The 288,358-nt window shown below is 37.6% G+C and overlaps 3 protein-coding genes and 1 pseudogene across 8 annotated transcripts in view; 2 read left to right on the forward strand and 2 right to left on the reverse strand.

Moving 5' to 3' along the window:
• The first annotated feature begins 7,951 nt into the window (after positions 1-7,951).
• LOC117406594 (inactive dipeptidyl peptidase 10-like) lies at positions 7,952-14,006 on the forward strand (annotated as a pseudogene).
• Positions 14,007-26,999: 12,993 nt separating this feature from the next.
• LOC117412417 (inactive dipeptidyl peptidase 10-like) lies at positions 27,000-209,162 on the reverse strand. 2 transcript variants are annotated; one of them, XM_034020830.3, is made up of 26 exons: positions 208,892-209,162; positions 127,601-127,715; positions 125,880-125,975; positions 83,748-83,842; positions 82,415-82,489; positions 62,501-62,553; positions 61,675-61,756; positions 56,222-56,342; positions 51,809-51,963; positions 49,392-49,489; positions 48,662-48,785; positions 47,967-48,005; positions 47,053-47,160; positions 42,268-42,359; positions 33,751-33,798; positions 33,424-33,545; positions 31,643-31,690; positions 31,122-31,220; positions 30,894-30,963; positions 30,322-30,516; positions 30,012-30,066; positions 29,294-29,390; positions 28,750-28,808; positions 28,363-28,435; positions 28,038-28,111; positions 27,000-27,651 (listed from the first exon to the last, which is right to left on the reverse strand). In XM_034020830.3, the coding sequence occupies exons 1-26, from the start codon at positions 208,949-208,951 to the stop codon at positions 27,517-27,519; spliced, it is 2,388 nt and encodes a 795-aa protein (XP_033876721.3). In that variant the 5' UTR covers positions 208,952-209,162; the 3' UTR covers positions 27,000-27,516. The 2 variants fall into 2 exon arrangements, with proteins under 2 accessions (XP_033876721.3, XP_033876730.3); XM_034020839.3 differs by lacking the exon at positions 208,892-209,162 and adding an exon at positions 142,772-143,217 and having other exon boundaries at positions 27,001-27,651.
• Positions 209,163-258,326: 49,164 nt separating this feature from the next.
• LOC117401157 (actin-related protein 3) lies at positions 258,327-277,906 on the reverse strand. The gene is made up of 12 exons (XM_034001668.3): positions 277,687-277,906; positions 269,700-269,755; positions 266,279-266,403; positions 265,634-265,744; positions 265,284-265,379; positions 264,637-264,744; positions 261,738-261,881; positions 260,693-260,866; positions 260,490-260,582; positions 260,210-260,335; positions 259,686-259,769; positions 258,327-259,256 (listed from the first exon to the last, which is right to left on the reverse strand). The coding sequence occupies exons 1-12, from the start codon at positions 277,728-277,730 to the stop codon at positions 259,161-259,163; spliced, it is 1,257 nt and encodes a 418-aa protein (XP_033857559.1). The 5' UTR covers positions 277,731-277,906; the 3' UTR covers positions 258,327-259,160.
• Positions 277,907-280,380: 2,474 nt separating this feature from the next.
• LOC117411783 (solute carrier family 35 member F5-like) overlaps positions 280,381-288,358 on the forward strand; it is a 17,988-nt gene continuing 10,010 nt past the window's right edge. For 2 of the 5 annotated variants that reach the window (XM_059032409.1, XM_034019546.3), the window contains exons 1-7: positions 280,381-280,486; positions 282,566-282,667; positions 283,782-283,844; positions 285,341-285,482; positions 286,518-286,667; positions 287,448-287,510; positions 287,939-288,020. In XM_059032409.1, the coding sequence (XP_058888392.1) occupies positions 285,348-285,482; positions 286,518-286,667; positions 287,448-287,510; positions 287,939-288,020 (430 nt within the window). In that variant the 5' untranslated portion in view covers positions 280,381-280,486; positions 282,566-282,667; positions 283,782-283,844; positions 285,341-285,347. Of the gene's footprint in view, positions 280,487-282,565; positions 282,668-283,781; positions 283,845-284,971; positions 285,051-285,340; positions 285,483-286,517; positions 286,668-287,447; positions 287,511-287,938; positions 288,021-288,358 lie in introns of those variants that run through there. The other 3 variants (XM_059032410.1, XM_059032411.1, XM_059032412.1) reach the window with 3 other exon arrangements.

A 288,358-nucleotide genomic window follows, 5' to 3' on the forward strand; every position in this document is an offset into this window, starting at 1 on the left:
TATATATATATATATATATATATATATATATATATATATATATATATATATATATAATATACAGTACTGTGCAAAAGTTTTAGGCAGGTGTGAAAAAATGCTGTAAAGTAAGAATGCTTTCAAAAATAGACATGTTAATAGTTTATATTTATCAATTAACAAAATGCAAAGTGAGTGAACAGAAGAAAAATCTACATCAAATCAATATTTGGTGTGACCACCCTTTGCCTTCAAAACAGCATCAATTCTTCTAGGTACACTTGACCACAGTTTTTGAAGGAACTCGGCAGGTAGGTTGGCCCAAACATCTTGGAGAACTAACCACAGTTCTTCTGTGGATTTAGGCAGCCTCAGTTGCTTCTCTCTCTTCATGTAATCCCAGACAGACTCGATGATGTTGAGATCAGGGCTCTGTGGGGGCCATACCATCACTTCCAGGACTCCTTGTTCTTCTTTACGCTGAAGACAGTTCTTAATGACTTTCGCTGTATGTTTGGGGTTGTTGTCATGCTGCAGAATAAATTTGGGGCCAATCAGATGCCTCCCTGATGGTATTGCATGATGGATAAGTATCTGCCTGTACTTCTCAGCATTGAGGAGACCATTAATTCTGACCAAATCCCCAACTCCATTTGCAGAAATGCAGCCCCAAACTTGCAAGGAACCTCCACCATGCTTCACTGTTGCCTGCAGACACTCATTCGTGTACCGCTCTCCAGCCCTTCGGCGAACAAACTGCCTTCTGCTACAGCCAAATATTTCAAATTTTGACTCATCAGTCCAGAGCACCTGCTGCCATTTTTCTGCCCCCCAGTTCCTGTGTTTTCGTGCATAGTTGAGTCGTTTGGCCTTGTTTCCACGTCGGAGGTATGGCTTTTTGGCCGCAAGTCTTCCATGAAGGCCACTTCTGACCATACTTCTCTGGACAGTAGATGGGTGTACCAGGGTCCCACTCTTTTCTGCCAATTCTGAGCTGATGGCACTGCTGGACATCTTCCGATTGCGAAGGGAAGTAAGCATGATGTGTCTTTCATCTGCTGCAGTAAGTTTCCTTGGCCGACCACTGCGTCTACGGTCCTCAATGTTGCCCGTTTCTTTGTGCTTCTTCAAAAGAGCTTGGACAGCACATCTGGAAACCCCTGTCTGTCTTGAAATTTCTGCCTGGGAGAGACCTTGCTGATGCAATATAACTACCTTGTGTCTTGTTGCTGTGCTCAGTCTTGCCATGGTGTATGACTCTTGACAGTAAACTGTCTTCAGCAACCTCACCTTGTTAGCTGAGTTTGGCTGTTCCTCACCCAGTTTTATTCCTCCTACAAGCTGTTTCTGTTTCAGTTAATGATTGTGTTTCAACCTACATATTGAATTGATGATCATTAGCACCTGTTTGGTATAATTGTTTAATCATACACCTGACTATATGCCTACAAAATCCCTGACTTTGTGCAAGTGTACCTAGAAGAATTGATGCTGTTTTGAAGGCAAAGGGTGGTCACACCAAATATGGATTTGATTTAGATTTTTCTTCTGTTCACTCACTTTGCATTTAGTTAATTGATAAATATAATCTATTAACATGTCTATTTTTGAAAGCATTCTTACTTTACAGCATTTTTTCACACCTGCCTAAAACTTTTGCACAGTACTGTATATATATATATATATATATATATATATATATATATATATATATATATATAAAAAACAGGTGATTCCAGCTGGATTACTCATATTATTAATTATTGTTGTTGCTAATGTATGTGTGTGTTTTCTTACAACAGATGCCCTTATCCAGGGCAACTTACAGTTCTTACAAAAAAGCACATTACAAAAATCACATCAGTCCAGACAGGGCGCACTAGCAGTTTGAGTATGCCTGTGATAGTGATAAACATTAGATTAAAATGTGTGCATGTGCGCAAATTTCATATACTTAAGTAAAAAAATATTTGAATTGCTCTGAAGGCCAAATTTGAATGAAAATGGCTAAGTTTTGCGATAAGCGTGACAGTTTACATTACATTACATTGTCGTGTAGTATTCCAATTCTGCGTATTCACGCGTAGCTCTTGTGCATTTTGCTATATTGGTATTGAATTCGCAGGTGGTTTTGCGAGGCACAAACACATTTGTGAAAGGAGCAAAAAACTGCTATTTTCCAACTTTGTGCAATTGTTTTGTGCCATGTTGGAAAATATCAATTTTTGTGCAAAAGCACTAATTTTTGCATGGCACAAATTTTGCAAGGGGTTATATATAGATTGATCAGTTGTGAGGAGTTTCTGCAGTGAAGGAACATAATTGAACATTAAAGATGAAAAATAGAGGTTAAAATAATGTGGCAAAACATTTTAAAATCACACTTATAATACTGTATTTATTTCATAATCCATAAATGGGTTATTGTAAGGACTGACTTAGTAAATAGAATGTGATACATGCAGTCAAGTTTGGCCATTACATTATTATTTATAATACCATAAATAAAAATTGAATTTATTGCAGAAAGTAATTGCTTCTTGTTTTATAAAGAATAAGGATAGTCATTGTAATGTACAAGGATAGACAGCATAATCTTACAAACACAAAAGGTGAAATAGGACCTGTTTGCCCTGGATGAAATTGGTTACTAAATAAAGCCTCATCTTGACAATTTGATCAATAGTGTATCCATCTACAATGATTCCCATAGCAGCCTTCCTAATGTTCATTCTAACGCCAAGATATTCACCCTGGACTAATGTGTCACTATATATATGAGAATCTTTAAACCAGTCAAACACATAAAGCCTTTAGTACAGTAAATGCAAAATCAGCAACCTTCCATTGTCCTTCAGGATTTTTTTTTTGTTTTTGTTTTTTTGTAAGGTAAGTGCTTTTTCATTCACTGAAGGCTTTTATACATTTTGGAGAACTGTCTGTTTGTTCTGTAACTAAGGGAAACCGAACCAATTAAAACAAGAAACCACTAGACTGTGGAAAGTAAATTTAAAATGTATGCATTTTTCAAAAAGCATTACATTGCTTAATTGTGACTAAAAATGTCTCCTAGAACAATATAATTAAATAAGAGAAACATTCAAATGATAAACAATATTTTGCATTTTATAACAATATTACAATAAAATGACACTGTCTGAAAAGTACACATTTACAGCTATTAGCTTATTGTGATTTGCTCTCAGATTTAGCATAATAGGTTGTGAATATTAAAAGAGTTAGAGAAAAGCTTGTTAAAACATGTACAATTTTAACAGATGAGAATGTCAAACTGTCTTGGTTATCAGTGACATTTCATAATAAGTGTCTATTCGTGTCAATTAACACTAAAATTAGGGTATGGGATAAGATTTCATATACATTAGTGAATAACTCTCCAGCTACTTTGGAATTCATCATTTCATATTGTACTGAGTGGAGTAACAGTCTAATAATAATAATAATGAAGACTTTAAATGGAATGTGTCAGCCTGTTTGAACATGCAGATCAGCCATTTCCACAATCACGATGACTGCTCACATACTGTACACTGCCTCTTGCAACACCACCAGCCTTGCATCTGCTATCCAGTCAAGTCAGATTGCATGGACAGCTCCCCAGCATGTCCAGTTACATTTTTATACTCAGTCGTTGATTTTTTTTTACCTGTTTTAGACCTCCCCCTCCCTCTCCCTTTATCCAATTGGAGGGCTGACTATTACTAATGTAAAGCTTCATTCTCATGTCTAACCTAGGCTGCTATTATTATTATTAGTAGTAGTAGTCGTAGTAGTAGTAGTAGTAGACGTAGTAGTAGTAGTAGTAGTAGTATTGTTATTATTATTATTATTATTATTATTATTATTATTATTATTATTATTATTATTATTATTATTAACTGTCAAATACTCGTTCAAACACATTTAAAGATGCATTATTGGCGGTTCATAATGAATCCACAGCAGGTGACCCTTGTTATATCTGTTATTATGAGCAACGAAGACCAGACTGTGTTGTAGCTTCTTAACTGAACTTACTTTATGATCCAGTGCATAATTCCAATAACAGCTCTGCATAGGGAGGAGCTACATGTTATTAAAACTATAACATTTAAAGCTATAGTACAAGTATCGTACTAATAACTGAATGTCAATAGTCTTGTCACATGTGGGCACGTTGTTTAAAAGATATTATATAGCATTCATTAGCCTAACCAATCAGAATGCACCATACACTTTGTTCACATGCTAAGGAATTCCCATACCACCTTTCATCGCAATCAGAGGAGTGATAAACAGGATAAACAAAAACAGACAGGTACTTATAATAGATGTACTGTACTTTACAAGCATCTTTATAAGGTAGAGATGACTTTAATTAATGCACCCTTAACTACTGATGCTTTCAGATTATTCATATTAAAATTGAAAAATCATACCACAGGTCCCATGTGGATTTCTTCTTCTTCAGAAATAATATGCAAGTGAGAAAGAATTTTACCAAAGATCGGTCCATAGTTGATCTGTGCCCATCAGTGTCATCCACAAAGTTATTTCCAATTAAATGTTTTGATTTAATTAAAGTTTCTTGTTGAGGCCACATTTCCAGTCACATTAAAAGATGCTACTGTGTAGTGTCAAAAAATAAACACATTCCTTCTCTTTTCGCTGCTTTCTAATCTCCATTTTTAGATGTACCGTGACAGTTTTATCAGAAAAGCTATGTGCTGTAGAGATCTACATCAAAGTGGGTCTATGGAGAATGCCTCCTTCCTGACACTGTCTGACAGATAACTTATCATAATGTGATTTCTTTATTGGCCATAGCCTGAAACATGCAAGAATTCGCTTGAGATTTTAAATCAAGATTGAACACTCAGACAGGTACATCAGTCAAGGTCTCTCTCTTCTCTGTGGGTAATTGAACTTCACTCAAGTTTAGTCTCATTTTTTTGTTGTTGTAATTATTAAACATTCTGTGCTCATTGATTAATATGCCAGCTGAATCTTAGAGCCTAATTAACATCAACAGAGTGTTAAAGATTTGAATATATAGCGCATCATTTTCTGTAAGGGCTAAATTATTGTAATTGTTTTTAATTTATACATTGGAAGTAACATTTAAAACCTTCACCTTTTCCCTTTGGGTATTTCAAGTGCATAACGTGCGCACAAAAATAAAATGCACATCTGACATATGAAATGATTTCCCCTTGATATTCATTATCTGAACATCAATGAGAAAACTCTTCCACTGTGTTCTCACGCAACCCTGCACCTTATCGTCCTGTGAAGTCTGGAGCTTTGTAATTGCTTCATTGGCTGCTGTTATATATGTATTTGATTGGCTCTTGTAATGCTTTATTTGCATATCTCCCTACAACCCATTTGTTTTTTAATTTATTGCTTTCTCTCACCTTAACTCGAAAGCTACTTGTTTTTACTTACTCTCCTGAGCCTTTCTGAAGTCAAAATACAGTCGCGCTGTATTGATGAGCCCCAAAAAGGGTGAAACATGTAAGCAGCTACTGTATTTTGACTTTTAAAATGCTGTGGATGTAGAAGCCGTTAGGCAACTTTCACGCGATTTGATTGTCTCTTGCAATGCTTTATTTGCCTATCTCCCTACAACCTATATATATATATATATATATATATATATATATATATATATATATATATTGTGAGACAGCAGGGAGGGGGTTAAATCCTCCCTGCAGAAAACATGTGCAAATGCACATTGGTTGATGTAATTGTTTTGTTTTATTATTTAATTATGCCCTGCACCTGGTGATCATTGTAAATCAGAGCCAGGCGCAGGGTATTTAAAGAGAGCAGCCAGTCTGTTCTAGGCTGTTGTATAGAAGGAGGCAGATAGTGTGCTCTGTCTCCAAGCAGTCAGACAGAAGTAAGTGCTGTGTCAAACCTGTGTGGTTTAATTAAGTTTTGGGGCAGGGAAACGGCTTAGCCGTCCTGTGTTAGTTAGGTTCCTGTGTGTGTAGTTAGTGCTCGATAAGAGCTAGGTGTTTATTTGGTTTTGTGTGTTTGATTTTTGTGTTTATTAAAAATAGCGCACCAGCGCTTAAAAATCCATTTCATTGTTCTGGGTCGTATTTTTAAAGGGGCAACGAACCCGAGTGAGTTGTGCTTTGTCACATATGGTGGAGAATGCGGGCAGAGTGTGTGGGCACCCCTACGACCCAGAAAATGGATTTTAAAGAATTGATCGCAATGATCAATCGTAACAACGCTGCTCAGAAAGAGCAGACAAAGAAGTGGAGACAGGAGTGGGGGCTACCGGATCCGGAGCCGACAGAGCTAGACCTGCTACTACAAAAGTGGGAGCAAGCAAGAGGTACCCCGCTGACTCCAGCTCCAGAGCCCAGAGGGGAGGAGCCTGCGCTTCCGGAGCCCAGAGGGGAGGAGCCTGCGCTTCCGGAGCCCAGAGGGGAGGAGCCTGCGCTTCCGGAGCCCAGAGGGGAGGAGCCTGCGCTTCCGGAGCCCAGAGGGGAGGAGCCTGCGCTTCCGGAGCCCAGAGGGGAGGAGCCGCCGCTTCCGGAGCCCAGAGGGGAGGAGGTGAAAAGCATACCTCCACCACAGCCCCGACCACCACCCCTACAGTCCAGTTCGGCGCCGCTGCGTCCAGTCCCTCACCCCTTGCTCCTGGACACCCTGCCGGTCTTCCTGGACCTCCCTGTGCTGGACCTGGAGCCCAGGAGTCTGCAGCACTGGCCACAGCTCTGCCCCTGGTTACCTGCTCCGCTCTCCCCGAGCACCCAGACGTCGCTGGGCTGCTGCCAGACGTCGCTGTTGCTCCCCCTGTTAGCTGCTTCGCTCCCCCTGGGTGATCGGACATCACTGCGCCAGTTCCCAGGGGAAGACCTGTGTCCACTGCAGCATCCTCCAGTGCCCCGGCCTACGCTTCGGTCGGCCCTGTTAGCCCGGTGGGGTCTCGTGTCGCCGGTTTGCGGTCCCTTCCTGGCAGCGCCGGAAGGACCGACCCATCCTCAAGCCCGCCCGTGGAAGAGGGCGGCAATGGACATTGCTGGAATTGAGGCTGGGTGGTCTTTTAAGGGTGGAGGGAGGTGGCCGTGGTATGGCCGGTGTCTTGAAAAGACATGGGGGGGGATGTGTGAGACAGCAGGGAGGGGGTTAAATCCTCCCGGCAGAAAACATGTGCAAATGCACATTGGTTGATGTAATTGTTTTGTTTTATTATTTAATTATCCCCTGCACCTGGTGATCATTGTAAATCAGAGCCAGGTGCAGGGTATTTAAAGAGAGCAGCCAGTCTGTTCTAGGCTGTTGTATAGAAGGAGGCAGATAGTGTGCTCTGTCTCCAAGCAGTCAGACAGAAGTAAGTGCTGTGTCAAACCTGTGTGGTTTAATTAAGTTTTGGGGCAGGGAAACGGCTTAGCCGTCCTGTGTTAGTTAGGTTCCTGTGTGTGTAGTTAGTGCTCGATAAGAGCTAGGTGTTTATTTGGTTTTGTGTGTTTGATTTTTGTGTTTATTAAAAATAGCGCACCAGCGCTTAAAAATCCATTTCATTGTTCTGGGTCGTATTTTTAAAGGGGCAACGAACCCGAGTGAGTTGTGCTTTGTCACAATATATATATATATATATATATATATATATATATCATATTTTTTGTCAGTTACACATGAGATGAGAAAGTTTCATAATGGACAATGAAGTCGAGTTTATCTGCTATCTTGCATTATAGATTTGGGAGAAAAGCACAAAGAAGTGACAGTTGCGTTATAACCATTTTTTTTTTTTTAAATAGCTTACTGTATATTCACTTGAAAAACAATAAAATGGCATTTTAAAAAATACATTTGAAATATAATCCAATATTTCAGCACAAAAAGAAAACAATAAAACTAATTCAATAATTGTTTTGTTGAGTAAACGTTTATGTCACTTTAATTATTTTTGTTGTATTCCTCAAATTGGGATTTACTATCAAACATGGCTAACGTGGCAATCTATATAATGCCAAGTACTGTCAATAACAAAAATGTCAGTTCACTACATCGAAGAGGAAGCAGATACTTAATCCTTGACAAGTTTACAGTGAAGTTGCATACTATGTCTTCTTCAGCCTTTGCTTGTATAATTGTATCATGTTAAGTTTCCTATATATGTATGTATTTTATAATGAATATATATATATATATATATATATATATATATATATATATTGACAGTTCTACTTCAACGAACCCCATTGACCGTTTTAAAAAAACATTCTAAAAATTCTATAAAAAAATGATGACCAATAGGGGATATTGTAAACTACGTCAACATCACACTATTTTTATGCCGGCCAAAGCCGAAAAAAGCCTTTGACCTTGACCCATTCAAGAGCAACGTCAATGAAAATATTCACCCCATATCTTTCCAAAACTATTGTTTGCCTATTATTTAAATAATGTACTTTTGTTTTCTAGGTCTATCGATACTCTTTCACAGCCTCATATTTAATGTATGGCTTACATACCAGGTTTATTAAAAAATCTTTGTATTTGTTTGAATAGCTAAATGTGTCTTTTTCCTAAACATCTTTTTCACCCTCCTGTTCTCCTGTTTCAAGGGAGGTTTGGGAGCTCAGTCCACCAGAAGTTGCTGATTCAGTGCTACAGTATGCAGCCTGGAGAGTCCAGGGACAGCAGCTGGTAAGGATATCAAGATTTTTCCCATTACAGTTCGAGAGCAGAAACTTCAGGAAGGTCAAACATAACCCTGAAAAGAGAATAAAGGTCAGGCCATGTGAAACGCACAGCTATGATGGGTTTGTTAATGTTTTGCTTGCACGCTAAGTGCCCTCTACAGAAATCAGTTACTGAACTCACTGCACACAAATATAGTCTAAGTGCTGGCTTTTGACAGTATATACTGTACAACTCAGAGGTAAGTCAAGGTTAGTTTAATATATTTTAGGATGTAATATACTGTATTATAATGTAGATGCAGCTTACCCAGGAAACATCCTTCAATAAGGTTGTATGTTTTATTGTTTCTGAGTTAAATTAAATCAAATATTTTCACTCAGACATAATGTAATTTTGACAGCATAGTAGAATGTGACCTTTTTATCTTCATGGTAAAAAAAAAAACACGACACCATATTTACCTTTTTCTGATACATGATTTTCTGTCTTTTTAGTGCAAATGCATTACCATAATGTTTGCTTTGTACTGTATTTTTGCAAATTAGTGGGTAGGCTTAATTCCTACTTGGATCATGATAGGAAAGGGAATGCCCTCAACTCAAAGTCAAGGTCACATATTTATCCACAGATAGTTGCATAGATTATCAAATCATAATGATTTTACTACTTCAAACCCCTTATCAGTAAATTAGCACTTCTGAGCTTGCCAAAAAAACAAAAACAAAGCTAAACTAAGCTAAACTATAATCCTATTAAAAAACAATCAGTCCTGAATAATGGGCGTTCTTCAGCTTTAAACAAGCAGCGTATTTGACATAATTTGGTGGCTTCAGATATTAATTAAATACAAAGCACACACATACACACACACACGCACACACACACACTACTGTCACTCACACTCCTTTTGTCTTTAAAACTTTAAGGCCTACAGCCTGAATATCAACCAAGGACTCACCTTGAAATGCACTTCCGTACAAATAAAGGACAGTGAATGTATCTCTTGTCTTCAGATGCAGTTCAGCGATCCACTCGAGAATAGTCTTTACACATCACAGCACTGTAGTTTGAATTATTTAATGCAGCAACATCATGAATTGGTACAGTATGTGCTCCTGCAGTCTTTTTAAAGAGCAAAGCAACACAAGATCTACATTCGACTTTCCTCTCACTCTTTATCCTACCCCCCAGGAGTGATTCATGGATTGATTGAGTAACATTACAGAATAAAATTCAAATACAGTGAAAAGCGGCGTGCATAAAAACAGGGCATGGCAGGGCAGGGGCACCGTACATGTAATGTTTATAAATAAAGTTAGATATATTTTTAATTTCAATTTGGCAAAGATGGAGTTACAGTTCCATCTCTGTCAAATCCATGTGTAGAATGTGTCCAGGTCCTAATTGATTAATTGATAGTCAATTAAACCCAGCCACATGGTAAAAGTTAAAAAGAGGTATTTTATTGCTAAAGAAAATGTTAATTGTATCCAAATTATTATTACTAAAATTGCTATGTTCATTACATAAGCATACAATTCCCCCCCCCCCCCCCCCCCAAAAAAAGAAAATCCGCCCAACATAAATACTGTTACATTTAGTTCTGTAGGGAGAGAGATTGAGAAAAATGTTAGATTGGATTAGATTATGTAGTCACAGTGGTCAAATATAAATGTTTAACCCGTGGATATCATCAATGTGGTGGTTTGTAAATGAACATTGCCAAAGTAGACATTTTGTCTGCAGAATTCAGGGCAAATGGGTTTATGATGTTCTTGAGATATCCTTCTTGTAAGTCAGAACATGTTTCAGAGCTAGATACTTTGGCAAATGGCGCATTTTATAAGTGTGTTTTATCTGCGTTGCTTATTCGTATATTCCGTTATTTTATTTATGTTATAATTACACACTGCAAACTGGATGTTTGACTCTGTATGTAAGGTGCAGTTTGTAAATGTAATATGTGTTCAAAGAAGTGTGAAAAAAGAAAAGTAACAGAACTTCCAGGATTGTTTAAGGCAGTGTAGTCTTTTATGGCCATGCATGTCTTAATTCAATATTTAAGGACATGGACTGAACAAGCCCCTTGACTTGAATGGATTGAATGAAACACATGTGAGTACCATTAGTTAAAGGATATCCCAGTAGCCCAGGGGTGGCCAAAGGTGGCCCTTCCAGTCCTGTCTTTGTTCCAACCCTGTTCTAATTTCTTTAGTTGAATCAATTAAACCTCCATCCAGACCCTGAAGTAGTTAATTATATAACTACCTGTTATTCCTGGAGTGGAATGGCCCTCCAGGACCGTGATTGGACACCCCTGCAGTAGCCACAGATGTACAGGGATGTACCACAAGTTTAGACTCCATCTAAAGTGAACAAATGAAGGTATATAAATTAGGCTCATTGAGATATATCCACTTGTTAGGTGCAATCCATAACATCTCCTTTTCTTTTACATTGAAAACAATATCTACTACCAGTCTGCTATGAACAAAAGTTCTTTGAGGCTTACTTCATCTGGAAAAGAAGGAGTTTATTCAATGGAATTGCAGACTGGTTGTATGAAGGTAAGCATTTGATTACAGTAGGGTTACCTCTTATTGGTCGCAGAGTGTTGTCTTGAGCATATGAGGTAGCTCTGCAACACATACAGTATAAAGAGTTCACTACAAATTAACCGTATATGTAAAATAGACACAATTAAACAGCAACAAAACCGGTAGAAATTCAATTGAAGATCTTTTTCTAACCAATCTAAATTGGTCTATTTTGGATGTAGGCTACTGTAGTTGCTCTTGACTGAAGTCGTTTGAAGAAGGCTCAAGACAATTGACTACATTTTTTACTCAAAGTTGACTGTTTACATTTTCCCATTGCCTTTTATGTATTATTACATGCTACCAACACATTTTCCAGGGAGTGGTGATAACAAGGCCCATATATATAGCATATCCGCATGACATTTACAAAACTCATTCGCAGCTGATTCATTATTCCCCAATGTTATAGAATACATTGTACCATGGAAGTCTTTCTGATAATTTAAAGCATCACTTTTGGTTATGTTCAACATGTACATGTGTATTATGTTCTCAACATGCTTTTATAGGTCGCATAAGAGCAAAATAGAAAGATTGTCCTCTGTTCTTTTAAAAATATATATATGAATGACTTCAGGCCAGATAGTGTGAATTTAATGCATGTTAAATGCTTATGCATTTTCCTCCCTCCTTTACCAAGTCAATTCCCTTCAAAGATATCTATCTCCATTCTGTTGCATAGGAAAAGAAACCAGCCAAGCATATCCCTTGAAATGTTAGTAAGCCTCAAGCCAGACTTTATGACAACTTTATAACAGAGGACTATAGGGAAGCACAGTGTACACTGTCTCTGTACAAATATGTACATTCTGTATGACACAATTTTATTTTATTTATTAAGATCTATTTATTAAGATTTTTTAGTCACCTGGGTTTGCTTAGTCCAGATTTGCATGTAAGTTAATGTGTGGGTATGCAAAATCGGACCAGTCTGTTACAGTATTGTAAGTTAATGTGTGGGTATGCAAAATCGGACCAGTCTGTTACAGTATTGATCTAACGAGCCCAGCAAACTTTATTTAGTCCATTGGCACTTTCAATCAAAAGTGGATTCATTTATTATTATTATTATTATTATTATTATTATTATTATTATTATTATTATTATTATTATTTATACAGAAGATTTACCCATTGAGACAGAGGCCTCATTTACAAGGGGGTCATTTTAGACAATAAAACAATTACAAATACAAGCAACACAATAAATACATGTAGTCAGCAGCCTACAAAAAAGAACAACATACATAGGACAAATCTAAATGTTAATGTCGAGTAAAGGAAAAGCAATGGTAAGAGGCTCTAAGCAATTCCCAAATACGATCTTTATAGTCAGAAAAGGAGAGATTGTCAAATTCCATCTTCTGATAGATTTGCATACATGAGCTGATAGGTGAAACACAGTTCTCCCAAACGTGTGCGAACCCTTGGGACTATAAACTATATCCAGTGTTAATCTGTTCTACCAGAACATTCAGATAATGAGGCACTAAACCTTTAAGGACCTTAAAAACAAAACAATGAAAACGCCTATAATTTGTTAATGAGAGCCAACCTAGTTTTATATACATATGACAATCGTTGTGTCAAAGTGGGAAAATCTAGACCAAATCTGCAGCATGAATTATATATTACATTCAATTTGTGTAAGGACTGCTTGGAAGCAAATTGGTAGATATAGTCACCATAATCTAGGATAGGAAGAATAGTAGCAGTCACTAACTTTAGTCTGCTAGACTGAGAAAAAAAAAACAACCTTATTCTGAAAAAGGAAACCTAATTTAGGTCCTAATTTTGAAGCTAATTTATTAACATGACAGTTAAACGTAAGATGCTCATCAATCCATAAGCCTAATTGAAAAAGCTTATGACGGGAATTGTGTTTAGTTGCTGAGACATGTGACTGAGTGTGGTGTCTCTGTTTTGAATTGACATGGAAAGGAGTTCTGAGTGGTGCCTCAGGTATAGCGCCCATTGTACGTCAAGCAGATGACTGTACAAGTATTGAACAAATTACAGTAGAAACTCAATATAATGAGGTTAATGTCATGAATGGGGGTGCTGTGATAAACTGAAAGCTCCTCAGCTGTATATAATCAACATTGTATATACCTTAAGGTTGAAAAAGATCAGCGTTTATGTTTGTATTTTGTATTGATTTAATATTCTAAGATGTTTAATTAAGATTCAGAATGAGGGATTATTTGAATAGCTTTTCATGAACTGAACTAAAGAAAGTTGACTAGCGCATCCAGTATGCAGTATTGGTTAGTCCCGTATGTAAAATCCTAAGGGAGTGATATATGAAGTACTGAGTAGTATGCTGTTTTGCAGAAATTGCTCTTGAAAACATATTTTTAGGCTACAACAGCAGTTTGTTTTGTACTTCTGTTCTTATAACAATGATTTCACAAATACTAATCAACTCTAAACCTAAGAGAGAGTGATGATTTAATAGCTGGGTACATAATCAATCCAGGACATATTTCAGCTAATGACACATCACTGGGTTTCATACACTGACGTTTCAAGTTACAACATCTAAAACTGTTTTATAGTTTTGACAAATATAAATTACTTGCAGAGGAACTACTGCAGTCCCATGTTGCCCACTGGTGGTCCCCAGATGGAGAAAGGCTGGCGTTCCTGATGATTAATGACTCCCTGGTACCAAGCATGGACCTTCTTCATTTTACAGGCAGTCTCTATCCCAAAGGACAGCAGTATCCCTATCCCAAGGTAAAAGAGTGACCTGATATTCAAGACCTTATAAAGAGATTGTCAAGTCTAGAGATAATTAAATATGTTGTTAGTGTTTCTGCACTTTCTTTCTTCCATTACTTACTGGTAAAACTCCTTTAATATACTTATATCTCAGCAGCTATGATATGAAAACCGAGATACGATTTCTAACCAAAAGAGTTACAAAGGATTGCAGCAACAATATGGCTTGGCTAGCCATTCCATATAGACCCAAGCTCCAATGCAAGTGTAATCCAAATAGTTAAAGTCCTCATATTTGAGTAATGTGCAGTCAACACAAATGATTGCTTAGCTATTTAAAAAAAAAAAAAACTTAAAGTTAGTTATACATTTTCATGTTATTGGTTACAAGCAGGTCAGATTAACCCTATGGTGAAACTGTATGCAGTCAGTTTATACAGGACATGAAAAACAGTGGAATTGAGACCCCCAGAGATTCCTGAAAGCAGGCAGGTTTTATTTTGTTTTATAAAAAAAATGTTTTATGTATGTAAATCTGTATGATATGAAGTCCTTGGTCTACATAAAATACATACATACCTTGGCTTACAAGGTCAGTAGTTTGACAGTCAGCACTTTAAAAGATGCATCTTTCACAAAATTGTACATGCATATGTTCATAGCAAATTATAACTAGTCTGTCTTTTACTTATATTTATATGTGTGCCATTTAATCAGTAGAAAAATGCATTCTTTATAAAAACAGTATTACAAATTACTTTTCTTTATTGTGATGCCCTATATTTTTAACAGCATGAAATATATAATGCATTGCATTGCTTAGTCAGATTTCAACAGGCTGTGCATTTTTCTTGAGAGTAAGAGTAAATAGTACCCGGGGGGTGTTACTTTTGACAGAGATACAGAGTGGGTTCATCATTGCGTATATAGGGTGCCTATTGAAGAATATTTATTCAAGAAAAAGTGTGTTGGTTCTAGGGGCTCCCGAGTGGCGCATCCAGTAAAAGCACTTGCTTAGAGTGCAGGATGCGCCCTATAGTCTGGACGTTGCGAGTTAGAGTCCAGGCTATTCCTTTGTCGACCGAGGACGGGAGCTCTCAGGGGGCTGCGCTCAATTGGTCGAGCGTCGCCCGGGAGGAGGGAGGGCTAGGTCGGCCAGGGTGTCCTCAGCTCACCGCGCACCAGCAACCCCTGTAGTCTGGCCGGGCACCTGCGAGCTTGCCTGTAAGCTGCCCGAGAGCTGCGTTGTCCTCCGATGCTGTAGCTCTTGGGTGGCTGCATGGTGAGTCCACAGTGTGAAAAAAAGCGGTCGGCTGACGGCACATCCTTCGGAGGACAGTGTGTGTTAGTCTTCGCCCTTCCGAGTCAGCGCAGGGGTGGTAGCGGTGAGCTGAGCATAATAAAATAATTGGCCATTCCAAATTGGGAGAAAATAATAAAAATAGTTGGCAACGACTAAAAATGAAAAAAAAAAAAAAAAGTGTGTTGGTTCAGAGCGATTAGGACCTGCATCAAGTGGAGAGGGGATTGTGTGCAGTTTTGGGGGTTATTTTTAAAAAGCAGAATTTGTCACTGTGTAAGTGGGCCTTGCCATACATGAAAGAAGTTTAGAAAATAATTGTGTAGTTCCTTGAAAGAGTGAAGTTACGCAAGAAATGTACTTGAAAGTTAAAATACTTTATGCAACCACTTCTAACATAGCATACATTTACACAGAAAACCCTTACAACTTCCTCTCTTTTAAAAATGGAAACCTTTGAAAAATTACTCTTAAATCCACTTAATGAACGTTCCTTTGAAAATACCCCCCTATGTTTGTATGTATGTATGTTGACCAAGAATACCATATAGTTTTCAGTGAATTCTACTTTTGCTAAAGGAAAAATGTCAATGTTGTATTTCTTTTGTTTTCATCTAGTGACTATTATATTACTATGGTGAAGTGGGTCAATAAAAACAAGGCTGCAATGAGGTGGTTAAACAGACCACAGAATACTTCTGTTCTTGCAATGTGTGAAACCACGATTGGCCATTGCATTCAAGTACAGTAAAACCTATTTTTGGTTTGATAATAACAATTGTAGTACATACACCGTAATTATAAAACCACTTTCAATCAAACTGCTTTGCTAAATAATTGCAAAATGCGTCTTGATTTTAAAATGAATTCAGAAATAACAACTCACAAATACGGCAAAAATCTTTTTTTTTTTTTTTTTTTTCTAAATTAGGCTAACTTAACCTGCAATTTAAATATGATTCACAGAATTCACAAACATGTAATTTTAAATTGCATAAATGGTTATCTCTTGATTTGATTTTTTTTGGGGGGATCAGTAAATTTGTATTTGCGTACTTGCCAATTAGCAAATCAAATCTGCATAACTTGCATACGCAATGTCCTTATTCACTCTTAAACTTGCAAATTATTATTACTGTCAAGCCAACTGTGAAAGGAATAAAGCAATCAACTGCATTTTTTGTGTGCTGTATTATTGCTTCTTGTTATTGCAGAAACATGTAAGGACAACTGATCTTTGGCTTGATAAACAAGTAAAGTCGAAGAAACTTGTTTGCAATTATAAATTGCATTAAAATATACTATGTAACACTTTACGCCAAGTGTCTCTAATTACTGTGTATTTACATAGTAGTTACTTTGTAAATGCATGTGTACTTACTCATAATTACAATGTTATCATGCACTGTTACAATGTACTTAATGTGTAAATCTTTTTGCATGATAAAACCCTATCCCTAACCCTAACCGTAACCATAAACTCTTTTCTGATACAACTGTGTACTTACATATATCATATATTGTGCAAAAAGATGTACACATTAAGTACATTGTAACTATGTCTAATAACATAGTAATTATGTGTCAGCAGGTATTTACTGAGTAACTACTATGTAAATACACAGTCATTGGAGACACAATGAAAAGTGTTACCTATACTACTGAAGCATTAGAGTGAAGGTGAGCTGTGTTGCTCATGAAAGGCTTTGTGTACTGCATGTGCCTTATTTATCTTATATCGAAAAATATATAATTTATTCAATGCTTCACTGATTTTACATATTTTGACTTAGTGGTAGAATATTAATGTATTTGTAAAGCCAGTCAAGAGAATATTATTATTATTATTTTTTTTTTGTTGTGGCTATACAATAAAAGCACAGAGGTAGAATACTAAATACAATTTGGTTGCTTTAAAAAGTCATTATTCTTTCAGTATGAAGAGCCAGTGTTTTCACAGGATAGTCAGACATTCTTTCTGACTGTGCCAGTAAAAAATGGCGGACACAGAGCCTTTCACCGCATTGCAATGTTTTCTGTTCTGGTGAGGACGAAACATGAGATCTTTATTACAGCCTGACATTAGCAGGAGGAATCCTAGGTACTTTCCCAAATGACCCCCCCCCCCCCCCCCCCCAAAACCTTTTAAACTTCAGTCCCAGTTTTCTGGTCATTGATATGTGAGACTAATAAAGAATGGTTTTCTTTCAGTTTGGTGGATGGCTGATATGCAGTATTGCAAGCATTTCCCTGATTGATCACAGATCATTCTGACCCCAAAATATGAGCACTTGGTTACAGTTAAGCAAGGCATCTTTCCTCAACAGTGCATGATGCTTACTGCTTTATACTGGCGATGTACTGTATGTTGCATTTATTATTGAATTTTAATTTCTGGGTTACATTTCCTGCTGGGTCTGTTTTGATCGTTCAATAACTGAATAACACAGTTACATTGTTGCTAATGCTTTCAAGGTGAAACATAGCGTGGATTTGATAGCATAGGTCTCTTTGTCAGAGTCCTGCTGATACAGCGTAATGTTAATCATCCTGTTCTGCTCCATGCACTCTGTCTGTGCTCGGTGTAATTTTGGCCTCTCTGAGTTGTAGGTGCCAAGTTTAATGCAATAGAACTCATGTCATCCATTCCTGCAGGGAGAAACCATTTAAATAGATACAAAAAAAATTGTACTTGGTGGTCTGACTGCTGCATGTAAAGCCATCAGTGGTCAAAGGTGTGATGAAGAACATCAGTGATCTGTTATACATATTTGACCATAGTAATTTATATTTTATTGGTGGCACTAGTTATTTAAAACTCATCCCCTGGTTATAGTTATACTTCCTTTTGAATGTATTTGTAATCTATGTTTGTATCATTTTTATTTTTTACAGCAGCCTGGAAATGAGGAGATCACTGTTCATCCCCTCACATCAGGAAACTGGGAAGTCATCCAAATACTAGCCTTTGATAAGAATCAACACACTATGTAAGTTCAGAAGAGCTTGTATTACTGTAGTGCAAAGCAGCAGAAGATGGGGAAACAAAAGTACAACACAATGCAACATCTAGTGCTGTTAGGCTATGTGGGGGTCTCCAAGGACAATCAGGTTTTAGGATGTAAACAATGCTCGTGGTAATATTTGATAATACACAATGAAAGCATATTCCACCGCCAGGTAACTGCAACCTTTTTTTCAATAGCTATTATCTCAGTACTGAGGATTCATCAAGTCGAAGGCAACTATACAGGTATGAGCTTATTTAATATTGTGTTTAGTAATAACAAGGCAGGCTTTGCCTTAAAGGCGTTTTTAGATTGTTACACAATGGCCCTATGAATGAAGCATAACCCAGTCCCACAATAATTATTTCATGCCCCTGTCATGTATTGTGCTGAGATATAATTGTAAAGATGTGGTTAGTATTGTAAAGAAATGGGAGATCATTGCATATACAGACATGGCCCCAAGCTGTGTGGTCCAGTGGTTAAAGAAAAGGGCTTGTAACCAGGAGGTCCCCAGTTCAAATCCTGAGTCAGCCACTGTCTCATTGTGTGACCCTGAGCAAGTCACTTAACCTCCTTGTGCTCTGTCTTTTGGGTGAGATGTAGTTGTAAGTGACTCTGCAGCTGATGCATAGTTCACAAACCCTAGTCTCTGTAAGTCACCTTGGATAAAGGTGTATGCTAAATAAACAAATAATAATAAAAGTATATAATGATGCACTGACCATCAATTTTAGGGCTTTTTAAATGTGTACAACTTCTATAGATAAACAAGTATGGCTATACCTTCAGTTAGACGGGCACATGTAGGGGAGGTGACAACCAGGGTAATGGTTTAATTCTGAGGTGATGCATGGACACATTTGCAGACTGGATCATTTGCTTTGTTGTTCTGAAGCTGGTGCTGTTTTTAACAGCATTCTTGATGGTCAGAATTCCATTCAGAATGTCTGTAGACAATTGATTTCTGACATCTGTTTTTAGAAGGTTCATCTGAGACAAAAATCTCATTCTAATTCTGCAGTGCTGTGTGGCAAAGCCAACATATTAATGGCAACCTTGGCAAGTGTAGGAAAATGCGGCTCTCTGCTAGGTGTAGACAAGAGCGCTATTTTGTGTCGGTTTTCATCAGCTGCCAGATCCCGTCTAAGACCCTTCTTTTTACTGCATAAATTCCATTTAGGCTATCCAGCATATTTCCAATAATTAAAAAGCATTGCAAGCTGGACGATGTCTCCCGAGCTCAAAGTCACAGACATTTTTTTTATTTTTTATTTACGTTTTAGTGTTAAAATTTGACTTTTTTTTTACTGACTGGCCTTAATGGACAAGTTGGCAGCCTTCAGTCAAATGCAGTTTAACGTGGCTTACTTCTTCCTCAATCGCCAATACAGCAAAGGCTGTGAGTTTTCCTTGCTTTACTGTTGATCGGAGGTGTTTTTTTGACACGCTTCGTTAAAGAAAATTCTTTTTCTCCAGGGTGGGGGATGTTTTCAGCGGTGCAGGTCTTTCACCACAGATTTGTAAAAATTATTCTTCTTCCCGTTTCTCGTATTTATACTTTGCTGCACATGAAAGAGACATTGTTTGCTGTACTCAAGCAAAATCAAACTGACTGACCTGGCTGGAGTGTACTCGTGTCACCGAACGAAAATGAGCGAGACCGTCAGCCACTTTGATTTTGTGTGAACACAAATGAGATACACTGCCTTGGTTGAAATGTCAGTGAGTGAAGTTCTTCCCGTTTGCGAGCAATTCTAGGCAGATGCCTAGTTTGCCTATGCATTAATCCGGCTTTTTTTTTTTTTAGCTCAAAGAGCCAGTTGCGCCATGTTTCCATATGTTGTACATATCTTTATATCATTATTTATTTCTTAGCATATGCCCTTATTCAGGGCGACTTACAATTGTTACAAGATATCACATTATTTTTTACATACAATTCAGCAACTCCTCACCAACTATGCTACCCAGCTCCTGGTCCAGGCCCTGGTACTCTCCCGCCTAGACTACTGCAACTCCCTCCTGGCTGGCCTCCCTGCGTCCGCCACCCGTCCGCTCCAGCTCATCCAGAACTCTGCTGCTCGCCTGGTGTTCTCTCTACCTCGCTTCGCCCACGCTACTCCACTACTCCGCTCGCTCCACTGGCTCCCGATCACCGCTCGCATCCAGTTCAAGACTCTTGTACTAGCCTACAGATGCCTTGATCAGACTGCACCCAGCTACCTCCAGACCCTCATCTCTCCCTACACCCCCACTCGATCTCTCCGCTCCGCCTGCACTAGAAGACTGGCTCTACCTCCGCTACGCTCCCCTGCCTCCCGAGCCCGCTCCTTCTCCACCCTTGCTCCGCAGTGGTGGAACGACCTTCCTACAGATGTCAGGACTGCCCAGTCCCTGACCACATTCCGGCGCCTCCTTAAGACTCACCTCTTCAAACAGCACCTGTAGAACTCCTCTGTTGTATCCTGGGACACTATCACCCTTCATTTAAATATGCTTTATTTTGCTCTTATCTGCCCCCTATTTTACTGCATTTAATCCTGTACCTCAGAATATTGTAATCTCCCAAGTGTTTAATCTGTAGTATTTTGTACTTAATCATATCCTGATGTAACTATCACTACTTAATCATATCCTGATGTAACTTTCACTATTATCTGCTGTATTATTGAATTGTGGTTTGTCACACTTGAGAATTATTGTATTTCTTGTTCTTATTGTATGACTTATATTGTAACACTTGAATGTATTTGTATTTGCTTGCGATTGTAAGTCGCCCTGGATAAGGGCGTCTGCTAAGAAATAAATAATAATAAAAAAAATAATAATTACATTATTTTTTTTACACATTATTTTTACATACAATTACCCAATACAGTTGTTTTTTTTTTTGTTTTTTTTTTACTGGAGCAATCTAGGTAAAGTACCTTGCTCAAGGGTACAGCAGCAGTGTCCCCCAACTGGGATTGAACCCACGACCCTCCGGTCAAGAGTCCAGAGCCCTAACCACTAGTCCACACTGCTGCTTTATATATTCTTAAATTCTGAGACAAGTTAATCAATGACTCAAGCAACCAATCATTTTGCACCCACATATTGGTTACTGCAGCGATCATCTGCTTAGTCAATAATTGACAGGTAGTCAATATGCACAACATTTCTCACATTTCCACTGATGAGAAGATGACTGACACATAAACTAACTGTAGCTTTGGTAAACATTAAAAGTATGTCAGACTGTTAATTTCAATACCACACATTTGGGTGAGAAAATAAATGAGGCTATCGCTACTGTTTGCTTTTATACAGCAAGAACATAGAAGAGTCTGCCTGCATGACCCAGCTGGTTAAAACTGAGGAAAATGGCCAAATTCCAGCATTGATGTTGAACAGGAATACAAAGACTTACTCATTAGGTGTTTTGTAGAATCCCTTTCTTAATTTTCTACACTTTGCTTTCAGTGTGCTTAACCATTCTTTCCTCTGCTTCACAATGATTTATCAAGACAAATTACCTTTGCTATGATCATGGCAAAATGCAGAAAACCTCAGGGATAAGGGAGATTACCAGTGACCTTGATAAACAATGTTTATTTCTACTTTCTTTATTATAACACTCATTATCTTTTGTTGCAGATCTACATTTAAACTTTATTACGTTGATTAAAACAGGATTGGAGTATATGGGAAGGTACAGAAAAGAGTCATTTGAAAATCTTTTATTTTTTTGTCTGAACAGCATGCTGTTTTTCAGCTAAGAGATAAGTATAGAGGCCAACATAACTGCAACATCACGGTTCTTGGTAATTGATTATGTGTTGATACCACGTTGTGCTATTGCTAATAAATTAATAAAGGAATACATTACTGATGGACTTGCCATGCCTCATTGGAGGGATTCTGAATTGACTATGGAATGATTAAAAAAAAACATTTGAATAAGAAAACCTTATGTGCTTAGTCTTGACATGCTTTGTCTTGCTTATTAAAAGTGGTGTCAGGAATGGATATACTTCTGGGTTAGAATTACCAGTGTTTGTATTGTGCATTGCGGTTAACAGCTCTATAACCATGAATGCAGACAAGCCTCCAGCCTGCTACAGACATACAGTATATTTGTCAACGGAATACAGACAGCTTTGTTATGTCTCTTCAATTACAATGTAACTGGGCATTGACAAATATTTCACATGAGACTGTGCAATGCTTATTGACAAAAATAGGTTCAGAATCTTAGCACTTTTTGAGACTTTTGAACAGGAGCAGTTGTTTGCAGAGTTGTAAAATATTTCTTGAACTTTGATGCTTAAGGGACTTGTAAGCACTATCCCCATAGTTATGTGGTAGTAGACAAATACAAGTGGAATCTTTTTTTGGTTCCAATTACAAATTCTGCACTGTATTTGTTTGTGTCTGTATCTTTTAAATTAGGAATATGGAGGCTTCCTCACATCTCTGCTCCTCCTGTCTCCAGAGAGGCTTTTCAAATGTGGAGTTGCTGTTGCCACTATTACAGACTGGAGATTATACGGTACCATGTTGTAATTGATCATACAGTATGTTTATGTTTGCAGCAGTATACAAGATCTGCACAAGCTTGCCTTTATATACTGCAGTATGACAGTAAAAATAGATAACTAAATAGTGCTGTATACACATGGACACACTGTGTGAAGATACACGTCAGCTATCGCTCAATCATTTTTGTGTTGCCCTCTTACAACCATCTAGTATAATGTGTGGGTCACATTTAACCAAAAGGTTTGTGGGGTTCATATTTCAGGCATCACAGAAGTACATTTGTATGATCTTCACACGAGGAATGTATTTACTATGTGCCATGCAGCACGACATTGCTCCCTGTTGTCTTCACATAAAAAGACAACAATAAGTAGTGCCTGCTGCACAGTGCAGATGTATGATCCCTTCCCATGAAGGTACTGGTGCTCTATACCTACAAGCAACTGCAAACACAAACCATACTTACCATACTTATAATGTGCATTGTACACATAATGCATGGTAGTCTAACAATTACAGTCAATAATGAACTTGTTTCAGTGTCTTATACTGATAAAGTCACAAGAATAGTTCTATATGAGCATGTTCTATACAAATGTGGAGTGTTCATTTAACACTGGTGCAACATTTCCATTTACAGGCTCAGCATTTACTGAGGTACCTTGGTCTCCCATCAGTGAACAGCCGTATATATCAAGACAGATTTAATTAAACAGATTAGAATTATAGTTTTAAAAAGACACACTTTGCAGGACACTCAATACAGAGCACATGACAAATGCCACCTGCTAAAATGAGTGCAATGTATAATCTTCCACAGGCCTGCAGTATTCCCCATAATATTACTGGATCAAGCCATCACAAATTCCTAATAATTCATGGGACTGCAGACGACAAGTATACATGTTCCTGAAGTATCACTTTATAAGGCCCAAATTGGTAGATATAGTTTGTTTGTCACCTTTACCTGGGGGTGAGCTTTGCATTCCAAAGCTTCAAAGGCTCGGAAGGCAGCAGTAGTCTGTACCAAAAATTAATTCCACAGATTATTCAAACTCATTCATATTCACCAGCACACAGACTGAGATCTGTAAATATTAATGCAGTTTACTTGCTATACAAAATGCCTCCCATAACAGTAACTAGTTTTGATAATTTTATTTTTTATACTGTGTCTTTGTGGATTCTTCAATAAATTATGCATTCCTGTCTTTTAACACATTTCCATGCATACTAACATAAAGTACACATTCATTAATAAAAAAAAATGCATAGCAAATATCACATTTTACAAGTGATGAATACTTTGTGTTTTAAAAGTATGGTACAGTCAGCACTCACATATTTGACCCTATAAAATGTTGGCTTAGGTGATGGTTAAACGCATAATAGGGATTGATTTTATTCTTAATACAAGGGCAGTCAAACGTGACTGACGTGTATCTGAGTAATGGATATCCAAGTGCTGACTGTATTAAATAATTCATGCCACATGAAATATGCATACATATCTTGCTAAATAATGGATGGTTCGTGTTTTTTGTATTATTGTAGTTATTGCCATAAACAAGTCTTACCTTTGCTGTCTTCCTTTCTTGCAGCAAAAGTCCATTTCCAGCACTCAGATGAACTGATAAAATGTTTGACACAATCTAATGTAAACTACACTTTACAGGTATTGTATATCAAATATAAATAAATGTACTGCGCAGATCTCTCATTGCCTCGAGGAAGGATTAGTATAGAGGGATGGAGACACATTAACTTAGAAGTAGCTAGTTTTGCCTTTGCCTGCAGTATTCTACATAATGTTACTGGATCAAGCTTAGTAGAGCGTGGTATAACTGATTCGGTATCAGTCCTTGAACCCCATATGATTTGTTTAATGGGTTATTCATACTTTTTAAACCCAACCCCAACCCACATAAACTGTAGTATTGTGAGTGACTTTTAAAAAAGTACAAATTCTCTCCCCACTGTAGCAGTTAAGCAGTGTGATTGCCTTTGTTATTATTCAAGCTATGTTGGGGTATCCTTTCATTCTATGTTGGGGTATCCTTTCATTCTGTGTTGGGGTATCCTTTCATTCAGATAGAAAATGGCTCCCAGCATGTTTTCAATATGTTATTCTTTGAGGCTATGTAGAACAATTGCAACAGAGTTATGTTCCCCCCCTCCCCCCAATATGTAGCATAAATTGTATATGTATCATTTTCTGTATTGTATATGGTTTGCTAGGAACAGCTGGCAGCAACACAATGTTTTCATAATGGTGGAAAGGTTTGTTAAAGCTTTCGAGAGCCTTTCAACTTTCTTCTAATTTGAGCTTATTAAAGCTGTTCCAGAACTACTGACAGTGTGAAATCACCGGCTGTTCCTTGATGATTACATGTATTTTATACAAGCACGTTGCTTGGAAACACATTTTAAAACACGACTCGACTGACATGTTGAAGACAAATTAAGGACACATCTTTCTTTCTTTATCAATTGTAAGTGACACAAATAAAAGGGTTGTGATACTGACTGCAGTTCACATCATTTCCCCCAAGTTATCAAAACTGACAGAACTTAATGTGCCAACCATATTTTAATTGAACACAAAACTGATGTAAAGATCACCTAGTTTAGTATCCTACATTTTTTCTTATGCACAGCAATGATTTTTACACTATTAATAATGCTTTTAAAATGGTCTATTTGTAACTAATCCTAACCTTCTGACTGTTTAATGTACTGTACTGGGTTTCTTCATATTGTCACTTTTCTCTAGTCTGTGTTTAAAGTTGTCTGTATAGTGGTATCCATAACATTTTGTATACAACTAATAGTTTTGCTCTAGGCACATTTTTATTTGCATTGTCTTTATTGTTTTTCTTTAGCCATACCTTGATGTTTTATTCTTTTATAATTCTCTCCTTTTTTTGTTAACTATTGGAAATATCTACACTGTAAAATTTATTTTAAAATAACATTTTTATAATGGTTTTATTATTTCATGTTGAGACTTCCTTATAAGTTACTTAAAGGGTACATAAGGACCTTTTTATTTTATTGTGTTACATGTTCCCATGTGTTGCTACAACTGTTTACATAATGTGTGTGTATTGTTTTTTTTTTGTTTTTTTTTTACATTTTGACCACTTTTTTAAACTTTTAAATTGCATTCCCTGCCTCAAGATGGCTTCCCATGTACCTGCATGGACCTCTCAGATCTACATTTCCCATCATCCTCCACTGGTAAATCCATGGGTGCGTTCACGAGAGGCAGACTTTGCTAAGTCTGCGCAGATTCTGCAAAGATTCTGAAAATTCATTGGCTACTTGCTCCGATTCTGTTCAGAATGACGAAAGTCTGCGTGTCGTGAACGCACCCCATCTGTTACATATGTGAGCAGGAGGATGATGGGAAATGTAGTTCTGAGAGGTCCATGCAGGTACATGGGAAGCCATCTTGAGGCTGGGAATGCAATTTAAAAGTTTAAAAAAGTAGTCAAAATGTAAAAAAAAACCCAATTAAAACAATACACACACCTTATGTAAACAGTTGTAGCAACACATGGGAACATGTAACACAATAAAATAAAAAGGTCCTTATGTACCCTTTAATTTAAATAAAAAATGCATACTTTTTTAATAACACCCTTTCAGATTTCAAATGCATAATTTAAAAAAAAAAATCAATGATTCTCCACCTCACAGCAGAAAACATATTCCTTCTTTAATACAAAACTACACGAGTAACAATATTTATTCTATAAAAAAGTAAAAATAAAAAAAAGTATTTAGCTGGATTAATTGCTAACTGTGACACTGTTACCCTTATTGCGGCTTTAAAAAAGAAGAAAAAGCCACATAAGTAAATGATTAGTCATGATTAGAATCGTGATGATTTTTTTTGGTATTTTGTTCAGTGTTAGCATTCATTATTTCCACAGTTACCATGCAATAATTACAATGGAATCCTATGCGATGGGTCTTTTACTGAACGCTAGTGTCACATCATGCCTGACCATCTGTAATGATTTTAGGCATTTATGTTTATAACTTAGAGGGAAGGCCATCATTTGGATACCTCTCCAGTCCATCTCTTACAAATATAGTACATAGATATTACTCTCTATAAGTAAAGGGATTAATGCAAGGCTTATTGTTCAGTTCACTGGACAGAAAAAAGGAAATAAGACTATTATACAGACAGACCTACACAGCGGTATTGTATAAAATACTGTATCTTTATTGGGTGAATGCGAGTATGGGTTGTGAAGGAATTGCACTTGTTTTTAGGTATCACAGTAACATTGAATTTGCATTTCTGACTAGGTAGGTGTAGGATTTCATTGTGCATTTATACAAAAGGGAAAATGATACATCATTTGATTTGAACTGCTACTACAACAAATATTTACATGAGAAAAACGGTGAAGCTAAACAAAATAACCATGCACTTAACTATGTGTGTAAAACGAAATTCTCAGTGGAACAAGTAGCAGACCTGTGCCCTCCCAAAAGAGACTTCTGATTTGAAGGTTAAGATGGGCCTGATATGTGAAATCCAGATTGTTGCTGTTCCACTCATATAAATCCAGCAGCAGCTGCACTCCAACAGTCATTTCTAGCTAATGCTTGGTTCAGAGCCTCCAAGGCTCCAGTAGTCATTACAGAAATACATTATAACGTCCTCCAATGCCAATGGCCTCCTGACCTATTCCTCCTCTTCTGGCTCCTCTGGTAGTAATAAAGTGTCTTCCTTAAGACATTCTCTGAAGTATGTAATGAGTGTACTGTAGAGGTGCTGTCTGCTTCTCTCTGATAGAAAATGTCCTTCGTCAGGGTATATCTGTTGAAGAAAAAAGATGTTAAACCAGATTTCTGATCTCTCTCTCTCTCTCTCTCTCTCTCTCTCTCTCTCTCTCTCTCTCGGGGCATATATTCTGTGTTTTACTCCATTCATATCCCTTGACTGCTAAATATCTTTGTATTCTTGAAAAGACAATCATGTCCTCTTCAGATGTATGCAAACATTTTAAGAAACTCGTCTCACAAGTACAGAGGTACTCCAAAATGTTATCCATTAATGATAATAAAGAGATACTGTATTGTGTGAATCCTGCAGCAAGCTGTTTTGATGTCAACCTGTAGGGTGTATGCATTTATAAGTAGGGTTGTCTATTTGACTAACATGCCTGAAACGTGTCTGTATTTACAGTGCATTATGACACGTACCTGCATAGTGTAGTTTGCACCAGCTTTTATTAAGTGCTTAATCAGTTCTGCTGAGTGTTGGAAATGTATATTGGCTGAAAGAAAGAAACAGAACACAAAAGTCAATAAATTCATATCATTTGTCACATGAAGGTTTCAGAACATTTGCTTTTAATATAATATTGTATAACTGTATTACAGATTAAAATTCTCTCTCGTTGTGCAAAGTAAATATGTGCCATAATGTCAAGTTTCTGCATATCAGCAGTTGTAGCTGAAGTTGGTAGAGCATTATATTACAAGTACTGCGGGGTTATTTTTCTGGAAATGTAATGATTCTACCCACCGTCTGCTGTTCCGTGTATTAACATCACATTCTTTTCTTTCAAGCCCTGCACATTGTGAAGCACGCTGGAAATCTTAAGAAGAAAAAAAAATCACTGGTGAGATCTATCCTAGCAATTCTGAAATAGAACACAACCTCAGGCCACTGTTATATATTTAGTTTATTGGAATGGGCTATATGGTAAATAAACAGGGGTTCCTTTAACTTTTAAGAACATGTGACAGACATACTCTGGCCTCCACTATATCCCTGTAGCTGGGGATATTCGTACCAACGGGGATTAATAATTAATTATAATTAAGTGATCTACAGTACAGTACATGTGCAATAACATTAACAGCTATGGTGTAGTAGTCCACTGGAAACCAAATTCATCAGAAAACTTACTTGATAAAAACTTTCTTCTTTTGATGGTAAGCCAAGGTATCTCTCAGAAAATGCAGATGCTATGTAAAAATAATAATAATAATAATTATGACTCATGCGCTCACCAGTCAGTCCTTCACACAAACCCCTCAATCAGGCACTGTTTGGGAAAGCAAAAAATCCTAGCAAATCTAAGAAAGCACTTCCAAGATGGAAGTGGCTGAGAATAAGCAATTTCCTTTTATTGCAGTAAATGGCAATGCATTAGAGGATAGGTTTACAGGATTATTCCATTAATTTTACTCATTAGCTTTTACCAGGCTATTGTGTGAACTACAATGATGCAATGTGAGTGTTTTTCAGTTAATGTCATGGAAGAAAATCCAATAGAGAAGACAGGATATTAGGAAACCAAATCTAGATTCCTGATCTTCACTCCAAACTAGATCATGAAATTGCACAGATTCTTGCACATGAATCAATTCACCAGAGGAATGGAACCTGCTTCCAAGATTTCACAAGCCATTTAAAACAAATACACAACTGAACGGATGTGTTTACTTACCATATAATTTCCATTCTGTTACTGGTGACATTGCAACTGTACACTTAAGCTCATCAGTTGATTTGAGCATCATTAATGTAATGTATCCACCATAACCCTGGAAAATATGCAATTATTGTGCATCAGAAATTATAACAGTTATGTTAAAGTATAATGGAAGTACATTTAATCGTCTCATTTTATTCAAACAACCAGTTAATCAGTAGTTTCGAAAACAGTTCACGGCGATAAATTAAATTCAAAATGAGTTTTGCTAATGAAGACAACTTATCAGCTCAGAAGGGCTGCATGTGAAGTAAGCTGGTAGAGTAATGTAATTAGATACCTACTATCATCACAACTGTGCATGCCCCATCAGCAATTCGTATTATTTATATCATGTATTTCTATATGAATTTATTAATGCAGTGTTTTCCCATTAGCTTTACAAGATACAAACACTGATCTCCTATGACTCCCTTTTATTACTGTATTACGTTTATTACAGTGAAGCATTTGAAACAACATCACGTTTAGAGCTGTGTACAGGACAAGGTAAGATTTGCTTGATGCATTTACAAGCTTTCAGTCTGTTCAAGTACTTTTTGAGCTGCAAGTTTTTGTTTTGAGGTAAAGGAATAACACATAATCCCCCAGTTTCCATGGTAACTGCAGATGAACTGAAGAAAGCCAAGTGTGTTAGGGTTTCCCCCCAAATGTACACAAGATGACGTGTTACCTTTCCAAAGATCCCAATCCTGTCAGGATCAATGTAAGGCAGTTTCTTTAAGTATCTGTAACAATACACATTAATAATAATAAATACATAAATAATAATAATAATAATAATAATAATAATAATAATAATAATATTTGGTGTCTGTTTTTTTTTATTTTATGCAAGCCCTGCCCACTGTCTGCCATTCTCTATTTAGTGGGTTACTATTGTTCTGTTGTGTATACTATACAAACAGGCTACACAATACAAAAGTAGTCACATCATACTCTTAACAACAAAACAAAAAACAAAACAAAACACTCATACACACTCTATAGCTGCTATTTGATCCTGTACGTCGACGATTCCTAACTGCTGATGGACTGCCTGCAGGACCCGCTCCCCCTGGAAGCCACTTCCCCTGCCATCAAAGCGAGCCACGATGACATCATGAGAGCTGACAAGCACCGAGTCCCAGTCAAGGAGAAACCTGTCTGTTACCAGCTGGCTGCTGGGAGCTGCATCACTACAAACAGCAGCATGCACAGAGAAAAGACATTCATATTGACTGACTTTCTTCAATTAGACATGTAGAAAACTATTACAATTTACTTAAAGGTGTAAAATGGCAAAGAATAATAAACATATACTGTAGTACAGTTTGTTTTAGACTGATAATACATATACCATTGGCTACACATCTGTTGTGTATTTAAAGCCTTTTTATTTTATATTGTGGTACTGTTCAGTTGTTGTGGTTTGAAAAATATATGAATCAAATCAACGTATTGATGTATTTGAAATGGTACTTAGAATAGAAATGATGTAACATTTTAGATTGTCCAGCTTTCAATAATTTGCTATGCAATGTTAAATACATAAATTACAAAACAGAATACCTACACAAGAAAGAGCAGACCATAGCGCTGTGATTCAGAGAAGTCCACTGGATATGATAATTTCAGAGGCAGCTCTAAAGAAGGACATGATTGAATAATGTGTGAGAGCAATGCTCAGACACAAAGGGGACTATTTTAACAGAATCTACCCTAAAGAAACAATTAAAACCCATTACATTTACTAAACAGGAACTCTACATATTGGGTATTTAAATGTAAAATATGTGATTACCAAAGTCTTTAGTGGAAACAACTCTGAACTCTGACTGTTGAATATGTTTTTCTCTCATTGCTTCCTTAAGTAAAGTGTTATTTTCAAGCATGTAGTAATCTACGAGAGAGAGAGAGAGAGAGAGAGAGAGAGAGAGAGAGAGAGAGAGACATTTATAAATTTTAAGTAAGCAGGATTTGCTACCACAGACTATCAATTTGAGAAACCCAGCTTTTCAATGTGCAGAAAAATCAATAACTTATTCATTACAAAACTGCCATACAGCATGTAGCTATGGATACCTATTTTCCCCAAATTAAATTTCGGTTGCCCCTCGTACAAAAAACAAAACAAAAACAAGAACAAAAATGAAAGATAAAATATCAATTTACTTCATCCAAACAAAACAATTATTTTAAACAAAATTGTATTTTAAAAGCATTCTACTACTACTACTACTACTACTACTACTACTACTACTACTACTACTACTAATAATAATAATAATAATACAATGTTTTTAAATTATAAGTGATGCTTACTTTTAGGGTTATTCATGCTGTGTAAAGTGACAACTGGAATTCCTGGACCTAAGCAAAAAAAAAAAAAAAGAAAGATAAATTATATGAATATCAAAAAACGACATCCTTCTCTAAAAATGGTATTTTACACAACTTGTAAAATGCATTTAAGACCACAGGACTACTGATACCAACAGAGCCTGTGACTGTGGATCTGGGCCCGATTCAGAGGTGGTTAAGGGAAGATCATTCGACAATTTGGACTACACTGAAAACACATTTAATCTGTGGATTTACAACCTGTCCTTGACATGAAATGTTAAATCCCAACACCACAACTATCAATGAAAGAGCCAGTAATATAGGCTTGGGATATCAAATATATCAAAAAGTGTATTTTACTGTTATGGATCTATGGATCTAATATTTCTCATATATATATATATATATATATATTTATATATATATATATATATATATATATATATATATATATATATATATATATATATATATATATATATATATATACTACCTAGGGATCTCCAATGCAAAAGGTATTACAGTGCTATACAAAAAGCAATCTAATGTTGTTGCAGTCGGTCAGTCTGTCAGCAGATTTTCCGAGGAAAATTCCAATATCATGAATAATTTCTGACTGTTTTCTCACACTGACTCGTTTCCTTTGAGTGACAAAGGGTTTAAATATTGTTCATTAACTATAAAAGTGTGTTTTAATTTGAATTTAGTTTAGCTATTGCCACCAGTAGGATTAGGCAATGAGGCTTGCTGATAAGACAAGAATCAGTGAGATTAACAATGTTTAATTAAATGTGCTCAATCAAACCATTCCCTTTAAAGATACTTAAACAGACAAAACCTCACATCAATTAGAGCTCTACAGGAGGTGGCATGGCACGTGTCTACAGGAGGGCTAACAGGGCGGAATGGTGTTTTACATTGACTTTTATACTGTAATGTTTAAACTGTGATGCTTGCCCATATTCAGATGTCTAACCTTTAGCCGTGTTTAACAACAATGATCTCAAACTCTTTGACACGGATATCAATAATGAATGCTGAAGGCCCCTTTAGAGACTTTTTATCATGCAGAATTAAGTAACAGATGTAAGCTCAAGACCAAACTCTTAAAACGATATGACAATCCACATAGCAATAGCGCACTATGGAGACAAAATAGTTTTATATAGTTTCAAGCTGCAAATTATATTAAGTATACGGTATGGTATAGCTGCATGTAACAAACCAAATGCAGTACAACAACAACACATTAATAACTAAAGCTGTGACCTTGGCTTTTGTATATTGCGTGCATCAAATGCGTAAGAACGCTAACACTATCATAAAGTAGGTCCATTATGCTTATTCTACTTTAATTACTTTTTTTTTTAAATAATTATTTTCAAATGGAATATTTAATTACCATAATTTGTAACTGTGGCACATGAACTGGAATTAGGAAAGTAAATGACTTCACATGGTGATTATCGGTTCATTAACAAATATGAATAATTAACTTTGGAAAAAGTAATTATCCCTAGAAATGGTAGTAAGTGCTTTTAAAAGATGCGTAAGTTAAATGACAAGTGTACTGTACAGTGTCCCTGCAGCTTTTAAAGTCTCAAAATGATCATTATTGTCCACACTTTGGAAATGGTTGGGAAGCAATGCAAGCTTTTAGATCAGCCCAAAACGTCAATCTCTGTGCTGGATTGGGTTAAAAAATGAACTATTGAGCCACAATACCATAAATTAACAGAGATATAAATGGGCTGTCCTACCTTTACAGTGCAAGATGAAGTGCTGATTACTGGGACTGATGTCAGCACTGAAGTATGTACACTGGGGCTTGTTCAATTCACAGCTCAGACAATGGCGAGGAAACAAGCCAACTGTAGAAACACTGCGAAAAAATAAGCATGCATGTGCTGTCTCTGGTGATTCAGGAATACAGTAAATCTCCAATTAAAATAACAAAATATCAGTTCATCAGGACATAGGCATGTATGTAATGCATGGATGCTCATAATAAACAAAAGGATGGCAGACTTACAGTATGTATTGAGAAGAAAATCAAAGAGGAAGCAGGCTGCATTTAGCTCAGTTACCTGTATAATTGTCTTTTTCTTGGAGAATCTTCAGTACTTATGAAATAGCTAAATATTAACAAAACAAAATAGGTGATTTGTCACTGTTAAAAATCAAATCGATCATAATTCATTACAACAGTGGCAAAATGTAGAAAAGTCATAGGTAGACATCTTGGTTTTACGTTAATGCCATTATTGCAACATTTACTGTGTTGATTCCAAGGTATCAGTGAGATATAAACAGATATGCTGCAGATAAAACATCAACAAAACTGTAATTCTACTTGCTTAATGTTATTATTATTATTATTATTATTATTATTATTATTATTATTATTATTATTATTATTATTAGTAGTAGTAGTCCTATTTAAGGATCGTATGCAAAACTACACCAGCTATCCACAGACAGCTGGACAAAAATACTAATTAGCACCCTTTATGGGTGCTAAAAAAGACGAACCTTAACTAAATTAAATGAGGAACCGGTCAAAAAGAGCTGTAAATTAAATTTTCAAATCCAAAGGGGAGGTGGTGCAGAGCACGCCCCCTAGAGCCCACTGGTCGACAAAAGATGTCATGTCGCCAGCAGACTCCGCGTGGGCGTGCTCCAACTTAACCCGGGATCGGACAAGGGCCCTGAACATGGCCCCACAGTCAAAGAGACCCTCCCCGATCATCTTACGCTTCCTGGTCTTGTAAATTGCCAGTTTAGCAAGAGCCAGGAGCAGATTCACGAGGAGGTCCCTCTTCTTGGTGGAGCCATGAACAGGGTGCCCGAAAATGAGGAGGGTTGGGGAGAAATGCAGCCAGAACTGCAGCAAAAGGTTTTTCAATAAAAGGAAAAACGGCTGCAGCCTGGCGCACAAAAAATAAATGTGGCTTACCGACTCGGACTGACCGCAGAAAGGGCATGCGGCGTCCGAGTCGGTAAAGTGACGCAGGATCTCTCCTGACGCGAGCGCTCCGTGCAGGACCCTCCACCCCAAGTCCCCAGCTCCCCTGGAGACCAGCGGGGAGTACAGGGCCTCCCACTGGGGACCGACGCCCTCCGGTGGTCGGAGGGTCTCCCGCCAAGCGGTGTCTCGGCGGGAGACGAGGGCGAGGAAGTGGAGGGTGTGGAGCGTCATCGCGTACAGGGTCCTCCTCGACGCCGATCGGAGGGGCGTCGAGGAGAACTGCGAGATCCTGCTCAGGTTGTTCTCGAGGGGAGGCCGAGGGGGGGCTCGGGCCTTGGGTTCGATCAGCAGGACCGGAGAGCCGGGGGCAGGGGGGGGGATGGAAGATGGCTCCCCGGTCCTGAGAACTCCCTCGAGATACCTGACAGAGTCTGGGTGCAACGCTGCTTTGCACTCCCGGATCGCGCGGCCGGCCGTCCTGACGGTCGCCCGAGCCGCCCTGGCGACGAGCGACTCGGGGGTCAGCCACTCGGACCGCTCGCGATCCAGGAGATCCCAGACTCTGGTCACCTTGGCCGAGATCAGCGCGCGCCGCACCGAGGGGGACTCCAACGCCTGCGCACCCAGGTGGGGGTTGTGCAGCAGGGGCTCCAGCAGGAGTACCTCGCCCTCGGTCGGAACGGCGTCTCGGCCGATAGAAAACATGCTCCGGGTCCTGAGCAGGTCCTGGTAAAAGACCGGCAGCTCGGGGAGACGGATTCCCCGGAGGTCGATCCAAAAGAGCTGCCGGTCGTAGCCCAGGTCGTGCAGCTGGCGTAACAAAAGCGACACCAGCGTGCACCACTGCGGGGCCGGGTCTGCGTAGAGGAATCTCTGCAGCGTCTGGAGGCGGAAGGTGTGCACCTGGCTCTTGATGCACACCAACCCTTGGCCTCCCTCGGCCAGAGGGAGGCTCAGAACCGCCGCAGAGACCCAGTGCTTTCCGGCCCAGAAGAAGTCCGTCAGCTTCCTCTGGACCCTGGACACAAACTCAGGGGGCGGGCTCAGGACGGTGAGTCGATGCCAAAGCATCGACGCCACCAGTTGGTTAATCACTAAAGCCCGTCCCCTGAAGGAAAGCAGTCTCAGCAGACCCGACCACGACCTCAGCCGAGCAGCCACCTTGTCCTCCAACTCCACCCAGTTGGCTGCGACCGAGGTCTCCGCGGGGCTCAGGTGGACTCCCAGATATTTGAAACTGTCCGCGCTCCACTTGAACTGCTGGAGCGCGACAGGGAGGGAGTCCACCCGCCAGGGACCCACCAGTAACCTGGAGCACTTGTCCCAGTTGATCCTGGCAGAGGAAGCGGCAGAGTAGACGCTCTGGCAGCTCCGCATCCTCTCCAGGTCAACCGGGTCGGAGGCCACCAGGAGCACGTCGTCGGCGTAGGCCGACAGGACCACCCTCGTGTCCGGCGCGCCGAGCGCCAACCCCGTGAGCCTCCTGCGAAGGAGGCAGAGGAAGGGCTCGATGCACAGCGCGTACAGTTGTCCGGACAGAGGGCAGCCCTGACGCACTCCTCTCCTGAACGCGAGGGGCGCGGTCAGGGACCAGTTAACCTTTACGAGGCACTCGGCAGAGGCGTACAGCATCCGGAACAGGCCGACAAAGCGCGGCCCGAATCCGAATGCTCGCAGGGTTCCGAAGAGATACCCGTGATCCACCCGGTCGAACGCCTTCTCCTGATCCAGCGACAGGAAGGCGACCGACCGACCGGTCCTCCTGCAGTAGTGCAGGAGGTCCCGAACCAGAAAGATGTTATCGAAAATCGTCCGGTTCGGGACCGTGTAGGACTGGTCGGGGTGGATCACGTCTGCCAGCACGGACTTGAGCCTCAGGGAGGCGGCCTTGGCCACGATTTTGTAGTCCGTGCATAGCAGCGAGACCGGGCGCCAGTTCTTTAGGCAGCGGAGATCCCCCTTCTTGGGCAGGAGCGTGATGACCGCCCGCCTCATCGAAAGGGGCATCTCCCCGGTCTCGTAGGCTTCCGCCAGGACCCGCGCAAAGGCGGGCCCCAGCAAGTCCCAAAACTTCTTGTAGAACTCCACGGTCAGCCCGTCGATGCCCGGCGATTTGTTATAGGGCATCTGACTGAGGGCGTCGGAGAGCTCGGCCAGGGTCAGCTGGCCCTCGAACTCGTCCCGAACGCCCTCGCCGACCGTGGGAAGCCCATCCCACAGAACCCTGCACGCGTCGGAGTCGACGGGATCCGGAGAGAAGAGGGCCGAGTAGAAGGCCCTGGCCCTCTCGTTCACGCTCTCCGGATCCGTCAGAAGGGAGCCGTCGTCCGCCAGGAGGCAGGTGATGTTCTTGCGGTCTCCCTTCTTTTTCTCCAACGCGTAGAAGAAGTGTGTGCCGCGGTCCATCTCCCGGAGGAACTGGACGCGCGAGCGCACAAACGCCCCCCGGGACCGCTGGAGCTGCAGGTCCCGCAGGGTGCACTTCTTCTCCTCGTACGCGCTCTGCTCGAGTTGGTCCCCGCGAGCCAGGCGGCTCTCCAGACCGAGCAGCTCCCTTTCCAGCCGCTCGATCCGCGAGTCCCTCCGCCTGCTCGCGCCCCTCGTGTACTCCTGACAGAGGACCTTGATCTGCGCTTTCCCCACGTCCCACCACTGACGCCAGGTGGGGAAGCGAGATCGCCTGCCGTGCCAGACCGTCCAAAAGTCCCGGAAAGACCGCTCAAAGCGCTCGTCCTCCAACAGGCTGTTGTTGAAGTGCCAGTAGGCAGAGAAATGCCTAGCTGGCACCACGGCCACCGTCACGGCCACCAGGTTGTGGTCCGTGAACGGCGCCGGCCTGATGTCGGAGGCGCGAACGCAATGAGCGTGGTTCCGCGACACGTAGAACCTGTCAATCCGGGACTGAGACACCCGCCCCTCCCTCACCCTGGTGAAGGTGAAGGCCGAGGCGTCCGGGTGCTGCCACCGCCAGATGTCGACCAGAGAGAGCCGAGCGATCAGCTCTCTCAGGGCGGCCGACGAGAGCGGGTAGGGCTCGCGCCCCACCCGGTCCGCGGCCTCGAGGGTGCAGTTGAAGTCACCCCCGAGGACCACGAGCTCGTCGGCGCCGATGGTGTTCAGGTGGTTCGACATCCGGCGGAAGAACTGGACCCTCGCCGGACCCGAGGACGGAGCGTACGCGTTCACCAGGTGAACGGTAGCGTCCCCGTCCCGGATCCGGTGGTGCAACAGACGGCCCGGCACGACGTTGACCACATCGAGCACCGTGGGAACAAAGGACCCGGAGAAGAGCGTCGCCACCCCACAAGATGACTCGGTGAGGTGGCTGAACGACACCCTCCCCCCCCACTCCAGCAGCCAGTTGGCCTCGGCCTGCGGAGTGGAGTGTGTTTCCTGCAGGAAGCACACAGAGTAACCCCCCTTTTTCAGAAAGGAGATTACCTGGGCCCTGCGGAAATGGTCCTTGCATCCGTTGACGTTCACGGTCCCGATGCGATACATGGTCCTCTGTCAGGAGGAGTTGGCGACACTCACGGGAGATCCTGAGATCTCCCGAAGTTCACCAACTGGTCGTGAAACTTTCGGGCACGTATGTGCACGCACGTGCCCGAAGTTTTGCTGGCGTGGCTGGCCCTGAGGAAGGATCTCACAGAGTTGAGGATCCTCTGGAAATCCCCCCATTTGTCCAGGGCCAGCTGGACCTTGTCCCTGCGGTGGATGGTGGCCTCCAGGAACTCCAGGAGCTCCGCCGCAGGGATGTCCGGAGAAGGGGCGGACAGACTCTCCGAGCCCACGCTGCACGCGGACTCCGAGTCCTCCTCCCGCTCCTCCGGTTCTCCACCGCCCCCCTCGCGGTGGAGAAGCACAACGCACTCACGTTGGTGGGTGAGCGCGTTGCGTCTGATCTTGATCTTGACCGACTCTCCCAGCGCCCCCCCCCCCGGGGACGCGGCGGGAGAGATCGGCGGAGGGACCCTGGCGGGGACCGTCTGCACCCTCGATTTCGGGGGCGCAGACGGTCGCTCGACGTACACCGCCGAGCCGGACGGTCTCGTCGTCCCCGCTCTGGGTCCCTCCTTGGAGGTCCGAGGCACGGTCTCAGGCCCGTCCTCTTCCCTCGAAGGAAGGGGATCCACCCTCTCGGGTCCTTCCCCTCCCTCCCCTAGAGAAAGGGGATACACCCTTTCGGGTCCTTCCCCTTCCTCCGCATCAGTCACCGGTTGTTGATTTTTCAGGGGCTCCTCCCGCGCCCCCTCGGTGACTGGAACCGGCCCCTCGCTGCTGGGTCGGGGACCGGTTTCTTGGCCCCGTTGCACTTCGGGGAGGGGATCTACCACGAGGGCACCACCTTCTGCCCTCTCCGGTTCTTCCCCTCCCTTCCGCGCTCCGGAGACCAATGTAAACGCGGGCTCCTCAGAGCCCGCCTCTGCCTCAGGGGGTGTTTTCTCCTCCCCCTCCGCGGCGGCACGAGGGCCGGAACCCCCGTCGCCGCAGGAGAGGGGAGCCTGAGGCAGATCTTGTTCCGGGAGGGGTGGTTCTTCCCCCCCCTCCGACCCCTCGGCGGGGGTCGCTTGCATGGGCTCCGCGTTGTCTGCGGAGCCCACGCTTGCCTCGGGAGCTGGATCCGCCTCCTCCACGGAGGCGGGAGCCCGAGACAGTTCTTGTTGTGGGAGGGGTGGTTCGTCCCCCCCCTCCGGCCCCTCGGCCGGGGTCGCTTGCATGGGCTCCGCGTTGTCTGCGGAGCCCACGCTTGCCTCGGGGGCCGAAACCGCCTCCTCCCCGGAGACGGGAGCCAGAGGCTGTTCTTGTTGTGGGAGGGGTGGTTCGTCCCCCCCCTCCGGCCCCTCGGCCGGGGTCGCCTGCATGGGCTCCGCATTATCCGCGGAGCCCACGCTTGCCTCTGGAGCCCGAGGCAGCTGTTGTTCCGGGAGGGGTAGTTCTTCCCCCCCCCCCTCCTGCCCCTCGGCCGGGGTCGCCTGCATGGGCTCCGCGTTGTCCGCGGAGCCCACGCCTGCCTCGGGAGCTGGTTCCGCCGCCCCCTCCTCGGCAACACAGGGTTCAGGACCCGCGTCGCCGTCGGAGGAAGGCGGTGCCCGAGGCAGCTGTTCTTTCGGGGGCCCCTCCTGCGCCCCCTCGGCGACCTCCGCTGCGGCCGGCCCCCCGATGGTAGGGTCGGGGCCGGCTTCCGAGGTCTGTGGTGTGACGGGGAGGGGATCTACCCGAAGGGCTTCTTTTGCCCTCGCGGGTTCCTCCCTCCCCTTTGGCCTCTCGGCGGGGGCCTCTTCCATGGGCTCCGCTGCTTTTGCGGAGCCCCGGACCGCCTCGGGAGATGGATCTTTCTCCCCCTCCGTGGCAGCACGAGGGCCGGGGCCCTCGTCGCCGGTAGAGGGGGGACGCCGAGGCGGTCTCTTTCTTTTTTGGGGGCCCTCCATCGCCCCCCCGGGGACCCTCAGCAAGAGGCCGAGACGTGTGCACTTGCGCGCACACGTGGGAAGACGCGCCTGCGCCTTCCTTTTCCCCCTGAGGCTGCCGGAGGCGGTCCCCTGCCCTGCCACGGCGACGGGGAGCACACCTCCGGCAGCGCTTCTGTCATCGTACCCGGGGATGAGGTGCTTGGTTTTACGGGCGGCTTTGCCGCCCTGCCTCGCGGGGGGTGCCGTCGAGGGAGTCCCTATCTCTGAGACTCCCCCTGACCCACCGCCAGATGGTGCGGCGGCGGGCTTCGTCTCCCCCCGCTTGGCCTCCCCGGTGGACCTGGCCGCCACCTTCTTCTTCCGGCGGGCGACCACGGTCCACTCGGCGGCCTTCTCCCCCCGCGCGCTTTCGGGAGGCGCGGAGGGGCCGGCCGCCTCGGGGGCCCTCTCTCCCTTTCCCCCCCCGGATGTTACTGGGAGGGGGGCGGGTACTTTTTTGCCCCCCTTCTCTGCGGGCCTCTTGGAGGGCCCCGGGGGCGAGGTGGACTCGGAGGGGTGCGGTGCTTGCGCGGGTGCCTTTGCGCTTTTCTGGAGCTTGGGGCACCTCTTTTTCTGGTGCCCCAGCTCCTTGCAGTGAAAGCACCGCACCTCCTCCGAGGAATAAAAGATAACGTAATTGGTCCCCTCGAAGGGGACCACAAAACTGCCCTCCGCGGTGTCCCTCCCCGCCAGGTGGATGGTCACCTGGCGGCGGAAGGACAAGATGTGGCGGAAGGCTTGGTCTTTGCAGCCCAGGGGGAGGGGGTGGATAGTTGTTTTAAGCTCCCCCAGGGCTTGCAGATGGGGCCTTAGCAGGTCGTCCCTCAAAAAAGGTGGCACATTTGAGAGGACGACCCTTGTGCCCAGGCCCGCGAGCGGTTCGACGGGGATAAACATCCCCGCCACCGCGAGACCCCTCTCGATCGCTGTGTTCGCGGCGGCCTCCGATTTTAGGAAGAAGACGGCTTTGCCGTACATCTTGGAGGCCGCCACGATAGCCGATGGCCCCACCACCTTGGCCATGGCCTTGACAAAGCCCTCGATCGAGAGGGAGTCCTTCAGGAGGCACCTGACCCCGTGCCTCCTGGTGATGTTTTTAAAGGGGGCTGCAGCCTCCCCTGCAGCCACCTTTGCCCACTTTGTCGGGGCCTGTGGAGCTTGCCCACTCATAATTTTAGTTTATTTATTTATTTATTTATCAAAGAAATAAACAAGAATTCAAAACAAAACAAATACAAATTGCGCACCCCTGCACTCCAATAGTGCAGGGGCACACAGAACAGAAAAGTTTTTTTTTTTTTTTTTTTTTTTTTTTTCTCCCCAAAAAACAAACAAAATTATGTATTTATTTTTAAAACAGACAAACAAAAATTCACACACACACCCCTGCACTCCAATAGTGCAGGGGCACACATACAAAAACTAAAAATAAAAATAAAACAACTAAAAAACAAAAAGTGTTTTTTTTTTTTTTTAATAATACAAACAAACGTATTTATTTATTTATTTTTTAAATAAACAAATAAATACAAGTTGACACACCCCTGCACTACAATAGTGCAGGGGTACAAAGAAAATTCAAAAAGAAATCAAAGTCTAAAACTATAGAATTGTTTTAAACTAAAAAGAAAATCAAAAAAATAAACCAAGGGCAAACAAAGGAGCACACGGCCTGTGGCTCCCTGCCTGCCCTTCCCCCACTCTGCACACAGCAGAGATGGGGGATTTTTTCAAAACAAAACGATTTTTTACTAAAAACTAAAAACAGCTACTTACATAAAAATAATTTTCCTAAAAAGACAAAAATAAAAGCTTTAAGGTAAAATTAACGAATTAATAAAAGAGTGTTTTTAAAAAAGAGTGAAAATTCAAAGAAAGAAAAATCTCTCCTGCACTTGCTTATGTAGGCAAGTGCAGGGAGAGAAAAGGACAAACTAAATAAGTGTTTTATTTAAAAAATAAAACAACTTAACCAGAATGTTTTTAACTAAAAAGGTGCACTACTACTTTAGATAAACTAAATTATAAAAAGAATTGAAAAATAAAAAGTTGAAATAACTATTTTTTAAAGTTTTTAATGGGGGAAGTGAGGAGCTCAGAAAAGTGCGACCTCACAGTAGTCGTAGTAGTTGTAGTCGTAGTCGTAGTAGTAGTGTTTTGAATAACTAAAGGAATGCACTTACATCTTCTGGTGAATTTCATCATAAGCTAGGATTCTAGTAACTTCCCAGTCTCCGGATGTCAGATGCCTGACACTGATCTGTTCATTTGTAGACTGTGGATATAAAACCAGTTATGTAAAAAACAATCTGTTCATTGTAGGCAGTATTTGTTACATAAATAAATAAATAAATAAATAAATAAATAAATAATAATAAATAGGATGGCGCAGATTTAGCAAAAGCTACCCCCCACCAATTTACTTTATGCTCACATAAAATGAGGTTTGACATTTACTCTGTCACTCACGACTGACTGAGGGGATTAAATCACATGACGAGAAAGAGTGCAGTTCCAAACTATGCTTTTATTTTAATTCATACATACTGAATTGCCCTTTAGAAAATGATCTACAACTACAAATTAATGTCACATTGGTTTGGATTTACTCTACTGCAGCTATGAAATGTAAAGCACAATTTATGAAGACATGTTATAAAGTATTCACAGAGTTTTATATACAGTTACACTTTTGTACTGAAATCAATATAGTTTTGAGTATAATCCCAAGTAACAATTAGCTTTATCATTCATTTTGTATGGATATGGATTATCAATGATCAGCCATAATCAACAGTGATAATGCACACATACCAAGATGTAGTTTATATTGTATTTTTTTTTTTCCTAAATTGCTAATAGACATCATTGTTACACCGTGTAACAAATTATTTATTTTTTTTGGTTCCTGGGTAGTAAGTGTTATGTCCTAATTGCTTATGCCTCAAAAGTATAGAAAATGGCTATTATTCCCCACAAACTTTGCTTTTGTGACCAGGACAGTGATATTTTGAAATTTACCTATTTTCCAGAACATTCCAGATAGATTCAGTGCTGAGTAAACTTGGAGTAACTTCTAGAACTTTCCAGTAATATAAATAGTAGTATAAATACAGGGGCCTTAAGCCCACCAGTTCAGTTTGGTTCCAGCTGCCTAAGTGGATACATATCTGCATTTTTCTGAGATGGCATCAAGGTCATAGGAGACTTCAAAATGGTGGCATTCCTGATGGGTCTCCAAGGCAGTTTTACCAAGTTTCCCTGCTATCTTTGCCTTTGGGACAGCAAGGACACCAAGGCGCACTACCACAGGCGGGACTGGCCACAGCGGACCGAGTTCTCTGTGGGGAGGAACAACGTCAAGTGTGAGCCACTGGTGGACCCCCGGAAGGTGCTGATGCCACCACTGCACATCAAATTGGGCCTTATGAAACAATTTGTCAGAGCTCTAGATAAGGAGTCGGCAGCCTTCAAGTACCTTCAAGACTTCTTCCCTAAGCTGTCTGAGGCAAAGGTCAAAGCCGGTGTCTTCGTCGGACCACAGATAAAGAAGATCCTGGAGTGCAATGAATTCCCCAAGAAGCTCACTAGTAAGGAGAAAGCGACTTGGAACAGCTTTGTCGCAGTGGTTCGGGGCTTTCTGGGCAATCACAAGGCCGAAAACTATGTGGAGCTGGTTGAGACTCTGGTGAAGAACTACGGCACAATGGGCTGTAGGATGTCCCTCAAAGTCCATATCCTTGATGCTCATCTTGATAAATTCAAGGAGAACATGGGAGCATACTCGGAGGAGCAAGGCAAGCGCTTCCACCAGGATATACTGGACTTTGAACGCCGCTACCAAGGACAGTATAACGAGAACATGATGGGAGACGACATTTGGGGGCTAATTCGTGAAAGTGATTTACAGTATAATCGTAAATCTCGAAAAACTACTCACTTCTAAATCTTTTGTAGTCATTTTTGTATTATTTTAGTATAAATACATGTTAATTTGGATTCATATGTTGTTTTTTTCTGACTTTATGTGAACGAAAAGACACAAATTCGCCCGTTTTCTCATTGGAAATAGGTAAATTTCAAAATATCACTGTCCTGGTCTCAAAAGCAAAGTTTGTGGGGAATAATAGCCATTTTCTATACTTTTGAGGCATAAGCAATTAGGAAATAACACTTACTACCCAGGAACAAAAATTGTGTTACATAGTGTTATCACATTCTGTTACAAACCTTATGGTTGTGAGTCATCTTGCCTGAATGGCTAGGAGGCGAGTGCTGGATAATCCCGTATTTATCAACCACGATAAAACGTGATTTAAAGCATAAAACGTGCGTGAGTTAGCACGCACGCCTTAAAAATAACACGATGGGTTACATTGGCATCTGCTGAATATGCAAAATGCGTGGTGATGTATTCAAATACGGTGGCATTGGAGCACTAATGAGGCTAATAATATTCAGACGATATTTACTAAACTGTGGTAACCATGAAGCACGCCTAACATCGCGTGCCAGATAGCACTGATGGAAAGCAGGTGTTACGAGCCGAGATCCCTGTTAGAATAAGGTACAGGTATATGTATATACGACACTACACATCCGAAACTATGTAAATAAGTAACTAATTTTAAAATAAATGCTTTTATATACTAAAACGCACATATAGCAGCTGACTGCATAAAATAAATAAATGTGTCTATATACAGGTATATTATGATTAAATAAAACTGTACAAACAAAATAAGTAACAGGACATTGGAAATAAATGTGTTTATGTAGCCTATAGACATAAAAGGCATGCAAAATCTTACTATGCAAACGAGAGAAAAATGGTCATAACTTACTATGCAAATGAAAAAAAAAGACTTAACTGCGTTCATACAGACATAATTGAAACACGGTAATATAAATAAATAAAGGAAATTGGGTTTACAATCACAACAGCACATAATATCAAAGAAGGAAGTGTTCTCCTAAATCACATACCTGCATACAGAGCACTTTTTTCTTCTCCACACGATTTGGGCACAGCTATACCATTGCATGTGTCGGCTGGTACTGGGGTCGATACCTGCTTTTACTTCTGTACAAATAATTCTATACCTTCACAGCGTAACCGATTTGCACTTTTTCTGTACAAAATGATTATTTGTCTAGCTACAATAGATTATACAGTAGCCTATGTACAGTATAGTTACTCCTAGTTATTATTACCTGTGCATTTCTTGGTGACTGCGAGATCCATGTTGTAAAACACGTGAACGGCATTTCAATGTACAGAAGTGCGTTGATCGCTGAACTATGCCACCTGGTCTAAATGCCAACTCCTTACTTCGTTGTATTTACATTAAAGTAGCCTAAGGGCTGCAGACTGATCTAATCAATGATGGATAAAAAAAAGAATAGGCTACTGTACTATATAAGCGAAATGCTTTTTATATACACTGTACAGCCATGACATTGTCTAGGTAGGATTGTTTATAACTTTTTATTTATTTCAAACGCCGTTATAGAGTATTTAATACATATATTTAGTAAAAGTCAAGAACTGACAACTGCGTATCCCAATCTCTGCTTTTTTTCCAATTTCTTTATAGTGGCCCCTATGTCCTTAAGACAGTCTTAATATGCTAATGATTTCCATAGCACGAGTCTTAATAGGCATTCACATTAGTAAATACCACCTTATTTATAGTTTTAAGACACATGTTACTGGATTGTGTTAACACGCCTCTTATGGCTACTTTTAAGAACCTTTAGTAAATGAGGCCCTAAGCTCGTAGTGACCTTTGTTTGACATTTGAGGTGTGTAAAGAAATAAATACTTGAATATGCTTTTCCTCATCTCACTGTACACACAATGCAGTACACACAGTCTGCTGATTATAAGGATCACTACAAATAGTTTTTTTTTTTTTTTTTTTTTTTTTATCTGGCTACACAGTAGGCATGTGAACTCATCTTTCAAAGACAGATGTCTTGCCTGATATTCATTGCCTACAAAATATGTCACAAAAAAAAAATTACCTTGGTCATTTCTAAAGAACATAAATCCAGCTTGCAAATGTATATAGCCCTTTGACAGCCAACGTCATTTTAAGGTCAGTTAATGTCTAACTCCTGTATAAAACTTACCAACAGGTATGTCAAATCAAAGGTAATAGGGGTGTTATTTTCAACAGTACTGTATAAATCATCTGTACTATACTTGTTCAAATCTCCTTGCTCCCTAACCCTATCCCACTGTATGTATCTCCTTGCTTTATTGCTAGAGGGCTTACATGATGGAATAACCGAAAAGGTAACATGTAATTATCAAACTTAGAACTGGTATCAAACCCACACCTGACAATCTTGCTTCAGTTTACAGGACACTAATTTGGTTGAACAGAAATCAATTGCAACTTAAGTGAGAGTAAAAAACTGTACCCTTGTATTACAGCATGGCATTAGTCCAGGTGTAGTTATTATTACACCTTGTTTTTCCTCCTGGTTCTTATCAACAGTCTAGGATAAATTCCATCTTGGCCCAGAGATTTGTTTGTTTCAAGGCCTCCTAACTGTTAATGCCTCTGTGTCTCTGAAGCCCAATACAGCCAATGCACATGGTAATGTCAGACACGCAGGAATCCTATAAAGATACTGTAGAGCCTCTGTGATTATATGAATAGCGTTCAAGTAAAGCAACTTCAGTTGTACTTTTCACAGTGGGGTTATTTCAATGCAATTGATATTCAGACCTCCCCCAGGTTTGAGTGCGTTCAAGAAATATAAACTACTGAAAATCAAATAGACATGAATTTGCCACTTAGAATGCACCAGAACTCTTATTTACAGGGAATCCTGTCACATAAATATATCAGTTCCGAAAAGTTTACAGGGGTGTAAACATAAAAGACTATAATACATCCTAATTTATTTAGTACATTTAGGTAAAGCTACATATATGCAAATTAACTATTTCTTACCTGAGTAGTAAACATAGCAATGTGATGGAATTCTCCTCTCCCTCCCTGTTTTACTGGCACACTTAGAAAGAATTTGCTGCTATCCTTGGAGAACACTGGTTCTTCAGTCTGAAAAGCATTTGAAACCATTTTCATTTTGCAGGCAAGCTAAGTAAATGCCCACTTATGTATTATTATGGCCCACTTTTTGTTGTAATTGTAATTGTAAATTTGAGTTTTCTGTATCTATTATGTTATATATATATATATATATATATATATATATATATATATATATATATATATATATATATATATATATATATCGTATACCTAGATTTTCATAAATAAATAAACAGCATTATGAGCAATGTGTGTTTCTGAATAGGTAAATCACAACATGATCTGGTTTTAATTACCCATTATAATGAACTAAATACAGTAGTCCATCACATATCTGACTGCGGTGGGACCAGAGTAAGGGCAGATATGTAAAAAGCCGTCTGCCATGTGGGTGCGTGCATTCGCTGAGTGACAGGCAGGAGATACGACCCGCATATCAACACACTGAACAGCTCACATGACACTACCAGCAATGGCAGCGCACAGAGCACATACAACACAGTGTTCGAAAACTTTGGTAGGATCTACAACCTCTGAACTAATCTTCTCTGTTCAGTAATAAACTAATGTTGATGAAGAGGTTGATCATGGCGGATAAATTATTAGGGCCAGATCGAAATACTGCCACTCTCAAAAGCCTAACCCTGCTCTATGGCAGACATCAATAAATGACCTGTAAGGGAAAACTCAACTAGGGCTAACACAGAGTTAAGGATGGCAGTAGTATTTTAGTTACAGTATATTAGGAGATAAATGAAATAGTATACTGTATATACACAACAACATTTAATCCAGCAGAGCTTTTACTTTACCTGCTTAGAAAGCCAGATTTCAGACATCACTTCATGTTTCTGGAAAAAAAGATAACTTTGTTATATACATGATCTACACAACTGTGATACTATTAAAAGTGAGGCTGATACTGTTTTTATTTATTTTTTTCAATTTCAATCAATATTCTATATGCTATGAGTTACTAAAAATCCTATGACAGTCAAGCAGGAAATCCTGTGTTTAAAATCACATCATCTGTATCTGTACTAAATGATGCTTGCTGGCTGCAAGTAGTGCAGAAACTCGCTTTTATTGCAGAATTATGTACATGCATGATTGCATATACTGTAGGCTGTATTCACTATTAATTAAAGTAAGGTAACTACTGCTGTCTGCAAGTACAGCTTTCCTTGGGATTGTTTGATTTTAAGCTTTTGCATTAGTGATCAACATGAAGTCTGGATATGACAGTTTTTAAGCCTTATTATCTTCAAAAAACAATCAGAATTCTATGGTAAAACTCAGTCGAGACAAACTTTTCAGCTGGACACTTCTTCGATGTACTGTCATGGTATAATACTCTCAAAAACCTGTGTTTGTGAATCTTAAAGTATGTTACTGATCCTTAACGGTTCATCGAAGCTTGGTTTACCGACTAAGCCTTGCTTGATTGCTCACAATCCCCAACCTTTTCAAAGCATACAATAATAGATATCAAACAATGTCCACCCACCTTGCTACAAGCTCCAGTAGTCGTGTCACACACAGTAAGAATGGAGACATTCTGAGGTCGATTTAACCACCTCACTGCAGTCTTGGTGTTGCTGATCCACTTTACCATGGACACATAATGATCCCTGTTTGGACATGAAATAAAACACATTTAAGTGCTGCCTTTTTCAGAAGACAACCTTTAAACACGTCAGGTGAGCACACAGTGGCACATTTTAAACTGATGACGGACTAATCTTAATTTCATAATTTATGGTATACAAACTTTTTTGTGAATACAAAAGTCACAGTAAAAACTACTGACATTTTGTTGTACTAAATTTCGATATACTCGTATAGAGTAAACTGCATGCTAAACCCAAATTCAGAGTGACACGTTCACTTTAACCATGATATTTTTGTCATGTTGTCATGTAGAAAAAAAATGAGGAGCTATGTAGATGAGTATGGGATTGTGATACATCAAGCTGGGAGAGTCAGAACATCCACCATTCTGCCTAATAGTAATAATAAAGTGTTATATTTTTTTAGCATACAAAAAATAAAAAAATAAATATATATAATATCTGCTACAACACTGACAGTTGTGCAAAAAATAAACAATACAAAGCAATATAGCAAAGGAGATATATAAAAGGAAAAACTACTGCCCCTGACGATGAGGTAACACGGTTTGTTTGGTCTTTAGTTTGAAACTGTTGCAAGAAATATGACTGACAACTAAGGCATACCTGGCTTTAAAGCTGGCTGGTGGTGTCAGTTCCTGGGTGTGCGTTTGTCCATACAGATTTGTAACAAAGAGTTTTACAGTAGGGTTCATCTGTCCTGCCTGTTTACAACACATGCAAAAAATAGTAACTGGAAACATAGTTTTAAGAAACAAATAGACGCCACCACTACAATGTGACATTTCTTTTTCTTTTTGAAGAATGAGAGTGCTTGTCAATATTGTGCACTATCAAGTGCATGCCTTACAGTGAACAGAGATCTGATTGATAATATTTCAGAGTTTAAAAGTCTTTAGCAATCTCCTTTCAGTGTTGAACCTTCTAGAAGCGTACCTCGGTGTCTTCTCTCCTGAGTATAATTAAAGATATTCATTCCTCTTCTTTTTAAACACTGACATTTACACCTGGGCCTGCTGGTTTAATCTAGTTTCAATGTAATTAATTGTGTTAGTTCACATACAGGGTATCGTTAGCTGTTATCCTTCCTTTACACCTGGTGTCCATAATAATAGCAGAAAAGAAAAGTGGCGTCGAAATTCCCGTATTTTGTCGTCAGTAAACATATTACTTCACAATGTCTGTTTATATATACTGTATAAAACAGCAAAGTCACTTATACATGTAGTGCTGACCTTTCGTATATTCAGCCACTTCAAAAAGCTGTTCCTTTTATTAGTAATGACGGAAATCTGCTGAAGCTTAAATACCAAGTGAACAACTTTGCCCTCTACACTCAAACCATCATGGATCAACGGCACCTGTTTTAACATTAGTTTAATTAAAAAAAAAAAAAAAAACACTTAACAGCTCAGTATGATGGGATAGCCCAAGAGTGACGTTTGAACCACCAAGCCAGCCATTTTAAAATGCCATGAAACACAGACTTAACAGGGATTAAAAAAACAATATTAGTGAAAGGTGGTGTCAGAGTCAATCCGGTGTTTCTTAAGAGAAAACACAGAATAATCTCTATAATGCCACAGTTCAGTTTCTTTTTCAATTTAAAGAAAACTGCTTTTGAAACTAATCCCTACGCTGCTTGTTCTGTGAATTTAAAGTTACTGTTTTAGTTGACTTTATAACATTCCACTTCTCAATGCCCTTTGTTTCATTAAAGTATGGTAAGTATTGTCCTATATAGTAAAGAAAGTAGGGGTGAAGGCCAACAGTGTTCTCCCTGTTAGGTTCTTTTTTTCAATATATTCAGCATTCCGTGGCTGGAGGAGCTTTGTTTCACGCAACACACTTCACACTGATGATGTCCCACGAGGTTTCAGCCAAATAGCCGGCGCAAGCAGAAAGGGTTTAAACTTCAAAGTATAAAATTGATATTCCTGTGAAAAATGAAACGCAAGAGAAAACCAAACTAATGCAATGCAATGCAAGCCACATGAGTAAGCAGAGAACTGCCTTTTTGTGCTATATATCATTTTTTTTTACAGAAGAGCTGGAAATAGATAACACAAAGTTGTAAGAATAGTAAGGTCTGTACTGTATATAGTCTTGGCAACTCACCAATATATATATATATATATATATATATATATATATATATATATATATATAGTAGACTAGGGGGAAGGAAGAGAGGAAGATGTAGTCAAGGAGGGGCCAAAAGACTACATCCCCCAGAATGCCATGGGAGTGAGTCAGGATGGGGTTCACCTGGCTCTGATTACCAATGAAGATCACCTGCCTGTTATCAGCAGGCAGGTATAAAGCAGGACCGAAATGTTTGTTCAACACAGTTGCCAGTCTGTGTGAAGTGAGCCTGGCCTGGCGAAGAACCCTGTGGGGTTTTAGAAAGTGGTACTGTGTAAACCTTTTTGTGTTTTGTGTGTGTTTACAAATGTTTTGTTCTAATCGGTCTAGCCGTCTGATGATAGTTAGGGACTGAAATTTAAAAAGTTTAGTAAGTATTCCATGTGTGAGTTAGGTTTTTGTTTTGCTTTTCATTTCTTTTATTTCTGTAAATATTAAAACTGCACATAAGTGCTATTCAAACACTGCAAATCTTGTGTCTGGGTCTGTTTTAAAGGGGCTACGGACCAAAAAATCAATTAAATAGTTCATTATATATATATATATATATATATATATATATATATATATATATATATATATATATATATATATATAATCAATAGCCTCTAAATATAGTACAGTATAACCATTTCTAGTGTACTGTTCTTATGCATTTTATCAAACAGGTGTATTATAGTGTAACCTTTATTTGACCTCTAAACAGAATCTCTGAATCTGCACTTAACCTATTAAAGCCAGCAGGAAAAAAAAAAAAAAAAAAATCATGCTGATGGTTTTAATAAAATAAAAAAAAAATATATATATATATATATATATATATATATATATATATATATATATATATATATATATATATAATGTAAAATAGTCCTTACCTTAGGATAAGGATAGAGCTTTCCTTTGGGATAAAGACTGCCAGTGAAACGAGGAAGGGCCACGTTTGATACCAAGGAGTCATTAATCATGAGGTACGCCAGCCTTTCTCCATCTGGGGACCACCAGTGTGTAACATGGGACTGCAGTATTTCTTCTGTAAACAGTTTATTTTATTACACTACCAGTTACATGTGATGCAAAGACATGAAATAGGTTGAAGCTAGAAAAAGAAATCAATAAAACGTACCTGTAAATCGAGGATACACCATGAATGTTAATAAAGCACTGTGGTTATTCCACGAATGAGGACAGGCTCTCCTCATGAGTGAAATTATCACAGCACTCTATGAATGTTCATGAGTATACTTTTTATATAACAAGTACAATGGGAAAAAAAACAACTGAACTCTGAGAATTATTTTCCATTGATAAGCATCTGCTTAGTGTAAGGGGCAGTGTTGTGTGATTCCATTTCGGAATCTGTCTTGTTGGTGAATGGCATGGAAACTCCTATGAGAAATCAAATCAAATGGGCGATATCTAATATGGTTTGCTTCTTTTCAAACCTTTTCATATTCCTCTATTGTGTATACAATGCATCTGAAGATTTTATTATCTAATGTTTGGATGACATGAAGGTACAATAGTTCAGTTTGCTGAGTTTTTACCTTTTTTGCTTTACACAGGGCTGATTTTGTGACACTGTTTATCATCCATCTTCTCAGCACCTCTAATTTAATGTTTTTAAGCTTTAAATGTATACTATGGTTTTAAGATAATCATGATTATTGTGAACATTTTGTACAGTCCTTTTACAGACTTAGACATATCATGCTGTAAAAAACTGAAATCTGGGGAAATAAAAAAAAACGTGTTTTTGTAATTGTGCCATTCTACAGCAACACTATCATTTAAACCCAGAACCCAAAATTAGATTAAAATAGTATTGGGGTCACAGTACAAATGCGAGAAAAACAATGAGTGACCTTTTTGTTAGAATAAATAGATTTAAAAAGTATAATAGATAACATACCGTACATTAAATGGTTCGAAGCTTGTTTGAGGCAAACTGAATTCATTTAAATTGTACTGCCAATATGTAAAATAAATAAATAAATAAATACATAACGGAAATAAAGGAAAAACTGGATTAGTATTCTCTTCAACTGTACACTATTTGCATAATAATTCAATTCTGTTTCAAATACATGGTTGACTTATAATATACAACATTTAATTAACTCCACTGCTCTAAAGTCACCAATTTGTATGCATTCATATTTAATCATAGTTTGAGATAAATTAAATAATGTGGGTGACACATCCTGAGTATAATTTTGCATTTCTGTTTCACAGTTCCCATGAAAGCATGTGCGTCCACACATGAAGGTAGTCATGCTTGCTTTATTCCTTTGTGGTGAAGTTGACTTTCTGCTTTTTGTTCTTCTACTGTACACGTGTGATTAAACATGTATATATTGGCAAGGATTTATAAGATAATCATATTAGAAGATGCAAGTATAAGTATACATTTTATAACAGAATTTTTCTGCTTTTCACTTTCATTTGGGTTCCTGCTGTACTACTTTTATTCTGTAATTGCAGTTTTATATAAACAAACATAACAAAGGGTCTCAATCACTGCACAGGCTGCCAAGGAATGACTGATTCCTTTAAAATCAGAATCTCAGCAGAATCGTCACATAACTTTCTTTCATCCTGGACCTTAAAAAAAATAGCTATTGGAGACAACAGTCTCCCTTGCTAGTAAAGAATCCTAAACGCTGTCTCTGAATTGAACTATTCGAAAGATTGTTATCTTCCTTTAATGCCCCATAGTATTATTATGACAACTTCATCATAATTCTTATGATTGAGTGTTAAGGTAAATTTATCCTTCAGACCCAGGTTTGTAACTTGTCCCAAGTAAAGATATCAGTACTCTATTTAAACTAGGACTGTAAAATTAGAAACAAATTATAAACTAAACTTTTATTGGACAAAACAAAACAAAAAAAATAAAATAAAATAAAAGTAATTTCTACACCAGCCATAATCACAGATAATCCAGAACAATCATTATTATTTATTTCTTAGCAGACGCCCTTATCCAGGGCGACTTACAATTGTTACAAGATATTACATTATTTTTTACATACAATTACCCATTTATACAGTTGGGTTTGTGGTGGAGCAATCGAGGTAAAGTACCTTACTCAAGGGTACAGCAGCAGTGTCTCCTACCAGGGATTGAACCCACGACCCTCCGGTCAAGAGTCCAGAGCCCTAACCACTACTCCACACTGCTGCCTGACTCTTTAACCAGGCATTCAAATTAAGCTTGTAGACCACAGTCTGTGTTACAAAACCAATAATAATAACTTCCATTTAATGCTCAAAGGTACAGAGACTGAAATTTGCATTTGAATTAAGAAATACATTCTGCCCAAGGAGCATTTCTTCTGGCCATTGTACACTGTGAATGTGGGTGTGTGTGCGTAGGAGAAAAAGTAAATACTTGTTTCAAAATTATTTGAGATGCATAATGGTTTTATTTTAATCCACAAACCTTGTCACAATACATTTCAATCCTTCTGATGTGAATGGTCTTGCAGGTGAGTCAGTTTGCAAGGATTCCAACCAAGGCCCTGTCCACACTACACACCCGATCTCGAGAACCATACCTTTTCTTGTTTAGTCGGGCTTAATGCATCCACACACTATTAGAATAGTTTGGTTACAGTTCCTAGCAGCGCAATTAACAGTGAAAATTAATATGATGGTATCCCACCATGCACTGTATTTTATTTTAAAATAATGTGCTATGCCCCATATTAACAGAGGTCCATATTGCTAAAAACAAATAAAACAAGTATTTTGGAAAAAGTAAATGCGAACACACACACGCACACACACACACACAGACACACACACACAAGTAGGGCTTGAAGTTTTGGGGTTTTATTTTTAATCAAGTGAAGTCCCTTTAAACAAATTAAGCTGAATCTGTTTCATAATTAAAGCTGTTAATTACAAAACAATCTTTGTTTTTGTTACCTTCATTTCTAGCCTGAGCCTAATTCTGGTCACCTTAATTTTATTTCAAACAGAGCTGACAAATTACGTGAATTGTTCATCCCCGACCCTACTTTTAACTCGCATTTCTTTTTTGCAGTCGCCTAATTTAACGTTGTGCTTTTGATATTTTCCACACTAGATGTCCTGCCAGATTTTTGGTTTTTTTTATACATATAAATGAATACCTAGTGCAGAGTGTACACTGATAGCAAGTCCTTCAGACGCCTGTTCTGAGTATTTCGCCAAACATACCACAAAGCATTTTGGGATATTGGAGGATACAAAAAAAAATGTAGATCAGTATTACAACGTCCATGCTTCTGATAAACCGCACTACCTGATGCGATCTAATCAGAACCAGACTGGTCCGGTTCTTGAGTACGGTATTAAACGCTGCGTAGTGTGGACGCAAACCGTATTTAGCACTTTTAAGCCGGCTGCAATGCAGCTAATACAGTTTAAGGGCATAGTGTGGACAGGGCCTAATATTGTCTGTTTTCAGAAGGGTTACACTGCACATAGGGCTTCTGTTTTTCGGGTTTTATTATTTGTATTTTCCAGTGCTTATTTTTAGCTATTTTTGAGTTTTATGTAAAATGTTTTTTTTCAGGGCTTTCGTTTTTGATATATTGTATGAAATTAGTGTTTTTGCTTACTTTCCAAAATGCTTGAGCGTTTTTTTGTAAAAATATGTATAGTAACTCGACAGCACACTTAAATTGTACCTTCTTTTCTTTGCTGTCTTCCACAACGAAATCCCTATGGTCACGGGCTCATTCTTCTGGGGTTTTTGTGTGTATGCATTTTTGTACATTTCACCACAATTCTGTTTTAAATCCTGATTGTAATCTTGTTTTGAATCTCGTAAACGGAGTCTCCAATAGAAATGTAGGAATGTGCTGTCACTCAGTAGTTGGGGCGGGTTTAAAGTATTCAGAACGAATCAATGATAGATGCAAGTCAGGAAGGCGAGACATTGCCCAGCAGCACTGGGAAATGTATATATTTATTATTATTTTCGTAGTAGGTTTTATTTCTTAATGGAAAAAGGGTAAAGTCAACGTGAATTGATTAACCATTTTTTTATTTTTATTGGCTATCCACCGATTTCATTTTTTTTGCATCGGGGGTGTTTTTTCGGGTTTTATCGGTTAAAATCGAAAATCAGAAGCCCTAATTATACCACAGATTATTAATTAAAAATAGCTGTACGTACATGTGCATCAAATCAAGACTAGACTCATGTACTGAGAAAAGCATGTGGCTTATGCATAAAACCTGCCTACCCAATGGATCTGTACAAAATGAAAAAAAAATGTAATAATAATTCTCACCTTCATATAACCAGTCTGCAATTCCATTAAAAATGACTCCTTCTTTTCCAGATGATGTGAGTCTCAACGAACTGCTCTTTACTTCAGATTGGTAGTAGATGTTATTTTCAAATATATACATCTATGACAAGCACAAAAAAGGTGATTATTTATTATTTTGGCTTCTTAGACAGTTCTGGACCCCCAAGCTGGAAGGGATGGCTCTGGTTGCTAAGGCAAACGTGTTTTACTCCAACGTTTTCAACAAGACACTCAATTTAAAATTGTTTTGCTATTGTTGTTAAACCTCCTAACATGGTTAGAATTGCAAGAAAATGCCCACAACAAGTAAAAGTTGATAGAAAAAGATGCCTGAAAGTTGCCTTCTGTTTCCTGGCCTTTGTAGACCTTATAAACAAGGAGAATCAGAACAGCTACTGCTATTTCTCTAGAATTGTGTGTACAAATCCAACACGAATTACTGTAGCTTACTGTATTCTATTTATAACAAATATATAATCATTATGAGCAGTAATTAGAATCACTGATCCTGTCTTTCTATAATGCTAGATTAAATGAGTGTCTTGTTTGTGCTGGTGAAATTATACTTGCAGATTCTACTTGGCAATGTGCCAAATGCATTTAAACACAATGGAATGATTCTAAGGGAAGACATGATAAAAGATGGAACATGTTTGCTGTTCTACTGTCCTCTATTTTGTTCTATTAGTATTTATTTGATTTGCAATTTAATTGTGTAAATCTCTTTTCAATCGATTGCAGTACTGTATGTAATTTTACCATTTCAATTAATGGGATTATATATCCTAAGTGGTCTGCAAAAAGACAATCCTACTATAACCAATTAAATATAAAACAGATATATACTGGTTTACTGTGTTGAGTGCCATTATTTCTCCTAGACTGAACTAGCTATCTGGTGTTTTCAGATTTATTTTTCCTGCACCTCTTTCTATGTCTGTTGGGTTGACCAAAATAGATTTTAATTATGATGCTGCTATCCTTATAAAGTGCCAAAGATCAAACACTGTGATATCTATGTTTGATTATTGTCTGTCAACAATGCATACCATGCTGCAAAACACCCATTACTGTATCTTTATTACATGTGCATGCCCAGAAGCATGGATAGAAATACTATATATTACTTATTATAGAAGACAAATGTTTCTTTGTTTGTGTGTCACCTATACCACAACATGTTTGTCTACCAGGCTAAAGTGTTTAAGTTACGGATAGAAAAAACACAAAACAGATGTACTACAACTAATTTAGCAAGTCCTAATACATTCATAGTATAGCAACTCAAGGTAATTGAAGCTGATACGTGTGGATTATGTAACATTTTTAATTATTTCCTGAAAGCACTCTTTTTAGGTCTTAAGGGATGTTTTTTGTTATTGAGTTGTCAGTTCTGCAGGCTTAGAAATTAACATTTAGTAATAACTTTAAAAAGAGCTCTGGGAGTTAAAGCATAGAACTGTAACTGTTTCTGACTTTATGCTACATCTGCTTTGGGGAATCCAAATACTAATTCACCACCACCTTTACCATTCTTCAATATGGAAGCCATACCAATGTCACTAACACATTCTATAACCTGTGAACATGAAGCCGGCAGCTCAAATTATCTCTGAGATGAGGCTTTTACGGAGTGGCAGTGGTAACTTCATTGAAAATATGAAGTCGGCATCTCAAATGGTTTATGAGATATTAGCAGTTGAAATTTCTGCGGTGGCGGCAGCAGAAGATTGACAAGAACATGATAAACTGGGAATCTTAAAATAACATAAAGACGTGTAGTACTTAGAGGGTTAAATACCAAGAGTGCTGTGAGCCTGAAGAAACACAATGTCATCCTCATGTACAGTGTGTTGCTAGTACATTCAGCATGATTCATTCTTTCAAGGTACAGATGACAGGGCCTTGTCAGTAGATATATGCTTCATACATTTAGGAGAAAGAAGACTACAGATTATGTCCTCAGTGTTACAAGGTTGTTAAACGATGGGCGCAAATCATTAAAAAAAATAATACATGAACATAATATAGATCTTTTATTTAACATCATGTAATCAAAGAAGCTACACAATTATATTGAAAAAGTCTACCGGAAGCCATACTAGTGGTACAGTATTTCATATGGAAAACTACAAAGCAGTATGCAATTCAATAAGTTAACGCAACATTATTCAGCAGGTTTCATTTTACTTTATGAAGCAAAATTAGTTAATTCTATAGGATGATGCAAAACTTTTGTCCATAGCTGTACTTTAGATAATTTACATTTTTATAATAATATGATTTTTTACATGTTTAATGCCATATTAAGAGTGTTGTTGATCATTCTCTACAGCTCCTAATATTTTCATTATTATTTACCAGTTCCAGAGTGATCAGAAATGACAAATAATAAGATATCATAAAGATAAACGTTGATGGTATAAAGTACTCCTCTAAATCATGCAGTACTTCAAGTTGATGTTTAAACCATATTGAAAAGGTATATACATAAGCTTATGTGTGTATGTATGTATGTATGTATGTATATATATATATATATATATATATATATATATATATATATATATATATACACACACATACATACATACATACATATATATATACACTGCTGTGCAAATACATGTTGCCTGTCTCTACTCTGATGCATTATGAGCATCAACAATTTACTCAAAGCCTCCACTAGTGTTTTCTACTATTATAACAACCGTGACCTTGAGTGAAATAGCTTGCATCACTCCATTTTCAAGGTGTGGTATCCAAAGCATAATCAACAAGTACAGAGAAACATCATCTGTAATTGACACAACCAGGACTGGAAGACCGAAAAAGCTGTCTAACAAGGATGAGCAATACTGAAGATAATATCCTTAAGGAATAGAAAGAAGACAAGCGTTGAATTGACAACAGAACTGGCAAAAGGCACAAGTGTCATTGTCCATCAAATCAACAGTACGAAGGTCACTCTTGAAATCAGGACTTAAAGGATGTGTTGCAGTAAGAATACCTCTGTTAAGAAAGGGGAACAAGACTAAAAGGTTAAAATATGCACAAGAACACAGCAATTGAATACAGACTATGGAACAATGGTCAAAGATGCTTTGGACTGTTGATGGATGGACAATGACACCTGTGCCTTCTACCAGTTCTGTTGTCAATTCAACACTTGTCTTCTTTCTATTCCTTAAGGATATTATCTTCAAATATTGCTCATCCTTGTTAGACAGCTTTTTGGGTCCTCCAGTCCTGGGTTTGTCAATTACAGATGATGTTTCTCTGTACTTGTTGATTATGCTTCGGATACCACACCTTGAAAATCAAGTGATGTGAGCTATTTCACTCAATGTTTTTCCTTCTTTATGCATGCCAAGGTTGTTGTTGTGCAGTGGATGCTTTGAGTAAATTGTTGATGCTCATAATGCATCAGAGTAGAAAAATACAACATGTCTAAGACTTTTGCACAACAGTGTATATATATACATTAAACTTAAAAGAATATTCCCAGAACCCTTGAACATGTTTTGATTTTGATTTTGATTTGACTTTATAACTGTTATTAGATGCAGATTATAAATGGAGAAAAAGCAAGAAAATATTGTTCATGTGCTTAGCTGGCAATATATGCTTTTTGGGTTTACTTTTAAAGAATAAACTAGTATCAATAATCAGGAACCAGTGACAAAAATGCCTGTTTTTTAAAACAGCCACCCAGATTGCTTTACGATTTAAACATGCGGTTCCCTTTATGCTTTGCTGAATATTATTGTTCAAAGCAGTGGTGCACTGTTAAGCTTTGCAGAGACAATTAAGTGAATTCTGTCACCTTGAATTCTATCCAAGAGCTGTACTTGCACATCATTTCTGTAACTTATACAGGCTGTATTGTTACAGCACAATGCTTTCCAAATAATCTTCACATCTGTCATGCTCAATTCCATCATTATACTAATGGTTTACTTATTGAAGTGGCATGATTTATGGTTAAAGAAATGACAGTCAGCGTGTCTAATTCACACAAGAGTTTTCTCAAATGTTATAGCTTGTATATTGTTAAACAAAGACCAAGCCATTTTCTAATATAAAATAATGACAAAATAGGGTAAATCATACATATAAACAATAAGACAAAAAGTCTGCTTGTGGATGTTCAATGATTGCTCACAAACAAGCAGCTGTGGTGCACATCTCTATAGCAGATACATTTACTTCAGTGACAGTGCCATCTTACACAAAATAAATTAAGTCCCTAAAAGAAACATTATGATGACCTGGGCACAGAGGGGTGATAATGTCATGCTGATAAATATCAGTACAAAACATCTTGCAATGTACTGTATTTGAACTAAAGTATAAAAAGCCTCACAAGAAGTGACATTTATTTTAAAGTGCACACAGAACCCCTTGGTTATGTGCGTAATTGTGCCCCCTTTGAAACTCAGCTGCCAACTGTGAACAGTGAGTTGAAGTCCTATTTTAATTATACTCGGGTGTGTTAGTCTATAGGATGCCCTCATGGGGTCAATGGACTTGTATGTCTGTTCTTGTAGCTGAGTGAGAGCTGTTTATTTAGGTGTGTGACTGACACTGCACCAGCCTTAGCCTACCTCTCCGGGATCATCGTGGCATGTTTGCTTGGAACCTAACTATGCCTGTGGCTTGAAATTGCTGATTCAGTCTAGAAAACTGACAATTAAGCTGTCTGTCTTACTAGCATCTTAAGTGCCCTGCTGCATTCATCAAACATCAATCACAAAATGCTGATATGTCAGTTGCAAAACTGAAGAGAGGATTATAATGAGTGTTTTTTGTTATGCCTTCTGGCCAAATTTTTGTGTCAGCAAAGTCCTGCCTGTCACAGGATGCAAGCATGGACATATCTTGCAAAATAGTTCTGCAATTAATCAATAATGTACTACTTCATCAAGTGAGAAATGCTGAGATAGCCTGTGACCAAGCTAAGCTAAATAATATTTTATTTAACATCATGTAATCAAAGAAACTACAAATAGACTTGCAAAAGTCTACCGGAAGCCATAATAGTAGTACAGGACTTCATGTTAGATTTTGAAATGTCACATTTTTCAATTTTTGTCAATTTTTCATTGTGTATGGAAAACTACAAAATGGTATGTAATTCAATATGTTAAAATAACATTATTAAGCAGGTTTCATTCGACTTTATAAAGCAAAATTAGTTAATTCTATAGGGTGATGCAAAACCTTTGGCCATAGCTGTAGTTTGTTCTACTGGTTTTGACCTAATTTTGCTTTGTCGTGATTATTATTATGCAGCTAAATTGCTAATGTACTGGTCCTTAATGGGATCACTCAAGGTTAATGTATTGTATTGCTTTGTATTTAATTAGTTTCCTTTGTTGTGAGTTTTAATAAACTTGTTCAATACAACAAGATGCAAAAATGAACCTTACCAGCTGCTGTCCCTGCACTCCCCATGCTGCGTGTTGCAACACTGAATCAACCACTTCTGGGGGGTTAAGCTCCCAAACTTCCCTAAAATAAATGTCATTACAAATAATCCATTACCGACTGCAGTTCTGCTATATACAGCGGAACCTCAGAGTTACGAACACCTTGGGAATGGAGGTTCGTCGTAAGTCTGAAATGTCCGTAACTCTGAAAACTGGATCTTCAATGGTTTTATTAAACATGTACACCTGCTACCTACACCCTCAATCTGGTGAATAATACAAGGATACAGCACAGTTGTACAATACTCATATAGTTAAGGTTCTACAGTATTTAAAACAGTACTGTAAATAGAAAAAAGTCTACATTAGAGTTACCATTGAAATCGTAAGTGCAGCAAAAATACAGATTTAAACATCCATGAAAACCTGGGTTAACAAAGTGCTTGTTTTTAAACAAAATGCATTTGTGCAGCTGGGCTCCTTTGGCTTGAAAAAAAAAAGTGCTTTGTTTAAAATGTTCCTAGTAAAATTGCCTGTTCTTGCTTTGAAATCTGCCTCACCTTTCTGGCTACATTTGTTGGTACAGTAATTTTGCATTCGCTGTGACCAGCATTGCACTTATAGGAGTGCCTATCTGGTTGCATTGCACGCATGGTTGAGTGATTGTATACTTCCGGTTGAAAGTGGGGTGTTCGGTAGACCAGTCAGTTCGTAAGTTTGGTGTTCATAACTCTGGGGTTCTACAGTAAGTATATATTCAAAATCACTGCTACTTTTTTTTTTTTTACTGTGTCTTATTCTAGGTTTACATAACATGGTAACTTACCTGGTATGTATGTTATAAATAACATAGGATGCAGTATATGAATGTCGATATACCTACAATATAATAAGAAAGAAGAATTAGCAGTTATGATACAACACTGTTGGTTTAGACATAATTAGCTGGTCTTGGAATTTTGGGTTGAGACTTGCAATGAAGAAAGGGATCCGTTCTGGCACTTGCTTTCTGTGTACATCAAAAACTAAAGGTCCAACTTAATTTTACAAGCCAGTGATGTCAATGCACATATCTGCATTATTATTATTATTATTTATTTCTTAGCAGACACCCTTATCCAGGGCGACTTACAATTGTTACAAGATATCACATTATACATTATTTCACATTATACAGATATCACATTATTTTACATACAATTACCCATATCTACAGTTGGGTTTTTACTGGAGCAATCTAGGTAAAGTACCTTGCTCAAGGGTACAACAGCAGTGTCCCCCACTGGGGATTGAACCCACAACCCTCCAGTCCAGAGCCCTAACCACTACTCCACACTGCTGCCCTATAAGTACCTTTTAAAATACATTATATTACCTAAATGTTAAGAAATATTTTTGTTTTTGTAAACTCAGTATACAGGATATTTATATAAGTTTATTTAATTTACAGTACCTTCTCCCATAATGTCTGCCTAAGGTAACAGCAATAGCATTGGCACTGAATAATTATATACAAATATTATAGTTTTTTCTCATATTATTGGACACATATATGCAAAATTGTTTATGGTTTTTGTAACGCTGCCTCAACATACGGTTTGCTTGAATTCAATCTGCCACTCAAAGCCATGTTACTCATACACAATTATGAATACGTAGATGTGCACCAATGAAGCAAAACATGTTTGCTACTGAGAAACACGACTTGCCCTTTTTGTTGACAACAGCATAAACAAAAAAACTGATTTCATACTGTTTTGTGTTATTTTTTCATTTTTTTTTTATTTTTATTTATTTGCATTGTATTTATTGTTGGCACAAATCAAATTTATGTTTCAAAGTAACAAATGTGTTCATTTATTACAATGAAAGTCTTACAGTAGGCATTTAATCAACAGGAACACATATATTTTGGTCTAAAAGATCAGAGATTTCAGAAAGTAAATGAAACATGTATTTCTTCATGACAGGGATGGGCAATTCCGGTTCTGGAGGGCCTATTTCCCTCCTGGCTTTTATACCAACTGTGCTCTAAATTACTTAATTAGACAATAATTGGTAATAATTGGTCCAATTAAGTGCAGGGCTAAGCTGGAACAAAAGCCAGGAAGGACACCGGCCCTCAAGGACTGGAATTGCCCACCCCTGCTTTATGAATAACTGTAGCAAAGTGCCCACCCCTTGTGTATATCTATCTATTTATGTATGATATTGTTTTCTTTTGTATAATTATTATTGTATTTGTATGCAGGCGGACGAAGACGTCCATCCTAATCATTGTTATTGTGTTTATGTGCGGGTGGTAGACCACCATCCGTCTTTTATTATTTACTGTTTGAGACCGGCGAAAAAGCCAGTCTTATAATATGTAGTCGGTGGGGATGGGGTTAAAACCCCTTCCCTAGAACTCTTGTGGGAATGTGACTGGAGCCTTAATGAGGTAATTTATTAATAGGTAATTAAGGCTCCAGCCACGAATATAAAAGGAACCACTCTCGGCTCAGAAGGTGGAGAGTGTCAGAGGTGAGACAAGAGAGAAAAAAACAAAAAAAACAACAAAAAAACACACCACAACTGCTATATACCAATATACTTGTTTGCGTTATTATTATTATTTATTTCTTAGCAGACGCCCTTATCCAGGGCGACTTACAATTGTTACAAGATATTACATTATTTTTACATACAATTACCCATTTATACAGTTGGGTTTTTACTGGAGTAATTTAGGTAAAGTACCTTGCTCAAGGGTACAGCAGCAGTGTCCTCTACCAGGAATTGAACCCACAACCCTCCAGTCAAGAGTCCAGAGCCCTAACCACTACGCCACACTGCTGCCCACACTGTTATTGTTTATTTGTTTGGCCAACGTGCCCTTTTGTTTTGTAGAAACGTTTTTGTTTGTTTAAACTCTTTATTATTTTAATAAAACACTGAGCGCAGCCATAGCGCTTCAGTTTCAGCCCATACTTTGTTTTTGACTACAGCTTCCTGAACGTGACGTCACCACCCACATGCCACACAAAGCCATCTGTGACAATAACATTAAAAAAAAATAAAATAAATCTGGTTCACCTAAACTCAACTAATTAAAAGCCTAAGAATGAACAATACAAGAAAACACTGAATTAGATCAATGCAATATTTGTGTCCTTGGGGTTAAAACTCAACTCGGAAAGAATATAGACACCAGACAATACTACTCTGTGTTAACTGTAAATATAGGAAATCGGATGTTTCTTTTGGAGCATTCAATTTTAAATTCTATTAACTATACAACTAAACAGAACATGGATAGAAAAACTCCATGATGCAATCGCCATGAATTCCAGTTTTATCATTTGATGTTTTTCATTCCAAACCAATACCCAGCTATGTTCCCACGGCACAGTATTGCTTTTTATTAACCATCTCAGGATTTTTTTTTGCGAGTGTCAGTCCTCCAAATGTTTCTGTGTTTTATTTATGCACTTGTGATGGCTTCTGGAGTCTTTATTCGGGTCGATGGAAGCTGTCTTCAGCTTCAATGCAGATGATTTGTCAGTTTTATTTGGAACATTAAAGGCCACTTGTGCACAGATGCGTTCTGAATCCCACATTTACACAAACAAAGAAACAGAAGGACGGAACCATTACAAGAATCTAGAAACTAATTGACTGCAAAGCTAGCAATGGTATTTTGTAAACTGTCCAACCATTAAATCCAGTCAATCTATAGTCAGTATTAATATCCAGTCCTAGGGGTAGATTAAATCTAAATACTGTGTGCCGCCTTAGTTAAGGAGGCATACATGTTGTTATTATAAAAAAAAAAATAATAATCACAATGCCACCTCATTGGTATTAGAACAAAAATTCAAAACGCTGAACAATGGGGATTTGTGGCTTTTCTAACATGGAGGTGTGTCATTTTAACGTGGTATAAAAACACATTCATTAGGAATCACAGGTCTTTGTTTAAAGACAGAAGTTGCTCTTATGCAGCGCACTTGAAGATTCACATTTAAGAAACAATAACATAACCTGTCATACATCATACCACAGTAAACTGAACACAACTATAGGCTATACTGTGCAAGGGTAAATAACACAAAACCTTATTTTTATTGTGTTGTAATTATTGAAAGATACAGTAACCAAATACACAGTAAAACCTAATGAAATGAATGGTGTGGTCACCTGTCTATTAAGGAATCCGGCATGATTGGTAAGTCTTGTCTCTCCAAAGGCAATGCGAATTTGTGCAGTACGGCATCAAGTCACATGGTTTTTCTTTTCTAAGTTTATAATCAAGTACGGTATATTGCATAAATACACAGGTTTGTGGGTGTGGTACATCTGCAGTAAAATACTTGTTAACATAATGTAGAGTAAAATTTTAATGAATACAATCCTTGAATTACAGGATATACCTGGACATGTCTTTATTTATTTTATTTCAAGAACACAAACATAATGTACTGTAGCCTATCATATAATGGAATGCATTAAGATTAAAAAATAAAATATTGTTTGATTTGATGCTGCCTAAGAGAAACAGCAAACTGGAAAGCAACACAATTTTCACAGCTTCTCAGAACACACATTTGCCTTCGCTTCAGATGTAATCTGCCCCCTAATCCTGACACTGGGAAACACAGCACTTGTGTTGTGTAAGTGTCCTTAAAAACTATTCATATTTACACTTCAAATTATTATTATTTATTCTGCTGTATCACTGGGATTATGTGTGATCTGGCTTGTAAATTCAGAAGTACTGTCTAACAAACCATGTGAAATGTGATATAAGAACCAGGCCAATTTGGAGATAAATAAGGCTTATACAACACTACCCCAATTTGTGTCAAAAATACAATCATTTGTGTAAAACCATCTTTGACAAGTTTAATTAAAAGTACAAATTTAATGTTCTTCAGATATAACTGGTACTGTAAAAAAAACATTTTGAAAAGGCAGTTCTTGTGTTTATGTAAATCTGTTTATGTACATAACTTACGAGTTTAATTTGTTTTAACAAAATCATACAAATCACTTTTAATTAAGGAATGTATCCTACCATTAATAAATATAACATTTTTGTTTATTATGAGTAGCCATTAAGCAAATGACAAAACTGAACTGCAGAAACAGCTTTTCTTTTAAACCAAGGGCATCTCTTGTAGCATGGGACACCGAAAATGAAAAAGAAATGTGTTTTACAACGGAGTGTAAGCTATTGCATTTCCAGAGCAAGTATGGTAACACATCTAGCACTGATGACAGTCTGAACTGAAATTGCAGTTTTCATCTTAACCTTCAAAAATATAAACCTTTTTAGTGTTTACATCAAATGTTTTCCAATGTTGTAGTTACAAATATCCATCAGTAAGAAATGAAATGGTAGGAGTAATGGCAAGGCTCTTGAATTCTGATTATAGGAATCATTTTGAATTCTGCAGATAGAAAATGTGTTGCTTGTTTTTTTAGGCACAATAAACAAGAAATTCCAGCATATAGCATTGCTGTTCATTGAAGCTGAAGGAGTGCATTTTGATGAATGCCTTTTTAGTACAACAGAGATTTAATTTAACTAAGTCATGTAGATTCTCAAGGCTAGATCTATGAATTTGTTTGACTGTTTGATGCATGATTTGCATGTTACAAGTTCTGCAGTGAAAGGTGTGGTGATGTGAAGGACATTGTGGCAACTCTATTTTCCAGATTTCAGTGCCTATGACAAATACCTTTTTTCCTTTTAATTTGTTGTTTAGTCCCCAATTGAGGCCACCCTGTAAACAATCCTTTAAAACACTGTGCAGACAAGACAGCACACAGATTATCAAAATCAAAACCTACTCTAAGAAAGGAAACAGCTTCCTTGCTTGCTGCACGTAAACCAATTCTCCTGCGGTTGAATGAAAATAAGACCAGTAAATGAGGTAGGTAGGCTATCCAGCATAATCCAGACAGGGGAAGGAATTAAAAAAAATGACTTGATAAATTCCCTGACTGTAAAAGGTCGACCTTTAATGAGAAGAAGGCTAAACAGCGATGCAGTCAATGATAAAAAACATCTTGAGAACAAATAGTGACTGGCAGCTTCAGAAGGAAAATTCAACAGGAACTTGGAAGAACATTTTGTTTCATGGCTGATTGCATCATGTTTTTAAGAGATTCAAAGATGTGCTAAAAAGGGCGTGGGGCTGCGGAAGGTGACAAATATCAGCATCCTACAACAGATGCCGCTGTGAGGGATCGGTTCATAGATTTAAAGCATGTTTTGCAATGCAAGCTCCGGGCCCATTGATCTTGAATAATGTAATGGTGTCGAAAAAAACTAGAGGTAACGAGAGAGTTAATGCTGATTGTTGTGGGGAGATTTAAGACTGAAGATGAATCTCCTTTTTTCTTAAATGTTTCTACTTACAAGTTGACAGGATGATGAATCTGACTGCCTGCCTGCCTGCCTGCCTGCCTGATGAGGGCAGACTGTCTCATCCTGGCTATTTCCACAGAATCTCAGAATGTGGAGGTAGTGGCAATTAGAGCAATTGCTGAGGTTTTAAATAAAATGAGTTGATGTCTGCCTTATGGTAACATATTTACTACAGACATCTATGAAGAAAACTAAAAGCTAGGTTGAAAAAGGTTCAGTTTAATATGAGAACTGTAATGCAATTATAGTTTCCATAGAATAGTGTGATGTAAGGACCCTACGACTTGATTTAATTTCCTGCCAACAGAGAGTCGTTGCAAGACAGTTTGCCCTTGCCAGCAGGGTAAGAGATGCAAGGGGGAAAAAGTAGGAGACTGTGTAAATGAGGAAGTGCAAGAGAAGTTAATTCACCATGTCTGTAACTGCTTGTAGGAACAAGCCTTGCTGTTTTGTACAGTGGTAAAGATGTGGGCTGGCAGGTGAAATTTTGACTTTCAGACTAGGTGAGTATTCTCTGTGTCCTTCTGTATAATAATAATAATAATAATATGCAATGTAGATTTGGACTAACTAATGTATTATCCTATTGTCAGTGTGACTTAGACAATCCATGTATGTGACCCCAGGTGTGGAGAAACTGGTTCCCATGATCTCAATTGACTGACTTTCTAGAGGAATGGTGAGGCCAATCAAGGGAAGGTACCGATCTACAAGCTGATAAATCAGGAGGTCAAAGTATTTTATCACATTATTTGTATCACACTAATGATGTTTTGCTTAAAGCTTGGCATGAGAAGTTTTAGTGTCTGGTGTAATTATAATCAAATCTTGTCTAGTTTTCTCCTTTGTCATCTCATTTGGAATGTATTTATATAGCCAGTATGCCTTTGGGTGTCAGTGGCTTACCAGCCCCTTCAAAGTGACCTTTATTTTTATCTCCAGGAGAGGTAATGACTGTTTATGTTTTATTTTGATGCTTTTGACAGGGCTTTAAGATTCTGAAAGGACAAATGTTTTTAATGTTTGATTTGAATCTCTAAATCTAAAAAATAAACATCATCTAAACAAAGACATTACCCCAGTAGTAGCTGGATTTATTTAAATGATTTACCAATAAAGGTTTAAACACAAGAAAACTGTATATATTTATCCCACTTGTAAATAGTGGCAAAACACATTTTTTCAACAGCTTCCTACACCATACAAGAGTCATATTTTCAGGCACTCCTTGTCCAGTTGAAAGGATAACGCTTGAATCATATGTTCCAATCATAAGTCAAAAACAACATAATAAAGGGAGTCAAATTTTATAGATTACCCGGGTCATTAAATGACCAAAAGATAAACCGTTACTAATGCTCTGAAACTGTATTTTATGATTTAAAATAGTAACAGATCACAAAAAACCATGACTGACTATCGTTTGAAATCATGTTTCATGTTGATCAATGGTCATGACAGATAATGATTAGTTGGTCAATAACACATCCTGTACCACAAAGAGATATCAAATGTCAACAACATAAACCAAATGCATTATCTTAAAAATCCCAATAATCTGAAAATGATTTTACCAGGTACATAATTTACATAACACAAAAGTCATTTAATGGTTGATGTTTTTTTTTAATGGTCAAAGTTTTATTTAATGATACTGTGAGATTATTCAATATGTTATACAACATGATCAATTACAGTACACAAACAATTGATCATTTACAGATTTCTGCTGGACAGTTATCTTCCATTAAGTCACACTCTAATAACAGTGCTATTACTTAGTCCTATGTTCTTTTTTTTTTTTTTTAAAGCAATCAACTTTACAATATGATTTACCAATAAATGAAGTTCAACAATAAAGCTATGACAAAGGGGATATATTTTGAGGACTAAACACAAATACATTAATTAAATTAATCTTACATTGCAAGAGGTGCTATTGCCTATGCTTGAATTCAAGTATTTCATATTAGATTTTTTTTTTCATCATTTATCATAATGGAAATTCTTTAAACAAAACAACCATTTTCAGTGGAGTTGTCTTTGATTCCAGCAGCCAATATCCAATGTGTTGAGAAATTGTTCTTTACTATACTTAATTAAAGTAGGCACAAGCAAATTACATCCTGTTCTGACCTTTTGATATACTAATACGGTTGGGTAATAAACTGAGATTTAAATAGTACAGAATGAGAAAGTGCTTTATAAAATAATCAGGTCACATATCCAGTTCCCAAGGTCTTATAATGTACTGTATTTCTGTAGGTCTGCAGTTAACCTCCAGGATAGTCTACTCTTATTTTGCCGAAAATTAAATAAATATGTTTTAAGGAACTACAGCGTTAGGTAAACAACTCTGCAGCAATCTGTAATTTATCAGACCTCAAATAAGGCACACTTGCCATTAAAATGGTCCCACATCACTTTTACACCACTTATTACATTATGTTGTCCTTGTTTCTTTTCTTGAATAAAACATGGACCCTTTTTTCATTAGATCTTTTGAAATGTGCAAGTTAAAAGCTTGAAGTAGCTTCAAATTACATTTTCATATATTTATTTTTCCCTTGTACTCAGTGCTCAAAATAAGCTGCGTAGTTGGTGTTTTACCCATTGAAAAAATATGAATTACATATGATATTTAAATGTAATACATAACAAATACACATAGCAATTTTGCTGCACAGCTTGAGTTTGCATGTTATCAAGCTTCTTGTACTTTGTTGGTTCCTGGCATCTCAAAGGTCAATTGTGAATAAACTGCATGTGGTAGTGTCACAAAGACGGCCAGAGTGGGTTGCGTCAGACCAGAAAGGAATTCAAACACAGACAGAGACGGTGGTGATGATGAGCCGAGTGCAATGGCTGCACTCAGCGTTTATTAACAAATAAAAGGTTTCAAAACAGCACGAAACAGGACACGGCACTTGCGCCAAAATAAACAGACATACAAAAACGCACTAAACACAAACGGTGCACGGAGACAAACAAACACGGTGAGTACACACACTTATCTCTACTTTTAATGATTTTAACTCTCCTCCCCCTCTCTCTCTCTCTCTCTCTCTCTCTCTCCCGTTCTCCTCTTCCGAACACCTAACCCCGAGTGACTAAAAATGTGCCTATTTATACTGTTGTGCTGGGATTCAATTACTAATTAATTATTCACTTGAATCCCAGCACGTGAATTAATTCTGTGCAACCCCGTGCTCACATATTACATTTAACCAGCACGTGAAGTGATTTGTGCCCTCCTCGTGCCTAAATACAAATCTACCTTTTTAAATACACGTGAAACACAGACCCGTTTATATCCCGTGTACCAATCTATACACCAACATTAACACACGCAACATACAACATATAACACACCAAATACACACAGGGGCGGGCACTTTGCCACAGGTAGCTAGAGAATGTTTCTGTTTAGGGTTAAGAGTGACCGTTTTTATTGCTGTTCATATGCAGTACTTGTACCAAATACCTGCTCAGGAGATGGTGCTGACTCTTAACCTATACAGACACTTTGCTGATCTAGCTGTCTATTGTGAAACAGACTACTGGGGCTGGACTGCTGCTCCTGAATTCAGGCCTAACACAGAATATATAAATAAATATGATATCTGAGTAACTGCAATAAGCAGCACTCAAAATGACCAGCAGACAGGAAAGAATTATGCTAATGTATTCTGAAATTACTTACACTATAAGAACCCAAAGTTAGACAGAGAGTCTGAAAATAGAAAGCTATTATTGATCATGGGCAAATTGAGTAAAAAGGTCATCAGCAAGGAACTATTCATCATAACTGAATGTTCACCTCGACACCAATATTAATGTTTCATCTTAATAGCATTTTGATTTTAAACAACCCAGAGGGAAACACGTCATTACTTGCCTTTTACTGGTTAGGATGGCATTGTAGCTGTCAACCAGATGGAACAAAATGCATATTTAATTGTAGACCAGAGACTCAAAGAGACCTTGACCTTTAAGCCTCATTTCCACTGTCTTTCCCCAGGTGTAGCTGAGCTGGACGGTCTGTGCGAGGTGTAGTTAAAGATGGCTGTCTTGCATAGCTGACTGAGGAAGCAGTAGTTTGGCAGTAAAACGTCTTGTTGGATTGTGGGATTGATTGAATATATACAAAAAAGCAAAGATGGACGTGGTTGAGCAAACATTTGTGGCTTTTTTTTTTTTATTTTCGGTCTTTACACAGCTGCCAGTAGTCTTATTAATGAGGTTTCGTCACGCAATAAGAGTAAAGCGGTGGAAAACAGCTTGTCTCTTTAGCACACAGCTTTTGATGACATACTTCTGTACAGTACAGGTGTAGCTAAGGTATAGTTGGGCATCAGTGGAAACACCCTCCAGCTACACCTTGCCAAGACCGTCCAGCTCAGCTATATGTTATCTAGTATTGCTTTTCATTAAGACAGGAAATATTTTGTCCAACAAGGCCTTGAAAATAAAGCTCAGCAAAAACAGTTATTTGCTAATATTTGTTTTCACAGCTATGAAATGTTCTTATTTTTCTCAAAATGCCAACAAATTAATTTATGAAAACTTGCGTTATGAAAACGGTAACATTTGTGGGGGATATGTGGGATATGACATGCCTTAGATTAAGGCTGTAAATGGGTTTCTAGCCATGACAGTAATAAGTGTGTGTGTGTGATTATTGATAATCATCTACCAATACAGATGGAGATGAGATTAGCTGTACAAGTGCCCGTTGAGCATAGATTATATAGATCTGCAGGGAAACCTGTTTGAATAAATTCACCAGGCATGACTGAATGTGATTTTCTGACCCGATTGATTTTGACATGTTGTTATTTTTCAATAAAAAAAAAGACAGTTTTCAGATAATCACCAGACTTTTTTGTATGTTATGAGCCACCTACTACAGGCAAACAAATTAACTTGGACAAATGGATACAAGATCCATTTGAGATGGACCAAAATCAGATATTAAAACTGGATGTAAACTGATGGAAACAGTGCAACCCTGCTTATCCTTGCACATAGCACTGCTCACTAAATGGAGTATACATACTGTACTATCCTTACAATGGGCACATGAGCAAGGGCACAAGGCATTTTGCAAGCTGGCAGTAGCCTTAAAAATAATTATGATTTAATTTAAAATGCTGTAGCACAAGCTGTTGCTTTTATCGCAGTCTTAATAAAATGTTGGTTATAATTAGGATTGCTACTATTGGATTTTTATTTTTTGCCAAATCATCGATTAATATCAACGTTTATTTTAGAAAGAATTTACCTTTTTTTCGATCTTTATTTTTCAATTCAAGCAGAGAATGGGTGAAATCGACTTTTATGCTTAAAAAAAAAACACAGACTTTTTATGCCATTGAGAAACATCTCATTTAGCCAAGCCCCTTTGTCGACTGGAAGGTAAGGCGGACAGGCCCGTTTCGTCCTGCCGCGGAGACGTCGGTCAGGGGATTGTGCACAATACTCATTAAGTGTTTTCCTTTTGCGCCCCATTTTCAAATAAAACTAGTAACTGTCACTGTATACCTAGCAAAAGCCTACCTACACCTTAACCCGCTAATTTCAAAAGCAGGTGCTTTGAATGACAGGTGCTTGAGCGGGCAATTGAAAGTGCACAGTCGGTACAGGTCTTGATGATTGACAGTCATTTAAACGAATGAGAGCATTCTGGCGCTGCTTCAGTCAACAAGATCTGTCAGAACTGGGTGAAATGACAGTGACAGTGAAACTATACTAACAGATCACTGAGATGATTGACAGCGACCCCTAGCCATTCAGAGTGGAACAGAGACGGGACAGACAGTAAGTATAAAAACTAAACATATGATGATATCTAAATTGTTATTTTTGGTACGAAAATAAAATAGCGAGTGGTTTTACCAATGTTTGTCTTATATACTTCAACAGTTGTCATGGCAGTTTAGAAGCCTGTTTCACAAGAAATGTACCAGTAGAATTAACCCAGGATGAATATGAATATGATTTAAATAGCCACAAAATAGCAATTATCAGAATGAATGCCCAGGACTGAATATGGGGTGTTCAAGTCAGAATTGAGGTGTGATTGCAAGAAGAAAAAGAAGCAGCTTCCTCAGGAATGACTCCTAACATCTGTCAGTGGCTTTCATTGGCATATTTCCACCACCTCTATGTTTCAAACAATACTGTATGTTTTTCAACAATCAAAACAGCAGTTCCACACTTTCTGCCTGCTGCCAGGAGCCTCAGTCATTAGGGAAACATCACTTTGACCTTTTAACAATATGTAGTTATACATCTAATTAAACTTATTGTGCTGCAAGAGGCATTCAAAAGATTATAACCTTTACTTATGAATTGAAGCTTTTAATAAAACTCAAGAAATGCATACTACTGTTCTACATTTTTCACAATTATGTTACAAAACTCAAGGGGATAAATCAAGGACTCCCAAGTGCAGCTAAACATTCAGATGTCTGCAAGGCCTAGTAATTACCATGGCAAATCAAATAAGCGAAGGTTTGTATCAGACCAGGTTTTGTAGCTTTTTAAGAGAACAACATTTAATTGCAGATTTCACACGAGATGGAGCTGCCTGTCACGATGATCCCATTTATATTCTATGGGGTTCCCGTCTCCCCCTATGAAGCACAGGGCTGTCAGTTTATTGCATGGACATAGGTATGAAGGCAGATCTGAGCTATAGAACGGAAACTGTCTTAAGTTTAAGCACAGCAGATGTCCTAAAGGGAAAAGAAACACAGGAACAGACATGTGGAAGTCTTTGTAAATTCCATTCTATCTATTCAGCTCTAGGAACTGCATTAAAAAAGTAATGTGTGGAAGCCAAAAACCCTCCACATTTTCAAAATTACATTTCAGCGTTGTGTTTAAGTGCTTTCTCTCCATCTTTCTTTTCAGAGGACTGCAGTTCTAACTAGAGTGAAAAGAATAAAGTAAGGAACTTCAATAAAGGAGTATTGTGTGGACTAGACACCTACTCTGCACCTTTTTATATTACTGCATTTCAGCATAGGGTTCCATCCTTAATCTTTTATTTAATCCATAATCCATATATATATATATATATATATATATATATATATATATATATATATATATATATATATATATATATTGTAATGGCGGGTCAGTTTGGACTGCTTGGGACTGGACGCTGGGAGGGGAACGGGAGTGTTAGTGTTAGGTATTGGTGTGTGTGTGTGTGTGTGTGCTGTCCTGTCTTCCCTGCTGTTTGTGTGTGTCACCCTGCATGAGTGTGAGTGGAAGCATGTTTCGTGTCTAGGCAGTGCTGGCGTGCTGCCTGGGGTGTCACGTGCACAGTGCAGCTGTATGAGAGAGGGGTCTGTGTTGGTTGCACTGTGATTTGTGTTCGGTTCAGCCAGTCAGCTACTTGCACGGGACAGAGGGTCTGAGTGATTGGTCAGTGTGTATGTAAATGTGCCCCTGTGTGTGAGAGCCAATCGGGCTCAGTGGGATCTCTATTTATGAGCTACCTGCGCGCAGCTCGGGGTTGTGTTGTGTGTTGTATGGTTAGCAATGCCTAACTGAGCTACTTATCCTGTTGCTAAAAAGAGCATCCTTTTGACTGCTGTTCCACTTCCAATAAAAATAGCAGTTTTAACTGCTTTGAGCTATATCCTGTGTTGTCTTCTTTTATTGCGCTGCAGACCAGATACACCTCCGCTACACTGGTGTCAGAACTAAGCGGGATATGAAATCTGCAAGGGATGCCCGGATGATGGACCACTCGGACTACTGGAGCCCTGACTCGCCACGAATCTGGTGGGATGGCGGATGGGAGGACCTCTTTGAGGACCTAGAGGACCAAAATTGGTGCTTAGGACACAAAGTAGGATCTAGAACACAAAGAGGTGTGCTGTCTCCTCCTGAGCCAAGAGGAAGATGCGCCGTGTGCCTGAAAACGAAAGCGGAGGTTGCAACGCATCAAGAAGTGACAATATCCAGCACAACCCATGCCCTCTTGTGCCTTATTGCTTAATTGTCTCTCAACCTCAATTTCTATTGATCCACTTGTAAACCAAGAAGCAGAATCAATAGAGAGAACTGTTGGCAAGCCCTTAATACACAAATTTAACTGTCACCAGGAAACTAGAGCATTTACCAGGAATGAAATACCTTCTCGGACAATGGCATTTCAGCAATGTGTCCCAGGTGTTCGACAGTGGTTTCAAATTATAAGGTCTATGGCCATGTAAAGGCCTTTTTTTCTTTTTTTTAGCATGAGTTCACTCTTAATTCTCTGAATCTCATTGAGTTAAATTATTTCATAATTATTTGCCCTGAGCCATCACTACTTATTGGGATTTTATAAAATCTAAAATCAACTGGATGAGTAACATTTTTAGGAATTAGGAATACATTTATGTCCATGTTAAAGTCACAGTAGGTGAACGTGTTAAAGGCACGCTAAATATATTTTCTGTCTACACTAAGTTGAAAATGGCAAACACGTATGTTCAGCTACCGGTCAAGATAAATGATACAAATAGCTTTGAAATTACACTGGGTGGCACTGTTGGGGCTAAAGGAGCATCACCAGTATGACACCTGAATGATGCCATGCTTTAGGACAAGACTCCAGTATTGCTACACTGTATTCTGGCTTGCTGTACCGAGGCTGAAGCCGGAATTAAATGTGAATCCATTTGGTAATAGTAGTTCAAATTCTATTTTGCAATTAGAATGACACTGGGCATTTCTAAGAAGTCATACAAACAAGGTATGTACCGTAAAACATCAATTAAATGTCTCTGGCGTTTATTTACAATATTTGCCAGCAGACCTGGCGCGTATTGGAGACCAGCGTTTATATTAGATCACTAGCTTCACATTTGTCATGCTGTCATTGAGAAGCTGCTAACACACAACCTTACAGCAACATCGTAACTCAATTTAAACATTCCAGCAACTTTGTTAAAAGGTTGTGTGTCAGTGAGAACTAAGTAACAGCTTTGTTTGATGACAAAATTACATTGTATTGTACACCCTCAAGTATAAAGCGAAAGTATTATTACAGTCTTTTTATATGCACTGGTTAAAAAGGATACGGTATGCAAAATGTAGGAAAATGAACAAGCAGAAGTACGAATTTGTATTTAAAAAAGGAATTCTATCTACCATTGTTAATAATAATAATAATAATAATAATAATAATAATAATAATAATAATAGTTAAATCCACTAAAAGACAGCCCTGTAGATATCAGAACACAGGAGACCCGGCAATTATTTGAAGTTTTACAGTATGTAGGGATTAAAACAACAGAGCCAAGAAAAAAAAAGCAAAGCAATTTACTTGACTGTTACATGAATGCGAACCATCTGGCCTACCTCTTACTCAATATACTGTAAATAGCTCCAGAAATCTGTTTTTCTGGTAACTGGTATCATTTCACACCAGCAGTAGAGGCAAGAGATGAATAGATCCTACTTTACCAGAGTAGATTTAAACTAATAACCTAAAGGGAACTGAAGGATGTTTATTGTAAGTAACACAGAGCCTATTATGTAGGAGTTGTTTCTTGGCTATGCAGAGATTATGATAGTTCAATCTGAAATGTATTGTGCCTAATCTCTTATAAACACATGATAACACGATAAGTGAATCTAAATCTCCAGCAATCTTGAAGTCCTAAATGTCTTTAATGACTGGTATGATTAAAACAATACTGTGCTGAGGCTCTATCAGTAGTCTGGTGTCTGTTTTCAGAATAAAAAATGTATGGACTAAAGATCACCTGAGAACACTCATTGTATTTTCTTCCTTTTTTTAGAAGCGTGTCCAAGCTTTGCAGTCCATTCCAATCCAGGACCTTGTTCCAACCAGATGCTACTGAAGGCCGAGGCTCAATAAAACAATTAGGCTACATACACATGCTGCAGTTGGCTCGACAACCGTATTTACAAACGGCACTCGCTGCGGTTGTTTGTTGTACACACACACACACCTTTCATTACTGAAGTGAGTGCACTCCCTGTTTAAACAAACCACTGAACCCGGGCCATCATTATTAATTTCTTAGCAGATGCCCTTATCCAGGGCGACTTGCAATTGTTGTACAATTACATTTACATACAATTACATTTTTTTTTTTTTTTTTTTTTTACACATTATTTTTACATACAATTACCCATTTATACAGTTGGGTTTTTACTGGAGCAATCTAGATAAAGTACCTTGCTCAAGGGTACAGCAGCAGTGTCCCCTACCTGGGATTGAACCCATGACCCTCCGGTTAAGAGTCCAGAGCCCTAACCACTACTCCACACTGCTGCCCTCATGCTGGTCGTGAGGTTTTGTGTGAGAACATGGGGATTGTTTTTGTTTATGATTTTGGAAGAAAGTACTGTACGTAATCGATGGAGAGCACAGATATGCACTTTTCGGCAAAACCAGCGGAGACAGCGTTTTGCTTTTTCTGCACTGCTAAATACAGTGGCGACGATCTGCAGTACCATGACGGTAGATCAAAACATTTGGGCGATTTTCCGACTGGTGGGAACGACTAGAGTGGATTAAAAATATACGCATGTGTCACAAGGACCGGATGATACAGACACTCAGACAGCTCTGTGGTATGAAACACACTGCTTGTGCTTTTATTAAACAAATAAACAAAATAAAAAGTTTACACAAAACACAAAAGAAAAGGACACGTTGGCCAAACAAACAATAATACCAACAAATATTGTGCTGGCCGTTCCAGCATGAATAGCAGTTGTTTTTCTTTTTTTTTTTTTCTTTTGATCTCTCCCGTACTCCCGTTCACTACTCCCTGAACACGCTTCTCCTTGTGCAGCCCAACTGCAGGTCTTCTATATCTTATCACCCCTCGGCCATAGTCTGCACGAGTTTAATAAGGATGCGTGACTGTCAGCTAATTAAATACTCAGTAGCTGATCAGTCACGCATCTTCACGAGGAATCTAAAACAGTACAAAAACAATACAGTTTTTTTCGCTGTCATATATTTGCACAAATCATAATACAATAATACTAATGATAATAAACAATAAATACACAGAGGGCAGGCACCCTGCTGCAGCATATCTAAGGAGTTGTATATGTGTCTTTATCATTTACTGAGACATTTCCTGGAGTACCAAAACACACAGATGAGACGTTGCGGTCGCACTGTGGCGTTTGGGGATACGAACTGTCCCATATTGTTTTATTTAAGTTGTAAAACCAAATAATACATTTTTTTTTCTTACAACAAAACATTATACAACTGTAATAAAAAAAGTGTATTATATGTATGCACTATTTACCATTGTTATGAATTTACTATTCATCAATATTACAAACTCAACTTGGCTCATCAGGCACCTATATATATATATATATATATATATATATATTGTAAAATAGCGGGTTATGAGAAACAGCAGGGAGGGGGTTAAAACCTCCCTGCGAGAGAATGTTCCTTTGGTTGTTTGTGTTGCTTTATTGTTTTGTTAATTGTTTAATTGTTTTATTGTTAATTGTCTTCCGCACCTGGGCGTTATTAGAAATTAAGCCCAGGTGCGGGAGTTTAAAAGGAGAACAAGCAGTCTGCTCGGGGCTGCTGAGTGGAAGGAGGCAGTAGGTGCGCTGTCTCAGAGTAGCCAAAGGAAGAGAAGAGAAGAGAAGAGAAGAGAAGAGAAGAGAAGAGAAAGTAAGTGCCGTAAAGAAACCAGTGTGTTTAGGAAGACGGGTAAACAGCTTAGCTGTCCCGCGTTAGTCAGGGTGTTTCCTGAAAGTCGAGTTAGTGCTCCAGAAGAGCTAGGTGTTATTTTGATTTTTGTATTTGTTGTGTTTTTGTTTATTAAAAAAATTGCGCAAACGCGCTTAGAAAAATCCATTTCTGTGTGTCGGGTCGATTCTTAAAGGGGCAACGAACGCAAGTGAGTGCAATCCTTTTACAATATATATATATATATATATATATATATATTAGCCATGTTTATCACACGGAAATGTCTGATAAACAATGACATCATTAGTTGCGGATGTGTTAGTGCGGTTGTAATACACACACAGTTAGTGCACATTAAATAACCAAACTGAATTGATAACCAAACTCGCTACTTGTTCTTACCAGGATTAACTAGTGCGGTTGTCGCTGCCCTTTGTAACCGAACTGTGTGTGTATACAAACCGTACTAAAAGCAAAAGGTGAACTCACAACCACATTTAGCCTGTGTGTGTGCCTAACCTTAGAGACCTGGAGGGAACAAGATGCTGGAGTGTTCAGTGGAATTATTAAGGACCTTGTGAGAGGCCCTGAGGTGCTATTATATGAGGTATGGAAATAGCCTTACAATCCCACGGTTTACCTTGATTTGCCTGGGATATCATGAATATGTTTTTGAAGAAGCATGATAATATACAGCACATGTGGTCACCTTCAACTGTTTTGTTTACACACATTGTGTTTAATTAAACAGCATAATGTAGCTACCAATCTAAAGGCAAACATTTCCAATAAAAAGGTTGTACTAATTGCATTCATCAGAGTCCCAGCTGCAAGGCTAATTATCATGTAGATTTATGCTCTGCTGTACAAAGCGGACATTGTGCTGAAACAACAAGACATTTAATTACAGTATGCTAGCTGTGAGCATACAATCAGATACAAATACAGTGCTGACAACAGCGTAATAAACCTGGTTTATTGGAACACATTGTTTTACAGCCACAAGGGAAGTTAAAAAAAGAAATGGCAGACAACAAAAAATATGTTCTTTTGGTTGTGTAACACTTTTCAGTTTTCCTAATGAAATGCTGTGACCTTTTTGCAACCTTGGGTTTACAGTATTTCTCACAATGCTCTTTCAATTCTATTAAATATCAGTGTGTTCCATTTCAAGATGGAAATTAGACAGTCTTACTTCTGTGTGCTTAACATTTTAAAGAATTTCATAAACATTTGCAGTTATAATATATATACTGTATATATACACAGTAGTGTTCAAAAGTTTCGAAACATCAAATGATTTACAGTCAGAGTAGCAGTAGGGATTGTACTGCCCATTTTTCCTCACTCAGACTCCTTGCCAAATACCCTGGTATCTCTAAATAGATTGTCTCCTCTTTAAAAGTATACTAAATATTTTATTGAGCAAGATATCTTACAAGTAGAATGATACCCCAGCGTGTTCTCCTGTTCTTAGGAAAGCAGCACAACTGGGAATGGGGAGTTTATTGCCGGATAACTTCACTCAGACTACTTTTTCACTAAATATCTTGGTATCCTTGAATAGAAAGCCATCTCCTCTTTCCTGGCTTACATGAAACCTAGGTTGTTCAGAGTCCCCAGAGTAGCCTGCAGCTTTCTGCATATTCATCGAGGCTTCAGCTGCTCTTGTTTTCACCAGGAAATGCAAGGTCACTAGATCACTTGAGAGTCCTACATTATTTATAGTCTTACGTGCAAGACAGCATATAAAAAAATTCCAGCAACTGTACTCACTGAATACATGCACTCTGTAATCTTATAATTGAATAACACATCCAGTGGTCAAGCTCATTCAGTAAAAGCTCTGGTCACAAAATCAATATTCTTTCAACATCTGAGCATTACTTATTTGGACATCTCTGGCAATAAACACAAATATCATCATCCTCTGTATCCCCAGAGGTTGCATGTATGAATGAAGACATATTAACAGAAGCAAGAGGGTTTTCTTGCAATGCAGACTCACCTTGCAGTAATTTGAAACATGGAAATGATCGCTTGAAGGTCTAGTTGTTCGAGCTGAAGATGATCTGATCAGGTTATTCTGCATGTTTGTCACTTCACACAGTTATTATCTGCATACCCGGCAAGCGGCTACTTCAAGTGACTACAAGAAATGTGTTCCCTTCGTTGTCCTCAATGAATTGATGGAGGTTATCCCTGCATTTGGATCTGTAGCCGTTATACGTATGCCCTTGATAGTGCACTATTTTCATTTCTTGTTCTGGTTGTATATAAAAGTGATATGCATGCTGGTCATGTTGATTGAACTGCTAATTACAGTTTTCACACTTTGTTTCAGTCTTTTGCCCAGCGTTTGTGTGAAATGTGTGTTTCCAGGTTTTCAGGTAGTCGATAGTTCCTTAAAATCTGTACCGGCTCTTGGCTATTACAATGACTCCTGGAACCCCAGAATGGAACATGCATTTTCTAGAATTCTAAGGTCTATAGTTTTATTTATTTTGGAAATGCTCACTGTTCACCGTATCATTTGTAACATAATATAATAAATAATGTAACAAGAAGGTGAAGATTGGTTGCAAGGCAAGTATGTTGCAACTTACCTGTTTGACATCGTAACCAAGAAGAACAAATCTCAAATCTGGAGAGATGGAGTATTTTGCTACTTTGAATGTCACCTAAGAGAAAAAAGCGATACCTAAATGTTACCTAAAATAGAAATAATACTGAAATGATTTATTTATTTTTTTCCCCCAAGACTATATAGGCATCTTAGTATTTTTCTAGCAGTGGAATGACATACAATTGACTTCAGAAGTAAATTCAGTCATCAAAAATTACTTTTTTTTTTTTTATTGGGGATATCAAAGCTTCCATATTAAAACAACATAAACATAAGAAATTCAGACAAAATAAACATAAGAAAATCATGATTTTACTGTTAAATAAGATATGAAAACATTGCTGACATTCAATATCTTGTATTTTTTAAAGTCCTTCACTGTGAGATAAAAAAAAAAAATAATCTTCCTCATGCTAAAAGAACAGTACATTTTATATGTAGGGCCTTAAACCAAGACACTAAACATGTGCAGTGACTATTGGAGTTTTGTAAAACCATGGAGATAATACTGCCTGGAGTGAAAACTGAAAATATTACAGCATGGATCCACATAGGCTGTGCATTTTAAATCAGCACAGAAAAAGCAGGTTTTTAAAATTTTTTTGTTAACATGTAACTATATAATAAAACTGGAATAAAAAAGCCCTGTTCTACTTTCAAACACTTCTCTTCTTTAATCGTCTATGTTATTCAAATCAAAGTTTGATACTATGCACCACACTTAACCAGACTGAATAGGGATTTAAGTTACAACTTTTCAAGTCTTCAGGCAAATCTTCAAAAAGGAGAATTCCTTATTAGAACACAATTTTCTTTTGCAAACATTTGGCGCAATACCTGGAGCTTATAAGAAACAAATGTGAATGTAATGTTGTTCAACTGGTCTTCTATATTTTGGTGTTGAGTTCAGCTGTTTGTTTTGTTTGTTTAAGTTTGAAAGTAGTTGTTCTGTTGAAGATTTTCAAAGCTCTTCTTTTTAGTGAGTAATGTAAAGTATATCAATAAAACACAGACAATTTAATAACTACTAATGAACACTTGTTATACTGAAGTTCCACATAAAAAGAAACATTTGCATAATAAACGATGAATGACTTAACCAAGACGATTCTGCTATGTAATTACACACAACTCTGACCTATTTGTCATTTGCAAAGGTATGGAAAGCATTCCTAAATGTTAGAAAGTCTAATTACTGTATATCCACAAATAATAATAATGCCTAGTTTTCCAGTTCACACTATATACTGTAATTGAAATATGTTGTAAGACATCAGTTTATATATGTGTCATTTTCATTGATGAATACTTACAAAGGTGCTGTTTTCCAGTAGTATCTCAGACTCGTTTTTTGCTACGTTGAACTTCATGACATGTCCATCTCTGTTTCTATACACCACTTCTTTGTCTGTTAAATAAAAATAAATAATAATAATTACAAAATACAACTTATCACATGAACAATGTACTATTGTATATTGTGCTGTACATGGATGTCTTCAGTACAGTTTGCAGATCAAAACTTGGCATTGGTCAGAGCCTATATTGGAAACTGGATTAGTGTAATGCCTAATTACTCAAAATAATGATTCGAAAGAACTGGCAGAAGGAAATGAGACATTGATTTGTAGTAGGGGGACTATAAAACTACTAACATTTTCATTGGTTCTTTTTTTGCACAAATAACACTGAAAGATGCTTTATGTGGTTTTAACACAGAGCGAGGATGGGATTTTGTACAGTTTGCACATACAGAGAAATATATTTTTCAGGGAATACAGTGCACTGATTGGTTAGTGATGACATTAAATTGAATGTGTGGGTGATTTGATTGTATTGACAAATCCATTTCAGTATTCTAAAATAGGAAACACTATTTAGCTGCCAGTGGTATTAGGTTCCCTTTAGTTCAAACTTACGGTGCTCTACAGTACAAATTGAACTCAACAATCTCCATCTCAGTGGGTTTTATTTGACTACAATGCATTTAATACTGCTTGACACATACCATGTTAACTTTGAAGCCTTATTTGCATGACACAGAAAAATCAAATGTCACTACATCAGTATGACACTCAACTGAAAGGATATTTATACGCATAGCAGTCAGAGCTACCGTACCATATTTTTTTTCTGCTAAAAATAAACCAATTTCACACTTTGATCCTCTTCAAGCTCAGCAGAGTTTGGAAGTCACTTGCTAAAGCCCACAATTGCTGTGTAGTGCTGTGGTCTTACTGTTTTCCTACTCCCAAGGACTGTGCACAGCATAGTGCAAGGTGTCACTTTCTAACCTTCTGAATTCTCAATTATTTACTAATCTTTGTTCTTGTGGCACACAAAATAATCCACATGGTCTGTCTCATTCATCTACTGTGCTAGCCAGACAGTCTCTAGCTGTATGGAAGCTTCACCTAGTGCCACTGGGGAATTCAGCATTCCAAACACTGCAGTTACTGCTAGGTCGTTAAAAGACTGCTTATACAGGTCTCTTGTAGTAGAGAGTAAAGTACAATAAAGCATGGTGAAAACATGACAATCTACTGTATGATTACATTAGTGTAAGAACAGTAAACTGCAACATTATAGTCCAAATTGTAAGCATTCTACTGAACATGGGATATGCTTACTGTTTTATGTTAATTAAATATGTCTCGCATACTGTACAGAAAAGAGTACATATTAAAAAGAGTAAGTGAAAACTATTCACCATCACAAGTAAGGCACACTATACAGTTCTGTAGGGACTTCCATGTGCACGTAGTAGTAATTATGAAATGACATTACATACAGTTCAGATTAGACAAGTCAGTATTATGAAATATTCTCAATTATTCATATATAGTAACAGCCAAAATAACACCATGTAAAATAGCTTGTTTAACAGACAATAATAAAAAAAATTAAAAAAACTAATAAATGATAATAATACAGAAACCAAATGTCATTCTAACCCAGGTTTTAAAAATGTTTTCCCAAAAATGAATGTTCCATAAAAACTGGTCATCATCTCAATGTCTGGAGCCTTTCACGTGATCTTACAATGTCTTGTAATCCTACAAAAATGACCTATTGGTTTTTAAACTAACTGAGCTGCTGGTTTTCAGTTGCACGGTTGTTAGCCAATATACCATTCTCATCTGACAGCGTTCAGTAAGAGCTGATTGATGATTTGTATTCTAATTACACAGCCTTGAAACAGAGATCTTTTCCACTGTTATCCTATATGGAAGAGGTATAGCCATACACAAAATAGTATTGTCACAGACGGTTCTGGCACGTCCCTTTTGTGCTATAAGTCATTAGATCCTTTTGCATGGAAGGCCTCATTGCAAGGGTGTGCGGTTCTTTGATGGACCCAGACTCAGTTAAAATGTATTTGCCCACTGACAATGGGAATGAGAATGCAGAGATGGGATCCCAGCTAACAAGATTTAAGTTTTTGCAGGTATCAGGCTTTTAAAAACTGTCATCCACACCTGTGAGCAAAAACTGACTAACTGAGAGCAGAAACTGACCCAAGACTGCCACAGCTACTGGAAGCAGACTGATCTTTGGGATACAAATGGAACATTTGTGAAACTGCAACACATATTGTAATGACTATAATGTGTTTTAAAGAATATGAAAGCAGTAGAAAATATTATTAGCAGATCTGTGTAAGGCCTGTGTGGAGAAGTTCATTGCACTGAAGGTCAGACTGACCTGCTGAAAGTTCCAAACCTTCCTCATCAGGAAATAGCATCTTTTTTAATTAGACTCAGAGTCTTAAAACATTCTGATCCAGCGAGAGCAGAATGGTAGACTCTATGGAGCACAGTTAATATGCTAGAAGCAATCGAACTAGGTTGTATTATAGTAAGAAAAAACAAAAGTATTTAAATAAATAAGAAACCTAATATAATAACATTAAGTAAATGTATGAGCAGTTCTAAGTTTTAATATTCAAGGTTGCATTTGCTGCTAATTAAAAATTAGCCTCTTGCCTTCTGTGTGTATCAATGAAGTAAAATAGAATTGCAGTTTATAAGCGATTGCTATATTGACATATCTGAATTAGAACTACATGTTATGAAATCATTTAAAGTATAAACTGTAACTCTAACAGTAAACTTGCTGAAGGAATACAGCTAATGTTGTAACCTCGTTCTCACCTGCTTGTGGTACAGGCAGTGTTGAAGATGACTCATTGGTGCTGGCCGATGAAGCAGGGATTTTTGATGGTCAGCGATTTAAAAGCCAAGATCCTCTCTATAGTGAGCGATCGCGTTAATATTAACCAACGGAAATACCTTTCGGATAACAGAAGATAGGAGTTTATCTTACAATAATCATTTTCTATATATAACAGAAATGAATTAGAACCTTGCAGGAAGAGATGGGAATGCAAAGTGTAGGACATGTTAATACGTTAGGTTAGATATTGATCTGAAATAATGAGTATTGAGAAATGCTTACGATAGTGTTTTATAATAATCAACCCTAAAAGGGGGAAAAACCTGCTTTGACAGGATTTTGTATGAACAGTGAAGAAGGTCAGACTTAGTTCAGTCACTGTAGCACTATGGCATTCTGGTATATTAATGCTAGCCTGTATTTAGATATAAATGCATCCGATTTGGTTGTATAGTTGGAGCCATCTTGCGATCTGCCTGAAAATGTACCAAAGCTAAACAGTATGATTTCCCCCCAGAATTGAACTCTATCAAAACTACAAATGAAAAAAAAACAGATTCTCTGATACAGAAATTGTTTGAGGACTGTTTGCAGTAGCATGCATTCATAGTTCATGCATACATAGAATCTACCTAAACCTATACTTGCAGTTGCTCATGTTGCTGCCAAAGAGCTTCCCTTGTAAAGCAGATGTATTTCAGCTGGTTTTGCAAGTATGCATATTTTTAATTAAGTACTGGAAATGCATTAATGAATTACCAGATAGGTGAGTAAATACTGTTCTTAATAAATCGGACATGCAACAAGAAATCAGTTTTTAAAATGTGTCTGCTGATGGTAAATTGATGTTGTATTGCTGTCAAACCAACAGTTCAAATCGTGTTTTCAGATGTGTGTCTTTTCATGTAGATTGACAAGGTGTATTGTGTGATGCTACCTGCCGAGACTTTTATGCTTTAAGCTTATTCAGGATATCAACATAATTATTGTCTTCTTCACTACAGGATTTCTTTTTGTAGGCTTCAGAATGTTAAATAAAGGGTTTGCTTTGTACAACTAGAATTGTAAAAAAATAATAATAATAATAAATCAGCAAGCCTGGCATTCTGCTGTTTGAATAATAGGTTGTTGCAATGGTCCTGTCAATAAGAAAAGTGATTTTCTAATCTAGAGGAGTAGAGATTTATTGTTTTGAAAGGTATTCATTATATCCTGCTGCCATTGCATTGCAAACAAGATGACACTACTGCTTTTGGTTCTCAATAAATGACCCATTGTAAAGCATATTTGAGGTAATGTTGACATTTATTTTCCCATTGGCTTTAGGGTTTAGAGTTAAGCATTAACAACATATTCAAATACACTTTTAGAGTTCAACAGGCATATGTGCTGATCTGATCAACCTGTCCCGCAACAGCTGGAAAATACACTGCTAGATCGATTTAGGTCATTTTACAAAACCAAGGAATCATCTACAATTTGTTGTTAGTGGTAATTCTGGGCTAACCAGGGGAAGAAGGTTGATTCAATCCAGAGTGATTCTCCAGTGCTGTACAATGCTCTAGAAATCCATCTATGGCTTGTAGAGGCAAATCATATCCTCCTATAGCAACATAATATTGTCATTTTTCCATGTATGTTTATCTTTTAGCATGTGCTGATATTAATTATGGGTGGGAGTTTGCTATACGTATGTGAATTGATGTGAGCACTGTTGCATTGTTTAGGACATACGCCTAGTATGCTAACTGCTATGTATTAGTCATAATGTTATATTTACTTTAAGCAGCTGCTTGTTTCCACAGTATTTAATATAGATGGTTATTAAAGTCAATGCAAAAGACAGAGCTCTAGAAAACAATATTATTAAACTCTTCATCTAGGTCTGCTTTGTTCTCTAATTCTTAAATAAGAGGTTCTGGCAGCAAAAATGCCCCAGGTCTTTGCAAAAAGCCATTTTCTGAAAACATCCAAAGGGCTTAACATTTTGCAAGAATGAGAAAGAAAACTAACATCCTGCCAAAACAGAGTGGTTAGCCATGTGGGGTGGGAGTGTGGGCATTCAGAGCAAAAGCCTTTAGCGCTGTGCAAATGTCTAATTTGTGCGATGGAATTGCTATCCTCCCTGCTATTGCTGTTCTTTTTCTATTTAGCTCACAAACATGATAACTAATGAAATGTCTTTATAGGTAAGGGCACTGCATCTTAATAAAGGGGGTTGGCAGTAGGTTAGCCTGCATGCACACACTAGTTTTTTGTTGGTTGTGCGTTCCATCATGAATCTTGATGCACTATGGCCAAGTAACCAGATCCAGATGTTAAATATATACATTCCGCACTCCATTTGCACTGCATTTGCACTGCATTTGCACTAAGGATAGTACAATAAGGACTTCTCCTTGTTAGACCAGGGATATGAATCATGTGCATGTCATAAGAAGACACTGAAGTCCATACATGCAGTCATAAAAACATAATGCTAGCACGTTGTTCACTGCAGCAATGAACTTGAGGATGTTCATAAATCTATAACCCTGCTGCAATAAGCCACATGTGGATTTTTAGAGCATTTTACAAAAGAAGGCAAGCATTGATTTTAGCCTTACTCTATTTGTAGCTTAGTCAGATGTTATGCTTTTCATTCAGCATTCTTAAATTAGGCCTTTAAACAAACATAGAAAATCCATGCACAAATCCCTGAACTAGAATAAAAAGACCGGCCCATGAGATTGTGAGCAATGCATGAAATGCTATACATGTGTATGTCACAAGACCATGGTACAACATCCATGACAGGCACCACCAGCTTAAGGCAGTACGCAGCAAGTGGGTGTCAGAATGAATAAGCAAAGCCCTGCATGTAGCAACGATGATGCATTTTGCTATGTAAATTTGTCTGCTGAAGAGAAAACCAAAGGCACAAAACAGAAAAAGACAAATTGAAAGTTTGCGTTGATCCACAGCTGAAGAAGAAGTGCTATACTAATCTAATGATACTGTAGCATAGACCATTCACAATGTAGGTTGATCACATTATTTTCAGATGTGTATGTACACTAGAAGGCTGGTTTAGACTGCCAAATGCTTTTCATTATTGCTGAAAGTAACCTTTTTGTCTGTGAACATGAACGAATAAATGAATGAAAGACATATTCTGTGCTGTCTGCAAGAATCTTTGGTAAATCTGCATTAAAATTCAATCCTGTCTCTTTTGGGAATTATCAAAGTTTTCCCTTGTGCACTGAACAGAATGTTACACTTGGATAAAGACTTTTTCATCGCTGAATTTCAAGTAACTGAATGTTGACTGATAACAAGCTCAGTATGTACGATTGACATTTAGCTCTAAGAGGTTCCATTACCAAGATTAGCCGTGTATTGATGGTAAAAGCTTAAGGTACTCTTTCCTTAGTAGAGATAAGGAGCAATACTGAAGATCAGGAAGTTTGAATTGGAGACAGAGTAATATTAATGTACTGCTGTGTAACACTAAAGCTTCTTTAAAAAAGTTAAAACAAAACGTATACTGTAACACCAATGCCTGGATAAGCAGGGAAGCCTTCAGAGAGACAGCATGTAGTGTTGCATCAAGAATAAAACTATCTGGGTGCCTCGCAAAAAGCTGTTCAATAACACTCGAATCCTGAAGCTTGGATACTCGAATCCTGAAGCTTGTATTTTAATTAACACAGCCCAGTTAGAAATATCTAGAAAGTCAATTAGGAAGGTTAACAAAGAACTGGTTTGTCAGCAGTGTGGAGTAGTGGTTAGGACTCTTGACCGGAGGGTCGTGGGTTCAATGCCAGGTGGGGAACACTGCTGCTGTACCCTTGAGCAAGATACTTTACCTAGATTGCTCCAGTAAAAACCCAAATGTATAAATGGGTAATTGTATGTAAAAAACATTGTAATATCTGGTAACAATTGTAAGTCACCCTGGATAAGGGTGTCTGCTAAGAAATAAATAATAATAATAGATGAAAAATGTAATTCAGTTAAATCATGAAAGCCAGAAAGCATCTCTTTATCCTTTTGTTTCCAAATAAGAAAAATAACATCTATGGTAATTTCTATGTAGTTTTAGCAAGAAAATTGAAATGCAAACTGTGTTTTGTTCAGGAACAGCGCTGGGCATTTTAAAATTCTAAAATATGGAAAAGCTGATATGGGATATTGACCTGATATTTTGTTTTTAGGTAGTTTCGTAATACAAATTCATGTTCAATAAAATTTTTTAAAAAAAAACTGCTGTAAAGGAAGAATTTGGGGAATTAAAAGTGTAATTGCAACATAGCTCAGTGCACCTCAGGCCAAAAAAATAAACTTTTAAACAATTTTGGGAGTTGTGTGTATGCTTTTGAAGGCATTATTAAAAATGTAATATTTGTACTGTTTATTCCTCCGTCTTTTTTAAAGAAAACACAGCAGTATATTTAAGTGTTTTTTTGTTTGTTTCTGTATTCTAACAAACATCCAGGAGTGCAGAAACGCAAAGTAACAGATCGTCGATGCTGTATTCCTACGGCTTAGTTTGGAGAGTCAAAAAGCTTTGTATGGTGTGATTGCCAAACAATGGACCTCAGCTGTCAAGACCAAACGATCTTAAAAATGTTGAAGACAAATGCGTGCCCTTCCTTTAAAGAAATATATTTAGAAGGGTGATGTCAAAAACAACAGATAAAAAAAGTCATTAAGTTCCTTTAATTCCAAAAGGCTATTATAGTCATCTTATTGAACTTGTGCAGTAATAAATCATGCCTTAAGGTGATAAGAAAAACAATGACAAGCTTGAAATACAGCTAAGGAGAAAATACATTGACAGACACTTCATTCAATTCAGCAGAACAAAAGCCAATATTGTCATTACCTTGATTAATATTTAATGTAAGGAAGGGGGAAAAAAACAAGCTTATAGATTTCAAGGTATCAAACACTGGAAACCACTTAGATGTGAGTGTGGGTTTACTAAACTGTCACGTGAGTCAAAACCAATACCTTTATAAGAGGACTTAAAAAAAAAAAAAGATTCACTGACAGATGTTATTTATTGATTGACTGGCAGTTTTTTTTAAATGACTAAAAGACTCCTATAGAGAAAAAGGTCTTGTGTAATAACAGTAATAAAGAAAACATAGAAGAAAAAAAAGTCCCCATCCAATTCCACTGTGCAAAAAGCTCATCCTATTTCCCTTGTAGAAGAAAAAGTACTGTATATTACTCTCTGTGTGTGTATGTGTGTGTGTGTGTGTTTGTGTGTGTGTGTGTGTGTGTGTGTGTGTGTGTGTATATATATATATAAATGTAATGAGAAGCTTTATGGAACTGTAATGAAAAAAGTTCACGGATCCTGTACCTTCCAGCATTTGCCTTACATCTCAAGTATGTGATGAAGTAGGTTATAAAAATAAATAACCTTACACTGCAGATATACTGTACTACCACCATAGTTGACACCAATATTTGATGTATTCCAAGTTTATGTTTAAATCTTTATTGGTATAAATGTTGCACATGTCCCACCTGGCAACAATTTGTATTTACAGCCTGTGAGGCATAAGGGATCAAATTATTGGTACAAACTTCCATCTGGAAAAAACATAAATCACTCTAATGCTTGCTGACCTACCATGAACACCTCATACTAACACTTGAATATAACCTTTCAAAATGAATGTATATTTTTCACTTGGGGAGGAAAAAGAAGAAAACCGCCCATGTATCGTATGATTAAATGCCAGCTACACATCTGTAATACTGCAAACAAAATCTGAATATGGTTATATCAGTTATGCCCACTGTCATTGGAACAACATTTATATTCAATTGGGGCACATATACATTAGCACAGGAAAATAGATTTGTTAGATTGTTAGAATGAAAGACCTCTCCATGCTGTAAATAAATCATGCAGTATATGAGTGAATGAGTGGTGTTTAGTTATTCATTGAAGGAGCAAAAAGGGCAAAAATTGGAGCAAGCTCAACTTCCATTGGTTGCAAAACTAAATAAAAGAATGAAAAACAGACAACCTGAGCTGTATATATTATATTGTGGACAATCTAAGAATTTAAGATGAAATGATTGTCCTTCACTAGTGACAAGTTTAAAGAGCTCCTGTCAATACAGACTTTACATTTTAAGCAGAATACCTACTGTTGAATAATGTAAAATAATAAATGATGTCACAGCTTGCTTCCCGAGTCGAGAAACCTTGATTTTGAGAACAAAAGCATTTATACTGGAAAACATTGATCATTTAGAATAAAAACAGTTCCCATGAAAGCCCTACACTCAGAATCTGGTTTTATATTAAATCAACTAGCTACCAAAAGAAAATATATAAACAAGTATACAATAACAAACCATGTATAATAATGTATAAAATGCATAACATTTACAGAGTTATTGTGTAAATGAGGTATGGTATTAAAGAGTATGTTTAATTTTAAAATGTTTGAAACTGGTGTTATTAATAATATCATGAAAAACAAAATATATACAACTATAACAAAATATATATAATGTTTTGCATCACCCTATATCATTAACTAATTTTGAAACCTGCTGAATAATGTTATGTTAACATATTGAATTACATACAGCTTTGTAGTTTTCCATATACTTAATAAAAAACTGACAAAAATGGAAAAATGTGACATTTCAAAATCTAACATGAAATACTGTACTGCTATTATGGCTTCTGGTAGACTTTTGCGATGTCTAGTATAGTTTCTTTGATTACATGATGTTAAATAAAATATCTAAATTCTGTTCATATAGTTTTTTTCTTAAATTATGTCTCAATCCTAAAATTCTAAGTAAAGCAAAACTTTTGGCCATAGCTGTAGTTATAATATGTATTTTTGTGAGATTCCTGATGTTATTTGCTACAATAATACATGCATCATGTTATACAGTAATGTATGCTTATTGCCATTTGTCATTCAAGTGATTATTTTGCTTGGAAAGCTTCAATTTCTGCTTAAGTGCATTTGGAACGAATACATCTCAACAATATAACTGATTAGAGGTTCTAGCTTGACACAAGCACCTGCAGTTTTGCATCACATGGTGAGAGCTTCCAGTAATGTTCCTCTCAGTAAATTGCACAGTGGTGACGCTTTGACAAATATGGTCCTCAGTGAGTAAAGGCCCTGGTAATTGCAAGTGTTATTGGTAGCTGTACGTCTCTGCCCTGTGCCTACTGTTTTATTGCGAAAAAAGGAAAAATGTCACAGAATAGTAGATTATGAATATGTCAACCAGAGGGTTTTAATAGGCAATGGGTATCCAAGTGTATAAATAACCCACCACAGGAGTCAATTTCCAAACCCAGTACACCACAAATCATTCTGATATAATAACCTTTAAACCAAAATACTGCAATACAATGGAGGTCTCACCAAAGCAATGTCTGCAGGCGACTGAAATCATTTGAAAAGTGTACTCCCTCCTAGGTTGTAGGTCTGTGGCTGACTGGGGTAGGGTAAAGACAGATTGGTTCATTAAAGCAGATATTAGGGGATTATTCCATAGAAATCTAGCAAGCACACACAGAGAAAACCAAACTTTTGACCTACCAGGAGCAGGAACTAGTGAGATTAAAATACAGAAACTCCCAAGGATAGTCTCTCCAACAATCAATCAATCCTAGTCCTGTAAAGAATCTGACCGCTTTGTTTTTTAAATCAATGGCTAAGATTTCTAATGTTTGGGCGATACTTGTTAGAAGTCATATCTGAAAAAAAAAGATATTTAATTCACCTGAAATGCTTCAGGATACCGTAGTGTATTTCACAGGTTCTTTAGAGCAGTGGTTTTCAACTTGTGGTACGCGTACCAGTACTGGTAGGTGACAGGCTTCAAACTGGTACGCAGCAGCACTTGTCTTTATGTCAGTGTGATTCCAAAGTTAATGATGGGGAACCAAAGCAGTCGCTCTGTGTTGTTTGTGGTGAACTCTTATCAAATAATTAGATAAAGCTATCACATCATCAGTGATACTTGGAGACAAAAAAAGAAAACTGGTTATAATGGGGTGGGTCGGTTTACAATAGCCATTTCAGATTGCATATAGTTACTGGTACATCTGATGGCCCCTGCTGAAGACACTGGTTCAGGAGATGAAAATGTTGAAAATCACTGCTCTAGAGGATAATTCTAGGATTTTAGAAGGATTTAGATTGTGAAGTTCAGAATCCTAAAGATGTTCAATATCCCAGATGGTTCCCTAAGTGTTAGACATGCAGTCCTGAACGGCCATATCTCAAATACTGTACAAACCAACAGGTCTGTAACTGCTCATTCAAGGAAGCCTGGCGCTCCAGTGGTGAAGATGTGAGCTAGCATGAGCAAGGTACCCAGCATAACATCTACAATCCTTGCAGTTTAATATTCTGAAATTAAGTTTCTCATTGAATTTATTTCAGCACTGTGACACTATCTGTAATGAATTCAGACACAAGATACTACTTAATGCCACGAACGGTAATTTTTCTCATAGTTAAATTATTAGGGCAATTATGATGATCTAAAATTCACCCTTCCCTGTACACCACGCTAATTACTGTGGTGACTTGAGGGTGATATTGGGGCTGAACCAGAGTCCTCGTTAACTGGCAATACATATAAATAGAGAGTGAGCTAGTAAATGATTGGCACTTTCAGCCAGCGAGTGCGTTTGCCTTACAGTTTCTCATTGTCATTCTGTACTCTTTATCAAACTGTCAAGCTGTCTCTTCCAAAGGTCAAATCACTAAAAAGCACTATCAGATTTCATAAGGATCATGATGATGTGTTACATCAATGACTAAGCTCTTTGGCTTTTAGACATAGTATCTCACAGAGGGATAACTGTATCCTATAAAGTAATACTACTTTCTGCATTCTGCATAGTTTTAAAGCACTACAAAACACCATTATTATGAACATTACCATTAACATTATTTTTATTATCATCATTACCATCCTTACCAATACCATTATTATTATTATTATTATTATTATTATTAGTAGTAGTAGTAGTCCTATTTAAGGCCTAGTAGGCCGGACTACACCGAGCGCCCAGTGGCAGTCGGTGCACCGGCCGCCCAAAGGCGGCCGGAGAAAAAATTCAATTTAGCACCCCTAAAATAGGGGTGCCAACAAGGACTAGGCCTTAACTAATAAACAGAAAAAACCAGAAAAAAGGACTGTAAATTAAATCTTTATAACAAAAGGGGAGGTGGAACAGAGCACGCCCCCCAGAGCCCACTGGTCGACAAAGGTGGTCATGTCGCCAGCAGACTCCGCGTGGGCGTGCTCCAACTTAACCCGGGATCGGGTAAGGGCCCTGAACATGGCCCCACAATCAAAGAGACCCTCCCCGATCATCTTACGCTTCCTGGTCTTGTAGATGGCGAGTCTAGCAAGAGCCAGGAGCAGATTCACGAGGAGGTCTCTTTTTTTAGTGGAGCCACGGACAGGGTGCCCGAAAATAAGGAGGGTGGGAGAAAAGTGCAGCCAGAACTGCAGCAACAGATTCCTCAGCAGCAGGAAAAACGGCTGCAGCCTGGCGCAAAGAAAATAAATGTGACTTACCGACTCGGACTGACCGCAGAAAGGGCATGCGGCGTCCGAGTCGGTAAAGTGACGCAGGATCTCTCCTGACGCGAGCGCTCCGTGCAGGACCCTCCACCCCAAGTCCCCAGCTCCCCTGGAGACCAGCGGGGAGTACAGGGCCTCCCACTGGGGACCGACGCCCTCCGGTGGTCGGAGGGTCTCCCGCCAAGCGGTGTCTCGGCGGGAGACGAGGGCCAGGAAGTGGAGGGTGTGGAGCGTCATCGCGTACAGGGTCCTCCTCGACGCCGATCGGAGGGGCGTCGAGGAGAAACGCGAGATCCTGCTCAGGTTGTTCTCGAGGGGAGGCCGAGGGGGGGCTCGGGCCTTGGGTTCGATCAGCAGGACCGGAGAGCCGGGGGTAGGGGGGGGGATGGAAGATGGCTCCCCGGTCCTGAGAACTCCCTCGAGATACCTGACAGAGTCTGGGTGCAACGCTGCTTTGCACTCCCGGATCGCGCGGCCGGCCGTCCTGACGGTCGCCCGAGCCGCCCTGGCGACGAGCGACTCGGGGGTCAGCCACTCTGACCGCTCGCGATCCAGGAGATCCCAGACTCTGGTCACCTTGGCCGAGATCAGCGCGCGCCGCACCGAGGGGGACTCCAACGCCTGCGCACCCAGGTGGGGGTTGTGCAGCAGGGGCTCCAGCAGGAGTCCTTCGCCCTCGGTCGGAACGGCGTCTCGGCCGATAGAAAACATGCTCCGGGTCCTGAGCAGGTCCTGGTAAAAGACCGGCAGCTCGGGGAGACGGATTCCCCGGAGGTCGATCCAAAGGAGCTGCCGGTCGTAGCCCAGGTCGTGCAGCTGGCGCAACAAAAGCGACGCCAGCGTGCACCACTGCGGGGCCGGGTCTGCGTAGAGGAATCTCTGCAGCGTCTGGAGGCGGAAGGTGTGCACCTGGCTCTTGATGCACACCAACCCTTGGCCTCCCTCGGCCAGAGGGAGGCTCAGAACCGCCGCAGAGACCCAGTGCTTTCCGGCCCAGAAGAAGTCCGTCAGCTTCCTCTGGACCCTGGACACAAACTCAGGGGGCGGGCTCAGGACGGTGAGTCGATGCCAAAGCATCGACGCCACCAGTTGGTTAATCACTAAAGCCCGTCCCCTGAAGGAAAGCAGTCTCAGCAGACCCGACCACGACCTCAGCCTAGCAGCCACCTTGTCCTCCAACTCCACCCAGTTGGCTGCGACCGAGGTCTCCGCGGGGCTCAGGTGGACTCCCAGATATTTAAAACTGTCCGCGCTCCACTTGAACTGCTGGAGCGCGACAGGGAGGGAGTCCACCCGCCAGGGACCCACCAGTAACCCGGAGCACTTGTCCCAGTTGATCCTGGCAGAGGAAGCGGCAGAGTAGACGCTCTGGCAGCTCCGCATCCTCTCCAGGTCAACCGGGTCGGAGGCCACCAGGAGCACGTCGTCGGCGTAGGCCGACAGGACCACCCTCGTGTCCGGCGCGCCGAGCGCCAACCCCGTGAGCCTCCTGCGAAGGAGGCAGAGGAAGGGCTCGATGCACAGCGCGTACAGTTGTCCGGACAGAGGGCAGCCCTGACGCACTCCTCTCCCGAACGCGAGGGGCGCGGTCAGGGACCAGTTAACCTTTACGAGGCACTCGGCAGAGGCGTAGAGCATCCGGAACAGGCCGACAAAGCGCGGCCCGAATCCGAATGCTCGCAGGGTTCCGAAGAGATACTCGTGATCCACCCGGTCGAACGCCTTCTCCTGATCCAGCGACAGGAAGGCGACCGACCGACCGGTCCTCCTGCAGTAGTGCAGGAGGTCCCGAACCAGGAAGATATTATCAAAGATCGTCCGGTTCGGGACCGTGTAGGACTGGTCGGGGTGGATCACGTCTGCCAGCACGGACTTGAGCCTCAGGGAGGCGGCCTTGGCCACGATTTTATAGTCCGTGCATAGCAGCGAGACCGGGCGCCAGTTCTTCAGGCAGCGAAGATCCCCCTTCTTGGGCAGGAGCGTGATGACCGCCCGCCTCATCGAAAGGGGCATCTCCCCGGTCTCGTAGGCTTCCGCCAGGACCCGCGCAAAGGCGGGCCCCAGCAAGTCCCAAAACTTCTTGTAGAACTCCACGGTCAGCCCGTCGATGCCCGGCGATTTGTTATAGGGCATCTGACCGAGGGCGTCGGAGAGCTCGGCCAGGGTCAGCTGGCCCTCGAACTCGTCCCGGACGCCCTCGCCGACCGTGGGAAGCCCATCCCACAGAACCCTGCACGCGTCGGAGTCGACGGGATCCGGAGAGAAGAGGGCCGAGTAGAAGGCCCTGGCCCTCTCGTTCACGCTCTCCGGATCCGTCAGAAGGGAGCCGTCGTCCGCCAGGAGGCAGGTGATGTTTTTACGATCTCCCTTCTTTTTCTCCAACGCGTAGAAGAAGTGTGTGCCGCGGTCCATCTCCCGGAGGAACTGGACGCGCGAGCGCACAAACGCCCCCCGGGACCGCTGGAGCTGCAGGTCCCGCAGGGTGCACTTCTTCTCCTCGTACGCGCTCTGCTCGAGCTGGTCCCCGCGAGCCAGGCGGCTCTCCAGATCGAGCAGCTCCCTTTCCAGCCGCTCGATCCGCGAGTCCCTCCGCCTGCTCGCGCCCCTCGTGTACTCCTGACAGAGGACCTTGATCTGCGCTTTCCCCACGTCCCACCACTGACGCCAGGTGGGGAAGCGAGATCGCCTGCCGTGCCAGACCGTCCAAAAGTCCCGGAAAGACCGCTCAAAGCGCTCGTCCTCCAACAGGCTGTTGTTGAAGTGCCAGTAGGCTGAGGAATGCCTAGCTGGCACCACGGCCACCGTCACGGCCACCAGGTTGTGGTCCGTGAACGGCGCCGGCCTGATGTCGGAGGCGCGAACGCAATGAGCGTGGTTCTGCGACACGTAGAACCTGTCAATCCGGGACTGAGACACCCGCCCCTCCCTCACCCTGGTGAAGGTGAAGGCCGAGGCGTCCGGGTGTTGCCACCGCCAGATGTCGACCAGAGAGAGCCGAGCGATCAGCTCTCTCAGGGCGGCCGACGAGAGCGGGTAGGGCTCGCGCCCCACCCGGTCCGCGGCCTCGAGGGTGCAGTTGAAATCCCCCCCGAGGACCACGAGCTCGTCGGCGCCGATGGTGTTCAGGTGGGCCGACATCCGGCGGAAAAACTGGACCCTCGCCGGACCCGAGGACGGAGCGTACGCGTTCACCAGGTGAACGGTAGCGTCCCCGTCCCGGATCCGGTGGTGCAACAGACGGCCCGGCACGACGTTGACCACATCGAGCACCGTGGGAACAAAGGACCCGGAGAAGAGCGTCGCCACCCCACAAGATGACTCGGTGAGGTGGCTGAAGGACACTCTCCCCCCCCACTCCAGCAGCCAGTTGGCCTCGGCCTGCGGGGTGGAGTGGGTTTCCTGCAGGAAGCACACAGAGTAACCCCCCTTTTTCAGAAAGGAGATTACCTGGGCCCTGCGGAAATGGTCCTTGCATCCGTTGACGTTCACGGTCCCGATGCGATACATGGTCCTCTGTCAGGAGTAGTTGGCGACACTCACGGGAGATCCTGAGATCTCCCGAAGTTCACCAACTGGTCGTGAAACTTTCGGGCACGTATGTGCACGCACGTGCCCGAAGTTTTGCTGGCGTGGCTGGCCCTGAGGAAGGATCTCACAGAGTTGAGGATCCTCTGGAAATCCCCCCATTTGTCCAGGGCCAGCTGGACCTTGTCCCTGCGGTGGATGGTGGCCTCCAGGAACTCCAGGAGCTCCGCCGCAGGGATGTCCGGAGAAGGGGCGGACAGACTCTCCGAGCCCACGCTGCACGCGGACTCGGAGTCCTCCTCCCGCTCCTCCGGTTCTCCACCGCCCCCCTCGCGGTGGAGAAGCACAACGCACTCACGTTGGTGGGTGAGCGCGTTGCGTCTGATCTTGATCTTGACCGACTCTCCCAGCGCCCCCCCCCCAGGGGACGCGGCGGGAGAGATCGGCGGAGGGACCCTGGCGGGGACCGTCTGCACCCTCGACTTCGGGGGCGCAGACGGACGCTCGACGTACACCGCCGAGCCGGACGGTCTCGTCGTCCCCGCTCTGGGTCCCTCCTTTGAGGTCCGAGGCACGGTCTCAGGCCCGTCCTCTTCCCTCGAAGGAAGGGGATCCACCCTCTCGGGTCCTTCCCCTCCCTCCCCTAGAGAAAGGGGATACACCCTTTCGGGTCCTTCCCCTTCCTCCGCATCAGTCACCGGTTGTTGATTTTTCAGGGGCTCCTCCCGCGCCCCCTCGGTGACTGGAACCGGCCCCTCGCTGCTGGGTCGGGGACCGGTTTCTTGGCCCCGTTGCACTTCGGGGAGGGGATCTACCGCGAGGGCACCACCTTCTGCCCTCTCCGGTTCTTCCCCTCCCTTCCGCGCTCCGGAGACCAATGTAAACGCGGGCTCCTCAGAGCCCGCCTCTGCCTCAGGGGGTGTTTTCTCCTCCCCCTCCGCGGCGGCACGAGGGCCGGAACCCCCGTCGCCGCAGGAGAGGGGAGCCTGAGGCAGATCTTGTTCCGGGAGGGGTGGTTCTTCCCCCCCCTCCGACCCCTCGGCGGGGGTCGCTTGCATGGGCTCCGCGTTGTCTGCGGAGCCCACGCTTGCCTCGGGAGCCCAAGGCAGATCTTGTTGTGGGAGGGGTGGTTCTTCCCCCCCCTCCGACCCCTCGGCGGGGGTCGCTTGCATGGGCTCCGCGTTGTCTGCGGAGCCCACGCTTGCCTCGGGGGCCGAAACCGCCTCCTCCCCGGAGACGGGAGCCAGAGGCAGTTCTTGTTGTGGGAGGGGTGGTTCGTCCCCCCCCTCCGGCCCCTCGGCCGGGGTCGCCTGCATGGGCTCCGCATTATCCGCGGAGCCCACGCTTGCCTCGGGAGCCCGAGGCAGCTCTTGTTCCGGGAGGGGTAATTGTTCCTCCCCCTCCGGCCCCTCGGCGGGGGTCGCCTGCATGGGCTCCGCGTTGTCCGCGGAGCCCACGCCTGCCTCGGGAGCTGGTTCCGCCGCCCCCTCCTCGGCAACACAGGGTTCAGGACCCGCGTCGCCGTCGGAGGAAGGCGGTGCCCGAGGCAGCTGTTCTTTCGGGGGCCCCTCCTGCGCCCCCTCGGCGACCTCCGCTGCTTCCGAGGTCTGTGGTGTGACGGGGAGGGGATCTGCCCGAAGGGCTTCTTTTGCCCTAGCGGGTTCCTCCCTCCCCTTTGGCCTCTCGGCGGGGGCCTCTTCCATGGGCTCCGCTGCTTTTGCGGAGCCCCGGACCGCCTCGGGAGATGGATCTTTCTCCCCCTCCGTGGCAGCACGAGGGCCGGGGCCCTCGTCGCCGGTAGAGGGGGGACGCCGAGGCGGTCTCTTTCTTTTTTGGGGGCCCTCCATCGCCCCCCCGGGGACCCTCAGCAAGAGGCCGAGACGTGTGCACTTGCGCGCACACGTGGGAAGACGCGCCTGCGCCTTCCTTTTCCCCCTGAGGCTGCCGGAGGCTGTCCCCTGCCCTGCCACGGCGACGGGGAGCACACCTCCGGCAGCGCTTCTCTCTTCCTCGTACCCGGGGATGAGGTGCTTTGTTTTACGGGCGGCTTTGCCGCCCTGCCTCGCGGGGGGTGCCGTCGAGGGAGTACCTTTGTCTGGGACTCCCCCTGACCCACCGCCAGATGGTGCGGCGGCGGGCTTCGTCTCCCCCCGCTTGGCCTCCCCGGTGGACCTGGCCGCCACCTTCTTCTTGCGGCGGGCGACCAAGGTCCACTCGGCGGCCTTCTCCCCCCGCGCGCTTTCGGGAGGCGCGGAGGGTCCGGCCGCCTCGGGGGCCCTCTCTCCCTTTCCCCCCCCGGGTGTTACTGGGATGGGGGCGGGTACTTTTTTGCCCCCCTTCTCTGCGGGCCTCTTGTAGGGCCCCGGGGGCGAGGTGGACTCGGAGGGGCGCGGTGCCTGCGCGGGTGGCTTTGCGCTTTGCTGGAGCTTGGGGCACCTCTTCTTCTGGTGCCCCAGCTCCTTGCAGTGAAAGCACCGCACCTCCTCCGAGGAATAGAAAATGACGTAATTGGTCCCCTCGAAGGGGACCACAAAACTGCCCTCCGCGGTGTCCCTCCCCGCCAGGTGGATGGTCACCTGGCGGCGGAAGGACAGGATGTGGCGGAGGGCCTGGTCTCTGCAGCCCAGGGGGATGGGGTGGATGGCCGTCTTGACCTCCCCCAGGGCTTGCAGATGGGGCATGAGCAGGGCATCCTGAACAAACGGTGGCACGTTGGACAGGATGACCCTGCTGCCCAGCCCCGCGAGGGGCTCGATGGGGACAAACATGCCCCCCACGCTGAGACCCCTCTCGATCGCGGTGTTCGCGGCGGCCTCCGATTTCAGGAAAAACACGGCTTTCCCGTACATTTTGGAGGCCGCCACGATCGCTGCTGGTCCCACCGCCTTCGCCATGGCCTTGACGAAGCCCTCGATCGAGAGGGAGTCTCGCAGGAGGCACCTGACCCCGTGCCTCCTGGTGATGTTTTTAAATGGGGGGGCCGCGTTGCTCGCGGCCGCCTTTGCCCATTGCCTGGGGGGTTGTGGTGTCTGCCCACTCATTTTGATTTCTTTTATTTAATTTTATTTCTTATAAGTGTTTGTCTTGTCTATTTTTATTCCGTTAAACAGAAAAACAAAACACACACACAGACAAGACAGACACACCCCTGCACTGCAAACAGTTAGCAGCGCAGGGGTACACAAAAAGACAAACAACCACCTACACTATAATCAGTGTAGGGGCACACACAAGACAAACAGAATTAAATAAATGAAAAATAACTACCCCTGCACTCCAATAGTGCAGGAGTAGTGTAATTAAAAAGAAAACAAACAAACAAAAATTATATATTTATTTTAAAAAACAACAAAATAAAAATAAAACAATCAAAAACACAAAGGGATTTTTTTTTTTTTTTTTTTTTTTTTTTATAAACACAAACAAACGTATTTATTTATTTTTTAAATAAATAAACAAATACAAATTGACACACCCCTGCACTGCAATAGTGCAGGGCCACAAAGAAAATTCAAAAATAAACCAAAGTTCAAAACTAAGAAATAGTTTTAAACTCAAAAGAAAGTCAAAAAATCAAACCAAGGGCAAACAAAGGAGCACACGGCCTGTGCTCCCTGCCTGCCCTTCCCCCACTCTGCACACAGCAGAGATGGGGGATTTTTAAAACAAAACGATTTTTAACAAAAAACTAAAAACAGCTATTTACATAAAAATAATTTTCCTAAAAAGACAAAAATAAAAGCTTTAAAGTAAAATTAATGAATTAATAAAAGGAGTGTTTTAAAAAAGGAAGAAAATTCAAAGAATGAAAAATCTCTCCTGCACTTGCTTATAGCACAAGTGCAGGGAGAGAAAAGGAAAAACTAAATAAGTGTTTTTTATAAAAATAAAACAACTTCACCAGAATATTTTAACTAAAAAGGTGCACTACTACTTCAGATAAATGAAATTATAAAAGGAATTGAAAAATAAAAAGTTTAAATAACTGTTTTTTAAAGTTTTTAATGTGGAAACTGAGGAGCTCAAGAAATGTGTGGCCTCTCAGTAGTAGTAGTAGTAGTAGTCCTATTTAAGGTCCGTTTGACGGGACTACACCAGCTGTCCAAAGACAGCTGGACAAAAATATTAATTAGCACCCTCTATGGGTGCTAAAAAAGACGAACCTTAACTGATTTAACGAAAAAAACGGTCAAAAAGGACTGTAAATTAAATAAGCAAAACCAAAGGGGAGGTGGTACAAAGCACGCCCCCTAGAGCCCACTGGTCGACAAAGGTAGCCATGTCACCAGCGGACTCCGCGTGGGCGTGCTCCAACTTAACCCGGGAACGGACCAGGGCCCTGAACATGGCCCCACAGTCAAAGAGACCCTCCCCGATCATCTTACGCTTCCTGGTCTTGTAGATGGCGAGTCTAGCAAGAGCCAGGAGCAGATTCACGAGGAGGTCCCTCTTCTTGGTGGAGCCATGAACAGGGTGAGTAGTAGTAGTAGTAGTAGTAGTCGTAGTAGTAGTAGTCCTATTTAAAGCCTAGTAGGCCGGACTACACCGACCGCCCAGTGGCAATCGGTGCACCAGCCGCCCAAAGGCGGCCGGAGAAAAAATTCAATTTAGTACCCCTAAAATAGGGGTGCCAACAAGAACTAGGCCTTAACTAATGAAATGAAAAGACCAGAAAAAAGGACTGTAAATTAAATGTTTATAACAAAAGGGGAGGTGGTACAGAGCACGCCCCCTAGAGCCCACTGGTCGACAAAGGTGGCCATGTCGCCAGCGGACTCCGCGTGGGCGTGCTCTAACTTAACCCTTGATCGGACAAGGGCCCTGAACATGGCCCCACAGTCAAAGAGACCCTCCCCGATCATCTTACGCTTCCTGGTCTTGTAGATGGCGAGTCTAGCAAGAGCCAGGAGCAGATTCACGAGGAGGTCCCTCTTCTTGGTGGAGCCATGAACAGGGTGAGTAGTAGTAGTAGTAGTAGTAGTCGTAGTAGTAGTAGTAGTAGTGGTAGTAGTCGTAGTAGTTATTGTTAACTATAGCATTATTCACTCCCATTAAGTGTTCACAAAAAACAAACTGTTAAAACAAAATGCTGAGTACTCATACCTATTACCCCTACTATAACTGTTAGCCCATTATTTTGTACAGAATCTTGTTTTCTATTTCATCTTCAAGCTTGCATTACAGCTTTAGGGATTTTACAGTACATGTGCTACAGAAGGACATCCTCTTGTTTTGTCCTGGCCATGCATCTCTCATTCTGTGCAGTGATGGGCATTTATAGGACATTCTTTCAGCCTCTACTGGCCCGACAAGAAAAGGTTACAGGAGACACAGCCTTCTACAATTGTCCTTGAACTTCTATAAATAAAGCAAAACCCCATGAACATAATCAATTTGTTTTGCTGTAATCCTATTAATTACAGAACAGCTTTGTGGCGTCTTCGACCAAGCAGCTATAATTTCTACGAAGAGCAGTTTTAAGTTTGACTTTCTTTCATGGACACAGTACTTTGAAGGTGGCTATCTGTTACACATTTTAAATTATGCAGAAGCTGCAGGCTATAGTTTAGGGGAAAAGGCAGAGATCAAGGCCAGAAATACTAACTACCAGTGCTGCTTTTGAGATCAAGAATCCTCCATTTTGGGAGAATGATTAATCCACTGACATGCATTCAAGGGAACCAACGACTAGAGAATTAGACAGTGAACAGGGCATTAAGTCAGGCTAGGGTTCTGATCTGTATTGAAGTTAACAAGGACCTGCAATGCTCTTCAAAAGAGTGTCATAGTTCTTTAGGGACTAAACACATCAAATGGAAAGGAACAAAAACACTAATGAGAGTACAATTCTATAATGAATACAAATCCAAATACTTCCCACAAGCCCCTAAATAAAACTTCTAGCCCTTAATGTAGTCAGGACCTTGGTTTAATGTATTTTTCAAAAGATGGCACCCTTAATATAAACCACATTAAAGTAAACTAGGCAAGATATATTTTGCACTACAGAGACCTGCTAAGAAACACATGTAATACATTAAATACATGTTATTTTACCTTGAGAGTAAAGAAAAAACCATAAAAGGGATATAAGGGCCAGATCATATATTACTTCCTGAAAGGAGCTTACTGTACAGTACACACAGTGTATAATGCTTCAACACAAAGGGATATTTTGGAGGATAACTCAGTTATTAACATGGCTACAAAAGTAAATGAGGCTCTCATACTAAACTCTATTGAAGGTGAAATCCTAAAAGGGTGATGCAAGGGACCAGTTCAGAGAACTCAGCGATCATCTAAAATTCACAGAATGTGAAAAACCAATGTTTCAATCCTTGGGTTGCACCACGGGTATGCTCATGTCATCTTTTGTTAAGAGTCAGGGATCTAAAACAGGACCAAACTTAAAAGATGACCAAACTTATAAGTGATATTTCCACTTCAATTATATTTGCAGAGTGCACTGTCTATGAAAAAATGGACCTTACAGTTCTCCCAAAACAAGCAGTCACTACATCCCATGACCCTATGCTTTCCACAAAGTCATTCTTTAATTTTTGTGCAGCATTAAAATAAATAAAAATAAAAGCATTCAGAAATGACACACACTTATCCACACCCTACCAAAAGCGCACAGCACAGCAATTCAATGCATAACGGACAAATGGCTGACAAAAGTTCAGTCTTCACTGATGGGAAGTTACATGGCATCAGCATCCTTTGATGATTGAGGCACTGTATGCGGATCCAACACACTTTCGTCTGTGCCAAAAGAAACGAGTTCCATTTGCAGAGTTGACAGACGCGGCTTAATATCAGTCAACTCCAAAGAGAGACACTCATACACTGTATATCGACTATTTGGACCGTTCACGGTAAACTGTGCGAAACACAAAAGAAACCAAATGGTATCGTAGTGAGAACAGGTTGCTGCTGTGATCCCCAGCTGGTGCTGAATCTTTATTTTAAGTGGACAGGAAGTAAATCCTAATATTGCGTTGCCGTTGGGACCCACATTTGTACTCATTTTGAAAGATCCTGCTGGAGAGAAGACGAGAACTGTAAATACGATAATCCTATGGAAACCCAACAAGAGGAATTTTGGTGAGTTCCTGGGATTGACAACTGAGATATAGAGAATTAAGGCTCAGTCTAGTATTACTGTTTAATTAGGGCCTTCCAGACGGCAACTTCAAACCTCAGCCACGTTGTCGAAAATGAGGCAGTTATTTTGGCACCCGCTAGGGGAAAAAATGAAAACTATCAAAACTGGGTTGCCCTAGTTTACAATTTGATTGAGAATTTATAGATAAAGAATTATTTAATATGTGCACTGCTTGGAGTGGTAAAAGCACAACCGCATGGCAGGGGAGCACAAGTATGAGTCCTGGCTGTACAAAGCCGCCGGTCTTCGCTGGGGATTCCAGAGAGAGTTTCACATTGGCTCGGGTGTGAGGCAAACCAGCAGGGACTGTTTCTCCTCATCTTGCTACAGCAGACCCTACTGGCAAGGTGCCTGGTGAGCTCAGGTGGATACCTGCAGGGCTAGCCTTTGTCCTTCACTGACATCTGCTCGAGTTCCTGGGTGTAAAGTGGCTTGGTTGTTTTGGGTTCGGAGGACGCCCACTAACCTTCAGTTCTCCTGAGCTGTGTGGGGAATTGCTGCAGTGAGAGAACTGAATTAGACATTCTAAATGGGGGAGAAAATCTGGGGTAAAATAACTGGGCACAAAAAAAAGAAGGTGCTCTGCTTTGAATTGTTGTGCCCAATTTTATAGTCACATAAAAATCATATCGGCATATCAACCCAGAGATCTCTTTATACCACAACACTGAAATAACGTATTGGCTTGCTTTAAAAAAGCTACCTGCTGAAACCTATAAGCACCCCACAGAGAGTGTACACAGCAAGTGGACCATCAGTTTCCCACCCACTGGTTCAGTAAGCCCATAAGGGAAATAGCTACAACTTACTGTAAGAACAAAAGCATTTCTCATACAGTATTTAATGACAGTAGAAGTGCTCTCCACAGCAGCTATTGTTTTTTAGGTCATATCCAATTAATAGAAATAACACTGGAGTCAAACTTGGTGTATGTATCACTGTACTTTTAAGCATAGATGTGACATTTCATTCAGGGGCATCTATAACTTTTGTATAGAGTGAAAAGGTCAGAAGGTTATAAAATACAGTATTTCTATCTCTCATTACCTCTTTAAAAATATACTGTATGCCTGTTGACTAAAAGATGGGTAATTAACAACTTCCAGGTAAAAATCTGTATTCTTCTTCAGCAAGTGTGTTCTAAAAATCTTACTACAGTCAGCACTCACATATCCGACCCTATAACATTTTTACTTCAGTGACGGTTAAAAGAGTGTGAGGCATATCTGATTATTTCATTTTGGCCGTTCTAACCCTTGTCCGTTTTTCAGGGAACACAAAAAAGATACAATGTCAAAAACACATAGCTGAAAGGACTGTTTTATAATAAGTAGGCTTCCATTTAGATGTACTGTAGTTGGTTTTGTTGGTACAGTATTATTTTTTTCAACAGAATAGGTATTTTAATTCAGAACAATATGATTCTGAAAATATCACTTGCCAAAAGAGACGGCACATGGACTGTAATACATTTCATACTGTACTTTTAAATCCAGTACGCATTGTAGCAGTATGTAAAATTCCCCATTAACAACCCAACAGCAAAATGAAATCAAAATGTTACCCATGCGCAGAACTGCGTAAAACATAAAAGGCAATGCAATTTAACAAAAGATTTAAAAAAAAAAAACAGTTTCCAGAATTAAAACAGTATCCAAAGTCAGTATTCAAAATTGCAGAATATAGTTCTCGATAAGGCCCTGATGTCAAAGTTCACGTGCAAATGAAAATACACAAAAGCAACTAAAGATCACAGATTAAAAAAAAATACATCACAGTGTCTAAAACTGTTTAATGAGTAACTGTTTTACATTACTGTAGCTTGTCTCGTTCACTTTGTTTTTGCTGCATTTTTGTAAGGTGAAATTGGAGGAAGCGATGTGTAACTGCACAATGAAGACAGACTAATTTGGCATGCGAGAAAAAAAGTGTGGGCTGTGACGGATAATCAAATAAATTGTAACATTGAAGAAATTGCATGTGACGGGTAAGTACATTAATTTGTTACATATATATAATGGGAATTGATTTGTTTCTTAATACAAGGATGGTAAAACGCGACTGGCGTGTATCTGAGTATATCCGAAGTCTGACTGTAATAGGACAGAAAATTGTTTTTAAAGGTGCATCCAATATTTTAATGGGACAATGCTTACCCATTAACATGACACCAACTTAAATGACATAGAGATAAGTTTGTTACAGGTACATCAATATCATGAGATTTACATCACAAGTCACCATGGCATACATCCACAGCACGTTGTATAGCATACAATAATACAGTATATATCAATGATTAGAACTGGACATGAGGCTCACAAGATACATGAGGCTCTCAAGACATTTCCAACAGCTTAGCCATTTCGGTGTCAGCACATTTCGATGCATACACTCATTGCACAGTACAGTATATGACAGATAACTTTTCAAGATACAGCCTTCATTTGCACAACCGCTCAAATACAGGTCACAATGAGCTAGAGTCTAAGGAATGGCAAAGACAGGATTCATCAAAACTGGATGAATGATTCTAAACATTTAAGTGAGACAGGACATGTAAGCATGCCAAAACAATGGAAACCCATAATGTTGGTCAGCTGCTTAGTTGGCACTTGAGATGGATAGACCGAACACTTGAGTGTTACCTTCCAGACGGCAGCTTCAAACCCCCACCACGTTACTGGTACCATGTTTTGGAAAAAGTAGGGATGATGGAGTGATCTAAATGCGGAGCTGTCCTAGTTTAAAATCCCAGAGTGTCTCTTAGTAACAATGTTTTGACCCACTTTGAGAACATAACACCTATGCTGAAAAACATGTTCTAATACCATTTAGTTTGAAATGCCAAACAGTAAAATCACTGAACCAGGACCACATTGGTTCGCCTAAACACAGCTAGTGAAATGCAAGGAGGGGTTCCGTTTATTCACCACCTGTCTCCATAAACATTTCTGTGGCTTGACATGAAGCCCCACACACCTTTTATAAGGGCAACTGCAATGTCACTATGCTCAAGCATACAATCTACAGCAATTTCCTGTCTGATAGTATATACCGTTTACACACATATTTGCTTTGGCTGTCGCTCCATTGGGTTCAGCTCCGTTCAAGTAAAGCAGCATTGTTTCATCAGGGGACCACCTGGGCCAGTCTGGCTGTGAGTGTGTACAGCTGTTATCATGCTGAAAATGCCTCTTGACCACTGTCCTAATGCACAAAGAGACACATCATCTTGTTTTAGTAGTACTTTTTTTAGGTTTTGTACTGCCTTTGATAACAAACAGCAGCTGCTACTGTACATGGTAGCATAACAAACTGATACCTCCACCACCCAAAACAGATTAACACAATAATAATAAGGGTTGAATTCCAATGAAATTAAATGTTCAAGAAATTAAATGTTCAAGAATTATTCGTATGATTTCAATAAATATTCATTAGAACAGCCACTTTTTGGAAAGTGTTACTTAATTCTGTTTTCACATTATTTGAGATCTCAAATAAGGACCTACCACCTGTCAGCGATACGTGATTATTCATTCATTAATGATAGAAATGTTCAACCATTGCATACTAACAATGTGATTTTAAGAACTGTCACACTTTAACATGCTTAATATTTACTTTCATTTCATTTTCTTGGCATGAAGACTGTGCAATTGCCATCATCATTTTATAGGGCTATGTGAACAAATTTGAATATGCACATTTACTATAAAAGTGATATTTTCTAATGCACAAATCTACATTTACACTAGATGGTGTGAAACTACAGTTAGCTATAAAATGAATAACGAGGATATCTGGACCACATGGATCACCCTAAACATGTTCACAGTTTGCACGATCAATGCACACTCCTCATACTACAGTATGTTTCCTAAGACAAGAGTTAATTGGTGTATATTCAAAAGTTAATCTGATTATAATAGTTAGTCTTTTATACATCCCGCTTGTCTAGTAACACCTGAAGCCCTGTAATTGAAATTAAGCTGGAATTTTCATTTCTTTGAGCTGGGTCATTAGTGAGTAATGTGGATCGTTTGTATAATGCAATTTCAAATTGTACATGCAGTATACTTCTGTATAAAGCCCACTAAAAATAACTGAAGACACACTCAAGGGTCTTTACATTACATTTCTTGATTTACTGAAGCAAAAATATTTCAAAATCACCATATAGTGTTACAACAAGTATAGGATGACATTTAAGACAGCAGTTTTTGTGGATCGGTATTAAGTTATGCTAAAGCTATTTAAAACTGGATAGGAACAGGTCAACATGTGGGGCATGTTGTCCATATCCTCTTAGTAGACAAAGCTGTAAAGCTTTTATAATCATCGTCTTGCTATTATCAATCTACAGGTCTTTTGGCTTTTTGTTTAATTCTGCTGAATCCATTTCCATGTGTCACACTCCACCAACTATTATATTCTCCTAATCCTATTTCTCCATCCATATTTCCAACAAAAAGTTATCATTAAAAATAATTAAATACAAAGGGCTTGTGTATATACGTGTGTGTGTGTGTGTGAATAGATAGATAGATAGATAGATAGATAGACAGATAGATAGATAGATAAATATGCTCTCGTTAGAATTCATTATGCTGCATGAATATTCACCTCCCCTCATTAAGTGTGACCTGTGAAGTTTTTTTTGTTTTAAGTTTAGGCCTTTTGACATGGGAACATGTACAATTCTAAAATATTAATATAGCAAGAATGAAAAGAATTTAAACTCCTGTATTATGTAATCTCTATAGAAAACCCATTAGGCTGCCTCTGTTACTATGGAAACCAATTACAATATGTAAATCCCTGTACATGGCTCTGTCTTGGTTAAATGCTATAAGTCCCTGTGACATAAATACAATGATTCTTGGTGGTAAATCTTCCTCCTGACCTGTGAGGGCACTAAGCAGCGAGAACAGAGTTCCCTGGATGGGCTGGCCTGACTGTTCTTTCCCAAGGTTCAAGGGAAGTCGGCCAGTTAGGAAGGGGGCGAGACTCCGTTGCAATAACGCATTGACCCAGAAGGGAAACAACGTGTCAGCCGCAGATTGGAAAGGCGGTTGCACTCGTTTGCCAAGGGGTCATGTGTGACAGCATAAAAGGGGATGGAGAATCGCAATCTGTTCCTTCGCATTGGTTTGTTTTGAAAAGAACCAAGAAGGACTGTGAGAGACCCTGTGAGAAAAAACAATATCGTGAGTGTTGTGTTTTGTTTGTTTCTAATTGTCTTTGTTTGTTAAATTACTAGACGGCTAAACACGTTTCCAGAGCTGTCGCCGAGGGCCAGCACTAAACCGGAACATCACTTCACCACTGTCACTAAATAAAGCTTTATCACCCACTACGAGCACTACTGCACACACCCAGGACTAGTGACCGTGTTAGTATTATTGTGGGGCGGATAGTGTGTTTATTATTTGGGACTGTAATCCCGTTACTGTTTACCCCATGCAGTACACATAGTTCTGTATTGCTGGGGTATTATTGTTTGGTCACCAGACCTGGATAAAAAAATAAAACCCTTTCCAAACAGGATTACAATTCTCTGTCTGTTTCATTACCGCACTGCATCACCCCTGCACCTGCATCCACTCAGCCACTTTGCCACAGTCCCATAAGAAGAACAGGTTATAGATATATTAGGTTATAGTTAGAGGACGTTGGAAATCATTATAACAGAAACGTTTTACGTTAGCTAGGGGTAGTCTTCATACATAACATTATAATAAGTGTCGGCATTATGGTAGACGATATCAATTGTGCAAAGCATTTCAAAACACCTAACTGACTAAATCTATATTTGAACTGCTAGTAACCTGCAGCCTGCACCACTCTTCCAGTATATGAATATCATGAGGACCCCCAATGAAAGCCAAAGAAAAAGCAAATAACACAAAATAAAAAGTGTACTGCAGTGAAACTAACCCTTTACTGGGTACGCTTTATAATAATGTCTGCAAACTCCTATGAATTCCAGTATATTAGCTGCTCCTGTGGTGTTCCACTGAATTCCTGATGAATTTGGTTTCCATTTCTTTTTTATAAAGTCATAGAGGCCTTTTAGACAGCTAACCACCAACAGTTTCAGTAAATTCACCCTTCTGTACTAATAGTGTGTGTATGTGTACCTGTATATAAATGCATACACACTAGGTAACTCCCAAGAAACAGGGCTGTAGAAGGAATAGCACCTCATGCTGAATCCACAATTGAATAGTAGTGAGCTGTCAAGTTTGAGCCACTCTAAATGTCGATGCTAAATGTTAAGGATTAACAATGTTTCAGTTCTTTTCTCCTGGTTATCCACTTGATGGCTTCCATCTACAACTGGTGTCAGTGCCCTAATGAGAAACCTGCAATCAGATGAAGCACCTGCACTTAGCGTGATCCACAAAGGCTGAAGCTGCGTATGAAATTCATGATTGCTTTACGAGAATCAACAGGCTGCTGAAAGTAATCTCCAATTTTTTCCACTCCAATGAAAGGATCTCAACATAACTGCTTCTTACTTTGAAACAACGTATATCTAAATTAATCTTACCTTTAAAAAGACTTTTGCTACCTTGAAATACCCATACAAACAAACACACACCAAAATCATTCACTGGAAATGCCTTTGTTTCTTTCTGATGCTCTTTGGATACCCGATCACTATCCTTTAGAGTTCATGTAATTGGAACCAACAGGGCACCAAGAACTAATCTCAGTGAGGACATCCAGGCGAATACAAGAAGCTATTAGGTCCTGCCACCTTCAGATTTCGAAACCATATGTCACTGTGCCCATTCCTCATTATACAAACTACTAAAGGCCATCTGCAATCTGATCAACCAATGGACCACTGCCATGTAGCATTGTCTCTCTCTCTCTCTCTCTCTCTCTCTCTCTCTCTCTGCGTTTTGTACACAAACATTTTCTCTCCACATTGCCAGATAATTTCAGCTATTGCCCATTATTCAGTTACAGAATGTCTTTAATTGACAACACTGTATTTGCATGCCTATTTGCATACCAAAAAAGATATTTCACACAAAATCCTCTGCACATAATGGACAAGTAGCAACATATATTAAGCTACCAGTTAAAACCTATAATTTCAGTCTTTAAATATGTTATACTGATGACAAGCCTACATAAAGCTTACAATTCCAACAGCAGAATAAAAAAAAATTCAAAACAGTTACTATTACTGTTACTGACACCAGCTGCTAACACCTGCCACCCTTTAGTCCTACCCCAATACATCACTGTCTGTCTTTATTGTATAGGTGTGGCGGAGTGTCCCGCCCCTATTTATTATTATTTGTATTTTTGTTTGCGGCGCGGGTAAAAGCGCCGCGTCTTTTGTTATTATATTTAAAAACCCCGTGAGGATGCATGGCTGATCATCAGCCATGCATCCTCACGGGGTTTTTAAATATAATAACAAAAGACGCGGCGCTTTTACCCGCGCCGCAAACAAAAATACAAATAATAATAAATAGGGGCGGGACACTCCGCCACAATAGGCTTTAGTCATGCAGGTGGAAACCAATCAACAGAGCAGCCTCAATAGGATTCTGTTTAATGGGTGTGTGCGGATAGCTGTCTTGTGCTAAACAGAAATCTGACATCTTCGGTTGCATTATTAACTAATCAAAAGCTGTCCTTGCAAAGAAAGTATTAATTATTTGTAATGCTTTTAAATATTCAATAGCCAGATGCATTTTAAAAAAATGTCAAGAACAAAAAAAAAAAAGTGTACTGCCTGTGAAGCAGATAAAGTAATGTAAAACTGAGATACTTATTTTATAAGGTAACATGATTTGTTTTTATTAATAGCAGTTGAAAGATAATGGGGTTGAGGTAGCATCTGCCTGCAGGGAGACTTGTATCATTGCAACATCAAACCCTTGCATTGAGTGTTCAGATTGAAGCTCCTCAACCTCCTGGACAGCTTGCCCATTTATAAAGAGGGGTGCTTCTCAAATCAAACTAGTATTTTGCTCAGTAGAATGCACAATTACATTAGTAAAGCAAGTATGCTAATTAACAGAGAATAGACAGTCTCTGAGCATTATATAAAATTATTCTAATTAACAATTCAGTTTTGCATAAATGATAGCAAACCATCACTACTGCTTACCTAACACTTTGCTGAATATACAAGATAGCTGTGTGCTGTATCGGTGAGTTGTCTTTAGTTCTCTCTGTTCGTATAGTCCACTGCGTATAGAATATTTCTACACTACGATTGTTGATGCTGTCTAGAGAAAACATCAGTATTATTTCTTTTCAGCAATCATAAAATCCCAATAGGTTACTAAACACAGAATGAGCGCTATAAATCCTTTAAATAAAAAAATAACTTACCACTGTTCTTGTGGTCTCCTGTAATGTCGGAGCAGTGTGGAGTAGTGGTTAGGGCTCTGGACTCTTGACCGGAGGGTCGTGGGTTCAATCCCCTGTGGGGACACTGCTGTTGTACCCTTGAGCAAGGTACTTTACCTAGATTGCTCCAGTAAAAACCCAACTGTATAAATGGGTAATTGTATGTAAAAATAATGTGATATGTTGTAAGTCACCCTGGATAAGGGTGTCAGCTAAGAAATAAATAATAATAATGTGTTACTGCAGGGTGGGATAGACCATCCAATGTTTTACCACTACATCAGTGATTCTCAGTATGAAATTCATGATCGCTTGATGAGAATCAACAGGCTACTGAAAGTAATTTCCAATTTTTCCACTCCAATGAGAACATCTCAACATGACATGACTCCTTCTAATTTTTAAACATATATCTAACTTTGCCTGTTACTTTGAAATACCCATACAAACAAACACCCACCAAAATCAACCATTTCCCCCACCTGAAAACATGCAGTGTTTTATTGGTTTCAAACCCAGTACACCATCATGTCTGTTCCAGGACTGTCCAACTTATTGAGCTGTTAATGAGGTCAAAAAGAAGAACACATGGTTGTGTTATTTTAGAGCACCTTAAAATCCCTAAATGTGTTATATCACAGACCTCTTTCTACAATATATTTGTATTTAAGGATGTTTCTGCAGTAAGTGGGGCAATGAGTCCCCCCGGGGAGAAAACACCAGTGGGATTTAAATGGTGGTGGTATTTAAAGCTACCACTGATTAGATCATTAAAATGGTTTGTTTTTTTGGAAAATCAAGACAATACTTGAAATGCAGTACATCAGATGATTTCCCAAAACACAGCTGAAGCAGATCACAAGAACCTTATTATAACACGTTATTAATGTAGGAGATGAAGCTGAAGCCTGAACCAAGATTAATAGACCAGAAATGTAGACCAGCGCTCTGTCTAGGAAAGCTGGATGGTTGCTTGGAAAGAACTTTCCTGACTATATCAGTGATTTCAAACATGACCATCACAGAACTCTAAGACGTTTCAATAGTTTTACTTTGATTAAGCCCAGATTTGCTTCATGGTATCCAGGTTTATTTACCAAACATCCTGACAGCAGCAGCTACTATATTGATCTCTCAGGGATACATTTGTCATCAAACCAGCAATTGTGTCCTAAGGGACAGAGCATCTGCTTACCCTATAGTTCCCTCTAGTCTTTTGCCATATTGGGTTTCTTTTTCTAATAAATGACAGAATCAACGTGCACATCAGTTGTAAAACACTGCAATGTTCCTGCCACAGTATCGTATGTATCCCCTGCATTAAAACAGATTCTCACAACTTAACTGAAGTGCCCATGTCTTGACTGCATCAGCTTTATATAGTTAACTGTTGGTTTATTTTGAAATGTCATCACTCTCTTTAAAGAGCTTTGTGACGACCCTCTCACGAAAAGCCCTCAACACATGGATAAAGGCGTCTGCTAAATAAACTAATAATAATACAATCAAAACTGTTATTGATTGCAGGCTGGACTGAGATAAAAAACATATTCAGAAAATATAGAAGGTTATTCTTATTGTTTAGGTGGTTGATTGCCTCACAGGTGAGGAGAATACAGCTTGACCATGGAATTATGTACTCATGGCTGGCCCAATATATAACACTGGCATCCATTGGCTCAATGACAGCTCGTTGTTACTCCAATCAAAGTATGACTAACAGTAATAAAATAAGAAGCACTTCTGTCACTTCAGAAAGCCCTACTCTAGCACTTAAACCAGAGGTGTCAGACAATAGACTCTCAAACTACTGCCATTTACAATTCTGCAGTATGTAGATTTGTTTTCTAGAATTGTTTTAAGAAGTGTGTTGAAGTGTACAATAAAGATTCGATTCTGATTCTGAAGTTAGAGGTTGACTAGTGAAAGGGATGTTTGCTGGGAATTCAATGTAGACAGATTGTTCTTCACCAAAACATGCAGATGGCTGCTCAGGAGATAGGCATTTTGAAGGCTATGTTATTCGTTGCTTCAGATCTGTCCGTCTCAGTTGAGGATGCAAGCAAAGAAAAACCCTGGAGGGGACAGAGCTATATACCTGAAAGTTTAAAGCTGTGGTGTTATAAAGTGAAGTAAAGTTGTAAATTAAAATAATTATTTGTTTTGTAAATATCATTGTACGTAATGCTTTAATTGAAGTTACATTAAGTACCATACCACAGTAACTACTTGTGAAATACGTTTTTATTCTTTTAAACATAATAGGGTGGAGGCTAGGTGCAAAATGACGATCACTCATAGCGCAAGCGCTTGTACAAGCAGGGATAGACATTTAACCTCAACCCACCCAAAGGGGTCAGGATCCATAACAGCGGGGCATCACATGGCAGTTCCCATTACAGGAACAGGAATTCACGGAACTTTCAACACTCACTCATATGAAACCACAAACCAAAGGATAATTCATCAATAACAGGGGCACCGTTACCATTCACAGAAACAGGGTCGCTTATATGAATAGGCAGGGTTTACATTACTTAAAGTAGTTTCAGTTGCAGTCTTTCTCTGCAACTAAGAGCACTGGATTTATTTGCTATCAGTTATTTTAAGACAAAGCACACAAAAAAGACCTTGTTAGAGACTTGGGTTTCAAAACCTTGGTACACAAGTGTTTATTTATCGCATGAACCCTTTAAAAGTGAGCTAGTGATCTATATTTGAATGCAAGCTCCTCATTAGAAGCGTGCTTGGTGTCATGATGTAGACAAGGGAAGTCTTAACATTCAGTAGTGCTTCAAACAACCAGATTGGTTAATGAGAGTCTGGTAATCAATAAATCTCAACAGGGGATTCTCATTCCAAATGTTTCAGCCCTGTAGAAATTCATGACCAAAAACTATACATCAAATTCTAATACAGTACAAGTGTACCTCACCGTATCCCAGCATGGGTTCCATCCTATCAGTTTCAGATAATTAGAAACAACAGGCTGTTCAGAGGTTATTTTCACTGAACATCACCCCAATTATTAGAACTCCAAGGCTGTATGAATCTGCCATAAAAAAGGAATAAAACAGCATGCAGTGAAAGATAAGTTCTAACTTTCAAACCATAAGTCAGCTCTCATTGCATGGGCCAATATTAACCAAAAAAGCTAAGCAATCATTCAACACTACAGGGTTAAACACACATCAGTGTATTTTAAACAAAGAAAACTATTCTTAACAACGAGTATGAAACACGCAACAGGGTTTAAACAGCGAGAGGAGTTGCCATTGCTTCCTCCTGAATCTCATAAAAGCTACAACTAAAATAGAGGTCTGCTTATTCTAAAGCTTAATATCTAAATCACAAGTACAGAAAGTGATAATCCATCCTTCACAAATCAGCCTGCCTTATGATACCACCTTTAAAAAGAAGCCACTCCACAATAAGGTTATTTGAAAGGCTGCTGAAGAGAAATCAGATAACCCAAGCTGCTCAGGCAGAAATCGTTTTTAAAACCCCAAAAGCTTCTATCGAGTTTTTATTTTTTATTTTTTTTTTGCAGTCTGAACTCCATGCATTTTCCATGCATGTACACAACTGAACAGCTTTATCTCAATAATGAAAATAATTGGTTGCATTTTGAAAAGCATTATTTGAAAGTAAATTAGTTTATATGTACTACATCCAGCACAGATATGAAAAAAATAAATAGCAAACTGTTCTTCCTGATAAAATCAATAACAATGTACCTATAAATAAAGGCCATTTTTAAAAACAACCTGATGTTCACTTTGTACTGGTAATAACTGTTATTTTAATGGCAGGGTCTACAGGGAAAGGATAAGACACTCGCATTGAACAGACCATGCACCAGCGGTAACTGGTCACTACAGAGTTTATTTTAAACTCTGTTGCGAAGCTTCAATAAAAAGCTTACATACAATAAGAACCCCCTATAGCATATCAGATTCGCATGTACTTCTTTTATTGCTATGAGCACACTCTTAAACTCAGGGGAGACATTTAAGGAGGACAGAGATGTTTTGGACTCCTGTAGTGGATTGTTCGTGCACTAGGCTTGCAACGTATCCAGACAACTTTTAATAATCAAGGAAATCGCACAGACTCATTTAATTTGAAGTTTTAACGAATCAGAGCAGTAATAGTGCTCCTTCTGTTTATTAAATGCTTAATAATGGATCAAGTGGTTGGAAGCCACTTTGGATCCCTGCTAATAGGCAATCTGGGAGTTTCCAGTGCATTTACAAGTTTAAGAGCATTAATACTTCAACACAGTAATACAGGTATGGTTATCACATACTCAGCCCTTAGGCTACATATGCAAACCACTAAAGTGCCCACCGCTAAATCCTAAAACATCCAATATATCACTCTCCAAACCTAAAATGTAAATCCTATACCTTATAGCAATGCATCAATATAAATGAGATATAAATTCAAAATTGTTCTTACCTTCCACTATATGGAAGTGTAGTTGTAGAATATAACGTAAAAATAAGAACTGTCTTCAAAAGCCTTCTAAATATGACCAAACAGCAACCAGTTTTTTCAAAGATCCTCAGAGCATGGACCACGCAACTTGTAAGATAAAGTAAAACATTTACACATATATAATAACTTAAGGTTATTATATTAGGTTTCTTATTTTTTAAATCTCACAGTTTTCTTATTTATTTAAATACTTTCGTTTTTTCTTACAATAGTAGAAACACAAACCTATTTTAGTTAAATTGTTTCTGGCATATTAACTGTGTTCCATAGATTTTGCCATTCTGTTCTCGCTGGATCAGAATGTTTGAGGTTCTGAGTCTAATTAAAAAAAAGATGCTTTTGCCTGATAAGGGAGATTTGGAACTTTCATCAGGTCAGCCTGACCTTACACATTCACTAATAATATTATTCTACTGTTATACTAGAATAAACAGGAATATATAATCAATATTCTCATAGACTAAGACAGAGTACATTATAACATGTTTTCTGAATAGTGTGTTTTAACAATGTGTATAATATTTCTGCTGATTTTATATTCTTTTAAAATACATTACAGTCATTACATTATGTGTTGCCTTTTCAAACGTTCAATTTGTATCCCAAATATCAGCTTGCTTCCAGTAGCTGTGACAGTCTTGGGTCATTTTCTGCTCTCAGTGAGTCTGTCAAAACCACCACAGGTGTGGGTAACCGTCTATAAAAGCCTGAGACCTGCAAAAACTTAAATCTTGTTAGCTGGGAAGACTTCAAATAAATTAAGCTGTTTCTATTAAAGGCCCTCCATCTCTGCCGCATACACCTTTCACTCAAAAAAGGTGGGTTTTAAGGTCACTCTGTGACAAGCAGAAGGTCTTAGAAGAAAGCTATTGGTGCCGATTTTTAAAAGTGCCTCAATCAGTTTCCAAATTTCAAGCCAGAATTTGCCACTGCAATTTATTTTCCTACATTTATTGCTGAGCACGTTTCGTTAAGAAAATCAATCTGACTTGGTGCCTTTTTCATTTGTACTACTATTTATTTTCTGTCCAAAGCCTACAAACACAAATTGGTCTCATAGAAGAACCAGGTTTTCTTATTGGTTCAAGAACTGTGTGATATGCCCATTATATATGTATTTGTTTTATTCCAACAGAAATCCTCTTTCTAGAGAAACCATTTGAGACCACATACAACTCAACACTAAGAAAGTTCAAATCATCTGAAAAACAGAAGAGTGAATTCATTATCTCCTTATCTTTTTAACCACTGCCATATTGAGAAGCATGGTGCAGCTTCACATCTAAAGCCCTGAGCTGAATACAAATTAAATACACTACGTTTTTCATTCAACTGCTGCCTATGATGTGGAGCAACTATTTTCCAATAACGAAAGGCAGAAAATATTCAACACTTCAATAAACAGCTCTTTGTGGCACAGTACACATTTCTTTTCTCTCAATAAAAAAACACAAAACACAAGCTGTAATGAACTGATAAGCCATTATTTTGTTTAAGAAGCCCATGCTAGGAGCCAACATTATAAATGTGTGGCTCTCAACAAGAGATTAATTCCAGCAATTCTTGAACTCATAATCTCATCCTTCAAAACATAATGTAATTTCACCTCTAGTATAATACTGTATCTTATAGAATATACATAATCAAAATATACAAATGACTATGAGGGACAGGTTAAAGAATCAGGTTTACAAATGTAAAGGAAGAAAGTATTCATATCTGCCACAGTTAGGATCCATAAGAAAGGCCACTAAATGTTGAATACATTTGTATTTTAAATAACTACTGAATGCCTTGTGTATGTCTTTCATTACACATTACACATTCACTGAGTCTCTTACAATACTATATCCCCTTCAGTCAATGTGGACATAATAACCATTTAGTTCCACTAATACTTCTTTGATAAAAAGCCAAACACAGATATTCCCAGAACAAAAACAGAACAAATGACTTACTGTAAGACCCTCAATATTCTACTAAACCAGAATTAACACAGTTTTAGTTTTAGTTACCATAAGCTTCAAAGCTATTCCCATGTTACCTGCTTGTAGACAGCTTGGAAAAAACTTCAACTTAATGATTCTAGATTCGCTCTACAAAGTCTCCTAAGTAATCATGTAATGGATTTTTGATTTATTATCGAACAGTAAGCTTTTTCTACATAAAATAATGCACAATATAAACTATGGATAAATAATAAATTACTGTCATTAAAGAAAATATGGCAAAAGCTTGAGCTCATCAATTATCGCTATAGAAAAGCCATGCCTCATTAAAAATATTAACATAAAAAACAATAAGATTAACTGATGAATTGATATATTTTCACAATCTATTTATAAAAATGCAAATGTGCACCGAAAAAAAGTGCTGGTGTGATGCTTCTTTTTTGTTTTGATTTTAAGTGACTAATAAACATGAATATTCCTTGTGGAGAATCCACAATATCCATTCTAAGCTGCAGCATTTTTTAAAACAAGGGAGAAAGACTCAATTGACACTCAAGTGTGTGTCAAGGAGTCTTCGTTGAGGAGAGTGTACAGTACAGGCAATACTTTAGCTGCTTATGTCTAACGGGCAGTGTTGTGTGATATACTACCATTACAGATTCTGCCCCCTGGTGGTCAGTTTAGATGGGGTTAAAAGCTCTATAACAACTAATGCAGACGAGTGCGGCACTTCTGTTTGCACACAGCCTCCACCCGAGTTACATACAAAAAACATACAGATCCTTCTGTACAATGCTGGGAGGTCCCCACCTGTACATCTGGTTGCCTTACCCTACAATGCACAAGTCTGTGAACAGAACACCAGCTAGATCTTTCAATGCACACAACAAAGCAACGTTACGCTTGTAGGGAAATAAATCTGACAAATGATTTTTTATCAAAAATACTTTATATGTATAAAAGAAAATAATGTTAATACAATCGTATAAACATTAGATATAAGCAAGCAAAGACGCACAGGTCACAGCATGCCCTAATGTATACGTTTGTATCATAAAACAGATGTCCATGGAGTCAAATCAGAGTATTGACTGACGATTCAAACAAAAACATTACATTAAATACTATGAATATATTAGCATTTCCACCCCATTTCTTATACTCTCTTCCGATCAGTATGGATCCATCCTGCTATCACACACCTTCAACACACCTCCTGGTAAGGGGGGAAACTCGCCCATATCTATCACATTCTATAGTGCGCCACATTTAACCATTTTAACATACTCTGTTAGAAACCATTTCAAACTAGTCCTGTGTTTGTGGTGTTCTGTTTTCACACTGTGTCTCCACTCCTCCACACATCTTGATTAGACACCTGGTAACTTTGGTGTTCTGCCCAGACGCCAAGTTACGAGAGACTGCAAAAGTCTATGTCATAATTAATACTTTATGAAGAATGTCATCTCCTAATATCATCTCCTAATAATAATATATATACAAAGCTGGTCACACTTTTAACAAATACTGGCTGACAACAGCTATGTTTACAATTACTTTTTTACCTTACTGTTCTTAAGATTATAGAAGCAAAATTTGCTGTTGGAAAGTATTTTATTACAAAGGTATGTTTCTTACTATAATTATAGTAGTTGTAACCTCTCTACAAAAAACATAACAATTTGGAGTTAATAATTGTATATCTTTTCTAAATACCCTTTTTCATACAATGCATGTTTAAGTTGTAGCATGTTCTTTTTATGATTGACACACTAAATATTAGCATAGCTCTCCTTAATTACCATAAAATTACACCCACTGGTGTGGTACTTAAAAGTCTGTTGTAAACCCATTTCATAATAAAAAAGGACATTTTTCAGGAATAATAGCGCTACAATCATAGCGTGCTACCTCTGTTTTGGTTGTAAATGTAGCCAATGTGGACAGGGAGATACTTGGTGGCCCAAATAAAATCATTGATCACCTTTCTCAGTACTGACTCATGAAGCACAGTAAGTGCAAAAAAACATGAAAACAAATTACAGTCTAAACCATCCTCTTGTATCCATAGTCCTCAGACAACGTAAGTGTGTAGGTGGGAAATGCAGCATGCAGTTTCTTTTTCTTGTAAAAGGATAGTGGGAGGAAAGAAGCACACAAAAGAATAGACCATGCATAAATGACTGAGCACAATGCATGCCATGAGGGAGAAGAAGAGCCACAGAATGTGAAGACAAACTTCCCCTTGTGCTATTCAACCTTTGTCGAAGGAGGTCCACTAAAACGTTAGCGAGGTGGGTTCACAGTGCTATGCAATTTCACCCACAAAGGCATTGTTGAAAATAAAGGAAAGCTAGTTGTACAGTAATTTCTATTGCACCTTCAGATACGTGGACAGCACGCATGATCGGTTATTGAACATATAATGCTATGGAAAGACTCAGAATTCACTAAAACTGCAGTAAAACACAAAGTTATATTTACAGAAATATGACAACAATTCAGGGTTTAGACTGATAATTGTGGCCCTGCTTCCTTGTGGAGCTGCCCACTACACTACTCAAAAAAAAAACAGGATGCTGCATTATTAATTAAGAGACATTGCCAAGATAGGATTCTGGAGTATTTGAAGCACAGCATGTGTCTGGAGCTTGGTATTGCTTTCCTTTTCAAATGTCAAAGTGTGACCGGCACTGAATAGCAATCAGAGCTCAATAAATCATTGACACTTTCAACTACTAATCCTTATCCATTTTATCTTTTTTTGTTTTTAAATTTAGTCATCGTCAATGATTTTTTACCCCGGTTTTCTCCCCAATTTAGAATGCCCAATTATTATTTTTATCCAGGTTCAACGCTGCAACTCCCACGCCGACTCGGGAAACGGCGACAAACACACGTGTCCTGCCAAGCCGTCTTTTTTCGCACTGCTGCTCTACAGCGAAGCCACCAGACCCATTGTGCTGGAGGACAACACAGATCTGAGTGGCTTCTACAGCAGACCTGCAGTCGCCCTATCGGCCACAGGAGTCGCTGGTGCGCAGTGAACCGAGGATTACCCTGCCGACCTGAGCCCTCCCCACCCGGGTGGCCAATTGTGCGCCGCCCTCTGGTAACTCCCGGCCACGATAGGCAATGGCATAGCCTGCTGAGGCAGAGACTAGCTCAGAGGCTAGTGTGCCCCCGCTATCGAGCTCCATGTGGGCACTGATGGGACACGCTGCAACCTTTTTGCAGGTCCCTAGGATGACAGAGGCTGAGCCACGCCGGTCCGTGTTCCGGATGCTGGCTGCAGCTCCCTGCCCAGTGTTCCCGGATTTCATGGAGGAGGTGCGTTCCTCCTGGGATCATTCAGCCTCAGCACCGACTGTGCTGAAGCAAGTGGCCCCACTGCTCTGCGATTACGCCCTCCACGGAGGGAACTAGTGTTACGGTAAATAACGGTAATAACGTTTTCAACCTTTGCTGAATAATTAATCTCATTATACAAAAGGTAAAAGTAATTATGTTAAGCTATTACAACTACCTTCGTTTACTTCTTACTCTGAAATTGCATTCTTTTTTCTTTTTCTTTTTTAAATGCACTTGTCTGTTATTTAGAGAATATGTGTGTATTAGGTACTCCTACTATATGGCATAGGTTCATGTTTAATAATGTGAACTGATGGTTTTTATTTCGTTTTTTATTATTACATTTCAGTTATATTTTTTTAAATTATATTTGCACCCACAGATTTCTGAAATATGACCAGGAGCTTTCATTTAAAAATATGTGCATTAGGTTACAGTACTGTACTCAGAGATGAAAAAGCCAGACTATATATTTTGGTGGTGCCAAAACTAAAGAAGGATTTTAGGGTAAAGAAGACTTTCAAATACTGCAAAATATGAAACCGAACAAGCAGTGGAGTTCTGCTCTGGGATGTGAATCAGAAAGAAAAGAAAGCTAGTGCAGCCAAGACTACACATCAACAGTATGTCATTTGGTCATATTAAATGTAATGAATTAATAATGAATGTATCAAGAACAGATGTAGGATTGATAATATGAAGTGCTGAATGTACCATTCTATGACTAACTGATGTACACTCATCTCACACATTTTTTAATGAAATAATTTAGCACCAAACATATATTTATATATACTTACCACTTATCCACTTTACTTCAGGATCATGGACAGCAAACTCTGGTTTGAAAAGATCTCCCAGGGATAGTTTGGTTTCACTCCCCTTTAAAGTTTCATCTGCAAAATAATAATAATAATAATAATAATAATAATAATAATAATAATAATAATAATAATAATAATAATAATAATATAGTTTATTTTCATATTATAGTATATTCATTCTCCTATCTTACATGTAAATTGCATTTATTTATGTTGTGTTCAAAATCAATATTTCACTGTACTGTATTACTGTATTTTAAACATACTGACCACACTTATTATGACTGTTTTATAAAGTAAGCCATGATTAGCAGTTTACCGTCAACATACAAATTAAAATAATAATAACTGAAGAAATGAAAAACTGTCATATGAATGTTTCTTCTCATCTCCCCTGGGAAATCGCACTGAATCGCATTTCCTCCAAGAAGTCAAGAAGGAGCAGGCTACATTCCAAACCTATTTTACATAATGCCTTGATGGACACAGTGGCCTGCTTTATTATCTAAATCCATTACAGAATATCGACTGTCTCCTTCAAACTCTTATCTTCCGTGCCTGTGCATGTGCCAGATGGATTGCAAGATAATTCTCAGAGTAAGGGCTGTGTGATAGCTGGCAGAATATAGCTTTTGAAACACTAATGCAACCTTTGCCCATGTACATTCCAACATCTCAGTTAAAACCTGTAATAAAAATGTATTCCCTGGTGGAATAGAAGTCTCAATCTCAAAATCTTTTCCAGGAAATTCTTGTTGAAACGCTAATGCCATAATGAAACCTGGATCTGAATTGAAATATTGACTTACTTTTTTATTTTTTTTATTCAATCTGTTTTCATTAATACTATTTTAAAACTTGAAATATCACAAGAGGATGATATTCAAACATATCATTATAAAAAACAAGGCACTATCCTCTTCAGTTTTCTGCAATGCATGCTGCAACCAAATGAGTTCTACAGGAAGAAGGCTTCTCAAGGAATATTTAACAGGGAGATATTTACAAATACAATAATGTAAATCAGCAAAGACTACAGTTTTGCATCATATACCTGTTTCCATGGAATCTAAAACAGGGCTTCTTAAATCTCAGTTGCTAATGAACAAAAGACCCCGGGTACTGTGGATCATTAACTTATATTAATCCCTCAGGTGTGTTCCACTGGGAGTGATGTATTAATCTTTTATTAAAGGGACACTTTATATCATCGATGTCTTCATACTATTTAATATGTTGTTTCTACTTACAGTAGATCACCATACAGGTACTTACTGACTATTTCAACAACAGGTTTGAAATAAAGACCACTAAGGGTGTGCAGCTGTAATTTCGGTCCCCTATGAAACCTTTGTAACTCCTGTTTTATTTGGCTGATGCTTTTTTCCAAAGCGAGTTACAATTAGTTTTTTTGTTACATACAAATTCTGCTACCCATTTATACAGTTGTGTTTTCACTGGAGCAATATTCATTTATTGAACTCACGGTTTCCACAGAAATTACAGTTGAACACTGGTCATTTCTAAAATTTCTTTAGAAATACTTAATCTCATTATACAAAAGGTCAAAATTGGTATAAAAAGCCCTGAAGAGGGAAGTGTGGTAATAACATCTTTTTTGTGGAAGCAGTATTCACTGTTTAGAATATTACATTGTACATATAGACAGCAGTCTATTATACAGGATAATAGTTTACCTGGAGTTAGAAGGATTACGGACATGGTAATGAGGGAGCAGACCCCTAGGATCACCAGCAGCGCAATGGCAATCCCCTTCCAGTTCCTCTGCGGAGGACTGCCGCCTCCCAAATCCTACAAACAAAAAAGGTTTGGTAAAAAACAGAATTCAATGTAATGAAATTCAATACCATATACAGTATACCAATATATACATAACAATTAAAACAACTGAGTCGCATAATAAATGTCATTTAAAGTCTGTTTTGAGTGATTACAAGGTTTCGTGCACTTTAGAAAATTTATCCATCAGCACAAACTATATATTATCAAGAAATCATCATTTTATGTTTCCTTAATATGAAATTCAATTTTCCTTAAGCTTTGTAAATTACGCCAGTAACTTAATTACACTATTTACAGTGAAGTCCATTTAATTTTAAACTCGTGAAACTGACTATTTTAATAATGAGAACAAATCAGGAAATATTTACCTAAAAGAAGACCTATAATGGACCTCAACAATGGTATCATTCTTTGAATACCTCTCAAGTAATACAATAACTGCATCCTGCTCTGTATTCAAAGAATATTAGGAGAAGGGTATTGTATTGGCTATACAAAGGTTGTTTTTATAGCAGTTTTATTGACTATATAAAGATTGCTCTTGTACAAAGTTCCAATACAAAATGTGTCTGACAATATGACTGACAAGCACACAAATTCCTTAAAAATCTCATCTATTGGGGGGGCTCCCGAGTGGCGCATCCATTAAAGGCGCTCCACGTGGAGTGCAAGATGCGCCCTATAACCTGGACGTTGCCAGTTCGAGTCCAGGCTATTCCATTGCAAACCATGGACGGGAGCTCCCAGGGGGTGGCGCACAATTGGCCAAGCGCCGCCCAGGGGTGGGGCTTAGGTCAGCCAGGGTGTCGTTGGCTCACCGCGCACCACCGACCTCGTCCTCCGACACTGTAGCTCTGAGGTGACTGCATGGTGAGCCTGCAGTGTGTAAAGAAGCGGGAGGCTGATGGCATACACTTCGGAGGACAGCGTGTGTTCATCTTCGCCCCTCCCAAGTGAGAGCAGGGGTGGTAGCGGTGAGCGGTGGGAGAAAATAATAAAAATAACTGGCGACTACTAAATTAAAAAAAAAAAACTCTTCTATTGTATTCTCAGATCAGTGCAGGCTCTACCACTGCACTGGGAGCTGACATGTATCCTGACAGACTGGTGTTCTTTCAGTGAAAAAAGCAAATAGTAAATGCCTTCAAATGACCATCAAACACAAGAGTCTGGGGAGATGTATGGAATTTATTCTCACTGCAGGGATTTTAAATTATACACAAATATTTTTGAGAGGCATGGTTTAGATGTGGTCGGGCAAAGACGTCACATGCCAGAAAATCAGAAGTATATGAAACGTGGATGAATTTCACCAAGGGGGTCTACGGCTCTGACATAAATCGAATAGAAAATGAGTTGGATCTGTATCTGTCCTGCAAGCCAGGAAGCGCATGAAGAAACTAGTTTTTAAAAACAGGTTAGTATAGGTGTTCTGAAGAAAACTAGCTTAACGTGTTGATTTTTTAAATGCAATTTTCCAAGAATCAATCCATAGAAAGGTCATGTGTGATGGAGAAAATAGGCCACGGTGATTAAAAAAACAGCTCTGTATAATAAATATGTAAAGGGATTAGCTCCTAAAATGACTGCAGGGGATTGCCTATGAACATTTACACTTTGGCAGTGAAATTTGAAATAAATTATTTAAAATACTGCAATATAGGTTATAGTGAGAAAGGCAGTTTGACGTATAATGGTTTCCATGCTAATATCCAAATAATTCATTTGGATGTAAAAGATCAGATGAATATAGAGGTGGCTTTCTATGCACAGCTAAGTAAGAAAACCAATTTAGAGTAATCAATCATTTGCTATAGGAAAGAGAATGATAACTTACTGCTTTAGTATTTCAGGTGTACTTTAATTTGCAAGGACCCTGTACTATGAGTCTGTCTGATGTCATGTAGATTATATTAAATATGTTATTGTTGCTGTTTCAACTAAAATATCATTGCACTCAGGCAGCAGGAGGGACTCAGATTGAGAAATTATTTATGTGGGTTTTAGGGGGTTAAGATTCTTTTTTAGGGGAAACCTTGAAGAGTGTGTTAACAGGCCTGGCATGGGGAGAGCTGTGTGTGAGGGATTCACTTTGTATGTGTTTAGATAGCAAGGATGTAGCTGCTTGAGCAGTGGCCTCAAGCTATGCTAGAAGCACGAGGGCTCTGCTGGGTAATTAATGAGCCACACGTCTGTGTTTCACTACACCTTGGGCTGTATTTTCTGCACGTAGATACTGCATACTGTATGTGCAAAACAATATGCATGAATAGAAAAAAAATATTTAAGCAATAGTGCTCATCGAGGGAGCTAATAAAAAATGCTAGTGCCTTCAACTTTTATACCCTGGATTTACCTTCACAGACTATACTACATGGGGCTAATCTGTGTGACAAGGAGAGATAAATGGAATATTGGTTGTTTCACCTGGCATATCTTATATTAAAAGTCTGTTGTAACCAATAACAATTAACTCATTGAAATGGCTGAAATAACAAAATGGTACAGGCTAGAGAGGCTAACGTGTTTATCAGGCACTTGATAGACTGAACTAATGATATCTTGAAAGTATTAGTTGAGTTTACCAAAACAAAGAAAAGAAAAAAAACCATGAACTGAACCAAACAGGTAATTTTGTAGTAAACATGTGCACAATGTTGTCACTTTAACCCTGTCTTACAGTAAACTAGTGAAAAGTAGGAATCTAAACCGACATTGGAGCAGGCTGCTGTCAGTGACATATAACCCAGATGATGAAAGAAGACCTCTACACTTAAAATGCCCGCACTTCATATGACCTTGAAGACACTCAGTTTCCACCTCCCCAGCACCCCTGTCACATACCATAACGAGCACAAAAAACACCAGCAATTAAAACAAAGAAAAAAAACCAAAGACTGATCATTCTATTCACATGACTAACGACTCATAACACAGATTCTGACAGGGTTGTGTCCCTCTCAAGCAAGTTATAAATGTATTGTTGACTGATTCCAAGCCCGAGATCCACTTGCATACAGACACAACCAATTATGAAGCACCTGCTTCTCTGGCTTTACCGTTTTTAGACAAACCTGTCTAAATATATTTCTGCTGTTTTGGAAACCACAGAGCCATAAGCTCCCGATTCCCTGGTGAATACCTATCACTGAATAATGCATTACTGCCAAGCCTCCTCTATGCACATTTGTATTAGCTCTTTTGGCAGCACGTTTGATCAGGCCACAGTTTTTAACATCTTTATGCTCTCCACTGGTTTTACAAGTAGCAATGGCACCCCCAAAGACTTTAGAACATACTCCTTAAGTTACACATGTTCTTGACTTTCATTTTATATTCAGTTCTATTACTTCATGATTTTATTTGCTAAGGAATGGCAGAGCTATACCTATACAAAAGGCTGCATGACACTGCATGCTGGAAAGAATGCTTTGTGGTTGGAGAGAACCATGTGTTAAACCACCAAACAGCAATTTTAATAAAAGGCTGCTTCCCAAAAGAGATCTCAGAGCTTAGCCTGGCAGGGTTCCAGGGCTCTCTATATGAACTGCAAATCATACATTTACAAAACTGAGACTTCTCAAACTCGCCTCACAGCACCCACCCCCATTCAGAGTGCCTGCTTCAACACAAACTGTGGTTATTTTTACATTTTCTCCATGGACACTTATTTGTATAACAACTCCGGAGTAAAGTCACCAGCTATGCTCCCTAGTCAGCATAGAGATGACTGGCATTCCCACCTGCTGGCCAGCAACATGCTTATTAAAACAAAACAGTTAACTCACCGATTAATAAAACTGCTACTAAAAGTGATCTAAATAAAAAAAATTTAAAAAAAGGTTTGGATGGATTGGTGTTTACTTGATATGACAATGCACTGGAGAGACTAAAGATATTATTCACTTTTTTTTTGTAAAATGAAAAGCAAACTGCAAAATGTTGAGCACATCCAAGAAACATCCTGCAAATTTCATGTAGCAATTAAAGATTTGCTAGAAGCTAATTGTAAAATACCAATCCAACTGTGTCAGTTTGGATTCATTAAATAAGTGTTGTTTGTGTGTGTGCGTCTATAATATACATTCATTACAATTACAATATGTTTTACCTGAATGTACACTGCCTGGTCACTTTGTTGGAACCTGTAAATACTATAACGGGTTGGGCCACCATTTGCCTTGACAAGACATGGCAGAGACTCCACAAGGTATTAGAAGGTATCCTGAGGGATGTCATGCATTAAATCATTACAATTACAGTCTTGACAAGCCTCTCTAACTGTCTTTTCCCCCTGTCTGTCACTAATTGTGACCACAGCTGAGTCTCTTGGAAATCACTTTGTTTCGTCAATGCCGATACATTCTGATGATGTCATGTATCATCCTCCTCGCATGACTGTCCTTGCTGCTGGGGCACCTGTGCAACCTGAACCCACTCCTCTTTTCACTACTGTTAGATCTTTGCCTTTCCCTGTTTCTGGTGGACTGTCTGCAATTGTGCCATTTCTACAACTAGTTTAGTATTGTGAGACCTAATGTCAGGGTGAAGTACTTCTCTGAAATCATAACTATGGGACACGGCAAACCCAATGTTCTCTTTAAGACCACTCACCAAATTCTACATCCAGTCCGATAGATCCATCTCCTGTTCATCCTTCTCTCTTAACTATCACGATTCTTTCTCTTTCTTTCGGAAAAAAAATTGACAACATTTATTCTACGCTCTCCCGTCACAAACCCAGTTTACTACTTGACCACCTTGACTCAACTTCAGTTGCCCCTCCTGCTCTCTCCTCTTTCTCTCCTCTCTCCATTGCTGATGTCTCCGGCCTACTGTTGAAATCAGCTATTGCCAATACTACCTGAACCCCTGGCCGGCTAATCTTGTCCATCTCTGTGCTTCTGATCTTGCTCCCTCCATTATGCACACTCTAAACCTGTCCCTGGACTCAGGCTCAGTTCCTGCTGCCCTCAAGTTTGCCCGAGTTACGCCTGTACTCAAAAAACCTTCCCTCGACCAGACTGTCTTCTCTAATTTCCATTCCATCTCCAATCTCCCTTTTCTCTCCAAAACTCTCAAAAGGGCTGTTGCCAGTCAGCTGATGAAACATCTCACGGATAACAAGCTGCTTGAATCTCTGCAGTCTGGCTCCTGGCTGCATCACAGTACTGAAACTGCTCTGCTCCGGATTGTGAATGATCTCCTGCTTAATGCTAATGCTGCTGCTCCCTCTGTGCTTGTCCTCCTTGACCTAACAGCCGATTTTGACACTATAGATCATAGCATTCTTCTTGACTGCCTTCAAAAATATACTGGGGTCTCTGGAACCTGTCTCTTCTGGATGTCTTTTTACCTATCTGGATGCATGTGGTCTGTTTTCTATGCTGGATGAAGTGGTGTTGCAAACCCAGTCATCTGTGGTGTCCCTCAAGGTTCTGTACTTGGGCCTCTTCTCTTCAACATCCACATGCTTCCCTTGAGTCACCTCATCTGCCAACATGCCATGCCTCATGTTTGACTCCTATGCTGATGACACCAAGCTCTACTTAAAACTCGACCCTGGAAGCCCCTCTGCCATGGTCCGGCTCTCAGCTTGCATTCAAGACATCGAGGCCTGGATGTCTGCCAGTTTTCTTCAGCTCAACCCTAGCAAATATGAACTCCTTCAAGTAGGATCTAAAACTCAACTTAACAATCTCAATATAGCTACCCTGAACCTCGGAAACTGTCTGCTGCTGCCTTCCCCCACTGCACGAAGCCTTAGTGTACTTCTGGACAGCAACCTCTCCTTTGATGCCCACATCTCCTCCGTGGTCAAATGTTCTTTCTTCCATCTTGAAACATCTCCAGTCCGTCCCTACCTTTCTCTCCCGGATGTGGAGATACTTTGTCATGCATTTGTCTCCTCTCGACTCGACTACTGCATCTCTCCCTATGGTGGTCTCCCGGCACGTGCCATAAACCGACTGCAGCTAGTTCAGAATGCCGCAGACAGGATCCTTACCAGATGTAAAAAATGTGAACACATCAACCCCCGTCTTCCCCAGCTGCACTGGCTACCTGTAAAGTTAATTATTACTTTCAAAACTCTCCTGCTCACCTACAATGCCCTTCATCACAGGTCCTGAATACCTCTTCAACCTGCTGACCTGCTATGTCCCTGCCCGCAAGCTGAGGTCCTCCGACTCTGGCCAAGCAAAAGTGCACCACATTTGGAGAACGCTTGTTTAGTTTCATGGCTCTCTCCCAGCTTTGGTGCGTGATGCTCCCACCGTCGCTTGCTTTAAATCACCTCTCAAGACCCAGTTGTTCTCTCTTGCTTTCTGTTATTAGGTGTTGTGTCATTGCTACTTTTTTTTTTTACACATCCACAATGTTTTAGAATTCTCTTATAACATCCTAGCCTTGTATTTAATGTATTATGTTTGTTTGTTTGTATTTTTACTGTATCTTGTAAAGCACTTTGTGGTATATAAAATATTTATTATTGTATTATTATATATGTCTAATTCAGGTCAATGCCTAATACAATCTGGTAGACAGCTCCTATAAAGTGTTTAGGAGGTATATGTTTCTGTGGCATTGTAACAGGGCGAGCAGCCCTGTATATTGTTTGTTTGTTTCTTTTTAGAACGAGGGTTCATCCTCCGCCCCTGTGCAGATTATTGTTTTTGTTTATTATGATTTATTGTATTTGTCGGCGAGCGCCGTATGTGTTATTGTTTTGTATTTTGACGGCGTAGCCGTTTGTTTATTTTATACTGTTTAGTAATGTGGATGGGGTTTCCCATGGTATATAATTAAAACTCGTGCAGAAGGTGGCCTGTTATAAAAAGCCTGCAGCTCGCTAACTCGGGTGGGGTGTTGGAAGGAGAGAGCGAGAACGAGAGGAGAGAAACAAAACGAAACGTAAAGATTCCAGGAACAGTGACAGCAACTGCCCAGCCTGACCTGGGATCGTATTATTTATTGTTTATTTTGTGTTCGTGATTTGTTTTTGTTTAACCTTTTATTTTCGCTCTTTGAGCAAAGTGTTTTCTGTTTGAATATTTTATTTATTTTTTGTTTGCTTTAAATAAAACGGCGCCCGCGCCACTGCACCGTACCTTTTGTTTTTGTTGTGCATTCTTCTGGTCTGACGTCACCACTCAGCCATTCCTGTCACAGGCATGCTTGTTAAATTTATTTTTAAGCAGACATTAGGCAGTAGTTGATTTCATGTGCCTCAGTAAATCAAGACACATTATTCTAGTATCTTCAGCTCATGTGAAAATCTAATTATAACACTGACTTGATTTCACTCAAATTATTTTTTTTCAGTAGAACAAAAAAATGTAATCGCCAACTAGTCCAAAAGGAAAACAATTTAATTTCTGTAATGAATTTCAGTTTGAACAATTACATTAGGAGATTAACTCTTTGACAGTCATGATTTCAATTTACAAATTGTTCACCTCATATCTATACAGGGCCGACAGTTTTTTGTTTGTTTTTTTCAGTTACTTCCCACATGGAACTAATATACTAAGAAACAAACACAATATGGATTTTTTTATTTATTTAAGTTTTAATCCATTCCAGTCTGGGCTTTATTTCATAGAAAATCTTATGAAGTCCACCTCAATGTCAACCTGCAAAGATAGACAGTGGTTAAAACACTTTAGAAAGAAACAGCAAGAAATAGCCTTTGCAATGTATATATATATATATATATATTGTAGCGTGCACGGGGGTAGGGGTTAGGGCTGGTAGGTGACGCAATCTAAAAATGAACACATAAGCCTGATATCTGCTTCTGCAAGGGAGCTGGCTCTTTTTTACACAGGTATTCGCACTATATATATATATATATATATATATATATATATATATATATATATATGAACACTCACTATTTTAATAATTAGCTACATTAACATGGTTGTTTACCTAGTTATTTCTACCGTGCTATCTGAAGCAGGCAGAAGCCGAAGCATTGTAGCTAATTATTGAAATAGTGAGTTTTCAGTTACTTTTCTTCTTCATTACATATATTTCAAAATATGTTGCAATATTTAATATATAGCTATCATAAATACAGCTTGCTATAGTAAATATGTATTTTTATTTAAAATCATAAAGAAAACACTTTATGAAAACAAATCTCAACTGGAGGGTCAATAGCTTCTCAAAACTGCACCTTTCTGAGACCTACAGTATGTAAGCTAATGGAAGTACAAAACAGGTATGATTTATGGAGTTATTTTGTTAGTTATTTTTCAAAGTCTGCTCATGAATAAAATACAGTTTAATTTCACAGTGTGTAGAGAGATGAAAAATATCTCTTTATTTCATATGATTCCTGTCTGCCTGCCTGACCACTGAGAACTTGAAAGGGAAATACTAGCTATGCTGATGTTACTACATCCATGGTGCTGGATATAATAAATATGTTATGGAAGATAGTTCTAAAAAAATAATGCCAATGGTTAAAAACTGTAAAGAACTGTCCCTGTGCAGTGATAGCAATATTAAATTAGCAAGTTCCTTCATGCATAATGTTTTTTATGAAACATGTCCTACTTAGTCCTTTTGAAATCTCCAAGCCATCGTTTATTACCTCAATTATAACTGAAGAAATAACCCCTTGCAAGGGTTCCGCTCCAGAGCTTCTCTATATGAGTATTATCCAGATTAGAATATTATGAAGATGCACTGACACACATGGCACTGAAGTGGATTCGAAACCCTTCAGATTTCAATACAATATTAACCTTGGTGTGACAAAGGGTGGATGAATGTCGCTAATCAGCATTGCAATTGAAATTGACCCAATTGTACAAACCTTGGTGACTGAAAAGATGTTAAGGGGAAATCTGCATTGTTTGCATTCTACAATATTTATTGCAATTATTTCATTAACAGCATTTGCTTTTCACTCATTTAAATATAGCCTCAATGTACTGCACATCAATCTTTTTGGGTTTAGTAGGATTTCCCACCATAGAAAATATATAGTACAAGATGGCCTTGACAAGTGCACCCTGTTTGTAAATCAAAATAAATGGGTTCTTCTGTGATTCCCTCATTTTATATGTATACTAACTTTAATTATTTTTAGTTCTAAACACTGTTAAATTAATCGACCAGATAAAATATATCGATTTTCAAACTGTACGCTACATAAAAATAATGAGCAGTTTTACAGATCCCTTGCTAGGATAATTTGTAACCATCAGTGAAGAAACAATGCTGTTGCTGTAGTCAGTACAGGACTGCTTAGTGCCGTATTTTGTGTCTCTGTCACTATCTTTTAGAGCCTAAATATGAATTTACAATGTCTATAGCAGAAACAAGGGAGGGGGGGTGTGGATAAAGGTTCACAAAAGAAGCCTAGAACTTGTTACTGATCTTCAAAGCAACATAAACCATTTTCTTACAACCCCATAGTTTCCAACCTCTATCCCCTGTATGCTAGATTAAATAACACCTAGAACATAGTTACTCCCAATATACAACAACTTCAAACCGTGTACGGTATTATTTCATTCTCTTTTTTTTATCCCATAAGGTTCAAGGTGGTATTAAACCCATGTACATATTTTTTAAAAAGCACATGTTACTTACTTGCCTGTAACATTGCCAAGATTGAAATTAAGTCTGCACTGAAATATAAACCATTATCATTTATTCTAATCCCTTAATTTTGAGAAATCCTGAGGAGTTTACCCATCTCCAGGGTTCAGTTTTTGTTTTGTTTTTCATATAGACCACATCTTAAATTTAGCAACACTAACAATAAAAGTGATTAAGGAAAAGCACTGCTGAAAAATGTAAATGATGCATACACACCAACAATCCTAAAATCTACTGCTGTCACGCTGCAGTGCACACTCGTATTTATAATATGCATCTGAACTGGTTGCACAGTACTGTTGCATGGTGCACCAGTGGGCATTGCTGTATGATTTATTGCTCCAGGTTCACCAGGTTAGTTTGGGACAGTTCAAGATTTCTTTAGGAGATGCAGGACTGCAAGTATTATTATTATTATTTGTTTATTTAGCAGATGCCTTTACCAAGGCGACTTACAGAGACTAGGGCGTGTGAATTATGCATCCTCCCATCCATCAAATCAACAGTACGAAGGTCACTCTTGAAATCAGGACTTAAAGGATGTGTTGCAGTAAGGATACCAGTGTGGAGTAGTCGTTAGGGCTCTGGACTCTTGACCAGAGGGTTGTGGTTTCAATCCCCGGTGGGGGACACTGCTGTTGTACCCTTGAGCAAGGTACTTTACCTAGATTGCTTCAGTAAAAACCCAGCTGTATAAATGGGTAATTGTATGTAAAAATAATGTGATATCTTGTAACAATTGTAAGTCGCCCTGGATAAGGGCGTCTGCTAAGAAATAAATAATAATAATAAATAATACCTCTGTTAAGAAAGGGGAACAAGACTAAAAGGCTAAAATATGCACAAGAACACAGAAATTGGACTATGGAACAATGGCCACATTTTTGGTCATTTTTTTTTTTAATTATGTAGAATCTGCAAGTGTTTCCAAACTATCTTAGAAATATTAGGCAAAAGTTTAGAGTCATTATTAATGGGATTATTTTGATCTTTTTATCCATATTTTCATAATCTAGTAGATCATCTATTTTTAGTTTATCCACTTTTCTTAACTCTGTCTCTATAATTCTTTCTTTGTATCCTCTTTTTTAAGATTTGTTTTTAACAAGTTTCTTTGTTTTACATAGTCACTGTCTTTTGAGCATATTCTTTGTATTCTTATTCCTAGACCCTTTGGGATTGCCCTTTTAGTGTGTATTGGATGTGCAGAGGACATGTGTAAATACTGGTGCATTTCAGTAGGTTTACAGAAGAGGTCAGTCTCAATTGAACCTTCTTCAAGTTTTACTATGGTATCTAAAAACTATATTTCTTTTCTTGTTTACTGTGTACTTAATTTGTAAATTTATGAAACTGGAAAATAGATTTTTCTCCATGTATCCAAACCCCCAAAATATCATCTACAAACCAAATGTATTCTAAAGGTTCTCTTTTTCTGATTTCCTAAATAATTGTTCTTCCCATTTCCCCATGTATGTACTGGCAAAATGCATTCCTAATTTAGATCCTATTGCTGTACCATAATTTTGTTTGTAATTCTTATCAACAAATGTATAATAACTGTTTTCTAAAATTACGTTGATCGTGTTCAGCATTTCTGCTGTTGGTATTGATTTATCTAGTCTATTATCTAGTGCTTTTTGACAAGCTTCTAAAGTTTCTTTACGAGGGACACTTGGGTACAAGGATTTTACATCCATGCAAAATAAAATTGTATTCTCTGGAAGGTTGTGCTTTAGTGATTCAAGTCTTTTTAAAAATTGTGTTGTATCCTTAATATAGTTTGGTAATTTCTCAACGTGTGACCTAAGTTGTTTTTCTGCTATTTCATCTATTATGTGTGTTGGGTCATCACTCGTGATAACTATCATTCGCATAGGGTGCTTTTCTTTGTGCATTTTAGGATTACCTCTTGCTAGGCCTGTTCTTGCATTATGTGGCTGCATGTATTTTTTAAAATTATTTTGATATAATATCTTTATTGTATAGTCTCTCCACAATATCCTTAACCTCTTTTACAGATTTATTGATCTTATTGCTTTTAACTTCTTTATATGTATCCATATCATTTAATATATGCATTAATAAATAAGGCATTTAAAATGATTTATTACATCACATTAGCTGTCTGTTGAAATCTTAGTACAAGCTGCAGGAGGTTCACAATAAACTGTGGTTGCATAGGAAAAAAAGACCTTCATATTCTTGCAATAGGACTTCTTTAAACTTGTCTGAAAGCATTTATTTTAAACTTGAGGTTTCACCACCTTGGTAACAAGTCAAATGTATTTCAAGCAACAGCTATTCACTGCTCTTTAAATGATGGCAATTGAAAGAAGGGACCCAGGAGAGAGTCAGCATAGTCCAGCTACTCTAAATGATTAGTTATTATAAATCAGAAGGCATCAAATCGATGATCTTGTGGTGGCTACCTCTACTGATAGTCTGCATTAAATCTGAGAGCTATGTTCAGCCCTGAGGGTGAGACTCATAAGCAGCATTAAATCATTATGCAAGGAGCTTTAAGGTGCTTAAATTTAACAGCATCCATCATGTACACTAATCTTCACCCAATCATATTTGGGCTTGCAACGCTGTAAACAGAACAAGCAGAGAGGATACAAAGATGGCAGGGCTGGCCTTGGAAATTGTTTCCGTCATCAGTTTTACATATTTGATTTGTAATTATGTTGTCAACTTGGAGCTCAATAAAGTTAAACAGAGGGATGAGATATAATGTACAAGTGTTCTCCTCGTTTGATAGACATAGACTGTACTGTTGCAAGATGAGGTTGTTTCTGTCTTGTTTTTCTATTGTATATGTTGCTATGCTTTGTCTGTGTATTTTCTTTAACTCAATGTAAAGGCAAACTTATAGAAAGTTATTGATAAGGACACATTCCTTATTTGGGTATGATATATTGTCGGTGTCGTGCAGTAATATATTGTTTGTGTCTTGTAATATCTTGTAGCAATGTATGTTATGAGCAGGGTGTGCGTGTAAAATTGCATGGATTGTGAGTATGATTATCTTAGAAAATTAGAAGGACCAAGAGAGAAAAGGTATGAGATGATACCAAGCTGTACTGGAGAACAGTTACGAAAAGAAAGAATGGTTGAAGAATGATGTAACCATAGGTTAGGTATAAAAAGGCTTATTAAGAGCTCTTTTGTTTAGACCAGAGAAAGAAGAGAAGACTGCTACACTGTTACCCTCGAAAGTCTAATAAAGCATTAGTATTAAAGCGGATTAATTGTTGTATTGAACAAATCATTTCGAGTTAATCTACAAAATAAGACTCACACCAGTGAGCCTGTTAACAGTACTGTGACACTATTGTTGTCATCTGACCTACAGATACCTCTACTACAGTAAGCTTAACATAAAGCTCTCAGAAACACCAAGATCAATCACATAATCAATTCAACACTACACTAAAAAAAAGCATTAAAGTCTTGTTTTTCTTATATTTTTCTTTTAATCTTTTTCAATTGTCTGCCTCGTTTCTCCATTCTCCATTTTGCAACCTATTACTGTCCACTTATGCTTTGAGTTGTGATCTCAGCAGAAATACTCTTAATATCCCCTTCACATCATTAAAATACATACAAATTCAGCCCATACCACATTCCCTACGGGAAAGGGCTATACAAAAGATGCAGTCAACAGGCACCTTTAAGTATAGTATTGTCATCTCTGATTGCTTTGTGAAGCAATTGTTATTCATATTGTAATTTGTAGGTTATCATAAGCCGTTATGGGTATTATGGGCAATTTAAAAGGTTAATTTAATTCATTAGAATGTTATTTTCTCAATTACTGTTATTATTAGTTTATTTAGCAGACAGCTTTATCCAAGGCGACTTACAGAGACTAGGGTGTGTGAACGATGCATCAGCTGCAGAGTCACTTACAACAACATCTCACCCGCAAGACGGAGTACAAGGAGGTTAAGTTACTTGCTCAGGGTCACGCAATGAGTCAGTGAGTGAGCCAGTACCTTAACCGGGGACCTCTTGGTTACAAGCACTTTTCTTCAACCACTGGACCACATAGCCTCATATTTATATCATTCCCTAAAGCATTAAAATGCAGTGTTTACCTTTAAATTCTACTGTCTGATTTATTTGTTAGCTGTCATAACAGCCTGTCATACATTATAAATACACATGCTACTGTATATCATGCCCTGAACATGGCCATCCATAATGAGAGATAAGCTGCAACCAGACATCTTAAGATGGAATGACAGTCTGAAACAGTCTCTGTCATTTGTCATTTAAATAAAAACACATAGATAGTTGGAACTCTCATATCATAAAACACCAAACACACAGTTGTTGAAATTGTTTTTTTGTTTTGTTTTGTTTTGTGGTTTTTTTCTTGGAAAAAATAGTTAGAATAGTTAGGGTCATTACTGCTGGACTGCTCACAGTCCTGACAGTTCCATTTCAAGCACTACTGAAAGCTCCTGTGTGCAGCAGACTGTATCAGTGTGACAATTCCCTGCAATTTAATTCAAATAAATTTAAACTTGCAAAGTAATATATATATATATATATATATATATATATATATATATATATATATATATATATATATATATATATATACATATATATATATATAAAATGTAACATCATATTATAATTGAGCTCTGCAAAACATGAAAGATAATTAATACAATTTGTTTTTAAAAAAATCTGTAAGGCATAAAATCCCGAGATAAACTAAATGACAAGAAGAGAATTCCAATCTTCTATAAAGTGAGCATACAGCACCATCTCTGGCAGTCTGATCCCAGTCCTGGAGATCATTAATTATTCATTGGCCTGACAGGTGACTATCCTCTTAGAACCAATTGATACAATAGCGACATCTGCATCACAACAACTGCAAAAGAAAGGGGGCAAATCCTAATAAAAGCTAACGGAGAAAGGTTAGGGACCAATCAACACATTTTTCTTAAGAATGTTAACCCTTTAAATCCAATTATTAATCACATTAACATATATATATATATATATATATATATATATATATATATATATATATATATATATATAATTGCGCATCTTTACCTCTTCATCTGTACTAACAATTACTACCAGTTGAACACTGACAAACCTCCAGAAAAACAGACACCTTAACAAATATCCTCTTAAATATTTTGATGTAACACTCCCTTAACTCCTAAAATCAGTAAACCGGTTGTTTAGCACTATAGTATTACATAAGAACAGAAACCTACTGAATACTGTAAGTCATTACCGGTGTCTGTATGTAGACTGTGGTGCATTTACTGCATTTGGGAAACTCTACAGACAGTCAAGAATAACGTTTATTTCCATATACACTAATCCGGCAATGCGCTTAACAACAAAGTTTAGAAGGCAGGTGTTGCAGCATATCACCGTTGTTTTATTTTGCTTCGTTATTTGGTTACCTGCTCTTGTTGCTGGTTTCCTCTCTGGTTCTGTTGTTCCTTTGTCGCCGTCATTGTAAAATCATATAATTATTATAACTTCAGTTTGCTGTTCTTAACTGTGCAGAGGATGCATTCCAATACCACTTTCTCTATCAATTCGAGAACCCGATATCTTCAGGATGTGGGCACCGAAAAGTAAAGCACCAGTGTTCTCCGAGCAAGTGTCAGCAACAGCAGAATCTAACGAGACGCAGGATGAAATGGAACTGTCACGATTCTGAACTGCCAGTCTGTGGAGATACCTGGGGTTCTGTTCACATTCTGCAAAAGCACAACCTACAGAAGTAAGCCTGGCGCTGCTGACAGTACTGTAGCATCCAACCAGCAGACTTCCTTGATGTGCTGCTGAGCCCAAATAAAGCAGAAGTGGATCCCGGCGTGTGCTGCTGCGTGTGATCTGCACATCTGGGGCAAAAATCTAATTGTCAAATTCAGTTTCCCTCCTTGGAAGGAAGAGACCATTTAATCGTGCAGTGGAAGGGGTGACTCATAATGGGTATAACCATTAACTAGCACTCTGCAGAATAAAGCTGTTTTACAAAAACCGTCGAACTTTTCAAGTAACGGCATTGGAGTATGTTTTAACCCTTCACGGCCCAGGGCATGTTCCCATACCTATGTAATGCCTATTTTTTCAATGTCAAATATATTGGACTGTGTGGGCAAATAAAGTATCACTTGTCCAGCAATATCTAATGTGTGGATTTTAAAATGGGGGATACGTTTTATAATGTTTCACCCATAACTTCAACACATATTAGATAAAGAAGAAACTATGTACGTTCTACCACAGGCTTAGCAAGTAACAGCAACAATTAAGAACAATTACATTGTGATTTGAATTTTTTACTAAAATAATTTGGTTGGATAAATGATTTCCTGAAAAGGTCCAACAAAGAACCAAGCTATGTTGTGTTGGCGTCTGGAGTGGAGGAAACGGGAGAAAATAGCTGTTGCAAATCATTGTGGAAATTACCATAAGCTCTACTTAACCACGGCTGCTAAAGCTGATAGGTGAAAGCGGAAAGGGAATAACATTAAACACATTATGAAATCAGACACAGGGACCATTTCAACCACCCAGACGACTTATATTCCTACGCTTTTTAAATCATTAGGGTTTACGAAGCTTACGGCGTCCTTGCGCCCTAAAGTAACAGCCACGGTGCTCTTATTTGTTCTGTATTAAATCCCATGTAATGCAGTCAGACTGTGGCAGTTCACATTAATACAGGGATACAAAGGGCTGTGTCAGGTTTACATCTGTATCTATCAAGTCCAGTTGCGCACCTGAAAAAGTGGGTGTCACCGTATGCAAATGAACCGTTCACCAGAAATAGTGGGCGTACCTAAATGCAGCTGAAGTGTTTCTGCCCAGGGTGAACTTATTCTCGCTGGAGGTGTTACAATAAGTATCAATGCTTCCAAAAGTTATTATAAATACACAGTGCATTGACAAAGGCTATATTCAAATACTGTTTTTAATGTAAGTAATTCTAACCTTATAAGCGACAATATAGCGCTTATTAATTTTTATTTATTTTATTTTTATTATTTTCTCCGCAATTTGAAACGCCCAATTATTTTATTATGCTCAGCTCACCGCTGCCACCCCTGCGCTGACTCGGGAGGGGCGAAGATGAACACACGCTGTCCCTCCGAAGCGTGTGCTGTCAGCCGCCCGCTTCTTTACACACTGCGAACTCACCGTGCAGCCGCCTCAGAGATACAGCGTCGGAGGACAACGCAGCTCTGGGCAAGCTTACAGGAAAGCCCACAGGCGCCAGGCCAGACTACAGGTGAGCCGAGAAAACCCTGGCCGACCTAAGCCTCCCTCCCCCCGGGCGACGCTCGGCCAATTGAGCGCCGCCCCCTGGAAGCTCCCGTCCACGGTCGGCTGTGGAATAGCCTGGACTCGTCCAGGCTATAGAGCGCATCCTGCACTCTAGCGAGTGCTTTTACTGGATGCGCCACTCGGGAGCCCCCGCGCTTATTAATTTTTTGATTGTTTTTTTATTAAGATACTGTATGTGAATGGTGCATGTCATCGGGTACATTTTATAATTATACAAAGTTTTACTGGCACACTTTTTTTTTTTTATCACTTTTCTACTTTATAAGCTGTGCATTCACTGTGATCCCCAATATCTATTAATATTCTTAGAGGAATTCATAGATATGATATTTGAAAGGATAATGTACTGTACTGTTCTTGTTTCTATAGCTTCAGGTTATCTTCTCCAGTCGCTAGTCCAATTCACCATGGGGTCTTAGCTGGAGTGACATCCTGAGTTTGGTAAGTAAAGAGATGGGTGTGAAACACACTGTTGTTCTTCACTAATCAGTCCCTGAGTAATGAGGGGTCTGGGCATTCTGAGGCTTGATGGATGATGGAATATCACAAGCTTGCTATACTTTAAAGTGACCTGCATGCAAAAGAAATGTTACACCAAGTTAATATTAATCCTCGTTGAAAATTGCATGTTGTCTATCCCATGGAGTGAACTGTACACCTAATGAGAAACCGTGTGTTGTTGTATGAATATACTGTAACAACTATTCTTTCAACATGCACAGAGTGTTTCAGAAGCCTGGAACCATAGGTCAAATAAAAAAATCATCATGCATATGTACTCTCCCATGAATGTGGCATTTAAGGGTTCTAGGGGTGCATAGCTTTACACAGATAATTCACAAAAGTTAAAAGGCTAGCAATCCACCATCAACCATACAGTACAAGTAGATGGTCAGTACAGACCTGGTAGGTTTCAGTTTCCATTCCTTAGTTACACACTCCATAGTTATTTTCTAAAGTATTCATGATTGACTATGTCTTGGAAGGCTAGACCATTTGGATATTTTTTACAGATGTATATGATTAACTTACTTAATGAGATAGAAAGGAGGCCTCATACATTGCTCTTAGTCACACTGTGTGCTGCACTGAAGAAACAGTAATTGCACATAAATCTCCTTGACTCTCCAATGTAACCCACAAACAGAAACTAATCTCGTCCTCCAATTTCTTCAATAAACTGATTTATCATTTAGTAATTCCACTCTGTTTTTAGGAAGACGTTTTTCAGTTTTTAAACTGTATACTGCCCGGGAAGTTAAAATGTTGACTATAAAGGTCATCTATTTTGGAGGACAAATAATTACCAAGGCTTTAATACTCATAAGAACATAAGAACGTTTACAAATGACAGGAGGCCATTCGGCCCATGTTGCTCGTTTGGTTGTTAGTAGCTTATTGATCCCAGAATCTCATCAAGCAGCTTCTTAAAGGACCCCAGGGTGTCAGCTTCAACAACATTACTGGGGAGTTGGTTCAAGATTCCCACGATTCTCTGTGTAAAAAAGGGCCTCCTTTTTCCTGTTCTGAATGCCCCTTTATCTAATTTCCACTTGTGACCCTTGGTCCTTCTTTCTTTTTTCAGATCTTACTCATTGTCTTACTTCACACCTTTAGTGCTCATTACGTTACTTTTACATTGACTTGGATGAAATAGATTTATCTTGCTACTCGCCCCACTATGAAGGAAACCTTGTTCAGCAAGTCTCACAATCCCACTGGAGTCTCCCCTCCCAGTCCACGGTAAGCAAGATACTTAACCAGCTTTTAAAATGTTCAATCTTCAGATGTGACTGTTCTTTTACAAGATATTTCCATACAAAATGTTCTGAGTTGAAGGACATTGTCCCAAGAGTCAAGATTGGATGTATCTCATGGGTACATCAAATCACAATAGAAGGTATTTCCAGTAGCATTTTCTTAGGTAGATTATGTGATGTGCACCTACCTACAGCCAACTATATCAGCATATATATATTGTCAAGCAGACATCATACAAGCATGGTCTAGCAGTGGTTAACCATTGTAAATGATGAATAAATCGGGGTTGACCAGGTATTTTGTTCATGCTATGGTTTAAACATGATTCAAATATCGTGGCAGGTCTTCAACAGTACCTTCTAAAGCCTATAGGTGTATTGAGAGGTTTGCACTGAAATAGTTATTTGCCTGGAATTCACATAGCTAGAGGGTCTTATCTAACAAATGATCAACTATGGCTTACTAAACAGAAGCTGTAGAGTGGCAGAACTTGATTGTTTTGTATGACATCTGTGAGCAGCTTTCTTTCACATCAATGCAACTCAATCTATTCAGCAGAGCTGGGGTGTCAACAAGGAAAATATAATAGCCCTACAAAAATAATCTAGCTATCTCAGGTGATTGATGACAGTTTTTGACGATCACACTTTCAAAGCTGTAAATGAAACAGATGAAGAGCGTGTGAAGACAAGTAAGCAGAAAAGAGTGTCACAAGGCACTTACAAGAAACTGTAAATTTCACATGCCATCTGTTGTTTTTCTTTCCCAGACAGCAATTCTTACAGCCTTGAGCCAGCTAGGAGTATGGATAAGTACAGGTTTGATCAATAGCAGCTGAATAAACGACCAGCCTCAGCTAACACTATATCCACAGTGTTAAGAGAATAAACTAAACAAAACAATGCCCCAGAGGAGTATTGGGGTAATTAACCCTCTGCAATCTCAATGGACTTTGACACTAACTGGAGCACTGCATGCTCTTGATCATTCTGAGTGGAAGTAAGAAATATCACGATTGCATATGTGACGTGGTATTTCTTATTGGTGTATTTCTTGCATCCACTAGGGGTAGCGTGTTGCAGGGGGCCAGGTTCATGGTTACACTCTGGTGTACCTGCTGAACTTGGAGAAAAGACATGTTTGAGAGCAGTTGGGGTGCATAAAACTTGTGAGTTTTATAGTCAGCAGGATGTGATGACTGAAACTGAAAATAATGTGCTGATTTTTAACAAGAAAAATATATTAGTTAAGATAACTGATATTTCACAAGAAGAAGAATACATTAGTTAAGATAACAGGTTTTTCAGATCTGTACCAAGCTGCTCTTTAAGGTATGTGGACATACTAATATGTTTATGTTTATATTTTCTAGGTATCTGTGCAAAAATTGTTAGGCCTTTTTTATTTATTTTTGGTAACACTTCCATTACATTGAGTGTCTCTAATTACTGTGAATTTAAATAGTACTTAGCAAATACATGTGTAATTACACATAATGATAATGTTATTATGCATAGTTATGATGTACTTAATGTGTACATATTTTTGCATGATATATGTAAAAGGGATAGGGTTAAGGCTGCATACATAGTAAAGTGCTACCTTTTTATTTTATTTTATTTTTGTGCACGATTTTTCATGATGGCATGATCCTGTTCTGTACATTTAAAGGAAAAGTTTACGACTCACTTTTACGGTCTGTCTAATTATCTATTGTTCAAGTAATGTATGTATGTATTTATTTTGTATTTACTTTATTATTTGCTTGAGAACGCCTGTCCAGTGTGTTCAGTTTACTAGGGTTACATAGTACTTTTTTCCAAGCTGTCTTCCCTTAAAGTTTACTGTGGTGTACATTGAGAAACAGCACAATTATCAAGCACATCCCAAGGTTTTATAACTATAATAAGGGTTAAAATGCTGTGTAGCTTCTGCAAAAACATTACCCGACCAAATAGAATGAATGCTGGCTGTTAAAAATACCACATGTTGTTAATCAAAGCAAGCAGTACCTTGCTTAATGATCTTAACAAGAAATAAGCTGTTACAAATATATTGTATTTGGTGATTGTTATTGGTTTGGCTGAGAATCAGGCCATTTAAAAACACTTAACTATAAAAGCAAAATTGGATTGTATCGGATTGTGCATGCTACTGTGGCTCCTGGACAGATTTAACTAATGAAGTGGTGTTTGTGTATTATAGAATATTTGAGCAGTGTGTATTCAAAATAGCATTTATTTATCTGGCTGTTTTAAATCCCACTTTGTAAGTATTTTATTTCTTCTACTCATAAAAAGAAAACGCTATTAAATACAGTGTTGTTAAGTGCGTTTAGAGGGTTGTCAAAGTTTTGATTTGGTCCCAGCCTAAACGTGTTTAAAATCAAACTTCATTGCAGCAAGAACTACACCCATCTGTTTTTTTCTTTAGGCAGTTCATCCCACAGGAGATTATGCTCCAAGGCCCATTCATATGCCACAGATGATACTTTACATGACCTTGAGTATTACTGGAAGGAACGCAATTTGTTCATCCATGAAAAAAAATCCCTACCTTAATATAGGCTTTTTTTCATCTGTATTGAAAGGTGCTGGCTCTTATTCACACATTGAAGGTGACTGATACTGTATACAGACACACACACACACACACACACACACACACACACACACACACACACGCTTATATATATATAAGCGTGCACTTCTACTCTATTGGTTTCCCTAAAGGAGCCTGGAATACATGCATGTGCCAATCATCTGCCCTTGAAAAGCAAATGTAAAAGAGGATGGTAAAATATTGGAATTTCTGTCTGTGCATGTTAGGAGAGCGTGCCAAAAATACATACACAAATCTCATAGTGTATTGATGTTTTTTACTGTCCCAGATGAGGGTTAAAACCAGGGCACGTACTGTACAGCACAGCACAGCACAAGAAATTAGATCCTGTAATAATGCTGCTCAAATCACTTCAGTGTAAGTCGGCTGTCATCCCCGTTTTGATGCAACACAAGAGATTATCATTTAGTTGCTAACTGTAAGGGAAAATACTTACCTTGTTCGTGCAAGCTCATTATGATATTAAAATGTTATCCTCTAATATCTAGCAAAGGTTGAGCAGCAGTAGATCATCCCTTTTTAAAAATAGTATGATAGAGCCAACACAAAAGTTATGCAATAAAAAAAAGATATGATTGAAGGTGAATATTTGCTCCATTAAGTTTGGGGGCAGGTATACTGTATCAAACTCCTACAATGAAGCTAAAATGCACTTTCTAGATTGTTTTATTATATCTGCAGCACGCCCAATTGAATTTAAATCAAATAACTGGATTTCTTTTTTTTTAAATCGCCCTCTAGAAACAAATTCCTCAATGATCAGATTTGATACGCTGAATATTTTCAATTTTCATGCGATTTCCCACTATAATAGCTAATAAATGCACCTTTCACGCTGTTCCTGTATCACACACACAGCTTTACAGTACATTCTTATAGTGCTCCTGTTATAGCGTGGCCCTTTTATACCATAAACTCGGTTTTAGGACGATATGATCACGGCTCCCATTTGCCCCGTAATACAAATGGATGCTTATCCACAGCTGTTGTCTGCAGTATTGTACTTGAAACTTGGTTAGGTAATCTGGCTTTAACATTTGCGCTGTATGATTTTTTTATTAGATGAAGAAAAACTGACAAAAAAAACACAATGTAGGAGCTAATTGTATAAGTAAATGTATGGTTTAAATGCAGCAGGCAATCTATTCAGTTACATGTACATTAGATTTATGGTAATTCATTTTCAAATAATGCAGTTTTCTGAAAAAGAATTCTGATTTCAAATGACACGTAAACACAGTTTTCAGAAAACATATTGGAATGTTATTATTGAATTAACTGTTTCAAGTAAAGGAAACACAGTAAAGCACATCTTTCATTACATGAAAGGGTGATATAGGGCCAGACCAAATCAAAGTTAGCACTTAGGGAACGAGGACGCGAAAGCACAAGAAAAATTCCAAGCGGAACCAAAACAAGCCCTTTTCGCCCTTCAAAAAGCAGCTATCGCTTGTTGACTACAAGTGGGTTGAGAAGGGGGAGTGGTTTGCTATCACCCAACCAAATCTACTCAATTCCAACTATAAATCACATCGCAAGACTTTTTCATGACCGGGTTTTATAGTCAAAGCTATCGCGTATTAAGCAAATAGTAATAAATAAATAAATAAATAAATAACACTAAACATCCTGATATTTGCAAAAAAAAAAAAAAAAAACATCATGCCTCAAGACGCTCCACAGACGTCATATATCGAACTCTTGCACACAACACTGAATAGTTTAAAATTAATAATTTAAGGTATCAAATATTATTATGTGTATTATTCCTATTATTATAATGTATGTTGTGTTTGTTGCACCCTTTTTTTTTTTGCCAGTTCGAGTTTTATGGGCAGCAGTGTGGAGTAGTGGTAAGGGCTCTGGACTCTTGACTCTTCATGTTGTTTTCGACTGTCCCTCCTACTCCTGCGAAACTTCTCTCCGCTCATTTCGTGGATTGGAAATGGCTAGTTTTGGTTTAGTGATAAAGAAAATGCGATATGGAAACTAGCGATATTATCACATAAACACTCTTTCGCAAGAGCGGTCAGGGTTTGATTTGGTCTGGCCCATATGTCAGTAATTCAAGCAAACAAAATCCCCCTCCAACCCCAAATTCAGTCACCCAACTTCAACAATGGTATGGATCTTAATGCGGTAAAACATTGTGAAATAAATACGTAAATAATCAAAAAGTGTGTTGTATCTGCCCCATAAATCATCAAGCCTCTAATGTAAAATGGTTAGCTGCTTTTTAATTTTTCTAATTTATTAACAATTGCACACTGATTGAGTTCTCACTTAACAGGTCATTTTATAGAATTTTTTTCTTTATACTACTTTGTTCCATCATATAATGACAGGACAACATTTGATAAAGGTGTATAACAGATTGATTGAATACAGGAGCAACTATTATGTGGATTAGTTTAATGATCTTTGCAATTTAACATTTTAAAACCTATTAATCACCCAATTTAGCTGATAAGCCAGCAGAGCATTTATGATATGGCATCTAATCAAGAAATGGCTAAGTGGTACCATCAAGACTCTAAAGTTTAAAAATAACACTCACTGTTAAACATTTAGTATTTTAATAACTTTGAAGTTACTAATGAAAAGAGATTAAATGGGTCACAGGTAGTGTGTTGGGAAGACAATCTTCTCAAGGACATTGTGTGTATATTTCAAAGCCATTTGACTCTGCTTTAAAACAAACTTAAACTGGAAGTCTTATTAGGGAAATTTATGGATGATAATGCACAAATAATGCATTAACAATAATATGTTGAAAGATACACCTAAGGGCCATTGGTTATCTTGAATAAGTATCTGTCATTTATTCCCAAAAGCAATTCATATTAATATTGTATCGTAAAATCTGATGATAATAAATGACCCCAAAGACTGTAAAATATCACTGTGTTGGTAGATGCATCTTCCTGCATTCACACAAAAGGCTAACGCTGCACTAATTCATCTTACCATAAAATGTAAAACTTCATGAATAATAAGCATTTATAGGCTTCAAAACGTTTTAATGTCCAGCTTTTTTAAACTATTCAAATTGATGAGGCATCACTTCTCGATGAATGCAGTGTCATTGTGGGAAGCAACAGAAGACATTTTTACACTATATACTATGAAATGAGTTCCAATATACAGGCACTGCCTTTTTCAAATGTATCATAAATGTTATTAGATCCTGAGATATCTGCAAATCTATGGGTTGGATTACAAATCAGTGGCAAGTAAGCAGCAGGAATAGGAAATGCTGAACTCATACCCCTTCTCCACTGGCACATCTGACCCGTGAGGGCTTGGTACGGTACAGGTACGGGTGGTTCTCCACTGGCTATTTGTCGAGCCGAGCGAGAACCAAACCATGAAACTCTGGCCCCACAAGACATCTGAATCCGGCTGCGAGCCGAGCCGAGCCAGGGGCATGGTTAAGGATATTCACCATTACGTTGCATCAGTCAGTATATTCCATAAAGAAAAACAACAACCACATGGTGGGCCGCCAGTGTGATGAGAGAAAACTACAGCCTTGGGACATTGAGGAAGTGCAGACTCTAGTTTGTGATACACTTAACCCACACACTCAAAAACACAAAATTCAACCAATTTTCTCATCCTTGTCTTTTATTATATTAATATAAAGAAAAAAAAGGGAAAATAAAAACATTTCTAAACTTTTACAAAAATATAAATCAAACAAAATATTGTACAGCTGCCTGACGAACCAGCAGGGAAGTACAGCACGGCATTTTGCATTACAACGGCGGAATTTTCATCAAATTGATTGTCATAATAGGAACAGACTCCTACGTCAATATTATAACATCATGGATAGGACCTCAGTATATTTGTGATATTTTATTCTTATTTTGATACTTTATTATTATTATTATTATTATTATTATTATTATTATTATTATTATTATTATTATTATTAGAGGGATGTCTATCTGTTCCTTTTCATCAAAGTTTCCAAAATGCATTTAAGGCTTTGAAGAGATTTTCACTTTCTGATTAATCATCCACATTATCTGAAGCTTCCTCTGCTTTTAGTAATATAATTTCTGCTGAAATGCAAATGGTAGGAACACCCCCTGTCAATGACAATCTGAACATAACTCCTGCTGTGTAAATATTATTAGCAGAAGTAACATAGAGACCTACTTCACCACTTACATTAAGTGTAACAGCTAGCAGTAGTTTTTCTGATTGATAGCTCCCACATATCAATTTATTTCATTAACTGTGCTTCACTGGATATGGCAAATTTAACACTCAACTTCCCCAGTATCCCATCAGTTTTAATTATCTCTTCAGGACCTTCTAGAAGAGATACATCCACAACCATATGAACCTCAGTGGTCTACATACCTATGACATTGTGCACAAATAAGGTTTTCAAAGTCCATCTCTCCAGACAACCAGCAAAACAGATCTATCCTTAACATCCTGCTGCTCTGCTACATACAGTATACTGGTATAGTTTAATCTACCCAATGCTACAGTCAATCCCACAGGCTCAGCCTTCCATGACATGAAAACAACTCAATGAAATTACGGTAAAGGGTATTCAAATGACTGATTTACAGTATGTGGAATAACCTCTTGTGTTCTCAAGATACATGTGAAAATGTGTGACACCCACGATCTGATCCTCCCAATAACTAAACATGCTTAATAACATAATAACTAGTTTCATCACAATGTTGTAAATTTACTATGATCGTCTCCACTACAGCCCTGTTGCTGTAGATTTTATCCCCTCAATAGTATACTAAAAGAAACTAGCAACCACTTAGAAACTGCCTGTACTGTATTTTAAACTACACCCTAACACTAGCAATAACATTGATTGATTATTGTGTTGCTAATAACCAGTGTGAAGTATGTATCCCTCACCAGTACTGACGCTAATAACCAGTGTGAAGCATGTATCCCTCATCAACAGTGACTTTATTTAGTACCTTTTGTACATCCCAAACACACTGTATCCCAGAGGCTGGTTTGGACATGTAGCTTTAAGATATTGATGTTGTTTGTGTGTTTGAGCCTTAGGCGAATTGAAATATGAACAGAAGCAGCTTCTTTTTTTTTTGCTGAAACAAAAATCATTGCTTAAAACATAGCTATGACAGAGGAGGATAAGAATGGGGTCAATGCAGCATGGGGAAGATGGTTTCTTGATTGAAATTCATGAAATACACATTTGGTTAAAAATGTGCATTGCAGAAATCCACTGTGCCGGTACGAAACTCAGTAAACCTGTGGCCTGTTTTCCGTGTGCTATGAATCTCCATGGAGAATAACAACTGTATGTTACAACATACATTATTTCTTAGAGGAACAGTACCATATGTGTGGCTGTTGGGATACAATAAACTGTAAGGCCTTAAAGCATTCTTCTCAGTCTCAGTTTAATAGCACTACCTTGAAGCTGCACACTACCTGAAGCTTGCATGCTACTTTTGTAGTTGTCACAGCTAAAATGTAAAGATCTGATTAAAATGTCAACTTCAGCTCAATATGCTGTAGATGTCTTTTGTATTCAGAATTTAAAATGAATTCTCATCACACAGCATGCTGTTAAAAAACAATCATGTGCTTATAGTCTGGATTGGCAGTTTCGGCTGTCAACTTGTATATCATTCTCTTTGGTCCCGCTAGTACTGTAAATGCTTTTGGCTCAATGCTATTATAAAATATGTCAATGTCCTTTGCCAATTACTCTACATACCAATACATGACAACCCCGATTTTATGTAGCTCCTAATATTATTCATATCAAACTGGGTTTTCTGAAACAATCTGACATGGATGCAGTTAACAGAAATTTCAGACTTTTATGAAACTGACAGTTCTGCAAGACTTGGATGACTAATGCCCAACAAAATGCCTATCTGGAGCTTTCTGCTCATGCATTTTTGATGTGTATGAAGCATTGTTTGTCAATCAATGCATTGCTAACACTTTAACAGCAGGATCACATAAGGCACCCTAATGTTTAGTATTTTTACTATTTAATATTTAAAGAGTAAATGGTTTTGAATGCCATTTTTCGCTGCCCCTTAACCTTTTGTATCAGAGCTGCAAGCAATAAGGCAGCATTCAGGTGTGGTATATACGTGTTTTAAAATAAAACCTTGTATGGCATGTTCAGAAAGTCAACACTTATGTCTAGAAGTTTGATTGAATATTGACATGGAACAGGGAAATAATGTGTGTCATAAAGCAACACGGTATCTCTCACCTAATTGGTGAGAGGTGCCATTTAGTAAAATAACGGTACAGCTTAAATATCGGTGTCAACCCTTTAATCTGCTTTAGGTCATATGCAGTATTCATAACATGTGTAGTACTTGAAGTGCTTTGCAAGGTGTTCGAATGATACAACTAGGGAGGGGTTTTGATTGATTTACTCAACAGAGATATCCTAATGTCATCCATTACTGTCAATTGGACGGCGTTTTCTTGATCCATAGCAGCACTTCAGGTTAAATCTGATAATTTACTTAATATAAAATACACTTCCCTTTATCAGCTGTCCAGTCCAGTTTAATTACATTCTATAAGTTATCAAAAATGGTAGGTAATGCATGGTTGCAGACATGAGCTTAATTTAATTCCAGAAACACCCATATGGACATGTGCCAGTATCACTGAAATTAGAACACTCTTCCTGGCCTGTGTGACGGGGTGCCCGCCCCTTTATTAATGTATATATTATTTTGTTGTTATTGTTATGATTTATTTCCATTTTTATGTATATATACACTGCTGTGCAAAAGCCTTAGACATGTTGCATTTTTCTACTCTGATGCATTATGAGTATCAACAATTTACTCAAAGCCTCCACTAGTGTTTTCTACTATTATAACAACCTTGACTCACATAAAGAAGGAAAAACATTGAGTGAAATAGCTCGCATCACTCGATTTTCAAGGTGTGGTATCCGAAGCATAATCTACAAGTACAGAGAAACATCACCTGTAATTCACAAACCCAGTTTTGTTAATGCTCATAATGCATCAGAGTAGAAAAATGCAACATGTCTAAGACTTTTGCACAGCAGTGTATATGTATTTGTTTCTATTATTATTATTATTATTATTATTATTATTATTATTATTTTGCTATAGTTTGTTTTGGATCGGCAGGGAGGGCGTTAAATTCCTCCCTGCCAGAAATACATGTGAGAATGTGGCAGGAGCCTTATTTAGGTAATTGTTAATTATTGATTAATTGGACTCCAGCCACATACTATAAAAGCCAGGAGAAAGCCTTTGTCTGGGTGGAGAGCTGGAGAGTATAGGCGACTGTTTGGGGAAGAAAAGACAAATGAATGCTACTAGTGTGATTTTGGAAAGGTACTTGTTTTGTTTATTTTGTCTTGGTTTATTTTGGCCCTTGTATTTTGTGTTATTTTAATTTAAGAATTTGCAGTTTTGGGGCTCCCGGGTGGCGCATCCAGTAAAGGCGCTCCTCGCAGGATGTGCCCTATAGCCTGGAGATCGCTGGTTCGAATCCAGGCTATGTCACAGCTGACCGTGACCGAGAGTTCCTAGGGGGCGGCGCACAATTGGCTGAGCGCTGCCCGGGTAGGGAGGGCTTAGGTCGGCAGGGGAATCCACAGCTCACCGCGCATCAGCGACCCCTGTGGCCGATAGAGCGCCTGTGGCTCTGCAGCGGAGCCGCCAGATCTGTGTTGTCCTCCGGCACTATAGGTCTGGTAGCATTGCTGTGGATCTGTAGTGCGAAAAATGACGGCTTGGAAGGAGCACGTTTCGGAGGACGCGTGTTTCAGCCTCCGTTTCCTGAGTCGGCGGGGGGGTTGCGAGCGGTGAGCCGGGGATACAGATAATAATTGGGCATGCTAAATTGGGGTGAAAACCGGGGTAAAAATAATTGGCGACGACTAAATTTATTAAAAAAATAAAATAAATTTGCAGTTTTGCCCCTTCCTGGTCTGGTGTCACCACACGAGCCAACCTGTTCGCACCTGATATCTCAAATATTATTATTATTTTATTATTTGTTTATTTAGCAGACGCCTTTATCCAAGGCGACTTACAGAGACTAGGGTGTGTGAACTATGCATCAGCTGCAGAGTCCCCTACAATTACATCTCACCTGAAAGACGGAGCACAAGGAGGTTAAGTGACTTGTTTAGGGTCACACAATGAGTCAGTGGCTGAGGTGGGATTTGAACCGGGGACCTCCTGGTTACAAGCCCTTTTCTTCAACCACTGGACTACACAGCCTCTTATATACTGTATATTAGTCGGTTGTTGGCAAAGCATTTACATGAACTCTGAAAGTATGTCTTCACATGAGTGGTATGAAGACAATTTGAATCCTAGTTCTCACTCTATGATCAAAGGGTCTTTGGCTTCATAGTTATTCACATGTTAATGCCATATCTTGAAGAGCTGTGGTAGTAATTGTAAAATTAAAAAGGAGAATGCTGACTTCCAAAAAGCAGCCTCTCAGAAGAGATATCTTAAGTTGAATTAGGTTGTGCACTTTGCTAGAGCACCTTTAAGTGTAATATACAGTTGTAAGGATAAAATAAGCATTTTTTATATATTGTAAAGCTAAGATTTTAGAATTAATTTGAAATTTGAGTTCTAAGATTGATTTTGTAACAAAGCAAGTGATTAAACAATTAGCTCACTGAACTTACAATAAAAAAGCTGTCTGTTCAGATTCTGATTCATATTAATTAGTTCAGCTAGCTTGAATGTCAAAGCTAGATGTCCATGTATTGTGAATAGTAAATTACACTTTTATCCATGGTTACAATTTCCTGAGAAGCTTTTTTTTATTCTTGTTGTATACATCATACAATTAGATTACCTTACAAAGATTTCTACATTTAGTTACAAGCCTCTCTTCCAGTATACTTCATTCTCTGTTTAACCTTTAGATTCTGTATAATAAAGTTGCTGCTTGCAACCGATATCTCTGTTTAATACAGGTCTTAAAGATCAGACCATGCCAAATCTGCCCTAGCCACAAGCTAATGTGAGCCCCATATTTAATAGCACCACCTCCAAACACACACCAAGGCAATGCTAACTAAGCCCCCAATAGGCATTTACAGTAGGTTTGTAGTGTTTATCATTTTTATTTCATTTATCATGACAGAGCTGTGTAAAATAAGTCATTCTCCCATGCACTGGCAGTCCACTGAGGAAGTGGGGTTTATTCTGGCGATATGTTTTCCTCTCAAGTCAGTCATCCTTCCATTTTAATAAGTTATTTATAACATTTCTCACTGATACAGGTCTGCTACTTAGACATTTAATGAACCATGCTAATATGAATGGTGTGTTCTTTCACGCAAAACACACATCATTTTTCAATGCAAATTTAACAAAATCGACCAATTGAAAGCATCCAATGTAAACTGTTGATACCATTCCTAAACACCAATTTGACCTAAAGTGTCATGCAACAAAGATTTTTTTTTTCTCATTGTTGCATTCAGTTACTAAAGCAATGTTTTTTTTAATCTTTAAAGAGGATTTCAAATCAATATATTTCTTATTTCCAGCACCACACTGTAGTACAAGAAAGTCTTTGGTAGACCATGTGAATGGAAGAAGCAAAACATATGTTTTCTTAACTAATGCATTATAAGGGAATTGGCTACTGAGCGTAGCCAATTCTATGAGGGGGAAACAATTATAATTTTAAAGCCTTAGTTATTACTCCATTTAGGGAATAATGTTAACTAACTAAAAGTACCAGTTTCCAGCAGGTTCATAAAGCTTCATAACCTTCATAACCTAAGTCTGTTAATAAGACCTGATTTTCAAAATGAGACCTGAGATCCCACTAAGCCATGTGACAGCACCTGGCTTACTATTTTTTACTGCACCAGATGTTGTCCCATTTCATTTCAGCCAAATTCATGCTTGATTTAGCTAATGTTATTAACTGCCTAGTTTGTCCACAATATACAGTCTACATTTAAAACTTGAATTTAAAATCATGCTGCAATCATACATAACACAGATCACATAATAAATAATGGATTTAAGAATCTTGTAACTTGTATTGCACTAATAGTGGCTAAACTGCTCCTTGTTAAATTAGTCCTACTTTCCCCTTATATAACCCCTGTTGCATCATAGATTGAATGCTCCTGATGGATTGGATTGTAACCCAGGATCCGTGTTTTTGTAATTTTAGTAATGTCTGACTTGTTTTCCATTCGTAAAGAATGACTTTAATCTGGTACAAAGATATAGCCTGATACATGATAATCTGAGATCCAGGAACAACCTAACACCATTTCTGACTCTGCCATCAGAAATCACACAAATCACAGAACCTCTCTAATGCATATTGCAAAGCAGAAAAAGCACACTATGACAACAAACATATACACTCCTGTATGTATATTCATGATGCATGTGTTCTAATATGGGTTAAATGCACAGTCACAACCACTACTGCCTATAAACTAACAGCTGAGCTGAGTCACAGGCTGCCTCCTACACTGCACCCAACAAGGTGCAGACCGCTTTTGTTCTGAATTCAGTTGGATTTCAAGAATTTAAGGCCGTTCATTAAATTGATGGCATTGATTCAAATAAACCAGAAGTCTTGTGAAGGTAGAATACTGTTTTTTTTAATTAGGGCTTGAAGTATTACTATCCCTTGGTGTGTAATGCTCAGGAACCAAAACTATTAAACTACTGTTGCACCATTAATGTCAAGTAATGTCTTTACAGAATAATATATATATATATATACTGTATATACATGTACTCTAAAATATATTTACTCTATACTACGATATATATTTTCAACACACTCTTTCAACACTTTATACAACTGGGAGTCAGTGTTGTATTGTCAACAATATTTCCAGTTTTAAAACGATGCAAGTTTCAACCCACTGCTGTTAACTTTAAAGGATCATTAAAATACCTGACATGAGACACGAAGTTTTAGTAATTGGGCCAGTGAAAAATGCTCTGGGGACATCTGAGGCTCCAGAAGCATCTACTCAGAAACTTTACCTGACAAAGATATTCCAGGAGCATTCTACTGTGTTGTTACATATCCTTATTGGAGCCGACATGATGTAGATGCTCCTTGCAGCTGTGGATGATCCTGGAGCAGGTAGTTTAAATACTAACCAATGTGCGAGAAGATACTCCTGGAGGTAATGGTGTCCCTGGAGCATTTCTCCCACATTCACTTGGTCACATTTTGGGAGAGTTTCCATGTGTGGTTATTTACACGTGAAGTGGCGATACGCATGCACGTTTGAGAAAACAGCTTGAGAGGATCAGGTTTGTGGATGAAAATAACGGTTACAGGAAATCCAGAATGTATAGGGCCATTTTTCATTTGGCTCGAGCATAATCTCCCATGTAAAATTAGAACACACATGGAAAGTCCCCAATTGAGAGCTATTCCATTGATCGAAATATTGCTGTTGTTTAAATCAATGAAAGAAGGGGACATCTCTAATAAGTAAGTGTTCCTATTTTTAATATTTTAAAGGGGCCGGATGATGAAGTGATGTTAAGTTTTCAATGGTTTAAAATGTACTACGATGATTAAACCTTCCTACTCTGCAATGTTAGAATATATGTTTGTTCCTTGAGGAACTACTTTCCGCCCCCCAAAATATCAACAAATCCCAGTACTGTATATTCAATATAATAAGATACAACATAGTACAATAAATAGTATTGCTGGACCCTAAAAGCAATTCTATTCGTGTGATTTAACACAAGGTAAACGGAGGAGAACTGGAATGACATTAAAAAAAAAATTCTGAGTAATGGTAAGGCCATGGCTGGGTGGGCTTCACAATATAAATCTCTATAAAGAGTGCTAGAATAAATAAGTTAATTGTAGGGTATTACAACAAATTGAATGCTTTGTGAAACCGTGTTATCTGCTGCATTTCTTTCTAGGTGTGCTTGATAGCATCAAAGTACAACATATTCAAACATTCAACGTACAATTTGTGTAATGGCATCATGGACTGAATAGGAGCCATGACCATACCGCCTTATATCCTTTTCCACAATATAAAGGATCACCTTTTAAAGAGGAAGCACTGTATGTATTATCCATCCATCTTGGAGTGATTTGCGTACTGCATAATGCCGCTGGCTAAGACTTCGAATCAAAGCAGCATTCTCTTTATTCTCACTAAACACGATACACTAAAGAGTAGGGTTGCACACAATTTAATTTACTCTGCTTCAAATCTACATGCAAATTCAGGCAGGATTATATTGTAAAAAAAAAAGCTTGACATTTGTTCTTGCAATAGGTTTAAGTAGGGGGTTACGGAAATAAGATGCATGATAACTAAAAGCCTGGTCACCTGCTTTAAGACTATGAGACGAGACTTTGCAAAGCACAGTGTATATGTTGGTAAGTATTCAGAAAATAAATGACAGAGCTATTGCGATGTTGACGAAATATGGGTCAGGTGAAATATATGGGTCAGTTTATAGCTGACCAGCTGCTAAAGATTTATGGTAATCAATACAGGACATGACAAAATCATGAACTAGAGTATTAGCAGAAATTAGATACATGTTTCCTCTATTGTATAAAATGGGACCCCAGGACACACAACCAAGTGCAGTATACACAAGACCTATTTCATGTTATTACCTACTGTAACAGTATGCAACAACTGGATTTGTTTGTATGCTGTGGTCTAACTTTGATTATACATATGTAGTGTGCACGGGGGTAGGGGTCAGGGCTGGTAAGTGCCGCAATCTAAAAATGAACACATAAGCCTGATATCTGCTCCTGCAAGGGAGCTGGCTTTTTTGTATAGCGGTATCGACGCTGTGCTTCACTGCGGGACGTCTCGGGTTTGTGTCCCACCTCTGCCTGTGAGAAACCCTTGCCTGTGGGAACCGAGATCGTTACACATAAACAAGCCACATTGAGAATATATAAAAGGGATAGATAGAAGTGTTTACAGTTCAGTGGATGATAGACCTAATTGAAAAGAACCATGTATGATTTACTCAATAAGACATCAACAAGTTCAATCTTGATGAACACACACTGTCCTTCGAAGCGTGTGCCGTCAGCCGCCCACTTCTTTACACACTGCAGGCTCACCATGCAGCCACCTCAGAGCTACAGTTTCAGAGGACCACAGGGGTCGCCGGTGCTCGGTGAGCCAAGGACATCCTGGCCGACCTAAGCCCCACCCCTGGTGGTCGGCAATGGAATAGCCTGGACTCGAACCGGCGACGTCCAGGCTATAGGGCGCATCCTGCACTCCATGCGGAATGCCTTTACCAGATTTTAATTTTTTTAGCCATCTATGATTACAATATATATAGCAGTATATAGCAGTGATTTTTTTTTTTTACATATATTCTCATCTCTACCACATATAGTATGCCTGATCCTGTTGAAACTTACATAATATGAAAGGACATTTTGTGGCCTTTCATTTGATATGTTACATGCATGCAGTACAAACTATCCAGTAGTTAAACATACATAAATGAAAACAGTGAAAAACAGGGGGAAATAGGGCTGAGTGTAAAGAGTTTAAAAAAAAAGAAATGGAGCACTGGTTAAAATGAAAAGCACCTTTTTCTTATGCTGCATGCAAAACCCACGTCAGGCAATGGCAAAAGCAATGAAGAGTGCTCTGTCTCACAGTGATGAACAGCTGTTAGGTCTCCTGAAAGCAGCTTATTTTAAAGCAACACCAGTGTGAATGATGATGCAGTAAAATATGTATTGTTTTTTATATGCAAAAGTGCCTTTTCTTTTGCCATTCCCCCCTAAAATTTTGGAATCCTCCCCCATTGGTTGCAGCATAAGGAGGAAATCCTCCCAGCACACAAAAATGAAATTCAAGCCCTGTCCACATATATATATATACAGTGTGTGTGTGTGTGTGTGTGTGTGTGTGTATATATATATATATATATATATATATATATATATAAGGTCAAAGAGCCAGCTGCCCAACGTTTCGATATGTTGTACATATCTTTCTCAAGGGAGCCTGTGTTTGAATCCAAACATTGGAGATATATATATATATATATATATATATATATATATATATATATATATATATATATATATATATATATATATATAATCCTTCCAATACATTAATATAGAATTCATTTGTGCAAATTTCCAGCAGCATCTGTCTAGCAGTAACTGTGTGGTCCAGTGGTTAAAGAAAAGGGCTTGTAACCAGGAGGTCCCCGGTTCAAATCCCACCTCCGCCACTGACTCATTGTGTGACCCTGAGCAAGTCACTTAACCTCTTTGTGCTCCGTCTTTCGGGTGAGACGTAGTTGTAAGTGACTCTGCAGCTGATGCATCGTTCACACACCCTAGTCTCTGTAAGTTGCCTTGGATAAAGGCGTCTGCTAAATAAACAAATAATAATAAAACATATATAATTATAATGCCAAAATCATAACTAGCCATCATCAGCAAAAGCATAAAAATGTTATTGCTTGGATTCTGTCAGCAAAACGTTCATTCTAAACTGACAGCCTCACTTAAAACATTGGCCTACATCATCCTGTAAAGACAACCTTCATTGTTAATTTATAAAGTTCAAAGAGATTGCTGGCTTCAAGACAGCCTTGCTTAACTTGCATTTGGTTTCAAATTGATTTATTTATTGTGTTTTGTTTTCCGCATTATGTAGCATTTAAGATCAAATGTGAAGGATTTACAGATGGTCAGTGATATAGTATGTATGAGAAAATAGACAATAAATAAACTATTCTGAAATGACAGCATTACATGTTGAAACTAATACCAAATGCATATCCACCCTTAGAAGAAAAGGGGAAATGTTAAGAATGTTTTCTTCTTTAATAAATTAGTTAATAATAATAGTATGTGAGTGTTATAGGAGAAGGGATTTCAAAACAGGAATATGTTGAGGCAGATTTGTGAATTTGAATTTGTTATTCTGTTGCAGTCTACCTATTTTTTTATCATTAAATTACACAAATGACTCAATTATCCATAAAAGGATGCAGCTACTTGGGTTTCACAAGCCTAGAACAGGTTTGATTAAAATGCATCTAACAGCATCGATCTATAAACCATTCTTAGTTTCTAACAGAATAAAAAGAAGTAAAGTAACAAGGCCTGTCTTCATTTGCATTGGTTGTCCTATGAGAATATAGATTTTTTCCAAAATATATTTTATAACTTTTTAAGATGCCACAATAATTTATGGTAACAAATCTGCCATGCTGTTTGTTAACAAAAATCAATCATATATAGGCTGTGGACAATTTTCACATTTCATTCTACAGCTATGGACAAAAGTTTAGCGTCACCTACAATTTTATGATTGAGACAATCAGATATGTTAATTACCGCCAAGTCTGACTCCTGGTGGTCATCCTTTGAATATGGTTTTATCTCCTCTATTTGCCCTGTCATGTCATTTTTGGACGCCTTTGTGGCGATGTGCATGTGCACTGCGTCGATTACCTAAAAAATGAACCCTTGTCGAAGACGAGGATTCACTTGTGTGTCCCCAGTTACTTGAATCACCATTACTCGTGGTAGGGGATCGGAAGTCTGTATGGTTTCTTTTTTGTTGTTGGTTATATCTTTTCAATTTACCGTTCCAATTATACACAGTCCCGTTCTTGTAATCTTGAGTGTCTCTTTCATACTTTTTGATTTTGTGTGTTTTTAGTTTGCTTTCAAAATGTCGAACTTCCTCCATTGTCTTTTGTTAATATCATTTATATTCATCCGATTTCATCTTGCTTTGCAATTTCTTTTTAGTTTGTAATATTTCTTACGTCTTATGTCTTACAAGCAGTAGATTTCATAACTGCCGTCAGTAAAGCAATTAGCTTCCTAGTGTGTGCGTGACATAACCTTAGTAATAAGCTAGACGGACCTTGATTTTATAATCTTCTCAGATGGTTAAACATTGAATCTTAAACTGGATGTGAAATGCAGATGAATAATCCTTAAAATGATTGGTCACATATGTTTCCAAGGCATTCCATTAAAACGGTACAGCTTTATCATTTTTGAATGGGTCCACCAAGATGCTTCCATAAAGAGTGGAATACATGGGAGTCAATGTTTGTCTAAATCTATTGAATATATTAAGGACTGATATTACATTACTGCTTTTTTTATTTAAGCTATACCAAGCTTTCTGAAAAACACCATATCATACAAATCAATTACAGATAATCATGACTCAAAAATTTATAGATCATCAGACCATATCTTATTGAGTTTCTGAATGTAATGTTAAGAGATCAGATAATGAAAAGAGCCTTTAATTTATATATGGTTCATAAACCGCCAGGGCAGCCAAAGTGATTTCACACATGAACGAGAAGCTTCAAATGGAGCTGGTGTGCTGAATATCAATGGAGTAAAACATACAGCCTATATATCACCTACAGGACATTGTCCTAATATGTATAACATTCTTGCCCTGCTTGCTGTGGATTATATTTCAGTTTCTGAGATTTTTTAGATGTGAAATTCTAACTTCACAAAAAGTGTAATAACATCCATGTTTAAAAGGCCTACCTGAAGCAATTCATGTATGTATTGTAGTTGTTGTGTAACCAGATTGTTTAACCCTATTCAGAATAATAATAGTTTAGATAATGATACGCCTCTGTACAACATTCCCCGACATGTCAAGTGATATTTTCAGACTTTTTCAGAAAAACAAATAAAAAAAAAATACTGTCTGGATGCATGTACTTTATCCAAAAGACAGAATGGACATAGAAACCTGTGTTCTCTAACACCAGCTTTTCTATGGTAGATGTTTGTTTGTCTATTGCCTAAATGACAGCACCAGTTAAAACACAGCTGCAAATCTCATGTCTTATGAATAACCTATCAGAGAAGCATAAACTGAATGCTGACGGAATAAGAGTAATCCCACCAGCCTTTAGGAGGCTTCACAGTACACTTTAAATTCAAGACATGCAAAAGCAAGAAAGAATATATTTCAACATTTAAACATTTATGAGCGCCAACTTTGAATGCTGAACACATAAGACAGACTATTGCTTGATAAGTGCAGTAACAGCAGTGTCCCGAGCCTATGGTTTCAAGATTTGAAAGCCCTGTGAGCTCTGGGAGGGGATCTACTATAGGATAATGATCTGTTTGGAACCATGAGCTGTACTTAGGAACCTCTTGTCACGCCTTGCTTCACTATGCTGTGGATAGATTTCCCATGTACTGTATATAAAAGCCTTGAGTTCTGGATGTAGGTGGCAGAATGCAATTCAATATATTTTTGTTTGTGTGTGTTTACAAGTGTTTTGTTAATCTGTAAACGGCTTAGCTGTCCTATGTTAGGTAGTGCTGTGGAAAAAGTGGAGTTTTTTGTTTTGTTTTGATTTAGATTTTCTGTAAATAAAAAAATGACACAAAAGTGCTTTTAACTTCAATTTCTGTGTGTGGGTCTGCTTCAAAAGGGCTATTGAACCTTGAAAAAAAGTGAAATCTTTCACAGTACAAGCAGGTCAATAAATCAACCCTAGAGGAAAACACAAAAGGATAGCTGTGTTATTTCTCATGTAGTTTAAATTGTTACTTTCATCAGATGCCCTTGATGTGAGGTGACCCATGTATATAGCCTCTCAATATGTAATAATTGCAACATTAGAATACTCAATGTACTTCAAGTAAAGCAATAAAGAATCATAGTAAATAATAAAAAAAAAAATCTAGACTTTGTACAATATTATAACACTGCAGTATTCATCAGGTGATCCTGTGTATTGAATCGGGATACAAATATGCAGATGCTATGAATAGTATAAATAAACTTATCAGCTGTTTACAAACATCATATTGCTTTGAAATGTCCACTGCACAGCAGTTCTTAAAGTCTACATCTCATGTCTATACATATTAAATTGGAACTAAAAGGGAAAACACAGAAACGATTATAGTTGATTATCTTCCATATGGTGCAAATCTTGAGAGGCTTAAAGACAGTCTGTAGTCAGAGCAAAATAATTCCTAACATGCTCATAATTGAGAGAGCATATAATGACTAACATCTATCAAGAACAAGCCACTTTGGGAACAAACTGATTGACAAGTGAAAGTGTGACATTTCTAAAGACTTCAAGCAGAATAAATGAAGTTCCAACAACAGAAGAATCTTTGATCAAGAAAAAATACAGATTTATATGTTAAACAATAGTTGACTGTTAAAGAAAGAGAAACTGAATTGAACATTTTTTTTGTTTAAGCCCTAACCTTAACCCTAGCCTAAAGTGTAACCCTAACTCTAACCTTAGCCCTAACCTTAACCTTAGCTTAAACCATAACTCTAACCTGAACCAAAACAATAAAACCTAACCTAGGTAACTTCTAATAAGAAAAAGCCACTGTGAATTGAGCATACTGAGAGATGTATTGTTCAAACAACAGAAAAAAACTTTAAAAAAGGTGACTTTGCTGAAGAACAAATCAAACTGGATGCTTTAGAGCAGGGCTATTCAACCTTGGTCCTGGAGGGCCGCTGTCCCTCCTGGTTTCTGTTCTAACTGTACATTAAATTGATTAATTGGACTAATTAGGCTTCTAATAAGCACTTAATTGGTCCAATTAAGTAATTTAGGGTACAGTTGGAACAAAGACCAGGAGGGACATTGGCCTTCCAGGACCAGGGTTGAGTAGCCCTGCTTTAGAGGGTGAACAACAACATGGAATCTAAATTGCAACTGTAACCCTAACCCTAACCATGACCCTAGCCCTAACCCTATTCCCAGCCCAGGCCATAACCCGAGTCTGACCTGTAACCCCAGCCCTATTCCCCTTCCCAGTTTAAGAGTGATACTGTTCTTTTTAAAAGACAAACAAATATGCAAGATATTAATTTTATCTTTTTTTATTCGATTAACCAAACCTCACAGTAATATGTACACTCACTTCATTAAGTGAACTCTTTAATCAAATTTGAAAAATAATGAAGTAACAGATTAATCGAGGTCTTCCTTATTAAGTCGTTTGTTATTACGGTGACAGGATGGCCCAAGGGATTTTTTTTTGCCACTGAATTCAAAAGCAGCAATAGGACCTGATGCAGGAAACAATGAGCTCAGCTGGAATATGACCGGCCCCAGTACAATCCCAGTACAATCCCAGTACAATCCCAGCTGGTCTTATCTTTCCTTTTCTGAATCCAACTGAAGCACACATCAGAATGCAGAATGAATCAATCCTGACACAGCACAAACGTTCATATTTTATGCATGTGTTATTTTTCATCCAACTCACAATACCACGTAAATTATAAACTGATGACAGCTATCAAGAATGTTTGATGGAAATGTTCACATTTTAAACAGATTCCTTGAGCATTCAGGCAAGCTCACATGAAACACCTCTCATGTATTGTAAAACAGCAGTACCTGAGATCTAGTGGGAGGCACACAAACATTACTGGTGTCCTTTTCATATGAAATTCCAATGATTTATTAAATATTTATACAGCTGAATATATGCTGAATCGAATTATTCATACTTTCTATGAAGGCCTATTTAATATATGAAATCGGAGCCTTGACCAGATCAACAATTCATATTTGATATTACAACTTTATATACAGTTTTAATCTGAAAACCAGCATGCATGCTAATTTCATCAAGTAGAAGTACCATAATTCTACACAAATAACATCCTCTCCCTATAAGGAGCACATAAGAGTAATGCACAAACCACCTAAAAACATACATAATACACCTTTTTTTCTCCAGTAAAAATAACCACCTATAGTCTACATTTGTGTATAATGTGCAACAAGTCCCAATGAAAACATCTGACCTCTCTTATCTATAAATTATGATTACACTTCCTACCTATCGGGAGTTATAATCATGGCTTTAACAATCTATTAGCAGAAGAAATTTTACCACTGGTTTCCTAATTGCTGGACTGAAGATCAGCCAGAGTGAGACCTAAGGGTGTGAGACTGACCTACAGTACAGGAAGTAGTGCTGTACTTTACAAACAGGAATTGTACAAAAAGAACAAGGATTTATGTGTAAGGTGACCAGATGTCCTGTTTTGGACGGGACAGTCACACTTTTGGAACACTGGTCCCAGTGTCCCAAGAACCTTTCTTGGGACGCTCATTTAATCCCCTTTTTTCCCCAGAGCATTGTCGGTAACAGAATATTGTATTTTCATGCATGCTGCTGTGTTACTACCATATCTAACTTATTACAGTACAATCACTTGATGTGACTAAAGGGAAAAAGCTTCTGTACAGCGTGTGCAAGTCTAGAGAATTACTGAACAGTCAACATTCATATTTGCAACCCATCACAGAGAATTACGGGTGGGTTTATCCACTGACTGTTGCTAAAATGAACTGGCAGCTATCCTCGTCTGAATCATCACTCTCGCTGCCTGAAGAGGTTAGACTAGGGTAGTCTAACATGAACAGCTCATACAGGTACCATTGTATTGTGTTGGAATTATTCTCTTCATCCATATTTTTATATATGTGTGCAAATGACTGCTTTGTGTGTAACTATGAACGACAATTCTGTCATGTCACATCATCGTGCCATGTTTATAACGCAGTGCTCTGAAGCTTGTCCTGTTTTTTTGTGCATCAAAATAGCCCATCACAACATGGAAACATATTTTCTATTGAAATAAGTCTATACTCACTTTCAGTTCACCACAGGTACGCTCTAAGAAACATATGTTAGTGAATAATACAAAATAATTTCTGAACTAGTTATTTTTATATTTGTAAAAACTCAAATTTTAAAAGTTTCAGAACATTTTGTATTTCTTTAAGTATACATTTTATGTTGTTTTAGCAATAATTAAATACAATAGTTTTAGATCTCCAGGTGCTCATTTAATTTCTTTAAAAAATTTATTTACATTGATAGATGAGTACTGTATATGATACAAATAGTTTAAAACAATTACAAAAAAAGAATCACGTCCTTGTTTCATTTTACCTTTCTTATTTACAATTTTTTTTAAAATTGATCTATTAACCATTTTAGCAATTTTGTTTTAGATTTAGATTTGTCTACTTTTGGGATGTAATTATTATTATTATTATTATTTATTTCTTAGCAGACGCCCTTATCCAGGGCGACTTACAATTGTTACAAGATATCACATTATACATTATTTCACATTATACAGATATCGCATTATTTTTACATACAATTACCCATTTATACAGTTGGGTTTTTACTGGAGCAATCTAGGTAAAGTACCTTGCTCAAGGGTACAACAGCAGTGTCCCCCACTGGGGATTGAACCCACAACCCTCCGGTCAAGAGTCCAGAGCCCTAACCACTACTCCACACTGCTGCCCTCGTTTTTTTGTAATTGTTTTGCGCCACTAGTACTACATTTTTTAAAAAACAGCCATCCTTCCGTGGATGTTTTCTCTATTTTACCCCAATATACTTATGTTAGTCTCTGTTTCATACCTTCATAGTTTGTCTTTCTAAAATTGAAAATCTTAGCTTTAGTCATTACTTTTGGGGTTTTAAAAAGCACTTCAAATGAGACCATGTTGTGGTCTGAGTTTGCCAATGGTTCTCTAACCTCTGTTTTAGTTATTCTGTCTTCGTTATTTGAAAATACTAAATCAAGGCATGCCTCCCCTCTAGTCGGTGCCTTGACAAATTATGTTAGGAAGCAGTCATTTGTCATTTCCACCATTTCAATTTTGTCTGTCGTGCTCCCCACTGGGTTTTCCCATTTTATATGGGGGAAGTTGAAATCCCCCATTAGTATGGCTTCTCCTTTGCTGCACGCATTTCTAATGTCATTGTATAACAGATTATTTTGCTCAGTGCCTGAATTTGGTGGTCTATAGCATGCCCCTATTATTATGCCCTTTGAATTTTTGTCCATTATTCTGATCCATATTGATTCTGTGTTGTTTTTTTTTCTTCCAGATTTAACACCTGGGCTTCAAGACTATTTCTGATGTTTAGCGCTACCCCGCCGCCTCTTTTGTCCTGCCTGTCTTTCCTATACAGTGTATACCCACTAATGTTATATTCGTCTCCATCACTCTCGGATGACCAAGTTTCTGTAACACCTGTCACATCGTAGTTACTTGTTAGTGCAGTAGCTTCAAGTTCTAACATTTTGTTTCTGGGACTTCTAGCATTTAGATAAATACATTTAATGGCTGTCTTACCTGAGTTGTTGTCCTTGTTTTGATGTAGTCTCCCTTCTGTTTTTTTGTTGATTTCTAGTTTAAATGTTAGTTTAAATATTATTGAATTGCTACTGTGTAATGTAATAACTATACTTGTTGTGTAGAAATGAAATTACAAAGACACTGAGATCATTTATTCACAAAAAGAGAATGTTTTTGAAAGTAAAAGATTCCACTCTGAATATCACCATGAGTCTCTGCAGTCACTTTCAATATGATATTAGATCAAACTTTGCCAAAGTGAAAATAAAAACCCTAGAGCTTCCCCTTGGCTTGAAAGTTGGAAGTGAGTCACAACATTTCCATACTGTCCCAGTTTAAGGACAGATTGTGTATCTAATTACTGTGTATTTACATAGTAGTTACATATTAGTTGCATAGTAAATACTTGTGTACTCAGACACAATTAGAATGTTATCATGCATAGTTTTTTACCTGATATATATGCAAGTACACAATTGTATCAGAAAAGTGTTAAGGTTAGGGTTAGGTTTAGGTTTAGAGTTAGGTTTAAAGTTAGGGTTACGAATAGAGGTAGAATTAGGGTTATATCATGCAAATAAATGTACACATTAAGTACATTGTAACTATGCATAATAACATTGTACACATGTATTTACTAAGTAACTACTATGTAACTACACAGTAATTAAATACACTTAATGTAAAGCGTTACTGGATTATGTTGCAAAAGCCAAAAACATAAAAATGTATGTACAAGTCTTGGATAGTGTAGTGCTGATATAGTGCTTACTGTACAAGACAAGTTGAAAATGTTTGAAGTAACGCCTACAAATGATATTGTTGCCATGGCTATAATGAATAATTCCAGATGTATAAAGATTACATGCTGATTAAGCGGGATAGTTTAATGATGTCTCATGAATTATGAGTTTGCTTTCTTTTCTCAATATCTATGAAGATAATGGTTGCCTTAAGGCTACTTCATCTTTTAATGTGTACTGAAATGTCAGAAATCAGACATTCATTGAAATGCTGAAGTACATATATCAGCCAAAAATCAGCAGCACATGCACAATTGATCTTTTATTATATGTAACACAATTTTTGTTCCTGGGTAGTAAGTGTTATTTCCTAAAAAGTATAGAAAATGGCTATTATTCCCCACAAACTTTGCTTTTGTGACCAGGACAATGATATTTTGAAATTTACCTATTTCCAATGAGAAAACGGGCGAATTTGTGTCTTTTCGTTCACATAAAGTCAGAAAAAAACAACATATGAATCCAAATTAACATTAATTAAAGTAATACAAAAATGACTACAAAAGATTTAGAAGTGAGTAGTTTTTCGAGATTTACGATTATACTGTAAATCACTTTCACGAATCAGCCCCCAAATGTAGTCTCCCATCATGTTCTCGTTATACTGTCCTTGGTAGCGGCGTTCAAAGTCCAGTATATCCTGGTGGAAGCGCTAGCCTTGCTCCTCCGAGTACGCTCCCATGTTCTCCTTGAATTTATCAAGATGAGCATCAAGGATATGGACTTTGAGGGACATCCTACAGCCCATTGTGCCGTAGTTCTTCACCAGAGTCTCAACCAGCTCCACATAGTTTTCGGCCTTGTGATTGCCCAGGAAGCCCCGAACCACTGCGACAAAGCTGTTCCAAGCCGCTTCCTCCTTACTAGTGAGCTTCCTGGGGAATTCATTGCACTCCAGGATCTTCTTTATCTGTAGTCCGACGAAAACACCGGCTTTGACCTTTGCCTCAGACAGCTTAGGGAAGAAGTCTTGAAGGTACTTGAAGGCTGCCGACTCCTTATCTAGAGCTCTGACAAATTGTTTCATAAGGCCCAATTTGATGTGCAGTGGTGGCATCAGCACCTTCCGGGGGTCCACCAGTGGCCCCTACTTGACGTTGTTCCTCCCCACAGAGAACTCGGTCCGCTTGGAAGGGTCCACCATGCAGAAGTAGCAGTTGCTTGAGTGGTCAGTGGGTTCCCGCCAAATTCCTGGGATAGCGAACTTCATGGCTCTCTTTTCCCCTCTGTACCATCCTACAAAAATACATTTATTTCACCCATGACTAATGTGTAAGAGATTCTTGCAACATTTTTCATATATGATATATTTTTTCAATAACATTGAAAATTGTAAAACATTTAAAAATTAAAAACTTTTACAATTGAAAAAATTTTAACAAATTTTATAACATATAATTCCGAGCAACAATTGTCCATCTTACCTTTCAGAGTTGTTTTGCAGTGCTCGCAGGTAAAATGAGGTGCCCAGGGTTTGTCTTGATCCCCGACCGGCATGCCGAAATATGCCTTGTAGGCCTCACACATCTTAGCAGATGCTTCCACTGAGTACTTTTTCGCTTGATAAATTGGCCGCAGACATAGCAAAATGTGTCTGCCGGATGCTTGCAGCCTCTTGATGCCATCTCAGAAAAACGCAGATATGTATCCACTTAGGCAGCTGGAACTAAACTGAACTGGTGGGCTTAAGGCCCCTGTATTTATACTACTATTTATATTACTGGAAAGTTCTAGAAGTTACTCCAAGTTTACTCAGCACTGAATCTATCTGGAATGTTCTGGAAAATAGGTAAATTTCAAAATATCACTGTCCTGGTCACAAAAGCAAAGTTTGTGGGGAATAATAGCCATTTTCTATACTTTTGAGGCAAAAGCAATTAGGAAATAACACTTACTACCCAGGAACCAAAAAAAATAATAATAATTTGTTACACGGTGTTATCTGTAGATTGTTACGTACCTGAGTGTGACTGCAGAAGATGAAACCTTCAGTACTCTTGCGTCAGCTTTTTAAAACACATTATGTTACATAATGTCAGCACCAAAATAAAAATAATAGTACAAATAAGTGAAAAGAAGTGGACGGCTGACGGTACACGTTTCGGAGGATGCATGTGTCCGTCTTCGTCCCTCTTGAGTCAGCGCGGGGGTGGCAGCAGTGAGCCAGTTTGAAATAAAAATAATTGGACATTTCAAATTGGAGAGAAAATAAGAAAAATAATTGGTGATTCCAAATTTAAATAAATAAATAAATAAATAAATATTACGAAGTTACATCATACCCACTGTTAGTCTTTTTTAAGGTTCTCAGGTTTCTAATTAAAAGGCTTGTTCAAATATAAACATGGTTTAAATAATATCTTGCTTTTATTTAATTATCTTGTTTAATGTCAATGTTTTAAGTTATAACCCCCCTCCCCCCCCCCCCCCCCGCTCAAGAGAATGGGAAAAATGTAACAATATTAAAAATGGATTCTAGAAAATCCATCTCCCTTCTTTGGTGCTTACCTGGTTGCTAGGAAACCAAATCCAACGTGCTCTTTGCAAAACGTTGATTGTAATTGCATGTTAATCATAATTTTTTCCCTTTAAATTAAACCAATTTATTTTGCCTCCTAAATGATGAGGTGTATAAATAAGGAATAATAAGGAGATAACAGTATTCTAAGTGGATAAAATCTGAGAGAGAGTTGAGAATGTTATACAAGTGAGAAGACTTATCTCCAAGTACACTAGATGATTCCTCGAGGTATAGCTGTTATAAGGTTTTCTTTCCAGTTTTATGGTCCTGTGGGGTTTTAAAAATGTAGATGGAAATCAGCTAACGTGTTACATTCTTTGCATCATTGGAAAGCAACTCTCCTGAATGAATCCTTGGTAACAGCAGTCAATGACACACAGAGGGCAGACTGGCTAGTCCCTGATACGTTGCCCTCAGTGGTCTGTAATTGCAAGTTACAGAAATAATTACTTGGATGTCCCCTCAGAGGCATAATGTTTTATTGCATCCACGGGTCCAGGCAGGAGGTATAAATCTCCATTCAAACTTCTCTTAAGGCCATTGCTGAGAGTTCCCATCATCTTTTGCAATTATCATAATCTGAACCTGCCAAATGCTTTAACTAATCCCTTGCCACCATTAATATTAACATAATAATCTGTAGTATTTGTGTTTTTTTTCTCATAATCCTAGGAATGAACAATGACTACACAATTCTCTATCTGATCTCAGTGAGGAATATTCAGGACAGGTGTTGCTGTTTGTTCAGTCACACACAATTGTAGTTCTCTTATATTGCTTTCACATTTTCAGCAGCTTTTCTCAAACAATAATTTTCAGTGACCCTAAAGGCTGATAGTTGTGGACAGAAGAGTGATTTATCTTGAACAAGTGTGGTTCTGTTAAAGAAGATGTATCAATATAAGACTGATGCCATTTTCGAAGTACTTAAAAATAATTACCTGCAGAATGGGCATTTTAAATTAAAAGTACATCAAAGTAAATTACTTAGCTTTAGGGCTTTTTACTTAGTATGTCAGTAACAACAACAATATAACACATATTCATTTTAAGTAAATAAAATGTAATTCCCTGTCATTTCATTTAATTATTGTTGATTTTTTTTTTTTTTTTTTTTTTATGTGATTCATTAATATTGTACGATAAAAAAATCCACTTCAACTTTGCTGTGATAATCTTTGTGGCACTAAACAGAATTCAAAGGTGTTCTGAGTATATTAACAAAGGCACAGAATGTTGGGTACACGCCAAGCAATATTTAGAACACAATGCTGCTCTCTGTAACAAACACTGCTGTGTGGCTCTTACACAGGATTGTCTGACATATGCATGTGTATTTATTATTTCATTCCAACAGCAGAATCTATAAAGAAGTTCCTTAACCAAACATGAAAACATGTTTTTTCTGCAACTGTATCATTTTGTTAGCTACTTATCTGAAAATGGTAACAAAAAGGGTGATTTAATAACCTTAATAATTACTTGTGTGTGTTATGTCTCCTACTCATAAAGGTTATTCCACAGGCACTGGTACACTGCAGTTCCACAAGGACCAGACTTACTTGTTTTAATTGTTAAACAAGTAAGAAAAGATTTGTAGGAGGGAGAGGATAATTAATGGATTCTTTTAAAAATAAATTTTGGCAGGGTCAAGTTCAAACTCATGGTAAAAACTACCTTGTCACTTTAATTAATATATGAATGCCTCTATGACAGCATTGAGTTGGAATCCATAATGATCAAGGGAGACAAAAAACTGACGAGTATTTTAATATAAGTTCTCTAACTGTATCACTGACACCATGCTACTGCATACAGAATAAAAATAAAAATAAAACTTCAAATATACACCTTAAATGTCAGGCCGATCAGACAGCTATAAAGATAGCTATAAAACTATACGTTTTTTTTCATTTATTTTTTTATGAAAAAATTGGAGTGAAATTTGTGTAAACAGATGGACACTTTCCACAACAGATGCTAATTTGGATCACAGCACAAGCAGGTGTTGAATCAAAACTATTTTTTACATTCAAAAGCATTAAGCTCAATTATTATTATTATTTTTTTTTTTTTAACAAATCTGTTAAAAAAAAGATCAGAGGATTCAAATATTGAACTTGGTTTTAAGCATAAATAAATTAAAGACAATAACTGAATGGGTTGATCTTGTTGCCAAGATTAATTATCTTTATTTAAACGTGTTTTCTCTGTGATAGAAAATAAGCAGATGAGGGGGGAGGTTGCAGAGGAGGGGGGAGGTTGAAGAGAAGGGGGGGGGGGGGGGTGTTGTGCTCTCTCTGAATCTTGAATTTTAAATTTAAATGAAATAAGCACACTTTAGTTGATCATGTTTCTTATTCACTGAGATCAAGAACAAACACTTTACAGCAGTTTTATCCATAAATTGTTCATATATATCCCAAAAAAGATCAATGCAGCTGCCCCTTTCAATAGCACCCATTTTGCAGATGTATTGTTAAATTATAAAGCATGATGAAATGTAGCATAACAGATTTTGTCAGCTACCTGACGGAGTGCTGTGCTTTAACATTGATATTGATTCATGATATGTCCAGACTTCAGACAACTCTGGAGATGTAGTTGCCCCGGATTTGCAAGGGATAAAAGTACAGTGAGATCAAAGCGACCCACTGTCAGCAAGAAATATGCGAAGATTGGAGGAAAGGCCATTCTTTGGTTGTGACAGGCAGGATGACATACTCTAAAATGAAACACAATAAACAGTTTCCATGCATGGGACGACATATTTGCAAAGTGTACGTGATTTTAATGTAAATTGTCTGTCCTTCATGACTTGAAAGTTTTAGTCCCAATGAGCAAGACATTCTGATATAAGTGGATAGTGGATAGTTTCCCTTGAGTATTAAGAGGTCGTAATCACTAAGGATCAGGAACATCTCCCACCAGGGCTGTGCTGCATGCCCATTGTTAAACATCTTACACACCCATCGCATCGAATCAGGGCAATGTTGTCTGCCCATTATGTGTTTTGTGTTTCTACTGTTTTTTTGTAATAACAATATTTTAAATCCTGGATTTCATGCTGCTTATCTATGCCTCAACACACTGTTTTTTATTTTTAGATTATGTGCCACAGTCTATCACAACTAATTAGAACAAACCATCTGTTTGTGACTCGGCCAAACACACTACAGGGGCAAATAAGATTACACTGTCCAGGTCTCCTGAGTGGCGCATCCAGTAAAAGCACTTGCGTAGAGTGCAGGATGCGCCCTATAGTCTGGACATCGCGAGTTCAAGTCCAAGCTATTCCTTTGCCGACCAAGGACGGGAGCTACCAGGGGGTGGCGCTCAATTGGTCGAGCGTCGCCCGGGGGGAGGAAGGGTTAGGTCGGCCAGGGTGTCCTCGGCTTACCGTGCACCAGCAACCCCTGTAGTCTGGCCGGGAGCCTGCGGGCTTGCCTGTAAGCTGCCCGAGAGCTGCGTTGTCCTCCGACGCTGTAGCTCTTGGGTGGCTGCATGGTGAGTCCGCAGTGTGAAAAAAAGTGGTCGGCTGACGGCACATGCTTCGGAGGACAGTGTGTGTTCGTCTTCGCCCTCCCGAGTCAGCGCAGGGGTGGTAGCGGTAAGCTGAGCATAATAAAATAATTGGCCATTCCAAATTGGGAGAAAATAATAAAAAATAACTGGCAATGACTAAATTTATAAAAAAAAAAAGACCACACTGTCCATTATACTATATTGTGAGAACCATTTAGCTTTTAAATGTTCAGTTATTTTTTTTAATATATTTTTTTAATGCAGCTGACCTAAATACAATTATGTGTGCCACATTAGAAATAAAATGAAGGTGTAAAGGTATTTTAGATTTCTTTCAAAGAAACCTCCACCCCCTCCTCAGTGCATAAGCTCCCTAAATTCTAAAGGCTTAGCTCTTGATTAGTTTAAAAATTGCTTCCAGCCTTTGGGGAACAAGTCATAATTGATATGGGTCATAAGTAATAATTACAAGCCTTCCCACTGGCATAGAAGCCCATTAAAAAGAGATATTTAAATTGCATTATAGCTGCCAGACCTTATAAATCCTATTCTTTAATTATAATTCACATTAGCTATATGTTTACATGCTATCAACTGACTGGGCCCAGCGAAACCATTACTACATTCAAAAAGGTGGAGATTTATGTTTAAAGGTTTGTTACTTGTCATATTTAGCAAGCACAGTAATCATTTTAACCAGCAGGGAAGGTACAGACTAGTAATTAATTAGAAACTTGTGCTGAGAATTAGAAATGAAGTGTGACTCTGATTAATTAAATTTATCACTCCCTAAAGATTATTTTATTAAAGTTATTATTTGTTAGAATTAAACAAATGTATAATATTTAGGTTGCTATTTGATGTGTTATTTTATTCTGAATACAGCAAAAATGATGGTACTCTGCTGTGTACTGCGCAGCAAATCTGATACTGTAGCTTTAATTGGAAGACAGCTGTAACTGTAGCTTTAATTGTGACGTTGCTGCTCACTGCTTGAGTAAGGTTGTTGTCATGTTTGTGCACTTCTTTAATTCTCTAGTGAAATAAGGGGAGGCAAACAGGAGTGCAAATACAGATTGAATATAGTGCGTTGTTCGTGTACTGGCTTACAGATTTTCACATACCCAGACAACAGTTCACCAAGAATAATCAGACAAAGTTTAACAAATCACGTGTTTAGAAGCTCACTTCAGTATGATCGTGTTAACACGATCCCGGTCCTTAAAGGGTTAATGCATACAATATGACAACATCTCTAAAGCTAATAATAATCATATCCTTTGGCTTCATGCTTCAATGTACGTAGAGAAGTATATCTTAAAATATAAAACAGAACAAATAAAGGATAGTCACCCAATCCAGGGGCACTGAATACAACAATAGCAATCAGCTTCACAAAGAGGTCTTCAAAAGATGGGTCAGGCAGTTTGTGTTAACAAACTCAACTGATAACAAACTGCAAATTTAATCCCATATTTATAGGACCTTTGCTCTCCCTTCATGCATCTGAAGGCTTAATTAAGCCTAAAACATCTGGTTTGTTAGACAACCTTTATCTCTAAAATTAATAATATACTTTTTTGTTCCAGGCTATCTCCCACTTTTTTAAGATACTGATATATGAGGTCTTACTTAAAACTAATATTTTACATATTTTCCTTTACCATGGAGTTCCTCTCACTTGTTTAATATAAAAATTATAAAAGTGAGGGGCCGTTAATTTAGAACACCTGTTCTCTCAGAAAGTTTTGATTCGGTTGTTAAAACATATTTTTCTGGTACCATGAAAATCCTAGTATTCCCGCAAGATTAGAATTAAAAGCGAGACGCCCTTCTTATCCCATCAAGATTATTAAATTATGTCAGAGTTTCATAGTTCACCGAGTCTCTCATTTAGGCTAATACAGATTTCTGCAATAATATTTTTGCTAGTAGCTTTTTTTTTTTTTACATTTTCTAAACCAGTACAGAGCTTTACAATAATATTATTGACCTTAACAGTTACTTTTCTTCTAATGGTCTTTTGAACACAGTATACAGTTCACATCCAAGATATCGGAGGACTCCCAGCAGGATTGGAAATCCTTTTCTGGTTCTGTTCTTAGGTTCCTTAAAAGCCACCACAGGGTCCAGAATCCAGCGCTGAATATCGCCATTGTGTGTCTCAAATGAACCCCATCTCACCTGGTAAGTCTAATCACATCCCAAACATTCAATTCTCCTTCCATCGTCTAATTTAACATTTAAATGGGAAAAGGATAACCCCTTAAATCATCAGGGGCACATGCAAACATGATCATACAGTGCTTTATCATATGAGTACATTTTCAATTTAAGACTATAATTTATATTTTGCTTAATTTCTGTAAGTCGCTTTGGATAAAAGTGTCTGCTAAACAACTAAATAATAATAATAATAATAATAATAATAATAATAATAATAATAATAATAATAATATGGGTACATGCAGGACACAGTTTTATTCTGCTGGTGACAACTCAGTTCTGCATCTTTGACATACACATATTAGTCTGGACACATGCCGGTCTTGTCCCCCTTTTCAGAAAGAGTTTCTCACAGGCAATAATGGTTCTGGGCTGATAACTATTTTTTTCATACATTTCAATTTGATCACAATTTTGTTAGGTATTCCTTCCATCCAAAATATCTAAGTCGACCAGAATTCACAATTTTTCATATGAGAGGGTTCCCAAGCCTCTATCATTTCATGTCATCTCACACACCCCTGAATGAACCTGCTTGCAGACGGTGAGGAGGACTGTCATTGGAACATCATGCTCACGAGAATGGTGTCCAGGACAGGGTTTGTGGCAGTGGAAATGGAATTAGCTCCCATTGCAATCTAAAGGCTCTGAAAGTGCTTGGTGTATCCAGCAAAACACATCGAGGACAGCAAATAATATGCAGTATGATAGGCACATGTACTGTACATGGACTGGACTGCAAAAGAAGAACACATGTAAAGCATACAAGCTAAGATTGGGCAAATTAATTATATGTTTTTAAAAGAAATTCAGCATTGTCATTTCTAAAAACAGCTCATCTTGTGAAACAAAAACTAACTTTTTGTCCTGCTCAAGTATTGGTTGTTGCTCTATGAAATGAAAATTTGTGTTATTGTTGTAAAACTATGACAATATTGTGCCATGGAAATGAGTCTCCTATTGTATAGCAGTTGGTGTATTCCAGAGCTAACTCAGTCTAATTAGACTGCTCTGCCGCTACACATTTCCATCTCTGCATTGGTTAAATCATATGAGATGTCTGCCCTGCAGCTTTCATAAAAACAGTATATAGGAAATAGAATTATCTGCCAAATACCATTTCCTTTTAATTTATGAATAATTCACAGTACAATGATATTTAGAAAGGGTGCAATTTCAACTGCTGGTCATTCTCTAAAAGTGTTTCCATGGTTTACATTCAAGTCATTTCCTTTTCGTGGTATGAAAGCAGATCTTATTTCTAGGCAGATAATTGTTTCTTTCAGTATCACACAAGCCAGAGCCTACTGTTCTTTTTATGGTGATTATGCAGTTAGTTAAGCTCCCTAGCAGTTCACTCTTACCTGTAGCAAACGTAAATACAGTACTGTATACATGCTGAATTAGCTGAAAACAAAACAAAACCGCTTCAGCATGTGGATATATGCCAATTATTTGACAGTGTACAAAAAGTTGTAATTATATGATGTCTGAATAAAATACTACTAGATTTTACTTGAGTGAATGCACAAAACAGGCTTTTGGTATTTAAGATGGAAAAAAAAGTCTGAAATAAATCACAAATTAATGTTTATTGCATATACATTTAATTGTAATTATTAATTACTGGCATTAGATTATCTTACTATGTAATTACATTTTTATTAATGAAACTTCTGATAATGTGTTCATTTTAGTTTTCATTAATAACAGTTAATTACATTCAAACTAACATAGGATTTCATACTAAATTCATTAATAATTCCTAAGGAATCTATATGAAGTCATCAATTAATAATACTTTCAATGATTCAACACTTACTCATACTAGCGACTCTGTGTCTGTTCATGATAACACTTCCATTCTTATGCAGACGACACTCAAAAATGAATTCCAATACTGAAGCAGTTTTATCTGCTTGTTTAGCAGATGTACAAGCTAGGATGTCTGAAATGAAATGCAAGCAAACCTGAGCTGTTGGTAATGGGATCTGAAACCCAGTTCTATTATTTTGCTAGGTTATTTTGCTCTTTTGGTGATTTCACTGTTGGCGCCTCTTTGGTTGTCTGCAGTTTAGGTGTCCAGCTAGACCCTAGGCTATAATTTGAAGAAATATTTCTATTGTGGTTAAGGCAGGGTTTTATCACCTACAGAAAATGTCCAGAGTTTTCTGTCTCCCAGGGTACAGAGATCCTCATGCATGCCTTTGTAACCTCTTTGTAATTACTGCAATACTCTTTTTGCTGGTCTTCCTACTCGTTCTCTGAATCGTCTTCAGATGGTGTAAAATGCAGCGGCAAGGGTCTTGACAGGTACTAGGCGGACAGAACATATCACCCCGGTCCTTATGCCTTTGCATTGGCTTCATGTTCATTCTCGTGCTGCCTTCAAGGTTCTGTTGCTGACATACAAGGCTTTGCATGGTCAGGGGCCTAGTTACATTATGGACCTTCTCAGTCCTTACATCCCTGGAAGACAGCTTAGATAGCCAAAGTCCAAACTTTGGTTCCAAGAGGTGATACTCTTGCTGGGCGTAGTTTTAGCTGTGTTGCCCCTTCTCACTGGAACTCTGTGCTCGGCTGCTTTTGAGGCTCCACATCAGTGTTGAATTTGAAATCCACTCATTTGTTCTCGGCAGCTTTTATACAGTGATCCTATGGACTTGGCCCCTTGTTTGTTTTGTTTTATTATTATTGTTATTACTATGTTCCTGATTTTGTTTTTTCATATTGTGCAACATCCTCAGACACCTTGGTGTGAAGGGTGCTATATGAACGTTATTATTATTATTATTATTATTATTATTATTATTATTATTATTATTATTATTATTATTAATAATAATAATTCATGTTAGTTGTATGGTTTTCTTTACCATTTATTGATATACACTTCAATAAACCAATTCAATCATATGGTAATTACAGTGCAAAGCAGTAACTTAATGAAGCACATTTTTGCCAGCATTTGTGTCTGTTTTGTAAATGAGGTTACTGTTAAGGATTTTCTCATATTAATCAACATTTTAATTATTAATAAAGATATATATATATATTTTAAATCTGGTGACTTTACAAAACGTGGATGTTTAAAGAACTATGACCTCAATAAAGCTCTCAGAATCAAGTCTATACTCTAAGTGTATCATGTACACCAGAGTTCAACCCTTAGCTGGTCTCCTGCAGCACTCCACTCCTAGTGCATGTACGAAATTTGCTCTTCATGGCACTGCAATATTTCTTACATCCACTAGGGGCAGAATGTTGCATGGGAACAGGTTAATTGCTTAACTACCTCATGTACCTTCAGTGACCTGTTTAGACCAATAGGGTGCTTTAAATTTAAACTAATTAAAAAAAACAGCAGCAGTCGCATCTGAGCAATTATCTGAACCATCTACCCATTCTATTTCTGCAAATTTCTCTCTTATCTTCTCATCTTGATCACTATATTTCTCAGTCTGCCTCCTGGTTATCATGTATTCTGAGGTTATACTCACCCACCTGCTGTCAGTCAGTTCTGGACAGTGTCCCACTGCTTTCACATTTAAATGTTGATAACTGCTATTTAATAGAATTCGTTCTTCAACTGTGTCGGGGGAGGCTTTTGTCATTACGCCTTTGCACAAAGGAAAGAAATGATTGATGCAAACCCATTACGAATCAGTCACCTTCCTTGGTACAAAGCAGCAAAAGTGAGAAAAAGTCTTCCCACAAGTTTTTAGTTTGTTGATTCCCTATTTAAAGGGCCACCTTGCTACACTGCTCAACATAAATTATTATTTTGAATTTTAACTCTGAACTCAGGTTACATTTAAATACATCTGTAAATACATACTTTTACAGATAAAATACACACAAGCGAACTACAAGCACTGTTTTATAACTGGCCTGCAGTACTACAGGCTGGAGAATAGCAGGGTTTATTGCTGGGACTGTGAATAGTCCTATATTATTGCAGCCCCACACCTGGGAATAATATTTTTATATGTATTTTCTTGTTTCTGTCTTTTTGTACCAAATCCTCAGTTTCTTAACATGTGATCGATACACTACTGCCACCTTGTGTTTGACATATTGCTACATATACAAATAACAGAAACAACAATAATGGAAATAAATAATGCTGAAAAACAACACATGACAAATATTGCATGTTATATTGTATAATTTATTAATTAAGCGGATTTGTGCTGTTTTCTTTTTTGAATCTATATATATATATATATATATATATATATATATATATATATATATATATATATATATATATATTAATTGTAAATAGTTTAACGTACGTATCTGTCAAATCCAACAATTAATATGACAGCTGGACTGTCAATGGAAACTAGCCTACTGGCTAAATTGAAAATGCAATGCATCTTGTGTCATGTAAGTGACACTTATGTTATAATTGTATGTGCCCCTGATAAATAAATACAATAAACAAACAAACTATATCCCCTTCAGTCACTGCGTGTATAATTGTACCAGGTTAGGTTTACTATCTATGTATCTATTTTATAATGCATAATGTTTTTTACAAAGTTATGGCAGGGCAACTTCTCGAACTACAGAGAGTTCACACAGACCGTTTTCAAATTTCTAAAAATGAAATATAAAAATCGTGACTGAAGGTGATATTCCTCTGGACAGTTTTCTGTAACCTGGCCTTCAAACTGTACCTGTATACAATATCATATGCTATTAGATTTCAATGCATACAGATTACAGCAGGGTTCTGATGCGTTGAACAAAAGAAAAGCATAGCTAAGGTTAAGATCCCATTGTGTGTGCGTGAGCGTGTGCTTGTGCGTGTGCGTGTGCGTGTGTGCATGTTGACAACAAGAGAGAATAGGAAGATATACTTTTAACACCCCATTTCACAGTCATGCTTGTGTGATTGTCTTATCTCAGCAGGAACTCTTCAGGAGGAAGTTAATTTCCTGGCTGCAGATTTACTGTCTGTGGAGATCATTTTACTTCTCTGGATTACAATTAAGCATAAGAACCGTAAAATCATCTGCAGGCATTAAAACTTGTATTCTGTTCCTAGCATAGAGTACACTGTCAAGCATGCCCATGAAATAGCTTTCCAATCCTTTTGTAGAAACATTATTGAAATAAGTAAAAGAAAAAAAAGTTTTGGGGCATACACATGATTCAGAAATGTCCCCTAAACCAGCTTCTGGAGCATCTTGTGAACAAAAGTGGGTAATTGATTTAGAATCAAATTCCTTATTTCAAAAAGCAGCTGAATTGACTTTGTTGAGATTTGTGAAATTCTTTGTTGGATCATATTTGGTTTGGGTAACTGGACTAAACAACACAGTAATTAAAATAATAAAAGCAAACATTAGCAAAATAAATCACAAACCATAACAGAAGGGACTGACTGGGTGTTTTTATATTTGTTTGTGTTCATAGTACTGTTCATTCTTGTCCCACATACCCTAATGTTGACCTGTTCCTATCCAATTTTAAATAACTTTAGCATAACAGAGGCTGAAGTGCACTAGGTCTAGGAGCTCTTAAAATAAACACATCCCCTGGGCTGGATGAGATACTCCCAATAGTACTCAAAGAAATGAAATAAGTTATTTACAAACCTCTAACCAAGATCATGCAACAGTCTCTTGACACAGGGGTTGTACCGACAGACTGGAAAATAGCAAACGTAATACCAAAAAGGGAGACAAAACCGAACCAGGTAACTACAGACCAATAAGCCTGACTTCTATTATATGTAAACTTATGGAAACTATAATAAGATCCAAAATGGAAAATTACCTATATGGTAACAGTATCCTGGGAGACAGTCACCATGGTTTTAGGAAAAGGAGATCATGTCTAACTAAATTGCTTGATTTATTTTGAGGATGCAACATCGACAATGGATAATTGCAAAGCATATGACATGGTTTATTCAGATTTACAGAAAGCTTTTGATAAAGACCTGCATAAAAGATTAATTTTCAAACTGAACGTCATTCAAAACGATCTAGACAGCATTCAGAACTGGGCAGACACATGGCAAATTACATTTAATATCGAAAAGTGTAAGGTACTGCACGCAGGCAATAAAAATGTCCATTATAAATACCATATGGGAGATACTGAAATTGAAGAAGGAATCTATGAAAAAGATCTAGGAGTTTATGTTGACTCAGAAATGTCTTCATCTAGACAATGTGGGGAAGCTATAAAAAGGCCAACAAAATGCTCGGATATATAGTCAAAAGTGTTGAATTTAAATCAAGGGAAGTAAAATTCTAAAAGGTGACAATGTCAATCCAGGGGACTTTTTAGACCTGAAGAAAGAAACAATACCTTCTTATACCTATTTAGCAAGGCGTGTGCTTCCTGACATGAGACTTAATTAAAATAACCCTGTAAGGAATGTCAAATTTAGTCATCAAAAGGGAAAACTAATCTGCTTTCATTTCCATTTAATGTAAGCAATCAAGGGTTGATTTTCTTTCGTACTTTAATTTTATTATTTTGCATGTTTGGACCCAGCTATCAACTTCTAGCATCACAGAATTAAACAGTTCTTCCAACAATTCCCTTGTGCACTGGTACCCTAACTGCTTCAATTACTGTCGTGCTTGCCTAACAGCTTCTGCTCATACTCTAAAATTGAATTAAACAGAGCTTAAGGTTTATGAAAATATATATATATATATATATATATATATATATATATATATATATATATATATATATATATATATATATAGTGTTGTATATTGATTCATATTTTAAAGATCTGCAATTATATGGTACTGTATATAAAATTCAACACTAGGTAACATTTATCTAGGATTTGTTATGAACAATGAATACATCAATATGTCATAAAGGATGTATAATCCAGGGCTGGTGATGGAATGTGAAACAATCAATGTGATTGGTCCAGCAAGGTTCCACCTGTCCATATATTGGATGGATATGGACAGCTGGAGCCTTGTCACATATTCTAAATCACTGTGCTGCCTCACACAATTTAAACTAAGTATCGGTAGCCATCTTGCTTACACTCACTTACAGATGTACAGCTGTAACTATGAAACTGAGTGACTAATTACCTGCAAAAAACCCAAAGTAGTAATTAGACATGCCGATTTGGATGAAGAAGAATTAAATGAAAAAAAATACCAAAACAAATATAAAAAATTGCTGTCTTTATGCTCACTCACCCTGACTTTGTCACTTCAAATAATGTATTTTTAGCAGTTTGTAAACGCTAATGAAAAACACAAAAAGACACTTGTGCACATTATCCACCCCTCTCTGACACAGATTTTGAACAAATTACTGAAATCCGAGACGTCATTGAATTTATCTTTATTTATCACGTCTGTTCTGCTCAGTGTGTCTGCTCTGACAGGAAGAAAAATATAACTCTATGCCGTCTCAACTCCGACCCCTTGTGTATTTTTTCAATGGCAATGTGCACACTATCAAAAAAATGATTTACTTTCTTTTACTTGAATTAATGTATTCATCTTAACTTAGTGTGTAGTTCAAAGTTATACATGGGACTACTTTAATAAAAAAACACTAATAATTTTTTGCCTTGATTTATTTATAGCATGATTTATGCTTTCTTTTTTCTTCAAATCCACAGTTTGACCTGGATTATAAATGCAATAAGGCCCTTTAGAGCGTCCGTTTACGTTGAATATACAGACTTCTCGGGGGATATTCGACGTATATGGACGCCCAGCCGGGCCTTATTGCATACTTATAAATAATATTATATTAACAGGTTATGTAACCATTGTTCATAACAAAATGTAACTAGACATTTTTTTAAGAACCAGTATAATTACTTTATAACATAACATGTTATTACAATACTACCTTTAATAACACATTTATACATTTTCTTAAACTAAAGTGTGACCCAAACATATTGAAATATTGTTCCATATATGAGAAGTGTCAATTATCTATACAGCTCATTAACAGTAAGTGCTGTATTTTCATGCTCAAAATCTTCAACTAATGGAATGTGTCCTTCAGTGTCAAGAAACATATCCTAGCTGCTATGGTTACAACAACACACCCTAAGAAGAAGAATAGCACCTGCTGTGTCAAATGAGGCGATCAAGATGCACATTAGCCCATAAAGACAGACAAAGCAACTTCAGCCCAGTGAGTACAGAAATTCCATCAGGAGAACATCATGTGGACACAAGAAACGGTGAAAGGTATTTCACCATCATGGCGCACGTGTGAGGGACACACAGTAAGAAACACTTTTGCTTTGGAAGAACAGATCCATCTTGACAGTGGTCATGGCATTGGAAGGAAACTTCGACAATGAATGGACTGTTGTTGTGCTTTTTAGGGCCATGCCAGAACATTGTTACAAGAAGATTTCCTTGACTGCATGGGCTAGGTTCTCAAAGCTCTTTACTCTAAAATGTCATTAGCAATTTTATTAATAGCTAGTACAAAAAATACAGTTCAGAAGTCAGTAACTCAAGCATTTAATTTATTCATGTTTTTATTTAAATTGTGTTTTTTTTCTTTCAGACAAAATAATGTAAATGCTGATTTTCAGTAATTAGCTTTACAAATCTAGCTCTATGTGCAATTGACCCAGACCCAGATACATTGAATGCACACCAGTTAAAGGACCTGCTTCTGGAATGTCCAGTGTTTCTGAGATCAGAATACTACAGAGGCATAAAAGTCTCTCAATGGCTTTATCAAATACCAGCATAATTTACAGATGGGAGGGGAACACATTCTAACATGTGGTGGGAGTTATGTATAAAGCAGACGACTTATTTAATCAGTTTGGCTCTTCAAGCATTGTCCCATACTAGCACACCATCTGTTTCACCCTTTTGAATGTTTTTAACAAGAGCAGCAACTTAAGATTTTTGAAAATGATAATTATTTGGACCAATTTTCTTCAACTGCAATTTATTCAGTGAAGGACAGACATGGAACCTGGGGCAATGTTCCTTTTTATTATTTATTGTTAAATCAGATTTCAAAATAATTCATTTTTCAACATCAAAAAGGAACCATTATTTACTTTTATTATTATTTAAGCCAAATTTCACAGATAAATACATTAGTGCTAGCATCCTATTCTTGCCCTTTTTTATTACCCCACATATGCCAATACTCTGGTTTATATATGAGGAGACATCTGCCTTCCCTTTTACAGCTTAAATGCAGATTTCTGTATCTAATTCTGGACCTCTTTCCCATCTGATTTGCTTATTGTGCTAGTCTGCCACATGTTTACATGCATATTGATATTTGTGCTCCATAGAAATCTGGATTAGTATCAGCTCAGAGTCCACATATTGAAAAGCATTGGCTTCATTAGCATGATTTAACATTGCCAAACCTAATGAAAGTTAGCTTATCAAAATAAGAAGGTTTGTACTACTACACCCTGTTTGCTTTCTATAGCCCACCAACCAGCATGTGTGAGCCACATGTACAGTTCTGAACTTGGTACAGTTGCCCCAAAAACAAATGGTGCTCTCGCCACCCCACAGTAACTTTTTTGCATTTTAAATCTCTACTAGAAACTCCATACTGCCATAGAATTTATGGATATTCTAAAAAAACAAAAAACAAACAAAAAAAAAACAGGAGTCAAATAAAAAAGACTTCTTCTTTATTTAAGTCATCCTTTTGAGAATATAAACACCACGGAGTTGCAAATGTACTGCATGCATAATTACTAATAATTTTACTGACAGCACTGGTTCTTGAAAAATAATCAATCTCAATTCATTACACTGGTGTACAAGTCTGTGTGAAGTTCAATGCATTGCAGTTCAAAATAACATTTAACAATATAATACATTGGCTTGTTTAACTAGTTAGTATGTAGCTACGAGTTATTTACATGCTAATTCTTTATTAACACAGCCTATGTTCTTATAAGTATGCCTACTGCCCCCACCCCCTCCTTACCACACAAGACAAGTAGCCAGCATTGCCAGAATTATGTTACATGCACTACAGAACAATCCATAAGTAAGCAGACCATTAAAAATAATGGCCCTGCCAGTCTAATGAGCCCTGCTCTACTGAAAACTATTGAAATAATTAGAAGCAGCTGAGGTTATCAAGTTGGCATATGAAAGATTAGAACAGGCTTGCATTTAATGATACAAAGGAGGTGCAGGGGAAGAGCAGACATTGGGAACCACGAAGAACACTTCAACAAATTCCAGTATCTTTAATGGGAAACTATTTATTTATTTATTTATTTATTTATTTATTTAGACCATGTAAATGTCATTGTGAAGCAATGTTAAGGCAAATGCACCATGTTCAATTATTTAATACAAGACATTTAAATGAGTTCAGAATATTTGAAGAGCTCCATGAAAAATGTATTTTTAAAAGAAGTGAATAATATAAAATTCACTAAAGGGTTATTCGGCAACAGACTCCTCAAATGTGAAAGCATAAGCATAATCTTAGTAGTCAGCTAACTCTGCTGGTATAACATGTAGCTTCTTTGATACTCTGGACAGTATTCATTAAGCAACAATGTACAATGTATTCTGTTGCTTGTTATGAAGCCTCCATTGATTTACAGTGGCTGCAGTCATTTCGGATTTCTGGAGGATTAATAAATCATTTATGCATGCACCACATATTTGTTTTTGTATAGGTTCGTGCAAACTACTGTACTGAACGTTGATGTATTTAGTCAATCTGTTTGTGAATGACATACTTTTAGTTATTTGTGAAATGTATTCATTTGAGTCCATTGGTCTGTAACAGATTCATTGAGAAGTGAAACACATGGATTGAAACACGTACAGTATAACATTGATTTTCTATTTGAAGCATTTTGTATCCATGTACAGTATAATACATCTCTGTGGATGTTGCATGCCTTGTTGTGCATGACACATGATCATTTTCAGGTAACACAGTGTTTCCAGACCGCGTTCACTACATCATGGGTTAGTGTGAGTATGCAACTACAAAACCCTGTAAGCATTGAAAGGTTGTGACCTTGCAACATGTCCTAGTTCCACACAGCTGACATCTGTCTTGTAAATTCTGATGAAGGTGCATGGCACTGAAAAAATCAAAAGTGCCTACTAAACTTTTAGACTCCTTTTCTTGTTGTTTTTTTACTTTGTCAGGGTTTTTTTTTAATTATTTGCTTCACTGGGCTTCTTCAAAAAGGTTTTCATTGAATCAATAAGTGTTAGATGTACTGCTGGAAAAGGTTTAAAATATGTGTCCTTTTAGAGTTTTGGATAAGACTTTCTGGAATAATATTGAATAGAGACTTTCAAGACACGTCAGTTGATTTTAATTGTTATGTTCATCATAAGGGTGTATAAAAAAAGTATTTACATGTCTAAAATAATCATTGTTACATGTAATAGGGCAGCAGTGTGGAGTAGTGGTTAGGGCTCTGGACTCTTGACTGGAGGGTTGTGGGTTCAATCCCCAGTGGGGGACACTGCTGTTGTACCCTTGAGCAAGGTACTTTACCTAGGTTGCTCCAGTAAAAACCCAACTGTATAAATGGGTAATTGTATGTAAAAATAATGTGATATCTGTATAATGTGAAATAATGTATAATGTGATATGTTGTAACAATTGTAAGTCGCCCTGGATAAGGGTGTCTGCTAAGAAATAAATAATAATAATAATAATAAGAAGTACTACAGGTACACTGATATCAATTTCACTGTGAAGTTTACTGTATTTTCAATTTTAGGCACACTTTTTACACAACCATAGTGCTGTAAAAAGAAAAATCTAATGCAAAACAGTATGATTAGGATACTTTACCTTAATACCTTAGGATACTTTATCATATTTTACAGTAGGTATGAGGTTCTTTTCTGCACATGCATCCTTCTTTCGACGCCAAACCCACCAGTGGTGTGCATGGCCAAAGAGCTTTGTCTCATCTGACCATAGCACCCTGTTCCAATCGAAGTGCCAATGCCGTTTAGCAAACTCCAGGCGTTTACGTTTGTTGGTTGCTCTCAATAAAAGCTTTTTTCTGGCAACCCTTCCAAATAGCCTATTGGCATGGAGGTGGCGTTTAATTGTAGATTTGGAGACTTGGTGACCCCAAGATGCAACCAAGTTCTGTAATTCTTCAACTGTGGCCCTTGGATTTCCCTTTGCTTGCCGAACCATCTGCCTCACTGTGCATGGGGGCAAGATACACTTGCGTCCTCTACCAGGCAAGTTTACCACTGTTCCAGTGGTTTTGAACTTCTTAATTATTGCCCTAATAGTGGTAAGTGGTATATTTAGATTTTTAGCTGTTGTTTTGTACCCATTGCCTGATTTATGAAGATCTACAACCATTTGTCTCTTTTAATTTTTGAGTTCTTTGCCTTTCCCCATGGTGATGGATGACAAATGGATTTCATATGCATGTTACCTCATTTTTATACCGCAGTGAAACAGAAAGCCATGGAAGGCCACAATACAGTTCCTTAAGACTGAGATTAACTTAAAGAAGTAGAATGTTAATGCAGATTTAATTTTGTTTGATTTTATTTATAAGAATCTTTAGGGGTGCCAATAATTCTGTCTTGTTGAGAAAATGTTTTATTACTTGTTAATAAAAAAACTTTTTCTCTGAGCAATTGTATTTGAGACGGAGCTTAGCTCTGAGGTCGTCTTGGAAGCTAGTCTGCCCCCGCTTTCGAGCTCTACGTCAGCGCTGATGGGATTTCCTTTGTTGCAGGTCCCCTGGACAGCAGTGGCTGAGCCACGCCGGTCTGTTTTCTGGACTCAGGCTGTAGCTCCCCGTCAGCAGCCCTTCCTAGCTTTCTCTGGGAAGTTATTTTTCGGAACCGCGCTACTTACTCTTTAAGGAACAGTACAATAGAACAATGTGAAGTATGAATATTTATGAAATAATAAGCATTTCAACTCAATATTAAGCTTAAATTAAAAATACACAGTGGTGTTTACTATTGCACAGTCACATTTGTGTTTCAAAAGACTAGATTTAAGTCTTAAAGGTTTGTTTTTTGCATTAATTTGACCTATTTTTATACCATAAATCATGGGACCAGGTTCACTCACATAAATGTAAAACAATGACCAGTGTAGTTCAAATAAATACATTAATGAAAACATCAATGAAGCCAAAGACATACCACTTTTGGGTTAGTCTCGGTCAGATAATTTTGCATCAGCATTCAGTAAAATAAATCCATCCCCTTTAATCATTCTGCATTTTGAAGTAGCTGGACAGGGCTGATGGAAATAAAACTACATTTTCCCTTGCAAGACGGATTGGAGTGTTATCTGGGCTGAGTGAAGAGTTTTATTTTCACAACATTCCACGACACCCTTCATTGGAAAGTCCCATCTGATAACAATACTTTTCAAGAAGCCATTAATCATCCCCTGACAGCTCCACTTTGTATTGGCTGCTTCTTTAAAACATTCTACATTAATCAATCAAAAAATGGTAAAGAAGTTTAAAAGCACTTCTTAAAGAACACAAAAAAACGTTATATATATATATATATATATATATATATATATATATATATATATATATATATATATATATATATATATATATAATAGACAGGCTTCAGTGAGTTACAGGAAAATAATTCCATCTAGGGTTTATGTGACGTCACGTTTTTTATTTAAATAAGAATAGCGTCAATTTACATACATTCATACATTCTGTGATTCTGTGCATATGACATTGAATATACACAGGCACATACAAATGCGTATAGATCACAAGTCATAGTGGGATAGATAGAGAGAGACCAGTACACTTGGTTAGTAGAAAAGGAGGAAGAACATTGCAATGGCAGGGACCCCAGAAATGAGTGACTCCTTTAACAGTTTCTGTACACATTGGGTCATGCAATAGGAGGTGTGTGAAATAAGTCTGTTTTCAAGGAACACAAAGCTTAAAGACACATTACAGGCCACGTTATTTCATATATGCTGCAAGAGAACAGTTGTGTTCTGCATACTGATGCAAAGCCCTTCAGGTTAGAACAGGACTAGACATTTTTCATTAAATGTTGAGTATCCTTTCCTTATATATGTAAGCCCAGTAATCCATGTAAAAAAAGAAAATCAATGCCTTTCAGTTTTTATACATCTAGCCACAAAAGAAAAAAGTGTTCTGCAGAAAATTCTGTCTGTAAAGATGTCTACAGCTCCTGCATATGAATGACAGTTGGGCTCCACACTCCCAATAGAGTTCTGTGGGCTATGGAATAATGTTGTATTTAATGTAGGCATCTCATTATATGGACCTACAATGTAAAGGGAATCCCAACACAGAGCAACATGCTGCAGCAGGGTGTTCTAGAGAGGGAGGGAGGGGGCATGCATATTACTAATTAAGCACCTGGAACACTGTTATTATGTCAGCAGTGTGGTGTAGTAGGGCAGCAGTGTGGAGTAGTGGTTAGGGCTCTGGACTCTTGGCCAGAGGGCTGTGGGTTCAATCCCAGGTGGGGGACACGGCTGCTGTACCCTTGAGCAAGGTACTTTACCTAAATTGCTCCAGTAAAAACCCAACTGTATAGATGGGTAATTGTATGTAAAAATAATGTGTAAAAAATAATGTAATTGTATGTAAAAAATAATGTGATATTGTGTAACAATTGTAAGTCGCCCTGGATAAGGGTGTCTGCTAATAAATAAATAATAATGTCACAGCTTAATCTAGCAGCAAATCAACTCATTTCACACTTGGTTCCAAAATGCATTCAATGTTTTGCTTCAGCCGTGTTTGTCTAGATACAGAAACATTTAATAGAAACAGAAAACATACCCACAGGACTGCAGCAAGTGGGTAATATTTGGAAACTTCAGGCCTCAGTGGCTATGATATCATTGACTGTTGTCCATCATAAGAACTGTGTGATATATATATATATATATATATATATATATATATATATATATATATATATATATATATATATATTCAGAGCACAGGGTATTTTAAGAAAAATTAAACTTTTCAGAAAGCGAAGTAAACATTTTGACCTGTTCCGTAATCAGCGCTGATGATAGACAGACAATGCACTATCAGTGTCGTATCGATTACAGATTCAATCTTCAATCACTTATTAACTGCATTAAATTTTGGATTAACAAATGCTTGAATGACGAATGACCACTTGTCAAATTTTACTTTATATTAAACGACTGTTCAAATGCAGGCAAACAGTGACATTTCATGGTTGGGCCACCAGGAGGCAGTGTAAATTAGATACTGAAATGTTGGTGGTTTTTTTTTCTTCTGCTCAGCAGTTATGCATTGCCTGATCAAAGTCCTTCTCCGGGTTCACAGCGCAACAGAGGCACCGAGAGAAACATTTTGAAGCCAGAATGAATAGCTTTCAGTAAAGCAATTCCAGTGCCTAGAGATATGTTTCACTGATCTACCAGTGATGTGCTTTTCTGTCTGTGTATCTGTGTCTGCCCAGTGTATGTATTGAACTTTTGGTGATTTAAAGGTTTTCAGGGTGACAGGCCAATCAGAGTTCAGTACAACATCCCAGCAAGAAAACCAAAACACATTCATTACCCAGAGAAAGTCGATGACAAGTTCTTTGCTCATTCCACAATGTTTTTTTTTTTGTTTTTTTTTTTTGTATACTAAGAATTTCTCAAGGCTCTAAACTAGATTTACTTGCATTGAAATGTAAATAGCCAGCACACATGTATATCACACACCCAAATTTGAAACAGATGGAAAGAATAATTACCCCATTGTAAAACTACTATATATATATATATATATATATATATATATATATATATATATATATATATATATATATATATATATATATATATATATTGTATGTATTGGCTGCTTCTTTAAAACATTCTACATTAATCAATCAAAAACTGGCAAAGAAGTTTAAAAGCACTTCTTAAAAAACACAAAAAACTAGCCAATCTAGCCAATTATAATTTCTAGAAATGTCACGAAAACAGCGAATTTTAGGAAAAATCTTTTGTAGCAAAAGTTTTGCTTTTGTGGATGAGGAAAAAAAGTTACAAGAAATAGATTATTTATCATTACAATTATTTATTTCAGCATTTTTATTTTTTTTGCAAAATTCCAAAAATGCTAATTCAAAAGTATTCATACCCTTTGTTGCTATGATAGTATTGTCTACAAGGTGCTAGAAATTTCAATATGATAATGCAGAACCTAATTCTAGAAACGTCTAGAAAATACTGGATTGTAGGTGAACATTCTTAGAGAGTATAAAAGGGTTAGGCATATCTATTATCAAGAAGTACAAGACTCGTGGTACTATCACACTGTTCCCTCTGTCTGGAAGAAAGAAGGTTCTTTCACCAAAAACAAGTAGAAGAATTGTGAGGAAGGTTAATAACAATCCGAATTTGACTGCCAAAGATATTCAAAGTGAAGTGACTGCAAGTGGAACTGGGGTTTCCATTTCAACCATAGGTCGAGTATTGCATGGTGAAGGTCTCAATGGTAGCAGGCCATGGAAAAAGCCACTCTTAGGAAAATGTCACAATCGCTTAAAGTGTGCATATAGCAATATAGCAGATACAGCATTGTGACAGTGAGGGCTGCAGGGGTGACGTCAGACCAGCGAAATGAAACAATAACACAAATGGTACGGGCAAAACGGAGCTGCTGTGCTCATATTTTAATTAAATACAAAAATAAAGATTTAAACAAAAACACACCAAAAGAAAAGGGCACATTGGCCAAAGCAAAAGAAACACAAACAATAATGATGTCGCTAAAACGAGTACCTTTCAATCGGGTAGCATTCGCTACCCGTTTTTTATATTCTGTGGCTGGAGCCTTAATTACCCATTGATCAAATAATTACCTTATTAAGGCTTCAGCCACATTCCCACAAGATTTTATCGGGATGGGGATTTAACCCCATCCACGCCAGCTACACATTATAAGACCAGCTTTTCGCCGGTCTCAAATAATAAATAATAATGACAGACAGCTCCCGTCCGCCCGCATACAAACACTAATAATAATAATAATAATAATAATAATAATAATAATAATAATAATAATAATAATAATACAAATGAAAACAATAATCATACATAAAATATACACAAGGGGTGGGCACCCCATTACCAGCATACAGTATATTACTTTATTAACCTTACAAATTGTCCCTGTAAATTAGGTTTAGAAGACAGAGGTCATTATCTTAGTTTCAAGCAACCACATGTGATCTACTACTAATAGAAAGAAATCCCTCAACTGCAAGCAGCTTAGAGTTTATTACATTTATATGAATAGTATTACATCTAAAAAAATGCCACTGATTGAGTCTTGTGTACAATGTTATGTTAATCAAATATCTAAGTGCATGCAAGCCTCTTTGGTGTAATTCTCTATAGAAAACACATGGACATGTCCTATTTGAATGGATTAAATGATGGTGGTATTTAGATCTGCTGCTTGAATAGACTTTATTTCTTGGTCTTCAGGACTGTATTATATTGAAAAATATGTGATTCACTACAAACTCAAGATCTGCCACCAGTTTGACTGTCTGAACCCTGACCTTTGGCCTGACAGTTTCAGTTCTGTGTCTGATCTGTTTTAAGGTCATCTTCTCCATGCTGTTGTGAGCTTTTGGAAGCAGATGTTCACCAGAAGGAAAATGGAAAGATCCTGCTGTGAACCATTCACCCGTTAACACTTCAACAGCTGGCAGAACCTCCAGCAGAAGGATTGTTTTTCACAGTTACGTAACTATATCTTTGCATTATCAACAACATGATTAAAACTGTAACCCCTAACCCTGACTCTAACTAACTCTAGCCCTAACCCTAACCCTAACCCTAACCCTAGCCCTAACCTTAACCCTAACCTTAACCCTAACTCTAACTCTAACTCTAGCCCTAACCGACTTTCACTGGCCCTTGCATTATTTGTTCTGTAGTTGTGCATTTCTTAATACAAGATTTGCAAGGGGATTACAGAAGATAAGAAGTGTATTTCTATCTCAGAAAGATGATGATTCTTCAATTTGTCACTGCAATTTGACACATTTTGATCCGTGGAACTATGGGCATTGGCCTACTCCCTCCAGGCATTCCATGCTTAGAACGTGCATTTCCAAAATCTAGAAGGTTATAGTACAATGATGGAATGATGCCATCAAAAATCTAGAACAAGAACGTTGTTGTAAACATAACCTGTTGCTAAGGGATCCTATATGCTTTGTACGTATCTGCCCCTTACGCAAAGAAAGGAAGACCTTAAAGTTAATCGAAAATAACAAATGTGATTCATTTTAGATCTAAATGTCTGTTAAAGTCAGTCATTACAGTACACAAAGTTCTAAGTAAAGTGAAATTGCAGAATTGATAAAGTCACATGAATTGTCCTGGTATGTGCAAAAATCACAAACTTATTTATTATTAGGGTCTATCTTTTATTGTTCTGAAAACCTTTAGGTGCTGCATCCTGGTATCTTTGCTAAAGGTCACATGGTCTGATTACAACTAGACCATTGGAGTGACTCTGAACTACAACACATGAAATGATTAGATATCAGGAAGCAGTGGCAACTTTAATCTATAGCGTTATCTATGAAATATCTGCATATTCCAAATTCTAGTATAAAATACCAGCAAAGAACCAAAAGATCTTTACAGAAGAAAAACGGGAATCTGTGATAATATTGCTGATGGTAATAATAATATATTTTTTTAAAAAAATGGAAAACTCGGTTAGAATGTCTTTAAATATGAACAGTAGGAAAGGTACAAAATCTACAAAAGTGAACAGCTGTACTGGAATTTACAGCTCAGGGCTATGAGAACAACCTGGTCCAAGCCGATATGCTAAATGCTTGTCACTTTTAAAGACTTTACTTGTACATTTTTATCAGTAAAACATTCCATGCCAGAAGCACTGAACTATTATATCATCTTCCTTCATGAGTTAAAGAATAACCCACAGTGACCTTGCTGTAAGCAACAGTTATCTCTTTCCAGTCTGTTTTAAGCTTACTTAAAATTGCAATACACTTTTGAATGTAAAGTCAACAACTTTACCTGGATATGCTGTGCTGTATGTACTGGAAATATTACTGAATATATGTAGTAAACCCCATGCCTGATAAAATATTGATGTCATCTGGCCGTGCATGCTATTATTGTTAGGGTCTGGAATTTAATTTTTTATTGTATCTGTCATTATTCGATTTTTTCATTTTTACCTGGATATGATGTGCTGTATATACTGGCAATAATATTGAATATATATAGTAAAACCCATGCCTGCTAAAATATTGATGTAATCTGGTCATGCATGCTATTTATTGGTCTGGAATTTAGATTTTTATTGCGTCTGTCATTATTCCATTTTCTCATTTTTGGGATTTTGCTGACTGAGTTTTCATATTTTATTTTTTTTAAGCTAATATATCTTACAAAACAGAGCAACAATACATTGTATTCATAATGTATTATTTATTGTTTGTATATTGTTTTTAGATTTACTTCAGTACTTATATGGATCAGTACCCTCTGATACACTAGACTGTTTTGTAAGGGACCAGTATTGCCAATATTCTTGGTACAAGAGTTTATATTTTGATTGAATGTTGGAACTGTTCTTTGTTTTTTAAGTCACGCACCTTACATACACAAACTTTCCACAGGTATTCACTGAAGTTTACTTTCATCTTTTTTTTATATATATTACACTGTTTGCACATAACAAGCCGTAACCCTAAAATGTTAACCACATTATATAAGACAGTGTATACTGTAACATCTACAATATCTGTGAAAAAATAAACACATGTTATTTTCTTGTCATACAAAGGACAGAATTATTATTACTTTAATACACAGAAATAATAAAATAAACCATTTCTTTCAGTCTTTCATATGTATTTTATTATTTCGAAATGTTCTAAATTTAGCACTAATCAATGTTTTATAGTTAAGGATGATAATGTAACATTAGTGTGTGTCTGTGTGTGTGTGTGTGTGCGTGCGTGCGTGCGTGTGTGTGCATGTGCGTGCGTGCGTGCGTGCGTGTGTGCGTGCGTGCATGCATGTGTGCGTGCCTCTGGTATGGTGAGGGAACATAACTGGCCATTCTAAATTGGGGAAAAAATCTGAGGTAGAATAATTGGGTGCTCTAAATTAAATAATAATAATAATAATAATAATAATAATAATAATAATAATAATAATAATAATAATAATAATAATAATAATAATAACATTTCTAAACTGTTTACATCTGAAAAAACATTTGGACAAGAGTACTCCCATGGACCCAATATCACACACACTTCAACAGTATTCAATTCACACATAGTATTCTTCAACAACAGTCTATGCAGAAAATTCCATTATCTTGACTGCAGAGCCCTGGTGGGAGTTTACACTAAATTGAACCAAGGTAACTGATCAGCACTTGTCACTTAATAGTGGGGTTTAAACTAGCTCATTTATGAAAATGTGTTTCCACAGGTATCCTGATTAGAAAAAACAAAATCAGGACACAATAATAAAGTGTAAAGGTACTTTTATTGGGACTGAAGCACTATGGAATCAAAGTGTAAAGTGCAAACTGGGAAATGTATTCAAGCTAGTTGAAGTGATGGGATTGTGAACACTGAAATAAGCTTGGGGACAAACCACCCAGAACATACAATATTGAAATACAAACAGCAATTGTGAAAAGGGCTAAAACAAGTGGAATTTCAGCAGCAGTAAATACAAGGGACATTGTACTCTCTAATGCTTTAAAATAATAAAGGAGAAGGGAGCAATACTTTATTGGGTGCCTCTATTGCTTGAAGTAGATATTAGGCAGGGGGGATTTTTAACAGTAGTTTATGTATTATTATAGTAATTTTTGTCTCCTTTCCCTTCACATTTTCTGCCTTCCTTGATCACTTTAATTACTATGTAGGATAACCCCATGTGTTACATATATATATATATATATATATATATATATATATATATATATATAGATATATATATAGATAGATAGATAGATAGATAGATAGATAGATAGATAGATAGATAGATAGATAGATAGATAGATAGATAGATAGACTCAATAAAGACACTGTGGCCCATTTTATGCTGAGCAATTCGATGTTATAACCAGGGGTAGGTTTAGTGTGAAATATTTTTGAGATGGTTGCACTTAATCTGCACATAAGTTTATATTAATATCAAACTTTTATGTGAATAAAGACTGCCTGGTTTTCAAAATAGGGTTTATGGTTATATTTATATTTTAAAAGCATGATCAAAAGCATGGTCTGATCTAAGTAAAGCATACTTTCAACTGTAATCTCAGTAAAAGTGGCGGTGAATAAACATTATTAAACAACACATCACTAGATTAAGGGGTTTAGTACATAGTTAGACAGAATCTGTGTACTGTAATCCCTTTTAGTTATATGCAATGCCCTTGTTATAAATACTAAAGTCAATAATTATTATTATTATTATTATTATTATTATTATTATTATTATTATTATTATTATTATTATTATTATTATTATACAGTAGTACAGTACTAGAATGTGTTCCCCATACTACAAATGTACTTTACCCATCAGTCATGCCCAATGTGTTTTGATAATATGGAGAGAATAAGGTTAGCTGAATCAAGAATTATCTTTATCAATGTAAACCAGTATTGCTACAGGGGAAGTAATGTTAAAAACTCCAAGGGTACACTTTCAAAAAAGAAAACTGATATTCCTCATTATGCAGCTGTAATGTGACAGCCTGCTGAGCCGTGCATTTGAGCTTGAAGCATGTGAAATGTATGCAAATCAGTTTGTTATATAACTCTCTTACTTTTGAAACTGACTGCATGGGTGGGTATCTTCCATCCTTGCACCACATGTGAACAGCACAGGCATAGATTGTATTTAGTTACAGGCATCCATGCACTGTTCTATGCACAGAAGGTTTGCATAGCATCAGACTAGACATGGCAATGCTTCTATAATTCAACACTGCGCTGCACACATAGTAATAATGACACATGTATTTTAATATTGACAAGCACAGTAGACAGACACATGTACACACAGAAATAGAAACTCATATCAGTAGTTTTACAGTGGCCTTGATGGTGGTAAACAGCTATCCATAGTTCTAATGCAGATTGCCTTTGATGTCACAGCAAGCACTTTGGAGAAACTTTGGATTCTGTTTGAATGATCTTGTCAGTGGTGGTTCTTAATACCTCTACCTTGGCATTTTTACTATAAATTATATTTACAAGTTCTGGGCTCAGAACATTTGCATAGTTTGTAGTGGTATATTCATGGAAGGCAACTGAAACTGACAAACAGCTCAAGAACTCAAAAGTCAAAGCACCTTAACACATAGAAATAAAATACAAATAAAATCAAATGCAGTATATCAGTAATTGCTATAAGAACCACTGATTGCAAACATCATAAGGTAAGAGGCCAGCAGAATGTTAGAAAAATACTTTTTTAAAAGCTACATATTCCTTAAGTTACTAGTGGCTATGCTGAAAAATGTGTTTTATCCCATACATTGATACAGCACACAAAGGCTGGCTACTGCAGGGCTGTTTTAGATTCATTGTACAGTATGTACATACCCATTATAGAAACAGACAAATATGTATTATAATGCTGACAGTCTTAAAGTTAGTACTTATATCTCAATCAGACTAATTTTAGATCTCAATTTTAAAGCACTAAAGAGCCATTAGTGTGATGCTGATAAGCCAGATTTATTTCCTGCAGAGGTGGTGAAAGCCCCTATCAGGAGAGTGACATGTCAAAGTAATATCCTGCTGTTCCTGCTCACTTGGTGCTAATATTGATATCCCTCTGGCTGGAACATCAGGAATCTTGCACCCAACAGCAAAACAACATGCATGCTTAGTCTCATTGCCAGCTTCCTGAGCACTAGCTCTTCATAGTACAAATGGCCAGCTGTCTCTCAATACAAAAGCCTACAGGCTTCTGTGAGAGGCACAACACATACCCACAACCCAACGGTAATGGTATTGTAATAGTATTGATCAAGATAACTCGATCATGGTTCTGCTGCTGTCATATCACTGTCTTTCAAAAAATCAAGAAGAATACAGTCATGCAGTCAATTGCACATACAATGGAAAAGTCATTATGATTTGTACTTCAACTTGCAAGATGTACAATCCGTTGTTTCTGTCTGCATTGACAGAGATAATTAAATAGTGTTCATATTCAGCAAGTTATTAATATTATTATTTGCTAATAAAGTTCTTATTCTGATTTATTCATTCTAAAAGGCAGTCTTACTTCGAGGCACTTCTTGTAACTTCTTGTCTTACTGTTGTTTCTTGGCCCCCGTTAGACTTTATTGTAACGTAGGTGGGGATTAATAAAGCAGTAGGTAATGTATTTTAATTGGATTGCTACTACTTGACATCCAGAGGAAGTTTGTAACTAAGCTCCACAGACATATCTTCTGCTGCTTTAAAGGAAATTCTAATTAATATTACATTTCTTGTGAAGATAATTCCATACTGAAACGTCCCTTCTGCTCTTAGAGGCCATAACACTGTAATTAAAGTTCTTCATTACAACCATGAACTACATGGTGTGTGGTGTTTAAAGGTGTAGAAGGACAGGATGTGGCCAAAGTGTTCCTTTATTATATTAACAGGAATTTGAATCCTGCTAAGTTTCTTTTAGCTTCCCTAAAGAAAAATTAAACACTCTGTAGGTCAGACATGGTTTCCGCAAGCTCTAGATCCTTGAATAAAAATGTTCTTAAAAAGTGATTCAGGTCACTCGAGTCACAGTACAATCATCCAATGTATTTGTATGTTAATCTGAATGGATCTTAGGGGTTTTCTGTTAATGGACTACAAAGGTTTAAAGAAAAGAAAGTCAACCGATTATTGGACAATAAGCACCTTTCTATCAAACGCTCTGCCTTTTTTTAATAGTGATGGAAAGCATTGCCTTGAAGGTAATTCCACTCCAGAATATATTAGAGAGGCTTGCTACAAAAATACACTAGAGGTCAGTGCTAACAACTACATTAAAAGTCCTCATTATTCTAATTCCGAAAAAAGTTAAATAGGGGGTAAAACAGTCACATTAAATTAATAACTCATACATTTTCAACTGATTTCAAGTTTAGAGAATGCATTTAGAAAATAAGAAGAAAGTTTTTCAGTCATGGTTTGTAGTTCATGGCTGCTATGGATGTTGGGTATTTGTATTCCAATTCCAAATTGACCAACTTCATTACCCTTTATTACCCTAACCCTTTGATGTGGTTTTAAGAACAAAATACAAACGTTTTGCTCGTTTATTGTTTATGAATAAATGTAATTGGAAAACACAGGTTAGGCATGGAATTAATAGATATGAAGGATTTGATCCCTCCAGCTCCCAAATCAAGGCTAGTTCAGAGGTATATAACAGGAGATAATAGTAATGTATATACAGTACATGGCTCCAAAAATGATTTAGACAGTAATGCTATGATTCAATATGCATTTGCATAACTTTTATGGACATGTAATAAACATGTTTATAAATGTTTTATAATTAGGTCTCTATTATATTGTAAGCTGTAGTCTTCTTGCTCAAATTGACCTTGATCGATTTTTTCTTATACTGCATCTATCCCTGCTCACACTCTGTATATAAGATCCAAAGGTTCGTTCAGCCAATCAGAACCCCATGGAGGCAATATGTTTGCGGGTGTATAAATCCCTGCTCTCTCGTACACTGGGAAACAGGGGTGGCCACACAACTTACTCTGATATAAATGTTTCCTTGCTTTTAAAACCATAAAACCTCTGTGACTCATTCATTTTAGTAAAGCGTTTGATAACTTTAGTCTCGGACTTACAGGTCCTGAGTTATCTTTCATTAGTATTTCCTAATCCTCAACATTCAATTTAGCCCTTGATGGATTGTATTTTATTTCACTTAGTTGTACCATTTGGCTGTCAACACTGACACATGCATGTTTTGATTAATCACATGATTACTGTATTTAGAGCTTTTGATAAAGGCGTCTGCTAAATAATTAAATAATAAATATCCACTGAACAGATTAATGAAACAGGCCTCCTCCTAGTCAACAAAAGGTCTGAGCGGTTTTAGTTTTGTTTATTTTTATTTATTTTATTTTTTTTTTTGGGGGGGGGCAGGTATTACTATCAATGTGCAGACAAAATTTGAGAAAATGTCCCCACAAAAATAGTAACTCCTGACATTGTGGGAAGATCCCCAATTTGTAAAACACCTTTTTAAGAACTAAATATGCCTTTAAAAAAAAAAGTGCCAACATATTTAGCTTGTTGTTGACTTTCACCCTGTGTGGAGTTTTATCTGACTGGAGTTAGAAATAGTAAATAAAAATTTAGTGAGAGCCAATGAGAAGTCCCCACAAATATAGGAATGCAAACATGTGTGTGTGTGTGTGTGTGTGTGTGTGTGTGTGTGTGTGTTTGTGTTTAATAATGTATTTACTTTAATTCTCTTGATTTTATTTATTATCCTTGGGTCAAACTCTTCAGTACCAGTTACCTTGATGACACTACCATTTTTACAGATGCTTCCTTCCTCAATACCATCAATGTTTTTTTTGTCTAAACACTACCAAAGCATCCATCTTTGATCGGATACATATTGACTGAGAGTTCAAATTGATCAGTTGATTGACTAGCTCAGAGGTCCCTCGCTAATTCAATTATCAGATCAGTAGAATCCTGACACTGAAATACATTCAATTGATCTACACAGCCGCAGAACTACATACCTCCACTAATTAGACATTTATTGGTCTCTTTGTGTACCAATGGGGATGAAAAATAAACATCTAGCAGAGTAAGTGATTCCCTTGAGTGCATTTCTGCCTGTAAAATAGACTAAGGAAAGGAGTAGGGAAAACATAGGTGTGCCCAAAGCTGATGTCTAGAAACCATGTAAACAACCTTTCAATTGCTTTCCGTCATGTTTTTATTTTTGTCATCGTCTGGATGTTCTCATTCCACATACTGCTTTCATGTATGCTATTTCTATTGACCTGCCATAATACAGTAAAGAGTGTAGACAGCAGTAAGTTGTGGTGCATACAAAGTTACATTTAGAGTTATAAGCTGGCACCCCCCAAAAAAGTTGTTTCTAAAAACTTTCCATTTGTAATTACACATGTAATTAACTATAGCTGTATACTATAGTGTTAACAATGCCATATTGCATACAGTGTTACCCAAACAGCTGTCATAGAGCAAATAGTTTTGGATTGGCCAGATATATTTGAAAAACAGGTAAAAAAAAAATGTTTTGACTGACAACAGATTGTATGAATAAACAAAGGAAGAAAGAATCTGACTCTAAAGAAATTAGCCACAGGGACTACAAGTCTTCAAAAACATTTTTCCTGTCACGCAAGATGTAATTGCAGCATGTGATTATACAAAAATAGCTATTAAATCTTAAAAGCAAAATATAGAAATTGTAATATTCTAGTGCTAAAATATGATTAAAAAAGAAACTTAGGAATTGGTTGTAGAATGGTAGTAGCTTTGAAGTCTTGTGATTGCAGAAATACTGTAATTCAGTGCAACACATGTACAATCAAATCTGTGATATTCAAAAGGATTTGTTGTGCAGTGTTCTGCTATGAATTCCATATATAATACATAAAAGGAACACATTGTCAATTATCATGCCAAACAGGATTGCTTATTAATGTAAGACCGATTTAAGCAGTATATCTCAAATGAAATACAGTGGCAGAATTCAACTCATGGCACATTCAATGAAGATCATATTTTCTGGATAAACCCAGGTCTGATAAGAGATAAAAGAGAAGCCGGTGGGCATCAAATGGCTCGCCTGACATCAAAACAAACAGAGGAATATAGAAGATGAAAAAGACATCAAATACCACTATAATAAGTGCCATCACCCCAGCGCCCCCTAAGTTACACTGGCCAGCAGTGGTGCTGCTCTTCAATTGACTTTCTACTTCCCAGTTATACTGATGTGGCTCTTTACCGTTCTCGCCTCTTTATTGAAAACACCCACCTGGGAAATGTGGCCAATCAATATTCTAGGAGAAATCCAGTACTTTGGTTCCCAGAAATGTCAAAGGCTTACCAGAAAGGAGATTGCAGTAACTCTTTCCCTACACGACTATGACCAAAGCTTGTTAGAGGCAGATTCTGTTGTTTAATATTTGATCAGACAAAGGAGTTGTCATATACTGTATAGGGTATATTGTTTTATTTAAATTGCTTGCTACATATGATAAATGTGTTTGTATGAACCTCACAAAATATCTTCTTTTAACAGACATTCTTTGGTTAATTAGTTTGAGTTGATTCATTTTCAAATTGGTTTGGGTTAATTAGATCTTGAGCATACTACCTGACTGGTTAATAATATTGATTACGTTGTTGTTTAAGCAAACAAAAAAACCAATTTGGGGACCGTTGTAGCATTTGATGAATGTGACCCACCGACCAGGCCAGTTGACCTCACTCGTGTAAAACTGAACAAGGAACATACTGAATAGATGACCAGGTGCGTTTCTTCAGTTAGTGACTAGTCAGTCCTGGTCTCATTGCACCATTTTCTCAGATGTTGCATCTCAATTGAACTAAAATGTGTAAATATTTTCTAACAAGATTATAAATGTACTTTAGCATTTAGTAATTGTTTGAGAGCATCCTTTAAACCCACAAAATAAAACAACAGTTACCAAAATAAACATTACAGAAAAAAATGATATAAATACTAAAACATGTTTTTATAAGATGTATTATTTTGAACACACTATTTAAACGAACTGCTATACAAAGCAGAAGACAAGATCATCATCACAAATATTTCCTACGCTTGTTGGCTGTTGTTGCAGTTCTTAAGAAATGCAATGGAAAGTACCAACAGTGCTCCTGTTACATTGCTTGATCAAAGTGTAATGTATGTGCTATGAGCGTGGCTTTCTTGTTTCTAGTGGTCTCGGAGGAAGACTGAGCTCTCTAACAGTTTTCCATCATATCTACAGCACATAAAATATTAAAACGTTTGATACACTGCAATTTACAATTTAATTTACTAACACACTTTAAATCCTGAACAGCAAGCTTATTTTGTGTCTCTTAACTGTAACGGGGGGGGGGGGGGGACGACAGTTAATTTGGCAAACTTTCCAAACTGTCTTCTCAATCGGCCACTTGTCTGTCTGCGGTCTTTTAACAATCGCTGACATACTTTAGATTAAATAGTTTAACAATGAACTGGTACCACTATGGAATTTAAAGTATACATTGCATACTATATCAAATACTTTTCCTTTAAGTCTGATTTGAGCTCGTTAAAAAAAGTAAATACAACGTCGAAGTAATTAACACAACTTAGTACCGCACTGTATCCTAAAAAAAAGAACACGAAAAACAATAGCGTTTCTTTTGAGCGTTATTCCACACACGCATTCAAAAGTCAAGGTTGATTCTTGTAATATGATAATCACAACAACATATGAGAAATGCCTACCTTGATTGTCTTGGAGGAATGACACGGAACATGATGTGAAACAGTGACAGTTTGGTTCATGTTTCAGCACCTTGAACAGAGCACACCGTTCCACAAAGCGGAAGATCAATGTGGTTAACACAGCCTTTGATGTTCCAACGTTCCAACGCCAAGTCCCATTGACTGTTAACTATTTTATTCTCTGCTTCTCTTATATGTCTGTAAAGAGAAGACCTTTGTAGTTTACTTCTGCCAGTCCCTGCAGCTGTTTCACAGTGTGTGTGTACGTAGAGAATAACGTCGAAGACTGCACTGCTTGTACCCAACCTCCTTCTAAAATGGGACTGCTACACAGCTCACTCTGGCATCTAGGTTGGATTCTACAGAAAACAAACAGCTGCACAAAAAAAAAAACAACCGCATTGTGTGGGGAGTTACGTGGGCTATCAAATACCCTATACAGGTATTCTGAATGTGGAGAGGCTGATTGCTTATTAGTCCTAAAACTTTTAAATGTATTTTTTATTTTATTTTATTTTATTTTATTATTAAAAAGCTTCAATTAACATCAAGGCATATACTGTATGTTATAATGCCTGATAACGTTAATTCTATAGGGAAGTGATGAAGGTAGATTGAGAGATAGCTTGAAAGACACATAGCTAGATACCGAACGTATCTAGTACATGTGAATATATACTGTGTGTGTATATATATATATATATATATATATATATATATATATATATATATATATATATACTATTCTGCTACTGCTAATCCCCTAATCTTTATGAAACAAACACCGTTTTAATATTAATTAGCTACCATATTAGTAATACTGTAATTATGCGACATCTTTGCAACTTTGGTAAATAGAACAAAGCAGTGTATTAAAAATAAATAAATAAATACAAACACCTTGTTATTCTAACCTATGTCTCTTCTTTATGTCAGATGTGTTTTTTTATTTTTTTTCATAGAGATTATTAATTGACTAAATTACAATTTACTGATGTGATATACATTTCTCATATATTCTATTTTTTCAGTTTTTTTTCCTTCATGGGAAATCAAGGTCGTTATAATTGAAATGAAAGGTAAAAAAAAAAAAAAGCCCATATACGATTGAGCAAGAGGCAATATGAATGGAACCATTAATAATGATCCTTAACTATCCAGTTCATTTATTTTCTCTAATACACAATATTCATTCAATTAAATTGAGCAAGGAAACAATTAAGTTAATTTATTTTCATAGCGAGTGCATTTTCAATTCCTATTTTCATATCCCATTTTCTCTTCAATAGACCTGTTTCACTCTGCAGGCTTCACTGCTGTTTTCATGAAATTATTGACCATCAATTTCCCCTACCGATCAGCAACCAATTTCCCTTCTCATACTTCCAAGAGGAAACGGCAAGTCACTGATTAAAATGTCCCCATGTCTCTTGAAGGTGGTTGTGGTGGTGGTGGTGGTGGTGGTGGTTATGGTGGTGGTGGTGGTGCAAAATGTTCAGTAGATGCCTCAAAGTATTTTAAGACTTCTTTTTTTGAATATATCTTGTAATTGCTATCAAAACGGGTTGCTTTACACTAATTTGTGGTATGAAATAGTACATATTTGATGTGCCTTTTATAGTAATACTGTATGCTGGCATTTTTTTAAAGAAAAATGAAATGCACTGCCTGGCCTTTTGATCACTATAGAATATTAAATTTTTATGAATCCGGGTTTAAGTAAAGACCTGTGGTCTGGACTTCACTTCAAGAGCTAGTTATACATCAGCTTACAGTCCTTACTACTGTTGTTATTATTCTTTGGTTTGTGGTGTTTCTGGCTCTAGCTGAGGGGAACAGTGGAAAGTCACCGCATTTTGAATGCTAGTTACTTTCTCTTATATTTTGCATCTAAATGCCTTTTTTTCTTTCAGACAGATTGGACAGAATTGAAATTCACACATTTGCACACACATATTTATATTTATTGCAGGAAATATTATTTGAACAACACACATACTCTACTGTACACATCCAGGTTTCTTTTTTCAGCAGATTGGCAAGTGTTGCAGCAGATTTACAAGGACGCTACTAATGTGATATTCTTCAGGCAAATGATTCGAGCCTTTTCACAGTGCAAGGTACAGCTTTACTATATGAAATATGGTGGCACCATTTTAACATATCAAATGCATACTTTTGCACCGAAGATAACAGTGAATAGCCACTGGAGCACACAAGGAGGCTGTGTGGTTGAGTGTTTAAAGAAAAGGGCTTGTAACCAGGAGGTCCTTGTTTCAAATCCTGTGGTCCATCGTTCAGATGAGACGTTGTTGTAAGTGACTCTGCACCTGATGCATAGTTCACACTCTGTGAGTTGCCTTGTATAAAAGCATCTGCTAAATTAACAAATAATAATAATTATAATAATAATATCAAGACTCACTAGATGAGGACTGGATTATGTGCTTTAAATGTAAAGTTTAGTGAAAAGAGGAATGCTCTGGCTACAGATACAGTATTGGATACCATTCTTCAAGCACACATGATGAGCAAATCTAGATCTTACAAATATCTGTATTGAATCTTGTTCAGTGTTATATGTGTAGACAAAGATGTGTTGTTCCAAATTGAAATGTTATGTCCCACAAGAGTATACATATTCCTGAGTCTATTTATAATATGTGAAATGCCAGAAAGGATCCTATTATGTGACTTGAAGGTGTTATTTAGATCTGCCAATGTTTAGATGAATTGAATAGACCCTGTGATGTCTAAAACATAACATAAATCTTTTTTTTGTTGTATATTGTACTTTCCTAATCAAGAAACTTACTAAGCAAATTGCTTCATTTACTGTAAAGGTTGCATACTCATGTAATTTACTGTTTGAACCTTTTTGTTGATTGCGTTCACACATAATATTTCACTTATTGAGTTAAATGCCTTTCTGATTAGGATCAAACTGCAAGCACTGTTGTTGTTTTATATTGTCCCAAATAACTGCTACATGATGGATGCAAGTCTTGAGAGAATACTGAAAACAATTTGAAGGTGCTGGTTCTTATTAGTATTGTAAACATCTTACTGTATGTATGTGGTTTGTATCCTCAAAATTCTTCCACAGTTCCACAATGCAGATGAAGGCTTCAGCCAAAATGTTTGTCAACTGGGTTTGATTTAGTGTTTCCTACAGTAGTCTACTGCTACACACTGGGCAGCTCAGACTAGGTAAAGTATATGTATGATTGTACATCTGATTGAACCTTTAGATTCGAAGCCTGCATGCTGATGTGTTTTCAGTGCATGTGTAATAGGCAGTGTTGTGTGATACACGAGCATTACGGATGCTGTTCTAGCACAACACAGAACTCCCTGTCAGCAAAGATGCAGCTGAGGGACTGACCAGGGCTGCTCAACATGTTCAAGTACAGTACAGTCTATTGATAGAGAGACTGAGAGTGAGGGAGAGATACATACTGCTTATTGTACTGACCAAAAAAGTGACAATGACACCCATCTTGCTTTATAATTGGCCTGTTTTAGAAATTGACACCTACAGTACAGTGGTACTCACTTGTGGCTCATCCACTACATTCCAGTCCTGGACCTGGTTTCACTCATCTCGTTAAATATTGCACGACCTAATGTTAACTTAGGTTAGCCCAAGATTAGTGCTAATCTGCGTCTGTAATTTCTGTAATTTTGAAAATAAGATATTAAATGCCCAACGCTTCCTTATAGCCCTGACAACAGGGTATAACCACAGAAAAAAATTAACAGAAGTTCTGGGCAAGGCTATCAGCTGTGGCAAGACACTGTGGGTCTGCTTGAAGAAATACCAGCAAAGGTGCACAAGGGCACACACAGAGCCATCTCTTTATTGAAGTGTGATAAGACGATAAACTGCACCACCTGTGTCAAGTTTATGTCTGAAATTGTGTAATGAAAACTGTTGAAAGAAGGCAACACAGTGTGAATGACCAACAAAGTAGAGAATGACCAATTCCAAAGGGAAGGTGAGTCTCAGAAATCACTGTGGCACCACAAAGAAACCACAGGACTGGAAAAATGGAAGAAAAGCATGTTACTGCATGAAGAGCACCTTACTATACATAATCAAAGCCTTTTTAAAATAAATAGAAACACTATTAAAAGCTGTATCAATAACTGTATTATACTGTTCACTTACGATATATTTGCTCAGACTTACAGACCAGACACTACACTTATGGATATTTAGATATTTTGTTTTTCATTTCTTTTTTTATATTGTACCCCTGCACTGATATAATGACGTTGCGGGTTTTGCCACAGATAATAAAATAAACACTGCATTCATACATAACAATAAAGTCGATTTATGTTGGTTGCTTTCGTTCATTCCTGCTCAATCACTGCGAAAGAGCTGGTAGTTTTAACTCAAAGTTGAGACAAACTTACTTCTGTGTATTAGTTTTCTGCCTTCATGGTTCTTAATTAAAAAGTCTGGCTTACAATAAATGGATTTATAAGGGTCCATACTTTTAATTGTCTCTTCTGACTTGCAAATAGTAGTTTACATGCATCATTTTTACAACTTCTGACTTATTTGAAGTAATTTGCTATGCTTCATCAGTTTTTAAAATGAATGTCATGAATAAATTATGAAGAGTCTGTATTTTAATTTACATGTTTCTGTTGTGATGCCACTCTTAATTGTCTCGCCTCATAATATAACATTGCAGCCTTCATCCATCACATGTAGATATGAAATATGATTAAGCTTGTGCCCTATGAGAAGTAACAGTGTCAGATTTAATTCTGATTAATCCAGAAAACATGTTGAAAGCAGTATTTAAATTAATTCTATTGAAAACAAGTTTAAGTGTTTATCTTAGCTTTTAATGTCGTGGTAGAGTGTTGTATATAATGTAATGGCTATATTTGTATTTATTTCACTGTGGCACAGCTCCACGGGTACATTGACAGACAGGGTTAAATGCAACACTAACCTCATTGTCTTTTATCGAAACGTACTGGATGTTGAGAAACCCACTGAGATGAACTCTCACATTCAAGAATGTCCCCAGGGAGATCACTTACACCAACGGTAAAGGGAATTGTTAAAACTCTCTTTAAAACTCCATTCTTACAGGTCTTCAATCTTGAAGACAAACCGGCCTAATAATGTTGCATCAAAGTGATGAATGCAGTAAAAGAAAGGATGAACATCAGCAACAAGACTAAGACTACCCATTCCTCATTTCTACAAGATTACAACATAATAATGATAAACATCTTCTAAGGTTGAAGTCAGTGCCACATGCAGTAGTACAGTGCAGTGAAGTCAGTGCCACATGCAGTAGTACAGTGCAGTGAAGTCAGTGCCACATGCAGTAGTTCATTGGTTGGGAATGGTTTCAGTGCAGGTGCTAAAGCTAATAAGAGGAAGGAAGATGGAGTTTATAGATACAGTAAATCTTGATGACTGGAAATCATATCCTTCCAACAAAATATATATAACCTACTGTATATATTATTATTATTTATTTCTTAGCAGACGCCCTTATCCAGGGCAACTTACAACTGTTACAAGATATCACATTATTTTTACATACAATTACATTATATTTTAAACACAATTACCCATTTATACAGTTGGGTTTTTATTGGAGGAATCTAGGTAAAGTACCTTGCTCAAGGGTAAGGCAGCAGTGTCCCCCACCTGAGATTGAACCCACTACCCTCCGGTCAGGAGTCCAGAGTCCAACCACTACTCCACACTGCTGCCGCTATTGTGAAATAGTTAGGTTTAAGTGATGGACAGAATAAAGAAACTACTTCCAATAAATGTTACGGTTTATACTGTATAATAAATCATTTTCCCCATATCATGCAGTACATACTATGCTTACATTGTATTCCCGCTAGTACCGTTGTGCCTACTAACACATTATTTGTCAAGAAAAATGATATATTCAGAGTTACCTCTTAATCCTTTGGCTTGTATTAACCCTGAGTCAAGCACATAATGTCTTCCATTCTTTGTAATCAGAGTCAGCATGGCCCAGTGGTTAGAGTTGACACCACTCAACGTTCTAATGAGACTGGCTTGGGACTGAATAATCAATTAATTATGATTCTTCACTGATCTACTGTACTTATCTTTAGAAAAGCAGTGGCAAGGGGTCCCCGAGTGGCTCACCTAGAAAAAGCATGGTCGCGTGGTGTGCAGGGTCATGCAGTCAGACCTTTGCCCTCCAGAAGCCGGTATGTCACTGACATCCGCTCTCGAGTTCCTGGGTGTAGGAGGAAGCTGGCTCAGTTGTGGGATTGGAGGATGCCCATTGATCCTTTGGTCTTCCTGAGCTGTGGGGGGAATTTCTGTGGTGAGGGGAAACAATTACTGGGCATTCTAAATTTGGGAGAAAAAGCAGGGGTAGATAAATTGAGCACTATACATTTAAGAAGAAGAAGAAGAAGAAGAAGAAGAAGAAGAAGAAGAAGAAGAAGAAGAAATCTACTGCTGAACTACTATACACCAGAATAAAATGTTAAATATAGAATAGGTACAGCAATCACACATGCTGCTTCTAGATGGAATGCTGTCTGAGAGTCACTTAAAACAAATAGTGTGCATGTGTGTTTCTCTCTCAGCTCAGTTTATCATGTTACAAAGACCTGAATATCTAGCAAAGTTTCAGGTTCGGTTTCTGGGTTACAAAATTATAGGATGACAAGTGACCTCATAAAATTCTATTCCAATATGTGTTATTTGTAGAACTGTATAGTCCCTGTAGTGTTTTGCTTTGTGGAATCACTTAAAAATAGCAAAAGCTCAAACTACCAGGTACTTTGTAAGCAAAAGTAAGAGTGAAGAAGGTACAGTATGCTTCATTAACAAAGCTAAGCAACACTGCTGGCACCCGATCAATGCTGTAGGTCATGTGATTAATAATGTATAGTGTAATCACCACATAATGATGGCAACACAGGCACGTTACCCCATGGGAAATAATTCTAATTATAATGCACCTTAGGAGATGACAGTTATTAACTCTCTTTTTTATTTCTTTTAGAATACACATGTTCAAAGTAGTCAGGTGGGTACTTTGCAAGATGAGATACTTTCCGAGGGATTCGAGATTATAAATGTCTCTGTGGATATCACTATTTATCCATAGTTTGCACTATAAAGCTTGTCATTTAGGTTTTACTTAGAGGATCAAAATGTCATTAGTTTCTGACAGCATAAGAAAGCCAGAGGGGAACTTTACAACATTAAAACAAAAGCAGAGTAAGAGTAATCACCAGGGGCAGCTGAAGTGGGAGTATTAACTTATTCTGGGAAAACTAAAAGATTAATATGGCAACCGTAAATACAGTTCCTTATCCTATACATTACGTGGCTCTAAGAACCTAGTTGTGCTTATGAACGAGGTTTGTTAAAATGGGGGAAGCATGTAATGAACTCTCTCAGTCAATAATATAAAGATGCATCTGTCTGTCTGCTCATCAAAGGGAACGTATCACTTGTGGCACAGCACCCAGCATGTTGGTCTCTGAACCCAGAGACCGGGGTTTGAGCCTCAGGTACTACAAATGTTAAGGGCATTGATATACGTTCCTTCAGTACTTTACACAATGCCATGCAGTCATGTTTAATTTAGATTATGTGATCTACTGCTAAACCTTAGAATTAAAAACAGGCATTTTCAAGGTATCCAGAAAAAAAAGATGTACAGTTTAGTGCAAACACTAAATAACATCAAAGCATATTATACTTTTTTTTTTAGATATATTACTGAACTTCCACTTACAGTAAACATTTGATGTGTCTTATGCAGGTACTCAATAAACCATTCAAATAAAATCAAACTTGAGAGCTTGAAGAGAGCACAACACTTTATTTTGAAATTTGATGATGGCAAATTTTAAATGTGCACATCAAAACTCATACTTGACTATTTTAGAATAGCAATAAGGTCAGGTTATTGGATGTATTAATGTGCACAAATATTGGCTTTTTAAAAACTCTATACATAAAACTATATGTTACATTTTTTAAGAAGTCACTGATATATTTGCTTGCATTTTATTTAACGCTACAATTTAAAAAAAAAAAAGGATTTCTTTTGTCTTTGCATTTGAAGATAATAATGGTTTTAAGTCTGGAAAAATGTGATCCCAACCCCACAGAAAGCACCACATATTGGATTTCTATTGGTGTATTCAAGTTATCATAGAGGAAAATATAGTTTTTACTTGATTCAACAAATTGGCATCACAGTGTAATGCTTCAAGGTGTGCCCCTCCAAAACAATTTAAATCTGGCAACCTTGTCACAAATGTGCACTCCCAAAAGTACTCCCTATTGGCAGTGTTAGGCCGGGTGTGGATGCACTTGAGTTTATATTTGTGCTTTATCCAAGCATCAGGAGAATGTGACTTTCGTGGGTGATGAGGGCAGCTGCAGTATAAGTTATACAGTGCTTATAACTATTCTGCTTAGGGAGCCGTGGTCATTTTAGGGTGGGAGGGTTTGACTGTGAGCTGGGATCTCTGGTTCACATTATAGTAGAGGAAACAACACAACTCACATTTCAAGAAATACTTAATTAGTTTTTTTTTTTAAAAGCATAGCATTGCCATCATCAGCATACAAAGTAGCAAAGGACTGACACACTTATTTCCAACAATCAAATTAGCAATCAATTTGTTAATCAAGATAAATGATTAATTATAGATAGTCAGTCAGTTGTTAAAATACAGTTGTATTAGAAAGAGTTAAATGATTAAGGATTATTACACACACACACACACACACACACACAATTATATTTTGATACGTTAGTTGCAGGGTTTCCTTTACATTATTTTGCTATTGTTTTTAACCCCACCACAGTTGACTGTTATGATGTAGCGCCAGTTCCTAAGTGTTTTGATATCTTTGGTTCACATCCCAGTCACACAAGTATCAAAATTCAAAAATATATCAAGTGGACAGTAAAATATTTAAATCATTACAAATAGCACTCAGTAGAAGATAAACACAATGATTAATACAATAATTATGTCTCCTAAAATCTGAAATGCGGCAACTCATGTTTTATTTGAGGAAATAAAAGGATGATGACTGCAGGCCAGAGAGGTTAAATCTTTGAAGTCAAGTTTGCACAGTATGATTAATACTGCTCTTCTCAGATCTGTTATTGCTGTTAAACTTTTCTGTTTAGCAAAATATTACATTAAATCTCTTTATTTAAACATTAGCAGCAAATGTATGCAGCTCCTTCAACTTTAATTAAAACTTTATTATGGTTTTCTTTTCAACAAGAAGCATTTTTTCAATGGATTTATTTCTGCTTTTGATCACTCACCTTCCTCTAAAATCCACCAGAGAATCCTGAATAATTAATAAATGCTTCAAAGAATTCATAAAACATTACATTTTCTGAAAACTTTTTTGATGTTCTAACTGTCAAAACATAGCGTTTTAATGACGCTTGACAATTCCTGCAAGACAGCCAATCCCTCGTGGTTTCCCGTATATGCTGCCATTGCAACAAATCAGTAATTCCATGATTAAATTGGCCATTATTGTTAAAATAACTAGCCATCTTTCATCAAGTTGGTCATGCTTTTTAAGAATATAAAAAGAGAAATGTCCTCTGAGGAATTAATACATCGTTTTTTGTCCCTGTATGTGAGATTATTTTTTCTGGAAGTTTTTTCTAGATGTATTTATTAACAGTACTCCCTTAGTGCAACATTTAATCTATACATTTTTAACTATACATTTTTAACTGTGTTCATGATAATTAATGTCCACAGATAGAACATATTTTAATTTGAAATCTAATAGAAGGTCGCTCACTCAAGAACTGATCAACCCCAACCTTTCAAATCAAGCTAAGCAATACCAAATGAGAATCCAGTGCATGCAAGCATTGCTGCTGTGTAGACTAACACAGGACTGGTCAATTAATAGCACAAGGTTTGTTCAATTTTCAGCAATTTCATACATCTGCATTTTAAACTACCATACTCGTGGACTCCTGTTCATTGACAATACACAACTTAGTTTAATTTAATGAGAATCTGTTGTTAAGAATGCAAAGGAAATCAATTAACACATAACTAACTCCAACCGGCAAAAGTGGACCCCAGGGGAAAGCCAGGCATTACATTACACTAGAGCAACAATGCCAATTTATGATGTGCTGCATTAAACTCTGATTACACTATGTAACACAATTTTTGTTCCTGGGTAGTAAGTGTTATTTCCTGATTGCTTATACCTCAAAAGTATAGAAAATGGCTATTATTCCCCACAAACTTTGCTTTTGTGACCAGGACAGTGATATTTTGAAATTTACCTATTTCCAATGAGAAAACGGGCGAATTTGTGTCTTTTCGTTCACATAAAGTCAGAAAAAAACATCATATGAATCCAAATTAACATGTATTTATACTAAAGTAATACAAAAATAACTACAAAAGATTTAGAAGTGAGTAGTTTTTCGAGATTTACGATTATACTGTAAATCACTTTCACGAATCAGCCCCCAAATATAGTCTCCCATCATGTTCTTGTTATATTGTCCTTGGTAGCGGCGTTCAAAGTCCAGTATATCCTGGTGGAAGCGCTCGCCTTGCTCCTCCGAGTACGCTCCCATGTTCTCCTTGAATTTATCAAGATGAGCATCAAGGATATGGACTTTGAGGGACATCCTACAGCCCATTGTGCCGTAGTTCTTCACCAGAGTCTCAACCAGCTCCACATAGTTTTCGGCCTTGTGATTGCCCAGGAAGCCCCGAACCACTGCGACAAAGCTGTTCCAAGCCGCTTTCTCCTTACTAGTGAGCTTCTTGGGGAATTCATTGCACTCCAGGATCTTCTTTTTCTGTGGTCCGACGAAGACACCGGCTTTGACCTTTGCCTCAGACAGCTTAGGGAAGAAGTCTTGAAGGTACTTGAAAGCTGCCGACTCCTTATCTAGAGCTCTGACAAATTGTTTCATAAGGCCCAATTTGATGTGCAGTGGTGGCATCAGCACCTTCTGGGGGTCCACCAGTGGCTCCCACTTGACGTTGTTCCTCCCCACAGAGAACTCGGTCCGCTGTGGCCAGTCCCGCCTGTGGTAGTGCGCCTTGGTGTCCCTGCTGTCCCAAAGGCAAAGATAGTAGGGAAACTTGGTAAAACCACCTTGGAGACCCATCAGGAATGCCACCATTTTGAAGTCTCCTATGACCTTGATGCCATCTCAGAAAAATGCAGATATGTATCCACTTAGGCAGCTGGAACTAAACTGAACTGGTGGGCTTAAGGCCCCTGTATTTATAATACTATTTATATTACTGGAAAGTTCTAGAAAGTTCTAGAAGTTACTCCAAGTTTACTCAGCACTGAATCTATCTGGAATGTTCTGGAAAATAGGTAAATTTCAAAATATCACTGTCCTGGTCACAAAAGCAAAGTTTGTGGGGAATAATAGCCATTTTCTATACTTTTGAGGCATAAGCAATTAGGAAATAACACTTACTACCCAGGAACAAAAAAAAAAAAATAATTGTTACACGGTGTTATTACTATTGCTTTCTGCCATATCACTTTATAGGTCACTTGCTGTTTTATGTCTCTGTTTCCATATTTTTTTTCGCAGATGCGGCGTTATGCACTTTGTACACATACTCTGCAAGTTATGAATCAATAGTCTGGTTTATGTCAGCAAATTTAGGAGAGGTTAGATAAAGATGCTAAAATTCCTATACTTCACAATTCACCATTACTTACCATGGAAAAAACAGAGTTCTATTTTAAAGGGAGCTTGTATAATGCTATTATATTTGGTTCAAGGTCAGTTTCTAGGATATTACAAATGTGCATTGTAAGGTACAGCACATATGTTATACTTTTCTCACTGATTATGCAAATACGATTTAAACTATTACAGCACTTCAATTTCACCCTCAAAATGATTTTCCAAGTAAATTGCTATTTAAATTGAAATGACTTACTTCTTCTTTCATTTAAAAAGACAATATAATGGAAATAAACAGAACACGATCTAATCCAAGCAATTCAGCACTTCATAACTAGCAATTTCCATTAATTGAATTTTGATTCGTGGCACCCTCTTAATTTATGTTTGCTCTTTCTCTTCACTGCTTCATGCTCAACCTTTATACTGTGTTTCACTGTATACATTATTTAGACAAAAACAAGTAGTAAGCAGGATGCAGTTTTGCTCCCATATTGCTCTAAAAATACATTAGAGCATTGCAGTCAGTGGTTAAATGGACTGACTACACAGTGACAATGTCAATCTCTCTCTCTCTCTCTCTCTCTCTCTCTCTCTCTCTCTTTCTCTCTCTCTCTCTCTCTCTCTCTATATATATATATCTTACATATAAGTTAGGACACAATTATAGTAATGAACTCTGTCACACAGTAATACATGTAGTTATTAGGGCATTGATTTGGGGAATACAATGAAAAACTGCCAAATGATGTGGTATTATCTTATAACAGTGGTAATAACTACTTGTTTAAAATCTAAACTAATCTTAAAGATGAATGTATGTATCCCTAGATAGCATCTAGAAGAAGAAGCTTTCCTTTAGCTGTGAAACATCACATTACACAACACACAGATCTATAAGAATTCTTATCTATAAGAATTTGTGGTGAAGAAGATATCGTAATTGAATTGTTATTTTCTGTAGAGGTCTGTGCTGCTACAGTATAATATAGTCTCAATTGCCTAATCTTATTTTACTGTCAGAAATGTCCTCTTAAGAGAAGCATAATAACACATTATCAGAATAATTGCTGAATACAATGAATAACTTACACTTCACTCATTGTTTGTTATTTATCATTATGCACTGGTTCTGTGAAAAAGAAAATAATGCAATTCAATTGAAGTACATTAAAGAGAAATGTTGTTATTTTGTTTTTCAGGATGAGCAAGACGTTTTCCAAGACATTTCCAAAGAAACCTTTAGCTGGATAAAGTTGGAAGCTCTGAAGATGGTGATTTTCTGAAAACCTACATCCATAACAATTTGTGATAAACAGTTTGTTGCTATTTTAATATTTAAATAGTGAAACTATTTAGATCCACCAGTGCTTAGAACATTTAAGAAGACCCCATAATGTGTGTGTTTTTCTTTTCTTCTCATAGTTAGTTAGTGAGGTATGCATTTGATTTGAGAATGTAATTTTTTTTCCTTAAGGAATTTGACGAGTAGCTAAGTTAGTTCTTTATAGCTGCTTATATAGTGTACAATGTTGTTTTAAAATACTTTTTGAATTAGTTGGCATTCAATGTCATTCTGAGGGAGGGTGAGACAGACACCATTCCTGGCAACTGTAGTTCCAGCTAATAGGATGTAATGGGGACATATATTAATGTTTATACAAATGTATTACAATCTGTTGCCATTTACATCAAATTAATTGACCCCAATATAGTTATACAAATCCACAAATAAGTAACATCACCCTGATAATAGTATAGTTAAGCTAAGAAATTGACACAGTAACAGGATAAATATCTTTACATAACACATAAAAAAGATTCCAGTATTGCTAATTATGTTGAACACCATGTATCACACAAATAAATTAAATTCAGAGTAGTCTTGGTAATCTTAAAATAATCTCCAAATGTTAATTATTCCTTCTCAGAAGGACAGATACAATGCAATGTTATAATTCAGTCTGTTAATTTAAATATTTGTCTTTAAAAGGTTATTTTATACACATGTATAGATTTCTTTATATATATATATATGGGGTGAATGAAATGTTTCCACCCATACATTAAAGTCCATGCTAAGCACAAACCATAGTAAAGGTTATAATAAAATGTTAATATTAAGTACATAGAATACTTTAAAACATAAGAATACATAATTTAACAGTTTAAAATAATGCAATTAAACAATAACAAATTTTTTTTTTAAGAAATTAAAAAAAGAACCCCCTTTTTTGCTCTTTTACGTCCTGCCTAAATGCAAAAAAGTCGGGTAAAAACAGTTGATAATTCAATACCAGGGTACAGTTCCCATTACATTTGTCACACTCGAATGATGAACTTTAGGCCTTTTTGTTTAAATGATTTTGTTCGCCAAGGAATCTGTGAAGTGGTGCGTGTGATAAAATATTTATTATGTTAGCTTAAGGCAATTAAAATACAAAACATGGTGCACTTTATTCTTGCAGGCAAGGGCAGCTGTCAGATTTTATTAAGTCTTTTTCCCTGCTAAGAAGTCTATAAGAAATTGTTAAATTTAGGTAGCTCTTAAAGGTACTGTATAATGTAAAATAAGGGCTGGTCAAGTTCTGTGACAAAGCCTGCTAGAGTCGTTAAACTTCAGTTTATTTGAAAAGCTTCTTACACTAATCAGTTGTCTGATAATATTTATTGGTTGGAGAGTAGATGTAATAATAATCTGAAACACAGTTGTATTTTAACCTGCCTTAGTTCAAGATACAAGGTATTTATTAATACAAGTTATGTTGTCCTGATAAAGTGCACAAGGTTTTTAAACTAGAATCATGTATTCTGGTATCTGCAGGATTCGAAATACTTACTGTTACAGCCTTTAATGTGCTGCATATTGTTTCAATTTGTTTTTTAATTCATTTTGAGATTGTGTTTTAATATTATTATTCTATGGCTCCTGGAATATCAAATATAGCCAAGAAAACAGCATTAGTTTAGACTAGAAGATACGTTTGTAATTAATCGGTTTGCCAGGGCAGCTATTTGGGCAAGCAAGGGCTTTTTAAAATGCACTCCATAATTAATCTTTGTTTTCTCAATCCAGTTAATGAATTTTTCCATAGCTATGCTAGCAAACCTCAATATAATCCTTATAAATGAATTATGTTTTGTTCATGGGGAAATAGTGTATTATAGTTTCAAAATATTTTGAAGTAATCAAACGTGAATAAAGTAAAAAAAAAAAAAAAATAATAATAATAAGTAGCTTACTTGTCTTGTCTAAACTGTCAGTAAATATTGTTTGGGTGTCTACAGTGCAATGCATAGTGCAATGGAAATTGACATTGCCAAGATTATTATACTATACAAGAGCTGTGAAAAGTCAGACAGTTGGATCTGGTACCACTTTGTATTTTCTATAAACTGGCATTTTGTTCATAGAGTACTGAGTCTATTCCAAAAATGAGGACAGTTGAATAACCTGACTCTATGAAATAACCACAGGACTCTATGAACGTTCATGGAGTATTTTGTTTATATGACAAAACCCCTACATTATCAGTGGTAACTCAACAACTGTTTCTTGACTGCGGTACTATTGTCCACGGTGCTCTGTTGAGAATGTTCACTCATAAGCTTCTGCTGTCTGTTTTATCTATGTATTTATTCCAGTATATTTTAATGCCCATGCCCTACTTCAAATATTTGAAGGACATTATTGTCAGGCATGAAATGTTCTTTAAATTAAAAATAAGAACTGGATTATAAAACAGAGTTCAGTTCACTATAATTCTCTCAGTTCCCCTGCAGTCATTAAAAGGTGTGTATCAATGTACAACTGTCTGATCTATCGGCTGTTAATCTGCAGTAGTCTTTACTTATCAGTTGTCAATCAGACATTCTAACTCTTCACAGAACGTGTTGTTTCTCTGCAAACTCTATTTATTTATCACAACCAGAAACCAGATTTTTATTTAAGACAACCAGGGCTTATCTTCTGCCAACATGCTGGCACAGAGGAACATACCTGGGGGTTATTCCGTTTTTTAGCAGCTGTGTTTTCTTTTACCATTCATTCTCTTTTATACAGCACTTGATTCTTTCATTATGAATGCATAACATATAAACCATCAACACAGTGAAATATGAGATGCTTTCCATTATACTGATGATGAAAATTCACTTTGACACAAATTGATGGACTGCTGCCATGTAAAGAGTGCATTTTTAATAAATTCAATTTGAATGCACTGACAGGGAAATATGGATGGTACTCTAGTAAAATATAGCCATGCTTAAATAAACTGTCTGGAGATGTGAAACTAGTGTGTCGGCTAATATTAATATGGTTGCTAATTGAGCACACTAACCTATCTGCCAACTCACACACATCAGATACTCAACAAACATAGCAGAGTAGGAATCAAGTGTATTTTATGATTAAACTGGGAAAAACCAAAGCTGGCTGTTGTTTATCACCATTTGAATGTAAATAAGATTGCCACCATGACTTATTTTAAAAGCTTTAAGTGTAATGTGTTTTATTTTTTTTTTAATTACACTAACATTTCAGTGACAATAAAGATGTATTAATCAAGCCTTTTTGGTCTTCTGTGCAACAAGCCAGAAAGGAATAGCACACTAAGACCCCATTCACACTACTGTGCTGGCCCAGGGGGGTCTCAGGGCCACCACATATTTAGGTCTGCAACACCGTTCACATTTGCAGTTTAAGGCACCTTTGCGCATTTACATGGGACTGAAAAGCAGGGCTTAAATGTGGCAAATTGCTTTTTATTTTTTAACAGTAATCCTTGATTTAAGCAGATGTTTCTTATTAATATTTTTTTTCAATGCAGCACAGTAGCAATTTTATGGTATATATTAAAAAAAAAACATATATTATTGACTATTTTGACTTAATGTTATGGTGTGTAATGGGCTGACAGTCCCAGCTTACCCCCACCCACAATCACATTATTTTCTCAAGAACATGGACAATTTCAGAATGCAGGAAACAGCAACCTGCTAGTGTTCACAGGTATACATAAACATTTTCATAATAGATACAGCCTTGCTGCATGAAGTACAAAACAGCACATTGCCATGAACGTGAAATTCGTCCTTGCCAAACTGGTTGATCCAATCTTTAGGGGTGATTGTTATTGTCTTTGAACAGCTCTGGATACTGACTGAAGTAAACTGAAGCCTCATTCAACACTGAACTGAACTTGAAGCAGTTTTATTGGGGTGTTATTTGTTAATTGGAATCAGCTTGCTGATTTAATCACCTATAAAACAAGTGTGATTTAGCTGGAATAATCTAAGATTAAATTGGTGGGAAACATTTGTTTAAGCGATTGTTGAAAGGAATAAAAAGGCAGTTTGGTAAATTGAAGCACTCTCGAAAAACACTGAAGGTTTTTTTAAGCTTATTAAAACAGTTTGTTCAATAAGTATGGTGTCTGGCAGTGAAACCAATTCGGTTTGTACTGGGGCAAAATTTCCACTTGAAAAGCAGCAAATGTGTTTTGCTTGAGGCTACATCAGGTTGGCATGTAGGTGTATATGGGAGATGGATGACGAACTAGACCAAATTGGTTTAAGAGGAAGAAAAGGGGTTGTGTGAAAAAAGTTGCTGACTGCGTAAGGATACCAAGAATAAATTAAAATGTAGATGACAATGAAAAAAAAGGATTCAGAAGTAACCATGAAAATTTGAAATGACAGAAGAACATCAAAGTTGCTGTTCAATTTGATACAAAATGGGTAACACTTTACTAAAGGTAATTTTGTTTTGGCTTGCTATGCAAATAATCACTCAAAATAGCATAACATAACAACGCGGTATCCTACCACTACAGGAAAACCTACATAAATAATTTGCTACATACATTTTGTTTCCACATTTTGTAAATTGGAGCAGGATGTAGAATATGAAATGTGACTCACTCTGCAGTGATTTGAAAAATGAAGATAACCAAGAGGAGTTGGTGCTTAACAATGCTGAGGTCTTCCCTAATTGTCTTACCTCCTGGATTTATTGATTAGTTTAGCTGCTCTCTGCAGCTATTACAATGATTTATTCTCTCAAGTTTGTAAAAACCAATAGCAAAATATTTAAATGATTACAGCTGACTGCAAATTATATGTTTAGTTATGGTAATTATTTTCCTGCATTGATCTGAATAAAAAGAGTACCGTATTCCTTCGAATTTCAGACGCACTTTTTAAACCATTGTTTTCTTCTCAAAAATGGCCTGCATCTTAAATTCAGATATAGTAATATGTGTATTAAAATTGCCAAGAAAAGATGTGACTACCCGAGTACACAAACAGCAACATGACTTACTGCCGAGAACAAACAAACAAAAACGTTACTGCCTGATCTCGAATCATCCATGACATACAGGCAGCCATTTTCAAAAGAAGCGTCATTAGCTTCCTGAGGAATTCAAAGAGAAGCTTTTACAATTACAGCGTTTCGTTATTAGGCTCTGTTCTAACAGTAGCAGCTTCGACAGATCGGAAATGCTGATCAGACCCCTGTATTTTTCAATACCACGGTTCACAAACTGGGAGAAAAACATGTGTGAGTAATCACTACTGGAAAAGAGAAGTAGCACATAACTGCTTTGTTCTGTCTGACAGCAGGCCGCAAACTGATCCATATGCATATCTTTGTAAATGCACATGCTAAATCTCACCTTGAATGCAGAGCTATTTACATCAAATTGCATCAAATTCTTGGTGATGAAATATCAAACCTTCATGAAAGTAAATATTTAAAACCAAGTGTTTCATAGGTGGAATTGTCACAGCTTGTCTCATAAACACAGGGAATTCCATTCCAGTTATATTATCAGCTTTTCAATTTGTAATCATAATTTAAAAAGCCCTTGAGTCTCTGTCAACAATGTGAAAGGATAATTCAAACTCTTAAATAGACCAAAAGTAGAATTCCCTTACGTGCGTCTCATTGGGTGTCTCACCAAGGTGTAGGTTCAAGCAATCAACTGCCTGACGAAGAACATGACCTGAACTCAAGACAGTTCCAAGATAATTAACATTCAATAATTCTTTGGTTGAAAACTCATACACAAAACCCCAACACATGCTGGAATACTTTATAAACTGCCCCGCTGGACAAATTTAATTGAATACCATATTAAACAAGGAAATAACTTGGGTCATAAGCAGTGCTGCCCTTTTTGGGATTCCATTCCTACGTACTGTTAATTTGTGCTAAAGGAATTGGTATCAATTAATTAACATGCTGTAAATAGCCATTCATCAAAACTGCTTCAGTTCAGTGAGACCGCTAAAGGTCATCCGTGGATACAAATTTATAGGCACATAATTTTTAAAAAGACAGGTAATTAGCATTTCCACACATTTGCCTTTTCTTCAGAAACAAAGAGTGTGACTGAAAGCTGTGGTTGGCATTTAATTTAATGGCTGTAATGCACCACAATACAGAAGGAGTAAGTTATCATTCATTCTGTTTTATTGCAGCTGTTTTGCAAGCCATGAGGTACAAGCATGTACATGTTAGATAAGTCTCTGCTGTACAAATTAATGCAGGATTATGAATTGCAATGGCAAGCCTTTGAACAGCTAATTAAGTCTGCACAACTCTATTAGTATTTCAAAGGACACTCTAAGTAACTTAGATTGTTGTTTTCTTAAAGTTGGTAGTTTAATTTGTTATAACACATATATTTACACTGTTGGTTTTGGTCTGGGATGATTCAAGGTTTTTTTCTTCTGTGCTGTATGTCCCACGGTATTGCGAATGTTTAGTTGGGGTCAATGTGGTGTGTAGGGCTGTGTCAGAAACTTACTTCGAAAACCACAGGAGAATTTCTAGTGAGAGGGAAAAACAAAATAAAAAAAGTTATCTTCTAGCTTGCCAATCCATCAAAGAAAAATAGACCTTGACAGTAGAACATTTGTCAAAGCTGTACTTTTTTTTTGTCTTGAGATTGATTTCAACAATGCACCAGAGAAGCCTGGGAAATCTTGTAGAAATGAGAAGCTCTGAAGTGGCAGGTGTGTCCTGCATTGCTGAAAAAGGCTGAGATAAAGGATCCAATGTATTGTTATATATTTATTTGATGTCTTTTAGCAAAACATAGAGCAATGCTGTTTCATAATTTTCAATACATCAAGACACATTAGGATCATGTAGTGCCAGACAGCATCATTCAAATCTCTGGAACACACAGGTTAAAAATATAAATGTGTGGATGAGATAGGGAAACTGTCTAAAATGATTAAATGAAGATGGAAAATACTGCTTATGAGATCCCTGCAGATCCCTGCCTAATTACTAATAACTATATTAATAAGAAGGTCCAGAAGAGAGGCATGTCAGTTTGTGTGGTTCAGGAATTAGGAAGCATTTTAACAACACAAGCAATGTCTCAGTTGATCACTTCCTGATATATATATATATATATATATATATATATATATATATATATATATATAAACAACTCCACTTTAACATCTGTTTTTATGTACTCTTTCTATTTTTTTTTTAAATATGTATTTTTCCTTGATAATAATAACCTAATGTTATGTATATACAGCCTTTTAGAAACAATAATTAAACCACAGTAAAAATCTATAGAACTATATACAACTATGGCTTGTCTTCTAAACTGCTGTTACTTTACAATTCATTTTAAAAATGAATAAGCTGGAAATTGTTTAAAATTTACCATTGGCATACAAATGAAACCCGTCAGTATGGATTTACTTTATGACATCCAAAGATCTTTACTAAAAAAAGAGGTAAAACATGTTTAAGTGCCTTAGATCACACAGAGATCATTTAAAGTGACCCAGGAGTGCTTTGGTAGGGTTTTAGCATCCCAGAGTACTTTAAAATGCTCTGTGACTGAAGCAATGGTTTCTTAACCCCTTAAGGTACACAAGGAATTGAGCAATTGTTCAAACAGTTTCTTCCTTTTACGCCCCTCTTGTCCCGCCGGCGGAACACGGAACTGCACGTAAATATTATATTTCATAACGCATTTTTAATATTATTACAAAAGCAAAAGAGAAAAAAGCTGACTCGATATCAAAATCGTTGTTTTCCTACCGTCAAACAGCGAAGGAATTTTTCGAATCCGTCATTTCACCGCTGAGATATCCCATTCGCAATGTGTCTAGTACCCCCATGCATTCAAAACAAAAGCAATCGACTAGCTTGCGTTTTGCTGCTGTGGTCTTACAACCTTCATGACGATGAAATCTCCCTGATCACGTGGTAGGGGAGGTCACAAGCTTTCCATTCATGCCTTTACTGTGTTTGTAACCCAATACATCACAGAGTAATTGCTGTGCAAACAAACACGCCCACCTCTTGAATGAGATAAGGAAAAAAAAAAAACCTTTCAAAGGCAAATGCATGTAGCTATGGCTAGCCTGTGAGGTGCCAGAAGATAACATCCCTTTTAGAACTTAGTATATCAATTGACATAAAGATTTACACAATGTTTATTTTTGGAGAGGTTTGGGGACCCTTGGGCTTAGCTTTGTAAAAACTCCTGTAGAATTTGATCCCTTTGTTCAAACAGTTCCAAATTTTTACCCAGTATATTAGACATGTTGGTGAAGCACTGGAAAAAAATCTGGCTCTTTTCATATGCTACAAGTTGAAAAAATGACTATAGAACATAAAAAAATGAAAAGCGTTTGTTGTTTTTTTATGTGTTTTTTCTGGATATCTCCTTCCAGTGTGGTACTCAGTAAGACTTTTATCACACCTGAGGTTTTAGTCTTGATGCCCAAAGGGTTACCTTGAATTCAAGCCCTGAACCATGCCTGTGCTGTCTATACTTTGGAAGATATAGTGATTTATTTAAGGGCACAGCCACCCAGGCGGAAATTGTCTGTGAGGGGCTGGGGTTTTGAGAGGTTAAAATACATTTAACTCAAGTTTCATGAAGAAACTGACAATTTGGATGACCAGATCCAACCAGTCAGCAAATTTTAAACCTGTGCAAAAATAAGAAAATTAGCATTATTTTATTTGAGTTATCTGGGAAAATCTTTAGTATTTAACTGTGTCTGTGTCTTCTAAGAGTAGTTGTCAGAGTTTAAAAATACACAAACACCCCTGCAAATAAAAGCCACAATATTAATATATTTATATTGTATAGTACTTTGACTTCTATTACAGATTTGATTGCTGTTCACATGGCGTCACTATATTGGGATTTATTCAATTGATTTCAACACACGCAGATCTATATACTGACACTGTTTGTGTGTCAAGGCCCTGAAAATCAAACATTTAGCAGTGGATGTGATGCCAACCAATAGCTATCCTGTTATAAATAATGTAATACGTTCTCAAGTAAGAATGCAAGGCTTATAATGGCTTGTGATGGGTAAATAATGTGCCAAATAAGAAAAGAAAGACACCTATCTTAGGAAAAAAAAAAGGTCAAAGCTCAGCATTTCCACTTCATTTGTATAAATCAGACACTGAAATGAAAGGTTTTTATAAAGAAGGGGTTACTACTCCATTCCTGAGACAGTCGGAATGATTGCAGGCTAGATTCTTAATGAGAGTTCTGGAATATCAGTTGTAACTTTACATTCCAAGCCATCCTTCATTCAAAAAATAAATGGCTATAGATAGGAAGGAAGTGACTGGATTCAATGAAAGAGATACTGTAGGAATAATATAGTACTTGTCTCGAGAAATTATGGCAAAATAATGTATATTGAGCAAATTATCAAATAATGTGACACCAGGGTTGGATAATTCAAAAAGTCTCGTTACATTAAACTAGTATTTCTCATTGATATTTGCTGGACAGTTTTTGCCAGCTTTTTGTATTGGTGTACAATTAGGTAAACATATATTACAACTAATGCCCCTTCAAATAATGCGTGACCAAAACTTTATACTTTATTCCTTTTCTTGGATATTCTGTACAGTGACTTGGCTGGATAAAAAGTAGGGTACCCATTCTGGGCTGCTTTTTTAAAGCTTTTTTGCACTAATTTATTTATGCTTCTTTTTTGAAGTGTTTAATCAGATTTCTTTGAAATAAGAGGCAGTATTTGGGTAAATTAAATAGAAATTTGAAAGCAGCTATTCTTTACTGTGTTAAGTTGAATCTCCAACTCAGCTTTTTACCCAACTCAGTTTAAAATTAGCCATTTGGGAAAGAGATATGTATCCTACAATTCCTTGCTCCCTTTATTATGTATCATTAACAAGTTTGGGTCTTTCAAATGTTTTCAGACTAGATTAGCTTTCACTTTCATCATGACTGCAGCTCTGCATGTTCATTAAAAATGTTCATGCACAAGTAATGGTTCTTTAAAGTGCAATCAAGCATACTTCTTTAACTTGTTCTTAGTTGTTTTGATGTACAGTGCTTCCATGACTAACTCATTAGACATGAATGGGATTTGCATTTGCAGGCCTGTGCTCAATTATTAAAGAGTTTGGCAGCATCCAACTATGATCTTACCTACAGAGTTTTATAATCTACTCACTGTTGTGTTCAGGTAAAGTTGCACAAACAGTTATATAACCACATCTGAATCTATAAAGTAAACACAAGTAAACACATATATGTATTTTCTAATCCTCATTGTTTATCTTATATATTGATTATAACGTTATTTTTAAACTAGTGTATTTTATAAATAGATTTATATTAACACCAGTAGTAATTTAGCAGGGTAATGAGAAATGCCACATTGCAGGCGTTACAAGGCCTTCCACAGTGTACAATACAGTTGTGTATTAGGCAGAGGGTTTGGTTTTTATAAGGCTTAGAAACGTGTGAACAATTGTCAATAAACACTACCATATCATACATTTATTTATATACAAACTCAAAACTAATTATTAAGAGCCCCTAACTAAATATAGTATTATATCTATATTTAGGTTATTGTTATTATTATTATTATTATTATTATTATTATTATTATTATTATTATTATTATTATTATTATTATTAGTAGTAGTAGTAGTAGTAGTAGTAGTAGTTGTAGTAGTAGTAGTAAGTAGGAAATGTAGGGTAAGTCATTACAAATAGATCTATTGTGTAGTAGTGCATCAATAAATATACCTGCATATTCGTCTTTTGCTGTGTGGTAAAGCAGGATTTCTATTTATTTTTTTAATCCACAAATGTTGCTTAATTTTCACAGCCATAAGTGTATGACTTGCTTCAATATACTGTCTCTTCAAAGTTCATACAGTTTTCAATCACAGTAAAAATAGCCCTGTGCCTTGAGTTCAAGTCCTACTTCATAGATTACGTTACGCAATTCCAAAATTCCACCTGCAAATTCTACCCATCCCAAGAAATGAATACGGTGGTTATGTTTAGGATGAGTGATAATTAGCAAATAAAAAGAGAACTTAAAAATGATGAAAGTTAACAACCGTGAGAAGACGGCAATCGTGAAAAGATCTCTAAATGCTAGGGAGTAAAACACTACAGAGCAGCACAGAAATGGGGGTATATCAGAAACATAATGGAGAATATGGGAAGACAGGTTCCCATCCTCATTATTTGCAAACTACACCTGCAAATCTGTAATCCTTTTAAAAGGCTTAAGCTTTCTTTTTCCCTAAATTGTGTTTATTAATATAAGACCCAGTTCCCTAAAATTGCCTTCGTGATTTGTAGTAATAAGGTGAGGTAATTACTGCAGAGACCAAGATCATTTAAAGGGCATTATATTAGCAGTATGCAATAGGGATCAACAGCTCAGGCAGTTGTAGCTTTAAGCCTCTCAATAACAGAGGATAGATGAGCTTTCTCCATAGATGATAGCTCTCTCCTGATTAGATATAGAGATAGCAGATCTTATAGTATATGTAGAAAATCTCAAGGTCAGTTTAGTATTCATGTGTAAATTTATTATCAAAATAATAGAAATGGATGTGCCTGTATATTGACATATAATCAAACTTAATTTTAAAATTGTGCTTTCTAATTTTTTTGGGTTAGTTAATGGCATATACCACTTTGTACCAGTATAGAAATAGTGGAAAATTCTGCATGCTAAATCGTGTTCAGTGTTCATATTCGATTGTTAGAAATGACAGAATTCCGTTATTAGATATTACTGCTTTCATTGTGTTTGATGAACTGAGGACTCCCACGATGGAGATAGCAAGTCTCTTTACGTCATTACTTAGGAACCTGACAGCAGCTCTCAGCTTTTTGTAGAAAAATCACATTTAACCCCCAACCCCCACTGACACTAATGTCAAAATCCATTGCTCACGTATCACTAGGATTATATTTCTACAAATTTCGACAGCAATTTTGTTTTATCCAGAAATGAATAAAATGAATTGGTTCTCAGTGTAGTTTAAGGATCTATTTATAAATGATGTATACATTCTTTGTGTGTGTGTGTGTGTGTGTGTGTGTCTGTGTGTGTGTGTGTGTCTGTGTGTGTGAAGCGCTTTGGGACTTGTGATAAAAGGCATTATAGAAATAAGAATTGTATTAGAGTGTTACAATTTATAACATTTTAATAACACAATGCCAAGGAAAAACTTCATGTCAAGTTGTAAAGTAATGATAAGATTTCTTATTAATGCCTTATACTCTTACAACACACTATGGACTTGATGATTACAATCATCATTCAGACTATTGGTGTGCCAGCTGCTATTTTTACTGTAAGTACAAATATCTATTTACATTATTGGAATCTGTATAAAAACATTCCTGGATTTCTCTGGTTTGCAAATGTCATTGGACAGCTACATTCTATAATTCTATAACCCTGCACTTAGAAGGGTTCCCTGCCATTCAAAAACTAGGTTTCCGAGAAAATGTATAAAAAATGAAGGTCTCTCAATCATTTAGTTAATTCAGACTGCAACATTACTATGGGCTTGTCTAAACCTGCAGTGTCAGCATTAACATAAATTGCTTGGGATTGTTTGCATGCTGTATCATTAGCACTGTAATGTGCAACCGCAGAACCCTCTGAACTAATGCTCGTGCTTGCTATACCAATTTGAGTTTGAATTTAGTTCTGCAAGTCTTTATAACAGGAAACTGCAGTCAGAAATAAGAACATGTTATAGAGAAGGGCTTAAACTATCAGACAGTTGTAGCTTTAAGCCTGTCAATAACAGAGGATAGATGAGCTTTTGCTATAGATGATGGTTCTCTCCTGATTAGAAGACACAGAGATTGCAGATCTTATAAAGTCTATGTAGAAAATCTCAAGGCCTGTTTAGTATTCATTCATGCCCTTTAAAGAAAATAATAATTTGTTCCTTTGTAATAGTCTTCTCCTAGCAGCTGACGAGTTAATGACACGAACATCAGGATTAGACACATGCTTACCTCTTGCAGTTTAGTTGGATGTTAAAACATGAGGTTATTGATTCCTGCCCAGTGATTCTATTTAATTCAAAAGGCTGAGATTCTAGAACATTATAGTATTGCTCGAACAGGGACAGAATCCTGACCCCAATGGCAGAAACAGGTATTTTAATGCCATTGTTCTTTACATTATAAGCTATGTATGCTGGCTTGCAAGAAACGTGACTCTCTAAAAGTTGCTCTTGATCCTGGGAACAGTGAGTAGTCACTATGACGACCTTGCCATTGAAACTCTGAGATGCTCATGAGTTAATAATACTAACATCAGCATAATACACATACTCAGCTCTCGAATACTGAGCTTGCTCTTTAGTTGAGTGGTAAGACATTCATCTGTGAAGTCTCATGGTATGCATGCAGCACTTGCTTTTCCATTCAATTCAACAGGCTGAGATGCCAAGCCATTACAGCTTTTCACAGCTTTACAGATTGTATTTTGCATTTTACATGAAATTTGGCAATCTCACTTTAATATTTGTGTGGGGAAAATGGTGTATCTTTGATCTGAAGATGTCTTCTACAGACTTTTTTTTTTTTAGATAACGTTCTTCCTTTACTTATCTTGCAGAATCACAAACAATGCATCTTACTACTTTATTAATCAATTTAAAATCCATAAAAAAGGCCCTCTGGTGCTTAAAAATACAGTTAAGTCTTCCAGCTGAAGACTTTGAGCAGCTTCATTACTCACTGCTTGCCCCTTTTCATTATATATATATATATATATATATATATATATATATATATATATATATATATATATATATATATATATATATATATACACTCTCTTTCTCACCTCACAGCTAATTTCCACTTTCTATTTTTCTTTTCACATACTGACTTCTGTCTTGTTAAATGACCTCACTAAGGTTCACCCACAGCCTTTATTAATGAATGCATATTTAAATCCTCATCAACACAAAACCCAGTGCTAATTCTGAAAAGATAACATGCTGACATGCTTTCAATCAATGAATGTCATTGTACAACATTGAAGAACAACGTTCTTATCAATTCTTGCATTATTATTTACATTTTTTTAAATGATTTAAACACAATGATTTGATTGTAATATTTACCAGATGTTACAATATGTTTTGTTAAGCTTGTCTATAAAAATATTAAATAAAAGCAAAACTTGCGATAGAAAGGAGTTATCCCTGGACTCCTCCTTATTATCACTATTGCTGTCAATGACTTAAAAAATGTGCTCATTCTTTGTTACTCTGGAAGCAAATGGATTTGCCTGTGATGATGCCTTCAGAGAAAATATTGTAGGGAAGCACCTCCTCGTTATTTAGTGTCTTAGAACCAAATTAGTTTCTCAATGATGCAGATCCAATAAAGCTCTCATAATATTTGCCACATCACCAAAAGCAAATTCAATTACACGCAATGCAATGTATAGCTGATGTCTTGGGAGGATCTTAAAAAAACCTCCTTGCAGATATATGAAAACAATGGTTTCATTCCTTTCTTGATTGTACTACACACATATGACTTGAAATTTCTGTTTGCCCAAGGCCTGATGCATGTCCGAGGCAGCACATTGGCTGTAAGGTACTGAACCTGCCAATGAGGAGTCTGAAAGCAGTGGGAGCTTCTATTAGCAAATACATCATGCAAAACTAGAGGTTTGTTCATTAGCAGCATGAATTGTGAATTCAAATAATGTTGACAGTTCAAGTTTGGTTTCTACCTGCAACAATCAGTGAGGACAATGGACCGTACTGTGAGATAATGACTTGACAAGCCATCTGATACTGGCCTGACTCCAGTGGGCATATCTGTGAAGTTCACTGAAGCCAATCATTGCCTTTATTTTCCTCCAGTACATCTTCAAGTGGTTGAGCTGACTGTCAATACACTCGGGAAATAGAGGTACATCCCACCCAATAGCCATGATACACCCTTCCACGATACAGAATCAGAGAATCTGGCTCTGATTTCAATTCTGATCATGAAATTGCCTGAACTCATATGAAACTACATTTACATGTAATGGATGAATTTGCTCAAAGCAAGCACTGAGCTTGAACTTTATCCCTGTATGGGGAATGCCACCTTGGGAATGGAGAGCGCTGCCTACACTTCATTGGACATTTCATATGGCAGACTTGAACCTTTAGGAGTCAGTAAGGGTTCTTCAGTAAAGGTTTAGGACACAGTGTTACCGCTATATAATATATGTTAGGCTTGAACTGAGGACTATTTACAATTCATATACTGTATAGCCTTAATAAACAGATTATCTATTTGCATTGCATATTCCTGTAAAATAACTCCCACTCATGTCTTCTTTCTACTTCATCTGTTTGCTTTTCAGATTTTGTTTGGGGGATGAAAATCATTGCATGTCACTCATGTGTTCAATAAGCTATCCCCAACTGTATGATGTCTGTGGATTCAGTCAGGAAAACTCATGTGATAGAGAACAATATTTATTAAAGCTTAGACAATACGTTATATATAAATTTTTTCATTACATCTTTGGCCTTGATCCTTCGAGGTACCCCTGCCCATAATTTAGTTTGATGAGAGTGGAGAGGCTTTGTAGGGAAGCCATAGACAGGGGGCAGGATAGCTGCCCTCCCCCTTAGACGAGGTGACTGGGGAGGAGGAGGCGAACTCTGAAGTACAGCACTGACGAATGGTTTGAGGTAAGATATAGAGCCCTTTTTAACTGATAACTGGATGTGTTGACGAATGAGTAGTGTTCCGCGTTTTCGTTTTTTATCTTTAAAAAATAAATCCCAGAATTTTATTTTACATATATTAAAATAGGGATAAAATCGATAAAAAATCATTTTTAATTGAAACATTGGTAAAAAACGGTGTAAAAAAATCTCAGTATACACACTTTACATGTGGAATATGATGGATAGCGCTTCTGGTTTCTGATTAATAATGTTCCTGGCATGTATGATGAAGCAGACTCTGTGCAAATTGAAGCAACATTTTCCCCAGTTAGCTGGTACTTTGCGAACGTTTGTGCAATTGCTGTGCTGACGGAAATAGTATCTACAGAACGTATGAACCTTACATCAGCACAAAACAAACCAGGTTTATTTGCCTTGAAATCATAAAAAGAAAAGAAAATTGACAGAACTGGGTGGTGCAAGCCATCGGGAGATGCATCAAAAGTCACACTGGACATTTTCATCAATGCGTTCCAACTAAAGCATCACCATTTTCTGTCAAATATTTACGATTAAGATTGTTGGCGTTAGGCAGTGTTTTAGCTGATGGACCGACAGTACTGTCACACGAAGTCACCAATACATACCTCTTTGCAATAAACAGTGGCTGTCCAACAAAGCACAGCGCTCTGACAAACTTATTAACACGGTCATTCTGCTCTTTCGTTTTATTAAGCCGCATACATGGATTGCTTTCACTTTATTGTTTTAGTTTAATGGGTCGCTTTTTTTTTGTTTACTGTCAGCGTGAACATCTACTTCTGCCTCATCTGACCCACTTCTGTTATTTTTGCTTTTTGTATACTTTGAAAAATGTGTTTTCTTTTGAATATTCATGAACTGATTTAGGTTATCTCACCATTCCTCATCCACTAATAATATTTTCTTGCGAGTATTTCAATTTAGTTTTTGATCAAGCTAGTAGTTACTAGGCCCAGCAATTGACACAATAATCAAACTTTGATTTGCCAACATCATCTGTGTTTGTGAAGTGACAGAGAACCACGCTTGAATGTTATTTGATCCTCTGACGTCTAAACGTCTGCTGTATCCTAGGATACAGTGTATAGGTGAGCAGATAACTTGGAAAAAAGGGAGTTTATTTAAGGATTTTAATGGACCCATTGGCCACACGTCTACAACAGGTATCATTTTTAAAGCTAACTTTCTCCAGATCTAGATTAGCCCTGTTATACTGTGCCACTGTGATACCGTTTTTGTAAAAATTGATTTTAAACAATAAAATTACTTATGGAAAACATGAAAACTGTGGAAATTACAAAAAGCTCTAAATGTACCCTTTATTTTTTAGGCACACAAAAGTGGTTACTAAATGTGGTATTCTCTGTTTCCAGCTGTTAGTGCACATGCTCTCCTTTTTCAAATTGTAGAGCAAATTCATTATTTCCTTGGTAGGCTTTGCAGCAAAATATCTTTATCTGCTAACAAATTTAATAACAGCGATAACAGAACATAAGCAGTTGCAAAGTAAACATGATAATTACACACATAAATCAAACAGGTTTGAACAGGCCCCTCTGTCAATCTGTGTAATTGATCTCTGAGTGTAATTCTCAGAGATCAATTTTATATCAAATAATTGAGATACACCAAAATAATGTATTTAAAGTGACAGCTATTTTTATCAGCTGCTTTTATCAACACCTTACACTTCTTCTATGTCCATGAAATTATTTTGACGAAGCCTGAATTTCATAAAATCTGCGTACATTGCTGAAATTGTTGTAAAACTAGCTTATTTCATTATAAAAAAGATTCACATGTAATATGTTTTTAACCTGCATAGACACACCAAAGGGATTGCATCAGGAAGCAAATGATTTGTGTTTACAGGAGGTTTCTCCCTTAAATCAGGATGGAAATAAAATGAAAAAGAAAAGAAACCACGGATTAATAAATAGAGGGAATGTGTAAGTACCGAATCTGTAATGTGTACCGAGAATTACCCCACCAATGAACCAGCACAGAAACATGTGATACCACAGCTGGTCGTATTCCCTTAGCCAAAGAGTGATGTGCAGAGACAGAAGCATAGTGTAACTGTTGCCACGGATAACACTGCAGATAAGACACACAGCAGCAAAGAAATGCTATGTTGACATTTTGAAAGCAGCTAGCATTTTTTTTTTGGATACAATAGTGAAGCTGGTACTATAGTAGCATTATGCTTTTAAAATTATTGTTAATATTGTACTGTTATGCTACTATTAATACTATTTTGTTCATTGTTAAAATGCAGTGTATTTCAAAACTGGACAATGTTGCCTTATTTAGCCAAGCAGTCCCTTGTGTATAAAAATGTTATGATGAAACAGATTGTGAAGTAGTTCTGGCTACTTTATTATACCGGTGGCACATTAGAACAGTAGCCACAATTTGTAATCTATACACAGGAGATTAATATAAGTCTAGTATTTGTAAGTAAGTTCAGATGAATTGAGGAATGTCAATGGAATTTGTATCTGGATTGTATACTGCACAGAGAAGCAGCTGTGTTTCCTGTTTAGCAGCTCTCTGCCTGTCTCCCACCTTCTTTGGTTTCGCTCACTCCACACTCTACACTATTATTGAGTTGTATTCCCTTGATAATCCACTTAAAGAAAACACACATTGATTGCGATATTTTAAAAAAAATTGTCAATTGTCATTTTTTTTTTTAAATATGCATTTAAGACTAAAAAAGAACTAAAGGTGCAATAACCATTTATGTTAGATTTTGCCTCTGTATAAAACGTTAGAAATTCTGCTGCTTCCTTCAACAGCAAAATGAATGAATCCGAAGCAAAAAATGGATTCATGCCGAACCTCTACATAGGTAGAACATCTACAGTGTAAAATGTATAAATGATACATACCATGAATGAAATACAATTAGATAATGTACAAAACAGAAGAATAAAGGATAAATGGACTCGATGCCATGACGCCTGAAGGTTTAAATAGAAAGGAATAGTCGATTGTTGCATCATTAACGATGTAGTTAATTACATCACAAACACATTCATAGATTTAAATAGAAATAAGTGAGCATGGTTACCATGGCATCAAAAGCCTATAAGTACCTCCATTGTTTGTTTTCAAACACACTTTCTCTTGACAAAGGAATGTTAAACATACCGAAACGTTAGGAAGTTGGCTCTTTTGAGCAGTGTGTGTGTGTGTGTGTATGTATATATTTTTTTTTTTAAAAATGAAGCCCCAAATCCAATGCAAGGGGGGAAATGGCTGCATTTGTTCTACTAAATTCTCATTTCAAATGGATAACACACCAGCCACAAGCCATTCTGCTGTGTTTGGCTTCTTAGCACCCCTAGGGGTCTGACACTCTCAGCTATGACTTCTTGTGTAAATAATCACTAGGCTATAATGATAATTTAGAAAGTCAACAAGTCTACACTTCAAAGCACCAGTACAAAAAGATATGTACCACTGTGCTTGAGAATCTACATTCTGCTAAAGCTTTTTTTAATATCTTAGCACTAGCTGTTACCACAAGGAATGTACAAATCAGAGCACAATTTGAAAAACCAATACGAACTGTCAATTTTTTTCTTCCATATTACATTTTTTCCATTTTTGTACTTGCAGGTATGCTACGATTGCACTCAACTATTCATTAAATATTCAGTTTTTCACTTTTTGCCACCTTATTAATGAATCGATGTGAGCTCATTGGCATCCTGTGTTAATGAATCCCAGTGGCAGACGAGAAGAATCAACTTCAAGAGAAGGTTTTATTAAAGCACAGCCATTTAAGGCAGCATTCTCCATTTTGGAAGTGCATAACATGATATATGTACTGTGTCGACTCTTAGCTACTTTCAAATGTGACTTCCAGTGGATTGTCATGTGCCTGTAGGAGGGATTAAAGAGCTTGTGTACCAATCATAATTTGTGCTGATGGCAAGGCAAGTTCAAAATGAAAAAGATATACCTGAAAGGCTAGCAGCAAATTAAGAGTTGCTAAGTTACGTAAGGGAGTCCAACCGTGATATCTGTATTAGTTTTAAACTATGGTTTATTCATGCTTAAACCATGCACTTAAAGCATTGTCAAACACAGATCTGGCCATTAATCACCATTGTCAGACCCTGCTTGGCATACTGTATGGCACCATACAGTATGGCACTTTTTTAATTATTCTCTTGCTCACATATGTAACTGAGATGGATTTACCAGTGAGCAGGAGGATGATGGGAAATGTAGTTCTGAGAGGTCCATGCGAGTACATGTGAAGCCATCTTGAGGCAGGGAAAGCAATTTAAAAGTTAAAAAAGTGGTCAAAATGTAAAAAAATAAAAAGTTAAAACAATACACACACACCTTACGTAAACAGTTGTAGCAACACATGGGAACATGTAACACAATAAAATAAAAAGGTCCTTATGTATCCTTTAAGCAAAGAGGTGGTTCTGGCAGGGAACTCACTTTAATCTTAGATCAAATCATGTTTTAGGCACTTCCAATATTAGATCAAATAATAAGTTACCTACAGTTATAGCCAACAGTTTTGCATCACCTAGAATTTTTGGATTGAGAAATAACAAAAAAGAAACACTATATGAACATAATTCAGATATTCTATTTAACATCATGTAAGCAAAGAAACTACAAAATGATATCGCAAAAGTCTACCCAAAGCCATAATGGTAGTACAGTAGTTCATGTTAGATTTAGAAATGACACATTTTTTAATTTTTGTCAGTTTTTTGTTAAGTATATGGAAAACTGCAAAGCGGTATGTAATTCAATGTGTTAACATAACATTATTACATTATTAGCAGGTTTCATTCGACTTTATGAAGCAAAACTAGTTAATTCTATAGGGTGATGCAGAACCTTTGGCTGTAGCTGTGGTTTCTTATTTGTCTCTTGATCCAATGGTCGTCAAGGAAAGGATTTATATCCTCCCCAGCCTCCACCTGCTTATTCTGGCTTCATCTAACAGGGGAGGGCAGAAATCCTGCCCGTCAGTCTCTTCACTTATCTGCAATCTAATTTATTGGCAGGGTTACCTCGAAAGGCAAGGTCAAAGGCCAAAGAATGTAATAGTGTTGTCTGGTTTGTTTTAATAAATAATCTATTGCACGAGTTTCCTGACTGAAATAGTAAAATCTACAGTTTGTTATGCTTAATGCCCTTTGCCTTCTTGAAAGGGCCAGCATTGTTCAGTTTCATTGACCCATTGCCCCATGTGGAATTTGTACAGAATGCATATAGAATGTGAATGGTGGTCATGTTTAATGGCACATGAAGGAGCTGAATCTCATTAATACACTTCTCAGAGTGCAATGCATTGCATACAAAACCCCAGGCAACAGCACGGAGGTCTTTACTAGTGGCTGCTTTGAACTTCTTCACCTGTCAAAAGGAATTATTCAGGGTAAAGAAAGAGAAAATGAAAACAAATATTGACATGTTAATTTACGTAAGCCTTCTCTGTTTGATATTTACCTATGCTTATCAGTTGAAATCTGTGGGATGAGTGTGTTATTTATTTGTTATTTTGTGTCAATATATTGCCAGCTGCCGCCTCACCAAATTGTTTTCAGGTCTCTTCAGATCTCAGAGGCTGTGCAGTAATGGGCACGTCTGGCCTACGTGCATAAAGTGAGAAAAATAAATAAATAAACAAACTTCAATTCTTAAATACATATTTGTGACAGTGATAAAGAGATTATGAAGCATAATAGGCTAAAGCTTGCACTCAAGTAAGCCTAGAGAAGCAGTTAATATAGTACAAATATTCTACTTCTTTCAAAATCCTAACTAACAATGATTGGTCCTCTTTCATATAGTGTTCTCTCACTTCTACAGTAATTACTATGGTAATTAGGTGTACAAAGGAGGCACTGCTTAGATGGTAAATAATTGCTTTGTTTATAAAATGATCAGTACACCTAGGTGGGTACAGTCATTTTTGCAGAAATGTTTGCTTTGGTTCTACTGCTCATTCCGATGCTTCCACACGAAAATCATTCCAGCACAATAAGAAGAATTCCATTGCACAAAGTATTGCAAAACGTTGCTAACTTGATTTTCAAGTATAAATGCAGATGGGTATTGCTGGAAATAAAGTTGCAGCACAAGGAAACTGTTATTTTCAAAATCCAGATCATTAGTGTCTGACGATCATCAGTGAACAGCAGCCAGATAGATGGTTAATCGAGGCTGTGTGGTCCAGTGGTTAAAGAAAAGGGCTTGTAACCAGGAGGTCCCCGGTTCAAATCCCACCTCAGCCACTGACTCATTGTGTGACCCTGAGCAAGTCACTTAACCTCCTTGTGCTCCGTCTTTCGGGTGAGACGTAATTGTAAGTGACTCTGCAGCTGATGCATAGTTCACACACCCTAGTCTCTGTAAGTCGCCTTGGATAAAGGCGTCTGCTAAATAAACAAATAATAATAATTTCCTTGCTTAAAATATCGCCATGCAATACACTGTACAAATCCTATTTAATCACATTGCCATATTTTTTTTTTTTTTCCCCAAATTAATTTTATGTTATTTTACAGATGGCTTCATTTTGAAATGAATGTTCTTTTGGTATGAGAAGGGAATTGTACAAGCTCTTGGTAATTGAGTGTTTAATTAGGTAGAACTTGTGGTAAGGTTTTATGATAAAGAAATGTGTGATTGTAACTCTATTATCAGTTTGAGATAGCATGATATCCCAAGGGAATAGCACATTCTGTACTTGGAGTAGTTTAATCAATGGTTTTGAAAGGAATGTTGTTGTTTTTGCAGTAAACAAAAATAATAACTTGAAATATATGGCACATCACACATCATCTTGCTGAGATGCACTTTAGCAAGTAGCTTCGAAATACAGTAACTGCAACTGAAACATTTTATTGAAGAATGTTGAGTACCCTTTTGTTGAATTGTGCTATCGAAACTAACTTCCATTTTAACATTTCCAAGCCAACTAAGTTGTTTAGAACACAAGTGTTATGGCTTGGTGCCTGTGTTTGAAAGCCATTCGTTTTTATTAGGGATAATCTGATTGACCTATACCCCAGGGTGAAGGGCCACAGAGAATTTTACATCCCGGGATTATTCCTAAAAATAAGTGGCTGATGTTACCCAGATGGATTCCCAGGTACTGTACAATGAACTGAAATCAGGCTGTAGCTTATCCTAGCAGGTAAGAGGTGATCAGATCAACCCCTAAGTCATGTAGAATGTTTCAACTACTGCCTTCATCAGTTTACATTTAGACTAATTGTGACCTATGCTTAACTGTAGTGGCTCATTATAGCAAATTAACATAATCCATTTACAGAAAAGGTACAAACATTTGTTATATACTTTACCCTACATACTACAACTATATTACATGTTATAATAACACCATGTAACAATTTTTTTTTTTTTTTTTTTGGTTCCTGGGTAGTAAGTGTTATTTCCTAATTGCTTATGCCTCAGAAGTATAGAAAATGGCTATTATTCCCCACAAACTTTGCTTTTGTGACCAGGACAGTGATAGTTTGAAATTTAACTATTTTCCAGAACATTCCAGATAGATTCAGTGCTGAGTAAACTTGGAGTAACTTCTAGAACTTTCCAGTAATATAAATAGTAGTATAAATACAGGGGCCTTAAGCCCACCAGTTCAGTTTAGTTCCAGCTGCCTAAGTGGATACATATCTGCATTATTCTGAGATGGCATCAAGGTCATAGGAGACTTCAAAATGGTGGCATTCCTGATGGGTCTCCAAGGCGGTTTTACCAAGTTTCCCTACTATCTTTGCCTTTGGGACAGCAGGGACACCAAGGCGCACTACCACAGGCGGGACTGGCCACAGCGGACCGAGTTCTCTGTGGGGAGGAAAAACGTCAAGTGGGAGCCACTGGTGGACCCCCGGAAGGTGCTGATGCCACCACTGCACATCAAATTGGGCCTTATGAAACAATTTGTCAGAGCTCTAGATAAGGAGTCGGCAGCCTTCAAGTACCTTCAAGACTTCTTCCCTAAGCTGTCTGAGGCAAAGGTCAAAGCCAGTGTCTTCGTCGGACCACAGTTAAAGAAGATCCTGGAGTGCAGTGAATTCCCCAAGAAGCTCACTAGTAAGGAGAAAGCGGCTTGGAACAGCTTTGTCGCAGTGGTTCGGGGCTTCCTGGGCAATCACAAGGCCGAAAACTATGTGGAGCTGGTTGAGACTCTGGTGAAGAACTACGGCACAATGGGCTGTAGGATGTCCCTCAAAGTCCATATCCTTGATGCTCATCTTGATAAATTCAAGGAGAACATGGGAGCATACTCGGAGGAGCAAGGCGAGCGCTTCCACCAGGATATACTGGACTTTGAACGCCGCTACCAAGGACAGTGTAACGAGAACATGATGGGAGACTACATTTGGGGGCTGATTCGTGAAAGTGATTTACAGTATAATCGTAAATCTCGAAAAACTACTCACTTCTAAATCTTTTGTAGTCATTTTTGTATTACTTTAGTATAAATACATGTTAATTTGGATTCATATGTTGTTTTTTTCTGACGTTATGTGAACGAAAAGACGTTTTTAGGAAATAACACTTACTACCCAGGAACAAAAACTGTGTTACATAGTGTAATTCTTGTATTTTTTTTATCTTACCAAAAGACTAAAATACGTTTAAACAGTGCTCTGTGCTTTAAAGCAATGTTTTGCAACCTCAAAGTCAATTCATATATGCCCATTGTCTTCATCTTGGATTTCAGAGAAACTTTAATCTTTGAAAAAACTGTCATATTCTCTGTTTTTCTACATGATGTTTTAAGGGGGGAAAATAAATTATTATTCTTAACAGTTTGGAAGCTTACAATGCTTTTTACCCTTCTTCTTTTCTTTGATAAACAGTGCTTATCTCCCAGAGCTTACTGGAATTGATTTTCAATTCAAATTACTCCACCTCAGGGCTACCCTGCCAACTTGAGAATATGAGCCAATCCATTTTAACTGTCCAAACACTTTATTCAATTCATACCGATAGTAATCAGCCTCTCTGTTCACAAGACAAGACCACAGGTAAAGTGAAAGCATTTTATCACCAGCATTCAAATGGAGTGTCATTAAATTTATGCAAGAAGTGTTTTTTAAAGGAGTTGTGTAATATATAATTTATGACCAATAAACATGAAGAGATGTGAATTGTTGTCTGATGCATGTGTATGTACTTGTTAACGTGTTATTTATTTATTTATTTATTTATTTATTTATTTATTTTTTCTATGTTGTATTTGTTTGCTTCGTGCTGCTGTGATGTTTTACTCTTGACCAGTTCGTCGTTATAAATGAGAATTTGTTCTCAATCTTCTTATCTGGTAAAATAAAGGTTAAATGAAAATAAAAAGTATGTTGACTTAACAAACAACTGTTCCATTTATTTTTGCTGTTTAATTAAAAACAAATACAGATGTACTGTTTTTATTTATTTATGTATTCATTTGTTCATTTATTTATTTGACACTTTACATTACATCCTTAGGGACCGTCCAGAAATATTCAAATGAAAGCAACTCTTACCATTGCTGCTAAACGCCATCCTTTTGTGTTGACTGCCTTGTGATATAAACTATTATATTATCATTGGTGAGTAGTTTATAATATGTGTTCAGTATTGAGTTATTCCCTAAAATACATAAGAATAGGACAGAGGCAGGGTACTCTCAGTCCTGAAAGACAATCTGTTTAATAATCTCTATTCCCCTACCTTTGGATTTCTACTTGAACATACCGCAATGCACTTACCCATTAAACCAAATCAACAACTGGTATAGTACTTCAGAACACAAACTACATTTGGACGTTGCCAGTAACATAATGCAGTGTGAACACAAATCCTTAAGGACAGAGAGAACAAACTGGTATCTAATGCATTTGGAGATTCATAGCACTGAAACACTTGAGAATAGAAGGCAATGCAATTTCGTTCCAAGCAGAGAGAAAACAACATGGAAAAATCATATGCATGTACTTAGCATGTGCAGATTAATTGAAGGACTCACTAGAATGATTATCTGATATTTAGTCTCAGGCCCATGTTAACTTTCCTTATGCCCCTAGAACAGGGGTGGCAAACTCCAGACCTCGAGGGCTGCAGGGTCTTCTGGTTTTCATTCCAACTTAAGCTCTCAATTAACATAATTGATCTAATTATTTGTTCAATTTTCATATTTCATATTTTTCAAGTTCTTTTACAGTTGATGATTTAAAAAATACACTTGATTCAAGATACACGACTTAGGAAACATTTTGTGACCTGGAGATAAGTGTTACAATTGTCCAATTAATCAAATCATTAGACCAATAGAGTAACTGAGAGCTCAGGTGGAACGAAAACCAGAAGACACTGCTGCCCTCCAGGAACTGAGTATGACACCCCTGGCCTAGAGTAAGACAGCTCCACATTAGCCGACTGTGCCACACAGAGCTTACAGCAACATCAAATAAGCACCCTCAGCATACGCTTTTAATTACTTTAACTTTTTTTTTTTTGTTGAGACAAATTCTTGTTGAATCCAATAATATTGTAGCGTTCTCTGTTCCCGCAGGCAGGTGCATCACACAGAGCGAGGAAATCCACACACAGGCGGAGGGCGGGCGCGAACCCGGGTCCTCTCGCACTGAAGCATAGCGCCGATACCGCTGTACAAAAGAGCCGGCTCCTTTGCAAGGAGCGTATATCGGGCTCATGTCTCTGTGTGTGATTACGTCACCTACCAGCCCTACTGCTGCCTTCCCCCGTGCACGCTACAATATTATAGTTCTGATGCACAGAATTTATGATGCCACGTTAATCAGAATTTAGTAGTGCTGCTGACATTACCTAGGAAATGAAATGCAAGGTTTTAAATCACCTCAGCGTTTAAACAAAAGGCCTTTCTTGTTGATTCAGGGGCGTAACAAGAGATATAAAAGTGCTCAGCGAACTGTAAATTCTTTATTAGTGATTGCTGCAATTTAGACTGATGAAAAGAAAACACTTCTCATGCCAAAAGCAAAATCAAGGAAAGGAGAAATGAATTGCAACTTGATGGCTTGTAATAATTCACTTGTTTCTGAGGAAAGTATTGTGGGGGTAAATCAATGTCATTATTTGTAATGTTAGGAATAATACATAAATTAATCTAAACAATTAATCTGATTAGACAGACTATATATTTTTTATATAAAAATATAAAGAAAAATGTTAAGTACATACAAATTAACTGTTCCTAACTTAATAGAGCATGCACAATCATATTGATCAAGACTAAATTTAGAAATACTAAAATAAACCTTATTCAATGTCAAATGTTTCAATTATAAATCTTTTTCAATGCCTCTTTTAAATTAGTCTTTGCTAAAATAGAATAAAAAATAATCAGTTTAGTTTTTTTTCCTCACAAGCTTTGCATTAACAAAATGATGCATTTTTCCAAGAAGCATCTAAAAACTCTTGATGAGCCTTTGTACCACAAATCATGTACACTTCTGTTTCCAATTTTGCTACTGGCAAAAAAAAATACAAATAAGACCAGAATAATATTGACCTTGAAAAGGTCTAAACACAATACAACTGACAAACAGTCAATGTTTAGTGACAAGGAAAGAAAGAGGGTGTAGACAGCTTAGATGGATTGTAAAGTAGCGCATTGCCGCTGTGTCGGAGCAGCTATTGTTATAAATGACTCAACAGCAACTGATTTAGGGTGGAAGGATTTTTGTTGACTTAGACAGCTTTTACTTTTGCAGCATAAACACTACAGAAAGATAAACTTTAGTTCTGTGGAAATTAAAAATAAACCATCATCTATAATTGCTGTTTTTTAATTGTTATTTTAACCAGATGATAGCTTATGTATTTATTTGTGACATATGTTGGCACAGCAGGGGATTAATCTATTTGTTTGCCATGTCATTGAAAAGGTTTAAGCAGTACATCTTAACCCTGCTAAATATTACTTTTGTGAATAATTACTGTACTGGATTTCCTATTTATAAAATGTTGAATATCATGTTGTAATTTAGGCTGAATATTAGACTGGAATTAAGTCCAGCATACACTAGGAAGCAGAAACACTTTGTCTTTGGCCAATCAGGAGAGATTATTTGACATTGTGACTCACTAGTGTAGTTTGGAGAGCTGCTAAAATTAACAACTTTTTGGGATGTTTGCCGAAGTTATGAACCACCCACTACTAATTTCCCTAATTTACCTGTCCCCCCCTTTTTATATTTGTTCTCAGCAGCAATCTGCATTGGGAGTAGTTGGATAGTGTTGCATTTCCCTTTCCCCCCTTGAGTCAGGGGCTTGGCACGCATTGATGGAAATAGGTCTAGCAGGTAGATATTTTTGATTAACTCTCTGCAAGTTATACATTTGCAGTTAAGAAGTAGCTCCTGATTCTGTCATGAAGCAAGATAACTAGAGTTTAAAACCCAGATAAGAAATATCAGACCTGCACTTAAGTGATGTGAACAACTTTCCGATTTGATTTTCATACACTCCAGTTCTTCATACTGGCAGCATGAGGCATGCTTGCTAGCTATTGTTAATGCTTTTAAGTGACTTAAAATATATGCTGTCATGTAGCTAAAATGGTTAATTAGCATCCCTTTACAGAACCAAGACACAGCACTCAATGGGAGTCTTTAGCATAAAGGACCAGAACACCCAAGGACAACCAGCTCTTTTCTTTTGTGTGCATCCTACACGTTTTTGTAATGAATACATGTGCTGGTAAAAGCCTGCTGAGACTGAAACCTCCTTCCCAAGAGTGCCCTGGAAATTATATACAGTATGTATTATAATATTGACATACTGGACTAGCTGGCATGCTCTGGGTTGATGGAGTCCTGGCTTTATCATTATTTCTATTCCAAGCTTGGCAAAGCCAAAGACAATGTTCTGTCTAAGTTCCTGCAGTGTTGGATCTGTCTATGGGCACCTGGAGAAAACTCAGATTTACTTTTGACTTACATTGTTGCCATTCTTGTCCACCAATTTGTTCCTATCATAACTCCCCCACTCCGCTCCACTGAGCCTAATGTATTCACCGTGCTGTTCAGGTGAGCTCTGCAGTGTACACTCCTAAAAGCAGGACTGTTTCCCACCGTGCCATTCCATGATGCTTCTATTGTACAACAGCATGCTGGAGAAAATCGACCAAGCGCCTATCCATTTTATTAAACAATCAGCCAGAACAGACACTTTATAAAATTCTAAGTTACTCACTCAACCAGTAAATTGTGTTAGCCACTTTGTGATAACATCTTGTAATAGAAATATCTGTCACTTTATAGAATTGCCCACTGTAATAGCTTCAGCTATATACAATTGTTTCAGTTCAAATATGTCCCTTGCGTGGCTTCTGTGTAATCAGCACCACTTTCCATCCATACCATGTGTATATTTCCAATATAATTGCATTTCTCTGCTTGTCAGGCTCATTGTTTTCTCTTCTAAAATACCTCTATTGCTTATGTTTTTATTTGAATTTGAAATGTCATTTAATTCCGGGTTGCTATGAAAATGAGGACGGCTCAATCCACAGGAATATTAAGTGTGTGCTGGTCTACCACACGTCTGTTCTGGAGGTCAAGATAAAAAAGAGAGCAGATTATTTTTCTATTGGAAAGCTCTTTCTTGTGTGTAATTGCTATGAGTATGACATTCAGTTTTAGACAGAGAACCAGTCATCTTGAGTGAGTAACCTTTTCAGAAACAGCAAATTATAGTAGTGTACTTTCAAGTATAGTATTTGTCTCTGTTATTTTACTATTTTGCTTTTTATAATTTATTTATATTTATTTATGATAAGACTCTGAATAATTACTGTACTGATTTGAAAATCAGCTTTTTCAGAATGGGACCTCTTTATTTTACATTCAATTTTCATTCAGCGTTATGGTTGTCACGCATGACCACTGGGTTTTGTAGGAGAAAACAACTTTAAGCAGTCCATGCAGTAAGATCGATTGCATTGCAGATTTCCCAAAAGCAAGACTATTCTTTCTTTCTTTAAATATGCAGGTATTGATTACTTTGTGCTTTTCGTTGTGAGGAGGCTTGATTGATGTACAATACATGAAAGTGTGCTGGGCAGGATTGTTCCTCAAGAATGGTAGGTGATTGCAGAAAAGCATCTGAATGCCTAATAAAGACAAAGCACAGGCCATCCACACTGTACTTCACTGTAACACCAGAATGCCAGGAATCATTGGAGCAATGGATTGCATGCATGTCAAGATCGAACTTAACCAACAGCAAGACAGAGAAGCTGATATGGATTGAGTTTCACAAATTGTCAGATAGTCTGTGACCGGCGTCTACAATCTTTTAATCCTGTTGTCCTGGGCAGTGTTGGGTGATGCAGTGCAATTCCAGATTGAGACCCTTGTCTTAATCAGCAAGTTCCTGTAAAACAGCGTCAAGCCGCAAATACTGTAGCCTAAAACTCCAGTGTGTTACCCATGCAGAGCAGAATACAAAGCAGCTAGATATTAGAAGACAATAATAAACCAACACTTTCGATTTCAAAGTGTAAAAGAAAAGCTTCACTGAAGCTTCACTGACAGCTGCCTGAAGCCTATGTCTGTTAGTGTGCTGTTTATTCTGATTTAATCAAACTGTATATACACTTTGCCCCCAATGTTATTGCTTTCATATTTAATAAATAAATAAATAATCCTTTCCCCTTTATTTTAACATAATTGACAGTTTTGTAATATCTTGGCAAACATGCCTTTGGTAACTTTGTAGACTGTGTACAGAACCAGCAATATTCAAAAAAATCTTAGTACAGAACCTTTAGCAAACAACACCATTATCAGCAATAGCAACAAAACCAAGATATACCTTGTCTCTACGAGTGTCGTCAAGCAAAGTATAGGAAAAAGCTTTGCTGTGCATGAATGCCTTCAAGACTTCTATCTATCTATCTATCTATCTATCTATCTATCTATATACATATATATATACATAGAGAGAGAGAGAGAGAGAGAGAGAGAGATTACCTTTGTGTATTTGTTTATGCTGTAAACATTCTGTCCATTGTGTTAAGTATCCACTTGGGTACTAGATATGTAGGTATGTATATTGTCCATGTCTAGCATCTCAAGTACAGTAGCTAGGCATTAAAAAGCAGTAAACAATGAACTTCTATTTTTGGAATGGGTCAACCAAAATAACAAAGGTTGATGGCCATGAGGTTCAAGCTGGAACCGACCATGTAAGACCCTGCAGAGCCTTTTCAATAGTACAATCTTAAAGGTCTTCCAAAGCTGAAACCAGTGTACTGCTTGAAGCGTTGTGTTATATGGCTTGAGGACCAGGGCAGGCCTGTACGCCAACATTCTGGAACATGCAGTTTCATAACAGCAGCTGTCAGGGGAACCTCAAAGGGAATCTATGTAATAAACCCTGGAGGTAATAAAGGCATGGATAAGTACCTCGTGCTCTGTATATAACTGCCAGATGGGAGTCAATAAATGACCACAGCATGACAAAAATGACTCCCAAGGTCCTGGCAGAGGTTGCAAAGGGAAGCCATGGTCCTAGAGTGACAGTTAGTGAGACAGCCTCACTCAGACAACATTGTGTTTGTATCTTTAGCTAAGCCATACCAATGCAAAATCAGCACAAACTAGGGTTAAAAACTAAATATGAATTTGAAAAACAAATATTAAAACAAATATTACTGACACCCCCATGTGGAACTAATATTAAACAACGAACAAGCACTTTCAAAGTGTCTGCTATGAAGCAAATAAATATTTCAAAATGAAGTTACTTAACTACAGGTGCTCAATATCTGTCTACTCAGATACATCACTATTAAATGAGGATATATACATGTAGGTGTCTAGAAGAGGAGTGAAAGAGAGGGAGAAGGAGAGCGGCTTTTGAACAGGTAAGTACCAAAACATGTAACAGGTAACTTGTGAATACCACATATAATACACATGTAGCTACCATAGAATCAGTTTCTGGCAACTTGTATATTGCAGATGTTCTGAGTAAGATTGTTCTGCTGCATTGGTTGCACTGGACTAAACAAATAAGGTTAAACAGTGCTATTAGGTTATTTTTGTGTGTGTCACATATCTAGCTTGTGTCATCCATTAGGTTTCTCTCTTTTCGTTTGCACTCACCAGTGTCTATCAACATGACCACTAAAAATATCTTAATAAAACGAGTAGAAATGCAAGGTAGCAAGCACAAGATAATTGTCTGGAAAGTCTTGCTTTAATATGTGTGGTTCAAAGAGGAACAATGGCTACACTGCACCATCAGCCATGTGAAATGTCAAGGGATACTGCAACAGAACTCAATGATTAGCACACTTGATGGAGATTACAGAACCGAAATCTGCTACTGCACCCAGATTGACAGATAAATCCCCAACTCAATTACATTTTCAGCTGTGAAAACTCTTTTGGGGGACATATAAATCCTTGCTATCAATCACTGTATGTGCTACCAACATCATCGATGGGGTCACAGAATAAAATGCCGTTTTCTTTCAGGGGTGCTTTGCACCTCAGTGAAGGAATTGTATTGAAAACTTTCAATTGTTTAAACGCTTTTTAGATCCTGTCTAATATGTCCGATTTACACCACTTGTATTTCATCTATGAGAGTGTATATGTTACCAAATCCATTTTTCCTGACTATTCTAAAACAAACGTAATGCAAATAAATACATACAATAAAAATATGTGTTGGCTTAAATGGGATCGATTCTGCAACAACAGGCTACCAGATTGAAGTTCCCTATAAAATTGCTTATTTGGTGTGGACCATAGGAAAGAATCTCCTCTCTGCTAGCTTCCTTCTTCACTATGAAGGCAATTGGTAAAGAATGTCTGTGCTCAGCTTTAATTCATTCTAGGTGTTCAGGTATGAATGGGGTGTTGCCTGTTTTAGTTACCTCACTGATGATAAGATGATATATATCGACTAAGGACACGTTCTGACTCTGACATAAAAGAGGTGGTTTTCTCCCTGGCACTTAAAATGCTAAAATATAGTATAGTTTCATGAACTAATACAATTATTGCAGGGCAAGAGGTCTTCTGTGACTGTGCAATTAATGTTCATTTAGAATCTTCCTGCATAAGCCTCAGAGAGACAGCAGTAAAGGGTTTTTTCTGCTTTTTAATAAGCAAAGTACTGTTCTTATTTGAAGTAATCCCCTAAGTGAATGGACCAAATAAGAAATAGATTAGACTTCACTGACTCCTATAAGGCTATTTTCATATATATTGGGACTGATGGAAATGGTTTGTATTTTATAGACAAACAGACATTTAGCTAGTTATATGTCTTAATAAATACATCGTCCGGAATAAGGAAACTATAGGATACTTTCTGGCAAATCAATTAATATTTACCAGTGCATATGCTGTTGAGAAACAGTATTGGATTTATTTCTCTATGCATGAAGCTGTATAAACCACTTTGTTGCTGTATGTACTGTAGTTTACTCCATGCAGAGTAAAGGCATTCCTTTATTTGCAGAAATGGTCCACCTGGTGGCTTATTTGGGCAATTAAACATTTTCAGGCCACTAAGTAGTATGTCTGTCTATTTAATTCTGATGAAACTAACTGACTTTTTAATAAATTTGATATTTTTTGTTTGTGTCCAATACTTATGACATTTAGGACAAATGTTTATATAAGTTACCCATCTACCTGCATGTACCTAAACATATGTAACACTTTATATAACTTGAAATAATATGCAATTATCTACTTCAATATTTCTACAAATGAAGTTCTCCTAGAGTGTAAGTTCTTTGTATAGTATTAAACAGCATTAGACTGCAAAAGTGGATAAAGCTCCAGCAGCTCCCAGTTTCACAAATTGTTTCAATTATATAGCTGAAGATGGAAAAACAGAAATATGTGCCTATAAGGAGCAGAAAACAGGGCATTTGAAACCAGATGTGAACCACACTTCATAACAAGAAAAAAAATTTATATCTATCACACCAGTCAAATTGCTACATTTATATTTACTCTGCCAGCTAGTTTCATAGACCCCGATTAGTACTAGTCTTGGAGTACTTTACCAAAAATAATATTAATTAGTCCAAGATTAGTAATAACCAGGGTCTGTGAAACCAGCAATTCATCTCTATCGGCTTAAGCACTAGGATTACCTTAAGATCTGTGAAACCAGCTGTATTTGGGCTTGGATATGTATATGGCTGTCTGACTTGGGCTGTGGTACTTAGATTGCAAATATTATTATTATTACATTTAGAACATGTCTTTACATAAAGTTTTAAACTCAGGAGTAATTAAAAGAATGTTTTGTGTGTTTTATAAACGAAAGCACTCTTTCCTCATACATCCTACCACATCACGCAGTTTTACTGTATTTTTTCCGCCCACTGCTTTGCTTTGAGCCGCTGCTTTCCAAAAACAAACAGTGGGGTCATGATTTATTGAAACTGCTGCTGCTGCCTCCCATAATCCCTTCTCTGGTTTTTGATGATTCCTCTTCCTCACATTTAGTCTGAGGCATTGTCCTCCTGAGATGCCATTCAGCTTCTTTTCCACCAGCATTTCTGTAGCCTCCATAATAAATTCCCTTTCCCTTGAACTTTAGAATTTTACTCTTGGCTTCCAGTACCCCCAATTGGTTTCTCAAAGGTACTTGAATTTTACGCTTGGCTTCCAGTACCCCCAGTCGGTGCCTCAAAGTATTGTAATTACCATACTCAGTAGCCCTCATTGACCTGCCTTTTACACAGCTAGTAGAAACTGGATGCCTGTGAAAGGAATCAGACGGCACTGAAAGACATTATATTATATAATTGAAACCATTACATTATATAAATGAAACCATTAAACTGCCTTCGAAACAAATACAAGTCGAGAGGAAAGTACTGTCAGGTCTGATAAGGCAAATCTCTTTTCTGGACTCATCACATTATTACCATAGCAGCCCATTTAGCCGCCTCCACTTATGTATTTCTGCAGAATCCGTTTCTGCTTACACCCTATTTATCTTATCTAGTTTCCACATTACATATTCAACATTCTCAATATTTATCTCTGAGGCTCTGCCAACTATAATGGGATGTCAAATAATTCCTTTTGTCTTCTGTTAAAATGTAATCTACAAGATGTTGTTCAATAAAAAGAAAATCCCCATTTCTTGTTAAAAAACAGATTCTGTATGCCTCTTCAACTTTAAATTGGTATGATGGATCTTGTATAAATTCTCTATTCAAAAGACTGTAATCCTAGAGCTCTGACAGCGGTAACATTGTACACCCCGTCACTCATGCATTTATAATACATTCCAAATTGGAATATGAAAGCATAAAGCTTTCAGCCCATTATGTCTAACCAATTACAGCTGAAAACGACATTCAAAACCTTTTTTTTTTTTTTAAAAGAGAACATTTTAAATGTTCCTCTTTCAAAAAAACTGCATGCAGAAGCCCAAGGTCTCGTACAGGAGAACACAAAGTATGGAAAATAAAACCCCAGCAGGTCACTACGTTCTGTGGTGGCCATCTTAATTTCTCTGCAGTGCAGAAAAAAAAGGCTATTTAGTTGCATCGCATGAATGGAAAGAGATTATGCAGCCAAAAATGGAAGGAGGGCAAATGAAAAAAAAATAATCGAATAATTCAGAGCCAATTTCAATTTAATCCCAGATGAACCCTGGATTGTATTCTCTTATCAGTCAAAGCTGGCATTATAGGTTAAGATTCGGTGGATAGGAAAAACTACTTTAGAGACTAAAAGTTTATAGGAGGAGTTGTCCCTTCCAACCATTATTATTCTTATTAAACTGAAACGATTAACCCACCCTTACTGACTGGGTCCTGAACCACTTAATCAGTTAGAATTGGAATGGAACCAAACTTTGGAAAAGCACCATAACATTAGAAATAAAAAGGAAAGAAACACATGGTACTTTGATTAAGAGTATCTCATCAACATGCAGGTTAGTGGTGGTGGGAGGAAGAGTGCTTGTACTAAAACTACAGATATACCTGTAGTTGGTGGAAGAGTTAAGACTTTAGCAGATATATATATATATATATATATATATATATATATATAATATGTCTCTATATATATATATATATATATATATATATATATATATATATATATATATATATATATATATATATATACACAGTGCCTTGCAAAAGTATTCAGACCCCTGACCAATTCTCTCATATTACTGAATTACAAATGGTACATTGAAATTTCGGTCTGTTTGATATTTTATTTTAAAACACTGAAACTCAAAATCAATTACTGTAAGGTGACATTGGTTTTATGTTCGGAAATATTTTTAAGAAAAATAAAAAACTGAAATATCTTGCTAGCCTCTAAAAACTGGATGATGTGTTGCGTCTTTAAAAATACATAACAAACACATTTCAAATGCATTTCAAAATTACTTAAAGTAAAAAGAGGATACAGCCAAGTACCTCAACACTCTCAACGACCATCAATCTGTGAGCACCACCAACTTTAAAACTGCATATATACAACCATTTTCCATTGGACATAGGCTGAATTACAGTGGAATTGTAACTGTTTAACAACATTATATATTTTGTTGCCTTTATGCTCAGACAATAAATGCTCAGACAAAAACATAGAAAGAAATGTGTGCCTTTATTGGAATGTTGCTAGGCATTAAATACACCAATTTGATCACTGGAATTATTTGGTACTTAAATCAAAAAAAGCCTACAATACTGGTCCAACAGTCATTATTATTTTTTTTTTTTGTAGCGGGAAATAGAATGCATTGAGTAATCAGAAAGCACTAGCAGGCATCAGTTAGTTTGAGAAGAGGTCCATTACCAAAGCAGTTTGCAGAGTGACCGTGTATAAAATCAGGAACCAAGAAAATTGGTCACTGTGGAATAGACTGGACTAACACGATCAGACGAGAGACGATTCTGTGATATGCACAGTTTCCTTTGGGAAACTACTAGTTAGGATGTCACTGATTTTTTTTAACTATTATTAGTTATCTTTTTTACTTTCCCAACATTATATATAAAAACTTTGTATGAAATATAAACAAGCTCTTGCCTTGTACACATAAAAGAGTACAATTTAAGTATAACAGAGCTGATGTCTAAACCTATTCAAATCCTGTCGATATCTGGATCTCTTATCAACATACAAAAAAAACAAAAAAATCAGGGCACAATAAATTCTAAAACCATTACAGAGTTTTATAACAAAACTTTTCACAATGCTCAGCAGATAGGAAAATTAAACTCAAATTATTTTGGCTTCGTACTATTTCCCTCATATTTTTTTATTTTTATTTTTTAAAAAGACACATTTACGGCCTGATTGGTGTTTGGTCTTTTAATCTATAATCTTTCTTTAATTTTTCAACAATTGCAGCCATCCAGACAGTATAGGTAATCAGAGCACACCCCCAGTCAGTCCTGAAATAACCGAGGTCAGCTTTAAGACATGACTCCAAACACAGGGTTGTGACGACAGATGCTGGGCCCAATCTCCTCGTAATCTTTTTTGGTGTGGCAAACTTGGTAGAACTCAGGCTGCAAGAAAAATACAAACATTCAGACATTCAGCATTGTCATGCTTGGTATGAGAGTACTAAAGAAATGCAATTTAAATAAAGTGTATTGTATGGGAACCTTTTTTTTTTTCTTTGCATTATAAAAAACATTCCTGAGTATAACACTGGATTCCGTGTAAATGAGAACTCTTTATTTGAACATCTAGGTGCAAATGAGGTGCATTTTATAAAACTAGCTTCATTCATACAAACAAATAATGAACATTTACCAAATATAGCCATTTCAAATATAAACATTTACCAGATAGCCAGCTGTCTGCAAAAGGAATAATGCTCTGCATGTGGTTCAGGATTACCTTGGTCACAGATACATGAAGCATTGGTTCCAATTGTTGGCATGTCTTCAAAAGGTTCATGTGTTTATATAGATGTTTGTAAAAGTACTTACAGTTGAAGCTAACATGGAGCCTCCAAACCAGACAGCATATCTCTGCATATGATGAGTTATAACCTGCACGTCGATGGGCTTTGGCTGTCAAAAGAAATGCAAAAACATGCCTCGAATTACAATTTAAAAGCAGACAGACAAAGGATTACAAATCTATTATGCATATATTCAGCCCCGAAAGAAACATGCAAAGGAATATCTCAATATTTATGCTATGCATGATTCTGGAGCCTCGACAGGGACACAGTCTTAAAATCAATCACCCAATCTGCCTAATTGCCCTCTTTAATCAGAAGATTCTCTGCATGTTTGATTTCCCTGGGTTTCAATTCAATTTCGACTCAATTCCTCCACACCCTCTGCAGCCCTGTGGATTCTTGGGTCGGCTCGTAACAGGACAGAATCTGGGTCATTACCTTCGTGATCCAGCTCCTTTTTTTGGGGGGGGGGGGGGGGGGGTCTCGTCTCTTGAAGGAGACGGTTGTACAGAAACATATCAAGGTAAGTAATTGTCAAAAACGTACCTTTAGTTTTCCACCACTTAGCTCTTCACTAAGTTTCAGCCTGGCATCTACAGTCCTCTTCAAGTCTCTCTGCATACGGCGCCCAAAGTCCCTGAACATGGTCGATCCTCCAGAAAGAACAATGTTCTATAAAAGGAAAATAGCACAGATTTTAATCATAATATACATAGATAAAACAGCATTTGTGCACACCAATATTTTAAACCCACAAAGCACAACAGCTCGTTAAATCAAATATAACATTGGAAAAAAATAACAAAATTTCCAGATTTTTACTTACCTTATAAAGAGGACGCCTCACATCAATGGGGCAGTTCTGAATAACTTCATCTACTACCTCCGAGATGGGCTGTGTGAAATCAGGGTTGGCAAACTAGGGAGAAAAAAAAAAAAAAAAAAAAAAAAAAGTATGGATATCCTGTGTTCAGAAATATGATTTTTGTGTCTTTTTGTTTTTAATGTGTGTGTGTGTGAAAGCATTACCTCAGGATGGAAGAAGATCTCTGGTCCCAGGAACCTCTCATAGCCTACATCAATGGTGAACTCTTTCTTGCTAATAGAATTTATACCAGTGTACTGCTTGATCCATTTTGAACCATCTGTGTCATACTTGCTGAACTCTTTTACTAAATCAGGGCAAACATAGCTGAAACGCTCCTGAAAAAAAAAAAAAGAACAAGACTGAATTTGAAATCATAGTAGTTTATAAAAAGAGGCAAACATGCAACCTGTACAACTGTCTGATAAAGTTCAAATACAAATAGTGACACCTGCTGGTACAAACTGAGAAGAGCTTTTATTAGTTAGGGACAGCAAATTCACCAAAAAAATAACTGCTTTACAAATAATCCCTCCCCCCCCATTGCTAAAAATCTGAATTTTATAAACTGAAAAAATAGCATTTCATTTCTGTATTTTGTACCTCTGTAGTGTTTCTGTTATCGATATGTGACCTAAACATACCCACCAAATTCATTTTAGAAACAAAAAAGAAAAAAAAACATTTGTGCATTAATATGTTAACAGTTTACAATGAGTTTATAATTATGTTATAATATGCTTTAATAAAGTTTGAGAATTGCTCACAACATTTTTTTTTTATTTTTTTATTTTTTTATTATTATTTATTTATTAATTTTTTTAAAAGATGGGGATCACCAACCATTACTAGCCTGGGACCAAAAACATATCTGTTTTTATGTGCAAACTATTCAAGCACTGGTGCGGACACTATTGCAAACTATATTGTGTTGTTTGCAGCGACAGAGAATTGTAGCATGAGAAATATTTCATAATCTTTGGGCTAGATGGAGAGACAGAAACTAGGGTAGACACAGAGCTTGTTAATACAGACTAATGACTAATGACTCAGGGTCCTGGGATTACTTCTGGACCTCAGCTTGGGAACGTTTGCTGTACCATCACAGCCTTACATGAGAAGTGTCCTTTAATGCAATCAGGGACTGGTGTGCCTGCAATGAATCATGAACAGGGTTTATAATGTAATAAGACATGCAAGTAGACTTACCTTAACTGCTTTAGCAGTTTCTAGGGACTGCTCAGGAGGGATTCCCACCTCTCTTTCTCTTAGAAGCTGCTGGGTAAAATATGTGATGTCACGCCCAGCAATCGGAATGTGTTTTATGCAGCTGCCAATCACGTAGCCTTCAGCCTACAAGAACAAGCGGAAATGAAAAGTTAAAGAAACTCGTGTTTCACAAACAAAATTTGTGCAACTTCACCACCGCATGTTATAATGCTGTCGCCTTTCATCCTTTGTAAACTGTTAAAGAACAGGGTTGAAAACAGATTTAGATAAAGAAAACCCTCACAAATTCATTATTGCAGGTATCAAACTACAAAAGGGAAACAGAACCTTCAATGAACCAGAAGTGCTATTCAGGGTCTGTGAAACCAGACGAAAAAGATACAGAACAAAATGATCAGGGGCTACTGAGAAAGCAGTGATGAGGGGCAATATGTTTAAAGGCGTGCTAATTGTACCTTTAAATTTAGTAATATACCACTATTAATATCACCAAATTGTTCTAAGGAAACTATTTGCTAGAAACAGAGGCTTTGTGACTATTGCCCTTTGACTGTGAAAAGATGTTCAGTATAATGAAAATAATGCTTAGTTATACCACCCTTTGTCCACTAGGGGGACCCCCTGCCCTTACAAAACCAGCAGTTCTCAGTCAGTTTCTCCACAATCTCTGGTTCGGCTAAGCACTGATCACGTGTGTTTTTTCTTTTTTTTTTTTTTTTTTTTAATCAGTTTTACTCTGTTTCGGTTTATATACCTGACAATGAATGATACCATATAATTTTTTGTTGTCCAACAACCATAACACCAAGTTACTTTTCAGATAAACAGCAATCTCACTGTCTTTGTATAGTACATAATGAAGTAAGAGTTTGTAGAATCAGTGCTCAAGGATTTAAGCACAGCTGTTTGTTCAAGCCACAGGAACTCATAACCTGCCCAGACACTGTAAAGATGACAGTACCCAGATGGACTGAATTAAGGAACACTCCTTTTTCTTCTCACGATAGTCTAAAATTAGGTTTTCATGCTCGCTCTCTGCTTTTTTTTGTTGATAATCTCACATATTTTGTAATTCCAACACTGTGATATGAATTCAGTATTTGAAAATACACATTTTAGCTGAAGTGTATATTAAAAAAGTGCAGGAAAACCACTTTAGGATGTGACACAGCAAAGTCAACAACAAAGACATTTTTCTAACGCATCAATTCTGCAAAACTACAACTATAAGACTTGAGGCGGAGCTACCCAAAACCACGAAGGCAACGGAAGCCGTGCATTACTCATTGAAATGCTGCACACATTTCTTCAACGTTTTCACACTTGCAGAGAGAGAACGCAGAAGTACAAAAAGAAACAATTAATTAATACCTTGAAGCTCATAATATAAAAGTACCATACAGTTGGCTATAGTTTTAACACGTCTAGAATTAGCAGTTCCATACCACAACATATACTCCACCCACAAAGAAGCAGCTGCTGCACTTGCTTCCATTAAGCCTTTATTTATATATAAATAATTTAATTAAAAACAACATTTTAAATCAACTCAGAACTTCTATTCTGTATTCTCCAGCATATGGGTACAATTTCAGCAAGTATGACTTGTCTTTTCAGAATCTGAGAAAACAGTAAAAAAAGGGTCTCCTTTCTGTTTTCTAATCAACCCTTTAAGAAATGACATCACGCATTTGGAGAAGCTGTAGAGCAGTTGCTAGAACTGAAATAGCTGCAGCTAATAGTTGGTACTGTGTAGAGATCACGGTGACTGTGGGTTAGGACTGAACAATATTTTCGACACAATCCTTTTGTTAATCAGAAAGTTTAATGCTGCATTCGCTTTACTTTCTTCAAGCCCAGATCAATATTGCACCATTTGAAAAGATCAGACCAAATATTTGGTGATTTTTTTTTTTTGTACTTTAAATTGAACAAAAATCTCTCAATTCACTCTGAGACACACACCTCGTGTCTCTATCTAAAGCTAATATGTAAAGCTATTGAGCATTTTTCCCCCCCAAGTGTGTGAATGTACATTACAAATACTGAATGTACATTACAGTATTTGCCACAAAAGGCTTGTTTTAATCTGTTGTTTATTATTATTATTATTATTTATTTCTTAGCAGACGCCCTTATCCAGGGCGACTTACAATCGTAAGCAAATACATTTAGCCAAAGACTGTATAAATGGTACAAACCCTGGAAAACATTACAGCGGAGAATGAGCTGCCCAAAGACAGAAAAAACAATCTTCTACAATAACTTTGCCATTCACAAATCCCACTGTGTATAAGAACAACTTGGGCTCTTCTGGAGGTGGTTGTTTACCCTCAAGTGAGCAAAGTCATATTTCCATATATGATATAATTTGGAGTCTGCCAGGAAACATGACACGTTACTGCTAACTACAAAAACAGAGAACAGCCTGGAATAGTGTGTTGTCATGAGTCTAGAAAAAAGGCTAAGAGAAACAAATACTGCACAGTGAATGGTTCGGTTTGCACCTTCTCATTTTCCCGACTGGAAGGTGAAGGAAAAATAAAATATTGTACGGCGTATTTCAAGTGTCACTTTTTGCAGTGTTACTGCACTAGCGATTGGCAAATTGTTCCTCTATGCTCAAAACAATGTACGGAAATATACATATACATCAGTGCAAAAGATCTTGCTTCCACATCTCTTAACTGACTCCACTGAAAAAGACCAAACTAATTTTGTTTTGATTAAAACAAACTTTGAAGACAGCTATGTTTGTTTAGAGCCTTCATACAAATCAACCCAAATCCAATTTTGATCTTATGAAATGTCCAAACAAAGCCAGTGTGACTGGACCATGCTGTTTATTCAGGGACCAATAAAGGAGGGGGGTACTTACTACTGGGATGACATGAGTGACCCCATCTCCACTGTCTATTACTGTTCCGGTCAGCGTTCTCTCTCCTACTTGTCTTGATGTCCAAGAGGCAGCTAAGGCGAGGACAGCCTAAGAAACAAACAAAAAACACAATCCTTTTAGGAAAGTTTAGTTGCAAAGACGAAAGCACTGTAAATGTTTAAAATTGAGTAAAGGTCACATTTCGTGTATAATATGCACAACTTTCCCTTTTCATTACATGAGTAATGTGTACAGAGTGTGTCTGTCTCTAGTTAGGTACATAAATTAGTGTTTGGCAAACAGTTGACATGGAATAAAAAATAAAATAAAAAAAAGGACTGCATTGCTCACCTAAATGCATCTGCAACCTTGACAAATCCATTTACGATCAACTTTGAAAGGGCACACATTTCTCCAATAAGAATCTAATGGATAGTGTGTTGCTTTTTATGTATACATAAACATACATTTCCTCTGCAAATGGCAATTAAAATGAGTGCCAGCCAAGGTTTTTGGTAACAATGTTGTTAAAAATCATAAGAAAGCAGATTTTAAAATAGTATCAGTCTTTTAAATTCCTATAGAGGAGAGAGTACAAGAAAAGATAAAAGCCAGTGCTAGATTTACAAATACATTTATTTTTTTACCTGGACAGCAATATAAAGGCCTGGGACATTGAAGGACTCAAACATGATTTCTGCAGTGTATTCCCTGTTTTCAGGAGTATTTAATGGAGGTTCAGTCTGTATGGAGAAATAAGGTGAAGAGTTAAAAAGTAACACAGATGCCATCACAGAAATTTTAAAACAAACACAACTGAAAAATAAGCATCACAGTACATAAGCACCTGCTTGTCGATGAATTTGAAGTACTGCACAAACTTTTAATGTGTTTTTTAAAAGCATGCGAAATTAGAAATACACAGCTGTTCAACTAGTAAAACATTGGTAGATGGAAGACATAACCATTAAATTTCTGCTGTATTTTGATCACTTACCAAAAGAAAATAATGGTCTTCTGGTTCTGCCCTAAGGTATTTAAAGATGACCTGTTCCATGAATCTTTCCATCAGATCCCAGTCTTCAACTATACCGTGACGAATTGGCCACTGGTTAGAAAAGAGGGAACATGGTTTAATTAGCTTACCAAAAACCTGCTAACAAACACCTTATGACAATACTATGGATTATAATTAAAAAAATAAAAAATAATAATGAAAATGTATATTTAACATTGTCACAAAAAAACTTTAAGTGGAATCTGTGTCATTCACTGCAGTAACACAAAATGGTAGTGATTTGAAAAACCTTGTACCCTGAATGCGCCCTCTGCTGTAGTAATGGCTCAAATACTGGTACAGAACAGGTTTAATTCAACAGTATTCTCATGTCAATACAGTCTGGATGGAGTCTCATCTGATAAGAGCGAGACCGATGCACACCCTGGTGCGTTATGTTTTTCTTTTTTTTTTTTGGATAGTGTACAAAGGTAGCAGTTATTAGAATGCAAAAGAGATTACACTATGTTAAAAGTATACATACTAAAGCAAAAGGGCTTTTCAATGTACTGATTGTAAGCACACTTAAGTAATAATGCTATATTGTTTATCAGCAATGTTATGCACAATTTAACTGCCGTTCACCTTTGTTGCATATGATGGTTTGTCTATTGCTTCATCCCCAATGAAAAAGTCCAGATCATCCACTCCTTTCATCAACCTCCTCTGTGCCTGGTCTCCAATGTTTGCTGACTCTTTGATAGCAATACCTGTTAAGCAGAAACATGGGCACACAATCAGACGGGTATAAATACCATATTGCATAAAAAGCAACATGCATAATAGATATTCTGATTCTTCAAGGTCGGATATAAAGGAAACATTATTTAAAGTGCTATCAATTTATCTTTCTGCTTCCTCTCATAAGTGCACAAGTACATGAACCTGGCAGCGAAAGCAAGGGAGTGTTTTATGCAGTCCAGTCAGTCCCTGAAAGTACCTCCTGTTGTTAATAATGACTGGAAGATTGTTCCTTTTCATGCAGTTTTGGAGTTGCCACTAAAGGGCCTGTTCTGTTTTAATGTAAGCGCCCAAAGTTTGATTAAGAAATTATTTTCATCTTCACTTTTTTAACCATTTATTTTCCGAAGATCGAAATGCATCCTCATGTACTGTACTAGGGGAATCTGAAAGTATTGTCTGGTTTGACTGGTTAGGCTGAAGAGCACTCAGAGTGTTTAAAAGTGCACACGCTTCAGTTCGTTATTACTAGTGAAAGATTGAACTAAACTCAGGAGATCCTGTACCAACCTTGAAATTAATTCAGGAAGGTTTCTTTTTTTTTTTTAATGTGTTATTGCTTGAACATTCTGTACTGCATACTATGCAAGTTGAATTATGCAATTTCTAAATGCTATTTTTACTTTTTCATTGTGGAAGTTGGTCCTTAGATGTTGCCTTCAGCTCAGGATGCATAACTCCCGTCAAGGTCAACTATCACACGGTACAGCCATCATCGACGGGCACTAACGCTTAATTATCTTTTCCTGTTTTTGCTTAATTAGCTTTAGTAACCCTTTAAAACAGATCATCTTCCCATCCTTAAAAGTTCGAGCAGCACATCTGGCTTTGGTTGCCATTTCAGGTTCTTAAGACAAAACCTTTAGTAAATAAGGAAATGCAACAAGAAGATTAAGTTTCACCTCTGGAAGCTTGGGTTAGAATCTTACTTACTGCACAAGGAAACAAGATTTGAGACGTCGATCAATTCCTGTTCTTCAATTCCAATTCCAATTCCATTTTAAAATCAATTCTGAATTCCAATTCTAATTCCCATTCCTCTTTAATCAATTCCAAGACACCATTGATCAACATTGCAATGTGCAGTATTCTGTTCAAATTAGCTTTTCGCTGTGGCAACAAATTACTTAAAATTGAAGTCACATGTTAGTCAATTAAATCGGCTTAAAAACAAAAGCAGTTGAACAAATCACAAATAATTATTATGTCTCTAAAATACCAAGTCCTTTGAAGGAACTGGAATTGGGAATTGATTTTAAAAAGGAATTGAAAATTGAATTGGAATTGAAAAACAGGAAATGATCCCAATCTGCCACCATGAACAGTATTACAAAACCACCACAAACTCCGGCACATTAGCACTAAAGGAAATCTTTGCTTTACATCCCACCAGGCAGGATTGCAGCACATTGGCTGGATCTGGAGAGACAGGAAGTTCACAGAACTGCTGATGTGCTATATTCTTCTCAGTGTCCAGGTGTCTTTAATTCAGCTCATGTCACAAATAACTCAAATTAACATCAAGATGGAGTTCAGAGGAGCAGACTGCAGAGCACTGCACCTTCTACTGAAGTGCTGATTGTTTGCTTTTCTTTTTTCCAGAAAGGAAGTGGTTTGGTTTGGATTCACAGCAGGCAATGAAGGGAATATTTAATGGAGAATCAGCACATGGAGGAAAAAAAATGGGCAAAATATCAAAGCTCTCTTTATGTCCAACAAACAGCCATGAGAAATCAGACTAAAATGTTACACTGAAAAACAAAATTATACAGGTAGTTTATGTTAGGTGGCGGTGTTGGTACCTTGTTCAAGATTATAGGCAAGTACATATCATTTCACTGGGTTGATTGATGTTCCTAGAGAAAAAAAAAAGACTGAACCTACAGCTTTACAGTCAGTTAATAGATTACTTAAAATGCAAACAACTCCACCTCCCAGCTAATATGGCTGAATTTGCTCTTCAGTTTACACTAACACACTCACAATGTGGAAAGACTTTACGTGCGAGATATGCTGTGCGAGGAACGGAAGGAGTCAGCTTTATTAGCATAGTACCACGTTCTCTTATTTTTTTTTACCCCGCTTTTTTTTTAACCCGATTAGAATGTCGCCTCACCACTGAAGATCAGCAGGTGACCTCCCTTCTCACTCCTGACAATCACCTCTTCCAACAAGCATGCCATAGGCAACAAAAAATCCAGGAGGAAAAAGCCTCACCTAGGAAGTCTCAACCTGCCCAATAAGGAGGAGAGCACTACTCACTCAGGCTTTACCTTAATACTACTAAGGTCCACAGACACGGGATAGCTACAGTTCCCCAGGGGTACGGCTTTTTTTTTTTTTTTTTTTTTTTAGAAATGAGGTACAGAGCTTGACTACATATTATATTTAGAACCAATAAAACCAAGAACCAAAAAGATACAAAGGCTGCTGGTCAGGTACATGGAAACACATGTGCAGTTTGTTTTTAAAAGATTGTTTGGATTTGGCATCCGTCCACGAATGCTCTTACTGACAACATCGCTGCTAATTACTGCAAAACCTTTGAGACATATGAAAACGATTCCAAAACACGACACAAGATTATATACCAGGAAAAAAAAAAAATGCTAAGCAGGCAAATACAAAATAAATCAATTGTGTACATCCCGAAGTAAAACAAATTACAAATGTGGATTAAACAAAACAAAAAACTCGTAATTTTGTTTGTTGCTTCCTGACTATTTTGTCCCGAGTCTCCTTACTATGCTTCCCCACCTCTCCCTAAGATCCTACATTATCATGTTTAAGGTCGTCCGGAGCATTCCCTGATGATGTTTGCTATACCTGCTAATTTCAACAGTCAACAGTTTTGCTCCTTTTGTGGCAGCAGCAGAAATCCATCTCGCTCGGGATTATTATTATTATTATTATTATTTGTTTATTTAGCAGACGCCTTTATCCAAGGCGACTTACAGAGACTAGGGTGTGTGAACTATGCATCAGCTGCAGAGTCACTTACAATTACGTCTCACCCGAAAGACGGAGCACAAGGAGGTTAAGTGACTTGCTCAGGGTCACACAATGAGTCAGTAGCTGAGGTGGGATTTGAACCTGGGACCTCCTGGTTACAAGCCCGTTTCTTTAACCACTGGACCACACAGCCTCCTGCAAGAACCCTCCTAGGATTCTTAAACAAGTAACATGAAAACCACACAGGGTATGTTTATACCTTGGAAAGATAGCAGACTTGAAGAAAACGCAATATCATACTACATGTACTTACACGATGGAACGATGAACTGTGGTTCTGTATTTCCAGCATATCCAAGTTTTGTATACCTGAAAGTAACAAAAAAAAAAAAGACACAAATCAGTCATGAACCACATAATTTTACTACAAAGTTACCTACAGGCAATCCGATGCATTTACAACCTGCAATGTATTTTAGGAGCTGGGTTAGACATCAGATTACCTGACCAAATATCAAGCCTGTCTACTCTTCACGTTGCTCACAAATTAACTGTAACCTGGATTAGAGTTCACAGTTCACAGTGGTGTCCAGAAATGGTTAGATTAAAATTATTCAATCAAGGCAACAGGTTTCTTCTACAAAATAAAAAAAATAAAAATAAAAATGCACTCTCCTTTTCGTACTTTTTAGGATCGGTGAGCCTGGTTTGCGCCATTTCCTGTGAACATCGCCAGTTAGCTCAAAAACACACAATCCATCAGGCTGTATGATTTATCTTACAATTCACTACACATTTGGAAGCCCTTACTGTAAAATGTTAAACAGTGCCTTATTATTAATGACAGCATGCTAATGTATCAGACTCATTAAATCTGCACTGTGTGGGAGGAATAGAAGAAGAAAATGTATTGTAAGAAAATTGATGTCCTATTTCTGGCATTGCGCGGAGACAAGAGAGGATCAGGCAATTAACAGTTCTGTTCTAGGAGGCAGGTGGTGTTGTTTTTTGTGACAATGAAAATAAGAAAATAATATTACACTAACCCCTCCCCTTACTGAGGACTCCTAATCCAGTTGATAAAAGCATAAATAAGACTCTAGGTTTTCACTATGAGTTTAAATAGCCTTTATGTACAATAAGTACCAAGGTGGGTCTTAGTAGCCTCATAATAAAAGTTGGAAAAGGTGTACATAGAGCCCCGATAGGAGGACTTTACTGTCTGGTATTTGATGCATCACAGACAAGGTCAACTACCTTAAAAATTACAGATTTTTTTTTTTTTTTTTTACATTCAATAATGTTTCACTTTTTCCTCCATTTGCTAGAAATTCTACAGTATTTGAATGTTCTGTGGTCTTCTGCCATTTGGCAGTGACCTCTAATTGACCTTCCAGATAGGTTGATGAAAGTTCTGAGGTTTCTAATGTAATGCAGGAGGGGCTGCATGCCACCACCATCAAGTTTCAAAAGGAGCCTGACAATGTTGATTTCCCCAACATGAGAGAATGCTTGACCTTCAGTAACACAGCAATCAAAAGCACTACTGTATGTAGGACAAGAAGAGCTTGTGTGCCTGCCTGGGGAAACAGGTGACTTCAAATGTCCTACAAAAGCATTGGAGACTACAATACTGTGGAAGCCCTGGTAAAACTATTCTCCCAAAACTGGTGAATGATTTCACTTTACAGCAGGGACGGCTATTTAAACATGTCAAAACATGAATGCTCCAAGCCAGTGGATCTACTTATACCAGCGCAGGCATTCTGGTAGGACTGATTAATAACCTGCTTTTAATGCTTAACAAATAATCAAAAACATTTCACTCTGTACATTCGACTTTTAAACTGCAGAAAAGAGGAAAGTGAACTTCTCTGGCCACAAAAAACAGTCCCCAGTCTCACACCGACAGTATTTGTGACTCCCACAGACTATATGGGCTAGTCACAATCTCCCAGATGACACTGCCTGCCAATGGTGACTAAAAGACTATAGCTGAAGTGGTGGGCATTCAGCCCTCTGTTCATTTCTGTATGAGCTTTGATCACTGGAAATGACAATGTTATACATTTTGTTTGCACACAAAGGATCATTGAGGGGCAAGTGTAATGATCCCATGTGAAAGTCCTCCACACTGTACTCAAAATACCTACTGTTGTCTGGAGCTACTGTAGGGGTAATATTTGGAGAATACTGTACTTTCACTAAGCTCAAATCATACTTACAATACTGTACATCAGGATGATCCTAGATCATACAGTATAGAATATATGCATATAGTAATATATGCAGGACTTATTTCTCACTGTCCTTACAAAGGACAATACAAACAGTAATACAAGGGTTGGGTATAAATGTTAAACTTCAAATTATCTCACTAAATAAAATTTAAAAAAAAAATCTACATAAGGGGCAACTGTTTCCATTCCTCCATAAAACACATAGTGATTTATTAATGCAATATTCTTTGACTAAAAATACTTGAAATTTTAAATAATGAAATCCAGCTGTTTTATAGAACACACAGCCTCAGCTACTATAGCATTGACACACTGATGACTTTTTTTTTTTTTTACCTCGGGACAATTCAAGCAAACTGAAGTTCAGTTCAAAGTGAATTCAAGTTTGTTGTTAGGTTCATATTTGGACATTTTCTGCACTAGATTGTATTTGGTTTCAGGGCACTGGACTGGCATCAGATTATCTTAACATAAAGACGGAAGACAATTAGAGATTCAAAGGCTGTTGCAAGATGCATTTGACCATTTGGACGCCATTTGAATACTCGCCATCTATACTGTAGATTCCTTCTTCTTTCATATGGTGTTTGAAAAGCGACAGGCTACAGCTGTAATTTTAGTTTTGTAAGATTAAAAGGGAACTACAAAACTTAGGCTGCCCAAAGCAGCTATAGCATATTTTACACTCTGACTGACACATCAAAACAAATAGTGAAATATTGAAGGGTCTTCGAACAGAAAAGCACAGTACTGTCAATAATGTACTGCAATGCCCTGTTTTTATACTGGTATCATTGTGTAATAGTATCGCAACGTCTGTTCACACTGGAGTTGTTAACAGTGTCGTACTGGTATAACCTTATCAATACGAAACCCAGTCAAGAGCAAGTTTCGTACCGGTACAGTTGCGATATGACTCTGAGCAGAGCAAGTGTGGACAGAATGGATAATTTGAATCAATGGTTAAAAACTAAAAACTCGCTGCTAATACCAATAAATCCAAGTTTTATAATTGCACCGGTCTGTACTGTGTGAAACACTCATCTCTCTTTTCTGCGCATGCGCCATCTCTGGTACTGCGTCCAAAAAACCTCAGTTTTCGTATAGATTACAGTATGTCATCATTACCATGGGTTATGTTTTTCGTCAAGACACTCTGGGCAAGAGTAAAACAGACTTCGCAAGTTTTTTATATTATTAAACATCGATAAAATAAGCTTGAAGTAGCTCAAACCGACAGTGCTCCATTGACTCAATAGAAAATCTCCTCCAGTCCCGATAGAAAACCAGTGGAGTTGAGTATAGTTGTAATAGAATATTACGTGTATCAATATAAACCACTTTAAATGTGGACAGGTATATCGCAATAGTATCGGTCTTGTACCAGTGTTAAAGTGAGTTTGGACAGAAAGTTATATAGGATAAGTCTATTCTAAACTGAAACCGATACACGTGTGACCAGGGTATTAATCAGTTGAAATGACAAGAGATTAGTTTTGTTTTTAAATATTTGAGCCCACTCAGTATTCTAATACCATGCAGGACACATATTTATGAGGAGGAAACATAAGTGTCAAAAGTGGTTAAAAACTTTGTAGATTGTTTTCAAATTCACATACAAACATAAAAGCCACAAAAATCTCATCAGAATTCTCCATGTACGGTACTTACTGAATCATGACATGAGTTTAATACGTTTTGAGAATGAAGATGTTTTGCACATTACCTTCCTTTACTTTGGTATTTGAGTTTACCTGCATTCCAGAACGTGAAAACAGTGAATTCCAGACTTGCCTTGAATAGTCACTTACAAAGCGGCTGTGTTAAAACAAGTCTCTGCTGACACACTGAGCTGCTGAAGAACACTAGTGATGCTAAGACCAATCCCCCCCCCCCCCCCCCCCACAAACTAACATGATTGCTCACTGAAGCCCCTTTTTAAAAAATACTAATGATGTTTAAACAGAGAGTTACAATTACCTTTTTTCTTTCAGTATTTGATCAACCTTTAATTTGCACTGTAACAATACAGGGACATTAATCAACTTCTTACATGTTATTTCTTACATGTACTGTAGGGACACTACAGGCGCAACTGTCGAAAATCAAATATCATATTAAGCACTTGACAGCATTATAAGAGAGCAATACTTATTTATCCCATCAATCATATTCGTTGTCTTGAACTTTACACAACAATTTCATTCTTTTTTTTCAGTTGCCTGTGGAAAGAGAGGTGTGCAGCTAAAGGAAGACTAAGTTTACAAAGTTCATTAATCTTTACTGTTTCAAAAACTAATGCTAAACAATAAATCACAGGACTCCTTTATACTGCATGTTAACTTGTTTATCAGCCATTATACCAGAAGTCAAATGAGATGCTGTACACGACTGCTAAGAGACAGCAACAGCTTAAACCTTCCTGAGGTCAAGCTAGGACACATCTTTTTACCATCAACTTTCAAAATGTTCAGCAAAACCAACAGAGGTACAGTTATAACACTGAGTTAATGAAGCGACATGGCAAAGATGACTTTTTTGTTCAAGGAAAATACTCAGTGGCTTTGTTCCGTTTGTGTTCCTTGCAAAATGATGTCATGAAGTCCTGTGGTTTCCTTTCTCTAGCGTTACAAGTACACTGCATACTCTAGTTGCTGCTTAAATGCCAGCAATATTCCTTTTCAATTTGGTCAACTTCTCCTTTTTGAGAACTGGACATAATCGTGCAAACACTATGGCATAGAAGTTTGGGTCAGTTCAGAGCCAAGGTTGACAACCAAGGATAATAATTATCTAAAAAAAAATGTTTTTGTGATTTTCTTTGCAATTCAGTAAGTCTCTTACCTAAAAAAGCAGACATTGTTTATGCTATAAAAATCTCCACAGCCATATTATTTACAACATAACTAGTGACTCTTTTATTGTGCCGTTTGTTCCCTTTTGTTTTTTATTTCCTTAATTCAGGATATGCAATTATTTCAAAGACAAGGTGATTTATTAAACTGTACAGTGTTAGAGATCCTGCATCCTGGTACTGTTGTTGGCCACATGGTCCAACTGCAGCTAAACCAGGAGTGAGTCAGAACCAGACCTGGGCATAAATATTATAATGATTAGTTAAATATACTGAAATTCTTCAAATAAAATGTACATGTGACTTGGACTATTTAAAAGGTTTTTAGAAATATATTGGAATTGATTGCAAATATTTCAACCATTGTCCATTCATTTGAAAGATATTTAAATATTAACCTTGATTTACAAATATATATATTGTCAAATAACGCAACACATACTGTAGTGTATTTCAGCATTTATTTATACATGCACATATACAGGTAGATGGCAGTTATATAATTCACAAAACACCAGAATAATACACGTTATTATTGGCATTTTAGTGACACAATTCATCAATCCTTGGCATGTATAGTGACTCACATTTCTCCACTATCAGAAATCATATTATTAACAAATCAATACAGTCCCATCCAAGTAAGTCAATATGATTGTCCATTGCCTTTATTGCAAGTGGTGATTGCACTTGATAAACAGTGTTTCAAGCCTGGAGTCGCTCATTGAACACCGATCTAGGCTAAAGGTCCAGCCAGCAATACTCAACAATCTCTACCGCAGCCGAGGTGGCTGGCACATTGAGGTATCTGGCAGCTAGCTTTGTCAATACAGGGAACTGGGGCTCGTGGCTCTTCCAGAAGGCAAGGGGGTCGGGCCCTTCTGGAAGGCACGAGGTGGACTCTGAGGTGGACAAACAGATTTCAGGTTGTTCTGACTGAACAACCAACTTGCTGTTTGCAGTGCTTGCAAGTAGTTTTGAACTTGGTCGGAAGCATTGTCTGGCATGAGGAAACGCAAGGCGGTGTTAGACCTCGGTTGACACATGTTGTTGGTAGCAGCAGTGGCCCCTCAGTGTAACTTGACATATGACTTCACTTGCGAAGAGGAATGGCAGCTTTTATTTTAGGTCTTGCGAACATGATTCAGAACAGGCCACTTTACCAATTGAGGTGAACAGAGATAAGCAGGGAGGAGTTAACCCACTCAATTACCTCCGGACAACTGCTCTGTTAATGGCAGCAGGTGTAATTGGTTATTGATGAACAGCTAACTAGGACAGGAGTTGGATTCAGGATATTAATTAGGCTTTCATTACATTTCTTTCCATATATAAAGATGGTTGAATATATTTAACTTTATTACAACTCTTGTAGTAGTATTTAATTTTCAAATACTAGTCGATTTCTGCAAGTTATTTAAATGTTTTCTAATAATATTTACTTTTGGCAAATTATATTTAATTATGTCCAATTATTCTTTACATTGCGTGGTGACATTTAATTATTTCAACTATTTGAAGGAGTTGGTATTTTCAAATTGAATACAGAATATAACTATCTTTGTCCCGGGTCTGGTTAGAACCAGGGCACCCTGATTAGCACTGGCCTTGACCCTGGGTAAGGTAGTCAATAATGAATGGGAAACGTTGTGTGCGCCTCCCATGACATCAGTTGAGATTGACAGTCAAACTGCAAAGATGAGCCAATAGCTCAACAAAAGCATTAGGCTAAGCGGTGCGTCTTATCTGCATGTTTCACTGCAAATCTGATATTTTTAAATCATTCTGGACACTTGCAAAAGCCATACTGGATAATTGTGTATGTCACGGACGTTAATAAGACTCAGATTGCATAGCAGTTACACCCATTCCATGTTTTAATATGTGCTTGATCAGCCCCAGTGTGTAGGTAACAAGCTCTGGTGTTTCTTATTAAACTCACTGTGAAACCAGGACTGGATCAAACAGTTATGCAATTAACAGTATAGCCTTTAAAATGTGAATGGAATGTTCCGTTTAGCAACTGAGAATGTACAGTATGTATACACTGTGTTTAAATGGTATAATGTGTTTGTTTTTTGCAGTTTACAGATGCAGGGGGCTACTTAACAGCACACACTAAAGCTACAATGTTTACCAACTTCCTGGTAAGTAATTTAGATTGTGTGCATTATATGTGTTATTCCTACCTAAAGCACAGGTGTGTTTTTATTAAACTCACTGTGAAACCAGGAATGATTCTAACTGCCATGCAATGGTAGTGTTATTTCCAACTCTGAGTAATAAATAAATAAATAAATAAATAAATAACTCATTAGCCTGACTTAAGACAGTCATTTTACATTATTATGAACCTTGAACAATATGTATTTTTATCACGTGTATCAACAGCCATGTTATGTGTGCATATGCTGTACATCAGTACAATTAATGTAGTACTGCTAGGAGCAGGAGAAATGTACCTTTCGCAGAAGCGGAAGTTGGGTGTGAGTTGATAAATCTAGGTTTGTACTCAAATTGCATTTCTAAAACAGGCCGCTCCAGTACAGTCATTATGGAAAGCAAACGCCTAACTGTTAAAAGCATGGTATTAACTAAAACTATCTGGCAATTGTAACGTTTCTGAAATAAAAATAATAATAATAATAAAAAATGAAGAAAAATACCATATATGGAATAAAAACCGTGAAAGCAGGAAGAGGAAGTTCCTTTACGCTTGCTCATATAATGAGGACTTTTAGAGAAGTAATGCATGAAAACACAAAAACGGAATTTCAAACACAGAATCGAACAATAGACTTGACCAAAATCTGAAACAGTTTGGCAACACAGAATCGATTCAATACCACGAAATACGAGAATGCATAATCCTTGACTGCTGAGTTTTTTTTTTATATGGGTGGACCCCTTCATTGAAACCCCCCCAGACAGGAAGATAATGACTTTCTGATGATGAAAGCAAAAACCACCCCGCGGCTGTTAGCTTTCATTTAATTTTATTGTTGGTTGAATTTGCAAAAATATGTATTTGCAATTAAAAAATACAATTGCGATATTGCGCCAAACAGTGGAAAATAAAAATAAAACCGGCTGCGAGAATGGAGCCGGCTGCATACACACCCAGAGAACTGACTGAAAAAACTGAAGTGCCTACCACCATCACCTCCGCTTTCTTGCACGGAATGCAAATTATTTGAAAGCCTTACCCCGTTCCACAGTCGACCACACAAGCCGGTAACATTCCTGCCATCTCTTGCGCTCCTGTAAGTTGGATTTAAAGGTGTGTACGTTAGGTTGAACTGAAGGTGCTGTTTGCTATCTGACCATCCAGAGGCGGAACCCTATACCCTCACAGTGAAGTTTCTACTTCCGCACTCAATTAAATTCTCACAGGCACAGCCAGGGGGAGGCAAGATGGCTGACGCTGGAAACAGCTACACAGGCAGGGCTTAAGCGACGTCAATCACGGTGCTGGGTTCCTTTGCTAAAAAGTAAAGGCTCCACCTACATTGTAACCTGCTTTCTGTGTATGCTAAATGCGAATCTGAATTGTATCGCGCTATAATATATACTCAGGCTAATACTGCCAGTGCTCTTCTTGCTCCACAGCCAAGTCTTACTGCTGCATAAATGGAAAACAATGTGGTCTCCAACATTACATTCATAAGAATTATTCTGTTGCCATATATATGCAATGGTGCATAACTTGCCTGCTGTTTCCTGCGACGTCTGTGTAAACAAGATGCTGTGTCTATTAGGACCTTTCCCTTAGATGAAACAAAAACAACAGCATTATGCACACTCTACTTCATCAGGTATCAGACCTCGTTTACAATCCATGTGGTGTACGTTCCATGGAGGGCATTTGAAATTCCAGCTACCTGAATACCTCAATTGAATTGAATAGCTTTTCTAACACAGTAAAGGGAACTTTAAAACAGGAAGGTAACAAAGTACATTTTAGTCTTTATTTGGTCAAGATACACAACGCAAAACAGGACTAGAGAGAATGGGTTCCTGCAATAGCCACACTGACTCATTTTCTAAATTTAGGTTTAAAGTGATGTGTTTTACATTTGAAACCTGAGCTCATATGTTTGATTCTATACAGCATTTGAATGTGTGTTTTTTATTATTATTATTATTTATTATAAACACATTTCAATGATAACCTCATTAACCTGTGGGAATTCAATTATTTAAAAGATCCTCCTTAGTTTTGTTTTCAAATAAAAAATACATTGTATTCCTTTGCAAATAGTTTACATACTATTAAATATATAATGTGAACAATATTCTCTTTTGTGATTTTTAGGACAGTAAGCAGCCTGCAAACAGAACCGAATCATGAATAATATTTAGGTGCATGTACTATGTAACTTTGACCTGTCTAATCACCAAATCTCAACTGAATTGTAGCCCTAATATGAATAGGTCTACAGTTCAGCTGAGATTTGGTGTTTGGACAGGTCAAAGTTATAAACATGTCTGCAATTCAATAGGTCTACAATTCAGTTCATATAAATATTGTGCTCTGTCCAAGACTTTGGAAGATGAGTGTTCCCTAAAACCCCTGGAGGGAATGTACTGTACCCAGCTATGATTGTTACAGGAGGAACTGATGACCAGGTAGACCGTTGTATGTATTTGTAAACCCTCAATATGTGTGCCAAAAACTTTCCCACAGATACTGATAAGTAATGTCTATGTATCACTGAGAAACAGAGAGGCTTCATGCAAACGTCCGTGTTTTTATTGAAAACATACCTGTATTTTATTACATTGAATATTACCATTATCTTACGCCTATGTTGAAAATAACAGCAAAAGCAATATACACATGTTTTTGTGAACAATTTAACACGTGTATGGTTATTTCTTCACTTCTACAAAATTACTTGTATTGCATAGTTCGATTGCATAATGTGCCGTGGTAGGTTTCAGCAAATGCCAACATATCATCATTCTATTTTCTTGATGGTTTCTTATCCTATGCAGACTACAGTACATTAGTCCTCTGTAGGCAAGCAGAATGTTTAGTACTCATGATGATGAAGACTCTCGTCGAGTCAAAGTCACTTCGGATCTTCATCTTTTTAGGGGTTGTTGGCGCATGCCATCTAAATGGAGATGATGAGCGCCCTCTACCGTTTATGTATCTATTGTAGTTCTGTCTTTGTACCTGCTCCCATCACCATATGCTTTTTATAAATTGTAATATACATGTCTCTTTCTCCCATTTGTTTTTCTCTCCCTTCTACCTTCAGAATACCATTTACTGATGTTACTTTGATTTCTATATCCCTTAACTTCCTATTTAATCTGTTTCTTTGTTGATTATATGTATTGCATTTCATTAATCTATGTTTCTTGTTCACCACAATTACTGCATAACCCATTCGCATGACTCCCAATCCTGTATAAATGATCATTTAATGCTGTATGTCCGAACCTTAGTCTATTAATATTAGTTTCTTCCTCCTTGTTTTTCCTTTTCCCCACATGTTTGTATTTCTCTACTTTTGAGTGCTTTTTTATTTTATAATAAAATCTTCCCTTTTCCCTTTGTTCTTGCCATACATCCATTATCTTTTCTTCACCCACAGCATTACCTTCGCAGGACTCACAGATATTATTTTGTCTATTTCTTTATTTAGATTTTTTTTTTTTTTTTTTGCTTCAAAATACACAATTTCATTTCATAAGATATCCCAGTGACTTCGAATCCAGGCTATTACAATATGTTTCCGATTTTTATTTCACTTCGGATCAAACTCAAGTGCCAAGTGTAAAGTCATGTGATTACTTTGAATTCCTTCTTGGGAGATGTAGTTTTGTTTCGCCGACGTGAACGACTAGAGTCGTGAGGAGCGTTGATTAAGAACTACATTTCCCACAAATCCCACCCAGTTACTAACTGGAGTCAGGTGAGCAGGAAGCAACGAGAAAGGGTTGGTGGGCAATGTTTACAAGCTAGGATTGGAACTGTTTCCTTTAAAAATACAGGTACAGTAAATGCATATTCTAAAGCGGCGTGGAACACTTTTCTAGAATTATGTAATATTACTTCGCATAATAAGGTTTAGTAAGGTTTCCGGTGACTGAGTCTAAATAGCTTGGGAGTTTAGAAGTGTTTTCACTTCAGACAAGTTTAGCAGACAGATCCGGTCAAATGTATAGAGTAAATAATACTACGAATATAATTTAATATTCATTATTTTGAGTATCAAAAAATAAGAACAATTTTGTAAAGAAAATGCATTTCCCCATAATCATAATCAAGACAGCTCCACAGCAAATTATTGCATTTTATTGTATATGTATTTGCTTGTGTAACTTGGGATGTTGTTGAATACATAGCCTGCTGTTAAAACAAACTACATAAGTTGATGCAGTGTTATTATGAACACCGTGTCCTTAGTTTATGTTGAAATCCTGCGCAAGTAACAGAAGACATTTAATCTGTGTAGCTTTACGACTGCTCGGTTTTAGTAAATGTCTTGCCAGTCCTCACCATGTACTGTTTATTTTGTTAATGGGCTAAGTTATTGCTTTCTCGGTTTCCTTTCCCGTCATTCCACCAGCTTTAGCAAACGTATGCTTGTGTGGCCTGACGCTAACTTACAGTCATCCTAGTAAAATAGTTTCCAGATTCATTGCGTGTTTCTTTTCCTTGGAGTAAAAGACCAAATTGGGACGCATCCTGTAATAGTAACTAGGGTTACTATTGTTAGTAACTAGGACAAGCAACGTATCGTCAGAAGTGCCATGTGAGAAATCTACAGCGGCTGTGCCAGGAATCATTCATTTTCTTTCCATGCTGTGCCAAAAGCCTGTCCATTTTTAACAGGCAGTAGTGTGGAGTAGTGGTTAGGGCTCTGGACTCTTGACCGGAGGGTCGTGGGTTCAGTCCCGATGGGGGACACTGTTGCTGTACCCTTGAGCAAGATACTTTACCTAAATTGCTCCAGTAAAAACCCAACTGTATAAATGGGTAATTGTATGTAAAAAAGAATGTGATATCTTGTAACAATTGTAAGTCGCCCTGGATAAGGGCGTCTGCTAAGAAATAAATAATAATAATAACAATGTATTGTGCTGTCAATCAGGTTAGCAGCATATTCTTTTGAAAGCACACGCTTAGGATTCCCAGGGCTTTTCTGCTGTATAGCCTAGTTAAACTGCCTATGTAAACACATCTTCCAAAGTTGTTTAATTGATGTACTGAAGGCAACAGTACATTCACTACCAATTGAACCAAGCGATCATCAGTAATCCCAGATTTCTTTTATTTCCTCATTTCTTTATCAGAAAGGTCAGTGATAGATATGGGCCTAAATGTCTTCAAGTAAACAGGCATAATTGCTGATTCACAGACTGCACTTTTCAAATCGGGAGACACTGTACAATTAGTCACTCCTTCAATGATTGAGTAAGCTTATAATTAGGCATCAAATACTGCTTACCGTATGTGGAGGGCTGTCTACTCATATGTTTGCTGCTTAGGTTGGGTATCAAGTGCTGCATTAAACATTTAAGCTATGGTTAGAGGTGAGTGCAAAACAACAACGTCATGGGTTTCCTTAAGCTGGTTTTGTTTTGCTGGCCTACTTTTAGAACAAGGAGATGGAGTGCTTCAAACATTTTTTGTGTGCTTTATTAGTGTTAATTTAAGCTGTTCTATTCCACATTCTGTTTTAAAGTTTTTGTTTAAATTCATGATCAGACATAATTTAAAATTGTATTCAAATATATAATAAACAACTTCTTAACTAAATGATGTTCTGTTTATAAACTACTGGAGAAACGTACTTTCATTGTAAGCCCTGGAACTGAACAACAAAGGTAAACTATTGTTATGACCTGGGACAGTGCACAGCAATAGATGTCTTGTAGCAAGGATGTGCCAGGGGATGCTACATCATTTCTAAATATCTAAGTCTGTGAAGACACAGAGACTTCTTGTCAAATCCTTTGGCAAAAGATTATATATATATATATATATATATATATATATATATATATATATATATATATATATATATATATATATATATTTTTTTTTTTTTTTTTTTTTCATGATAGCCCACTGTAATGACGACTCTTCTTTATGGTGGAATCTTGCTTGTTCACATTCTTACAGCTGGCTGGCTGTGAAGAAAAGGTGATTTACCTAAAGCCTTCTCGGTAAGAAATTACCTTTTTATTTATTTTTTATTTATTTTTACTATCTAATAACACTTTGCATTTAGTAATATATTCCTACATAAAACAAAGCACAACTTGGATTTCCAAAATAAAACCTGAATCAGTCAGTATAGGGGTTATATTTCGTGCTAGTTTTATAAAGAACAGTACTGCAGTTCAGCACAGGGATTGTATAAGTCTGTTGCTGCATTGTTTACCAGTGCTTGTCAATAGACACTGACTTGGCTCAGATGCTGTAGCTGATTTCCTCCTGCACCTGAAGGGCGTGGCTAGTGCTGATTGACAATCCTGCACTTTGAATAACTCTCTAAAACAAGTTGTTCTGCTGGCCTGTAGAAAACAAATATGCAAACTGCAGGAAGTTCAGATAACATGTAATGTTAAAAGAACCCAGGAAATGCACTGGCCTGCATAGCATTTTTATCTGTATGTCTAATCCTACAGGCTGTAAATATGAAAAGAACAAAGGCTTTTTTAGACCACCTGGTTGCACAATGTTGCACAAGGTCAGAATCTGAGCATGAACTGGCTTGTAGGCAATACAAATCGGTGAGAACAGCAGTTTGAGGTTAGATGTCTTCACTAACAGTACATGCTGCCTACCTGCAGGCCTGGTTTACAAGGATTTGTGTGAGCTCTCTTGAGGTTCTTTTTGTGTGAGCTTATTTTCACAGTGACATTTAAGCTCTTTTGGATAATTTTTAAAATAAAAGATTGTATGAACAACCCACTACCTTTTAGAAACTTTTACAGGAAATTATGTCAAGAGGACTTGGTTTTAATAATGATATTTAAACGCATACATACATATAGTATTGTATTTCTAGTTTAAAATAATGTTGATTGAATTGAACTATGGTGTATCCTGTGTCATTTTAAATGGTATGTATTCTATTATTTACTTTTTGCAGGTGGACCTGCATGTCTAATTTCCTGATTGCTACGCGATTTTTATATTATATAGATATAATTAATTACAGGTGTGTGTGATTAGAAAGGAAGTTTACAACATCAACACATCATATCATTGATGTGGTAAACTTACTTTCTAATCTCCCTGGGTATATAAAAATCCCAAATGTATTTTCTTTAGGTTCCTTTACAGGTTAATACTAAGGGAGTACAAAACTGAACGATTCATCAAGGTACAAATCAGGTATGTTGGCAACGTATTGATGCTTTTATAAACATTTGTCATTGTCACTATTATACTTTGAACAGTCCTTAACTGAATTTATATTTTCATGTACCTTCAGTTACCAGCTATAAGTATGCAAATTCAGGACGTTTCTATAAGATGGCATTTATGAGGGTTAATAAGTTCTAGCATTAACATTCCATATCTGCTTTTAGATTAACATAATGTACTTGTAGGTTATTTACTGCATTGCCAAGCATCTTCCCTTAAGCATTAGTTCTGCTGACAGTGTGTAAAAATGAGACATGCCATCAGGTTGCTCATGAAAGGTCAGGTAATCAGCCGTTCTCAAGGTCTCGCTGAAAAGTTGCTTAGTTGTGTTGGGTAAATGTCAGAATGGTTTCTGTCTGAGGTGTGGAAGACTAGACCAGATCTGCTTCTGTCTTAAACTCCTTGTTAACTCCGAAAAATGGTAAAGCAAAACAGTTCTTACACATGCATCTGTTTGTGAATCATTTTAAACTATTTTAGCCAGTTCAGTCGGTTGTAAAGTTAGTATTATGTGGCCATCATTGCACACTGTATTACTGTTGTCAAACAGTAAGTCCAGTACAGCTTTCAGCGTTCCTGGTATCTCTTTTAAAGGGGTGTCCAAAACATTCTGGTCAAACTTATGACGCCTAGTTCACTTTTATATAGTTTATGGAATTTGGTTGAATGCAAAAGATGTCTGATAAATATTACTGTCATGTTTCTCATTGTAAAGGCATTTTTCACAGAAAGTTAATAATTGAATTTAAATATCTAATCTGAATTCTACACCAGTAATTGATTTTTATCTGAAATGTTTCATTGTAGCTCGATTTTCTTGGAAATCTTTTGAAAGAGATAGTATTCATGAGAAAGTAACAGATCATTGTGTACCTGAATCACGAGCAGGCAGTTTAATGTATTAGGCTAGTTTTAATTGTATGCTTTTGTATGTTTACAGAGTTTCATTAACAGGCTTCATTTATATTTATATATATATATATATATATATATATATATATATATATATATATATATCTCTGTCTCTCTCTCTCTCTCTCTCTCTCTCTCTCTCTCTCTCTCTCATATATATATGCAGCAGTGTGGAGTAGTGGTTAGGGCTCTGGACTCTTGACCGGAGGGTCGTGGGTTCAATCCCAGGTGGGGGACACTGCTGCTGTACCCTTGAGCAAGGTACTTTACCTAGATTGCTCCAGTAAAAACCCAACTGTATAAATGGGTAATTGTATGTAAAAATAATGTGATATCTTGTAACAATTGTAAGTCGCCCTGGATAAGGGCGTCTGCTAAGAAATAAATAAATAAATTATATATGTATGTGTGTGTATTTGTCTTATTTGTTCTAAAAACGCTGTGTACTTTTTTGATAGCAGAAGAATAATGCATTTGAGACTCCACCTTCATTATTAAAGAATAATGAATGTACAGTAAGTGGTTGTAAGTCCTCATGTCCTGTGTTGCAGATGACTAATGGTGTGGGTGTTTATCATGAATCGGGTGAGCTCTCAGAGCAGCTCCTCAGCTCAGCGCAGACGCATGGCCCTGGGAATCGTCATGCTCCTGCTCGTTGATGTCATTTGGGTTGCTTCATCAGAGCTCACGTCGGTATGTTCTCCCTTCTGTATGTTGGATCACAGAGAAATTCATAATTAGGGCTACAAACGATCACGAGGATGCCAAATGCATAGACACACGTGGTGACTGTAACCTTAGTAACAAGCTGTAATTCATGCAGTAAATGGGGTGGGACAGACTTGCTGCTTTAGCTCAGAAAATATTAAGCAAGAATACTACTAAGAATATAATAATCCAGAGCTACAGTAGCAACATGTTGGCTTGCATTTGAATACATTTAAAGTGCAAGTTTGATAGCTTTAAGTAAGGATATCCTATAGGAAACAATCCCAGTCCCCAAGAGAAAATGTTAGTGTAACTTATTGTACTTGCCATTAACATGAAAATCCTGTGTTTGTCTCGGCACTAATCTCTTTACTATCTAACAACAAAAAACCAGTCCCTTTTTGTGCACTAACCTGCTTTATTTCTAAGAAGTTGTGTTTGAATGAATGTGGTGTGGCTATTTCTGGCATAAGCGATGGATGCCATTTCTCTGTAAACGCTGCAGTATTAAAAATGGATCATACCCTGTTTAAAGGAAGTGATGTTAGTTTTAGAATATTTGGGTTAAGCCTAGTTGGTGAGAACTGTGAGACACAGCTGGTTTATGATTCAAGTTCTATTTTTATCTGTGCAAAAGCAGATTATTATTACAGTTGCCATCTTGACATTAAGATTTTTTTTGCTGCTTTATTCAGCTTTGACAAACCAATTGAATGCTTTATACCAAGCAACAAAAAACCTAAAATTCTCTAGGAAAGAATGGATAGTGGACAAAGTAGCTAATGCAATGCTCGCTGGACCAACAAATAACTTAGTGTCAAGGTGCGCCAATGCTTTTGACCTACATTGGATATTCTGCATTGAGGTCGGGTAGAGAAGTGTTTTTGATGGTACCTCTTCATTTTTGTATCACGGGTTTCCATGGATTTAGAGTTACCTCCAAGTAGTTCCTTTATACCTGTTTTCATAATGTAATTTTCTAATTGAAGAAGTTTAAGGATGTGTGTTTGTTTTTTACAGTACATTTTCAAGCGTCAAGACTATAATAAACCCTTCTTCAGTACTTTTGCGAAGACGTCCATGTTTATCCTCTACTTGGTTGGATTTCTTGTGTGGAAGCCCTGGAGGCAGCAGTGCGCAAGAGGATTTCGAGGGAGACATGCTGCACTTGTAAGTATTGTTTTTTTCAGAGATTTTGTCACACAATGTTACGATTTGATGCATGGTTTTAAACTGGAAAGGTGTTTGCTGTTTTGTGAAGGTGTACACTGATTCATGGAATGAAGCATGCATCACTGATCTTTTACATGACCCACACCTCGTGAATGCTAGATTCAAAGTCTCAAAAGCTTTCACACAAACATCCCACCATCAATAACAGACACATATATACATAAATATATTTTCTACATTCATTTGAATTGTAATGGGACAGATTGTCTTTTTTATTTTATTTTATAGCCTTCTAAATAATAAACTGATTGTTTTCTGTTTAAGACAACTGTGAACATTTTTTGAAGTATTACAATTAACTGTAGCATACAGCTATTCATGTTTCATTAGCTAACAAACAAATGATAAAACACTGATGGCTGTGGTTTTCATATTTATTTGTTAATGCACTCAAATGAAAAATTATTTAATTTCTAAATGTGACTGGCAGTGCTTAAAATGAATAGATATTAAATTGTATTTTTTGGTATAATGTGATAAAATAAATTTTAATATTGTTTCAACATTTCAACAAAAACAACAACAATATTTTTGTCCAGATTCCGCATCCCAACAAGGGACCTAATCCTAAAATGCAAAAAAAAAAAAAAACAATAATATATATTTCACATAGTTTAATGTTAATCTACAAATGCATTTGTACCTTATCATTATAGCCTTTAAAATATGAATGGAATATTCCATTCAACAACTGAGAATGTGTTGATTTTTTTGCAGTTTTCAGATGCAGAGGGCTACTTTACAGCATGCACTACAGATAACAGTTCTAACAACGCCCTGGTAAGTATTTGAAATTGTGTACATTATACAGGTCCACAGGCTTTTAGCTTCAGTCTAGGGATGGTCTGAGAAGTCAGGTGACATAAAACAGCTTTTCTGTGTCATGCAAACATGTGCAGTTTTAGTTCTCTGAGCCAATTGATTTCAGTTTATAGGTATATGCAGAAAAGTTTGTCTCATTAAATACAAAACTCCAGTAAAGGCACCATTGCCTGGAGTACAGGGTGATATGATCGTACTGAGTGGCCGTCTTTGCTGGGGGCCCACAGGGAGGCTATAAATATCTGTCCATCCTTATGGTAAGAGTACAATTTTATCATGTTTTCAAACAAGGAATAAGAGCAAGAAGACCTTGTCTAAACGGTCAACATCATACTTTTTCATACTGGAGGATCTCGAGTTCGGACTGTGCACATTTTATATTACAGAGTGAACCACTTTATGTTCCTGTGAAGTTCCAGGATGTTTCTTCAGAAAAGGTTGGCGATGCCAACGGTGAATGTGAAGAATGTAAGTGTTAACTGAGAACAGTTTCTCTGTTCTGCTTCACTTTCCCTAGCTGCTCAGCATCTGAATACGATTCAAATGTAGTCTAGATATTTTGTTTTAACAATGCATACTTCTGTTCTTTACTCTTCCATTCCCTGCACATTATGCCGTCATATATACAGTTGTAGTCAAAAGTTTACATACCCCAATGGAAATTTTATAATATGTAGAAATTTGTCAAACAACTAATTCTAGGAAAAATCTTTTGTAGCAAAAGTTTTGCTTTTTGTGGATGAGGAAAAAAAGTTACAAGAAATAGATGTCTACAGTTATTTATTTTAGCAATTTTTTTGCAAAAC

The sequence above is a fragment of the Acipenser ruthenus genome, chromosome 10, assembly GCF_902713425.1.
Source record: "Acipenser ruthenus chromosome 10, fAciRut3.2 maternal haplotype, whole genome shotgun sequence".
Taxonomy (NCBI): Eukaryota; Metazoa; Chordata; class Actinopteri; order Acipenseriformes; family Acipenseridae; genus Acipenser; species Acipenser ruthenus.

Bases quoted from the DNA above. Each gene is read 5' to 3' on its own strand.
- LOC117401157 (XM_034001668.3), bottom strand. From the start codon at position 277,730: ATGGCAGGAATGTTACCGGCTTGTGTGGTCGACTGTGGAACGGG. The intron at 264,745-265,283 runs GTAAAAAAATAA...TTTGTTTCTTAG, and splicing joins GCCTTTATATTGCTGTCCAG to GCTGTCCTCGCCTTAGCTGC. The intron at 260,336-260,489 runs GTAAGTAAAAAT...TTCCTTTTATAG, and splicing joins TGAGGCGTCCTCTTTATAAG to AACATTGTTCTTTCTGGAGG.
- LOC117412417 (XM_034020830.3), bottom strand. From the start codon at position 208,951: ATGAACCAAACTGTCACTGTTTCACATCATGTTCCGTGTCATTCCTCC. The intron at 33,546-33,750 runs GTAACTGAGCTA...ATTTTTTCGCAG, and splicing joins AGAAAAAGACAATTATACAG to TGTTTCTACAGTTGGCTTGT. The intron at 27,652-28,037 runs GTACGTGTCATA...TTTCTTCAACAG, and splicing joins GTGCAAACTACACTATGCAG to ATATACCCTGACGAAGGACA.